Genomic DNA, 204565 nt, shown 5'->3' on the forward strand with positions numbered 1-204565 from the left:
TTGCCTTATCCACTTGCCTGGGATGGTATTTATGCTAATCCTATTCCCAGCTAAAGCAACTCACTAATAAAAGCGGCGCCTCTGCTCTGGGCTCCACACCATCTGTCAGTTCCGCTTGGGAGGAGCTCTTCCCAGGGAGCAAGGAGCCCATGGCTGGGCTTCATGGGCCTGCGTGGGCCAGCCTGGAGATCCTGGTTACCTTGCACATACATACAAAACCCTGCTGGGGGCCAAGCCCTGGGCCAAGCACTGGGGACCCAGAGGAGAGAAAACAGACAAGGTCGCAGGTCCTCCCATGAAGCATGCACTCTGATAGGAGAGGCAAAAACAAAAACACAAGTAAATAAATAAGTGACTAAGGTAAGTTCAGATGGGGTTAAATACCATGAGAAAAAAAGCCCTCATGTGTCAGAAAGTGGCCTAACGAGAGGGTGAGGGGAGACCTTGTTGAGAAGGTGAATCACCCCGGCCCGTCAGAGTGTGCCAGGCAGAGGGAACAACAGAAGCAAATCCCCCAAAGAAGGGCCACCGTCAGCGAGTTTGAGGACAGAAATCGAGCACTGGAGCCAGGGTAGGAAACGAGACGGAGCCCACCGGTGGCAGAGGTCAGGACACGGGGCACCCTGTGGGCTGTGGAAGGACTGTGTGAGGGGAAGCACAGGAGGGTTTGGAGTGGCACGACCTGCGGTAGTTTTAGATGTCACACTGGATGCTGGGTGGAGAATCCATTGCAGGAGGGACAAGACTGCTCCCAGGAGACAGGTAAGCGGCTCTGGCAACTGGGGATGGGAGAGAAGTAAGGATCGGGGTTCCCTTTGAAGGTAACAATGAGAATAAGATCCAGAGTGTAGTCTACCTAGCACAGTGTCTAACACACCTCAGGAGCTCCCTCCATGATGGCTGGGGTTTTGATTATTAATATTTTGATTCTCCTCTGCTACACAGCTTCTCCAAAATAATAAATACCCTTTAAAAATCCTGATATTTGATCAACTCAAGTACAATGCTATGGGCACTTTCCCTGGTGGGCTGGCCTCCAATCATGTCCCCGATGGCCATGTAGGCTGCTGACCTCTGAAGTGACCCTCCCAGGGGCCATGTGTTCATTTCCTGGCTCTGAAGCAAACTAACATTTAGTGCCTCCTCGAGGAGCCTTGCTCTCTGCCTCAGGCAGGAGGGGGTGGGTCTCTTGCACATAGATTTTGACCCTGACACAGCCCCTGCCCTGGAGCGCATACTAAGGTGGAGGGGGAAACAGTGTCTGATGTACTACAGGTGCTCCATATTTGTTGATTCACAGTTACCCATGTAGTAAGCCCCTCCTACTGTACCTACAACTTTACTTGGGTATTTTCTCATCTCAAAACCTTTAAACTTCTCCAAGTAGAAACTCCCAGTCCAGAATTCAGGCCCTCCATAGACTGGCCCCCGCCTCATTCTCCAGTCTACTCCAGGCATTCTTCCTCTTCATGCACTTTGCCTCCCGCCACAAGACACTTGGGCTTCCCTGGTGGTTCAGTGGTAAAGAATCCGCCTGCCAGTGCAGAAGATTCGAGTTTGATCCCTGGGTCAGGAAGATCCCCTGCAGAAGGGAGTAGCAATCCACTCCAGTATTTTTGTCTTAGAAATTCCATGGACAAAGGAGCCTGAGAAATTCCATGGATAGAGGGCTACAGTCTATGGAGTCACAAAAGTCAGATATGACAGCGACTAAACAACAACAACACACGACACTTATTATTGTTCCCTGTTCTCTGACATTTCTCTGGCTCGCACTACCTTTCCTTGGACCTAGAATATCACTTATCCCGTTCACTACCTGGTAAACTCCTATACATCCATCAAAGCCCAGCTCCAGGGAATTCCCTGGCAGTCCAGCAGTTAGAACTCTGCACTTTCACTGCTGAGGGTGTGGGTTTAATCCCTAATCAGAGAACTGAGATTCTGAAAGCTGCGTGGCAAGGGCAAAATAAAAAAAAAACAAAAAACGGTCCAGCTCCAACATTAGCATCTTTGCAAAGCCTTTCAGATTGTCTCCAGACTGAGACACTCAACAGGCAGAGTTGGCCCCCATTCCACAATACTCCCACAGTCTTCCACTCATTACTCTAGCATGTCAGACTGCTATGGATCAGTGATTCAGTCCTTCCATTGGACTGTGAGCCCCTAATTGGTTCATCTCTGTGACCCATAACAGGGCCTGGCTAGAGGAGGGAAGTGGTCAGGAAGGAATTTTGTTGGGTGACAAGGATATCAGTGTGGCCACAGTTACAGGTAGATGAGAGGCACAAGTGTGAGACCAAAGTGGCCAGCAGACGCCTGCAGGGCAGGGCCTCGGATGCCAGGGCCTGGGTGGATTTCAGCCATTGGAGAGAAAGATGAGGAAGAAGAGGAAAACCAAATCCCACTTAAAAGAGCTGGGAAGGAGAACTATATGGCATTATGATAGGGGATATAAATATTAATTATGTTTACACAATGTTCTCAAAGGCTATTAGCTCTGGGTTCATTTTCCAACATAAATAAGAGAAGATAACCCTTGCCATTAAGAACTTCAGTCTACTAATAGGTAACAAAATACCTGTGCACCTATAAACATATAAAATTGTCTCTTTCTTGACCTCTGACTCCATCTCATCAAACATTCCCTTATGCAGATGCAGAAATTGAGTCATGGAGAGTTGAACTAGCTTGTCTAAAGTTGTTGAACAGCAACAAGCCAATGACTATCCAATTCAAAGTCAGTCATGAAGTGCTTTGGAGGAAGAAATCTCACCAGTCACAGAACTTATTTTTCATCCAGTATGGTTGCTTGTGTTTTCTGCCTTATACATGAGTTGATATTCACTGTGAAAAAAACCCAGATTGGATTACAACCCAAAGTGTGAAACAAATATGAGTCCATACTTACATAAAATAAATAATAACTAGGGGGGAATGGGCAAGTCTTCCTTAGGAAGAATTCCAAATATTATATGTAGATACCACACCCTTCTCCAGGGGGTGGAGTTTGATTCCCATCACCTTTGAGTAGAGTCTGGGGAGGATGGAGATGAGCACACAGGAAGTTTATTAGGGGTTGCCCTCGGGTGGAGGGAGGGAAAGGGGTGAGGTTAGGCGGAGATCAGTTGGGGGATGCAGTAAGTAAGAGCTCAACTGGTGCCACAGAGCCGTGAAGCTCCGGTCCTTCAGAGTTGTGCTGAATGGGGACGGTGGAAATAAGTGTTAATAACCTTGAATCAACCTGCACTGGGGGAGGGGTCTGACCTGGGGGGAGGTAACTCTCCTCAGCTGAGGGAATTCCCAGCAAGGGCTGCTAGCTGAGGGGGAATGGGGGTGTCAGTCTTAGGGATAAGGTCTGGTCAACACAGGACAGCATCCTCTAGAGCCCACACTTTGTGCCATCCAGCCCCACTTCTTCATTTAAGTTCTGGGAGCATCTCTTCCAGGATTCTGGTGGGCCTCTTTTCCTGGGGGAAACTTACAGAGAAAAGTGAGTGAGACAAACTGCCACCCTCACCACTGTGACTGGTCTGCAGTTGATACTCATCTTCCTCTTCTGTTACCTGTTCTAGGTTCCCCTTACCCTCAGCTAGCACCTCTTCTGGGCTCAGTGACCTACGTGGTGGCATGATCTTACCCTCCAGCCTGAGAGCCTGTGGTCACCTGATCCTTCTCAGGCCATGGCTCCTGCACTGTCTCTTTAAGTATTGGGAAAGGATCCCCTGGAGAAGGAAATGGCTACCCGCTCCAGTATTTTCGCCTGGGAAATCCCATGGACAGAGAAGCCTGGTGGGCTACAGTCCATGGGGTCACAAAAAGAGTCGGACATGACTGAGCGACTAAACAATCGGCTGAGGGAATGCCAAGGGATTTCCAAACGGATTAGCTGGGTATGAAAGATAAACCTCTCTGCTCTCCAGTGCTTACCAGCAGCCTTACCACTTCCTGATGATCAGGGTTAATTATGCTGAAAGAATGGTGGCTCTGCTTCTTGCCTGCTGGTCCCTGGAAATCAGGATCTCAAAGTGCCTGGGTGTCAGACACAGTGAAAAGTTCAACAGTCATCTTGATGTTTCCCCAGCTGAAGTGTTGCTTCTTTGGGAACCAGACCTCCAACTCTGCAGATGCCAGAGTTGTGGGGAGTGATGGTAAGTGTGAGACCACTCCTGCTTTTGTCCTTGGTTCCTGGACCCGTGTATTTATTCTCCCTGTTGGAGACAAAGCGCTGTGTAATGGTCTTTGATATACTGCTTCTAGGAGGATGGCGTCCTGTCCTCACAGAGTATTGTTTCTGAGCTGGTGGCTCAGCCATGCCTTCTACAGACAGTTCCAAACTGGCAGCTTAAGGACAGAGCAGTATGTGGAGGGATGAGTTGCCTCCATGGCCATGTGCCTACTGATGTAGAGTCATGCTGGATCCCACGCCAGTAGCTTAAACATCCTGTAATCCTTGCAGAATTGTGCAGGATGAAGCCCTACAAAGAGATACCTAGGATATATGTCTATTTCAGGAAGGATGAATTGCAGCTCTTTCCAGGGTAGAAGGGGTTTAACATAATCAAGTTGTCAAGTGGCTATTTTTCTCAAGGAAGGAGACATATCTAAGATTGAAAGTGGGGTTTTGTCACTGGTAGCTTAAACACTTAGCATCAGAAATAGCTGGATGAGTCTTGGTGAGTGGGAACCCATGCTAATGGGCCCATACACTCCCTCTCTCCATGCCATCATGGTTACTGTTTATTGACACCCCTATTGCCAACTCTGGGATGGTCTTACAGGCTGTCTGCATATACATGGTTGTTTAATGCTTCTCCCACCGTCTGGTTGGTGTTAACACAGAATCCAGTGACCTTCACACTCGGTGCCCACTTACATAGGTCCATTCATACGCCTCTAGCCCAGGTCTCCTTGTCTCTGGTTTTCTAATCTTATCCTTCCAGACCCCCAACCAAGCAGCCAAACCATGCTACCCATGATATCCAGTAATACTCCATCCTTGGGCCCCTTTTCTTTCCACAGAGTGGATGACTGTGTGTGCTATTCAAAGCCCTGCCCACTGGAATTATTTTCTCCTCTACTGTCTTTCAAGGACACCCCTATGTGAGGCCTGCAGTGCAGCAATGGTCTATTTTTGGCTTGCTCACACGTACTGAGCCTACCCACTCATAAACAAATTTTGGCTTTTTTACCTCCTTCAGCTGGATATAAGGAGCTCTCCAGGCAGCCGTAGGTGAGCAGAGGAAGAGACACTGGTGCAAAGGTGAGGGTGACAAGGTGTCTGGGCCACCTGTTCATGTGGCTGCCTTCTGCCTGTGGTCCTGTGACCAATCCCAGCTGTACCACATCTGTCTCATGATGAATTACTGCAGGCCTTGTCTGACCTTCTGACTTGGTGGATCTGATGGAATCCAGCTCACGATGAGCAGCTCTGGCTGTGTGGTCAACTTGATGATTCGATGTCAGATGATCTAACCTGGTAGCAAATCAGGGGCTGTATTTTGAGAAGTGTGCATGCCTGGCTAGAGATGACCTGGCCCTGCTCCAGAACCCCAGGGGTCTAGATGGTGATTCTCCTACTAGGCCTTGTCATAAACTCCACCGGCATCTTTCCCCACTGCAGCTGCCTCAGACACCATGGGTTCTGCCAGATCATATGGTCCACACAGCAAAGCTACTTGTCTTACAGCCTGGACCTGCTACTGAGTTCCAATCTAAACTCTGGGTCCTGATCTAAACAGGCAGCCTTTGGGGCTTCCCTGGTTCAGGTGAAGAATCTGCCTATCAGTGCAGGAGACTTGGGTTGGATTCCTGGTCTGGGAGGATCCCACATGCCGTGGAGCAACGAAACCCGTGAACTGCAACTATTAAAACTGTGCTCTAGAGCCCAGGGGCCACCACTACTGAGTCCATGTGCCCTAGAACCCATGCCCTAGAACAAAAGAAGTCACTTTAATGAGAAGTTCAAGCACCACAGCTAGAGAGTAGCTCCCACTCCCTGCAACTAGAGAAAAGCCTGTGCAGCAGTGAAGACCCAACACAGCCAAAAAAAACAAATAAATAAAATTACATATATAAAATTAAAAAAAAAGACAAACCCAAACAGGCAGCCTCTGTTATCTGATATATGGGAGGGTATATGGGAGGAAACAGTATGTATTCCTAGGTATGGGGTACATACCTAGGCTGCCTCCAAAACCCAAAGAGGCATTGTGCTTCCTTCATAATGGAGGAGTAGATACAACACTTTTGTCTTTTACTTTGGATGGAATGTGTCTGGCAAATCCCCAATGACTGGCCCCTAAAAATTTCACTGATATGTCAGATATGCAGATGATATCACTTTAATGGCAGAAAGTGAAGAGGAACTAAAGAGTCTCTTGATGCGGGTGAAAGAGGACAGTGAAACAGTTGGCTTAAAACTCAACATTCAAAAAACTAAGATCATAGCTTCCTATCACCTATCATAGCCTCCTATCACTTCATGGCAAATAGAAGGGGAAAAAGTGGAAACAGTGGCAGATTTTACTTTCTTGGGCTCCAAAGTCACTGTGGATGGTGGATGCAGCCACAAAATTAAAAGATGCTTGCTCCTTGGAAGAAAAGCTATGACAAATCTAGACAGCATACTAAAAAGCAGAGACATCATTTTGCCAACAAAGGTCCATCTAGTCAAAGCTATGATTTTCCCAGTAGTCATGTATGGATGCCAGAGTTGGACCATTGAGCCTTGAAGAATTGATGCTTTCAAACTGTGGTTCTGGAGAAGACTCTTGGAGAGTCCCTTGGATAGCAAGGAGATCAAACCAGTCAATCCTAAAGGAAATCAACCCTGAATATTCATTGGAAGGACTCATGCTGAAACTGAACCTCCAATACTTTGGCCACCTGATGTGAAGAGCTGATTCATTGGAAAAGATCCTGATACTGGGAAAGACTGAGGGCAAAAAGAGGAGGGCAGCAAAGGACGAGATGGTTAGATAGGATCACCAACTCAATAGACATGAATTTGAGCAAGCACCGGGAGATGTTGGACAGAGAAGCCCAGTGTGCTGCAGACCATGGGTGTCACAGAGTCGGACACAACTTAACAACAACATCAGGCTCCTGAATCTTGGTAGTGTTTTCTCCCACTCTCTGCAATATGTGTGTCTCACTAAGGTTTCCAGTATACTTGCTGTTTCTTGCTCATCTATTTCAATTAGCTGACGGGTTTAGTACAATAGATATGTGTGATGTTCTGCAAGATACCTAGTTGGTACAGGTTTTTCCAGACTAGATTGTAAGACAGCATGAGCGTTAACAGCCCTGCAGCAAGGCTGTAAATGTATACTTCTGTCTGTTCCAAGTGAATATGGCATCTGATCTTTCTTTCTGATATGGAAAGAAAAGAAAAACATTCACTACATCAGTGGCTACATACTATGTACCGGAGAACAGATTAATGCACTCCAGGAAAGACACCACATCCGCCATTAGAACTACCACTTGGCTGATCTCGCTGTGGTTCACTGTCACCTTCCAAGGGACATCTGATTTTTGTAGGGGAGAGACCAGTGAATTAAACAGAGAGATAAAGAGAACACTATTCCTGCAACGTTTAGGTCTTTAAGGATGGCATTAATCTTTGCCATTCCCTGATGACCAGTGAGGTGGAGCATTTTCTGATATGTTTATTGGCTTATTTCCTCTTCTTTGAATTCCTGTAATTCATAATTGTTTGCTTTTTTAAAAATGGTTGCTATATCTTAGTTATCCCTGTGATCCTCAGACTTGGCACATGAGAACTCAATAAATATGCACTGAATCAAAGGTTTTTTTCTTTTTTGGGAGACCATGCTGCTCGACTTGTAGGATCTTAGTTCCCCAACCAGGGATCAAACCCAAGCCTTGAGCAGTGGAAGTATTAAGTCCTAACCACTGGACTGTCAGGAAATTCCCTAAATCAAAGATTTTAACAAGATGAAAAAGTAGCATTTGATTGGACATCCTGGTCATCTGGGATCTTGAAACCAACCTCCTTAACTTATGGGTAAGCCTATTCCTGACAACAATTGTATCATTTTGGTTGATTTAAAAAGAAAATACAAAGTCATCCAATCAAATCATCTCTCGTCTGAAACTGAGGCAGCGTCACCAAACTAATCGAAGCTCCAAAGCCTTGTTTTCTGGATGGACTCCCTTTGATAGCAATAATAGGCAGTAACAAACTGAGCCCTCAGCCCATCTGGCTGTGATAAACGCATCCAAAACACATTACAAATCTCAGAGTGAGGCTCTGAGGCCTGAGGCTGTAGAAAAAGAAAACCAAGGCTGACAGGCACAAGTTTAAAACCCTGATATTCTATAAATGAAAAAAGGCCAGCTGCCTGTTCCTTCACCACTGAACACAGTAAATGAATTATCTGAGCTTCCTGCCATTTTTCAAACTTGGGACTCTCAGATATCATTAGGGAGTATCATCAACTCTAAACTTCAATTGTCAAAAAAAAAAAAAAAATCTCTAATTTACTGAATCTCTAGTGTTTCTTTCCTTTGCCTTAAATTGTTGTTGTTTTTTCTTAATCATTAAATTTTTTTCTTATGTACCTGTTTATACAGGAACATCTTTGTCTTTTTAAAACACACATCTTATTAGGTCTCTCACTTCCTCAGGAACTTCTCATGCCTTCCCATGATCTGAAGGCCAAAGTCCAAATCCTTCACAAGGCCTCCAGGACCCTATCTACCTTTTTTGCCCAATTTCTCTCCATTCCTAAGACCCTTAAGCTTCTTCCACCCTTTTTATCTGCCTTTACTGAAACAAGCCATGCACTTTATACATCTGTGCTTTTGCACACATACTGACCCCTCTGCTAAGAACTCTGTGTGAAGACTTCCTTTCCCTTAGAATAGTGTTAATCAACACTTTCTCTACTCTCTCCACATTGTAAATAAATATCTACAGTAAGCACTTAATATGCTATACTGTAATTATTTTCCTGTGTGTTTGTCTCCCCACCAGACTAAGAATTCCTGAAGGATAGAAACTGTATCTCAATTACTGCAGTTTCCCTAGTGCCAGTCTAGTCCCTGGAACAGAGGAGGTGGGCAACATTTGTTCATTGAATGAATGAACAGACAAGCTCCCTACTCCAAAGACCAGGACCTCCAATTTAACCACCACAAGGAAAGGATCAATAAGCCGCTGGAGCAGATTCTAAGAGTATTTACTCACCTGAATTTTCTCTAGCAACTGAACACACTTAGAAGACATATTCATGCCTAGACTTACAGGCAACTCAGAGGTCCCAGGAACTTCTCTCACCCCATTTCATGAGCTGACCCTTTCATTTTTAAGAGGCTGGAGCTCAGAGGTGCTTCTTAGTGGGTGGGCAAGCTTGGATGGATGTCAGCAAGCTTCCTTCCCTTCGGCAAACACTCAGAATAGCTCCATTAGTGTTCATGGAAATTCTGCACATGCATCAAGGAGAAAACAGCCACAAATAACACAGCCTGCTTTCCAAATCTCCAAAGCACATCTCTGCAATCATTTTACTTTCCAACTATCACGACCAAAGCCTTTCAGCCATAGAGCAATTTGTCTTCAACTTACTCTGGGCTCCTAAGGTAGCAGAACCCTTTGGCTGTTTACAAATGAAGCTTCCTACTACTGGTCGGTCTCCCTGCTCCAGCTTCTGTTCTACACAGCCACTTATCCAAAATACTAACCAGTTCCTGCATGGCATCAGTCCAAATACCTTCTTTCACTTGATGCTCAAAAGATCCTTCAAACTTGATCATGGAAATCTAGGGGTTGACATTTGGGAGACAGGGATGGGCTGAAGATACAAACTAGAATTGCCATCAGCATGTAAAAGATGCTTGCAACCATGAGAGTGGATGAAATCAATATATAGGCAAATCCCCTGAGTTTTGAGTCTTAGATCTGCTATTCACTATCCGTGTGACCTTAAGTAAGTTATGAAATTACTGTGAGCCTTACTTTTCTCATCTTTAATTGGGTATTTTTTAAAATGTCCAGCACAGTGCTGAGCAATTATTATTCAGTCTCCCAGAATTACTAGCAGTGGGAAAATGAACAAGATACTTCTGCTTGGTAAGCCTCAGGGTCTCATCTGTAGCTCCTGCTAGGTATCCACAAGGCACCATGGAATGGGTGCTCAGCAAATGACTGCCAAATAAAAGAAGAAATCTAAAAATACGGAAACAAAACCTAGTAATAGACGAGATGATTCAACAGGCTTTTTTAAACCGTATAAAGATCAATGTAAATGCTAATAAATTATCTTAGGAAAAGGATCTAGCACTTAGAAGGTAGACAGTGTTAGGCCCTTTCTTTCTGTCCTTGCTTTAAAAAAAAAAGTTTCTAAAATAAACAAATCTCTGATAAGCTTAATCTACTATAACAGCAAAAATATAAACACAAGTACATATAAAATCATACAAATACATTCAACATCATTACATTGGCATATTTCATTTTGCGACAGACTTTTTTCTTCCCCATCTCCTGTTTCCTTTCATGCCATCTTCTGGCTCCCCTCTCCTCCCCAAGGCAGCCAATGGAAATAGTCTGATACATACCCTTTCATACACTGCTCATATAATCCTGTACAAAGACATATATTCATATATAGGATTCTTTTCTTGTTTCTTTATAAAACTGGATTCTTATTAAAGACATTTCTCTGTAAATTCTCACCCCCCCACCACTTAATAATACATCTTGGTCAATCCTTCAGGTCAATGGATGCAGAAGTCATACCTTCTTTTCAATGACTGACTGCTCACTGTCAGTCTTCCTCCTCCCACAATAAAGTTGCACACAATATCCTTGCATGGATTATGTGTTTCTTTAGCAAACTTCTCTGCTGGGTCAGTGTATACACATGTCTTAAATATGAGTAAATATTGACAGATTATTTTCCAAGAGGGATGTGAACCATCAGTGTAAAAAAGGGACCATTTCTCCACATCTTCAACAGAAGTTGGCATTTTAATTTTAAATGTTTTCCAGTTTTATTGGTGAAAATGGCAATGTATTATTGCTTTATTTTGCATTTTCTTAAATATTTTTGAGGTTCAGCATCATTTATTGTTTACTGGTCATTTGTGATAAAGATCTTCGATGTATGCACCTTACTATCAAGAATATCAGAAAAAAATTGTATGAGAGAGAGAGAGAGAAAGAGGGTGTCCTTGCTTTTTTAATCTATCTCTTTTCTGGATTTTAAATCTTTTTTTTTGGCCCAAGCCCCAAGGCTTGCAGGACCTTATAGTTCCCTGACCAGGGAATCCGGGACCCGTGCAATGGAAGCAGAGTCCTAACCACTGGACCACCAGTGAATTCCCCAAACTTCTTCCTTTCTACCGGCTCCTTCTTTTCAGATTACAAACATGCTCCAGTCTCCCCTAACCTAAAAAGTCTTTTTTGGGTCTCATTCTATCTCCCTAAATTCCTGTCTAATCATTCTTTATTTTCACCACCTATATTCTTTCTCAAATCAAAACATTTTTCAATGAAAAAGCCATACCTTTGGTTTTAGGGGAAAAAAGTCCCAGTTTATTATTATTTTTTAAAAAAGCAAGTATCATTTCCATAATTGTTTAAGCAAGCCTATATACAGGTATTTTGTTTTAAAAAACATATGTATATAGTTTTTCCTCTTACAGTAATTCATTTCAAGAGCAATTTCATTATGTGTCTTCTACAGAGCCCTAAACCGAGGCAGCCAGCATATTCAAATAAACTCTAAGGAGTGGGCATGCTTCAGGCCAGCTCCTCATTAGAAACCCCAGCAGGGGGGCTCTGGAGACCAATGCGTGGAAGGTCTTCCAGGGAGAGCTGAAATGTTGAGATAAGTCGGTCCTGGAAAGAAGGGGTAGCGGGCGGCTCCAGCAGGCTCACCCCTGGGGCAGAGCAAAGAGAACAGACGGGGAGTTCTGAGAGGCGCTGGAGCTATCTAAACTCGGGGGGACGGAACCGAGTGAGCAGCCGCGGTAATTGAGTCTCAGTTACCTGCAGGGTGGTGAAATAAAGCAGTAACTTCACCTGCCTGACGCGGGGGAAGTTTAGAGGTGTCCTTGGCATGCTCACAGTGAAATCCGTCACCCTTTCACTGTGTTGGGTGACGGCAACCGTACTGCGCTTCCCAGTGACAGCGAGCGCTCATCCTGTTAGGCAGCCCCAGCGCACTCCAGCTAATGAAGCATTTCCTGCAGGCCTGTCTCCAGGGCTCTGCATCCTCTGTCTGAAGGAATGGCACCATGGGAAAATTTAGCACAGCCAGCATCAACCGTCGCCCAAACTCAAAAGAATCTTTGAATGGCAGAGAGAGGCCCATTTTCCTTTCTGCCCAGCCCAGTGTTGGAACCACCCTCAGGTCACTTTTTGTGGGTCTGTACAAACGTGCCGACTGGCAGCATGCCGTTCTTCACCTGCTCCCGGATTTCAGCTCGATGCTTTAATGTGAAGACCAGGGCTCTCACCGTCCGCCGGTACGGCCCATTAATGAGGCGGGAGCAGAGATGAAACGTTTCCCGTTCAATATTTTCAACCAGTAGGTGATCCATCTAAAAAAACAGAAAAATTATCAAATTAGGGCCTTGCATTGCATAAAGATTAAAAGCAAGACAGGCTGGAGCACTTTGCTCAGAGGCCTCCATTAATCAACTGAAATTCAAGGACATCTACTTCCTGTCACAAGAGAAACAGGAAGAGCAAATTAATTCCACCCTGGCAATTAAGGAACAAGGCCATGTGCTTTGTGACAGGGACCTCATTCACAACCCCTGCCGGGTGGTAATATTTGCCATTATAACAGGAAACTGACTTGAACCAAGCAATGGGCCCTGGGCCCTGGGCCCTGTACTTTACCAACCAGGAAACAAAGACCAAGGATAATAAATCAGTGTAAGAGTTTATACTTTTTGTTTGTTTGCTTGAAAGTGCTTTTTAACCCCTTATAGTATTTTTAAACACTGGGTCTGGATCCTAAATGTGTGTTAAGCAGTTTATAAATCACTTCTCACACTTAACACTTGACAACTCCTATTATCTCATTTTACAGATGAGGAAACAGGTTCAAAGGTAAAGAAATGCTCCAGATCTTACAACTATTAAGAGAAGAAGTTGGGATTCTGACTCGAACACTCATGTTTCTTCCCTTTACCATACTCACTGCCCCCATATCCTCCTGAGAGACCATGTGAGTTTGGAGAGACCTCGGCAGGGTCAGCTAAGCAGAAAAGAGCCTAGAGGACAGGATCTGTGGCTATGCTGGGGTGTGTGGCTCAGGTCCAAGCCCTCCTGAAGTCACAGGCCTGATAAAGAAGGATAGGTCTGGGACTTTGTCCACATGATCCGGATCTAGGCCAGACTGGGCTGCTGGTTGGGGACCCCCTCACTTCCTTCCTTTCCAGGTGCATCACTCTCTTTGCCTTCCCGGTCCTGACTCTAGCCTAGCCTGAGCATGCTCAGTTGCTTTCACACACCTCTACACCTCTGCACAGGTACTTGTTCCCTCAGCAAGACACAATTTCCCAAGAAATGCTTTCCTATTTGTATGTGTAGCTAAAACACAAAAAGCAAAAAAATCAATCCTAGTTTAAAGGACTACAAGTTCTTCTTGGGGCTGCCATAATGTCCTGAGCTCCCCGTAGTCATTTTCACAATAGAATGGTCTTGTCTTCCCTGAGAATGAATTCCTTGAAAACAGGAAACAAATTTCTCTCTCATTAGCCTTTTTTCCTTCACTCTTCCCCTCCTACCTGACCAACTTACTCAGCACTTACTATGTGCTTGGGCTGAGAAAAGAGCAGTGAACAATGTCAGTACAGCTCTTGACTTCACAGAGACCACAGGCCAGCTGGAGGCAGATAGAAGCAGGCACTGGAAGTGCAGTGAGTGCTAGCAGAGGGAACAGAAGCAAGTTCTGGGGCACTGAGATACAGCAAAGGGACCCGGCACAGGAAGGAGTGAGTGCTTGACGTGAGACCTGGACAATGAGTAGGATCAGGCCAGGTGGCATGGCCATTTGCTTGGTGATAAATTCAATGAGTTGTACACATATGTACTGTACTTATACTTTAAAAAGGGAAAGTTTAAGGAAAAAATGCACCAAAATTGAAAAAGGATCACCTGACATTTGATTAAAAGTGTCCTAACAAAAAAGAGAAACCAACAGACCAAAATGAATGAAGAAACCTGGAAAAAATGAGAACTAAGCAGGGGAGCAGAATAGGACTGGGAGAGACAGAGAGAGAAGATAAATATCCAGGCCCAGACGTCTGCTTAGATGTAATAGATGAAAGACTTTCAGGGAAGTTTGTGGTCCTGATGACTGACTGATCATCTCCAAGGATGGTGCTGGAGTGAGCTGGCTTGGTGCCACAGCTCTCTAAAACCCAGACTCCTTGAGCGTTCACGGACTCCTGGGTGGGCGCTGAACTAGCCCCCAGCCTGAGGCAGCCCTGGTCCCAGACTACTTTACAAGGTGGTAAGGGTGGCTGGCCGTCTGCCCAGCATTTGTCCAGCAACATTTGCAAGAGAGGCTCCTCACCCCAATGTGGGGTTCCTCATCCCAGTGTGAGGATGGTTACTCACTGACTGTTTCGAGATCCACTTAATATAACGGGCAAGAAAAAAGTCTGTTTTTTTCCTTCGTTTTGAGGGGAGTGGTTGTTCGGGGAAGAAGGGTATGTGTGCCTTTGCAAAAATAAATCATGGCCATTCCATTATATTATATAATATATATTATATATATATATATATATATAATATATATAAAGAACCTGAGAGTACCTTGAAATTCACAGAACTGAATACTTATTCATACTTCATTCAACAAATAGCTATTGAGTTACTACTGAGTACAGTCTGATCTAGACATTTGGGACACCCAAAAAGAAAAGACCTGACACCCTACCCTTAAGAAGTCACACCTAGAAAGGAGAGGCACATACACAGAAAACCATGGGGCGGCAGGACAGGTGTTATCCCAGCGATGTGATGGGAATAAGAAGCAAGCAGCTAACAATTCTCAAGGATGTCTCTTGTTAAATGAAGCCCAGTTAGAATGAAGACATGAAGAAAAACATTTGTAATGTTAAAATGTAAACCATAAAGGAAAGTGATTCATCATGTATCCTTGTGTATAATGTGTTCACTGCACAAAGTGAAAAATGCCTATCTTATAACGCCTTTGGACATTCTAAACCTACCCAAGCTGAGAGTCTTTCCCGTGGGTCCTAACCTGGTAATTTAGGTAAGCCCCTTTGGGTGAAGCATTGAAGCTGAAGCGCCAATACTTAGGTCACCTGATGCAAAGAGCTGACTCATGGAAAAGACTCTGATGCTGGGAAAGATTGAAGGCAAGAAGGGGACGACATATGATGAGATGGTTGGATGGCATCACCAACTTGATGGACACGAATTTGAGCAAACTCAGGGAGACAGTGAAGGACAGAGAAGCCTGGCGTGCTGTAGTTCATGGGGTTGCAAAGAGTCAAACACGACTTAGCGACTGAACAATAACAACAACTTTAGGTGAAAGGACCAGAGTCCTTTTTGCTATGGGATACATGTATGAATGGGAACAAGAATGCTGTAAGAAACCTAGGAAGATTTATTTATGGACCATATCCTTTCTCTGTGTCTCTCATGATCTGCCTGATCTCTTTTTCACATATTTTTGCTCCTTTTCATTTGCCTTACTATCAGTTCTAACTGCCTTATTCTCTCCTCCTGTTGTACATCTCTCTACCCATAGCTTCGGCTTCCTTGAAACTCCTCCAAGATTCCTTCTGTTTCAAAACTTACATTGTTGTTTCTTGGTATTTCCCAGGTCAGTTTCCCAGAGACAGAAAATCTGATTTGCCTTCCTTATGTATTTGTACCTGTGGGATGAATATGTTATTCAGTTGTCCAATCATGGACAAACTGAGAGAAGATATAAAACACATCCACCCCGAGCTGTCTTATGTCAAGGATTTTGGACTCAGAAGAAATGGTGCCATAATCAATTAGTGATGTCTGCCATGACTATAAGCTTTTTAAAAGCAAGGTAAGAAACTCTTCTTAGTGTGTTTACCTGAAGTGCAGAACTTCCCACACTGTATTATAACTTCTATTTGTCTATTTCCCTCAGAAGATTGTGAGTGCCTCCAGGGCTGATACCATGCTGGATCCATTTCTAAATTCCCCATCCCTAGCATAGGTACTGGCACATATTAAGCGCTCAGTAAATATTTACTAAATGAATTTCCTCTTTCCCCAGGTATACCTCCCTCCTTTTCTGCTCTGTCAGTAACATCCTATACATAGCAGATGAAATATGTTTCTATTTTATATGTATTTTCTAGTGAGCAAATTCCAACCATTCTAAGGCTAGTTCAACTGCTATCTTTTCCATGGACTTTTCCCAGATTTCCCCATCAGATTTCACTGTTCTGTCCTTTGTGTGTTTACACCTCTTCCTAGTACCACTATTTCAGACATATTTCATCTTGCCTCATATTTTAGTCATCTGCGGGCTCTTAGTCAGGAGACAGCAAACTTTCTTAGGGTAAGGACTGCAACTCATCTCCACTGGCACTAGTAGTAGCAGAACTAAACACGGGGAATTGAATATCCACTAAAGGAAACTTTGTATGAGTTTTCCAATAGCATGATTGAACTTGTACATATATACCCACACTCCTTTTTTGACCACTTGAATACATTTATTAAAGAGTTGGTCAAAACCAGAGGTGCAGTCTGAGGCCATTAAGCAAAGAAAAAACTAACAGTCCCATATGGGGATGTACGCCTGACCTGGGTCTCATTAGCACCATCTGACAACCAACTGGGCCAACCAGCCAGTGCTTCATAACTCTTAACGATAACAGGCTCACTTTGAGAATCAGATTCATTTTTTTTAATGGCATAATAGGAAAATGATCACAGGCCGTGAGGTAGGAAGGGGAGTGGATAATGAGGAAGGGGAAGTAAGAGAATGACACCACAGGGGACGTTCATATGAGGAAAGATCTAAAATATAGGGAAGAACAAAGAAGATCTAGAAGGGAGAAAGTAAAGGGGAATGGAGCGTGGGTCTCAACAATGGAGTTTTTATTCATCTATTCCATTATTCCAAGAACAAGGAAACAATCCATGAATCTGGAAAGCAAGATCGGTAGAGTAATAGATGCACTTTGGGGCTGTGTGTATATATTCCTCTTCTGTGGCTTTCACTACTTAGACCAAAACAAATATCATGGAAACATTACTTTCTATAAAAATGTAATAAGTAGATTTGAAAAAAAAACACATGCTAAAATCAAATTGCAAAAGCTTTTAAGTCACTGGGCCAATAACTTACCCAATGGTTTACTTCTGCCTGATAAAATACATTTATGGAGATCTAATGTCTGATTTCAATGCACTTAACATTATTTACTGTCAAAGACCAGATACTGGATTAGATGGTTCATTGATTTACCCTAATATGAAAATGTTTCAGATGATGATGGGTGTTAAGAGTTAACTTTATGTAAAAGTGTTTGTATTTATCTTTTCTGATGTATGAAATTATATATAAAAATACTATAAAGTGCTGTTTATGCAAGGAAAAGAGATTGACTTTCTTTGGCCAAGGAGGACAGTAAGATGAACACTTCTAGTTTTTAAAATTTACTCTTTGGGAGCAAAACCATTCAACTATGCTTAATCTGATATTTTTTCCAATTATATTGGAAAGCACTAACAAATGTATCACTTTTTTAACTTTGCTTTGTAACACTTGAATGCTTACCACTTGATGTGCCATTTAAAGGATAATTAATGGATAAACTAAAAGGATAATTATTATGGAGTTTAATATAGCAGGCAAACTGCTCATTAATCCTTACAAGCATAGCTTCGTTATTATCATTTACTTAAAAAGATACCATAGGGAACTGGTATTTACCACTACATTAACTACATATTATATATCCACACTCTTATGTTTCTGCAATAATTTTGGTTTATTTGAAAACTAAACTTCTCTTAAAATATCAAATACCAAGTCTTGTTGGCTAGTCAATGACTCTGGAAAATTAGACTTACGATCTTCGTATTTTTTTCTCTCTTCCAAGGGCTTAATGTTCATATTAATGCTTCTTTAGGAAAAGTTAAACAAACTTATAGTATATTAATTCACTGAATCATCAAATAGACATTAAAAGTTAAAAACGCAAAAAATAGAGATAGATAAAAATAATAGAAAACTATATACAAGATGATACTGATACTGATCAAAATTAAATATAAAAAAAATAAATAATTGTCAATGTTGTGCAATGTCACTTAAATAATCAATAAAAATACTTTACAGGACAGCTGGCACATAACATAACAGACTCTTAATAAATCTGGGATAATCATAACTTGACCATTATTCTTTGAAAAAGCTATAATAATTTACCAACAGGAAATGCACCAAAATGTTAATAAGATTATGTCTGGATAGTAGGTTCAATGGTGACTTTATTTTTCCTTTCTGTATTTTTCCATTTTCTATCACATTTGTATTAAAAACTCAAAACTTTATTTTTAAATAAAGTAAATAATATATACAAATCCATCTGCCTTTCTTTTGTGGATGCATAATTGAGATAGAAAGGTTAAAATATTTTTTTAGAGAATATAATGACAGATCTAGTCTACTATTTAAATCAGACTTCTGAATTGCTTCTTTTTTGTTAATATTATTAAATCATTCTTTAAGGATACTTTATTAGGGGTACCCTGAGAGGAGGAAAAAATATCAACGTTATATGTCTGATTTTCCCAGAATACTAATTGAATGTAAGATTCATTTGATGATGATGATTAATATTATTGCTAATGAACAAAAATTTCTCTTCCAGCATTTGTACCTCAAACCACTAACACCATCCAACTGCTGGTCACAAAGATAATAGAGATGATGTCTAGTCAATTGATTATAAGCATTAGAACTAAAGGTAGAGTGCTGACAAAAAATGCAGTAGAGTCTTTTCGAAAAACAGCTATTTATTGTGCTACTGATATTCCATAACAGAGTCCATCTCAGAATTTTTGCTTCAGTGGGAAAGAATTTTATTTATTTATTTATTTTTATTGAAATATAGTTGATTTATAGTGTTATGCCAGTTTCTGGTATACAGCAAAGTGATTCAATTATATATATGTGTGTAAATATGTATATGTGTGTGTGTATATATATATGTTCTTTTCCATTACTGTTTATTATAGGATATTGAATACAGTTCTCAGTGCTATACACTAGGTCCTTGTTGTTAATCTATTTTGTATACATAGTGGTTTGTATCTGCTAATCCCAAACTCCTAGTTTATCCATCTCCTAATTTCTTTCCCCTTTGGTAATTGTAAGTCTATTTTTTATTTCTGTGGGTGTTTCTGTTTTATAAATAAGTTCATTTGTGTCATATTTTAGGTTCCATATATAGATGGTATCATATTGTGTTTGTTACAGAAAGGATTTCAAAAATCGGAAAGAACCAACATTCATGAAGTGACTTCTAACCACCAGGCACTATACTATTCTTTTGTACATAATGTTCATTTAATCTTTCCAAAAATTTTAGGTAGTAGGAATTATAATCTTCACTTTACAGATTAAAAAATCAAGTCTTTGAAATGTTAAGAGACTTGCCTAAGGTGTCACAACCAGTACATACTAAAGCCAGTGTTTTAATCCATGTCTTGCTAGTTCCAATGCCTGCACTCCTTATATAATACTGTCTCCCAGAATGTTTACAAATCCAGAATCTTTAAAAAGAAAAAGTTAGAATAAAGTTATGGCCCTAAAGAGTATGAAACTTCATTGTGAAAATGTGAAGGTTATTTAACCAAGAATATCTAATAATCACATTCCAACCAAGACATTACCTCTAATTCCAAGGCTTCTGAGAGTAATTTCTGGGCATTTTTCCTAAATGATTCAGTTCTGGCATCACTTCGGACTTCTATGGAAGGTCTATTGACGTGTTTTTCTATGAAAGTTCTCCACTCAGTGTAAACTTCTCTGGCAAGACAAGCCACTTCTGAATCTGAGTGTTGACGCATCTTGTTCACAGCATGACCTGGAACAAGAGAACAGAAACCAAAGGAAACATTGTTCTGTCTTCTGAGAAGTATAGGACTGGAAGGACTGATGTGTGGCACTTAGCAAGTCATTCACATACCTAAGGATGTAGAGGTTCTTGTGCAAATGAAGACCTGTTTCTCAAAGGCTGAGATAATGAGATAATCACTAGGGAAGAACCACTGGGTTAGCTAATACAATAAGTCATAAAACAGAAGCATGATCAATAGATACTTAAAATGGAACAGCTAAGGTACCAACTCCTTAATCCAAAACTTGCAATAAAAGAAAATGAATTAAGCATTTATCTTGTCTTTTCAGTACATGTTATATTTTAGGACAACCAAACAGTCCCAGTTATTGATAAAATGTTCTTTATTCAGCTAATAAATGTGATAAAATTGACAGTATTTAAACAATTTTTTGTGGCCCACCATGAAATAATTTATTCGGGTGACAATCAATAGTGGATGAACTCAGTCAATGAAAAATTGATGGGGAAATTTACAATGGAAGGATGAGCTGACATCACCTCCACTGATCAATCTTAGTGTCCCTGAGTGGGATTATCAGAGAGAAGCAGCACTTCACAGACCTACCTACAAAGTAGTCTTGCACTCTCTTTCTGAAGAAAAAATGAACCATAATCCAACTAACTCGTCATTCAAAGTTAACCTCCAGTTAATAGAAAATATGAGAGTCAGAGGAGTAAGTTAAATTATAGCACAAGAGACAAATCCAGAATGTGAGGCATTCTGCATGACAACAGACCTGGTTTCTTCAACTGTCAATGGCATTTTTTTATAAAAGGGAGTAAGGTTATGGATTGTTAAAGAGTAAGAGTTTTTGAGTTCAAACTATCAAATGTGATGTGCAATCCAAATCCTGAATGGAATAACCAATCAAAATACACTTTGAGATAAACAAGGAATATGCATATACATTGGTTATTAAATTATGCCAAGGAACTACTGCTGATTTTGTTAAGTATGATAATAGCACTGTGGATATGTAAGAAAACATATTTTTTAGAGATGCATACTGAAGTATGACAAAAGGTGACATAGTATGACATACTAAAATGACAAAAGGTCTGAGATTTTGCTTTAAAATACTTCAGTAACAGCACAAGAACACAGGAAAAGGAAAGATAAAGTGAATAGGACCATATTTTAATAGTAGGTGAATAATGAATCAAATATAGGTGAAAGGCCCATGTGAGTCTGTATTATTGTCTTTATTTTTGTGACTGTCTGAGATTTTCATAATAAAAATGGAAAAGAGGGAAAAGGTAAAAAAATACCATAGCAAAAATACTTAGAAATAAACACACAGAAAAGCCAAAAAAATCAAGTAAGTACTTAGAATTAGAAAGTGTAAGAATATCAAGACAGGTGTATTTTTTTAAAAAATCAATAGCTTTTTTATGTTAGCCATAAACAGAATATAATAGGGGGGAAATCAGGCTTAAACTAGTGAAAACCATAAACCACTTAGCAACATATTAACAAGAGGGGGCTGCGTGTGCCCACACTTGCTGTTTGTGTACATGCCTCTCTCCTTTGTAGCTTGGAACCACTCCTAAATGCCACCTCCACCACCACGGCCCTTGCTTTAGGGCAGGTCACCTCCAGAATACTCCAGCAGCCTGCTAGCCTGTCAGCTGAAGTTTGGAACCCTGAATGCCATTCACCACACTGCAGCCAGAGTGACCTTTATTTAACTTCATTATTTTCTCTTTCAGGGATATGTTTTCTAAAACATTAATCTGACCATTACACTCCCCCACTTATATCTTTCAATTCCATACCCAAATTCTTCTCTCTGGTCACGCAAGTACCTTCACAATCTGCCACCCTCCCGTCTCCTTCCTAGTTTTGTTTCCAGCTATCAGCCCACTGTCATGTGATACTCCAGCTACTGCAGTTCCTAAGATACTTCAATAATTTTCTCACCGATTTACTTTTGAACATACACTCCAAAGAGCATTTTGTCTGCCTAGAGTACGCTTTCTTCTTTCTTCATCTGGTTAACTTCTATTCTGCCTCTAGTTGAGGAGTCCTCTCGTCCAGAAGGCTTAATAACCCCCAATCTTGGTTGGTAACTCTCCTCTGTGCTTCCTTAGCATCTTCCGCTTCTGTTCACCACAATAACTATGATAATTAGTCGTAATTATCTGATCAGTTATCTCTCTTGCCACCAAAGTGAGCTCCTTGAGGGCATGAGCTGTGACACATTCATCTTTGTATCTCCAGCAGAAAATACAATGGCAGGAAGTGGGGGTCAGGAGAATGGCTATTTGGTAAAGGTTGAAGAATGAGAAACCCATATGAAGAAACACATATGCTCTTACTAAAATATACAACAGAAAATTTGATAGAAAGACTAGTACATAGATGTCAATATAAAAATTAATTTGTAGTTTTAATGTTACTATGATAAAAAATCTCAATAGGTTGCTTTTATTGGAATACACCAAATAGCTTTACACTCATTTTATTAATTTTTTATTTTATATCTGAGTAGTAGGCCTCTTAAGAAACCTGTATGCAGGTCAGGAAGCAATAATTAGAACTGGACATGGAGCAACAGACTGGTTCCAAATTGGAAAAGGAGTATGTCAAGGCTGTATATTGTCACCCTGCTTATTTAACTTATATGCAGAGTACATCATGAGAAACGCTGGGCTGGAGGAAGCACAAGCTAGAATCAAGATTGCCAGGGGAAACAGCAATAAACTCAGATATGCAGATGACACCACCCTTATGGCAAGTGAAGAAGAACTAAAGAGCTCTTGATGAAAGTGAAAGAGGAGAGTGAAAAAGTTGGCTTAAAGCTCAACATTCTGAAAACTAAGATCATGGCATCCAGTCCCATCACTTCATGGCAAATAGATGGGGAAACAGTGGAAACAGTAGCTGATTTTATTTTTTTTTGGCTCCAAATCACTGCAGATGGTGATTGCAGCCATGAAATTAAAAGATGCTTACTCCTTGGAAGCAAAGTTATGACCAACCTAGACAGCATATTAAAAAGCAGAGATATTACTTTGTCCACAAAGGTCCATCTAGTCAAGGCTATGGTTTTTTCCAGTAGTCATATATGGATGTGACAGTCAGACTATAAAGAAAGCTGAGTGCAGAAGAATTGATGCTTTTGAACTGCGGTGTTGGAGAAGACTTGAGAGTCCCTTGGACTGCAAGGAGATCCAACCAGTCCATCCTAAAGCAGATCAGTCCTGGGTGTTCATTGGAAGGACTGATGTTGAAGCTGAAACTCCAGTACTTTGACCACCTGATGTGAAGAGCTGACTCACTGCAAAAGACTCTGATACTGGAAAAGATTGACGACAGGAGAAGGGGACGACAGAGGATGAGATGGCTGGATGGCATCATTGACTCGATGGACATGGGTTTGGGTAGACTCCGGCAGTTGGTGATGGACAGGTGCTGCGCGGTTCATGGGGTTGCAAAGAGTTGGACACAACTGAGTGACTGAACTGAACTGATAGCTGATTAACAATGCTGTGATAGCTTCAGAATTTTAGACTTATTTTAGAAAAACAAGAGTATAAAATACTATTTTGAAAAAGAGGAATTCTGAGGTATAATTAGACTTATAAGATACTAGAACATATTATAAAGCCACTAAAATTATATGGACTGGCACCAAATAACAGATGGATATCTACGAATTAAAAAAATGACACTCAGGAATAAATCCTATTGTACAAAAAATTTGATATATAATAAAAGAGGCATCAATGAACAGAAGAAAATGGAGAATTCAAATTTGGGAAGATGGTCAAAATATTTAGAAAATTTCTCAGATCATGCCAATTGCATAGTTCAACAGTTCAACACTTGCTTGATTTATTTACTTCCCACATGTCGACTGAAGGCCTGCTCTTTGTATAAGGAACTACACTAGGCACTAGTCATGTGGGGCTGAATGAGAAACTGCCCCTGCTTTAAAGGTTCTGAGAGTAGCATCCTGGAGGTGAGAACAAAATGTAACTTTTAAGGGAAAGGAAGAGTCTTTAACTTCTCTCTCTACCCAATTATCTGTTAAGAATTTTTACCTAGTCTTTCTACTGCCCAGGGAAAGAAGTACATCAACACTCAACACACAGAGGAAGGGGAAGGGGAGGAATGCAGAGCCCTCCTTAGAAATGGCTCAAGGTGCTTCCTAGCTGGCGATGCTTAGTGAAGTGCTTCTGAAACACATGGCATTTAAAAGTTGAAGTCACTACTCAACACTTTTCTTTTCGGGGTAGAGTTCTCCATATCCTTGAGATTATTCATTCAGAAAACAATTTTTTGTGCTGTTAGTCACTGTTGTGGATGCTAAAAATACCAAGATAAATGATACACTGCAGGACCTCAAAGACCTCAATTCAGAGCATTTTATAATTTTATTTTTGGCTGTGCAGCGTCTTCATTGCGGCGTGGGCTTTTCTCTGGTTGTGGCAAGCAGGGGCTACTCCCTAGCTACGGTGCACAGGCTTCAGTAACTGCAGAAAGTGGGCTCAGCAGCGGCGGCTCCCCGGCTCTAGAGCGCAGCCTCAGTAGTTGTGGCGCATGGGCTCAGTTGTTCCACATCATGTGGAATCTTCCCAAATTGGGGATTGAACCTGTGTGTCCTGCATTGGCCGGCAGATTCTTTACTACTGAGCTTTCAGGCAAGCCCCAGGGCATTTTAATACTTGTGCTGAGAACCTACTAACTGCCTGGTGCTGTAGATACAGATGAGTGAGACACAGACTCTGAAATTTAACCTACACACAACTCTTCCAATATGTGCAAATTAGATTCATGTATAAAAATATTCATTACAGTATTGTGTACAGCAGCAATAAGCTAAAAACAACCTACAAGCTCACCATTAAGGGTCCAATTTGTTAATTGAAAGGAGTACATCAAGGCTATATATTGTCAACCTGCTTATTTAACTAATATGCAGAGTTACAGCATGAGAAAGATTCTAGGCTGGATAAAGCACAAGCTGGAATCAAGAGTGCCGGGAGAAATATCAATAACCTCAGATATGCATACATACAGCACTATCTTTATGGGAGAAAGCAAACAGCCTCTGAATGAAGGTGAAAGAGGAGAGTTAAAAAGAGTTAAAAATCTAGCTTAAAACAACATTCAAAAAACTAACATCATAGCATCCAGTCCCATCACTTCATGACAAATAGATGGAGAAACAATGGAAACAGTGAGACTATTTTCTTGGGCTCCAAAATCACTGCAGATGGTTAACTGCAGCCATGAAATTAAAAGATGCTTGCTCCTTGGAAGAAAAGCTATGACAAACCTTGACAGCATATTAAAAAGCAGAGACATTACTTTGCCAACAAAGGTCCGTATAGTCAAAGCTATGGTTTTTCCAGTAGTCATGTATGGATGTGAGAGTTACACCATAAAGAAGGCTGAGTGCCAAAGAATTGATGCTTTTGAACTGCTGTGTTGGAGAAGACTTTTGAGTCTCCTGGACTGCAAAGAGATCAAATCAGTCAATCCTAAAGGAAATCAATCCTGAATATTCTTTGGAAGGACTGATGCTGAAGCTCCAATACTTTGGCCACCTGTTGGGAAGAGCTGGCTCAGTGAAAAAAAAAAAGACCCTGATGCTGGGAAAGACTGAAGGCAGGAGGAGAAGGGGACGACAGAGAACAAGATGGTTGGATGGCATCATCGACTCAATGGACATGCGTTTGAGCAAGCTCCAGGAGATGGTGATCGACAGGTAAGCCTGGAGTGCTGCAGTCCATGGGGTCGCCAAGAGTCAGACATGACTGAGCGATTGAACAATGAATACTTTGCAGCCACTAAAGACTGCAATAGCTCTATATGTAGTAACATGGAAAAATGATTACTTTATTCAGGTTCTCAGAAGAGCCTGCATAGTATAAGTCAATATTTATTTTTAAAATTACATTTGTATACACACACACACATAAATACATATATTTGCTCACATGCAGAGAAAGAGTCTAAAAAAATTTATAATGAAATTATTTACAAGGTCTCTTCTGAGTAGTGGGACTGTGTGTACCTATGCAGTTCAGCTCACAATCTCATGGGCTGGCTCAACCTGTACGGAATCCTAAAAAAGCATGGTAAATGCTATACTACAGGTGCATTTGAGCTTCTTTGGAATACAGATCTTTCCCTTCATGTGTTCCCCACCTTATCCTTTTCTCTTCCCAAAAAAGGCACTGTTGATCCAGCTTTCTCCATGAGAAATGAAGATGTAGAAGTCCCTCAAAAAGAGTGTGTTTCTACTTGTCCACTGGACCTTTCTATTGTGATGTTACTTTATCACTCTGTGGCATCTGACACTGCTGCCTTCTTCCTTCTGAAATAGTCTCTTCCACTGCTTTTTGAGGTACCACCTGTTAATGGTTCTCCTCTTCCTTCTCCATCTATTCTGCTGGTATGTGCCTTGCCAAACCTTTAATTACCAGTGCAGCCTAGCTGGGGCATTGTCCTTGGCCTCTTCTCTTCTTTCTTCAACTGTTTTTCCTAAGTAATCTTACCCACTCCTGGGGCCCAACTACCATCTGCAAGCAGATGACTTCAAAGGCTCTCACTGAGCTCAAGACCCATGTATCCAGCCCCTGCCGGACAGCTCCATTTGCTTATTTTGCAAGCCACCTCTAGCTCAACATTTCTAAAATGGAAAGTGGAACTCATCACTTCCCCCTCAGTCCCTCCTCCTGTATTCCATGGCAGTGCTACTCACCCATCATTTTATCTCCTTAACATTTCCTATAACTTTTCCTTTTTCTCACTTCCCGCTTTAGTCTCACTGCTGCCCTGATTCAGGTCCTCAGCACCTCTTCACTGGTTTACTGCAATGACTTACTAACCAATTTTTGTCCCCAGACTGGCTTTCTCCAATTCATCCTCCACATTAAAGTTAAATTAACCTGTTAAAAACACAATTTGATCACATCATTCCCTTACTGGAAGCCCTTCAATGGTTTTCTCCTCTGTCTTCAAATTAATTTCTCAGTATAGATTCAAGCCCTCAATGACCTGGAACCTCTTTGGCCATATCTCTTACTATGTCTCTCTCTTTCCTCCCTCCCCTCAGTCTCAACCTTCCTACACTTTGCCATCTAGGTACAAAGTTCTAGTCATAGAGAACAGTTTGCATGCCCTTGTTTGGGGTCAGGCTGTCTGGCCTTCTGATATTTCTGTACCGTAGTTCACAGTTTCCTCTGCCTAGAAAGGTTAAATGCTCATTTTTCCCTCTAAGCTTGATGTAAACATCTTGGGGGCAGAACCCCACACCTGACTCCTTACTCCAAAATACATTCCCAACTCCCAGCACAGTGCCTACCACAGATCAACCAAGAAATGTTTGCTGAACTGAATCAGTTACATTAAAAAAAAAAAAGTTTACATTTGGCTTTCAAATTGGCTTTGTAGTAACATCTGAATATGGATGCAGCTGATTGGGAAAAATCACACAACTGCAAACAAAATAATGGAGCTATACTGTAAAGTACTGAATGAAAAGGTTCTAATTCTTACCCACTGCTAAGAATGCTTCCTGCTTACTACTCCAAATTTTATAGGAATTATCTCATTTTTTAATAACTAAACAATGAATTAAATACTATTGTTATATCGCTTTTTACAAGTGAGAAACTGAAGCTCAGCAAAGCATCCTGCCCTGGCCTCACAGCTAGTAAGCGCGGAAGCCAGAATCTGAGCACAGCCGCCTGACCCTAGAGTCTGCATACTTAACCCAACACCCTGTCCTCCTCTGTCATTAGGGACTGGCATACAAGGAGTGTTCAATAAAGCTCCGTTGAGATAATGTTGTCCACCTTCTTGATATTCCCAAATCAGAAGAGCACAGGTCCTGAGAGATGGCCAAATGGCAGAAGACTTGGGCTCTCAGGCCAGGACAAGTGACCACTGCTCCTGGCCCACAGCGGGCAGTATACTCCACAGTGTCCCCCACAGCAGCCCCACCCAGACTGGTCAGAAGGCTCTCCCAATACCAGGGAAACACGCCAAGCAGGGCAGGGCTATAAGGAGAATGGGGGATGCAAGATTTGCCAGCAAGAGGGTGACAGAGGCAAGAGTGACCGCAGGGAAGGCATTCAGTCTGGGGCGGGAAAAGAGAGGAGGGAGGTCTAAGGAACCGCCTTCTATAAAAAACAAGGCAAAATGAAACTTTAGATCAGAAGGTGAATTTCGTGATAAGAATAATGACAGTCAGCCTCTGCACTGAACACTTTACATTTAAGTCAATGAATTCTCAGAACAACCCTATGAGGCAGGTGCTATGATGATGCCATTTGACAGGTGGAGAGCCTGAGGAACCAGGAGGTTAAGGAGCTTGCACAGCACACAGCAAACAAGCAGCAAGGCCAAGTTTCAAACGTCGGCAGTCTGGCTCCAGAGCTCGAGTGGTAAACCTATACTGCTGCCTCCAGTGATCACACAGTCCTACCTCCTCCTGATTCAGATGAAAAAATGAGGCTCCATGACCTTTCCCCAAGGTCACAAGTTGGTCAGTAGCTACATCAAGGAAGTTAATGATCTGCAAAAAGTCATTATTTGCTCCATGAAGTTTATGCTTTAAAGCAAGCAGTGCCACTGGCTGGTCTTATGATCTAGGTCAAGTCCCCTGGGTTGAAGAGTATGGGGTTTCTGCATCCCAGCACATTGTTAAGACAAATTCCCTGCAGGAAGTGGTCTTTTGCTCATTTAACAAACATTATCAAATACTTAGTAAGTACCAGGCCCTGTGCTAGACCTTGCGATAGAATGTTGAACAAGACATAGCTCTTTATTCAAGGAGCCCCACAGAGGTCTAAGCACAGAAGAAGACATCTAAACAAAAACAAATGCACCAAAGTGTCACAGGTTCTAAGACAGTATTGAAAGGGGAACCCAAAGGAGAGCCAAAAGGACAAACAAGTCAATCTGGCTGGCAAATGGGCCAGGGAATACCATGCAAGAGGCAGTTCTTGTCCTAAGTCCTGACAAGCAGTGGAGTGAACTAGAGCAGAGAAGCTGAAAGGGCACAGTGTCATTGGAGCACTGTGATAGGCAAAATAATGTTCCCAAAGATATCCATGCCCTAAACCTCAGAACCTGTGAATATGCGGCCTTACATGGAAAAAGGCCTGATTAAAGTTAAGGACCCCCAGATGAGGAGATGAGTCTGGATTATGTAGGTGGGCCCAATCTAATTACATAAGTCCTTAAAGTCAGAAGAGAAGAAGAGTGGGTCAGAGAGATGAGGTGTGAGAAAAATCCAACCCACCATTGCCAGCTTTGGAGATGGAGGAAGGGAATCACAAGCCACAGAAAGCAGGTGGCTTCTAGAAACTGGAAAAGGCAATGAAACCAGTTCTCCCCTAGAGTCTCCAGGAGGAATGCAGCCCTACTGACACTGTGATTTTAGCTGAAACCTGTACTGAAGGGCTAACATTCAGAAATGCAAGATAATGAATCTGTTGTTTAAATCATTACTTTTCTGGCTTTGGAATAGTGGTGCTGGGAAAGACTCTTGAGAGTCCCTCGGACAGCAAGATCAAACTACTCAATCCTAAAGAAAATCAACCCTGAATATTCACTGGAAGGACTGATGGTGAAGCTGAAGCTCCAATACTTTGGCCACCGGATGCTAGCAGCTGACTCACTGGAAAAGACTCTGAGGCTGGGAAAGGTTGAGGGCAGGAGGAGAAAGGGGGTGACAGAGGATGAGATGGTTGGATGGCATCATCGACACAATGGACTTGAGTTTGAGCAGACTCTGGGAGATAGTGAAGGACAGGGAAGCCTGGTATGCTACAGTTCATGGTTTGCCAAGAGTTGGACACGACTTGGCAACTGAAAACAATAGCAACAACAATTTTCTGGCAGTTTGTTATGGCACTGTTCATAGATAATGAATACAGAAGCTTCTCGGTAGTTTGGGATTGCTAAAGCAATGTGAACCTACAGAACAACCTGAGAATGGAAGGCCATTGGAAAGTACCTTCCCACTAACTTACCCTGTGAACTTGGGCAAGTCAAATCACATACCCAGTCATTCATTCACTCACTAACTCATTTATTCATTCAACAAACACTTTTGCTTCACAAAGAAGATTATGTTTCATCTGGGCCTTAAAGCCCCAGTACAGGCTTGCCAAGGTACATCTTTGGGTTTCAGGAGGTGGCAAGACATGGCCTAAGTCCCTCTTAGCTTTGTAGCTTATTTTGTTTCCTGAACTGGGGCAAGTTACTTCAAACTCTCTAAGCCTCAGTATTCTCATTTGTAAAATGAGAAAATAATAATATTTACCCTATAGAATTGTTATATGGATCAAATGAAGTCATAGTGTGTTAGTCAGTCAGTTGTGTCCAACTCTGTGACCCCTTGGACTGTAGCTCACCAGGCTCCTCTGTCCATGGGATTCTCCAGGCAAGAATACTGGAGTGGGTTGCCATTTCCTCCTCCAGGGAAGTCATAGAGAGGAAGGCATTTTGTAAGTATAGGGTTTTTTTGTTGTTGTTAATCAATTATAAATGAAAATCAGATCAATATGATTGACCTAAAACCTTTCCCAGATTACTTATATCCACAGTACTGCAGAAGTAGCGCATGCTTGCCTCCCAGGCAGGGTGCGAGGCCTCACTACACCGCCTTGTCAGCCATTTACCTGCCACCTCCTGCCCAGTGGTTTCCTTTAAAAAAAGGTATTCCAGTCACAGAGGCCCCATTAAGAGGTAGCTCCAAAGGCTTTTGCCCAGTGAGCCCTCAACTTCCAAAGACCACTGGAGAACAGTGAGGCCACTCACTTTCCTTGTCTCTTAAAACACTCTCCTCCTTAGTCCACGTGTCACTGCATGGCCCTGGTTCTCTTCCTCTAATTACACTCCATCCGCTTCTTCAGCAGCTCCTCTTCCTCTTTCCATTTTCCTTCCATGGATATTTTCATTTCAATCCTTCAGCCCTTTAATCTTTTCTTTCACTCAAAGAATTCATCCACTTAAATGATTTTAAGCAAATGCCTCCAGGCAAATGTGTTCCAAATACAGATTTTTAGTCTAAATATCTCTCATCTGAGTTTCAGTTCTCCATCTCCAACTGCCTATTGGACATTTGCTCCTAGAGAGTTTATGTCAGAGCAAACACTGACTAAAATGAAAATACTAGGAGAAAACTCCCATATGATGTACACAAGAAAAGGCACTAAATTCTGATTTAAAAGAGGTGAGCTTGAGCAGATGGCAGAACCCATAGAGACAGTCCAATAAAATAAAGGCACATATGGCTGGGATTCAGGGCACAATGGCAGTCTGCTAACCAAGAAAGAACACTGCCCCAAGAAACCTGGGTTCTCATTACATCGCCGGTGCTAACCCACGATGTGGCCCTGGATAAGTCACTTCATCTGTCTGAGTCTGAATTTCCTTGTTTATAAATTGAAGTAGCTAAATGGATTTAGACGTTTATGACATTGACATTTATAAAGTTCAAATACAGATAACAAAAACTATAAGATCTCAACAGACACAAAACACAAAAATTCACACAAAAGGGACAGAATGACAATAAGCCAATAGAAAACAATCCATTCTATACAGCAAATGAAAACAAGATGTTATTGTAAATGGTAGTAATGTAAACTGGAACAGTAATTCTAAAAATCTAAGATTCAGAAATGGATCAGGACAGGAGATGCATATCCAGGAGCTGTCTGAATTAAGGCCTCAGTTAGGCTGAAGAGGTGAACAGCCTCTCTGGCTAAGCGCTCTAAAGCAGAGCCAAAGACTGAGGTCTCTGAGCTTTATGGAACAGTCCTCTGTGAGAGGACAGGGAACAAAGATGGAAGAAACAGAGAAGGGCAAGAAACAGGAATACAGAAAGCTACAAATACTATGGAGAAAACCTCGTTTGACTTTGTCATTTTCATTCATTTGATGAATGTATCCTGAGCATATGCCACATTAATGCTTAAAACATGCTGGTGACTAAAATATACAGCGTGGTCCTGCTGGCACAGAGTTACTGAAAATAAAAAAACAACAAAGTAAATAATTAAATAAGCAATTACAAACTCAGATAAGGACTTCAAGGAAATAAACATTTATAAAATAGATAAAGAATTAGCAACAAGTTCAGTGTCATTTATCTTAACAGAAAAAAGTAATCAATGGTCTCAAATTCATGGTTCTGGGAAGATGAGAACTGAGACAAGACTATTGGATTTGGATAGAATGAAATCACTTGTGTCCCAAGACAGAAGAATAGTGGTTATGGGTGAAGCCAGCACAGAATGAAAGAGTGGAAAAGTCAGAAATGGGAGTTGCGATTATTAATCATATTTAAAGTAATCTAACTATATAAAGAAGAAGAGAAACAAGGTATCTGGAAAAGATGGCAGACAATTAAAGAAGATTTAAGTGTATGTGAAGGTAGAAAGCAAGTGCCAGTAAAGAGGCTACGAGAGGCATCTTGGCATTCTCATTTCCACAGTCAATTCCTGCAAAGTCTGGTCCATTCTCCCTGATTAAGGCCTCCCTACGAACCTGTTGCTCAACAGGTTGACTTCTCTATTTTTAAAATTAGAACTTTTTTCAATCCCACATTCCTTTCTGATATTGCCACCTCTCTCTTTCAATACCAAACTTCTTGAAAGAGTTGTCTATTTTCACAGTTCATCTCCTTACCTCCTCTTCACTCAAGCTTCTGCCCTTAACCATGCCTTTGAAACTGTCCTTAGCAATATCATTAATGACCTTACTTTGCAAAAGCCAACATGCAATTTTAGAATTAGTTTCTTTGGCCTTTTGACAACAATGGACAGTGCTGACGAATCCCATCTCAGAAGCACTCTTTCTCATTCCACAGCAACATTCTCTCCTGTTTCCCTGGTCACACCTTCCCCATCTCCCACAAGCCTCTTGCCTGCTGGTGTGCTTCAGGATTTGGGATTTGGCTCTTTGCTTTTCCTACATACTCTTCCTGGGCAATTGCCTTGCTTTCTCACTACATGCTGATGGTGGCTCTCAAGTATATATTTATAGTCCCTCCTTAGCTCTAGCCTTATATAGCCAACATTCTGTTGGATATTTCCTCTTGGATGTCCCACAATATGTCAAACACAGTGAGTCCAAAACTGAACTTACCATTCCCCCCACCTCCAAACATGCTGTTTCCTATCCTAATGAGTAATGCTGCCATACAACTATTTGTCTGTATCAGAAATCTGGGCCTCAGCCTTCACTCTTTTCTCTTCATTCCCCAACATCCAATCAACTTCTAGGTTCGCTGGATTTTAATGCATTTATGTCTCTTGATTCCAACCACACTTCTCCATCCTCATGATTACAACCCCTTCCAGGCCACCCTAATTTCTCATCTAGATGTTTTAGTAGCTTCCTAACTGGGCTTCCTGCTTTCAAGTTTGCTTTTCTCAAACACTCTTCCCCTATGCAGAGACAGTATTTCTAAACTGCAAATAAGAATTCAAAAATCTTTTGATAACAACCACTTATTATCTTTAGGATCTGAGGCTTTATAGTGGACTAAAGCTACACTTTCACTGCAATAGAATTTGATTCTGGATAAAAATCATCTCAAAAAAAATAAGTGGAGGCTAAAGGCATGGGGTTATCCTAAGGGCTGATGCTAATAGCAACACTACTGAAATACTTTGCTTTGGGTCAGTGGTGAAATGAGAGAGCTAATGCTGGGACTCTGATTCTGAGCTGGGAGTGCTTGATCCTTGAGTGGTGTGCTAAAGCATTCCAGGTCAGAAGTGGTCCTTGACTACTGGCACAAACAAAAAAAGAAGCCAATCCCCTCTAGAGAGAAATGTTTCCAGTTTAGCCCCACAGAATTCCCACAGATTGAAAGAAAATAATGAGCTCACAATTAAAAATCAACAAGCAAGGAATTCTCTGGCAGTTCAATGGTTAGGCCTCTGTACTTTCATTGCTGAGGGCCTATGCTCAATCCCTGGCTGGGGAACTAAGATCCTACAAGACTCATAGTACAGCCGAAAAAAAAAGAAAAATCAACAAGCACAGGGAAAGGCAAACACCAGGAGAGTCAACAGAAACAATAAACAATAGAGTTAAACCCTAAGGACAACAAATATTAGAATAGTCAGATGACTACAGAAGAACTATACACTATATGTTTGCAGAAATAAAAGTCACAATCACAAATATGTACAAGTAACATTTAAAAGAAACAGATTTTGGGAAGAAAGAAAGCTTGCAAAAATAAAAAAATGGTTTCAGAAAGAAAGAACTCAATGAATGGGTGAGACAGCAAATCAGAGTCAACTGAAAGGAGAATTAGTGACTTGGAAGACATATCTCTGAAGAAATTGCCCAGAATTTTATGAGAAACAAGGAGACATATGAGCTAAAGAACATGGAAAATTAAAGATCTAATCTATTTCTAATTGTAGAATCCCAGAATGAAGAAATAGACAATGAAAAGGAGGTGCTTTTGAAGACATAACTGCTGTAAAACTTCTACAAATGAACATAAATCTGCAGGTCCAGGAAGAAGAATATATCTAGGTGAAATTTATTTATTTAATTTTTACGTCAGAAAGGTAATGTGCCGATGTCGTAACAAGGTGTGGAGGGAGGCACATATCACGCAGCAGCGTGAACACCCAATCATCATGCTCATGAACTACAAAAGGATCTCTAGGTGAAATTTAAAGAAACACATGCTGTGACAGCCAGTCTACAAGACAGCCCCACTGATCCTCACCTCCTGGTACTCATAACCCATGCGTAGTTGTTTCCCATGCTAAGTGAGCCATTAGGAGCAGATCTTCAAGCCCTGCTCAAGCTTTCGGATGACTACAGACAGCCCCAGCCAACAGCTTGATTGTAATTTCTTAAGAGACCATGAGTCAGAAACACTCAGACAAACAGCTGCCATATTCTTGACCCTCAGAAAACCTGTGTAAGATAACAAATACTTAAGCTGCTAAACTTGGGGGTAATTTGTACACAGGGAGAGGTAACTAATACGCATGCTAAGACTAAACAGTTTTTTTTCCCCCCACTGTGCAACCCACTTCAGTGCCTGCAGCCTACAGACAGAGGCCAGGCAATGGTTTAGGGCTGGTTAGCTCTGTCATAGGATGCTATGAGAGGCCCAGGGAGCCAACCTGCCATAAATCCAAACCCATGCCTAAGACCAAACAGTTTCAAATGACTTACCGAGAGCCTTTTCCATCTGATCCAGACTCTCTAACTGATTACATTTCAAGTATACCAGACTTCTTTTAGTTTCTGCATGCACCATGTTCTCTCTGGACAGCTCACATGACACAACCCTGCCTGACACATTCTTTAACACCTTCTCTACTCTCAACACATGTGCTCCTTGGGCTAACTTCCCATCATCAGAGCACTCACAGAAATCTCATGGGACAGGGACAGGAAGGACTCTAAAGGTGGGAGAATGTAAACATTCTCAGGCAGTGATACAAATGAATCTTCAGGCTAGCAACTAACGTAACCCTTATATTCCACACAACCTCAGGTTTAGGCAAGGCTTGGGATAAGGTCAAGACTCAAATGTTGGATGGTTTCTAGGTCCTCCTAAGTCATATCCCCTTGTTGTGGTTTCATTATGATCCTTGAATTGAAATCTCTGAACATCAGACACGCCCATTCTTGAAAGCATACTCGTAATTGCACTTAGCATACTTGCAACTGTACTCAAAGGACAAACAGAAAAGATTTTTAAAACTGTCATCTGTTCTGTATTTATAGGATAATTCCAGTCTATTATGTTGACATTTAAGATCTGATTGTAAGTGTATTTGTGGTGTGCCTAAATATGAACATATATATACACATATGTACATGCACATGTCATAAAATATTAACCACTAGTACCCTCTACTGGTGGAAATACCTTATCTGCTCATATGAATGGTCTTATTGCCCTCTAGTGACCACAATCTATAAAGAGAAAATCCAGCAGCAGATGGGAGAATCTCCTTGGCTATAATGATAGGGTTTTATGTTCTTTAAGCATCTAATTTTCTCAGATTCTGGTTTATATTACAGGGGTGCAACTCTCAAGACTCTTGGGGGAACCTCTGGGGGATTTCACACAGCTCTTGCCAGCTGTTAGCGCCAGTCTGAAGCCACTCTCTCTCCTGCTTCTCATGAACAAGAGGTCAGGGGAGGCAGAGAAGGCAATGGCTGCACGGGTGAGGGCAAGAACAGCAGCTGTGAATGACTACCCTGGACTCCCTGGGGACTTGGGAGCAGCTTGAGGAACACATGTTGGCCCTCCCTCGCATATTATTCACAGTTGTGTACTGTACTAAAATGGTAATTCGATGTAGTTCCTGACTTACCTCTTAAGATAACTCCAATGCTGTAATAAGTGATGTAGCAGCAAAAGTTGCTATCATTTTGCTTTTACAAACCATGCTTTGGAAGTTACTTCTACTCAAGACAGAAAAGCCAAGGTTTAAGTGACCTGTTGCCACTTCTATGGAGTTTTTTCTGAAATCCCCAGATGTAAGACTACTCTGTTCTCTGTGCCAGCATACACCTTGCACAGATCAGAATGGTACCACAGACATTATTCATATGTTTTTACTTTTAATCTAAACTATTTTACTACTTACATTTGTCTACGTGCTGGTTTCTCCACCATACCCTAAATTCCTTGAGGTCACACTCATGTCTTCTTCATTTCTGCACACCCAGCATCAAGCACACTCAAAACATTATCCACAGATCACGCAATAAGTGCAGAAACTGAAGTAAGCATTTAGAAACTCTTATAGTAGTCTGACAAAGTACTTCCACATCTGTTGAATCTAATTTTTTTAAAAAATAGGGCTTGCACTTTGTATATTTTAATTTCATTTACCTGATAATTTTTATTATACTATAAAAGTATTAGTCTACAATCAATGGAGAATTTTTTAAACAATGGTCTCTCACCACAGATAGTTTGAGAAGTACTGATATGATAGACAACAATGTTTGCAAGAGGGAGGAAAGAAAGAAAGAGATAAAACGGAAGCACTTCTCATAAAATTCAGAAGGAACATACCTATCTTTGTTGACTTTAACACTTCTCTGGAAGGTATTTTCTTCTTTAATTCTCGTAAGACTTTAACTAGATTCTCTTTGCTTTGATCAGGAAGCTCCAACATAGTTTTCCATCTTTTTATGTCTTCTATAACCACAACTCTCTGGGAAAAAGAAAAGTCATTTGGAAAATGGAACATTTTGATTAGAAAGACATCTGCCTTCACCTGAACTAATGGGGCTCCTACTGACATATGAATTATTGATTATGACCTGAACCAAAGCACAGTATGTATGATGGCCCCAAATGATGGGTAATTGCTTAAAAGCAGCCCCTGCTTACTGCAAATCAGGAAGAGAATTACATCTATTAGGAAAAGTGCAAGTTTTAATCTTACCATGTCAGACACCACTGGGCACTTAGTACTGAGAGGCGAAGAGGAGGAGAAGAAAAGAAAAACGATGCTGAAGTGAACCAACCCTATAGCTCACTTAAGTGTCTTAATCCATAGCGGAGGACAGAGAGTGGAGAAGTCATAAAGACATAGCTATTTCAACAATAAAAAGCACACTTCAACAGCTCCCTAGGTCCTAGATGGTAAAACTCAAATCTTCTCTTGTATGAAGAATTTTTTAAAACTTCAAACACAAAAAGTTAGAGTAACTCACCACATATAATGAGTTAACATTTTGCCATTTCACATAAAACAATAAAACACTGTAAAGTTCAAGTCTCCTTACACCCTTCACCCTTTAATCCCTTCCTTCCATTTCTAGAAAGAACTACCATCTTAAAGCTGACACGAATCTTTCCATTAAGTGTAAAATATCAACAATTAAGGAATCCAGGTGAAAGGGATGAGGAACGTCTTTGTACTATGTTGCACTTAAAATTATTTCCACTAATAATTTTTAAAAATAAACTGGGAGACAAAAAATAAAGTTGCTTCTATCTGGGAAGGGGCACACAGGCTTCTGGTACATGTCCTGTTTCTTGATCTGGATACTGGTGACACAAGTGTGTTCTGTGAAAATCTTTTAAGATGTACACTCTGGATTTGTCTACTTTTCTACATGCATGTGGTAATTCAATAAAAAAAAAAACAAAAAAGTCTCAGTTACCTCCCTGGGCAGGGTCTAGCCTAGCTGCCTGTGCTGGGAGAAGGGGATGTCTGGGGACTTCTCCATCTCCCCATCTTTGCTTCTCCTCCTTCCCTAGCTGTTTGTTTGCTTTGGTCTCTGATCCTTCCAGGTTTGAAATTGGGAAAAGGAGGAACAGTAACAGTCAGGAAAAGCCTTACTTTTGTTGTGATGCTATGCTCACCAGGTTTCAGTACTCTCTAGACTTGGCAGATAGTCAAAAGATGACTCTCTCTCATGGGTTGTTTTTGTGGTTCCATGGAGAGCTCCCATGGTTGAGATCTCATCTGTAGTATTCCCACAGCTCTGGCAAGGTCTTTTCCAGCCAGCCACATACAGGTCTACCCTAAGTCTCCAGTTTCTGGCAACCAGCTTCATACATTCTCTGTAGGGGTTCCATTACCCTTCTAAGGATCCTTGTGAACCAAGCCCCTTTAATTCAACTCCAGATTAGCCAGTATTTTCTCTGCTGTGCCCACATCTTTGCCCTGAAAAACTCTGAGCATAACAGCCTTCTGAATGCAACCACTTCCCTTTCAGTGGCATCAGTAAAAACCCTCTGGTTTTAGACTTTCCCAGGCACAGGTCTGGTCTCTGTCTACCAACTCCAGGAACTGAGGTCAAGTTCTCCAAAAGAAAATATCACAGCTGTCCCATTTTATCCAAAGGAATTTTTATTCCTTTCTTTTTTTACCTTCAACTTTCTTTATTACCTAAGATAGGATTCCAAAACTGGTCTTCACATACTGTGAAGATGCCTTCACAAGTTCTGCACAGATGGTCTAAATAACTTTTGGGAACACCATTTTATACATATTGTTTTGTTCTCAAGGCTTCCCAGGTGACGCTAGTAGTAAAGAACCCATCTGCCAGTGCAGGAGACATAAGAGACATGGGTTCGATCCCTGGGTTGGGACGATCCCCTGGAGGAGGGCATGACAATCCACTCCAGTGTTCTTGCCTGGAGAATCCCATGGACATAGGAACTTGGTAGATTACAGTCCATTGGGTCGTAAAGAGTCAGACACGACTGAAGCGACTTAGCATGCATACATACACACTTTGTTTTCAGTCTTTAGGAGCCCTAACCAAAATTGACAGAGTACTTTTCCATGACCTGTTATAATATAAAAGAACATTGGTGTTAAATGGCATGAAACACAAATAAATGAAGGCAGGTAAGGGATATTGTCAGTAGGAAGTAGACATAAATATCATATTATGCAACTTGCACTTCTCACTCAATATAGTTTGACTTACCCATACTCATACATATAAACCCAGTTGATCCATTTTGATAGTATTGAATATTATTCCATTATTTTTATACACAATATCTCAGAATATTAAAATCGATTCCCCTAATGCATATTTAGGACTTTTTTCCCCCTCATATTTTTCCTATTATAAACATTGCTTCAGTGAACTCCTGCCTATTATATATTCGTATGTCTTCTATCCTTCAACTTTTCTGGGTCATGATTTACTAGCTTATGGCTGCTTTATTTTGCTCCTCCTTCCCCATCCAATCTGAAAATTTCTATCTTTTAACAGGCATGTTTAATCCATTTGCATTTATCATGATTACTGATATACTGGACATACTTTCTCTTTGCCTTTTTTCTTATCTTTTATTTAACAGCCTGAGTTTTCTTTAATCTTGTTTTTTCTTTCAAGGCTTAGAAGTTATACATTCTATTTCTATCATTTTAGTGTTTGTCCCTACAATTTTTAAGATAATCAATGAAATCTATACCAAGTCTCTACATTATGGAAAACTCCTATTAGAAATATACATGGTCTCTTGGCCTGTCCTTCAAGTCTCTTAACATTTCTGCCATATTTCTATTTCTCTGGGATGCATTCCAGTGATTTCCTCAGATCTAGCTTTCAATTTGGGCTTCTCTGGTAGCTTAGATGGTAAAGAATCTACCCGCAATGCAGGAGACCCAGGTTCAATCCCTGGGTTGAGAAGACGCCCTGGAAAAGAGAATGGCTACTCCAGTATTTTTGCCTGGAGAATTTCAGGGCCAGGGAGTCTGGTGGGTTACAGTCCATGGGGTCGCAAAGAGTCAGATAGGACTGAGTGATTAATACTTTCACTTTTTTCAGCTTTCAATTCAGCATTTCTCTCCATAGCTATGACTTTACTTTTAACCTGTCCAATGTGCTTGTCAACAAATATGGTTTTTCATTGGACAAATTCTGTTTTTTTTCCTCTAAATCTGCCCATTTTTTCCATACTATCCTATTCTTACCATTTCTATTCCTTTCTTTATCTCTGTGAATATTTTTAACACATTTAAGATCTCTTTCAGACTGTTACCTATGTTTCCTGGAGTAGAAATTCTATTACTTAAATCTACCTGTTCATTCTCCCTCCTGGTAATTTACTTTACTATAAGTTTTTTAAGTTTTGACCATGAGTACATTTTTAATATTTTCCAAGGGAATCCTATGTACTCTAGGTTTAGAAGAGTCTTAGCATGGAAATTTCACCTTTGCCTTTGTCAAGATCCTTGGATTTCCCTGGTTCTGGACCAGTTTTCATGTTAATTTTTCAGCTTTGTAGATAGTATGAAGTTAAATACACACACACACACACACACACACACACACAGAGTCATAAGCGTGAGGTTCTAATTTATTATGGGGTCAACTTTTTTTGAACCCAAACCCTGAGATGATGTAATCTTCATGCTGATTCCTTAGATTGGTGGATGGAATTTTTCTAGCTCAGTTTTCAAAAATATGGTAGCCCTATGTTGACTTCCAGCCCCTTTATCTGCAATCCTCATAGTGGCCCTAAAATTCAGTCCCCAAACTCTGTGCCTGGTTTCCATAAAACTACATAGAAGCATACCTTGTTTTATTGCACTTCACTTTATTGCACTTTGCAGATAGTGCTTTTTTTTTTTTTAAACAAATTGAAGGTTTGTGGCAACCCTGCATCAAGCAAGCCTATAGATGCTATTTATTCCAACACATGCTCACTTCGTGTCTGTCATATTTTGGTAATTCCTGCAACATTTCAAACTTTTTCCATTATTATTATATTTGTTATGACCTGTGATCAATGATCTTTGATGTTACTATTGTAATTGTTTTGGGGGGTGCCAATAAACCATGCCCACGTAAGACAGCAAACTTGTCTGATAAATATTTTAAGTGCTCCACCAACCAGTCATTTCCCCATTTCTGTCTGCTCCTTGGGCTTTCCTATTCCCTGAGACACAGCAACATTGAAATTAGGTTAATTAACAGCCCTACGATGGCCTCTAAGTGTTTAAGTGAAAGGAAGAGTAGCTTGACTCTCATTTAAAATCAAAAGCTAGAAATGATTAAGCTTAGTAAGGAAAGAATGTTGAAAACCAAGACAGGCCAAAAGCTAGGTGTTTTGCATCAAATAGTTAACCAAGTCATAAAGGCAAAGGAAAAGTTCCTGGTGGAAATTAAAAGTGCTACTCCAGTGAACACACAAATGATAAGAAAGCAGAACAGACTTAATGCTGATAACATTTTAGTGGTTTGCATAGATCAAACTAACTACAACATTCCCATAAGCCAAAGCCTAATCTGGAGCAAGGCCCTAATGCTCTTCAAGTCTATGAAGGCTGAGAGGTGAGAAAACTGCAGAAGAAAAGTGTGAAGCTAGCAGAGGTTGGTTGATGAGGTTTAGGGGAAGAAGTTTCCATAACATACAAGTGCAAAGTAAAGCAGCAAGTGCTAAGGTAGAAGCTGCAGCAAGCTATCCAGAGGATCTATCTAAGATAATTAATGAAGGTGACTACACTAAACAACAGATTTTCAATGTAGATAGAATAGCCTCATACTGGAAGAAGATGACATCTAGAACTTGCATAGCTAGAGAGGAGAAGTCAATGCCTAACTTCAAAGTTTCAAAGGACTGGTTGACTCTCTTGTTAGGGACTAATGCAGCTGGCAACTTAAAGTAGAAGCCAATGCTCACTTGTCATTTTGAAAATCCTTGGGCCCTTAATTATGCAAATTACTCTTCCTGGGCTCTATGAAAGTAACAAAGCCTAGATGACAGCACACTTGTTTACAGCATGATTTACCGAATAGTTTAGGCCCACTGTCAAGACCTATTATTCAGAAAAAAAGATTCCTTTCAAAATATCACTACTCATTGACTAACGAACCTGTTCACTCAAGAGCTCTGACAGAGATGTACAATGAAACTAATGTTGTTTTCATGCCTGCTAACACAACATCCATTCTGTTGCAAGGACTAATTTTGACTTTCAAGACCTAGAAATATACTTCTAGGATACATACATAGAGAAATACATTAGAGATACATCTCGTAAGGCTATAGCTACCATAGATAGTGATTTTTCTCGTGGCAAAGTAAATTGAAAATCTTCTGGAAAGAATTCATCATTCCAGATGCAATTAAGAATATTCATGATTCATGAGATTAAGTCAAAATATTAACATTAACTGGAGTTTGGATAAAGTTGATTCCAAACTTCATGGATGACTTTGAGGGGTTCTAAACTTCAGTGGAAGAAGTAACTGCAGATGTGGTGGAAAGTGCAAGAGAACTAGAATTATGAGTGAAGTTGAGGATATGACTGAATTGCTGCAATCCCATGATTAAACTTTGATAAGGAGTTACTGCTTATGGACAAGGAAAGAAAGTTTCTTGAGATGGAATCTACTCCTGGTGAAGATGCTGTGAAGTCTGTTGAAATGACAAGGAAGGATATAAAGTATTACATAAATTTAGCTGATAAAGCAGCAGCAGAGTCTGGTAGGAATGACTTCAATTTTGAAAGTTCTACTGTGAGTAAAATGCTATCAAACAGCATTGCACACTATAGAGAAATCATTCATGAAAGGAAGGGTCAATTGGTATGGCAAACTTCACTTTAAGAAACTGCCACAGCCACTATAACCTTTAGCAACCACCATCCTCATCAGACAACAGCCAGCAACATCTAGGCAAGACCCTCCAAAAGGCAAGACCCAGCAAAAAGATTTCAACTCATTGAAGGCTCAGACGATGGTTAGCATTTTTTAGCAATAAAATATTTTTAAATTAAGGTATGTACATGTTTTTAGACATAATGCCATTGTACACTTAACAGATTATACAGTATAGTTCAAATATAAATTTTATATTAACTGGGAAACCAAAAAAATTTGCTTTATTGCAGTGGTCTGGAACCAAACCTGAAATATCTCTAAGGTATGCCTGTACCTTCAACTCCCACTTATAGCTCTGCATTTGGATTTCCTCTCTCTTCCTGGCACCTGAGGGTTTCTCTTTTTTCTTTTCAAGCTCAGCTCTGTTCTGGAGACTTTTTTGCTGTTGGTTTTGTTTTTTTTTTTGGTCACACAATGTGGCACACGCGATCTTAGTTCCTAACCATGGATCAAACCCGGGCCCCTGCAATAGAGTCTTAATTGCTGTACTGCCAGGGTAATTCCTGTATTGGAGATTTTTTATTGAGCATTTCTACATGGCTGGAATGAGGTTGGGGGTTCCACATCAGATTGTTTCAACATATGGAACTATAGACGTTTAAGCTCTTTAGCATGGCATAAAAGGTGCTATATGACCTGGCTCCTGACATCCTTTTCAGGGCCTCACCATTGGCTCAACATACATCAAACAATTTGAAACTGCCTAAACAAATCACAGTATTTGACATCCTCTGCCTGGGATGCTCTTTCTCTGCCTGAACCACACGATAAACATCTGTTTATTCTTAAAGACATTAAAGAATCAACTACTATACAAAGACTTTCTTGCCTCTCTCTAACCACATTTAACCAAACTCCCATGCAATCTACAAAGACATCAATTACTGCATATGTGCTTTCTGCAAATAGTTATCTACAAGGCTGTCTTCTCCAGTAGACTATGAACAAGTTGAGGGCCAGAACAATTTCTTATTTCTCTATCCCCAATGCACAGTAGATATAAGAAGAAGAAGTGAAGTCGCTTAGTCGTGTCCGACTCTTTGCGACCCCATGGACTGTAGCCCACCAGGCTCCTCCATCCATGGAATTTTCTAGGCAAGAGTACTGGAGTGGGTTGCTATTTCCTTCTCCAGGGGATCAGCAGATGTAACTGAACAGTTATTTCTACCCTCAAGGACTAAGTATAGCAGTCTTCAGATCTGAAATAATAGAGCAAAAATAGAAAAATATAGCAATTAGTTCCAGAGAAGAATTTCACATACTTACAAAGAATGTTTCTCTAAGTCTGTCCAAATATGAGCCCCAAAACAGATGCAACAAGTTCTTATCTGAAATATTTAGAGGAAAAAAGAGAAATGGACATGAAATATCAATGGGAAAGCTACTATGAGTAGTGGAATGGTTACTGCCAGAAAGAAAAGGTGCTTCCAAAATCCCATTTGGTCCTATAGTTGTGGATGGCTGAAATATAAGGTCTGATAAAACCAATGAGGGAAAATGCTTCACTCATAAGCAATAACATGGGCAACATTCCACTGGTGGGGGCAAGGACAATATTGGCTAGTCAATCCTACAAGGGGTGTGAAGACTTACAGAGCATTCTTAAGTGCAGAACCTAAAATAATAGGCATATTTCAGAATCTTTCAATTTAAAAAATCTCCTATTGCAACCAACAGAAGAAATCACTTTCCCTTAGGGAGTAAGAAGAGATTAACCAAATTAACCTTTACTATTCAAATGCACACCACATGAGCTCTATTGAGTAGCACTTTCATTGAATGTGATAAGGCTATGGCAAAATTACTTCTAATATGCTGATAACAGAAGTACAATGGTCCTAATATCCCAAGATTTTTATACCTCCTTTGCTGGCATTCAGAAACCTCCAGTTTTTTTTAGTTCTCCCTATAGGAGGCAGACTGTGGAACCAGATTGTCTAGTTCAAATCCCAGCTCTACCACTGAGCTTCAAGACTTTGGACAAGCTACTTAATCTCTCTGTGCCTTATATTTTTTTCATCTGTAAAATATAAATGATAAAAGCATCCATTTCACAGAGCTATTATTCAAATTTAGAGTTATTATTATGTAAAGCACTTAGCACAATGCCTGGCCCATAGAAATGGGCTCAATAAATATAGGCAGTAATCATTACTATCATCATCACCACCGCCACCATCACTCTCAGCTCTAGGTTTACTACACAAGCCTCTTTTATTTCCATATAAGAAAAGAGAGAACTACTTAATAGTTTTTATTTTTTGCCAGGCACAATGCTTAGCCCTTTCAACATGCATTTATTTATTTAGCCCTCATAACAACCCTGCAGGTGAAATACTATTTCTGATGTTACTGATAAGGAAATTGAGGCTTGACCATTCAGCAAATTCTTAGCATTAAAACATAATGGTGGTGTGTGGGAAGAGTCACTTGGCAAAACGTGGATCTAGCTAATTCTAGCTCTAGAATTCAAATTTAACTTGTTTTTAATTTGCACTGTGCACACAGGAAAGTAAGCATGCATGCATGCATAAAGGAAAGAGAACAGTAGGTACAACTTATTGAATGGCTAGATGTTGCTAACTTCCCTCTACCTAGCCAAATCTTTCCATCTCTTTAAGGTGCTCTAAACCCCTAAAACAAGACGCTAAGCTCTCTCCTAACTCTTGACCCCCTATTGTCTAAACAACAATTTTGTAATGGAGCACATATGATTTTGTATCATTACTTATTAATTTCTTATGATGTCCTAAGAAGAAGTCCTATAAAGGCTCATACTTTTATCTTAAATTTTTCTTATGTTCTAGCGTACCTAGCATAGAACTGAGTATAAAGCTGTTTCACAATAGCATTTGTGGAGTAGCTTACTATCCAGACCCAGCAAGAACATCCCCAAATAATAATGATTATTGTTTACTCAATAAATTTTTACATACAATATAGCAGGCCCTGTGTTAGGGCTTAGAGCAGAATCAGAACACAGTTAGATACTGCAATCCCAGTCCGAATAGTTCATGATAGACTGGGGAAACTACAGGTAACTGGGCAATTGCAATATAGTAAGGTAAGTGCTAATTAAAACAGATATTTGAACCAAGTGCTAAGAGAATATCAAAGAGGGAAAGATTAATTCCCCAGAAAGCATTTCAGCATTCACTTTTTAAACAAGTATTTACTAACGACTTAATATGTGCCAAACAATGTCTTAGGTCCAAGGGTAGAGAGGTAAATAAAATGTCCAAGGTCCCTGTATTTATGAAGCTTATAATCTAAGATTCACTTGAGTGGGTTGACAAATGAGTAGGAATTCACTTTGTAAAAGATGCAGGAAAGGGGATCAGCATCAAGTCAAAGCCCTGGAGACATGAAAGAGAGGAGCTTAGAAAAAGAAGAGCAAGAAGTGAGGTCTGGCTGGAATGCATTTCTGTGAAAGGGGAGCTGTAAGAGATAAGGAGATGGCACCTCAGACACAACAGAACAGAAAAGGGCTCATACACCACGTCCAGGCTTGCTGAGTTTTAGCTCATTTGGTCATTCAGAAAAATGCACTACGGCCTTCTATATGCCCAGTCCCATGACAGCTACTGGGGCCACAAAAACATTAACACATAGTCTTTCCAGACGCTGAGAGTATACCAGGACACACGCATGTAAAGGAACACCTTTCCATCACAATACTGTAAAGTAATTATCCTCCAATTAAAAAAAGAAAAACACCTTTTACATAGCACAAGTACAGGAAGTGTGCTAATGCGGCACGTTAAGAAAAGGGATAGCTTAGAGAAGGGAGTCAGATTGGTTCTGTATTTGGGGGACAGAGGGTGGCTAGGAAAGACCTTATAATACAGGAGACTCTTGACTAGGTCATGGAGACAAAGGATTTCATAAAGCAGCTGATAGCAACAAACACTTACATAGTACTTAGTATTAGCCAGGTTCTGCGCCAAGCACTTTACATGTATTGACTCATTCAAACTTTGAAACGAGCTTATTAAGTAGATGGGGCTTCCCTGATAGCTCAGTTGGTAAAGAATCCACCTGAATATGCAGGAGACCCCGTTTCGATTCCTGGATCAGGAAACTTTGATGGTGAAGGGATAGGCTACCCACTCCAGTATACTTGGGCTTCTCTTGTGGTTCAACTGGTAAAGAATCTGCCTGCAACACGGGAGACCTGGGTTTGATTCCTGGGTTGGGAAGATTCCCTGGAGAAGGGAAAGGCTACCCATTCTGGTATTCTGACCTGGAGAATTCCAAGGACTGTACAATCGATGGGGTCCCAAAGAGTCAGACACGACTAAGCAATTTTCACATCAGTTCAGTTGCGTCCGACTCTCTGTGACCCCATGGACTGCAGCACGCCAGGCCTCCCTGTCCATCACCAACTCCCAGAGCTTACTCAAACTCATGTCCATCAAGTCAGTGATGCCATCCAGCCATCTCATCTTCTGTCATCCCTTTCTCCTCCCGCCTTCAATCTTTCCCAGCATCAGGGTCTTTTCCAATGAGTCAGTTCTTCACATCAGGTGGCCAAAGTATTGGAGTTTCAGCTTCAGCATCAGTCTTTCCAATGAATACTCAGGAATGATTTCCTTTACGATTGACTGGTTGGATCTCCTTGCAGTCCAAGGGACTCTCAAGAGTCTTCTCCAACACCACAGTTCAAAAGCATCAATTCTTCAGTGCTCAGCTTTCTTTATAGTCCAACTCTCACATCCATACATGACTACTAGAAAAACCAAAGCTTTGACTAGACGGACCTTCGTTGGAAAAGACTTCTCATTACTTTTTAATATGCTGTCTGAATTGGTCATAACTTTTCTTCCAAGGAGCAAGTGTCTTTTAATTTCATGGCTGCAGACACCATCTGCAGTGATTTTGGAGCCCCCCAAAAATAGAGTCTGTCACTGTTTCCATTGTTTCCCCATCTATTTGCCATGAAGGGATGGGACCAGATGCCATGATCTTAGTTTTCTGAATGCTGAGTTTTAAGCCAACTTTTTCATGCTCCTCTTTCACTTTCATCAAGAGGCTCTTTAGTTCTTCTTCACTTTCTGCCATAAGCGTGGTGTCATCTGCATATCTGAGGTTACTGATATTTCTCCTGGCAATCTTGATTCCAGCTTGTGCTTCATCCAGCCCAGCATTTCACATGATGTAGTCTGAATGTAAGTTAAATAAGCAGAGTGACATTATACAGTCTTGACATACTCCTTTCCCAATTTGGAACCAGTCTGTTGCTCCATGTCCAATTCGAACTGTTGCTTCTTGACCTGCATACAGACTTCTCAGGAGGCAGGTCAGGTGATCTGGTATTCCCATCTCTCGAAGAATTTTCCAGTTTGTTGTGATCCACACAGTCAAAGGCTTTGGCATAGTCAATAAAGCAGATGTTTTTCTGGAACTCTCTTGCTTTTTCAATGATCCAACAGATGTTGGCAATTTGATCTCTGGTTCCGCTGCCTTTTCCAAATCCTGATTGAACATCTGGAAGTTCACAGTTCACGTATTTTTGAAGCCTGGCCTGGAGAATTTTCAGCATTACCGTGCTAGCATGTGAGATGAGTGCAAATGTGCAATAGTTTGAGCATTCTTTGGCACTGCCTTTCTCTGGGATTGGAATGAAAACTGACCTTTTCCAGTCCTGTGCCACTGCTGAGTTTTCCAGATTTGCTGGCGTGTTGAGTGCAGCACTTTCACAGCATCATCTTTTAGGATCTGAAATAGCTCAATTGGAATTCCATCACCTCCACTAGTTTTGTTTATAGTGATGCTTCCTAAGGCCCACTTGACTTCACATTCCAGGATGTCTGGCTCTAGGTGAGTGATCACACCATTGGGGTTATCTGGGTCATGAAGATCTTTTTTGTATACTTCTTCTGTGTATTCCTGCCACCTCTTCTTAATACCTTCTGCTTCTGTTAGGTCCATTCCATTTCTGTCCTTTATTGTGCCCATCTTTGTATGAAATGTTCCCTTGGCATCTCTAATTTTCTTGAAGAGATCTCTAGTCTTTCCCATTCTATTGTTTTCCTCATTTCTTTGCACTGATCACTGAGGAAGGCTTTTTTATTCTCCCCTTGCTATTCTTTGGAACTCTGCATTCAAATGGGTATATCTTTCCTTTTCTCCTTTGCCTTTTGCTTCTCTTCTTTCCTCAGCTATTTGTAAGGCCTCCCCAGACAACCATTTTGCCTTTTTGCATTTCTTTTTCTTGGGGATGGTCTTGATCCCTGCCTCCTGTACAATGTCACGAACCTCCATCCATAGTTCTTCAGGCACTCTATCAGAATCTAATCCCTTGAATCTATTTGTCACTTCCACTGTATAATCCTAAGGGATTTGATTTAGGTCATACCTGAATGGTCTAGTGGTTTTTCCTATTTTCTTCAATTTAAGTCTGAATTTGGCAATAAGTTCATGATCTGAGCCACAGTCAGCTCCTGGTCTTGTTTTTGCTGACTGTAGAGAGCTTCTCCATCTTTGGCTGCAAAGAATATAATCAATCTGATTTCGGTATTGATCATCTGGTGATGTCAATGTGTAGAGTCTTCTCTTGTGTTGTTGAAAGAGGGTGTTTGCTATGACCAGTGCATTCTCTTAGCAAAACTCTGTTAGCCTTTGCCCTGCTTCACTTTGTACTCCAAGGCCAAATTTGCCTGTTACTCCAGGTATCTCCTGACTTCCTACTTGTGCATTCCAGTCCCCTATGATGAAAAGACATCTTTTTTGGGTGTTAATTCTAGAAGGTCTTGTAGGTCTTCATAGAACCATTCAACTTCAGCTTCTTCAGCATTACTGGTCAGGGCATAGACTTGGATTACTGTGACACTGAACGGTTTGCCTTGGAAACAGACAGTGATCAGTCTGTCATTTTTGAGATTGCATCTGAGTACTGCATTTCAGACTCTTTTGTTGACTATTATGGCTACTTCATTTCTTCTAAGGGATTCTTGCCCACAGTAGTAGACATAATGGTCATCTGAGTTAAATTCACCTATCCCAGTCCATTTTAGTTTGCTGATTCCTAAAATGTTTATGTTCACTCTTGCCATCTCCTGTTTGACCCACTTCCAATTTGCCTTGATCCATGGACCTAACATTCCAGGTTCCTATGCAATATTGCTCTTTACAGCATCGGACTTTACTTCCATCACCAGTCACATCCACAACTGGGTGTTGTTTTTACTTTGGCTTCATCTTGTCATTCTTTCTGGAGTTATTTCTCTACTGATCTCCAGTAGCATATTGGGCACCTACAGTCCTGGAGAGTTCATCTCTCAGTGTCCTATCTTTTTGCCTTTTCATACTGTTCATGGGGTTCTCAAGGCAAGAATTCTGAAGTAGCTGGCCATTCCCTTCTCCAGTGGACCACATTTTGTCAGAACTCTCCACCATGACCCGCCCATCCTGGGTGGCCCTACACAGCATGACTCATAGTTTCATTGAGTTAGACAAGGCTGTGGTCCTTGTGATCAGATTGGTTAGTTTTCTGTGGAACTGATTTTCATTCTGTCTGCCCTTTGATGGAGAAGGATAAGAGGCTTATTTTAGGTTATTATAAAATAATGGCTAGAATTCCCTGTGCTATACAGTATATCCTAGTTGCTTATCTATTTATTAGGGCTTCCCTAGTGGCTTAGCTGGTAAAGAATCCACCTAAAATGCGGGAGACCTGGGTTCGATCCCTGGGTTGGGAAGATCCCCTGGAGAAGGGAATGGGTACCCACTCCAGTATTCTGGCCTGAAGAATTCCATATAAGTTATTATAAAATAAAATGATGACTTTCACTTCACACTTCATTTATTAAATAGATATTATTATTAATCCCATTTTACAGATAAGGAAAGACACAGAGAGGATAACTTGCCCAAGGTCACACAGGTAGTTTAAGTGGCAGAGTTGGACTTTTAACATGGGCAGTTTGGCTCCAGAGTCTGTGTTAATTACCACACCATACTGCCTCTAAGACAAGAGAAAAAAGCCATTCAAGGAAAACAGAACAGCAAATGCAAAGATACAGAGGTGTGAAAGAACACATCTTTGAGAAATTGTGAATAGTTGACACTGGACAGAAGGTAAATAAGAAGAGCAGCAGGGCAGGCAGGTACCAGGTCACAGAGGGCCTTTGGTGTCATGTAAAGAAATGTCTTTATAGAAAGGTAACTTGAAACCACTGAGGGAAGGGTTTCCTTTGGCAAGGAGGTGACCTGAGTAGGTTTTTTTTTTTTTTTTTAAGCCTTATTTCTCTGACTTAAGTGTGGAGGTTGGAATGATAGGGGATGCCAAAGTCAGGGAGAGAAAGTTAACAGACTACAGAACTGCTCTAAATTCAAAAAGATTTTGAAATTTAAAGAGAGAGATGTAAGGGCAGAAAGGATTTTTAGCAGACAAAATTGAAAATTGGATATAAGGAAGAAGAATTTAGGGTAGTTTCTAAATTTCTAGTCCCAGTTACTTGGTATATGGATAAAATAAATATGGAAGAAGGTTTGGAAGAAAAGCCATTGCACTGAAGGAGAATGTTACTTCATATGCCTGTTGTTTATTCTGACTCCACAATCTTCACATGACTTATTCTCATCATCACACACAGTGATTCTCAACTGGGGCCCACAGGGGTACACCAAGGGCAGAAGGGACAGGTGAAGGCATATTAGAATCTGGGTGTTTGTATGTTGAGTGTACATGTAGGTCAATTACTACTATCCCTTTTTTTCTTCCAGACAGTCTGATACCACAGTCCTGTCCACCACTGTCTCTGAGAATTATATACAGTAGTGACTGTATACAACATATAGTCTACAATTACCATGGATACTCTGAGCAAACAGTTGAAACACTTGAGTGTGTTCTAGGAATTCACAAAACTGCAAAACTAGGGAAGATTTTAAAGATCATCTTGAGCTTAGTAGGTCTTAACTACGGCCTACCTGTAAACACATGAGGGCATTTTTGGTCATCACAATGGGAGGTGTTACAGGCATTTAGTGTCCGAGGGCCAGAGATACTCAACTTTGTAAAATTCACAGGACAGTGTCAAATGAGGAAGAATCATCTTGCCCGAAAGGACAACAGTGTTTGTTTGAAGAAACTCTGACATAATGACATAGGTCAACCACCACATTTCCTAGATAAGGACAAAGTGAGATCCCAGTATAGAAAATGACTTGCTAAAGATCACCCAACTGCACAGGAGGCCGAGAACCCAGGGTTTTTGTTTACACCTCCCTATACCACTTCCTAATCTGGGTCTGGTAAACGTGTGGTATATCTAAAAGTCCAACGGAGTACTTAAGTCAAGTACTCAGAAGCCCCCCCCGCCCCCTCCAGCCGCCGCCCCTCACATCATCACAGTCTTTGTAAATTTTTCTCTAGCCCCTGATCCCACTCTCTTCAGAGACCTAGGCCAGAGGTGCAAGTCTGGCAGTCATCAGCACGGCAAGCCTTAAGATGAGTAAGATTACCCTGGCCAAATACATAAAATGTGACAAAGCTCTGCAAAGCACAAACATTGGCAGTCTAATGAAGAAAAGAGGAAGCAATAAAGGAAATCAGAAAGAAGAAGTGCGTAAATTAGGAGAGGCTCAACAAGACAAAGAGAAATAAGCAGTTTTCTGCTTGTTTTTAGTGAAGAAACTTCTTGTTGTTCAGTTGCTAACCTGTGGCCAATTCCTTGCAATCCCATGAACTGCAGCACACCAGGCTCCCCTGTCCTTCACTATTAAGTGAAGCAGTAACTACCATTAATTGGGTTCTTACATTCATTGATTCACTGCTGGTTGTCTATACTGTATTCATGATGCCTTGCCTCTTCCTTGCCAACATAAGTCAGACAGTTGGAGGCTGCAAAGAGGCCAGTTTAACAGTCTCTTTTTCAGTCTCAGCTGTGGCTGTGAAGGCCACGTGATACTGTTCCGGTCAATATGATGAGGGGTGGTATCATCACCCAATCTTACTGAGTTTGTACAGGGTACACGAATCATATTTGGTACTTGAACATTCCATTTAATAGACAAGAACATCTTGCAAAAGAAGAATAATTTAAGAGGATGTATCCTACCAGTTAGTGAAACATACCACAAAGCTAAAGTAATTAGAAGGGTGTAACAAAGGTCCAGAAATTGATAAATAGGGTATGGGGGAAACAAATTTGGAGTGGTCAGGAACACGGTGGGGAAAAAGCACAGAAATAAGGAACTCAAAGGTCTTCTATAGTAGAACTTCTCCAGACCTCCTTGCCATCCCAGTCCTTTGCACATTTTCTCCACTCCCGGATCCCCTCTCACCTTCAGAGATTCAATGGTGGCCTGCTTGTAAATCTTTCCTCCAGGATCTTTCTTCTGAGGACTATTCTGGATTCTGGGTGTTCGAATGACGAATTTATCCATTCCTAGGGGACTCCAACTACCTTCACGTGCTTGTACCGTGTTCTGCTCAAGGAAGAGGGCAGGTTCTAAAATGTCATCAAAATTTCAGTGATGTGTGCTCCCTAAAGTGACGTAATTGGGTTCTACACACTCTGGAAGCATTCTTGAATTATTAGGACTCGGGTGGAATTTAAAAGAAGGTTTCCTCTTAAAAAAGAAACATTTTCCTAAAAACTGAAAATTGTATACAATGATCGGTCTACTTCCTGAATTAAGAGGTGACTAGCTTTCCGAAGTGCACACTGTAAAGTGGCTACCAGTAGAGGGCCAGGCGTTGAACCTGGTGACTTCTAAAGCCTCTTCCATCTTAGGTTGCGTTGTGGTTGGGTTAGCTTTCCCCCAGGTTCAGTGAAGGTCTCTTAACAACTACCGTACCATAGCCACAACCCCAAGGGTTCCCCTTGTAACCAATATCCAACAACCTCCTCCAGATCTCAGCAGGGCTCTCATCTCCAGGAAATGCTCCACGGTCAAAGGACCCTAAAGACTGTCCTGCTCTAATCCCATAGCAAAGGGAAACACCACCTTCCTCTGCCTTCAGCACTCAGGAGCCCAGGAAGCGGAAGGCTAACGATGGCACGTGAGACCCACCAGGAAAAGCAGCCCTGCCAAGCAGCTGGGCCTCTCCAGCACGCACCCTCTGAGGGCCCAAGCCTGGGCCTTAGGGGGTCTGAACACCTTTCACGGTTGACACTTTCTCGGCAAAAACTCGGCCAGCCAGCTTAAGTACGAGGCCTGCCAGCGGTGGTTGGGGGGAGAGGGTGGGCGGGGTGAACCAAACCACATTCCCCAGAATACACCGCGAATGAGCAGGCTCAGGAGCGCCTAGGGCAGCTGGTAGTTCCCCGAGACCAAGTTCCCCAACCACCGGGCGCCTCCCGCTTGAAGGGAACTACATGCCCCAGCATGCCTCGCAGAGGGAGGAGTCGTTTCGCTCTAGTACTCGCGATGTTTGGATCCATTTCCTCTCGCCAACCTCGAAGTTCGTAGAGGTGGGGCGGGAGGCGGCAGTTTCGGACGGGTCAGGGCGGAGCTGTGAAGACTACAGAGGCGGAAGCAGCGGCCCGCGGGGCGGGGAAGGGGCTGGTCCCGGAAGGAGGAGGAACCTTGAAAAGAAAACAGCAACAAGCTGTGCTGCTGTGACAGAGGCAAACAAAATGGCGGTGCCGAAGGGGAGACTATGGCTCAGGGCCCAACTGGGGATCTCGCCGCTGCTGCTGCTGGCCATGGCTCTGGCCGGAGGCTCGGGAACCGCTTCAGCTGAAGCGTTTGACTCGGTCTTGGGTGATACGGCGTCTTGTCACCGGGCCTGTCAGTTGACGTATCCCTTGCACACCTACCCCAAGGTAGGGCCCGTCCGAACCGGGCTACAGCCCTTCCCTGGTCGCCCATCTTTCCGCTCTCCCGCACCTCTGTCATTTCTGGGAGCCTGATGTTGAATCCACCCTTCAACCTTTGTCTCCCATCTATGTGGCTCCTGTTTTCTTCCCTAATCCTACCCGCATCCCGCTTCTGCTGTAATTACCGGAAGTTTGTGCCTCACCTACCCTGTAATAGGCCGGGGACAGAAAAATAAGCAAGACACGACCCCTTTTTTTCTGGGGTTTTACGGGGAAGGCGGGGAAGAAGAACGCTCGGAGGGGAAGGAGGATCCAGATGATTAATGCAGGGTCTTCACTTTCCAGGGATGGCGGGGCGGAGGGGGGAAAGCTGCAGATACGCCAGTCCACTAAAAGGTTAGTTCTTAACCCCCTCTTCCCTTAGCGCCTCTCTGGGCTGGAAGCCTGCAGTCAGTACCTGGAGTCAGACAAGTAGATAATTCCACCATAGTATGAAATGTACTAAGGAGTGGGGAGACACTCAGCGGGCTTTCCGCCTGTGTTGAGTGACTGTGTGCTAGGTGCTGACACTGGGACTGGGACTGGGACGGCTTAGAGAAAAAGCAGTTAGGTTTCTACATTCAGAGAACTTACCTTTCGGTGCAGCAGAAGACAGGAGATTAGTAGAGTGGGAAAGAAACGAGACTGGCCCTCGCAGCGGATCACATATTACGAAGAGAGTGACCCTTCCTCCCCTCCTTGTCCGTCCCTAGGTGCAGCCTTTCCTTTAATTCCATTCCACTTCTCAAGTTGTTTTTGCAGCTTAATAACTGTTGACTGAGCATCCTAAATTGCATGGTTTGTCCCCCACCCTTCCAAATATGTGATTTGGGCATAAGCCCCGCCCTCCACACCACTGACTTTCTTTATAACAGCTTGTGCTGGTCTTTCTGCCCTTGTTTTTGCTTTGTCTTCCATATGCTATATGCTTAAACATGTGGCTAGGCCTCTTTGCTCTCTCAAACTACAAAGTGACTAGGAGAAAAAGTTTAGGATGTTCCTTATTGGCAAGTGCTTTCAGGCTTTTGAAATGAAAAGTTCTAAATGCTGTTTCTGCCCATATATGTGTTTACTGCTGGGTTTTACATTGCTTGAGGATTATCAGTCTTCAAGAAAAAGTGTGGGAGAGGGGATTATCAAATTATCAGAGACAAATATATCGTTAGCAATCAAGAGAGAAAAATGAGGAATTCTGGCTTCTAGACTTTTAAATCAATGTGTACTGCTCCTGAATACATTATTTCCTTCTCTTTTTATAAAATCGCTCATAAGTAACAGGATTGTGTGAGGAAATTAATAATGATTTGGCCTGGAATTGGGCAGTGATTTATTTTGTATCTTTATAGTGTTTGGATATACTGGCCTTCCCTCCCACACACCTCCCACCCCCCACCCCCGCCCTTTTTTGGGGATTTTCCTAGCATATTTGTAGTTACTTGAGTACATATGCTGGAGAATAAGCAATTTAAAAGGTTAGACATTTCTGGAACCTCGGAGTACTTTTATAATATCCACTACTTTCTAACAATTGATGTGATATCTATAAATCTTTCTTTCTTTTTCAGTAAAACTATTCTCCCTAGGAACTCTAAATCACCTGGTTTCCTGTCCTGGACTTAAAGTTTATAAACTGCCTGCTGTCTTATTAGCCAGTATGATGGGAGATCTACCTCCATTATCCCTAATTCTCACCCTGCCAAGTTGGGCTTTTCAGCTGAGGAAGTCAAGGCTCTGAAATGTTCAGTGACTTGACCTAAGTCACATAGCCAAGAAGTAGTGGAGTAGCAGGAATTCAATCCTAAAACTGGCTACACTGTACTGCTTTCTATTAATAAAGTTGTAGATTAAAAATATTTAATTATTTCACTAATGTCCTTTGGTCTTCCGCCAAATTATTGTGCTTTATGGTTTGGAAAAAAGCAGTGGGTGTTATATTATTTAAATTTACAAGCTCCTAAAGCCTCTCTTGGTCTGATATTTGTGACTGGCAAATAGAAATCTCATTTTAATGACTCTTTTTCAAAATTATTTGTTGCAAGAAAGCGTGGTACTTTACTTGTTTGTAGTAGGTACTTAAAAATTATCATATTTCACCCTTTCACTTTCCTCAGAGGTAGAATTGTGTAACTTGTCTGGGTCCAAATACAGGAGACATAAGTCCTGTGAATAATAAAGGTAATTAGAGTCAGCCTGGTCATTTGTAAGAGTGAGGGCTCTGGAACCTTACAAACCTGGTTTCATTCCCGCTTTACAGTTACGTATCTGTGTGTCCTTGATAATTACTTCTCATGACTTCATTTTGTCAACTGTAAAAAAAAAAAAAATCCTTACACCTTGCGGAGTAAGTGTGAGGATTAAAGATAATATACATGGTACTCTTAGCACAGTACCTAACACATGGCAACAGATAGTTTTTTCCTTTGTTAGATGTCATAAGGCCAGTTTTGTATGTGCAGTATATTAGTAGTGCTGAATAAGAGAATAGTTAGCTTGACTTAGCTCAGGATAAGAAAATGCGTGTAAAATCTATAGATAGTAGGGTTCCTTTAAGGAGGATTTGGTCTAAATTAGAGAAGGTATATTTTATATGAGCTTGCCAGTAATTTTGGATGCATAAGGCATGAAACATTGTATGAAACATGAAACAATTATTTAGAACAAGGATATGACTTAATTGCTACCAGTTGAGTGCCTGCTCTGTGCCAGGTGTCCTATGATATATTAAGTGTTAACACTGTACCTGGTACATTGTGGGTGCTCACAAAATATATTATTAATGTCATATCTGTTTATTAGATAGTATAGCATAATATTAATGATCCTAGGATATAAAATAATATGTAAATAAAATACAGAATCCTCATCATATTTCAGGATTGACATGTAAGTATTGTCAGTGTTCTACAACTAAGGAAATTGAGGCTGAGAGAGATTAAGGCCCTTGCCTAAGGTTGTGCAGAATAAATGATGAGGCTGAGTGACTAACCAGGGCTAATTCCTGAACCTAGACTCTTTTACCATGCTACACTCTCTTCTGAAAATCGTACTGGAGGGCTTATTGGATTGGTTTAATAAAAGAAAACATAGCTGAAAGCAAAATGGCTTGCAGTATAGCTCATACTAATGAGCTCATACTTCTCCATGCCATAGTAGGAAGTACCGTGGTGCTCCAAAGACATGAGAGAATTCTACTGTCTTATGAAAGCTACTCAGGTGTAAAATTTACTTTAATGGTTAAAACTCCTTCAATTTCACTGTAACAATAAATGCAGCTAGAACTGACATCCAGAAATGCACTACCTTCAAAGTTGTATAATAAAGATTGTATAATATTAGACAATTAGGATGAAATGGTTGGATGGCATCACTGATTCAACAGACATGAACTTGGGCAAACTCTGGGAGATGGTGAGGGACAGGGAAGCCTAGTGTGCTATAGTCCAGGGGGTCGTGAAGAGTCTGACATGACTTGGTGACTGAACAACAATAAATACTAGACTGCAGCCATCTCCTCTTAACGGATTGTTGCTGCTGCACAAATTTTACTAATCCTGCTGGAAAGAAATGCATAACTTTGTATTCCATTGGTTGCTAACTGGTATATGCACGTGCTGTTTCCTTCCTTATTAGGTGCCTGCCAGTTTGTACACAGTGGATCCCACAGTAAGTTGAGGGGGCTTCCCCACATATACTGGTTTGTTTCAAATACTATACATTTCACCAAAGGAAAGCCTGTTGAAGGCATTGTCATTAGTCTTACTGAGCTGTTCACATTTTCCAGCAATGAAAATCTTCTCTTGAGCTCTCACACAAATACAATGATGCCTACAACTGTTGTTTTCTGTTTTTAAAATGTATTATTATGATTAACACTACTACCATTTATTGAGCACCTTCAATGTTCCGGGCACTGCACTAGGAATAGCTGTCTTCCAGCATTGTTGAGGGGTTTAGAGGTAATTTATAGCTTTTATTTCCTTTTTGACGTTTATCACTAGATAGGTAAAGTAATGTGCATGCTGACCTGAAAGGTTTTAATCTAAGTCTTGCTGATTCCATTGGCCTTTTGCATATGTCACATGTTGCCTTTGTTTCTGTTTTCAGTTCAGGTAAACTGAGTTTTTAAAAATCCTTTCATTTAAGCATTTTTCTAAATGTGTACCTCACTTTGTGGGGGCCTTTATAGCACTATCTGCTATGTAAAACTGGTCATGATATTTTTCCTGATAGGCCTGATGATTTGTATAAATATTTATGTGGCAGAAGTACACCATTGGTCCTGAAGTACTTGTTTTCTCATTTTTGCCTCTATTAAAGTTCTGATTATGTCACTGTTATTTTTATTTTCAACTTTTCCCCCCAAAATATGACCATGGACTGTAGGAAAAGGGTGATGTTTTTATGCACTTGGTTTCTTTATATCACTTATTATTTGTTTTGGATATCACTGTTAAAGTAAGAAATTAAAACTTCTTTATGCGGCAGACTATATAGCCTTAAGTATTACCTGACTTCTGTCATTTTTCTTTCTTTCAGTTATAAAACTTTTATTGGACAATTTATAATAAACCCTACTAACTTTGCTTTCTTTTTGACTTTTTTCCCCCATAAGGGAAAAATACTATTTTTTTTTGTTAATCCTCCCTGTTCTTGACCTCCCTAGGAAGAGGAGTTGTACGCATGTCAGAGAGGTTGCAGGCTGTTTTCAATTTGTCAGTTTGTGGATGATGGAATTGATTTAAATCGGACCAAATTGGAATGTGAATCTGGTAAGATGCTATGCTAATGACATCAGCAGTATATAACATTGGTGTTTTCTTTGAGTTGTGTTATGCTTTTTATGTATTTTCCTTGGAAAATGACAAGCATACTATTTAAACTAATCATCAAGCATATTTTAATTATTATAAAGTTGAACTTCTAAGAGCTGCTGCTAGAAATTTCATGGGCTTTAAATTTCATCTATTTGTTGAGACAGTATTTATTTTGTACTATAGATAGGAACACCTTTGTTTAACCAAGTATTTGGTTTAGACAAATGCAATAGTGATTACCCTTCTCAAAATTCATCACTATCCTTTCAGTGGATAGTATAATTTTCCTAAGCCTTTCAATCATAGGCTAGTTGACTTAGCTCCCAAGTTGTTTTTTTTTTTACTGAATCAGGCCTTTGACTCAGTATTTAATAGTGTATTCTTTGTGAGTCATGCCAATAAAAGAAGTAACTAGAGTCTTTGTCATCTCTTAAGCCACTATTCTTACCTTTTGCCCAAAGTGATGTGTTTAATAAAAGAAACCTGTAATCAGGACAAAATTGATATTTGGCTTTTAAAAAACTATAGTGGAATTTTCTTCATTCATTACCTTACACTGTTTATTCAGTGCAGTGAGGTAGCTTTCTCCCTATCACTATGCCACTGTTTCCATCTACCCTGTGTGATATCATAACCTCTTTTTTTATGGCTCAGTCTCCTAACTGGCCATCTTTATATGTGCATAATACTGTTCAGTTTATTATCTAGTACCTTCGAGAAGTATACTACAAATGCATGACTGGGTGGAAAGAAAAATAAAATTGTGGTGTAAAGTGTTATATCACAGGAAAGAAATGGCTCTAGTAAACTAAGTAAAGAGCATATATGTGGTAGAGACTAATTCCAAGTTTGGAATCCTGCTGCAGAACATTTTCAAAGTTCAGTTTTCTCAGAATTTAGGATGTTAGACTGATTGTTTTATTTTTCTTTGCCTTGTGAATACCCTTGCTGCTGAACTCAGTGATCCAGTTCTTAACAGTAATATCATATATTTGTATAAATTACTAAAGTGTATCATTTTGTTCAACCCCATAAAGTAGGTGGAATACCACCTACAGAATACTGTTTTAGACATAATAAAAATAAATAGTCAGAGAGGTTAAATAGCTCTACCTCGGTCACATACACAGCCAACAGATGGATGGAGCCAGATTGCTCCAGGTTGCCAATTCAGTGTTTTTTCTTTTCTGCAAACCTTAGCTATGAGGTTCACCTCATATGAATGTCATCATATAGCCAGAGCCTGAGTGTGTAATTAATAGATCTATTCCTGAAACATTTGACTTGTGGGAGGCAGAAGATATGGGATTTTAGTAAAATAAAACATTTGCTGTTATTGCCAAATATGAAAATTCGTATTAATGAAATAATTTTTAAGTATAATAAATTGCTTTATAAAATGCCAAATTCCTTACTTTCTGTTCTATCCCTTTTCTTTCTCTCCTTCTCTTTTTTTCTTGTAATTTACTGTTTTTTCTCTTCCAGCATGTACAGAAGCATATTCCCAATCTGATGAGCAATATGCTTGCCATCTTGGTTGCCAGAATCAGCTGCCATACGCAGAATTGAGACAAGAACAAGTACGAAACAATACTGCCCTTCAGAAATGCCTGCTTAGATTGCACTTTGTGTTGAAATGTGTATTGTTCACATGATCCTATTTCAGTATTCTAATTAGTCTTCAGCAAGCAAATTATTTTTGCAAATAGAAAAGTCAGGTATTTTTGTATAATGCTTTAATGTTAAGAGGTATGTTCACACCCATATCTCATTTTGTTTTTTTTTTCTTGGTCCCGTGACAATATTATCCCCATTTTGCATATGAAAAAACTGAGGCTCAGAGAAATGGAGAGTTCCTTTTACCCTACCTGCCATTGCCTTAGATCAGCATCTTTTCTCATCTGTATTACTAAATTAACTGCCAGTCTGCTTTCCCACGTCAGCCCCTTCTAGTCTATCATTTAGTCTGTGTCTGCATATTTATTTTCTAAATGGAAATCTCATGCCATGATTCTTCTATCTTATATACTTCAGTAGCTTCCGATTATATACAGGTTTAAATCCAAACCATTTATCACAGCCTGGCTTCTGATTACCTCTTCTATATCATCTCTTAGAATTTCTACCCCTCATACTCTATCTAAGCATTCGGGGAAAAGTTTTTGAATTTTATTAACTTTGGCATAGGAAATACAACCACATGGTACAAAACTCAAAAGGTAAAAAAGAAAAAAATATGTGTATATATATATACACACATACAGTTGACCCTTGAAAAACGTGGATTTTAACTGCAGGACCATTTACACTTGAATTTGTTTTTTTCTTAATGTTATACTGCACTACATGATCTACAATTGGTTGAATTCTCAGATGCTGAATCACAAATACGGGAGACCAACTATAATCTGTGTATATTCACAGATTTTAGCACCCCTAACCCTTGCCATTGTTCAAAGATCAGTTGTATAGTGAAAAGTTTCCTACCCCTGTATCTCTTAACCACTCCATTTTCCTCCATTAATGTAGCCAGGGTTACCAATGCAGAGGTATTTTATACATATACAAGGATACATGTATTCTTTTCTAAACTACAAGTATAGTTAAAGACTGTCTACCCTTTTTTTCCACTACATATATATTTCATTATATGGATGTATCATTTATTTAAGTAGTCTCTTGTTTATAGGGGCTTCCCTGGTGGCTCAGAGGTTAAAGCATCTGCCTGTAATGCGGGAGACCCGGGTTCAATCCCTGGGTTGGGAAGATCCCATGGAGAAGGAAATGGCAACCCACTCCAGTATTCTTGCCTGGAGAATCCCGTGGACGGAGGAGCCTGATAGGCTACAGTCCATGGGGTCTCAAAGAGTAGGACACGACTGAGCGACTTCACTTTCACTTTCACTTCACTTGTTTATGGACATGTAGGGTTGTTTCTAATTTTTTAGATTTACATATAATGCGTATTTTTCACATTTATATTTCTAGAATAAAGTCATAGGAATACAATTGCTGCGTTAAGTATATGCATTTTTATTTTGAGAAATAGAGCAAAATTGCCTTGTATGGAGTTTCTATCAGGTTTTAAAATTGAGATATAATTCATACTATAAAAATCATTCTTCTGAAGTATTCAGTGCAGTAGTTTTTAGTCTATTCCAGACTGTGCAACCATCATTACTATCTACTTCCACAGCGTTTTCATTATCAAAAAAAGAACTCTCTTACCCATTAGCAGTCACTGTCGTTTCCTCCTCCTGCCAGTCCCCGGCAGTGTACTACTTTCATTACAGTTTTAAATTGTGTTTCTCTTACAAGTAACTTTAAACATACTTTCTAATTTTTAAGGCCCATTTTTATTTCCCTTTTTCTTAATTGAGAAGTTCTTAATGTTTGTAATATGTTCATTGTGACTTTATATCTTGTTTCTTCTATTCTGTATCTGCCTAGTGAATCCTTTTGACTCAGGGCAAGTATCATGTCCTTTGTGAAGCCTTCTTAACCACCTCTCACCCCAGTTTGGGTTAGATGCCTTTCCCCATACACATGTGTCACCCTGTGTTTCACCTCTGTCCTGCATAGATTAAACACAGACATATGTGGATAAATAAAACAAACTTGGCTTCTGATTCTTAAAATTTATAATCTCAATGAATGCTTATTTAGTGAACTAATCAATGAATGATTTCACAGCTTTTCAATGGAAAAATTAGATCATGAATACAAATCTCTTCTGATTCTAAAAGCTCTTCTCTCTTAATAACCCCATACTGTCATTCTTTTGAAATATAGCCAGAACCAAAACTATCCCTAGAGTTTAGTGAATGGTGTCTCATGCTTATTCTCTAGAGGGGCTCACTGCTGTTGAATTAGTCAATAGTCAGAATTGAAGGGGAGATGATACCAGTTAATGTAAAAATCTCATCAGTAGTTTACTGTATGTAGTCAGCTGGTAAATATTTCCCTCACTCTGCCCTGTTATCAGATATCTCACATTTTATGCGTATATTCCTTGGATTGATTTTTTACCTTCCTTTTTTCTATTGGTGTGTGTTAGGGGATGGTTCATTTTACATGAAAGTATTAAAGATTTGTCCCTTCCCCTTCTACCTCTTCAGGCCTTGTTAATCCTTGTTTAATCAAAAGAGAAGAATTAAGATTCTCTGCATTTTTGGACCTAATTCAAAAGCATGTTAATTTCATAGAGGTGACAGGTAGCTTATATTGTATTAGGTGGTACATTAAAGGATCCTAGGAATTTAAGCTTCTCATGGTTAATTGCATAGATAATGAAGAGTTTACTCTGATGCTAATGACGATAATAGAATCACTTGTTTTATACTCTGTCCAAATAAGGGTTTGATTATATTGTTCTTTTGTATATAAATAATATATTTCACCTTGATTTAATCTTTTTTTTTTTTTAAGCTCATGTCCCTGATGCCAAAAATGCATCTACTGTTCCCTCTAACTCTGGTAAGATCATTCTGGAGTGATATGGTGGACTCTGCACAGAGCTTCATAACCTCTTCGTGGACTTTTTATCTTCAAGCTGATGATGGAAAAATAGTTATATTCCAGGTGATAACTGTGCTTCATAGATTCATTTCAATACTAACAGTAGTAATGTATATATTTTAAATGAATATCTTAGCATAGAATCACATACTTAGTCCCTTACAAATATTTATTATCAAATAATAATTACTTTTTAGCCTGCATTAAAACCTACATTGGGTATCAGGACCCAATGTGATTTACTCCTCCCTCTGCCCACTGGAAATCTATTTAAAGCCTATTGATCTGTATCTAACAAAATCTCTGAGTCTTCTAAATTTTAGAGTGGTTAATTAATAAAATGAAACCTATAGATGCAAGAGCGGAGAAGGCAATGGCACCCCACTCCAGTACTCTTGCCTGGAAAATCCCATGGATGGAGGAGCCTGCTAGGCTGCAGTCCATGGGCTTGCTAAGAGTTGCACACGACTGAACGACTTCACTTTTATTTATTGGAGAAGGAAATGGCAACCCACTCCAGTGTTCTTGCCTAGAGAATCCCAGGGACAGGGGAGCCTGGTGGGCTGCCATCTATGGGGTCGCACAGAGTCAGACACGACTGAAGTGACTTAGCAGCAGCAGCAGATATAAGAGATAAGGAAAATTAATGCAGTTTGAATATAAATAATGGTGTGTATTTATACCACATATGGATATTAGAGAAAAGCAATGGGACATAATTTTTAGTTGTTAATAGTGCTTTTCCTCTTAACTCTGATGAGAGCTTGTTGAAGAAGCATGTTGCCTTCTAGAGAGAGAACTTTTCTCCCAGTTCATTGTTTATCATGGGATTTGATAATTATAGCTGCTGTTTGGTGAAGGTTCATGTGTACCAGACATTTATATATTTTGTCTCAGCTCTCCAAACAACTTCTTGAAGTTGCATTACAGCTGCTTTATTGATGAGGAAACTGCGAGGTTAACTTGTTTAAGGTCACACTGCCAGAAGTAACAGAATTAGGTGTCAAACCTGTTACTTTAGCTCCAAGGCTCATATACCACCCTACCATGCTGTCTTCTTTTTAATTTGGTTGTTAAGTTCCTCGAATTTACCAGCCAACGAATTATGTTATGATGCTTTCTCAGGAAATAATTAAAGTAAACCTTTTAATTATCACTGCCAAGTGAGTGGTTTACTGTAAGCCTAGTATGTGATTTTTAGCATCATCCTGAGTCTTGGTTACCCTGTGATTTGGTAATATGTGAAACACAGAAGGAATTTTCTCTTAAGTTCATGAGTAAGTTCTGTTTCCTAAAGCTACTTAAGTTGACTCTTAAGAGTGGAATCCTTCATTCCTGATTAGATGTATGGTTAACTGTTTTTCTCTTTGTGTCAACTTAAGAATGATTATGATGGAGAAACCCCCTACTCCAGAGCATCAGAGCTACGTGAAGATGTAAAGTATGGAGTTGTTAGCTATGTTTTTAGTTGTTTAGTTGTTTCCGACTCTTTGCAACGCCGTGGATCGTAGCCGGCTATGTTCTTCTGCCCATGGGATTTCCCAGGCAAGAATACTGGAGTGGGTTGCCATTTCCTTCTCCAGAGGATCTTCCCAACCAACCCAGGGATCAAACCCACATCTCCTGCATTGATAGGCAGATTCTTTACTGCTGAGCCACCAGAGAAGCCCTAAAGTATGGAGTATTGAGCTAAAATTTATGAGTTACTCATATGTAGAAAAGAATAGAATGTTTCAGATGAGAAAACATAAGAGATGTGTCTAACCAGAAATTTTGGCAGTCTGCCAAATTATTCCTGATCAACCAGAATTAGAACTCATTTTTTATCGGGTATGATAATGTACTATGTTGTAATCTATTTTTTTCTTTTTTTAATGTTGTAAGGAAATTAAACTGACTATTCTTGACAATGATGGAAATCTGTTTCTTTGCAAGACACTGGATCTAGTGCTTAGCACAAGCAATTAAAATATATATTGTAGTTACTGTGTTTTATTTTTTATACCATACTTCTGTTACTTTTTCTCAATTTGAATGTCTATAGAGATGATATTTTACAGAACTTGCTACTGAGAAAGGCTTAAGAAGTACAAATGACTTAATTGCTTTCTTATCATTTTAGTCTAAACCAGAAATCCAGTATGCACCACAGTTGGAGCAGGAGCCTACAAATTTGAAAGAATCGTCACTAAGCAAAATGTCCTGTAAGTTTTATTTTAAGTAGCCTAGGATTAAAAACATTAGCAGTCAGATCTGATGGTGGTAGAATTGGTTGTATGATTATTGGAAGGTGAATAAATAGCTTAAAACTGTGGTGCTCAAACTTTATTGTGAATTATGGCCTGGAGAGCTTATTAAAAGCATTTCTGAGCCCCGCCTCCAAAGTTTCCAATTTACTCTATCTGGGATAAGACATGAGAATTTGCATTTCTAACAGGTTGCTGGGTTCTGTTGGCTGGTCTGGGGATCACACTTTGATAATCACTATTCTAAAAACATTTCGTTTTCCTTTAAGGATGTTTTGAGTATGAACTAAGGAGATGTCCTGGTATCTTCCAATAAACTAACCAAATAGTGAAACTACCCTGAAAATATGTTTTTATTCTCTTTTTATTTCTATGCTAGAAGTGAAGTTAAACTCACAGAAATATAAAACATCAAGCTAAAACTATGCTTACCTTTTTCAATGTATTAACTCATTCCTTATTTTCGATACTGATTTTAACTTTCTGATTATTTTGGTGGGTGAATGATGACAGTACACATTGTCATCATTCACCCACCAAAATAATCTTTTAACTGTATCTTTTTATTTTTTTAAAGATTTATTTATTTAATGGCTGTGCTGGGTCTTCATTGCCTCTTGTGGGCTTTCTCTAGTTGGAAAGAACAGGGGCTACTCTTCATTGCAGTGTGTGTGTTTCTCTTGTTGCAGAGCACAGGCTTCAGTAGTTGCGGTGTGTGGACTCAATAGTTATGCCCCCCAGGCTCTAGACTGCTGACTCAGTAGTTGTGGTGCATGGGCTTAGTTGCCACGCCACATATAGGATCTTCCTGAAGCAGGGATCAAACTCTTGTGCCCTGCCTTGGCAGGCGGATTCTTAACTATTGGACCACCAGGAAAACTCCATCTTTAACTTTAGATTTGAACAAACCATTATTACATTCAGACATGGAAAGCATCAATGTCAATAAAAATTTAAAAATAAATTAGGAAATTCATAATGTTGTATAGTATCCAGTTGGTTTTTAATGTTCCAGAGGAACTTGCATTCATTATAAATATACCAGGTTACATTTACAGAAATAACTGGGTACAGTGTGTATATCTAGAAGCAGTCATTTGAGACCCCCTTTTGGAATATAGGATATCATTAACTTGTACCTTATTATTTCAGCAGATCTGCAAATGAGAAGTTCACAAGCACATAGGAACTATCTTGAAGATGGAGAAAGTGATGGCTTTTTAAGATGCCTGTCTCTGTATGTATTCATCTTCACTTATATATACAGAAGATAAAATCTGGCTTGTATCAGAGAGATGCAGTCCTTTTTATTATTTTAAAGTTATATTAACTGCTCAAAAGTAAAAAAAAAACAAACTTTTTTTTTCATCTTTTTCCTACAAAAACTGTACTTTTGGATGTTTTGGTTTGTTTAAAAGGTGATAACTCACTCTACTTTAATAAAACCCAAGGGTTTTTTTCCCGCAGTACAGAAGCACTCTTGTTCTCGTTGGGGGTCTTTGATTTATGTTACAATATGCACTTCTTCAGACATCTCAGTTAAGCTTTAATTAATTTAGTTGGAGGGCCAACTGTATATTTATTGAAAAAAAAATTCACATGAATTTTTTTCAATTAAAAAAACAAAATTTTTAAAAATAAATAAATTCTCCCACATAGTTCAAAGTTAAGTTCTTCAAGGATCAACTGTATTTATATAGCATTTACATTTTATTAGGTATTATAAGTAATCTAGAGATTATTTAAAGTGTAGAGGAAGATGTGTGTAGGTTATGTGGAAATCTATGCCACTTATAAAAAGGAATTGATCACCCTCAGATTTTGGTATAGGAGGGGGTTGCAATCCTGGAACCATTGCCCTGGGAGTACCAAGGGATGACTCTGTATTTGAATGGTTTGAGGGTTGGATTTTCATTTTTATATCTCCATAGCCAGACAGGAGGCTAGGGGAGGTGGATAAGGGCTATAGATTAAGGAGGGCTTTGTGTTTTATACTGAGTGTCATCTCCATGCCAAAGATTCTTAGGGTGGCACGGGAAAGTGGACTGGTGAGGGTAATGGGTACCTTGTGCCCTCTTGGGAAGAAATATGAAATCTTCTAGAGTGAGGAGGGTTCTATCAAAGTATGCAACCTTCTACTCCTCTAAGGAGTTCTGATATGAGCCTTCCCCCTACAACCACCTGCAGCCCCTCACCATAAAAAGGGACAGTAGCACTTAGTGATGGTTATCTACCAGGTCAAGCACTTGAGTAGAGAGGTGAACAAGTGGAGTGTATCTCAAGTGTAACACTTCAGTAGTCCACACTGCATGCTTCCTGTAACTTCTTAGAGTAGAAATCGTTTCTTGACAGGTTTTAATCAGATATCAGGTACTTTTTATTTTAAAGACTGGGTAAGAAAATAAGAATTGAACTTCAGGTTTTCCCTTCCTTTTCCTTCTAAACCTGCTTTTGATTTTGTACCAAAAGAGGGGACTTTTTCTCTCATTCCGTGTTTCGGATTTTTGTTGCAGTTTGATAAGTTTTATGAAACCTAAGTCATTGCCTAATCTTAAGTTACCATTTATTCTTTTTTTCCTTTTTGGTCACGTCACTCGACTTATAGGATCTTAGTTCCCCGACCAGGGATCGAATCCAAGGCCCCAGCAGTAAGAGCAATGAGTCCTAACTGTTAGGCCATCAAGGAATTCCCTACAGTTTATCCTTAATTGTTGGGGTCCTTTAATGGACCGGAACCTGGTGGTACAGAGTTGACGATAAGAAAGTAAAAGAGAGAAAGAGAGAGAGAGAAAAAAGACCCAGGGACCTAAGCTCTGATGGAGCAAAGGTGCTTTAATGATTTTCCTATGAGTATATATAGGCTGTGGTACAAGAAACTTCTTTCGGGAGTGATAGAGATCAGAAAACCAAACGTACAGCAACCGTTACCAAGGGAACAAGGGGTAATGTTAGTCACAAGGTCAGGAGACAATCCATATCTCAAGAAAGGGGAACGAGACTAAGCAGTTTTGTCCTAAAGAGGATGTTTACTAAAGGAGACCCAAGCCTGCCTCACACAATGACCTCAGTCACTGGGAGCAGCGTGCTGTTCTGCTTGAAGAGGGACAAAGGACTCATGAGAGACAGCACATAGGAATCCTCCCGTCAAACATTCCCTGACACTTAATACTACACTACCTAGCATCTTACTGGTGCCTTACTACCCTTTAACATTTTGTCATTATATGTTATTCTTTTTTTTTTTCCTTTCATTTATTTTTATTAGTTGGAGGCTAATTACTTTACAACATTATAGTGGTTTTTGTCATACATTGACATGACTCAGCCATGGATTTACATGTATTCCCCATCCCGATCCCCCCTCCCACCTCCCTCTCCACCCAGTTCCTCTGGGTCTTCCCAGTGCACCAGGCCCGAGCACTTGTCTCATGCCTCCAGCCTGGGCTGGTGATCTGTTTCACCCTTGATAATATACATGTTTCAGTGCTGTTCTCTCTAAAACATCCCACCCTCGCCTTCTCCCTCAGAGTCCAAAATTCTGTTCTGTACATCTGTGTCTCTTTTTCTGTTTTGCATATAGGGTTATCATTACCATCTTTCTAAATTCCATATATATGCGTTAGTATACTGTATTGGTGTTTATCTTTCTGGCTTACTTCACTCTGTATAATGGGCTCCAGTTTCATCCATCTCATTAGGACTGGTTCAAATGAATTCTTTTTAACGGCTGAGTAATATTCCATGGTGTATATGTACCACAGCTTCCTTATCCATTCATCTGCTGATGGGCATCTAGGTTGCTTCCATGTCCTGGCTATTATAAACAGTGCTGCGATGAACATTGGGGTGCACGTGTCTCTTTCAGATCTGGTTTCCTCAGTGTGTATGCCCAGAAGTGGGATTGCTGGGTCATATGGCAGTTCTATTTCCAGTTTTTTAAGAAATCTCCACACTGTTTTCCATAGCGGCTGTACTAGTTTGCATTCCCACCAACAGTGTAAGAGGGTTCCCTTTTCTCCACACCCTCTCCAGCATTTATTGCTTGTAGACTTTATATGTTACTCTTTTAAATCTAACGTTTTAAGAATAGCTTTTTCTTTGAATCTTAATCTATAGTTTGGCAAACAATAGGTCAATTATGGAAAAAACTCCAGTTACTAATTCTTGTAACTAGCCTTCTACACTGAGATATTTTAATCATAAGAAAAATATAACTATCTTTTTTTAAGATATGCTGTGGTGAATACAGAATGCCTCATAATAGATATACTCTTGTAAATTGAAATTCAAGTAAATTGTGGCAAGTTAAATATTTGAAATATAATAGAGAAGTTAACTTCTGGAAGCCTGTTCTGAGTCCTTTTATAAAACAGTTATTGTTTCATAATTTACCTATTCTGTACCTTAATTCTTTGGGGTATTGGGTTTTCTTAGAGCTAGTGTTATCATAATACCTTGCAAAAATATATATATTTGTGTAGCAGTATACAGTTTATAAAACACTTTGATTTGCTTTATCTCATTTAGTAATTTTAAAAAATCCTTAACAATAATTTGCTTTAATTTTATATATTTAGCAGAAAGCCAATATGTCTGATTTTTTTAATTTATAAAAGTTTTATAGCCATGCTATAGAAGCTTGAGAAATGGAGGATTATATCATCCTAATATAATAGCTATTATAATGTTTTCTTCTGTATGTTTTTTTTAAATAGTTTTAAGGGTAGTACACATAAAATTTTGTAGTATTAAACTAAGTATACAAAATTGATTGCCTTTAATTGTTAAGAGCCTTCTGTTTTTAATGTTATGCAATTTTAACAAAACTGTTGATTTTTTTTTCCCCAGTAACTCTGGGTGGATTTTAACCATGACTCTTGTCCTCTCTGTGATGGTGTTGCTCTGGATTTGTTGTGCAACTGTTGCTACAGCTGTGGAGCAGTATGTGCCCTCTGAGGTAAATTTAATTCTAACCCTTAGGCCATTTGAAGACTGAGCCATATCATTTCCTTTTTCAAATGTTTTGTTTGTTTAACTAGAAAAGCAAAACCTTTCTACTAATAGAATGAGAGAAAATTTGGCGGTTTTAATCACACACAGGGGGGTTGGCACACATGAGAATTACAGGTTTGAAGCATAAGCATCACTTCCCAATTTTCTGTCGTGCTAACTACTATAGTGACCAGTGTACACTGGCTGACTTGAGTTCAATGTCTCTCTTCTCCCTAGGTCTTCTTTTTTTTGTAATTTTTATTTATTTATTTATTTTTGGCCATGCCACATGGCTCGAGGGATCCAATTTCCCCAACCAAGGATCAAATTTTTGCCCCCTGCAGTAGAAGCACAGAATCCCAATTACTGGACTGCCAGGGAATCCCCTCGTAGGCCTTGGAGACTGAAAAAAACCCATTGACATGTTTCTAAGGTGATAAATAAGAAAGAAGTCTTGTGGAACTACTTCAAATTTTAAATTTAACATTGCCACAAATGTTAAGGAATAATTGTTGCTTTAGAAGCATCAAGGCTGAAGCGTTTGATTTTGAGTAATGTGTTTTGCTATACTCTGAGAGAGATGGAACACTATCTTGACTTTCTTGTTAATTAAAATTTAACTGGCCCAGGAATCATGAGATAAAGGGCTTTTGTTTCAGAAAAAGCCTCTAATTTGATGATTCAACTTAGCTTTAAAGGAAGAAAAATTATTTATGTAACTAAAAATAAATTCTATTGACATCACATCCAACTGAAGTAAACTGTAGTTCTTGTGTGCCTTCAAAATCCAGTAGAAAAAGAGTGAAAAGAAGGAAGGAGGGAAATTAAAATAGAATCTGATAATAAGTAGTTAGCATGTCCCTAGCATGATGCTTAAACAGTACTCTTATGTTCACAGAATATAAAGATATGCTATAAGATTTACACATGAATAATGATTCAGATAATATTTTTCATGTTTTTATTAAGACCATATGGGATATAGGCACACAGAATTGGGATAGGATAATGTTGATAACTGATATTTATATAGTTGTTCAAAATTTACAAAGTTTTCATGAATCTTACATGTCTAGCACAACTCTAAAGCAGGTTTTATTATTCATTTTGTAGATGAGTAAATAAGCTTGTGAAGTTTAGATAACTTTGCTGGGGTTGCACAGCTATGAAAGTTTTGAGCCTGGAATTAAGCTCCTGTCTTTTGACTCTGCAACTCCTATGTCTTTTCCTATATACCATCTTTCCTCCAGCTGATCAACTATTTAAGTGGCACAAATAATAAATATATGAAGTGTTAAGGAAAGCAGAGAGTATGTGTTGGATTGTCAGGATAGGTCACGAGGGTCTTGACCTGAACTTTGAAGAATGATATGGATTAGCAGAGAGAGAAAAGTGGACAGTTTTTAAACAAATGGATAAAGTTAGACAGGGTTGCCTTGAATTGTGGAAATATCAGAGAGTGGGTAAATTTCTAAAGAACTCATCTGTTTATGATACCATCTGAACATCCTCTTTGCTTATTACCTACTTGTGTTCCTGTTTAGTTTTGATGTCGATATTTTAATCATTTTTTTGGTTCTTGATAAAGTAGAAGTTAGACATCTTATATAGGATTGCCTTTGCCTGTTAACTTACTTTTGAACTGCCCCATGACTCTAAATCCTCACAGCAGCAAAGCTACAAACCTGTAGTAATAAATTTTTGTTTTACCCTCCATCACTAGGGAAATTGATAATGTGACTCATATCAGGAGCTCATCTGTGTAACCTCTGACACTAGGAATTTGAACACCACCAGTACCACATGGTTTATGTTTTTGAGCCAGGATGCTCAAACGCTTACTGAAACAGTTCCTAGATGGACATTTCATAGTTCTTCCTCTCTTAATCTCCTTACTTGACTTACAGAATTGACATCTTCTGGTGTTGTTTAGACATAGCAATGCCTCTCATTGGTGTTTGATTACATCTTACAGACCTGGGAATCCGTCCCTCCTTTTCAGATGACTTTTGAGCTTTCTTTTCCTTTTAGATGTTGTCTCTGCTGTGATAAATTTTGTCTTGATTGTATAGTTTTAATTCTGTGAGAAGTTCTCTCCCCTTATTTCCAGGTTGTTTGTAGAGCATCTCACTGTTTCCACATATGCCCCCCACACCCCTGGATCATGAAGCCTAAAGCATTAGAACCACATGTGGAGTCATATTAGCAGTTATTACATTCCCTCCTGATATCTGCATATGGGTGTCACTTTGCCCCTCTCTAGAACTCTTCTTCCTGTCCTTAACAATCAAGAATATGGTGACACCCTCAAAGAATATATACTTTTCTAAGATACATTTTCAAGAAAAATGTATCAAAGACAGCTGTTTGTATTCACTGCTTTTAGGCTTTACTTTGTATTTGAAACCACACTAGCTAAGTAAATAATGTTTTTTCAACTCTATTTTTAATTATAAAAGTTCTATATATTTGACATAGAATTTATAAAGTTATATATAAAGAAGCAGGGGGAAAAAAAATGAAGCAGGAAAAAAAATCACTCATCCAGAACTATTTTGTATTGCCATTTTAGTGGATTTCTTTTTACTGAACTATATCAATACATATTAATGTTTTTAAAATATTGCAGTGTAGATACTCCTTTTCTGATATTTTCTCCTTAATTTACTGTAAAAATAGCTGAGAATTTAAGTCACCTACTTTAAAATTTACTTTTATAAAACCTTTTCATTGATTTTATTTTTGGAACATAAATTATTTCTGACCCCTCTCCATAGTAACATGAGAGTGCATTTTAACCTATATAAGCAGTGAACAATGCTATTTATATTTTGTTAATATAGTTTGCATATATAATCCCGTGTGTTTATAAGAAATCAGAAACCTGCTGAGAGAATATGTCTGTCTTCAGTATAGACCTGGTATCTTGAACTCAAACATGAAATATTAAAAGCTTCCTTTTCAGTCACTACAAATAAAGCTTAAAATGTCTGTAATAAAGGCCAGAAATGTAGTCTTGGAAACTTATGAACAGCTTTGCTCTTCTTATTTAGGAAAATTCTGAAATAACTTATCTTTAGCCTCTTTTGCACATAGTAAATAGTCATCATACATCATTTAATAATAGTGCCAGAAAGAGTGGGCATTGGTTGATCTTAATGCAGTATCATTTTGAGTAACTTGACTTCTAAAGATTTTGATCCTTATTTCTCCACTTTTCCCCCCTGTTCTTTCACATTTAAGATGTCATTTTTTGGGGAAACATCATGAAATAATGCCTTTCTCTTGTTGAACTACCTATTTAAGATAGTAAAGAGTTGTCATCCACGTCAAACCTGACTTATTAAAACAGGGTTCAGCAGTATTGGATATTCCTTTCTAGAGATCAGGCAGCCTCAGAAAAGTACCGAAGCAACAAGTAATCATATAAATGCTGCCTCTGTTATCTTATTATCTGTTTGTTTCCTTTTTTATTTGCCAAACCCATGATCATCTGATTTCACATGATGAGTTAAAAAAAGTTTTAGAAGACTCCAAATAATATTCACGTTAGTAAATCACACATACTTACTGGTAACATCCAGTGTGAACAGGTAACGACCCTGTTCAAGAAATTAGAAAGACAATGAAGAATAAGATCACGATGAACAAAGTTAAATGTTAAAGGTTTCAAGACTCGAGTAGAATGAAACATGTTTTAAACTATAATAAACATTATTTTCTTTGTCTTTAAAAAAAAAAACCAAGAATCTTGCTGTTTTGAATCTTTAAGTCTCAAGAGAGACAATCAAAAAACTATATAAATGCCAGAGCTGCCATAGCTTTTTAATCTAAATTCTGTTAAGAAATTTAGTTTTGTGGATTTTTGTTCTTTCTCAAGCCTTTATTAAATGTAGTAAGTTTTTTATACATACATATAAAAATAGTATGTATAATATGTATATTTTAGAAAACCTATGGATTTTTGCCTAGCTAAAAAATGTATGACATTTTGATTCCACTTGTCTAAGTATGAATAGAACGCTAAATTTCTAACTTACATTCACTCAAAACTTTGATATAGTTCCATTTATTGTGGCATATAATATTATTGCTTAAAGACTAGAAAGCTTATTATTATCTTAGTGATTTTTTTAAATTGAGGCTTGAAATTTCTAATCCAATTTGAGAATATAAAGAAATACTGTGTTGTAAAACAAAGCACAAAATAGGAAATTAACATGTGATATAGTATTGTTAACTAAAGTGCAGATTTTGTTCAGATTTCACAAAATTTTATGCTAGAATCCATTACTTGTTTTCTTACGTTATTCAAGATTCCACCTGGTATCTGGTTGCATTGCGCAGCTAAAGCTACATGCAACAAACTCTGATAAAGTCAGAATTTTCATTTTTATTCTGTTACAAATATTTTCTAACTTTCCTTGTTATGGCTTCTTAGATACATCCATCATTTAAAAGGGACATTTAATTTCCAAATACATGGTGTTTTAAAAGTATCTTTAATATTAATTTCTCATTTTGATATTTATTTCTCATTTAAATGCTTGCTTCTCTGCAGTTTTTTCATTTTCAGTCTTTTAACTTGGGCTTTTGATGGCTAAGTCTGAGATCTCTCTTGGTAAATATCACTTTGCACTTGAAAATATGTGAGTTATTTTCAGATATCTTTTGATACTGATTTCTACCATAATTCCACTGTGATAAGAGAACAGACTCTCTAAGATTTCAATACCTTTAGACCATGAAATTTTTGCCCTTTGTTTTATGCCTCTGTGTATGTTCCAGGGTCTCCTGGTTTATATCTATGAGAACTTGAATGGAATTTGTGTTCTACTGTGTGAAAACTGTATAAACCTTAATTATGATGAATTGGCTCATAGTTGCTTTTCAGGTCTACTATATCCTTCTACTTTTTCTACTCGTTCTATTAATTTTTGAGAGTTTGATATTGAAACTCCAGATAAAAATCTTAATCTGTCTACTTAAAAAATAATTGTAACATATAGTGGAACTATGCATAACTTTGTATTTTCCAAGTCTTCTATAAATGTATTATCTTAACTTTCATAATTTAAGAAAGAAAAAAATTTGAGTCTAGGAAAAGATTTATGTATAATAACTTGCCTAAGATTGCCTAACTGGTTAGAGAAAAGCCAGGCCTAAAGCCCAAATACATACTTAGTATTTGAATTTAAGTTTTAGAAGTAATACATGTGACATAAGGGGCTTCCCTGGTGGCTCAGACGGTAAAGAATCCTCCTGCAATGCCAGAGACCTGGGTTTGATTCCTGGATCAGGAAGATTCCCTGGAGAAGGGAATGGCTACCCACTTCAGTATTCTTACCTGGAGAATTCCATGGACAGAGGAGCCTCTCGGGCTACAGTCCAGGGGGGTCGCAAAGAGTCAGACACGACTAAGTAGTCGACTAACAGTGAACGACTAATAAAATTGATTTCCTCTTCCTCAATTCTCAGATAAACCAGTCAGTAGTTTTAAAACATTTTTCCATGCAGTTGCCTTTTTAAAATTTTTTATTTTTTGCTTTTTATCTGATGTCCTTCTACTATAGATGAGGAGTTTAGTTCCCTTACACTGTCTCTCACTTACATCTCTTCACTTCCTAGTTTTTACAATGTGTATTATTATTTTGCATACTTTTAGTGAATGCTTTATAAATTTCTGTTGACTCCTTACTACTGCTTTTCACTTTCTTCCTATACTCTTTAACTCTCAATTTTCATTAGTTAAATCCTTGAGAAATAAAATAAATTCATTCTTCTGTATATATGCTTTCAGACTCTGCTATTGGTTGATCTGAAAATTTAAAATCCATATTTACAATATTATGATTATGTAGATATTCAAAATAGAACCAAGTACAGTGGTGATTAGAGTCACATGAAAGCAAATTATAAACCTGAATTCTTAAAAAGTGTTCCCAGGAGAATCTTCCAAATCTCTCTGCTTAATGGAACGTTTGTTTTTTTGTTTTGTTCTGGCTTTCTTCCCAGCAAAGTCATCTCAGTTGCCACTGTTTCTTGTATGTTGCTTTCTTCCTTAGATTCCTCTTTACTTTTGAAATACCTCCTTAAGTAATTTTTTTCATAAAAGATACTTGGGCAGTAAACTTTCCAAGTTAACACATTTGAAAATACCTTTATTGTACCCTTGTATTTGATTGATAATTTGGAGAAGGAAATGGCAACCCACTCCAGTATTCTTGCCTGGAAAATTCCATGGACGGAGGAGTCTGGTGGGCTACAGTTCATGGGGTCGCAAAGTCAGACACAACTCAGCGACCACTTTCATTTTCACTTGAGAATACAGAGTAGCTACAAAATCACTAAATGTACTGGTTAGAGGTTATCCATATGCTCCCATCCATTTCTCTGCACAAATTTTACTCTTTCTCCTTGTTCTTTTAGATAGCTTCTTCCGTACAGATGTTTGAAATCATTTAAACAGTTTCTGTCACTGTTTCAAGGCTTTTAAATGTTAAGCAGTGTTTTTCAAGGCTTTTAAATGTTAAGTAGAATTGTGAAAGTTTTTCTTTTATTGTTCCTCAGAGCAAATTATCACCCAAATAAAACCCAAATTATTAATTTGGATTTTAAGGAGGCCTCACTATATCAGGTCCATGTCCAATCCATCAACCATTGAATTTGTCTTGAAAATTTTCTCTTAAGTGGAAAAGTGTCAAGTACTGGGCCACTTCCTTGTTGAAGGATTATTGTTACCTTGAAACAGTAGATAGCAGACCACATCAGAAATGTGTTCAAGTAGGCAGCCATCATGACAATCACTTTTAGAACATTTTCATCACCCCAGAAAGGAAACTCATACTAGTAGTCACTCCCCACTTCCTCCAAGCATCTTTACCAGCCATAGACAATCCATATGTGTGGTCTCTTGTGACTGGCCTCTTTCACTGAGCATTACGCTCCATATTGTACATATTGATATTGTAGATACTTAAACTTCGAAGGTGCTCTTTATTCAGCACCTACTAAAAGCATCTTTCCAACATTAATATACTTGTATATGGTTCTGTTTTTTTTTTTAATACATATTTGTTTTTTACTTATTTATTTATTTGGCTGCACTGGGTCTTAGTTGTGACGTGTGGGATCTTCTAGTTGTGGCTTGCAAACTGTTGGTTACAGCATGTAGGATCTAGTTCCCTGACCAGGGATCAAACCTGGGCTCCGTGCTTTGGGAGTGCAGTCGTAGCCACTAGACCAGCACGGAAGTCCCTATCTTTTTAATATAGTTAGTTGCCCTGTCAATAATGTCAGCGCTTCAGTTTTTAGCTCACAGAATCAGAGATTTATTGCCACATGCGTTAACAACAAAATCTACCCCACCTCTTAGTAAAAACTTTTCTTTTTCTACCTTTAGAAGGTAAACCTGTATCTAAATAGACGTACTTTCAAAAGATATTAGACATTTCCATTATACTTCAGTGAGTTTTATGACATTGCCCTGATGCTGTTTATGCTTTCTTTTTTTTTTTTTAATTTTATTTTTATTTTATTATTATTATTATTTTTTTTTTGTCATACATTGATATGAATCAGCCATAGATTTACACGTATTCCCCATCCCGATCCCCCCTCCCACCTCCCTCTCCACCCGATTCCTCTGGGTCTTCCCAGTGCACCAGGTCCGAGCACTTGTCTCATGCATCCCACCTGAGCTGGTGATCTGTTTCACCATAGATAGTATACATGCTGTTCTTTTGAAATATCCCACCCTCACATTCTCCCACAGAGTTCAAAAGTCTGTTCTGTATTTCTGTGCCTCTTTTTCTGTTTTGCATATAGGGTTATCGTTACCATCTTTCTAAATTCCATATATATTTGTTAGTATGCTGTAATGTTCTTTATCTTTCTGGCTTACTTCACTCTGTATAATGGGCTCCAGTTTCATCCATCTCATTAGGACTGGTTCAAATGAATTCTTTTTAACGGCTGAGTAATATTCCATGGTGTATATGTACCACAGCTTCCTTATCCATTCATCTGCTGATGGGCATCTAGGTTGCTTCCATGTCCTGGCTATTATAAACAGTGCTGCGATGAACATTGGGGTGCACGTGTCTCTTTCAGATCTGGTTTCCTCAGTGTGTATGCCCAGAAGTGGGATTGCTGGGTCATATGGCAGTTCTATTTCCAGTTTTTTAAGAAATCTCCACACTGTTTTCCATAGCGGCTGTACTAGTTTGCATTCCCACCAACAGTGTAAGAGGGTTCCCTTTTCTCCACACCCTCTCCAGCATTTATTGCTTGTAGACTTTTGGATAGCAGCCATCCTGACTGGCGTGTAATGGTACCTCATTGTGGTTTTGATTTGCATTTCTCTAATAATGAGTGATGTTGAGCATCTTTTCATGTGTTTGTTAGCCATCTGTATGTCTTCTTTGGAGAAATGTCTGTTTAGTTCTTTGGCCCATTTTTTGATTGGGTCATTTATTTTTCTGGAATTGAGCTGCAGGAGTTGCTTGTATATTTTTGAGATTAATCCTTTGTCTGTTTCTTCCTTTGCTATTATTTTCTCCCAATCTGAGGGCTGTCTTTTCACCTTACTTATAGTTTCCTTTGTAGTGCCTGTTTATGCTTTCATTCTTTCATTTTAGTATCTTTTTGAGTATGTTAGTAACAATTTGAACTTTTATATGTTCATGAAGACCTTTCTGTCAATGTTAAACTATTTCATATATATATTTTGTTCTACTCACAGACTTAAAATCGTACATACCATTTTCCATATGTGTTAATTTAGAACATTTAGTAGCAGAGGAACTTACTCCAAATCATTTGACCACTTGGTTGGAGAGATAAAATCTCAAAGGAATTGATCACTCAAGGCATCAAGCATCCATAATCCATGCTCCAGAATCAATACCAGGTGTGGTATGACCACACTTATTCCATTTAAACCTGAGCAATTTTTCCTGATACTCAGTTGTTAATTTGTAAGTATTTTAAGTCAGGACATATGGAAAATTTTTATTTGACTATCCACTGGGAATTGAATCACATATCTATAATCTTCTTCTTCTTCTTTTTTTTTTTTTTTACCAAATCTTAGCATATTAATTTGCTATTTGAAACCTTACTTGGAGAGGTTCCTAATTATCCAAATTGCTAATATTCATTGATTGATTTTTTTTTCCTTTGCAGAAGCTGAGTATCTATGGTGACTTGGAATTTATGAATGAACAAAAGTTAAACAGATATCCAGCTTCTTCTCTTGTGGTTGTTAGATCTAAAGCTGAAGATCATGAAGAAGCAGGGCCTCTACCTGCAAAAGTGAATCTTGCTCATTCAGAAATTTAAGCTTTTTTTTTTTAAGAAAAGTGGAATAGACATCTAAGTTTCCATTCCTCATAGAGCTTTTTAAAATGGTTTCATTGGATATAGGGCTTAAAAATCACTATTAAATGCAAATAAAGTTACCCAAATCTGTGAAGACTGTATTTGCTGTAACTTTACCTTTAATTTTTTTCTAGTAATTTAAGAGATGGCTATTTAGGATTGTATTTTTATTTTACTAATATCTGTAGCTATTTTAATTATTATTTGCATTGTTTTTGTTTGTTTCCTTTCTTAGCCAAATTCTGTGAGCTGATCATTGTTCTTCCCTACCGCCTGCCATGTCACTCACCTTAGTTAATAAGCTGAATACTCAGTAGGAAATGATGCTGTTGCTCAGAAATGGCCAACAACTTGTAATTTGAAGTTTAGTAGAAAATACCCTTTGATACACTACATTTTCAGTTGTATGGAACTGAAATCATTAAAATTTTCTTTGAATAATTATGTGCTGAAATTTGAGTTAATAATGCAGCTGACTTTCCAGATTTTCCCTTTTGCCACTGCCCAACCCAGAAAATAAACAGGAAATGTTCTGTGTCTGTTTATTGCTATATGATCAGGAAGCAAATGAAAGCAAAAATGATCTTTTTACAAGTGTATTTTATGTTATTTTGCACAGACTATAGATTTTTCTGTTGGATGGATCTTTCCAAAGAACTATTTTTCTCTGTTATAAAGCATGTCAAGTATAAGTTAAAGATATTTTCAGAGAAAACTTCATTTTGACAGTAAGAATTTGACTCTAGTGATGCAGGACTGTTTAGATTCCACTTTGCAGAAAATGGTGGTTATTATCATTCCTTTATTATTATTATTATCAATACAGGTACAAAAATAAGAATGACATCAGGTAACATAATACACTACAGTCTTAAAGTGATTCAGTGTCATTATACCATGAAATCTTAAATGACTTTGCAAACCATTATTTTTTCACTCACGTGGGCATTACTGGCAACTGCAGTAGTGCCAATTGACTGAAGAGTGAGTCACTAACTTACCTTCAGCCTAGTCGTTAGCTTTCTCTGAGTCAAAAGAAAATACAATTAACCAAGTAAGGCTTTGGTCACAAGATAATAGGTTTTAGTTTTCTAAGTAGTAGGTTGTCTAGATTTGGTAGATAGAGGGTTAGAAAGTATGTGAACACATTCAAATGGGGAAAAGAGGAAATTACTAAGTGGTTGCCAAGCAGTCATTGTCTCTTATTTTGTGTGAGAATACAATTATAAAAACACAAGAAATGGACTGGATTTACCTTAGGAAAAAAAAAAGCCCAGTTGTCTTATTTACCACTTATGGCACACACTTAGGTTCATTAATCAGACACAGGTTTAATTGTAGTGCACCAAGTGAAGGAAACTGAGGGGGGATATGTTCAAAATGCTGCAGATTTGTAGGAGTCAGCCTACAATTAGGAAAGTTCTCCCTTATAAAAACAAAACAATACAAAAGATAACCTGAACAAAAGAGCAACTATATGACTATCCTATAGTCTTCTACCTTCCCTTGGTTTTCCTTCTCTTTGCTTCCTGAATGAAGTACCCCGAGACACCGTCATTCCTCTTGAAAGTATTGATCCAAGTTTAGACAGATTTTCCCCTCCTGTTGATGAGACAGTTCCTTGTATGTAGAAATACCCAATCATTCCTCTATTTGGTAGGCACTCAAATATTTATCTCCTTTTTATTTTAGCATGATTAACCGGACATTTTCAAAAACTTCTAAAAATAGAAAAATTACCACCCCCTCCCCCAAATGTATACAGCATTAAAATATTTGGCTTGAAAATTCCAACAAAAGCAACAAAACTGACCCCTTTTCCTAAAGTAACAGTTTAGCCCTTTCAGTGGACCCAACTTTAAGTAGTTTCCCTTAGGTATCACCTTCTTTCCTACCACATAACATCTTGAGAAGCTTGCCTTTGTTCCTATGCAAATTATCAAAACCCTTGGCATCTCTGGTTCAATCATGCCAGAAGGACTTGGTTCAGGTCCCTGGTCTAAGAGATATGCTGATTTGGATGATTATAAAGATGGTAGTAATCCTAATGAATGATTTAGGCCAAAGATTCCCAATCTTTTCACAAAACTTCATGGATACCCTCTCAATATGGTATATTTTTTGTAAATCAGAAATTACCAGATTATCTGGTCTATTGATCTTAGAAATCCTTATGATGTATCATCTGTTAATCTGAGCTGCTTATTAGCATGTTGAAACCTGGTACTTTGGCTCAGCCAAAAGCAAACAACTTTATCTCTTATTATTAGTCTGTGTGGCTTTATTTTAGGTAAATGTGCCATTTCCACTGTGATATTTTTAAATACATAAAATAGTTCCCATTATAATTTTTGTGGCTCTTATGTATCTTAGGACCACACGAGGGGAATCATTAATACAGAAATTTGTAGACCTTTTTAAATAAAGCTAGTCAGCCCTCCCACCAACCTTTGGAACAATCTATAAAATTCTCGGCTATGTCCCCATTGTCACCACACCATGGCAGTGATTTTGCCAAGATATCCTATTAGAAATCCACAGTTTAACCATTCAACAACCACTTGAGAGCCTGAGTGTCAGGCCTTATGCTGGATGATGGAACTGCAACAACAAAGACCCAGTACCCAACTCTGGTTGCTCAGATTTTAAAGAAGGAGACAAACTGTTATTAATGTGATATGACCAGATAAGCATGAAGTACTATGGGAGGACTCCTAGCTTCAGTGATACCCATGCTTAAACCTAGAGGGAAAAGGAAAGCCAGACAAAATACAGGGAGCAGTGTACCAGTGAGGATAGCATGCTCACATCTAGAGGCAACAGGTGGGGAACTGCAAATGGTTTAGCAGCCTGAGATAGCACATGCAAAAACATAGCAACAGATGGAGCTAGACAGACCACAAAATAAAGGACCTTAGTAAACCTGGACCTGGTCCTGAGCAAAGATGGCAAGCATAGGTTTTAAGCATGAGAGCAGCAGTGCTTTAGAACAATGCACGTGACAACAGTGCGCCTTATAGACTAAGGGGGCATCTGAGAGGACAGCAATGTCTTAGCTCTGTAGTTTCCTCCAGGATCTATTAAATTTTGTGTTTATCCAGCCACAGAGAAATGGGAAATTCCATTTGCTTCCCAGGGTTGGTTTTTTTGTGTAGTTTTTTTTTTTTTTTTAAATGCCCAATAACCCTATTTCATTTTGTTTGACATATATAAATATTTTTGAGCTCTTAAGTATAAGGCTCTCTGTTGCTCCACATTATTGTTTGGATGGTAAGCCTACTCGCTGGGTCATAGGCACAATCTGAGTATTGCCAAGCAAACTGGAAGGCTGTCCCATGGACTCCTAAGTTTCTTACCAGACTTCACGTTGGGCTAACTTTTTAAACCACAATGCTTGGTCTACTTATTACTGTCCTCAAATTCTAGGTTTGCCAGCCCAGCTTCTACTAACCCAGGGTGTTCCTGAGCCCTTGCCTCCACGTTACCAGTTGCAGAGTAGGTTATGTTTGCATTTGAGTATCATCAGTAGAAGCTACCTTTTTTATGTTTCTTTCTACTTCTAGACTAGAATCTAAGGGTGGAGGTATGTGAAGGAAAGTTGCCTGGCTCAAAATAGCCTGGAGTTAAAACTCCCTTCCCGGTCCTCCCCACCATTCTATACAAAACAAAAATCTCTCACCCGAAGGAAAAAAAATGGACTTGAAGGTTAATTACACCCAGCTCCCAGCCGGTCCAGCCTCTGGTCGATCTCCAGAATTCCTTACCCCAGACATTTAAGAGAGAACTACTCCGAACAACCTCATTAAAGGTGATCTGTTCCTGTAAAGTGCCAGTCTCGTTCTTTTTCCGAACCTCGCCTTCTCTGACTCTCTTACCCTACAGTATGTACAGAGACAAAAGATTGAGTTAGTGGGAAACGCAGCCTTCTGTGAGAAGCTAGATTGTACAGTTAGTGTAGGTTTTCTGACTCTTTGCAATAATTAAATTCTGAAGTGTTGTGTGTATACCTTCTCTGAAATGTATAATTGTTGAAGTCAACTTTACATATTTCACTATTAAGTATTCTCTTCCTGTGATGTTAATGAATTATCTGTTTAGAGCAGGTGTTCTTGACCTTTTTCATGCCATGGACCTTTTGGATAATCTGATGAAGTCTATGGACTGACTCTTCCTCAGAATAATGTTTTCACATGCATAAAACCAAGCATAAAGGATTGCAAAGAAAACTGATTAAAAAAATTTTAATCATTAAAATACAATTAAGTTATTTTCAAAAATTTTCGATTATGTATATATGTACTTCTTTATTAACACATAAAATAAGGCCTAGTGGTGGTTCTAAAACTACTGGAATTTCAAAGCAATTTCAAATTTTATTTTTAAATCTCTGCAACAATTATAATATGTAAATGTCTGATTTCTATTGGTGATAAAGTCACAGGAACTACTCACAGTACTATCAATCGTCGACTGTGTTCATAATTAAAGGACATGCTATATTTCAGTTAGAAGTTAGTGAAAATATTTAACTTTTTTTTCTTCCAAGTTACTGAATCTCTGGTTTGGGGGTTGAGTAATTTTACTTTGTTATTTTGAGAGTATAATATTTTTATTTGTTTGTTCACTTCTAAATGATTTGGGCTTATTTTACTATTACATGTTTTGTATACTTGACTTGTTTTGCAACATTGTAGCAATAATTGAAGGCTTGGGTGGAAAGAAATCAGCAACTGATTAGAAATGAAAGCTTTCAACAACATCTCTTGAAAATGTTACCTCAAGAGATACCATCATGCAGTCATTATTGGAGCCTCACATCTGAAAATTTCATAATGCTTGAGTATGTATGTGCCAAATAAAATTTGGTTCATCTGCACTGAGAAATATTATAATGCTATCTTGTAAAAGTGCCTACTTAGATATTTCATGAAGAAGTTTGTATATTGATTCCCCGTGACTTTTGCAAAGCCCTTTAGAGTACTCTCACTGTCACCTTTAAATGTGTCTTTACAGCATCCTTCTGGGAAAGCAGGATGGGATTTAACATCTCCATGTTAGAATTGAGGAAACAGAGTCTCAGTGAGGAAAGGCATCCAGCCAGGACTCTCAGAGTTATGGAAGGCACAGTGATAGATGCTGAAGCAGGGACTGAGCCTCACCTCTAGGCAGGTCTGGAAGTCGATGTGACAGGTGCCTGGGTCAATCTAGTTGTGTTGCCCACTTACTATTGACCAACCCTGAGCTGCACCCTGGACTACAAAATAGTCCCTGCCCTCAAGCAGATCTCTTTGTAGTTATAAACAAACCAAGCCATTCAGAAACAATATTGTACTCTCCCAGGGTGCAGAACACCTTCACATATGTGCACTTACTTTGTTCTAACCACAAAATTCTGAGGTAAGTAGTCTTATCTCCATTCTTCAGATAAGGAAACAGAGAGGCTGTGACTTGCCACCTTAAATTAGGCAGGTATTAATTTGGCAGAATCAGAATAAAAACCCAGGTTTGTCTGACAAGCTGAGATTTTCTGATCTTATGGGCAGAGGATCTCCGCTAGCCATAGCCAAGGGCAGATAGAGCCCTAGACCTTAAGGAGTATAAGGAAAGGCAGATCTGAGGAGGAGGGGAGAGTTGGAGAAGGCTTCATGGAATGAGATTATTGCCTGGTTCTGGACAAGAAAGATGGATTTAGAAAGGTGAATGGAGCCAGCAGAAATCACTCTAAGCAAGTGACAAGCTACTACTGGGAGAGATGTGTTTGATCCATGCCACAAAGGATTCAAATTCAGCATAAAGAAACCCATAAGTCAATAAGAAAAAGATAAGCCACCTATAGAAAAATGGACAACAGATAGGAAAAAGCATTTCACCAGGGAAGAAATCCACACGACCAATACATTTTAAGAGGGCAACATAACAGCATGGGCTGGGGCAGGGCTTTTCAAATTGAATATGCATTTGAACCTCCTAAAGCTCTTGTTAAAATGCAGGTTCTGACTTGGTGGGCCTGGATGAGATTCCATCTCTCACAGATGATGAGGTCCTGCTGGTCCGAGGACCATACTTTTGAGAAGTGAGGGGATAGGTAGAGGTACTGTGTGGAATTTTCAGCCACCCACGTCTATGATGCAGCTATGCCTCCTTTCAGCTGTGAACCTTGGGCAAGTAACAATGTTTCTGTGCCTCAATTTCCTCATCTGTGAAATGGAGATAGTAATAGTCTCCATCATTTGTAGTTGGGAGGACTAAGTGGGTTAACATATGTAACACATACAGTGCAGCATGTGACAAAACAAGTGGTCAGTAAATGTTAGCAATTGGTGGTGGCCATAGGAGTTACTAGAGAAACGCAAACTAAACCAAAGTGAGATACCATTTCACACCCACCAGAGGAAGATGGATGTCAGAAGGTCTGACACTTTCAAGACTGAGGAGACAGAAACTCTCGTCACTGCTAATGGAGGTGCAAACCAGTACAGCCTCCTGGAAGAGTGGTTGGGCAATATCTGATGAAGTTGGGGGGCCCCTGCAGTGTGATTCTGGAGAAGGCAATGCCAACCCACTCCAGTGTTCTTGCCTGAAGAATCCCAGGGACGGGTGAGCCTGGTGGGCTGCAGTCTATGGGGTCGCACAGGGTCGGACATGACTGAAACGACTTAGCAGCAGCAGCAGCAGCAGCAGTGTGATTCTAGGTGTATGTGTATGTATATTTCTAGAGAGTGTATAAAACCTAGCCACTGGAAGCATACACGGCATGTTCAGGAAACTGGTTGGCTCTGGGGAGGGAGGGAAGGAATAATACAACTGGGTAAAAAAAGAGGACTACCTGTGGTGTTGGAGAAGACTCTTGAGAGTCCCTTGGACTGCAAGGAGATCCAATCAGTCCATCCTAAAGGAGATCAGTCTTGGGTGTTCATTGGAAGGACTAATGTTAAAGCTGAAACTCCAATACTTTGGCCACCTGATGTGAAGAGCTGACTCATTGGAAAAGACCCTAATGCCAGGAAGGATTGGGGGCAGGAGGAGAAGGGAACAACAGAGGATGAGATGGTTGGATGGCATCACCGACTCGATGGACATGGGTTTGGGTGGACTCTGGGAGTTGATGATGGACAGGGAGGCCTGGTGTGCTGTGGTTCATGGGGTTGCAAAGAGTCGGACGTGACTGAGTGACTGAACTGACTGACTGATAGTTTTGCTATACTTGATGGAAAGATGACTAAATTTTAACATTTCTTATCTCTGGATGGTGGGCTTCCCCGGTGGCTCAGATGGTCAAGAATCTGCCTGCAATGTGAGAAACCTGGGTTTGATCCCTGGGCCAGGAAGATCCTCTGGAGAAGGGCATGGCAACCCACTCCAGTATTCTTGCCTGGAGAATTCCATGGACAGAGGAGGCTGGCGGGCTTGAGTCCATGTGGTGGCAAAGAGTCAAACACAACTGAACAACTAAACACAAACGTTTGTTTGTTACATTATTTGTTTATTTGTTACATTATTCTTCCAAGTTTTTTGTATTTTCTTACGTTTTTAAATTTTGTTTTTCAGGGAAAGAGAGGGGGAAGAAGGGAGACATTAGAGCAAGTGGACTGAGTGGGTCTGGTACAGTGTTGGGTGTTGAGTGGGGAGGACAAAGAGATCCATCTACGGGGACACCACCTTTCTTCAGGAATGAGGGGAAAAGAAGTTTAGAGAGACAGATGAGAAAGCTGAAACTCAGGTTAAGTGACCTATCATTTTAGTGGAAAATACATATTCTTTCCACATAGATTATGTATTTCATTGGACAAACATCAATGAAAACGTGACCCCTGCTTTTTAGCCACTGGAACCTTAATTCTGGGTCTTTCTGCCTGGATCTTCATGCAGCTGGGGGACACCTGAGATCCTCCATCTCATCATTGATGTGGAGAAAAATCACACACTGAAAAATTTCTGTGTTCAACTTCCCTCTCAACCCCACACCATGTGATTCAAGGGCAGTTGCTCGCTCTCTGAACCGCAGGCTCTTCTGTAACATAGAGAATTCTGGTGTTGGAGCGTGGCTGTCAGCCTGCAGAGTGGGAAGAGGCCAGGCCAGAGCAGGGCCCTCCTGCCCTTTCCTCTTCTTGGGACGCAGCCTGGGAGGAGCTGCCCACAGGGAGGGTGCGGCCAGGAGAGGCCTCCTGTCATTCCTCCTCCTGGCTGCCCCTGGTGACAGGCCAGGAACCTGCCGGGTTTTCTGCACTGCCTAGGGCCCGGAGACTGGAGCTGGGAGCCAGAGACATGAACAAGATCTTGCCCCAGGTAAGAGCTGCCCTGAGATGGCTCCTGACCTGGGGTGGGGGTGCAAATCCCGGGCTAAGGGTGGGCAGTAAAGAGGGGAGACATTGAGGTGACTCGGGTCCCCTGCCGCCCCGGAGGCTCTCTACCAGGTTGTAGGGAGACACAACAGGTGAACCAGGTACATGGTTCAGGTGGTGGGAGCTGGGAGGGGCCAGGAGGCCAGGGGATGGAACGATCGACAGTAAGGGGGTCACCTGCGGGATCTTCTCCAAGGGGGTACCCCCTGAGCTGGTTTGAAGGGTGAATGTTTGCCAAATGGGTAGTGGAGGAAAAGGCTTTCCAGGCAAAGGGCATAGTACAGGCAAAGATGTGGGAACGTGAAATAGACAGGAGTGTGGGGCATCCGAGTCGAGGGTCAGGGTTTCTCCCCAAGGCTCTTGGTGACGCTTCTGAAAAAGTTTTCAGTCTAGCTCCCTGAGGCTGGACCTCCCCTCACCTCAGCCCACCCCACATTCTGTTCTCTTGGGCAGGGGGATGCCAATGGCAATGCTGCTGCTGGAAGCAGAGCCCTCCCTGGAGGGGAAGGTAAAGGCTGGGGGGCCTGGGGCCAGCCCCTCCCCCACATGGGACTCCCTTGATGCTGGCCTGTTGCTATGGAGACACAAAAGCAGCTCCCTAAGGCTCCCTCTGTCTCTCAGACCTCTAACCCGTTGTTGATGTCATCCATTCCCAGGGTCCTGGCCATCCATACTGACGGCCATTTGCTAAATGCACAAGCACATGTGAGCATGAACTGTGTGCTGCCCACCTCACAGGCATACAGTGCCCCTCAAAACCCATAGAGGAAAGAGCTGTAGAGTCCAGTCCCTGACTCAAAGGGTGGCCCAGGTGGGTCTCTTTACCTCTGAGGGATAAGGTGGGAGGGATCTCACGTTTATTGAGTACCTGCTCTCGGCTGCTGGCTCACCAAGTGACCAGGACAGTATGCTTTACTTCTGTGGAATAAAGAAGAAAAGAACACTTTTATTGAGCACCTGCTATATGTCCAATCTTGACTCTCATTTGACCACTGAGGGGACAGACTCAGAGAGGTAGCTACTACTAATAACTATCAAGGATCAAGGCCGTATTGTGTGCCCAGCACCATGGGGCCTCTTCTACACCCAATGGTCAGCTCTGAGGGGGTCTCCTGTTGGGTGAAATAGCAGACGAGGTAGCTGAGGTGACATGAGGTCGGGTGGTTCAGCCAAGCTGGGATCCCGCACGGATGTGGGGGCGTGAGGCAGGATTCAAGTTCGAATTAGGGTCCCTCGGCTTGCAGAGCCCCAGAATCTTTTTGCTCCACGCTGGCGCTTGTTTATTTCAAGCCTGCTTTATGAAGGGCCTGGTGTGGAAAAACGGCCTCCTTTTCCCATCTGTCCCCAGGGGGATCAGCACTTAAGGGCTTTCAGGCTTTGAAGTGCAACCTTCACCTGGCCGTGGACCCCAAGATGCTCCTGTGACCCCTCCTGCCCAGCCTGTGCTGCGCAAATATTTGAGAAGCAGCCGCTTGGCCGACCGACCAGGACGCTTCTCCTTGCCAGCCTTCTTGCTGTCTCCCTGGTTACCCGAGTTTACAAGGGAGCCACCAACCAAGGCCGCAGGGAATGTGAGCTTCGGGTTTATGCTGCATCTCCTTCTGTGTCTCCCTCCCCAAGGTACACCCACCCCGGGCTTCAGCCACACTTGCTGTCCCCCACATGCCATCGGGACCTCTACCCTCCTGCACCCTCTACCTGGACTGCCTTCTCCTTGCACCTTCCCCTCACCAACCCATGGAAATGCCATCCTCCTTTACGCACCCAGGACACCTCCTTCACCACACTGGTCACCTGGCTGTGTGAGCTGCTGGGGTACAGGTACAGGTCTGACTGATGGACCAGCACAGAGCAGGCTGCTCTGAAAATGTCAGTGGACCTGACATTTTGGAAGTGACCTGAACTGACCTGAACTGGGTTCTTCCCTGGATCTCTAGGTCAGAACATTCCCAAAGCACCTATTGTGTGCCTGCTGCTGGGCTGACCTCTGGAGACACATGCTCCTGCTCCTTGCCTCAGATAATAGTCCCCAGGGGACAGAGGAGTGCTCACACTCTCCTTTTAACATGTCCAGACCTTGTCTTCTAAGTGAACTACAAGCTTTTGGAGGGCAAGGATCAGAGCTATGATTGCTTTTACGTCCTCTACAGAGCAGGGTGTTAGTCACTCAGTCATGTTCAACCCTTTGCAGCCCCATGGACTATAGCCTGCCAGGATCCTCCAGGCAGGAATACTGGAGTGGGTTGCCATTTCCTTCTCCAGGGGATCTTCCTGACCCAGGGATTGAACCTGGGTCTCCCATGTTGCAGGCAGATTCTTTACCATCTGAGCCACCAGGGAACTTAGTAGGTCCCCAATACGATTCTCTTTCATTATTTCACAAGCCAGAAAAATTCAGAAGCAAAGTCAGTTAAAGGCATCACTGTCGTTTCCAGATTGGCAGATAGTAGATGCTTAATAAAGACAAATAGTAGCTAGAACCTTTATAGCACTTACTATGTACCAAGCCCTGTTCTGATCCAGTACCTAGCTTAATCCTCTCAACAACTCTAATTTAGGCATTAGAGCCCCATTTCCCACATGAGGAAAACAGGCACAGAGAAGTAAAATGGCTTTTCAGTATGGCCCAGCTGAAAAGTGGTGGAGCTGGGATTCCAACCAGCATCCTGGCAGGTTCCAGAATGAACAATCAGTTGACATCGTGGAAAGAGCACCAATTTTGGCAGCAGATAGATGTGGACTGACTTAACAGCTCCACACAAGGGGGCCTGGACTTTTCCTTCCCTGAGCTTCGGTTTCCTCATCTGTAAAACAAAGGTAGTATTGAATAATGAAAAGAATGGCTATGAAGGGCCTGCTTTGGTTTCTGCCCTGTGGCAGGAACTCAGTAAGCAGGTGTACATGTCTCCTTCCCTATCTCCTGAGGAGACAGACTCATGGAAGGACACGAGGGTTAGGGGGTGGAGCAGAGACCGAGGACCCTCATCCCGACTGCCACTCACCTGGATGTAGGCCAGGGCCAGGCGTTTGGTGGGGTGAGTCCACAGACAGAGCCGAGAGCATCTCAGTAGGCTTGGGAGCACCCTCCTCCAGGGAAGCCTGTCCTATCCCAGCACCCCGGAGAAGAGGGATCACTTGTAGGGTTCAGGGTGGGGGATCCCTGGGCCCCGGCACTGGCTGCTTCATCACTGGTTTCCCACCCCACACAGCGGACTGCAGCCCTTGCTGCTACTCACGCCGAGGGGTCTGCCTCTCAGCCTTCCTGATGCTCCTGCTGACAACTCTTGCAGCTCTGATCGCCCTGGTCGCCATCCTTGGACCCCCATCTCGCACGCCAGGTCAGGGTGGGCAAGAGAGAGTGGGTCAGACTTGTTGGGAGGGAAGAGGGAGCACAGAGTGATGGGGGAAACTGATCCTGCCTGGCTTCTCCACAAAGTGACTTTTGAACAGTTCCTTAGGGCGCATGTACAGATACACACTGACCCTGACATGCGCACATCTCTGAGCTTCCATCTGCACATCTGTAGCCTGAGCTATTGAAGTGGACCCAGCCATGATGCCACCTCCTCCAGGAAGCCTTCCCCTGCCTGCCTTGTTTAGGAGCCTTGTTTCAGCTCCCATTACTCTCACACTTCTTCTCCCCCAGGCCCGATCACCCAGAGTGGTGTTGTCCTTCTGTGTGTCTGTCTCCACCACAGAGGACAGGGACCTGTCCAGTGCAGCCCTGAGGCCAGGCAGGCTTCAGCAGTGAGCACCAACACCAAACGTGACCTCATAGAGCTAACAGTTTGCAGTGACACGGAGGTTAATGAATAACCACTTTAAGGCAGGCTTAGTGGGAGCTCTGAGAGTCTGGAGCAAGGCTCTGGCCAGTCCAGGGGTCAGGATGGGCACCTTGAGAAGTTAAAGGCACTGAAGCATGAAGGGAAAGCAGGACTGGTTGGTGGAGGGGGTGGCGGGAAAAGCATCCAGGCACAGGGAACAGCATGTGTGGAGCTCTTGGGGTGGGAGGAAATATGAGGAGAAGGTCAGTGGACTCGATGGACAGGGCAGCGGGTAGGGCCAGGGGCCCAGGGCCCAGTGCCTTGAAGGCTGCACTGGGGAAGGAGGTCACCATCTAGAGAGCCATGGGAAGGAATGAAGCCGGGGGTGGAATGTCACCAGACCCACCTTTCTGAGAGATGCCTGTTGCCTAGCAGGAGGTGCTAAGGGGACACAGTGAGAGTAGGGGTAGAATCCGAGGCACCCTCGAGCCTGTGCATGGACACTGCGGGTAGATGTGAACACATGCAGAGTTGCCTCCATGCATGCACCTGTGTGTCTGTGTCTGCATGTGTGCAAGCATCTGTGTGTATGCACATGTTTGTATGTGCAGGAACATATCTGTGTGTGTGTTTGCCCTTGTGTGTGCATGTCTTTGTTTGCGCAAGTATGTCCAAGCGTGTGTGTCTGTGAGCAGTTGTGTGTGTGTTACAATGTGTCTCTGAGAGCCAGCCCCCTCACACTAGCTGAGGCTGTTCCAGGAGATGAGCTGCGACCCACATAAACTCGCCCCCACCTCCAACCTGCACACGTGTGTCTGCGTGCACAGCCCGCAAAGTTGGACCTCCCAGCTCCTCTGACAGTTTCCCTCCCCTAATTCTTTGGAGCAGCCCCAGGGCTGGGTGCTCCACGCAGTGAGACAGAGGGAAGACTCTCCAAGGGACAGACACTCAGATGGTCCCCACCACTCCTGGGCACTGCAGAGGCAGCCCGACCTCAGGAAGGAGAGAGGCAGCAACCTGGTTATTAGCTGTGTGGCCAGGCCTCTTGAACCTCACCGAGTCTTACTTTTCTTATCTATAAAATGAGGCTAATGATGACACATTGCGTGAGGATTCAGGGAAACAATAGAATAAAAATGTGAAGGTGTTTGCAGCCTGTAAAGCTGTCCCAGACATAAGGACTGTGGCATAACAGTCGCTAGCTGGCCCCAGGATGTTGCCTCTGACACCCTCACCTGCACCAGGAGCCCTGCCGTGAAAGACGCGTCACTGACCCTAGGCCTGTCCTGGGGAGCTTCCCGTAAGATGGTTGTTCAATAGACATGGGAACCATGATTTTCTCTGCACTCTCTCTAGGGTTACTGACACAAAGGCTTTTATGTCATCTCCCCAGCAGCCCCACGGGGTGTGTGCTATGCTCCCCACTTTGCAGACAAGGAACCTGAGGTGCAGAGAGGTCAGGTCACCCGCCCATAGTCACACAGCCAGAGCAGTCACACAGTGGTTGAACTGGGGCGTGCACACCATCTTCAATGCCAAGTTCAGGGTCCTCCCCGTGGCCCCAGCCCCTTGCTCCAGCTCAGGTGGGGCTCAGGGGGGAGAACTTGGTGATGCCCTTGTGAACACCACCCTTGACCCTTCCGGGGCTCGCCCTGCCCACCCAGGGGCCCAGGCCTGCGTGACGCAGATGAACAGGACGGGCTTCCTGTGCAACGACCGGAGCAGCTGCATCCCAGCCAGCAGGGTCTGTGACGGCGTCCGCACCTGTGCCCACGGCGAGGACGAGGAGGAGGCCTTGTGCCGTGAGTACCTACGCCAGGGCCCCTCGGGAATTGCCCCCAACTCCAGCTCTCCCTGCAGCCAGACTGAAGCTCGACCACCCTGAACGTACCAGGCACCCTTGTGTGCTTCTATGCCTTTGCTTCTCCCACTCTGTCCCTGTCACACGCACACACATATGCCCACACTAGGGAATGCCTCCATTCTGGGCCTGGAGAAACTTTATGTAACCCTCACGGCAGAGTTCAAGCATTACCTCCTCTAAGAAGCCTTCTCTGACTCCCAAACTAGATGACGTTCCCTTTACTGGGTTCTCATAGCCCCTATGCTTACCTGTGTCCCAGCCCCAGTCACCTTGATTGTCAATCTCATTTGGCATGTTTGTCACCCCCATCAGACTGTGAACTCCTCTGAGGCAAACCTAGTCTGCTTGATCTTGGGGCCCAGGGCCTGGCACCGGGCTCTGCACAGAGAAATATCTGGAATGATGTGTTGAATAAATGATGAAATTAGTGAATCAACCAAGGAATGAATGAGAAGGTCTAATCCCAGACCTTAGACCTGACAGTTCTCAAGAGAGAGGAGCATGGCAGTTGCCACAGAGGAGGAAAAGAGATTGGTGAGTTAGAGTGGGTGGGGTGGGGTAGCTTATGAGGGGAGGGTCATTGCATCATGAGCTCTCAAGACCAGAAGAGATCTTAAATTCATCTAGCCCATTTTCCATCTCATGCCCCAATCCCCTCTGCCATCCATCCTCTGCTTACACACTCCCAGGATAGAAGCTCACTACAACTTGAGGCAGCTGCTCCTATCACTCTGGTTTTCCCATGGGAACGTCTCCCTTGTACGGAGTTTAGGGCTACCTCCCAATAGCACCCTTGACTGGTTCCAACTCTAACCTCTCATCAACCCCTGCCCTCCAAAAACCACATGTCAATCTGTTTCCCGTGATGGTGGCACTGTGTGGATTGGAGATTGCTTTGTTGTCCCACATGAGTCTCCTCTTCCCTGAACTACCCTTTGAACTCCCAGTCACCCCGTTGTGATTGGTCTTTCCCACTCCACCAGCATCCACAGAACACAAACCAACTGCTGTGTCGCTCTCTCTGGACTAGCTTCAGAGGCATCCGTGACACTTCCGGCTGGCTCTGGCCAGTCCAGGGAACAAAGACTTTTCCCCTCCTAAGTCTGGGTTATATCTCTAGTGATGTGGCCCGAGTCAGTGTTAATTTTTGGTAGCCCTGTCACACTGCTGTCTAACACAGAACCCACTTTCAAGAAGGGTTCTCTGATTCCCTCTCACAAAACCTGTGAACCCACATCCCCTGAATTCTGGGACCCAAGTGCAAGACTTCACATTTATCCTTTTTTAAAATTATTTATTTTATTTCTTTATGGCTGTGTTGGGTCTTCACTGCTGGTATGGCTTTCCTCTAGTTGCAAAGAGCAGAAGCTACTCTCTAGTTGCAGTGCTCGGACTTTTCATTGCAGTGGTTTCTCTTGTTGTGGAGCACGGATTCTAAGTGCAGGGGCTTCAGTAGTTGCAGCACATGGGCTCAGTAGCTGTGGCTCTCGGACTCTAGAGCACCGGCTCAATAGTTGTGGCTCACAGGCATAGTTGCTCCATGGGATGTAAAATCTTCCCAGATCAGGGACTGAATCCATGTCTCCTGCATTGGCAGGTGATTTCTTTACCGGTTAGCCACCAGGGAAACCCCACATTTATTTTTGTTGTGTTCCAGTTGGAGGAAGCTTCCTGGAGGTGAAGGAACTTGAACCTGGACTTGCAGGTGGGATGGTTTTGGACAGGTGTTGAGAAGGACATTTCTGGAGGGAGGAGCAGAGTAAGACATGGTGTGGATGGGAAGGAGCAAGAGCTGAGTAGGAGTGAGGAAGGGAGAAGCAGCTCTAGGCATCCTGTTGGATAAACAGGGCAAGAACCCTCATCTCCCCTTGACTGACCTCCTCCCCAGGAAACCTTCTCCTTGTGCCCTTCCTGGATGCTCAGTGACCCCGGGTTTATTAGTTGCCAGGGTGGTCAGGACAATCCACCTCCATTTAGCCATGAGACACCTGCAGCCTGAATGTACCAGCCTGAATGTACCTGAACTGCAGCCAAATGTGGACTTGCTCCTGCCTCACCTCTCCCTCTGTAGGAGCTGTGCCCCAGAGCCTCCCTGGCTTTCTCGTGGCTCACTGTGGAGACCCTGCTTCCTGGATCTACTCAGACCAAATGTGTGACGGGATCAACAACTGTGGGGACTGCTCAGATGAACTGAGCCCAGGTGGGGGTCTGGGCACAGGCTGGGCTGGGCAATTGGCCAGGTAGTGGCCGGAGGGCAGAAGTTAGCCAGAGAATCTCTGAGGTTCCCCCTGCATCCCCTATTTGCATTCTAGGAAGAAGTTTTCCACTTCTGCCTAAATGCCTCAAGTGGCAGGGTGTTCATTACCACTACAAGTGGTTCCTTCCTGAGGGTTATTCTTCTGTGGTGAGAAACTTAGTTTCAAGGTCTCAAATGAGGAAGCCAGGGAGCCCAGAGAGCAGTCACAAGAAGAGTACATACATGGCCCAACTGGGGTTTGAACCTGGGCTTCCCTCATCTCCTCTGCACCACCCAACAATCCTGTGAGGAAAAGCAGGGCAGGAATCACTGGCCCCAATTTATATGTAGGTAAACTGAGGCCAGAGGGGAGAAGCGACTTAGTAAAATGAGTGATAAAGAGGGAGCTTGGGTATAAACCCAGGTCTCCCAACTCTAAGATTTGAGTTCTTTCACTGCCTCAGAGTTTGCTTCCAATCTCTTCCCTGGCATTCAACCCACAAATATGTTCTAAGCACTGTTGGGGGGGCTGGCCTGGTGCCAGGTCCTGCTGGGAGACAGCCAGGGGTCAAACATATGTCCTATCCCCAGGACTTACATCATGCTAGTGACCAAAGGTAGTGCCAGGAGTCCTGGAGAGGTTTTTGTTGGGGACAAGGGGAGAAGAAATCATCAAGGGAGATTGATTTCTCAGAAGAGGCTGTAATCAAACAGGCCTTAAAAAATGGACAGGGTTTCACCAGGCAGAGGCTGGGTGTGCAGCAGGGGATGCTACCCAGCATCCAGGGTAAAGGAGGGAGGCCTGCGAGGTTCCCTCAGGGAGTCATAAGTGGGCTGGTGGGACCAAATTTAGGGTGAGAGAGGAGGATGGGAGATGACATGCACCCAATAATATTTGAACACTGACTGTGGGCCTGGCACTTGGCCTATCTTTCTTAGTAACAACCTTGAGCAGATGAGGAAACTGAGGCTCAGACAGGGTGAGAGACTTGCTTGAGGTCACACGTAAAGTCACACAGAAGTTTAGCCCTTCTGGATGGCACATATACGGTATATATGCCACTTCCTGCTGCTTTGGTACCTAAGGCAGATACTGCTAGGCTTGAATACAGCTTCAGTGTTTTTCCCAGCTCAATAATCCTAGTGGGGCCTACTGATGGATCACATGAGATGCACATGAGACAGGGTACCTGTCACCCTGCCACAAGGAAGCCACCCCAGGAGGCTCTGAGCTGAGCTGGGGAGTCTAGATCCTCTCTTCTGCAGGAAATAAGGAATACAGTCAACCTGTGTCAGACAGAGTGGGGCTGTGGGGGCTATGGCCAGTTGCAGGGCTAAGGAGTGCCCTGGTGCATGGGGCATTCCAGTTGTTCTTCTGTCTTCCCAGTGACTACCTGCCCGCTCTGCGGCCCTGGGTGGTGGCCCTGCCCCTCGACTGTCTTCAAATACTGCAGCTGTATCCCCAGGAGCCTCTGCTGGGATCATGTGCAGCATTGCTCCGACTGGTCCGATGAGTACTCCTGTCCTGGCCCTTGACTGAGTCACCCAGGCCAGAGTGGGATGCTGGCTGGAATGGTATTGATAACCCTTCACATGTGTTATGAATCCAAGAGCAGAAAGGAGTCTTTGAGATTACATAGAGGAATCTACACACCATTGTCTCTGAATAGGAATTGCCTCTCCTGCTTTCAAGTTTTTCAACCTCTGCTTGAATTCTTCCAGGGATGGGGGGCTCATTACCATGTTAGGCAACTCCTAACAAAGATGAGGGAAATCTGCTTCCATGATTTGAGGCCTGCCTCTGGCGACACACAGAGGAAATCTGCTCTTTTGCTCCAAGACAGGCTTGTAGATACTGACCTTGTCACTCCTTGGAGAAAAAATAAGTTTTGGGCTTGAACACCAAGCTGAGAAGTTTAGCCCTTCTGGATGGCACATATATATAATATATATGCCACTTCCTGCCACTTTGGTACCTAAGGCATATGTTGCTAGGTTTGGATATAGCCTCAGTGTTTTTCCCAGCTCAATACTCCTAGTGGGGCCCACTGATGGATCACATGAGATGTACATGAGACAGGGTACTTATCACCCTACCACAAGGAAACCACCCCAGGAGGCTCTGAGCTGTAGGAAGAACAGCTTGAGGAGCCCCTCCTCAACCCTTTCCATCCCCTCTCCTCTGAACCACTTCCACCCTCACCCCAAGACCACCTGCCCAACCAAACAGCCCAGGTTCCTTCAAGTAGGGATTGTATTTCAGTCCCAAAGCCTGAGTGAACCAGCTGTTTCTTGGCATATATTCCAGTTTTACAACACCCAGGCAGGCATGGATGGATATATCCATTAAACAGATGAGGAAACTGTGGCCCCCAGGATCTTACAGCAAAGTCAGGCTCAGAAGTGGGACTCAAACACGGTCCATGGTGTCCCAACCCCAAAGTCGTTTTTGCTACCAATGTGACCCTATCTTGGCCGGGGTAAAGGCAGAGTCTCTGGGTTTAAAAATGTAGCTTGAGGGTCAGAAAGTGTCCCACCCTTATTCTGAAACATGGACTTGGAATCTGGCTAATAAGAGGGTTCCTGTTGATGGAGACATACATATCCCTGTTAGAAATTAATATAATCACTTCTATGTATCAGTCTCAGAGAAGGCAATGGCAACCCATTCCAGTGTTCTTGCCTGGAAAATCCATTGGATGGAGGAGCCTGGTGGGCTACAGTCTATGGGGTTGCTATGAGTGGGGCACGACTGAGCAACTTCACTTTCACTTTTCACTTTCCTGTATTGGAGAAGGCAACGGCAACCCACTCCAGAGTTCTTGCATGGAAAATCCCATGGACAGAGGAGCCTGGTGGGCTGTAGTCCATGGGGTTGCTATGAGTTGGGCACAACTGAGCGACTTCACTTTCACTTTTCACTTTCCTGCATTGGAGAAGGAAATGGCAACCCACTCCAGTGTTCTTGCCTGGAGAATCCCAGGAACAGGGGAGCCTGGTGGGCTGCCATGTATGGGGTCGCAAAGAGTCAGACACGACTGAAACGACTTAGCAGCAGCAGCAGCAGCAGCATGTATCAGTCTTCTGTGAGTTTTGAATTAAAAATGGGCATCTGAGAGACAGATGAGCTCATTTCTTTATTGCCCCCTGAGTCAATTCATTTGCTCACTGAACAGTCTCTGTGTGCTTGTTCTGTGCCAAGCCCAGTGCCAGGCACCCAGAGGTGAACAGACCTGGACCCCAGCACCCGAGGAGAAGAAGGTGTCACAGAGGAGGCATATCACACTGAAAGGATGGGTGGGACAGCAGGAAGTGCTGAGCTGAGGGCACCAAGGAGGGGACTTGGAGAGCCAGGATGTAACCATGTTTCTGACTCAGGTGACCTGAGGGCCAGCTCGTGGAACAGGACGCCTCAGAGATCCCGTCCGAGCGAAGCCCAGCCCTGGATTCTGGCACCTTTGGCTGAGTTACTCTCCGAGGGCAGCACAAATGGGGCATAGCCAGCATGCTTGGGGCATCCTCAGTTCCGAAGACTGATCCAGAGGAACTGACTGACCCCTGAGGAGGAAAAAATGAAAAATTACTTGGACAGAGTGCCAGGCGGGCTATAAACCATGGGGTAACAAAGAGTCAGACACAACTGAGCGACTAAGAATAACATGGGGAACAAGAAAAGGTCCAGCAGTTCATTCCCAGCATTCACAGGCCAACATGTTCCTGATACCTGGGGCATTAGAGTTGAAAACAAAGTCACTGGGGAGAGGCCATGGGAACAGGAGCCTATGCTAGCTCCTGCTGAAACCACACAACTTAGATTAGGGCTCACACTCAGCCAAAACCCAGGTTGGGACTTGAACCCACTGTCTTTTAATTGAGGTCACATACCTGGTCTCAGGACTTAATGAAGCTCAGGTTCTTTAGATCTCTTCGCAGAAAGAATTCAGGGATAGGTAAGAAGTGGACTTATTTAGAGAGATACATATTCTACAGACAGAATGCGGTCCATCTCAAAAGGTGAGAGTGGCCCTGGGAGAAACACACTCCACACACAGAGCATGGGCCATTTCAGAAGGTGAAGGACCTGAAACACTGGGTGGTTAGTTTTTATGGGATGGGTAATTTCACAGGCTAATGAATGGGAGGATTATTCCAACTATTTTGGGAAAGGGGAGCTTTCCAGGAATTGGCCCACCATCCACCTTTTGACCCTTTATGGTTAACCTTGGAACTGTCATGGCGTGTGGGTATGTCATTCAGCACATGCTAATGTGAGTGTACAGTGAGATCCACTGGAGGTCAAATCTTCTTCCAAATTGGACCTAACAGTTCTAATCAGTGTATCTTGTATCCTATAGGGCTTTGCCATTCTTATAAAGGTTGTGCGCTGACTCCTTCCCTCCTGTTTCAATACCAGTCAGCCTCGGTGTTTCAGTTGCTGAAGAGGCCCAGTTCCCGCCAGGGGCTGGTGGTGCAAAGGTTGGTCCCTGTGGGAGGGAAGACGGGGAGACCTCAGTGCTCATTCAGTCTTGAGCTTCTTCAGCGGGCTGCAGTTTCTCAGAAAAATGCTCAGAGGCACTCAGTTGCACATAATTTTACCCTCTGCTCCCAATGAAGCCCATCCATGGGCCTTTACAGGAAGGGGGGCCCCTTCCCAGGGCCTGAAAGTGGGCCCCTGCCTACCACTCAGAAATGAGTTGTCCGAGAAGACACACAAACTGACATAGCAAAAAACTATATTGTGAAGGGGCCCCAGGATGGAGAGCAATAGGGAACCCAGGAGAACTGCTCTGCCACGTGGCTCCAGCTGTATTGTGGTAATCGGGTTAATTTAGGGGTTGTGTTTGGCTCATATTCGGTCTGACTCAGGGTCCTTACTGATGGGACCTCCTGTTGTGAGACAACACATGAGCAAAGTTATCATTGTGTCTGGCCAAGGTGGATGGTTTCAGTCAACAGTTCCCTAACTGGCCTGTGGGGTTAAGATGTTTCAGTTTATAGGATGAAGAAACCAAAGCTGAGACCAACTTGCCTGAGTCCATTCAGCATGTCAGTAGCAGGGAGAGACCAAAAGCCAGCTTTCTAGGTGCACACGGTTGACACCTGCTGAGTGCTCACTACTAACCAGGCACCGTGCTAAGAAGAACTTCACCTCTCATCCTCCAACAAGCCTCCAAGGGTGGTACAGTGTTTATGCGAGGTTTAGAGAGGCCAGGCAGCTTGTTGAAGGCACCATGACTGGTGAGCGCAGAGGCAGGGAAACTGAGAATCCTGCGGGGTCTCCCAGAACAAAAGCCTCTCCGTGCCTCACCCCCTCATTTCTCACTTGGTCTCCTAGGCCTTTCCCGAGTTTACAAAGAGCAGACCCAAGCAGTTACTATTAATAACTAGGGATGGGAAGAATATAGAAACAAAGGAACAGCAGTTAAACAAGAAAAATAACAAGAAAACAAGAAAAGTTAAGAAAGAAAAGTAATAATAGTTCAGGGATAAGACAGCCCTACTTCCTCCTCAAGGAATAAACATAACAATCTGATGCCTATCTTTGAGTTGTTCCGTAGCAACTAAGACCCCCAAAGTCAGATGGAGGCTGGTGACCACAGGTTGAGCACAAGCACTAGACCCCCAGACTGTTCGGAACCAGAGAGTGGATGGTTAAGATTCCTGAAACACCACGCTGTTACTTCTCAACCAACCAATGAAAAGAAAATCAGGAATCCTGGAGCCTGCATCCCCAAAGGTCGCCTTTAAAAATGCTCCCCTGTAAAAACAAAATGCTCCCCTGAAAGCCATTGGGGAGTTCGGGTCTTTTGAGCCTGAGCTGCCTGTTCTTGCTTGGCCATGCAATAAACCTTTCTTTGCTCTAAATTCTGATACTTCCATTCATCTGGCCTTCCTGTGCCTTGGGCACGTGGACTTGGGTTTGACAACACCAGGAGCCTGGACACTTAGCTATGGCAGTTGGCTGTTTCATGCTAAGTTTCAGGAGGTCTGGGAAGCTTCCAGTGGCAGAGACTCCTGAGCAGGGCCATGGAGGAGCCAGAGACAGGGCAGACCAGGCTGAAGAGCTGCAGGGTGCCAGTGCAAGGAGGGAGCCTATGGGCATGAGAAGCAGTCCCTCATGGCTGGAGTATAAACAAGAGTCTTGGATTCTGAGCAGGAGGGGTGAACTTGACCCTGAACATGCAGGGTGCTGGCAGAGGTTTTCAGCAGACAAAAAACACATTTGCTTCCTTTTTCTGGAAGAGAGGCTCTCCTCAGAAGGCTTTCCTTTGTACATGGATGTCATGACCAGACTACTTTGCAGGCAGGAAGGGGAGAGGGAAAGCCAAAAGGTGAATTCCCCTGGGAAACAGTAAAGCTTCCAGCAGAAGAAAGGGCAGGGCCTTTAATGAGTATGTAGACAGAAGGAAAATAAACAACTAAAAGTTGCAAGTTAAGTTTTACTCAGGGACCTTACTGAAAACTATAGTCCAGGAGACAGCCTCTCAGACAGGTCTGAGGAACCACTCTGAAGAGATAAGGGAGGAGTCAGGATATACAGGTTTGCTTTTCTTTCTTGCTGGGAAGACAAACACACACATGTAGTTGAACATCAAAAGATTACTGCTAATCACAAAGAACAGACATCTCAAATGAATGATTTTGGCACTTTTCTATTCATGGGAAGATACAAGACTCTGGGTTCACCGAAATCATTCTTTACATATGCATTGTAACTATCTCAGACCAGTATCCAAAGCACAGAGTATTTCCTGGTTTTCTCCATTCTGGATTCCCCTCATGGTGCACCATTGGTGGGAGGCTGCAAGGGCTAATGGCTTGATCTTTACAAAAGTGGTATGTATAGTGGGCACCATTCTTTGTTTACTGGAATGACAGGCAACAGTCCCTGTCTACAAATATTAGCAATATTTGGTGAGCATTTAGTACATGCCAAGCACTATTGCAGACTTCTATGTGTTAGCTCTTGTACCTCATTTTATTTTATCCTTATAAAGGAACCTGGCTTGGTATTCGTACTTCACAGGGGCTAAGACAGATGAAGTTGCTGGGCTAAGACCACACAGTTTTTAAAAGGTGGTGCCAGGATCAAACCTTGATGGGCCCAAGCCCAGAGCCTACTACCCCCACTCCTTGATGGCTCACTCTTTCTTAGCTAGGACTCCCTAGAAGAGAAAGCTGGAGCCTACGCCGGGGGAGGCAGCCTGTCAACAGGAGGTGGTGTTTGTTCTTTTCTGGTTTATTGGTTCTTCTTTTCAGAAAGAAGCAGGTGCTGTAGCAACCTCCCAAACAGCATTCCATAAGCTAGTCCAGGAAGACGCAGAGCCCAGGGTGATCAGCCAGGCCCCTCCCTTGGTTCACATCAGCATAGCAGGGGATTTAATGCCACAGCCTGCAGAGAGAACTCAGGCAGCCAGCGTCAATATTTGCCATGTCCCAGCCTCCCTGGCCCCAGCTCCAAGATCAGTACGTTAAGTACAACAGGTTCTTCTCTGTGCAAATATGCAGGGATAGATGAATGGAATTTAAAATGGCTCAGGCTTCGCCACAGGGTCTGGACTGGAAATCTGACCTGGTTTAACCTTCTGCCATCACTGTTTGCCTGGGGCTCTCCATTCATCCTAAAATTCACCGAACCACATACATCAGAGGTGGTAAGGAGCTCAGAGTCTAGCCATATTTCTGGTAGGAAGACACTGCTTCCTGGAGAAGTAGAGAGGGAGGAGACCAGCCCAAACTGACACAGCCTGGTAGCCGTCTCTGGGATTCTGAGAGCCACCCAGCAACTCAAGGCCAGGCAGAAGTGATTTCTCTTCTAAAAAGAGTGATTTCTCTTCCAAAAAAAGTGATTTCTCTTTTTTAAAAAAGTTATTTAAAAAACAAAACACATTTATAGTTATATTTACATTTAGTGAAATACACAGATCTTAAGTGTATAGTTCAGTGAGTTTTTTTATTTTCTTTGGTTTCGTTGGGTCAGCTGTGGTATAGAGGATCTTTCACTGTGGCTCATGGACTCTCTGCTTGTGGCACGAGTCTCGGCAGTTGAGGCATACAGGCTTACTTGCTTCATGGCTTGTGGGAACTTAGTTCCCTGACCAGGGAACAAACCTGTGTCCGCTGAATTGCAAGGTGGATTTTTAACAACCGGACCATCAGGGGGAGTCCCTCAGACAGTTCTTTTTTTAAAAAAAAAAACAGGTTTACTGAAGTATGATTGACAAACAGTAAGCTATACATATTTAAAATGTACACTTTCATAAGTTTTGGAACACATATATACCCATGAAACTATCACATAATTTCATGTCCATCGTGAACATGTCCATCATCCTCAAGAGTCCTAGTGCCCCTTGGTAATCCTTCACTCTCACCCCCCCTGATCCTCACTTCCATATTTAGACAACCACTGCAGAGTACATCATGAGAAACCCTGGGCTGGAAGAAGCACATGCTGGAATCAAGGTTGCCGGGAGAAATATCAATAACCTCAGATATGCAGATGACACCACCTTATGGCAGAAAGTGAAGAAGAACTAAAGAGCCTCTTGATGAAAGTGAAAGAGGAGAGTGAAAACGTTGGCTTAAAGCTCAACATTCAGAAAACCAAGATCATGGCATCCGGTCCCATCACTTCATGGCAAATAGATGGGGAAACAGTGGCTGACTTTATTTTTCTGGGCTCCAAAATCACTGTGAATGGTGACTGCAGCCATGAAATTAAAAGATGCTTACTCATTAGAAGGAAAGTTATGACCAACCTAGACAGCATATTAAAAAGCAGAGACATTACTTCGTCAACAAAGGTCTGTCTAATCAAGGCTATGGTTTTTCCAGTAGTCATGTATGGGTGTGAGAGTTGGACTATAAAGAAAGCTGAGCACCGAAGAATTGATGCTTTTGAACTGTGGTGTTGGAGAAGACTCTTGAGAGTCCCTTGGACTGCAAGGAGATCCAACCAGTCCATCCTAAAGGAGATCAGTCCTGGGTGTTCATTGGAAGGACTGATGTTGAAGCTGAGACTCCAGTACTTTGGCCACCTTATGCGAAGAGTTGACTCATTGGAAAAGCCCCTGATGCTGGGAGGGATTAGGGGCAGCAGGAGAAGGGGACGACAGAGGATGAGATGGCTGGATGGCTTCACCAACTCGATGAACATGAGTTTGAGTAAACTCCGGGAACTGGTGATGGACAGGGAGGCCTGGCGTGCTGCGGTTCATGGGGTCACAAAGAGTTGGACACAACTGAGCGACTGAACTGAGCTGAACTGACTTTCCATCAGTATAGGTTAGTTTGCACTTTTCTAGAATGTTATGTAAGGGAAATCGTACTGCATATAATTTTTTTTTTTTTTTTTTTGGTCTCTCTGGCTTCTTTCACTCAGAATAGTTCTTATGAGATTCATCCATGTTGTAGCCCATAGTCACTGCATTTTATTGCTGAGTAGTATTCCATTGTATGGATATACCATCATTTGTGAATTCCAGGCTTAAGAGATGCACTCCCCATTTATCCATTCATTTGCTAATAGGTTTTCGGCTATTCTCAGTTTGGGCTATTACAAATGAAGCTGCTCTGAACATTTTTGTATAAATCTTCATATGGACATCTACTTTCATTTATCTTGGAAAATAGAATGGCTGGATGTGGTAGGTGTAGGTTTAACTGCTTATGAAACAGTTTGTTTTCCAACGTGGTTGTATCATATTCTTACCTACACTTGGTAAGATGGGTCTTTATTTAATTTTAGCTGTTCTAATGGGTAGGTGGTAACATCTCATTGTTTTGCTGTTATTTGTTTGGTTTGTGGGGTTTTTGGCTGTGCTACTGGACCTGCAAGATCTTAGTCCCTGACCAGGGATTAAACCAGTGCCTCCTGCAGCAGAAGCATGGAGTCTTAACCACTGGCCCACCAGGGAAGTCCTAGCAGCATCTCAGTGTGATTTTACTTTGTATTTCCCTAATGACTAAAGATGCTGAGTATCCTTTCATGGGCTTATTTGCCATCCATATATCTCCATTGGTGAAAAGTTTGTTCAAACAGTTTCTAATTGCTTGTTTTTTCATTATTGGGTTTTTAAAAAAATTTTAAATTTATTTTGGCTGTGCTGGGTATTGGTTGCTCTACGGGCTTTCTCTCTAGTTGCAATGAGCAGGGGCCACCCTTTGTTGAGGTGCTAGGGCTTCTCATTGCCGTGGCTTCTCCCGTTGTGGAACACAGGCTCCAGGGCGTGCAGACTTCAGTAGTTGTGGGACACGGGCTCAGTAACAGTTCTTGGGCTCTAGAGCACAGGCTTAGTAGTTGTGGTGAATGGACCTAGCCCCTCCACAGCATGGGATCTTCCCAGACCAGGGATCAAACCCGTGTCTCCTGCACTGGTGGACTCTTTACCACTGAGCCAACGGGGAAACCCCATTACTGGGTTTTGAAAGTTCTTTATATACTTGGAACACACACTCTCTATTAGATTATCATTTGCAAATACTTCTTCCAGTCTATGGCTTGTCTTTTCATTCCCTTAACAGTGTCTTTCAAACAGCAAATTTTTTTATTTTGATAAAAGTCCAATTTGTCAAATTTTTTCTTTTATGGATCATGCTTCCGGTTGTTATGTTTAAGAAATAATTACCTAATGCAGGTCACAAAGATTTTATACCATATGTTCTTCTAAAGTGTTTATAATTTTAGGGCTTTTTTCTTTCTAAGAAAAACTCCATTTTATAATGGAGTGATAAAAAAGCTCCATTTTTTTGTTTAGATAAATTTCAGTAGTGTCTAAGCTGATTTCTCCACAAGGAGAAAAAGATACTCTTTCTTTGAAAAGCCATTGACACAAAACGATTCAAGTTCAATTTGGTTTCATCCTGAAGGTCTGAAGTAAAACAATTCTTTGCAAGGATTTATAACTTAGACATTCATTGGTTAAACTTCAAAATATCACTTTGAATTGAATAATAGTGAATTCTCTTAACTGCTGGTGAGATTCTGGCAAATAAACTAAGCAATTAGACTTGTTCACTAAAGCCGTTTTTAAAGCCTAGAAAAAGAATCCAGGAGTTTCCAACGACTCATCCTCCATGTTCAATTACTCTCAGTTTTGGAATAAAATATTCAGCATGTAGTTGCAGTAAGGGAATTCTGCTGTGACCTAGATAGAACTGTAAGTATAACTTAGACAACCTACTTCTAGTATCAGTATTTCCTATTTGGAATCTGGATTTGGATATGTATTTGGATATCCAATACATATCACATCTGGAAGAAGAGTCTCCTGGGAAGTCCATGAGTACTTTCAGAGCTCTTTCACAGAGCTGAAAGCCTGTCCTGATGTCTTCTCCAGTTCTGAGGCAACCTCAGTGTTTTAGGTTTTATAATTAGGTCTACGATTAAATTTGAGTTAAATTTTGTATATGGTGCAAATAATGAATCCATATTATTTTTGTTTTGTATTCGCACATGGAATCCAATTGTTCCAGCACCATTTGTTGAAAAGACAGTCCTTTCTCTATTTGACTGTCCTTGGTGGTGGTTTAGTCACCAAGTTGTGTTCGACTCATGTTACCCCGTGGACTGTAGCCAACTAGGCTCCTCTGTTCATGGGATTTCCCAGGCAAAAATACTGGAGTGGATTGCCATTCCCTTCTCCAAGGGATTTTCTCAACCCAAGGATTGAACCCAGGTCTCCTGAACTGCAAGCAATCTCCTGCATTGCAAGCAGTCTCCTGAATTGTAGGCAATCCCCTGCATTGCAGGTAACCTCCTACATAGCAGGTGGAGTCTTTATGACTAAACCACCAGGGAAGCCCTTCATTTGTCCTTGCATCTCTGTTAAAGTATGGTGATTCATATACTTGTGATCTATTTGTTCCATTGACTGTCAATACCAATACCACATTATCTTGATTCTGGTTGCTTTACAGTAATACTTGAAATCATATCGTCTGTGAATAAAGACAGTTTTCTTTCTTTTTAATCTGGATGCCTTTTATTTCTTCTCATGTCAGGCCATTTTAACCTGCCATTAATGTCAATAATTTTCATTTTATACAATGTTGTTTTCATTACAAGGATATGTTTGATTTGTGTCTTTCCTGTATCCTCTATGCCTCTACTTAACTCTTTCAACACATAGAACACAATTACTTTTAATGTCCCTCTCTGATGATTCTAACATCTGTCAGTTCTGGGTGAATTTAGATAGATTTTTCTTCTCATTATGCTGTGTCAGTCATGTCCGACTCTTTATAACTCCATTATATTTTCTTTCTTTTCATGCCTGATAATTTTACTTTTCATATACTACATTGGAAAAGATCCTGATGCTGGGAGGGATTAGGGGCAGGAGGAGAAGGGGACGACAGACGATGAGATGGCTGGATGGCATCACCGACTCGATGGACATGAGTTTGAGTAAACTCTGGGAGTTGGTGATGGACAGGGAGGACTGGCGTGATGGGGTCGCAAAGAGTCGGACACTACTGAGCGACTGAACTGAACAGCTATATTGTGGTATAATTTACATATCATTCAACTCACTGCTTTAAAATGTGCAATAATCTTTATTCATAGAGTTGTGTAACCATCACTATAATCACTTTTAAAACATTTTCATCACCCACAAAAGAACCCTCATATCCATTGGCTGTCTTTTCTACCCAACCTCTCTCCCTAGGCAACCACTACTCTGTCTCTATAGATTTGCCTATTTGGGGCATTCCATATAAATGAAATCATACAAAATGTGGGGGGTTTTTGGTGGCTAATTTCTTTCACTTACATATTTTTGAACTTCATCCATTTCATAGTATGTATCAGTACTTTATTCCTTTTTATTGCTGAGTAATATTCCACTGTGTGAATATATATATATATATATATCACATTTTGTTTATCAGTTCCTTGGTTGATGGACATTTGGGTTGTTTCTACTTTTGAGCTACTGTGAACATTTACGTACGCTTTTGTATGAACATTTTAATTTCTCTAGAAGTGGGACGGCTGGGTCATATGTTTAACCTGGGCATATGTTTAACTTTTAAACATATTTATGCTGGGTCATAAATATGTTTAATCTTCTGAGGACGTGCCAGACTGTTTTCTACAGTGGTTGTACCATATTACATTCCCACCAGTAGTGTATATACAAGGGTTCCAATTTCTCCACCTCCTCACCAACACTTGTTATTGTCCCTTTCTTATTATAACCATCCTAGTGGGTGTGAAGTGGCATCTCATGTGGATTGTGATTTTGATTTGCATTTCCCTCATAACTGATTATGTTGAACATATTTTAATGTGTTTATTGGCTACCTGCATATCTTATTTGGAGAAATGTCTACTCAGCTACTTTGCCACTTTTTTAGTAATTTATTTTACTGTTGAGTTATAAGAATTCTTTATATATTCTGGATACTAAAGACCTTATCAAATACATGCTTTGCAAATATTTTCTGCCATTCTGTAGGCTGTCTTCTCACTGCTGTCCACGGAAGCATAGAAGATTTTAGCTTGGATGTAATCTAACTTTTCGTCTTTAATTTTCATTTTTGGTCAATTGTGCTTTTGGTGTCACATCTGAAGAGACTTTGCCTAACCCAAAGTCACGAAGATTTATGCCTGTACTTTCTTCCAAGAGTTTTATAGTTTTAACCCTTACATTTAGGTCTATGATCCATTTTTAGATAAATTTTGTATTTGGTATGAGGAAAGGGTCTAATTTTATTCTTTGCTTGTGGCTATCAAGATGTCTGGCACCATTTGTAGAAAAGACTATCCTTTCCCCATTGAATTATTTTGGCACCCATCAAAAATCAATGAACTGTAAATTGAAGGTTTATTTCTAGACTCTACCTGCTAAATTTTTATTGGATGCTAGACATTGTGAATTTTAGTTTGTTGAGTGTTACATTTTTTGATTTCCTGTATTCTTGATGTGGCTCTGAAATGTTGTTAAGTTACTTATAACACTTGATTCTTTAAGGTCTTGCTTTTAAGACTTACTGCGCAGGACTACAGCCATGTTTGCGTGAGTGCACGCTAAGTCGCTTCAGTCATGTTCAACTCTTTGTGACTCTATGGACTGTAACCCGCCAGGCTCCTCTGTCCATGGGATTCTCCAGGCAAGAATACTCAAAAGGGTTGCCATTTCCTCCACCAGGGGATCTTCCCAACTCAGGGAGTGAACCCAGGTCTCCTGCATTGCAGGCATATTCTTTACAGTCAGAGCCACCGAGGAAGCCCAGAGCCATGTTTTGTCTTGGCTAATTACTATCTGGGACTAATTATTCTCCACTACGGAGGTAAGAATTTTCTGAATTCAATACTGTGGATAATGAGGTTTATCTACTATTCCTAGTCCTGTGTGGCCATCAAGTACTGCTTCCTCTAATCCTTCTGGGTGGTTCTTTCTCTGGCCTGAAGTAGTTTCCTTACAGGCAAGTGCTGATCGGTCCTCTCCGGGATTCTCGAGGGGCACTCTCTGCCCATCTCCAGAGTTCTCTGTGTCTGTGGCTTTCTCCTCTCTGCTGCTCTGTCCTGTGAACTCTAGCTGCCTTGTTTTTTCCTGAACTCTAAGCTCTAACTCCTCAATTCATGGATTATGTTAGACTCTGCCTGGACTCCCTGTCCCTCTGCTGCAGTCTAGGAAATCTCTAGGCAGTAAGCTGGAGCAATCATAGGGCTCATGTTGCATCTTGTCTCTTGGGAGTCACTGTCCTTTATTGCCAGTGTTTCTAAACTGTTGTTTCATATATTCTGCCTGCTTTTTTGGTTGTTTCAGGCAGGAAAGAAAAGCTGGGCTCATTATTGCATTGTGACTGCTTTCTGAACCCTTTGAGTAAGGCAGAGGGACATACTTTACCAGAGTTTTTCAGCCCCACCAAGCCAGAGGTCTATACCTCCAGATTTGTCCTACCTCATTCACTGAGAAGACAAGATCCAACCATCATTGTTTCATTTTATAGGTTGGGAGACTTAGGCAATGACTCAAACCTCCTATTCTTTTCAGATGGGAATGAATGAGATTAAGGCCTACAAAATTCTCCCTTTTGGCCTGCACTCTGCTGTGGGGAAATACTGAACCTGAGAATCAATCTGAGATTATATCTTGACTTTCCCAAAAAGGACCACCCCCCTCACATCTCTGAGACTGGTTTCCCATCTTCTAAGCACACTGAAATTACAGAGCACTTCACTTAGATCATTGTCACCCTCATCGCATCATCTTCATTCAGTGTCTCAAAAAGGAGTCCTGGGATCTGCCACATCAAAGTCTTGGGAGGGGTGGGAATGTGCTGATTAATTAAAATGCATGCTCCTGGGGCAAATTCACTTTCCAGAATCAGAATGGAGGGGTGGAGGTTATCTGCACTTTTTTCAAGATACTTTTTTTAATGTGGATCATTTTTAAAGTCTTTATTGAATTTGTTACAATATTGCTTCTGTTTTATGTTCTGTTTTTTTGGCCACAAGGCATATGAGATCTTAACTCCTCAACCAGGGATGTAACCTGTACCCCCTGCATTGGAAGGTAAAGTCTTAACCACTGGACTACCAGGGAGATCCCTGCTTTTTTTTTTTCCTTTAGGCTCCTTGAGTGATGGCAACCAACTCCAGTACTCTTGCCTGGAAAATCCTATGGACATAGGAGCCTGGTAGGCTACAGTCCATGGGTCGCAAGGAGGTGGACGTGACTGAGCGACTTCACTTGAGTGATCTCTGGGAACTTCAGGGAACACTAATCCAAACTCTTAAGTCAGCAATTTTCCTCCCAAGATGTACACTTGCTGGATGTTTTATCTTGTTATCCCTTTCTATTCCTAACCTCATGAGCATTATGTGACTTGATTTAAAAATATATATGTATGAATCAAAATAGTTTTTTTGATCATTTCACAGAATTCTTTGAGATGACCAGGGAAACCTAAGTGAGATTTCCAAGCCTGGAAAGGTCTTTGAAAGTCATCTAATCCAACCCCTGCCTGATGTTTGCATTGTCTATGTACCAGTCTTGCCAAATAATCACCCATCTTTTGTATGCACACTTCAGAGGACCTTGCTACTCCTTCCCATAGCTGTGCTACTGAATCAAATCTCTTTTAATTAGCTCTGGATCCGCAAAAATTATGTTCCTCTGCCCCAGGAAAGCCCACCCTCTGAAAATAGTCTTGTATTTATTAATGCAAGACTCCAGATGATCAAAGCTGTGTTTAATACGAAAAAGGCAGTGGGGAGAATCTCAAGACCAGAGAAAGCTACAAGCTAACTCTGTGAAACTTGTTAAGATGTTAAATGGTCCCAAGCATTTCCATAATTGGAAAGCATTTTTTAAACACTCCCCATGCTTTCTCATGCTCATGTGTTTTCCCTCTGTCTGGAGGCTTCAGGGGGAGAATCTATTTCTCTGCCTTCATCAGCATCTAGAGGCCACCCATCTTCCTTGGTTTGCGGTCCCTGTACTGTAATACTCCGACCTCTTGGGTTTGTCATCACCTCTCTCACTTTTGACTCTGATCTTCCTGCCTCTTAGAATGACCCTTCTGATGACAGGATAATCTCCATATCTCAATATTTTTAATTTGAGCACATCTACAAAGTCCCTGTTATCATGTAAAGTAACATTTCCAGAGGTTATGATCTGGACATCTTTGAGGTGGTCATTATTTAGCCTATCGCAATGAGTAATGAGTATATGAGGGTTTGTTCTATTCTTTTAAATGTTTGAATGAAAAAACTGAAACAAAATACTCCTTTGACTATAAGACCTCAATTACTAAAAGAATTTGGAATTTATACTCCTTTATGTAGTTTAGATGGAAAAGACATGGCTTGGGAATTTCTCCTGTAGTTCTTATTAGCACCTTATCTCCCATTCTCTTTAATCTACTCCAGTTGGGTTTTTAACATTCACCTCTCCCCCAAGCCCAATCAAAGCCATGGACAACCTCCAACTTGTCAAATAACTTGTCCTCATCCAAATTGAAGTACTCAATTCACTACTCCCTTCTTATCATAGCACTAGGCTCATGCTCTCCTGGTTTTACCTCTGTCTTTAACATCTATTCCTTCTCCTTCGCATGATCTTAAGTGTGGGAAGGCCCTAGGTTGTGTCTCTTTTCTATCTACACTTTCCCTAGGTGATTCTCTACTCTCATGGGTTCCAAATGTCAACCCTATACTGTAGAACCCCAACTTTATTTATACCTTCAGTCCTGATGACTTCTCTGAGCTTCAGGCTCATATGTCTGACTGCCTACTTGAGCATCTCATTATGCCTCTCAAACTTATCTAAAATGGAACTCTTGATTTCCCCACTCACCCCATATCTATTCCTCTCCTGCATCTTCCCATCCATTCAGATGCTCAGGTAAAACCTTAGGAAGAAGTCACTTTTGATTTTACTCCCTTTCTTCCTTCACTCTGACATTAAATGCATCAACACAACCTATCAGCTCTACCCACAAAACAGCCTATCTAACCTTTCATCATCATCACCATCATCATTGCTATAGCTATCATCTGGTCCAAGCTGCCAGCATCCCTCACTTGGGCTCCTTTAATGGTCCTGATTGCACCTCCCTACTCTACTCTTGCCCAGCCCCCATGACCCATGATCCACACACTGGGCCCATCAAGCAGCAAGGATTCAATCTGCAAATTATAAATCAGATGACATGATTTACATTTAATCAGAGGCCTTCTGTTACATTGAAGTAAAAGCCAAATTCCATGACCAGAAGGCCTAGATGATCTGCCACTTGTCTCTCTCATCTTTTCCCACTTGTTCACTGTACACAAGCCACCTGACCTTCACTCTTTTTCTTCTTTCTGTCCCTAGAAGGTGCCAAGCATTTGCCATCTCAGGCTCTGCACTTGTTCCTTCCTTTCCTCAGAACCTTTTTACCCAGATGTTTGTATGACTAGCTCCTTCTTGTCATACTCAGCTCAAATGTCTCTTCCTCCGAGGCCTTCTGCAATCCCTAAGTTAATTAAAAACTTAACCCTCCCCTTCTCCCTCCCCTAGCATCTCATTACCAGCTCTATTTTATCATTATGTCAATTTAGCCTGCTGATCTACGTCCTGTTAACTTACATGTCTGTCTCACTTCCCTTGAGTGGAAGCTTCTTTAAGGCAAATACTGTCTTTTGTCTTGTTCAGTGCTGAATCCCCAGGACTAGGCACAGGTTAAAAGTTCAACAGATACTTCTTCAAATGAATAGCTCAGCATTTTTTGGAGTAAATGTATGAAAAGAAAATTTGGCCTAATGTCAGATTATTATGTAATCCTAACAAACTAAAAAATTCTGATTCAGTAAATATGGGTGGGGTACAGGAATTTTTATTTTAACAAATCCTTAGGAGACTCTAGGGCAGGGAATCACTCACCACAGTTTTTGGGTAACACTGGCTTCCCCGGTGGCTCAGACAGTAAAGAATCCACCTGCAATGCAGGAGACCTGGGTTCAATCCCTGGGTTGGGAAGATCCCCTGAAGAAGGGAAAGGCTACCCACTTCAGCATTCTTGCCTGGAGAATTTCATGGACAGAGGAGCCTGGCGGGCTACAGTCCATTGATTTATTCACTCTTGCAAGCTTTCTGTAGGTAAGGTGGCTTAGTTTTAAACACTAAGCTAAGTATTAGCAGAACTGAATCACTTGCCCAAAGTTCATCATTAGTTAGCAAGTGAATTCTAGAAACAAGAAAGTCTAATTTTAAACATGCAAATCTTACAAGTTAAAACACACAGAGATTACCTCATCTATTTTATGCTAGTCATAATTTCTTGACCTTCATCATTTGTTTCAGTCATTAAAACAAAGACTAGACTTTCATAACTCTATGAATGACTACAATGAACTGTTTGGATCAAACAAAATATGTATGTTTAAAGGACTCACCAGCAAGGGAAAATGAGAAACTTGAAAGAAAAAAAAGCTAAAGAGAGATTTTAGTTTCAATAGTACACTGTGTTTATAAAAGAAAAGTAATCAGATGTTGCTTTTAAAGATTTGCCCTCCAAAATGATCAGAATAGGTGGGATGTTTGACGAGTAATCAGATGCCACTTTGTGCTGTAACATTACACCACAGCAACAGTAGCCTGGTGATGGTGGGCGGTGATCAAATTAGATTCATGTTTGACTAACAATACATGCTAAGTTTGGCAAATAAGGCTAGTTGTTTGCACTGGGAATCTGGCAAGGTGTGCTACCGTTCACCCGTGATACATTAAAGCTCAACTCTACCTCCACAACAACAAAAAATCTGCACTGAATCTGCTTTTTCACGGGATAAATTTCAGAAATCAGAGCTTTTGATATGACCCTGGGCAATAGGCAGCCACATTTACAATGGGAGCACCTTGCCTTGCTCTGAATAGCAAATAGAACACATGTCAGATCCAAGATCTAATTTTATTAAAATCCTGGTTCAACTCCAGAGTATTTCGAGATGTCAAATCTGTTACACCAAGTTCCTGATTCCTTAAGGTATTCTCTCCCTTCCTTTTACGAGCCAGCAGGTCTTGCTTTAAGCTCACCTTTTATGGATGGAATAGGGTATGGAGGATACCATACTGTCCAACAGAAATACAATGCAAATCATAAAAGCAAGTCATGTAAATTTTCTAGTAGCCACATTAGAAAACTTACCATTTTAACATATAATCAATACTGAAAAGTGGAGATGTTTTTCATTCATACTTTTAGGCTCTGATTCTGATATCCAGAATGCATTTTACAGCTCACTTCAATTTGGACTATCTGCAATTCAAGTGGTCAAGGGTCACATGTGAGCAGAGGCCACTGTATTGGACAGTGAAGGTCTAGAGCCTTGTTACTCCATGTGTAGCCCACAAATTAGAAGCCTTAGCATCATCTGGAAATCTGTTAGAAATGTTGACTGTCAAGTCTAACTCCAGATCTACTGAATCAGAATCTATAGTTTAAAAAGATCCCCAGGTAATCTGCATGTACAATAAAGCTTGAGAAATACTGGTTTAAGGAGTCATGGGTCTCAGGTTCTTCACCTGTCAAATGGAGGTGATAACCCTTACTTGCCAGGACTACTGTGAAGATTCTTGGTTTACTTAATAGACTTTTAATAGTTGAGATTTTAATGAATGGTAACTCTTATTTAAGAAGGCAATGTAATAAATGGACCATAGAGCTGGACAAGATAGAATATAAATTCAAGTTCTTTAAAGCTCTGGACCTTCAACAACTCATTTATTTAACTTGAGGTTGAGTTTTCATAACTATCTAATTTAGGGTTAATATCTACCTTCAACAACTTACTGTTGTTGTCAGGCTGGGGCACGGCACATAGGAGGCCTTCAATAGTGGCAGCCATTCATATACATATTTATATGTATATCCTACTGGCTGGGCCAAACTAGAGTAGTAACAAATGACACTAAGCTGCCTTAGTTCACATGGCCTTCCATCCCAAACCAAAGTGTTACTTCTTGTGGCTCCAGTGTATATTTCACAAGGAGACCCTAAGGACAGCAAAAACGTTTATTTGAAAAAATTACTATGTATTGAAAATATACATTAGAAATTATTACAGACTTCCATAGCATTCCCCTCCCCCACCACAAAAGTAGAAATATCCGCTTACTATGCTAATGCCATAGGTAAATTCAAACAAAAAGGAAAACATTATCAGCCCCCCTTCCTCATACATTAGCACTGGAGGGGGAGAAGGTCAACTTGTATTTGCCAATCAATACGAATTTAACAAGTCCCAGTCTTCAACAGCAAGACACACATATTTCTGCTTTGAAGACTGTGAAGAGCTGCTCTGTTCCTTCTCTGGCTCCTCGAAAGCTCTCTTCTTGCTCTTCTTTGACTCCTGGCTTGAGAGGGCTTCGTGTTTCAACAGTGGCCCATGGCAGTCTGCGGCCTTCTCTTTATAGAATTGGAGCTTCTCGGAAGAGTTCATGTGGGCCTCTGTCAGGGGATACTTCCCTAAGGCTTCTGTTCGAGCCCTCTTCCCATCTGTAAGGATGACAGAGGGAAAGGTGATGAGCTTACTATGCTGGCTGCTAATGCCTGGCCAAGCCCAGAAAAATGATCCTATGGAAGTGACAAGAGGCCCAAACAGGGTGAGTTTGGATTCATTTCCCCCCCTTTTGTGTGCCTTATAAAGTAATTTACAGCATACGCACCAGCACAGGTTGAAGGTATGTACTCACAGAGAGTATCAAAGATTTACAGTCAAATCTGAGATCTGCCACTTCTTGGATAAACGATCATGGGCAAGCAACTTGTCTAAGATTCAGTTTTCTCAGATAGGGATATAAAAACTACTTCATAAGGGTGATATGAAGCTATAAGAAGTAATATATGGCGCTTAGGACAATGCTTGGTACAACAGTGAAAGCTCAAAAAGTGTCAGCTATTACTACTCAGAATCTGGACTTGACTCTGTCTTCTAAGACAGCCAAGTTTGTAGCACAATTCTAGCAAATGATACACCTTTATTCTATATCTTTTGGCACAGAATAATTTTTTCTTATTTTTCTACTTTTATTCTCTCTTCACTTCAATTTTATCCTTTAACTCCTTTCAGAAAAAATTATGGTAAAATACACATAATATAAATTTAGCATTTTAATCATCTTTGAGTGTACAGTTCTGTGGCACAAAGTACATTCACATTGCTGTATAAACATCACCACCATCCATCTACAGAACTTTTTCAGCTTGGCAAAACTGAAACTTGGTACCTACTAAACAGTAATTCCCTACCACCCCTCACCTCAGTCCCAGCAACCATTATTCCATTTTCTGTCACTATGAACTTGACTACTCTAGGAACCTCGTAAGACTCACACAACATCTGTCCTTTTTATTTTTTTGGCCACAGCATGCAGCATGTGAGATCTCAGTTCCCTGACCAGGGATCAAATTGTGCTGGCTGCACTGGAAGTGCAGATTTTTAACCACTGGACCACCAGGGAAGTTCCAACATTTGTCTTCTGTGAGGGGTGTATTTACTTAGCAGGATGTCCCTATAAATTTCACCCATGTTATAGCAAGTGTTACAATTTCCTTCCTCCTTAAGGCTGAATGATATTCCATTGTATGTAAATACTACATTTTGTTTATCCAGTCATCTGTCAATGGACACTTGAGTTGCTTCTCCTTTTGGCTACACTTTAATTCCTTTTTAATGTTCTGTATTCTATTTTTGTATCACTGAAAATCTCTTCTGGAACAAGATAGGATATGTACATACATACATACGCTTAATAAGTTATTTTCCTGATGCTGGTGCTCAAAGCTAAGTGTGAACTTACACTATAAGCTATATTGACAGAGTATAAATCTTGGCGATCTAATTAAGTCAATGCTATCGTAATTAATTTTCCCACTGAGTGAAGACGAGCTAAGTGCCCAAATAATCTAAGGACAAAACACTCCAAAGGAAAGGGAATTTCTCACAAAAGTGGTGAGCTGCTGTTCGAGACTCCAAGGTTTCTTGCGGCTTCATAGCTTCCAAAGTCACACGCTCCCATTGCAGAACAATCTAATAAAATATATTGGAAAGATGTGAATCCAAACAATATCTCGAGTTTTTAATCTCAAGCCTTCCTTGTTCTCAACCCCTCTTTCCATAAACCAACCCCCCTGTGGTAATCTTGCTTCAGACTACGATGAGTCTCTATTCCAATCTACAAATAAACTGCATGTACTTTACTAAAATTTGAAACCTTAGTTATAATACTTTTCACACATTCCTAGGCCCATTTTCACACCTTAGACTCTATCAACTGTAATTCAAACTCTTGTACATGTGTAAAATAACCGCATTTCCATACTCTCAGGATACTTCATGATCAGTTTCCATTTTTTAAAACTGCTACAAATGTATCAATATTTTTATTATAAGTTACTACAAATTCTTTTGAAAATCTGGCTTAGTAGAAACTACACATAAATAAAGAAAAGTCAACAATTATTAATATTTCACATATACCATAAGTAACAAGAACTTTAAATTTCACACTTCTCATTATGGTATGCAATGAAATGATCATAAAGACAGACAAACATTTGCAAGACACCGAAACAGCACAACACATAGTTTAGGAAATCAGTTCCAGAATTAGCTCTACCATTTACTAGCCAGGGGACCCTTGGCAAGTGATTTAATGGAGAAATTTTGAGACAGACATGGGGAAGTAAAGGGACTCCTGTTAGATGGCCTCATTTTTCTGTGTCACCTGCTGAGGATGAGGCAGGAGAATGGAGTCAGCCTGAAACAGTTTCAATAAGAGATCAACAGAAGATAGATAAAGCACCGCTGCCATGTCCTAGGGGCCTAGCTGAGGCTGCATGGTGCGAAGCTGTGTGGAGCCTCAACTTACTTTCAGTCCAAGCTGCTAGCTATTTTATTTCATCCTTAGCTCTCCAAGAGAGGTCCTGGTTTCTCCATTTTAGAGATGAATAAACAGAGACCCAAAGCTGCCTTAAGTTGTATACCGATTGGGTTGCCGAGCCAGGACCCCAAACTCAGGTCTCTGAATCTACAGCCTATGCTCTTTCCACAACGTTACCTGCTACCATAACCAAACCACTCCAAGCCTTTATATGACCATTCCATAACTGCCCCAAGTTCACTGGATGTATCCAGGACTCTTTCAGCACTACAAACTTAGTCTGACAATGGACACGTGTAATGATTTCAGCATGCATTTTCTGGACAAACCTCAAGGTAATCCTGAAACACTGACTCATCAGAACTCCTTCTTGCTTACCTATAAGGAAGTGATGCTATCATGAGGTGGCTGGAAAGGTCCACCACCATGCATTACAGAGTGCAGCCAAGGAAGGATCCAGAACAAAAAGCTCAGTGGGTCCTCCAGGCCTCCTCCAATCAACACTGGTTTAAAGTATCTGAAGGAAACAGGCACCAACCACAGGCAAGCTGGCATCCACTGGTGCTCTACTTGGTTACCTTCTGAGTGCCTACTTGAGTCTGTACTTTACCAACTTGAGGAAGACCATCAAGACGACAAGATAGCATCAAAGGAAAGTTTAGTGAAGAAGCTGGAAATGGGAGGGCTCCGTCTGCTCAAACTAGCATGGTCTGATCTGAAAATATGGCCTCAATACGTGCCACCAGTGTTTCCACCAGTACATGAAGGGTATCGGCTTCAATAAGTTACACTAAGTGAACTTCCCTGAATGGGTCATCTAAGACCTCTACCTTCCCAGAAACAATGCTAGCTCTCTGTACATAAAATACAATTTTTAAACTTAAACAAGAAAGAAAGAAAGAGAATGGGAGTGCTAAGGATTAAAAAAAAAAAAAAAAAAGACATTTCCTTACTAAGGAGAGTTAAGAAATTTGCCCCCTAAATGGGAAAGAGTTAGACTTGAATTTTTATCAGTGTAACTTGTTCTCTTTTTCTGGTACACACACAGCTAAGAGAATCTCTCCTTCTGAAGTGGGATCATACTGTTTTTTTTGCATAGCAAGCAAGAATTCATTTATTTTCTGAGTCACTTTATAAGAAGGCATTTTCTTCTAGGTCCAATAAGGATGAAGTACAGTCTAGTGACCAGAGCATGAGATGTACGGACTAGCATCTAACAACTTTTCTCCAGTAACTGGGTTAGTTATAAATCATCAGTGTCTCGAGTCTGACTGAAGATGACAGTTCAGCCAAAGAATACCAAAAGGATTAGCATCTATTCGAGTGTTGAATACGACACTTGGAATTTATTAAGCCATATTAACTGTAGGGGAGAAAAATCTGCCTTACCTGATCAGCCCAGCCCTCCGTCTTGCAGTTACTGTGATCAAATTCTTTCAAAGGCACTTTGGAGTGAACGAGGCCGATGTGGGTCTGAAGCTTGTGTTTGACAGCTTTGATGTCCTAGTAAGGAAAAACAGAACATGAATGCATACACATGGTCAACACTTAACTTGCTCTCAGTAGGAAATAAACACTATCATAGATACCAGCCCTTTCTAAATGTCGATTGGCAGAAGCAAAATATCAAACTGTATGTTTGTGAAAGTAAGAGAAGGGAACAGAAATCCTACCTTGAGTCCCGTCCCAGAGATATCTAAGCAGTTGAGTTTTCTAAAAGAAAAGAGGTATCCAATTCCTGCATCTGTTATCTCAGGGTTACCTAGATGCCAAAAACAAAAGTAACATTCTGTTACAGTTATAAGAATTGTTAAAATGCCAACAATAAGCTCAAGAAAAAAGGCCAAACAATGATAAAATATAAAATATTGAGAGAACAAACTTTTCAGAGTAAATTAAATATGGGAATCTATCTTTCCTATGAAGAGCCACACGAGATGATCCTTAAGATCTTTTATAGCTCTAAACTTCCTAGGAATTAGGGGTTAGCAGAGAAATTAATGAACCAGATAGCTACTACAAAGGGTTTAATTTGGAACCACATGAAAACAGCATATCCTAAACATGAATATTAAACAGGTATATTAGACTTTGTTCATAGACATTTCACCTCCAAAGTAAAATATTTTAATAAGATTTTCAAGGATATTTAGACACAAAGACTATCACTGTCTTACTAACCTGCATTAATAAAAAAAATTATTATTTATTTATTTTTGGCTGTGCTGGGTCTTTGCTGCGGCACGGGTTTTCCTCCAGTTGTGGCAAGGTGGGCTACTCTATAGTCGCAGTGTGCGGGCTGCTCAATGCGGTGGCTTCTCTTGCTGTGGAGCCCAGGTTCTAGGGCATGCAGGCTTCAGCAGCTGTGGTACACGGGCTCAGTAGTTGTGGCCATCGGGCTCCAGAGCACAGGCTCAAGAATTGTGGCACATGGGCTTAGATGCTCAGTGTTATGTGAAATCTCACAAACCTGTATCTCCTACATTGGCAGGTGGATTCTTTACTACTGAGCCACCAGGGAAGCCCTGCATTTTTTAAAAAATAAATCCTTTCTTACATGGCATCTTCTCATATCATAGAGTACTGCATTTAGCACTGGGTCCTCAAGAGCTTGAGCACAGTGCTGGCACATTGCAGACACTCAAAAAAAAAAAAATCTGCTAAATGAATACACTTCCTGGGGAGGAAGGGAGGGCGTTATTATTTTCATCTTACAGAAGCCAAAACCAAGGCTCAGAGTTTAAATAACCTGCCCAAGGGCACACAGTAGCAGAGCAAGGAGTGTCCTCTGACTTTAAAGGCCTGCTCTCTCTACTCTTGACACCAACCATCCTGCCACATATTCAATACATGCTCAGTTAAATCATAACTGATCTTATAATCTTTCTACTACCAGGATCAGTATCTGGTTAATCTTGAGTAAGTATCAAAACTGTCAATTTATCCAGATTTTCACCAAGCAATTATTGATAAAAAATGACCTAGCTGACAGACACTATCAATTAGCAACTCAAAGATAAGTAAAGATGAGCCAAATGTCCTCTATGCTGTGAATATACAGTGAATATGACCTCTCTGCAGAGAATAAGCTGCATCAGTGAATTCATTAGGGCTTTTACTACCCTACAGAGTGGTACCACGGCAGGAAAGGTATCTGGCCAGGAGATAACAGTCTCCAGCTTTAGTCGTGCTCTGCCACTAACTTGCTGGGGCACCTAAGAATCATCCCTCAATTTTATCACCTCTCAGACAAAGGGGAAAAGCTACATGATTTCTAAGTCCATTCTTCCAATATTAATCAACTATAACTGCTAACAGAACTTACAAGATAAATCTAGTAACGACAGATTTTCAAGGCCCCTCTTCATCACTCGGACTGGTGCTGTCATTTTCCGCACCCCAGCATCAGATAAACAATTATCCTTCAGGCGGAGTTGGGTTACACTAGGAAACAAAGTCCATGAGTAAATTACTTAAAAAGCATTTGAGAAAATCAAAATATAAACTTCATTTAAAAATGTATCTTCCAACCCTTGCTATTTCACACTTAATGCATTTAACAGAATTAAAGATCCTTTGATGCTACTTCAGTTACTATGTGAGGGTTAACTTGAGACCAAAGAAGCATGTAGTACTAGCCTCAGATGGTAGAGGGCACTAAAGGTATATGGAGGAATGAGGTAAGCAGGGACTTTTATTAAGAAGGTAAATACACTTGCTTCACACAAAAACTGCATTCTTGACACATGTTGTGTCAAAAACATTTTAAATGTTGGGACAGTCTACTAAAGAACTCCTATGAGAATTCTCCATATAAAGCACAATTATTTCATTCTAATATTTTATAAATTCAATTTTCAGAATGGATTTATAAGGTACAGCCATAAGGCAATCCATTCAGCTAAACTGTACCTGGTGTATTAATGTGCTCCACTGTCCCACATGCAAGAGATCCGAACTTTTATCAATCTCATGTAAAAATACCTTTCTACAAGGCAGTATGCCGGTCTCACTTCCTAGGCAGGCCTGAGGGAAAAGATTAGACTCAGGTTTTTAGTGCTTTTGTCCTTCTAGGTATTTATGAAACCATAAAGGAATCCATCTAACCTTCTCTCTGCAAGCCAGACCAAGATCAGTCAGACTATTTATGAAGGGTGTGAACTGGGTGATTTCTTTAAATTATGGTTCTTGAAAAGAATTTCTATGGCTGTCTTTTAATAGTTCACTTTTTAAATGATTTACAGTTCAATGACAGTTAAAATAGAAAATGATAATGACTGCAAAAATTATGTAACTTCTCATCTCTTGCTAAAATAAATCAGGGCAAAATCATTTTTCAACCCAGGTAGTGTCAAGTACTATTATGTCGAAATAAATTTTATTTAGATAAATGAACCTACTGACTGACTTTCCTGAGTTGTCCAATCAACACTGCTTGTACCAAGTAAATGGAGACTGAAACTGTTTTAGAAAAAAAAGTTAGCAAATAAACACAGGACTGAGAAGTAATTAACATCCTTCCCACTGGATCAACCTTTAAAAAACAATTCATTTACAAATGGTGGAGGGTCAATACCTAGACAGGGCCTCATTGGTGAGATGTTCTAGAAGTTCATGCTCATCTCCAAGCTTGCAACAGGAAAGATCCAGACAGGTCAGCTCCCGGAAAGACTTAATCTCCTCAAGCTTTTCTGAAATCACCAGGTATCTGTCGGGCATGGACAGCAATCATACAGCTTTTCTTTTCCTTCTTTTAAAACATCACCATGTGTGGCTTTGTAATACATCAACATTCCATCAGGACAAGATACTACATAATAAGCAGACTTTACTGATTACTATGTAGGCACAGGTTATAAAAACTTTAAATAAATGCATAAACACATACAAGCAAAGGCCAAGACACAAGAGAAAATATCTGCTTTGTTAGAAGTCAGACCTTGGGGTCAGTGTTGGGACTTTTTCAGAGAATTTCCAAACTTTAGGATACTCATAATTTTAACCACTCATTCTTTTAAAGTTGCTTTTTACTTAATGCTAAATATCTAGTGCTTTGAAAACTGGAACAGGCCAAGAATTCTGGGTTCTAACCTGTACGTGCCCAACAACATACCACATCAAAGATTTATTTGTCACATCAGGTTTTATCTTCTTTACTTGTTTGAGTAGCTGCCCACTTCCCAGTGCCACGGTTAGCCTGCTAACTTTACTCCAAAGTTATGTGCAGCATGACTATGACAAGAACTCATTCCAAACTAGATGGTTATTAAGACAAACCTGTGAGCATGAACACTTTAATTACACTGGGCACCAGGCCAGACTGCTATCGTGGAGTATCAGAAGGCCTCTGCAGAGGAAGAGAAGATTAAAAAGACACTGCTGTGGTCTCCACCCTGCTTTCTAGTTGTCCATCTATTTCATATGAGGTCAGCAAGAAAAAATGAAAAGGGATTAGAAGTGACAGGAAACAGGAGAGGAGCCTAAAAAAAAAAACAGGGAAAGGGAAATGCCTGTGGCAAGAGCATGCCTTTCTCATCCATTTTCCTCATAGATGTCTAGAAGTTTTCATAGTGAGATGGTTCACTAGGATCAGTGGGCTAATATTTAAAAGTGTTCACATTTCTCTTCTGTCACCAGGATCATAATTACCAAAAAGAGCACTGAATAATCCAAGGACAAGAAGGGTGTCAGATCTCTTTTCTGCCTACTTCCAATCAGAATAAGATACATTGAAGCTGATCACTGGCCTGACTGCTGGGTACAGATGGCCAGGGGCATTGATACCCCCTCTAAGCTGCCTGGTGACCAAGCTCAGCTGGGTACACAAATGAGCCTTATTTACTTAGACATATTTTAATTACACTGTAAATAAAGCTTCTGTTTTCCATCTTCCAATCACAGAGTTGAAGTGGGTTAATGGGGATTTGGGGGATTAATGGCAATTAGAGAAAGGAAAACACACATCCTTTGATCAATTAACTAAAAGATTTTTAGTAATTGTGAGACACGGGTTATCTGGGAAGGACAAAATGATGTAGAACATGATTCACAAACATTACAAAAATCAAGACTAAGAAACGAAACAAATTGTACAAAGCCACAGACACTACTAGATGCTTATCGAGGACATAAATGAAGCTCTAGGGTTTTGCTGAAAATTAATCGTCCAACTTTCCCTTTAAAAAGTTCAGAAGAATGTAGTGGAGAAGCAACAGAAAGAGCACAGTTTAGTGTCAGACCTACCTGAGTCTGGATTTTAGCAAGGCTAATTACTTGTATGATTCTAAGAAAGTTACTTAACCTCTGCAAGTCTCAATTTCTCCAGCTAGAAAACGGAGCTGATGATTATTTTCTTTAAGGATTATTAAGAAAATTAGAAAAAAAAAGTTTCAAAAGTAAACGGCATCTTACAGGCCCTCATTAAATGGTGTGTGTGCTTGTACTCAGTCACGTCCGACTCTTTGTGAGGCTATGCACTGTAGCCTGCCAAGCTTCTCTGTCCAGGGGATTTCCCAGGCAGTGATACTGGAGTGCGATGCCATTTCTACCTCCAGGGGGGTCTTCCCTACCTAGGTTGAGCCCGAGTCGCCTGTGTCTCCTGCACTGGCAGGCATATTCTTTATCACTGAGGCACCTGGTAGGCCCCATTAAATGGTAGCTATTAAAATTACTTCAGTTACAAAGGGTGATATTATAAGGAAAACATACTTGCCTCCTGTGACCATCAGTGGGATTAAAAATCAGAGGGAAGAGATGGTTTTATAGGTTGAAACATATAGACAGTTTTCTCCTTTTGGCAGGCAGCTTTGTGACCCAACCCCAAACAGCAAGTGCCTGCACTTAACCAATTATCTTATTTTTCAATGCTGGTAAAACCTTTGTTGCTGCAGCTTCAGCTGGGAATTGCAAATGCAAACCCAAATCTCCTGCCCTCTTTCTATTTCCCTTCAGGGATTCAAAAGGAGAAGGGAAATTTTCAATCACAACTGAAAATCCTACCCTTATATTTGGATAAGACAGCACTGTCTTATTTCTTATTCAGAATTGTTGAAATAAAATGAGTCAAGAGAGTATTAAAAATGCTTCTTATATTTTTCTGATTATAAGGAAAACATTCCCTGAAAACTAAAATCTAGAAAATTATAAGGAAAATTAATTCCAATTTCAATTTCATTATCTAAATTACATTTCAGTGAGCTTCCCTCTTTTTCCCCCTATATATGCAATGCATATAAAATTTTCTATTTTTTTCACAAACAAAATTGGGATCATATATGTAATTTTAACTATTCTTTTTAATTTGTTATATAAGGAACATTTTACCACATCATTTTAAATGATCTTTGGATATTATCTTAACAGTTACACGATTACTTAATTCCCTCTAGTTGGATATTTGGCTTCCAGGTTGTCACTATTACAACTAGTACTACATTGAACATCCTTATGTAAAGTATTTGTTCTGATATTTGATTATCACATTAGAAATTAGAACAAACTCTTAATAAATGGAATTGCTGAGTCAAACAAAGGATACAGGTATTTTTAAGGCTTCTGCTACATACTGCCAAGTTGCTTTCCAGAAATGCTACATTATGTGCTCATTAAATGTGAATGAAAGTGCTATTCTCATCCAATTTGACCAGTGGAACAGTATGCAAACATCACATGGGATAAAAAGCATTTTCCCCATTGTGAGGAATACCTAAGCTATAATGGTAAATGGAGGAAAAAGCAAAATACAAGTTATACAGTATATTCACAAATGGACAAAGATACATTATTTGAAAATAATTACCATGAATGATCTCCAGTATTCTTGCCTGGGAAATTCCACGGAGGGAGAAGCCTGGCAAGCTACAGCCCCATTGGAATGCAAAGAGTCTGACATGACTTAGCAACTAAACCACCACCACCATGAATGATGGAATTATAAACTTTAAAAGTTTTATGTTTCTCAAACAGTATGTATTTGCCTTTATAAAATAATTTTAAAGCAATGTTTGTATCATAACTATTTTTCATTGTTCTAATTTTTCCACAATGAACATAAATAACTTGGAATAAAAAATGAAGGAGTAAAACGTACTTTCTCCCTTCTTTTTATCATATGCCTTTTGGTTCAGTTCAGCCGCTCAGCTGTGTCCAACTCTTTGCTACCCCACGAACCACAGCACGCCAGGCCTCCCTGTCCATCACCAACTCCTGGAGTTCACTCAAACTCATGTCCATTGAGTTGGTGATGCCATCCAACCATCTCATCCTCTGTCGTCCCCTTCTCCTCCTGCCCTCAATCTTTCCCAGCATCAGGTGGCCAAAGTACTGGAGTCTCAGCTTCAACATCAGTCCTTCCAATGAACACCCAGGACTGATCTCCTTTAGGATGGACTGGTTGGATCTCCTTGCAGTCCAAGGGACTCTCAAGAGCCTTCTCCAACACCACAGTTCAAAAGCATCGATTCTTCAGTACTCAGCTTTCTTTATAGTCCAACTCTCACATCCATACATGACCACTGGGAAAACCATAGCCTTGACTAGAAGGACCTCTGTGGACAAAGTAGTATCTCTGCTTTTTAATATGCTGTCTAGGTTGATCATAACTTTCCTTCCAAGGAGCAAGTGTCTTTTAATTTCATGGCTGCAGTCACCATTCACAGTGATTTTGGAGCCCCCCCAAAAATAAAGTCAGCCACTGTTTCCCCATCTATTTGCCATGAAGTGATGGGACTAGATGCCAAATCTTAGTTTTCTAAATGTTGAGCTTTAAGCCAACTTTTTCACTCTCCTCTTTGACTTTCATCAAGAGGCTCTTTAGTTCTTCTTCACTTTCTGCCATAAGGATGGTGTTATCCACATATCTGAGGCTATTGCTATTTCCCCTAGCAAACTTGATTCCAGCTTGTGCTTCTTCCAGCCCAGTGTTTCTCATGATGTACTCTGCATATAAGTTAAATAAGCAGGGTGACAATATACAGCCTCGATGTACTCCTTTTCCTATTTGGAACCAGTCTATGGTTCCATGTCCAGTTCTAACTGTTGCTTCCTGACCTGCATACAGGTTTCTCAAGAGGCAGGTCAGGTGGTCTGGTATTCCCACCTCTTTCAGAATTTCCCACAGTTTATTGTGATCCACACAGTCAAAGGCTTTGGCATAGTTAATAAAACAGAAATAGATGTTTTTCTGGAACTCTCTTGCTTTTCTGATAATGATCCAGAATGTTGGCAATCTGATCTCTGGTTCCTCTGCCTTTTCTAAAACCAGGTTGAACATCTGGAAGTTCACGGTTCATGTATTGCTGAAGCCTGGCTTGGAGAATTTTGAGGATTACTTTACTAGCGTGTGAGATGAGTGCAACTGTGTGGTAGTTTGAGCATACTTTGGCATTGCCTTTCTTTGGGACTGGAATGAAAACTGACCTTTTCCAGTCCTGTGGCCACTGCTGGAGTTTTCCAAATTTGCTGACATATTGAGAACAGCACTTTCACAGCATCATCTTTTAGGATTTGAAATAGCTCAACTGGATTCCATGACCTCCACTAGCTTTGTTTATAGTGATGCTTCCTAAGGCCCATTTGACTTCACATTCCTGGATGTCTGGCTCTAGGTGAGTGATCACACCATTATGATTATCTGGGTCGTGACGATCTTTTTTGTACAGTTCTTCTGTGTATTCTTGCCACCTCTTCTTAATATCTTCTGCTTCTGTTAGGTCCATACCACTTCTGTCCTTTATTGAGCCCATCTTTGCATGAAATATTCCCTTGATATCTCTAATTTTCTTGAAGAGATCTCTAGTCTTTCCCATTTTATTGTTTCCTCTATGTCTGTGCATTGATCGCTTTTGGTTAGCCTTGTTTTAATGGTCATATTGATTGTGCATCTTAATAGTAAGCTGCCTTTCACATTTTGAATGACAAAAATTCATATAATGGTATACTATACAGCTATTTTAAAAATCTACACATATTGATGGCAAATAATTTTGAAAATATGTGAAAGAGCAAAGTGATTAAGAGTGTGAGCACTGTGTTGCGTTTGTAAAACGAAGAGGCGAGCTATACATGCATGGGTATGTACAGAGTATTTCTGGAATTATGTAAAGAAAACTGGTAACAGTAGTTGTCTCTGGGAAAGAGCAAAGGAGAGAGATGGGAGGAAGGCTTATGTTTCACTTTATACCCTTTTGTGTTTGTGTTTAAGTCCTTTTCTGTGTAATTTTTTTCAAGTTTTTCTTTTTAATTAGTAGATGCCTTGAAAGCTATTTTTCATGATAGTGGTGTAAAAAATTTAAATAAGTCAATAGAAGTATATGAGCAAAGGCAATCATTAAGAGAAAGCATATGCTCTGTTAAAAAATAGACAGTGGTTCTTGTGTTGGGACCTTACTGAAAACTTCCAAACTTTAAGACACTTGAAATTTTAATCACCTCTTCTTTGAAAGCTGCTTTTTAGCTAATGTTCAATATCCAGTGGTCTGAAAACTGGAATGGAGATGAGAACTCTGGGTACTAATCTTCACATCCCCGAAGAGTATACCAAGAGATATTTGACAGATCACATCTTGTCTTTCCTATTTTCTCCTACTAGAAAAGCTTGTAGATGAGTATTTTCTATCTAATGAAAGAACTGTGGCAATCAACTAATCCTTATCAAGTGTTTTCAAAATAAATAAATTAAAAAACAAAAACACTAACAAAAACAAAAAACAAAATAAAGCTAAGTGTTGTCTGGGAGGGTGAGGGAAGGGAGAAAGACAATGATTTTTCTCAAAATGGCCTACCATTTCGTGTTTGAAAGTTCTAAATTCAAGTGCTGTTTGATGGGGGAACCCCCCAAGCCCACTAAGTCCCAGAACCTGACAGAATTGACACACCCAATAAAATACTCACTATCATAATCAGAACACCCACCTGTTTCGCAAACACAAGGAGCAAAGCACCAGACTTCCATAGGCCTCAGTGAATTTCTGTAAAGCCCTCAGCCCCGCACCGGGCTCTGTAAATTTCTGTCTGGCTTCAGCAGCAGAGAACAGCTTTTCAGCAATCTGCTCAGGAAAGCCGATAAGGGAATCAATGTGGTCAACATTGTCAGAGATGAAGCCCAGGACAAGGCTGAAGAGGGATTTTGCAGAGTACCGAAGATTTCCCTCCCGGGTGTATGTGAAGATGAAATGATCAGTCTTCTCTTTCTGTGCAGTGTCATCTTCCCTGTTCATGCAAAGCTCCACAGAAAAGCCTTTGGGAAACAGTCTGAAAGGCCTTGGCTTCTTCTGGATAATGTTACTCCTAACATCATCCAATGCCAGATTGACCATGTGCAGTTGCCCATTTTCTCGCACGTAGATGGGCCCTGAGTCCAGATGGTTTTCTGAGTTGAGGTAGTAAGACATTGCCTTGGTTGTGACTGTGAAAGCAAGGTACAAGGGAAGAAAACCCAATTAAAATGCCATTTGTAAAATGTAACTTCACCATGCTGTGCCCAGAGCTTTATGAGCCTACCAGGCAGGCCCTCTGGCTGCTTTGGGGAATCAAAGCTTACCAGTTGCCTGTGAACCCTGGCATACCTTGACCTGGAATGCCCATTCCTACTCTTCCCCTTTTCTTGTCTGTCTGGTGAACGCCTATTCATCTTTCAAAAACCAGCTCAAATCTCATTTCTAAAATTCACTCTAGGGTTTCCCTGGTGGTTCAGTGGTTAAGAAACTGCCTGCCTATGCAGGGGGCATGGTTTCAATCCCTGGTCTAGGAAGATTCCACATGCCTCAGGGCAACTAACCCATGTACTCCAACTACTGAGCCCGCATATCCTACAGTCCGTGCTTCTCAACAGAAGAAGCCACCATGGTGAGAAGCCTGAGCACCACAACAAGAGAGTAGCCCCAGCTCACCACAACTAGAGAAAAGTCCACTTAGCAACGAAGACCCAGCACAGCCAAAAATAAATAAGTAAATAAATAAATAAAATTCACTCTAAGAGAGTTATCATAGAAGTGGAAGACAGTCCCTGGCAAGGCAAGTCATGGTAGCACAGCTGACATTAGCAAAACAACTGAAAATAATCCCAGGGTCCAACAAGGGTGTTATTACATAAATACACATTTATGTACATCCTATATCCACACCATGGAATGTTATGCATCTATCAAAATTCTAAAATTTTTATTGACTTGCAAGTTACAAATATTAATAGTAATATGTAGAATTTACTATTTGTATTTTAAAATATGTTTTCACACAGAACAAATGCTAGAAACTAGTAACTCCCTTCCTTGCTACCCTGGCACCTTCCACACATTTCTTTATTATACTTGGCTTGCATTTTTGCTACTGATTTATTTCTAGGCATGTTCTGCTGATTTGAGCTCCTTCAGAGCAGACAGCATGTTTAATTCATTCACCCTAACATAGTGCTCTGGCATGTGATGGTCCCTGAGTAGACAGTCATGGAACTAAAGTTTACTCTTTTGCAAAACTTTACAGAGAACACAAGCAACACATTTTTTTGGTGTTTTGTTTTTTTTTTTTTTGATCCACAAAGGCCTCTATCACAAGACCTAACTAAAAGCTATTAAGCTGAGATGCTAGATTCAAGGGCTAGAATAGTTAGCTCTCGTTCCTTAATTTCTTCAGTTAACTGGCACTTCTGAGGTAAGGCAAAATATCAAAAACAGCAGGGTATTTATGCAATCATGTGGATGACATTTTATGCCCAAGTACTAATTGGAATAAATATTTGCTTTCCTGAGGAACCATGAGATTTCAAAAATATTTGAGAAATTGCCATGCTAAATAAAATGGAGTATGATTATCACTGCTACAATTTGTAGGTAAAATTTAATGTAATACAGATCAAATAGCTGCTATTATCTCTAAAAGACTGATTGACTTTTAGAGTGAACCAACCCAGCTGTGTCTTCATTAATGCAGGGCTAGAATGTAGCTCTGAATTCAACCACTTAAAAGTGTCAATCAATCAAGTCAGTGATCAAAAATGCTGAGGCTGGGAAGATCAAACAGTGATCCTGTTGTAGGCATCAGTATGATCCATGTTTCTCCAGAGGATAATTATGTGTGTAAAAGTACACCAGAAAAGAGGGCCCTGCCATGCCACACCCAAGAGCCTCATTCTTTCCTGCTCATCTTATGCCCTACTCTCCGGCCAAGCCATACTACCCAGATTAAGTTGGCTGTGTTCTCTCGTCCCACTGGCCTTTGCACATCCTGCTCCCTTTGGCTGGAACATCCTTCTCAGCTTCCCTGACCTAGCTGATTCCTAGTTCTCATTAACAGCTAGCTCAACCACATCCCTCTCCTGGGAAAACTTCCGAATCCCTGCACTAGTGCACATGTCTGTCTGGTTTTTCCAGAGCACCAATGTCTCTTTCCATATAGCACTTAGCACTGTGTACTGTCTGTTCACTTGCTAGTATTTTCAAAGTTGTGAGCTCTTTGAGGGCAAGGCACTTGTTTGATTCATCTTTTTTCAGGCCAACACAATGCCTAGCTTGAGTAAGCCCTCAGTAGATATTTGCTGAACCAAATGAGAGGAAGAGTGGGACCTCAAAAGAACAGACTTAGGGCTCTGAGCTGCAGGGCCTGCTGATACTGTTGCTAGGAGCCAGCTCCTCTTCCAGGCAACAGCTGCAGGCTCCTCCCCCAACTCACCAGACCCTTCTGCAGGTGGTGGAAGCAAAGAGGATTATGGGAGTATATTGTTACTGGTACTACCAGGGAGGGGGGAAAAAAAGAATCTAAAAAACAGAAAAAAAAAAAAAATCCTGTCACGGTGCCAACTCTCATAACCCATACTCTTCCCAGCATTCAGTGCCTCTCCTAAGGTGATAATTTTACTTATTCTAAGCTTTTCTTCCAGGAGTAAGCACGTGGTTCCTTCAATCTCACAGAGTTTAATCCTGATGAGGAGACAAAGCAGATCCCCTTTGGTCTTGTTCTTTGGACTTGAACATTCATAGTCCTTCTCTACCTGTAGACCTGGAAGTACATACCAAGCACAGCCTCACGTAAGACTGACCTGATTTTAAAAGTGGAAAGACAAAATTCTATGGAAGTTAACATAAGGAATCAGCACACTATAAACCCCCTGGCAATGAAACAGGGTCTGCTCATATGTAGCACCCCTAGCCATCACTCCTAATAGTGCCGCCCATAGATTCTAGGGTAAAACGGACAAATGGATGAATGGAGGACCACTTCCGGTGAAAACCAGAAAACTGATTCCATCCAGCAGAGGGCACATGAGGTTGGGGACCAAAGTGAAGATGCTAACCCAGGCTGCCCAAAATCCCAGCAACTTCTGCTTTCATGGATTTTTTTTTTTTTTTTAAACTAAGTTTCCTGATCAGGAATTGAACCTGCACCCCTGCATTGGGAATCCAAAGTCTTAACCACTGGACTGCCAGGGAAGTCTCACATGAATCATTTTCAAAGCAGACATAGTTCTGGCTATATTTTACCTTTACTTTTTTACTTAAATTACTCATCAAATGCCAAGGGCTCTCTGTTCTTCAACTATGGTACCTGAGAAACAGACCATGATCAGGAAAATCCAGTGACCTTTGATTTCTACTACTAAATTTGTGCATCTTGCTCCCAACAAGGAGCAAGCTTCCTAAGAGTTTGTGAGGTACCATAAAATGACCTAAGAATTATATTAATGTTTAAACCTTTCAAAGTTAAGAGCTGTAAAGGCAAGAAAATTCCAAAGTTTCTATAATTTGGCTCTACTTGTTCCTGGCTATTACACAGAGTGGTCTATTAGAAGGGAGTCCCTCAGGAGACAGAGCCTGTTCTATATCATGGCAAAAATCCTACACGAACTGGAAAATTAAAGTAATTAGTATGTGAAAGAATAACAATGTTCAGTGAAGGTCTGCATTAGCTATATTTCATATTAGAGCAACAGAATAACAAGGTAGCCTCTGATAGTTTTCCAGCCTGTCTCTGGAAAGGTGGTTCTGTAACCTATAAAATCTCATAGAAAACTATTACAATAGTACATGTTCCAGTATTTGGTCACCACAAATGAGCCAAAGTTACCATGAACATGTCATTTCATCAAATGAATAAAATGTAGCCTTAGTACATTAAAAATTCAATTCTCTACTGCCTCTTTGAATAAGAGGCAAGATAAAATAAGTGATAACTAAACATGACTTTTTAGAACTTGAAGTCAGTTCACCAAGCAAGAACCTTGACAATCCAGTAGAGGGAACTGGAAAGATGAGAGTCAGGGAAGCAGACTACAGGAGGCAATTAAAATTGTTACCTGAGCCTACAGTTATGCAATTTGAAAAGAAAAAGAAGAAAACACCTAACTTTAGTAGGTAAAGTAAGGTAGCAATCTCTCAGAAATAATAAACCATAGTAAGACTATGATGATAATAATAGTGGGTGTGATAGCTCCCACTGAGTTGCCAAGCACTGTTAGGTACTATATTAAAGGCAATTCTCAACAATCCAATGAGGTAAGGTTTGCCATTTATTAGATAAAAGGGCTCAGAGACTAAAAGTAACTTACTTAAGAAACAGAACTACTAAGTGGCAGGGCCAGAATTCAATCTCAAAGCTGTATCACTCCAAAGCTCAAGCTCTTTCCACTGCATGATGCTGTCTCTCAAGAATAAAAATATGACATCAGCTTTAAGGATAAAAAAAAATGTTAAAAATTAATCTCACCCACCTGTTTGAACCCTCTGGTATTCACTGACTCAAGCTGGGGAGGGGGGAGCTGAGAGAGGGCAGAGATTAAAAAAAAAACAGTGGACATCTGAGAAAAGAGTTGGTGGGAACTGAGCCAGGACAATAGCTACACTGAGGCTTTCCCTCTTTCCTCTGCCAGGGCAGAAATCACCCATATCCACACACCAGGAAAACATCTGTCACTCCATGGCCTTCATCCCAAGGCTGCAGACACCCTCGGTTTATTTGAAAATGCAGTATCCTTAAGCAAATGTCTAACATAAAAACATGAATGGGAACTAGTTCCAAACCACCAATAACCAAGTAACAATCTTAGGTTTATTGTTCTGGATCACCACCATTTTTCAAACCACCAATAACCAAGTAAGAATCTTAGGTTTATTGCTCTGGATCACCACCATTACTCAATTTTCAATTCGTTTCTTTTGTTTTATAACTTGCACTTGCTCACCTGCCTTCTCTCCCATACCTAACTCCTTATTTGCCTCTTAGGAGAGGCCAATCTCTCCTACATCCTGACATCTGACAGTTTTTCTACCTGCCAACTGTAGAGCTTCTCACACAAAATCCAATCTCCGCACCAAAAATCCTAATCCTCTCCTTTCACCCACTCCCAACTCCCCGGCCTTCAACTCTCAAACCTCACGCCCTTCCAATCTTTGCACGATCCTTCTGAATGTGGCTCCCGGTGGCCCAGATCCAATCACACCTTCACCTGGCTCTCCCTCCTTCCACCGCACCATTCCACCCCCACCCTCCCTAACCCCCCTGCAACTCTTTCTCTGTCCTTTATCACGTAGTCTTCCCTTCCTCCTATTTTCTGAGAGTCCCTCTCCTGGGGCTCCAAACTCTCCATCTTTTTCTTCGTCTTCTGCCCTCAACCTTCAACACCTCCTGCCTTCACGACTCACAATGTCCAACTTCACAGTCCACAGCCCCAACTTTTCTCCCCTGCCCCCTCAACCCCACCCCTCTCTTATTCCAATCCTAGATCCTTTACTCCTAGCACTCCTCAAATCCCATTCCTTCTCCCCCTCCCCAGGACTGCAATTCTCCATTTCTCTATAAATTCCCAGGCGTGACCCTCCCCAAGTGCACCCAAGCTAATCCTGCTCCCTCTTCCCACCCGGGCCCCGAACGAACCTCAGTTCTCACAAGCCCCATACCCTAGCCCAGCATCAACTCCACCCTTAAACCCATTTCTGACACCCCTAGATCCTCACCCTCACACCTTTCACCCAACCACACCCCAGCTCCGACCCTCTCGGTCTTCCTCTCCCCCCTCCCACCCCTCCCTCAAACCACACCCGCCCCCACTCGCAGCCCCGGGCTCCTTGAGCGGCCCAGCCCGCGGCCGCCACCTACCTGTGCCCCTGTCTGGGGCAGCCAGCGGCAGCTCCTCTGTGGCGGCTCCCTCCTCCTGCCGCGCGGCTGAGGCGGGGAAGCGGTTCCGCGCCCCCGGCACAAAGCTAGGGAGGGTGGGACACAGAGTGGGCGGGAGGAAGGAGGGGGCTGGGGGCGACCTGGCGCCGTGAGACCGCGGGGCCAGCGGGGGTGGGGGGGGGAAAGACTGGGCAGGGGAGGCGCGCTTGCGCGAGACCCGGCATGAGGGGCGGGGGCGGGCTTGGAGGCGGGGCCGGGCCCAAGGCCGGCGACCTGAGGACCGAGGGCTCCGAGCTGGGAGATATGAGGACTGCGCGTGCGTGCTCGCGCGAGGGCGGGTCGCCTGGGTCTCACAGGCCCCAGGGATCTAGCTTTGCTCGGTGAAGGAAGGTTACGTATGCTCCTGCCCTTGCCTAGGGAAAGGGCCTTGGGCGGGGCTACGGAGCTCAACCCGCGCGGTAAAGAGCACGGGGGCGTGGTCTGAGGGCGGGGCCTGCAGGCGAGGTGGTGCGTAGGAGCCGGGAGTACAGCTGTGCGCGACCGGATCTCGACGGCTAGGCGTGAGGGGGCGGGGCTGGGGCGGGGCTGGGGGCGGGCACGCAGCGCAGGGTAGGGTGGGGCGGGGCGGGCGGAGCCTGTGGGGCGTGGTGGAGCGAAGAGCCGGGAATAGGACTTGCTCGCCAGCGAACTCCTTTGGAGGCCTGCGGAGAGGGGGGAGGGGCGGGCCTGAGGGCGGGGCTGTAGTGAGATCCCGACTCCCCGCGTTCCGCGAGCTTGGAGCTAACCGGAAGCTGAGGCGAGCAGGGCGGTGTGGCTAGCCCTGGGGGAGGTGGGACCCTGGCTGGACGAGGTCGTAGGAGGGGGATGCTTGTGGGGGAGGGAGCGACCGAGCGTGGCGGGTTATTGTGAGGAGACGCGCGGAGAGGAGGCGGAGGACGGCGGGCGGGTGCTGAGGGACCCGGATGGTGGAAGCCTGACGCAGGTCTGTTCTCTGAGTCCTGGAGACAGTAGTGGCAGCCCACGAACATTTTGGAAGGCAGAAATAATGTTTTGACCCCCCAAAAGGGGAAATCAATTCAGAATCGAAATTAGTAAATCTATCAAGATGTAACCTATCAACTGGAACGTAACCCGTATACTTAAGGGTTATATTTGATGTATTAATAGGATATGGGCTCGTATATTTTATGTAATTGGGGCCAAAAGTATGTGTTTGGGGCTCTTGGAGGTCTTGAAATGGCTTTGAACTGGAGGTGAAAGGGTGGCTAAGTGGCACTGGGTTTAGAGGAGGATAGGCATCAGGGAAGTCCAGGGTAAAGGAACTTTAAAAATGCAAAGGATGGCATCCCAGAGTTCACCGCCTTTAATGAACTGAGGCCCCGAGTGAACACAAATGAATTAAGTAAGGCGTCCCAGGATGGGGAGTTAGACTACACCCCGAACCTGCATTTTGGAGTTACAAAGCAGCATGTCTGCCGAGTTGTTTTGGGGGATTCTTTGGGCTTGGTTTGCCTCTTTCTCGTTAACCACAACAAAAAGCTTTAAAGTGAACCCAAATCTGCCACTTCTTACTTGTTATTTGAATAATTCCACCAACAGAGGAGAGAAAGCAAGGATATTGGTGGCTATAGGAGGTATGAAATGAGTTTTGTATTAAAGTTTGCTTCCTTCAGACAACTTAGATTGTAAGAATGTGAGGTTAGAAGAAAACTGAACCTTTGGAGATTACACTCTCTTCCTTATTCATCTACTACGTACACATCAATGCTAGATACATTTCCCTAAAATAAGGCTTTTGTAAAGCAGGTTCTCTCTTCTCTCCTTGCTTTACAAGTCTCCAACCTCCACGTTTCCACCCCAAAGTAGATTACCGCAGGGTTTCCCCACCTCTACACTATTCACATTTTCAGTCAGATAATTACTTGTTTTGGGGGAGTGTCCTGTGCATTGAGGGGTTTTTAGTAGCATCATGAAATGCCCAAATGCTATTAGATGACAGTAGCATCACCCCCTCCCCCCACTATGGACTTCCCTGGTGGCTCAGATGTAAAGAATCTGTCTGCAATGCAGGACACCAGGGTTCGATTCCTGGCTAGGGAAGATCTCTGGGAAAAGGGAATAGCTACCGACTCTATTATTCTTGCCTGGAGAAGTCCTTGGACAGAGGAGCCTGGCAGAATACAGTCCATGGAGTTGCAAATAGTTGGACACAACTGAGCAACTAACACAGCCCCCAGTATGAAGGCCAGACTGTCTCCAGAAATGGACAAATGTACCCTGGCGCGGGGGGGGGGGGGGGGGGGGGGCGCTAAATCACCCCCAGTCCGATTGTGAACCACTGGACCGCAGGCTAAAGCCCCCATCTTTACCTGGCTTTCAAGTTTCCTTATCTATGTTTCCTAGAATTTGATTCAGTCTGAAAGAACTCCGGTGCAAGTTTCTTTCAAAGATAATCACTTAGTTTTCTTGAACACTTTAAAGGGTGGAAAAGATTAAAAATCTACTTCGTAGGAAAGTTCTTATATCTATATGTCTTCCTTCTTAAAATTCATACTAGAATTGCATTCTAATCCTTTTTCTATTTATGAATATTTGTGGTATTAAAACTTGCAGTCACATTTCTCTCACTAAATTACCTCTTCTTGAAAACAATATTCTTTCAGCTTTTTCCATATTAACATAGTTTATAGATCATCATGAGCTTTTTGTTCTCCTCTGAACAATATCAAGCCTGACAATGTCCTACTTAAATTGTACTATCTGGAACTGAACACAGTATTCTAGATGTGGATCACACTATTTGCACATAACAAATTATTAGTTTCATGCTTGGCCATCTTCCTGGACTCTGAGCTTAAAGGCAAATACCAAGTCTTAGTCACAGTCTTTGTCTTAGGTGTACATAGTCGAAGATTACTACATAGTATCTTTGCATTACTAGCACAGTGCCTGGCCCTTAGTTGGTTTTCAAAGATTTTGGTAGAATGTAATAGTTCCTTCGCAACTCTATTAATACAATTTGAAGTAACATTCCTTTGCCTTTGGGGGCAGATACAGTACACTCTTGCCTTATAGTGAGTTTGCAATCAACTGATCTTTACCTTTTATACGTATAGATGAAAGGTTGGCAAACTTTTTCTCTTAATGGACCAGATAATAAATATTTTAGGTTTTATGAGCCTTATGGTTTGTCACAGCTATTCTGCTCTGTCACTATAGCACAAAAGTATGTGGCCATTTCCAATAAAACTGTCCATAAACACTGAACTGTGTGTATTTCATATTTCATATAATTTTCATGTGGCACAAAATACTTTGATTTTGAAAAATACTTTAAAATGTTAAAAAGCATTCTTAGTTCATGGACCATACAAAACCAAATGTCAGGGTAGACTTGGCTCTCAGGCAGTAGTCGGCCAATCCCTGATCAAGATCATTCCTGGTGTGACTGACTTTTTAAAGTCTGAGTATAGGCCTTTACTATTCTTTTTAAATATCTTATTCATTGCAGTCTGTCTTTCTAGCTTGCTGAGATCTTTTTGTGTGCTAATTGTGTCATCTAGCATATTAGCTGACATCCCAGCTTTGTGTCATCTGCAACATTGATAAACATTTTTTCCATCCTTAATTAATAAAAATGTTGAATGCGATAAGGATAGAGGTCTTCACAATTCATTCTGTTCCATTAATCATTATTCTTTGAGTATAACCATTCTGAGAGATAAATATCTACCTAAAGTACTGCCTATCACCCATTCATGTTTATTCAGCTAGTCCACAGGGTATCTTGAGATACCTGGTCTGAAGTTTGTTGAAATGTTCAGAAATATCTCTGATAGGTAGTAACTCTATCAAACAAACAAAAAGAAATATTTAAGTTTGGTATAACTTTTGAGTTGCTTTCCAGTTTTGCTACTTTCTTGTTTAGATTTTCAAAGCCATGCTTTTAATAACAATAAACTTTAGTAATTTTAGAATTTTGTTGAAAATTATCATCCAATTACCTTAATCTTTATTTCCAGGAATTTACCAGATTTCTTGTCCTCAAACTAAGGGTTAAATGTTCATGCAAGCCAGTTCCCTGGTATCAGTAGTATTAAAAGCTGTTATAAAATTGGCAAGAAAAAAGGAAAAATAAAAAATATACTAGCATATATGCCTTTTTTCTTGACCAATCTTACCACAGTTTTTTAACAGTATCAGTACTAGATTTTATCAATAGAATTACAATAGAAAGTGAACTTTGTGCCAATAAACAAAAACTAGGAAGAAATAGATAATTTTGTCAGAATATAAATTTCAAAATTGACTCAAGAAGGTATCGAAAGCCTGAAAAGAACTGTTGAAATAACAAAAAATCTACACACAAACATTACTAAACTTATAGGATCCAATAACCTAGCAAACAGAAAAATAAGGGAAACTTTCTGACTTCTTTATGTTAAGGGTACAGTCTAAATTCCAAACCCAGACATGAACTAAATAACAACAACAACAAAAATTATAGGCAAATTTCACTTAGAAATATATTTGCAAAATTTCTGAAAATACTAGCAAACTAAATCCAACTATGGATAAAAATACTAATATTATACCTTGGCCATGTAGATAGACTTTATGCTACAAACTGGAGATGCTATAACATTAGAAAATCTTGATTTATCACATTAGCAACATGTACAAACATCTATATGATGACTTTAGTAAATGTTAAAAGAGCATTTGATAAAATTCAATGTTCATTTGTGTTTAAAAGAAAAAATAAAAAGAACAAACTAAAGGAATTTCTATAACCCAATGAACAGAAATCTTCAGTGAGCATCACATTTAATGGTGAAATGTTAGAAATATTCATTGTATGGTAAAGAGTAAGACTTTAAAAAAAATAGTTTTTTTTTTTTTAAGATCCCATTTATGTAATAATGGAAACTATAAGGTGTCTAAGAGTGAATCTTATAATAAACGTGAAGATATGTTTGTAGGAAACTATATAGTTTAAGAACTTAAAAGAAGTCTTAATGAAAAGATATTCCAGATCCATGTATTTGAAAACTCATTATCATAAACATGTTTCTTCTTTCCAATTTATAGACTTATAATGGAATTGAATCCAGAACAGATTGAATTCAGTCTATAATGGATGTAATCCACATCTCAAAAAATATTTTAATATAATCTAATGAAACTGTTTGTAATAATGTATAAAGGATAGAACCAAAGACCATTTGGTTTTAAATAGGAGAAAATTTCAATAGGGGAATTTACCTGATGAGATACTAAGATTTTATTCTATCTTATACTGTCCTTTTACTTTCTTATTTAGAGTGTGTCTCTTGAAAAGAGTACTTAGTTTTTTTTTTTCTTCAGTCTGATAATACAGTATTTGATTTACTAACATTTAATGGAATAATCTGTGTGTTTGTATTTAAATCTGTCTTCTAGTAATTTATTTTCAATTTGTCCCATCTTAATTCTTTTTTTCTTTTCTGCCTTTCAAATTTATCATGTATTTTATGGTATTCCAATTTTTCTTCTCTGTTGACCTCCTTCCTGTAACTCTTTATGTTTTTTTAGTGGTTGCATTATCCTAATTCTAGGATTATAGCATGTATCCTCACCATACTACTCTCCTTTGAATTAATAGCATATCACTTCTTGTTCAACATTAGAATTTTACAAAAAGTACAACCTCATTTGTCTTTCTCTTTTGTGTTATTAGTGTATCTCTTACTTTCATCTGTTAAATTTCCACCGGTCCTTGATATTATTTTTTCTTCAGTCAGTAGTCTTATTTTTTTGGCCCCACCACACAGCAGTGCAGGATCTTAATTACCTGACACACAGGGATCAAGCCTGGGCCCCCTTGGGACTTCCCTGGCAGTCCAGTGGTTAAGACTCTGCTTTCAGTGCAGGGCATGGCTTTGACTCCTCTTCAAGGAGCTGAGACCCCACATTCTGGGTAGTACAGCCAAGAGATTTTTTTAAAAAAGGAGAAAGAATGTTTGAAAAAAGCACTGCACCCCCTGCAGTGGAAGCATGGAGTCTTAACTACTGGACCACCATGGAAGCCTCCTAGTCAGTAGTCTTTTAGGAATTTTAATAATCTTTGTGTTAGAAGTAAATATATTTACCATCTTTAGTGCTCTTCATTCCTTCCCACGGATCCAGAATTCAACTAGGAATCATCAAGTACTTCATTTAGTATTTTTTGTACTGTGGGTCTGCGTGCTGTGCTGAGTCACTTCAGTTGTGTCCAACTCTTTGCACTGATAACAAATATTTTCAGTTTTTGTCTTTATCTTGCTGTCACTTTTAGAGGATATTTTAACTGAATATAAGATTCTATGTTTTTTCTTTCGGTACGTCAAAGATGTCATTCCATTACCTTTTGACTTCCACTGGTAATGATGAGAAGTCAATTTTGATTCTTCTTGTTGTTTTCCTGCATATAAGATGCTTCTTGCTTGACTGCTTTTAATTTTTTCTCTTTCTTTAATTTTCAGCAGTCAACTAAGGTGTGCCTTGGTGGGATCTTCTTTGTATTTATCCAACTTAAGGTTCACTGAACTTCCTGGATCTGTGGGTTTATGTCTTTCATAGATTTTGGATATTTTTGAGTCATATCACCTTAAATTGTTCATCTATATCATCTTTGTTTTCCTCTTCTGGGATTTTAATTACATCTATTGATATTTCAAACTAGTTTGATACTGTTTCACAGGTACATGGTGTTCTGTTTTCTTTTCAGTGTCCCCCTACTCTGTTTCATATTGGATTATTTCCATTGACCTATTTTAAAGTTCACTGACCTTTTCTTTTGTTGTGTCTAATATGATGTTGAACCCATCAAGTGAATTCTTTATTTCAGATATGGTATTTTTTCAGTTCTGGAATTTCCATTGTGTTTCTTTTAATAGTTTACATTTCTCTGCTAATTCCCTTACTGTTCACCCATTTTGTGCATCTTATCACTGAATTCGCTAGTCAATTTATAATTCCAGCACCTGGGTCCTCTGTAGATCTGCTTCAAATGACTTTTTTTTTTGCTAAGTTTTTGTTTTTTAGAAAAGGTTTTATTTTTTAATTTTTATTGAAGTATAGTTGATTTACAAAATTATTTTAATCTCAGGTAGATAGCATAGTGGTTCAGTATTCTTATAGATTATAAGTTATAACTCCATTAAAAGTTATTAAAGGATAATAGCTATAATTTCTTGTGCTATTCAAGTGATTTTGTGTGTTTGACACTGTGCTTAAGAACAACAGATACTGAAGTGGGTGATTTTTTTCCCGGAGAGAACACAACATTTTCTTTGTCTAATAGCTAGGATAAGAGATCACGTCAGTCCAACTAAGGGTTATACTAGGATTGGATCGAGTTGTAGTTTTATTTTAATAGTTTCAGCTTACCTCTGATTTCACACATTTGACAGTGAGATCAGTTCCTTCCTTCATCAGAGCTTAATCTAAGTACCCAAGACCATAGAAACCTTTTTTTGCTCTTTAGCTCACGCCCAGTTTCCTGTGAAACTCCACTTAGGGGTTGATTTCCTTGATCCTATTTGGAGTTGAGTTGGGTGGGGACTGGGATACTCAGTTGCACTTCAACTCTGCTACACATAACAACATGGGTAAATCTCTAGACACATTATGATGAGTGAAAGAAGCCAGATATAAGTGAGTACCAACTGTATGATTCCATTTACATGAAGTTAAGGCAAAATTTATTGTGTTAGAAATAAGGACCGTGCTACCTTTGGGAAGGAAAAAGGGGTAGTGACCAGGAGAGGGCATCAGAAGGGCCTGTCTCACGTGCTGGTGACACTCCGTTCCTTTGTCTCAGTGGTGGTGAACTGGGTGTGTTTACCTTGTGAAAATCTATTGGACCATATACTTATGATTTGTGTTCTTTTCTGTATGTAGGTTGTAGTTAAAAAACAAAGAAGGTGTGTATGATGGAGGAGAAGCTCTTGCACACACACAAAAACAACAACAACAAAAAACAAAGCTAAAGAGAAAAATCAAGCTATAGTATAGAAGATATTTGCAATGCTGTAACAAAATATTTGTGTCCAGGACATTTTATTTTAAAATTTTCTACAAATCAAAAAGAAAAGGGCAGAAGGAAAAATAGAAATCTAATAGAAAATGAGCAAAAGATAGGAAAAAGCAAATAAGAAGAGGCCTGAGTGGCCCGTGAACATGAAAAAGTATTGAACCTCATTAGTAATCATGGAAATACAAGTTAAAACCGAACTGAGATACCATTTCACACCAATGAGATTGACCAAAACTGTCTAACAATACCGAGTTGGTGAGAATATGAGGGAGCAGAAACTTTCAAACACTGCAAATGATACTGTATTAGATTTAGAGATCAAATCATCAATTATTGACTTGGAGATATACCAATTCTAAAGTTCTACAAAGAAAAATATACTTTACTATAAAGATTTTCTCCCACACGTGCCTATGGATACATGCATAAAGATGTGCATTATAAATTTGTTCATAATAGCAAAGAATTGGGAACAGACCTAGATAACCATCATTAGAGAAATGGAGAAATATTTTACAACAGTTAAAATGAACAAAGTAGATTTATATCAACATAATAAAATCTTGAAGACATAATATTGAATGAACAAAGCAAGTAACAAGGGATACATATACCATGAAAACATCTAAATTTTAAAAGAACAGTCCATACTGATGTATGCTCACTCTTTTCACCCCAGTACTGTAGTCAACCAGGCTCCTCTGTCCATGGAATTTTCCAGGCAAGAATGCTGCAGTGGGTTGCCATCTCCTCCTCCAGGGGATCTTCTTGACCATGTATGATAAAAGTATAAAAATAATAGTCAGGGACTTCCTTGGCAATCCAGTGGTTAAGACTCCACACTTCATGGGGAATTAAGATCCTACGTGCCACACAGCATGGCCAATAAATAAAAATATAGTCAGGAAGAATATTCCCCAATTTCAGAATAGCTATTACCACTGGGCAAGGAAAGGAATAAGGACAAAAAAGTACATATGGCATAACATTAACATTTATTAAATCTGGGAAGTTGGTATATAGTTATTTAATATATGTAGTATTCACTGTACCCTCTTGTTTATTTGAAATAGTTTTTTTTTTTTTTTTTTTTTTTAAGTTAGACACTTGGGCCAGCATATGAAGTGTATTGGAAGCCTTTCTCTCTTTTCCAAACACTATTCATCTTTTTAATTCTTTACAGATAGAGCTTTCGCTGTCACTTTGCATCTATATATTGCTTTGTGCCCTATCACCAGCAGATCAAGTAGGAAGGTGAGTTTTGATGTAATCTCCTCTTCTTCCTTCTGTCTTACCCTCAGGGTTCATGGAAGAGCTCAACAATATCTTTTTCAATATGCTTTTTTATCAAACTTCAAATATTACTCTCCAACAGAAATGCCTTTAAGTTCATGAACCAAGTGACTGATTTAGAATTTAATAATAAGTGAAAAGTTGCCTTCTCTCTTATTTCACATTTCTGCTAAAAAAAATGATGATAGGTATTTTTTAAGATTTAAATAATGTTGCTTACTACTTCAGTTGATAAGTGTATGGATAAATAGTTACAAAGTCTATTTTTATGCTCTGTATTTTTTAAATTTCAGAAATATAACAATACAAATACTTTTTAAAAACTTAACTTACCAAGTCATGTTATTCTAGCTTATTAACTGTTTCCAGATAATTATTGAGGATTTTTAATTTTAGAAGCAGAAAAATTATGTCAGTGTCAGGGACTTGTTTTGTGGAGTAGAGTATTGGAAATACTCATATCTTACAGATTATCCCTGGGAGAAGTCAGAAGTTTACTTATGTAAATAAACATGCTAGAGTCCCTCCCACTGGTTGAATAACTTGGTTGTTAAGCTGTGTGCTAGGCAATAGACTTTCTGTCTCTTCCTTTTCTCAGGTGAAGTTCAGAGAATAAAAAAGTTGTTTTTGTTACCGTTTTGTTACTGTTTTACTTGCAGATTAAACACTTTAAGATGAGAAAAGTTGATCTTTGTTTAAGCTCTGAAGGGACTGAAGTTATTTTAGCTACATCAAGTGATGAAAAACACCCACCTGAAAATATGATTGATGGGTAAGAGTTACTCTTTTTTTCCCTTAAAGTCTTAACATTAGGTCAGTGAACCCTATAAGTACTAAGATTACGTATTTTACAACTGGCACTGTTAAGCATAGTTTAATAAATGTTTGGTGAACTACATTACTTGATTACCGACTTTAGTACCATCCTGGAGCTAGTTCAGTTGCGTATATTTAGGTTTTTTAATATTTTCTTTATAATTTCTAAACTGAACTTCTTCTGAAAATAGTTATTTAAAATATGGTCTGTCAAGGCAAAACTTCAAACAACAGCTACCTCATTTTTTGGAAGTATACATTTTAATAATCTGGTTTTATTCCAAATTTTTATTGGTAAATAGGAATGTAAACATTGCAACTTCCTACCTCCTGCCTGTTTTCTTTCTAGTCTAAGCAATTTTTGCTGAACTTAATGCTTCACTTCTTGCTATCCACCTGCATTTTTCAGTTCTTAGCTTCTTGATATCATTCCAGTTATCACTCTTCACTGTTCTAGAACTTATTCTAGATAGAGACACATATCATTCTCAGACTTTTAAGTTCTAAGAAAAAGGTAAATGGTTAATGGAAGAACTCCTTTAAAAAAAAAAAAAAAACTGAGGTGTATAGGACTTCCCTCAAGGTCCAATAGTTAAGAGAATTTGATCCCTAGATGGGGAACTAAGACCCCACATGTCAAACGGTGCAGCAAAAAACACAAACTTTTTAATTTTAATTGAGGTGTAATTGATTTACAGTATCATGTAAGTTCAGATGTACAGTGTAGTGATTCATAATTTTAAAGGTTATATTCATGTATAGTTATTATAAAGTATTGGCTATAATCACCATGTTACACAATATATCCTTGGAGCTTATTTATTTTATTCATAGTAGTTTGTACCTCTTAGTCCCTACCCTATCTTGCCCCTCCCCATTTCCCTCTCCCCACAAGAGAAAGTTTGTTCTCTTTATCTGTAAGTCTCTTTCTTTTTTGTTATATTCATTTGTTATATATATTTGTTTTATTTTTTAGATTCCACATGTAAGAGGTTCACAATATTTGTCTTTCTCTCTCTGACTTGTTTCACTAAGCAAATAACCTCTAAGTCCATCCAGGAAGAACTCCTTTTTTAGTAGTTCTGGCTACTTTATTACCCTCTTGAGTTCTCTTTCTTGATATTTGTACAGTGATCTGAGTTTGACTCATAGAATCATATAATTTTAGAGCTGGAAGAAATTATGCGTTCATCTTATCTAAACCTTTCATTTAGACTTGTGGTAAGAGAGGTCTAGAGAGGTCAGGTACTAGTTCTAACTATTGAAAGCAGAGCCAGTTTTAACATAGATCTTGTGGCTGTTCATGTTCTATTGTGAAGTCCATGTATCTGGATAAAATTCTAGAAAGTGGACCTGTTCTTTAAGCCCAGTTGTTATCTCCTCTCTGACATCTGTCCCTTCCTTCAGGTAGGCTGCTTTACCTTTTTTTTTTTTTTTTTTTTTTGCTTTACTTTTTTGTTTGGCTCCAGTAGCATTTGATATTTACCTCTATTACCTTATTTATTCTTTTGTTGTATAATTATTTTTAATGTACCACTCCTCTCTCAACTGGAAGTTTCTAGAAATCATGACACTAAGACTTATTCATCTTTGATTCCACAGTGTCTTAAAATATTTGTCGAGTAGCTTGTGAATTCGGAGAAAGCAGTGGCACCCCCACTCCAGTACTCTTGCCTGGAAAATCCCGTGGAAGCAGGAGTGTGGTGGGCTAAGAGTCCATGGGGTCAGTAAGAGTCAGACACTACTGAGCGACTTCGCTTTCACTTTTCACTTTCACGCATTGAAGAGGGAAATGGCAACCCACTCCAGGGTTATTGCCTGGAGAATCCCAGGGACGGGGGAGCCTGGTGGGCTGCCATCTATGGGGTCACACAGAGTTGGACACAACTGAAGCAACTTAGCAGCAGCAGCTTGTGAATTAGATCATCAAAGATTAGTCATACATACAGTCACACATACTTACATATATGCATCTGTTAATGTACGTTTGCATAGAGTGTTATAGTTTCATATATGTTACACTATTTGACCCTTACAGTAAGCTTGGGGAACAAGAGACAAAAAAAAAATGTTTTTTTCAACCTCATTATAAAGACAACAAAAAAGATCACTAGAGATAAAATGATTTTCTCAAAATCACACAGATAAGCAAGTGGCAGAATCAAAACTAACACTCATGTCTTCTAACTCTCAATTTCTCAGACTTAAGGTTTGAATAAAAAACTTAATATACATGCCTCTTAATCCTTAATTTTTTACTTCCTGAAATTCAGGTAATAGTTATTTAACCCCACTCTGCCTTAGAAAAGAGATATAAATGTGGAAACTGCTATGAGGGTCATAGACCTATAGAAATTTACCTTAAGTTGTTTGCCAGAAATGGTGATCTTTCTGAAAATACTTCTTGTCTTTGACTGGAATAAATCACATTTCCAAGGTAATATTAATTTACCTTATACTTTTTTGTGACCTTTCTTTCTCAGGAGTTTGTCTGTAGATCATTTAGACTGGCTATTACTCATAATGAATAATATATAGTATAGCTTTATCAGTCCATGCTAATGAATAAGTATGTAATATTTTCTAGATTAGACAAAACTCCATAATATAGCAGAGTTTTGCCAAAAGAACACACTGGTCATAGCAAGCATGGTGTTCCAACAACACAAGAGTTGATTCTACGTATGGACATCACCAGATGGTCAGATTGATTCTATTCTTTACAGCCAAAGATGGAGAAGCTCTATATAGTCAGCAAAAACAAGACCGGGAGCTGACTGTGGCTCAGATCATGAACTCCTCATTGCCAAATTCAGACTTAAATTGACAAAAGTAGGGAAAACCACTAGACCATTCAGATATGACCTAAATCAAATCCCTTAACGATTATACAGTGGAAGTGACAGATTCAAAGGATTAGATCTGATAGAGTGCCTGAAGAACTGTAGACAGAGGTTCATGACATTGTACAGGAGGCAGTGATCAAGACCATCCCCAAGAAAAAGAAATGCAAAAAGGCAAAATGGTTGTCTGGGGAGGCCTTACAAATAGCTGAGAAGAGAAGCTAAAGGCAAAGGAGAAAAGGAAAGATAAACCCATCTGAATGCAGAGTGCCGAAGAATAGCAAAGAGATAAAAATTCCTTCCTCGGTGATCAATGCAAAGAAATAGAGGAAAACAACAGAATGGGAAAGACTAGAGATATCTTCAAGAAAATTAGAGATACCAAGGGAACATTTCATGCAAAGATGGGTACAGTAAAGGACAGAAATGGTATGGACCTAACAGAAGCACAAGATATTAAGAAGAGGTGGCAAGAATACACAGAAGAACTATACAAAAAAGATCTTCACAACCCAGATAACCATGATGGTGTGATCACTCACCTAGAGCCAGACATCCTGGAGTCTGAAGTCAAGTGGGTCTTAGGAAGCATCACTACTAACAAAGCTAGTAGAGGTGATGGAATTCCAGTTGAGCTATTTCAAATCCTAAAAGATAATGCTGTTAAAGTGCTGCACTCAGTATGCCAGGAACTTTGAAAAACTCAGCAGTGGCACAGGGATGGAACAGGTCAGTTTTCATTCCAATCCCAAAGAAAGGCAATGCCAAAGAATGTTCAAACTACCACACCATTGCACTCATCTGACATGCTAGCAAAGTAATGCTCAAAATTCTCCAAGCCAGGCTTCAACAGTACGTGGACGGAGAACTTCCAGATGTTCAAACTGCATTTAGAAAAGGCAGAGGAACCAGAGATCAAATTGCCAACATCTGTTGGATCATCGAAAAAGCAAGAGAGTTCCAGAAAAACATCTGCTTTATTGACTACACCAAGGCCTTTTACTGAGTGGATCACAACAAACTGTGGAAAATTCTTCAAGAGATGGGAATACCAGACCACCTTACCTGCCTCCTGAGAAGTCTGTTTGCAGATTAAGAAGAAACAGTTAGAACTGGACATGGACCAACAGACTGGTTCCAAATTGGGAAAGGAGCACATCAAGGCTATATATTGTCACCCTGCTTATTTAACTTATATGCAGAGTACATCATGTGAAATGCCAGGATGCAAGAAGCACAAAATAGAAACAAGATTGCCAGGAGAGATATCAATAACCTTAGATATGCAGATGACACCATCCTTATGGCAGAAAGTGAAGAACTAAAGAGCCTCTTGGTGAAAGTGAAAGAAGAGAGTGAAAAGGCTGGCTTAAAACTCAACATTCAAAAAACTAAGATCATGGCATCCAGTTCCATGACTTCATGGCAAATAGATGGGGAAACAGTGGTAACAGTGACAGATTTTCTTTTCCTGGGCTCCAGAATCACTGCAGATGGTGACTGCAGCTGTAAAATTAAAAGACACTTGCTCCTTGGAAGAAAAGCTATGACAAACCTAGACAGCATATTAAAAAGCAGAGACATTACTTTGCTGTCAAAGGTCTGTCTAGTCAAAGCTATGATTTTTCCAGTAGTTATATATGGATGTGAGAGTGGGACCATAAAGAAAGCTGAGCGTGGAAGAATTGATGCTTTTGAACTGTTGAATATTCATTGGAAGGACTGATGTTGAGGCTGAATATTCATTGGAAGGACTGATGTTGAGGCTGAATATTCATTGGAAGGACTGATGTTGAGGCTGAAACTCCAATACTTTGGCCACCTGATGCGAAGAGCTGACTCATTTGAAAAGACCCTGATGCTGGGAATGACTGAGGGCAGGAGGAGAAGGGGTCGACAGAGGATGAGATGGTTGGATGGCATCACCAACCCGATGGACATGAGTTTCAGCAAGCTGCAGGACTTGGTGATGGACAGGGAAGCCTAGCATGCAGCTGTCCATGGGGTCACAGTCGGACATGACTGAGCAACTGAACTAAACTGATAGAAAACTATATGGAATAAAGTAGTTACTAACCTGATATATGAACAGAGCATATCAGAGACTTAATTCATATCCATTTCCAACAAATCCAGATAGACTTTATATGGTAGATAGTAAAATTTATTATCTGCTCATAAGTTGATTTATCTAAATGGAAGTAACCATAGAGTTATTTGGAGAAAACAATACTATAAATTTGCCCCTAAAGGACAGTGTCCGCAATTCTTAATTTCCCCAGAAATAGTTTTTAAAAGTGATTATATTTCTACTTCCTCTTGACTCTATATTTGACCCTTGGTATTTAACATGTCAACGAAAAGGAGAAAAATTCTACACAAGAAACGAATGAGTTCCGAAAAAGTAGGAGAGAGAATTGGTTCCTTTGGCATAATGTAGAAGAATGGTGGATTTGCAGTTAAAATTCCTGAGTAAGTGAACTGTGTGTGTTACTTTGGACTAAGAATATATGTTATTCTTTAAGCCTCAGTTTCCTGGTGTGAAAAATGGGGCTAATAACACTTTCCCTGACTCAGAATTGTGGAAAAAATTTCATGACTTTTTTCTTATTATCACATAGAGATAATATATGTTGAACAGTCAGTAGCCATAAGGCCTTATTTTAAAGGAAATTACTATTTTAAAGATGTCATTATATTTAATTATGGCAATTCAGTTATATGTTATTTTAAAAACCAAGTACATCTCTGTATATCTTTGGTATTATTATATTGATCATGTTCATTAAAAGCACCCAAGAGAAAGCATAGGGCAAGTAAAAGTTATTTAATTTACTTAAATGAATAAAATTTTAAACCATTTAAATGTAAATAAAAATAAATCATAAAATATTAAACATAGTATAAAAAATCAAGAATTGTGAGTTAGGAGACCCTGATTCTATTCTTTTCTTTTTTGTAATAGCTTTATTGACGTATTATTCTCATACCATAAAATTCACCCATTTAGGATATATAATTCAACAGCTTCCAACATATTCAGAATTATGCAGCCATCTGCACAATCCATTTTAGAACATTTCAGCATCCCAAAAGAAAACCTCATACCCCTTCACAACCACCCCCTCTCCCTACCAGCCCTAGTCAACCACTAGTCTAACTTTTGTCCCTATGCTGCTGCTGCTGCTAAGTCGCTTCAGTCGTGTCCAACTCTGTGCGACCCCATAGACGGCAGCCCACCATGCTCCCCCGTCCCTGGAATTCTCCAGGCAAGAATACTGGAATGGGTTGCCATGTCCTTCTCCATTTGTCCCTATAGACTTGCTTATACAGACATTTCATGTCAATGGAATAATACATATATGGTCTTTGGATTCACAGTCAAGGTGTCGGAAATTTTAACACCTTTCAGGAATGAAAGAGCAACTAGACAAAAAAATTAGTAAAAATTAGATGATCCACATAACATTATTGGTTACCTTGACTCTTGCATTTATAGAACATTACAATCATCAGTGATACATGTATATTGAACTTTCACTGAAATGAACTGGGCCATTAAATAAATCTTGATAAATTTCAAAAGACCGAAATCTTAAAGAATATGTTCTCCCCCAAAATGGTAGTTATGTGAGGTGATGTATGTGTTAACTAACTTTATTGGGTAATCATTTTGCAGTATATGTGTTATATCAAATCATAGTGTTTGTTTGGGCTTCCCTTGTGGTTTAGCTGGTAAAGAATCCACCTGCAATGCAGGAGACCTGGGTTCGATCCCAGGTCTGGGAAGATCCCCTGAAGAAGGGATAGGCTACCCACTTCAGTATTCTGGCCTAGAGGATTCCATGGACTGTGTAGTCCATGGGGTTGCAAAGAGTCAGACATGACTGAGCGGCTTTCACACAGTGTTTGTACACCTTAAAGTTACATAATGTTACATGTCAATTATATCTCAGTTAAGCTGGGAAGGAAAAGAATATGTTCTCTGACCATTATGTAATAAAATTAGAAATAAATAACAGAAAGGCATCTAGGGACACCCAAAACTTAGAAATCAAATATGGCACTTCAAAAGAACCAATGTGTCAAAGAAGAAATCACAAGGGATATTAGAAAATATTTATAACTGAATGATAATGAAAAATGTATATATAGCCACATTTGTGGGATGTAGCTAAATCAATTCATTAAAGGAAGGTAATAGCATAAATACTTAAAACAGAGAATGTTTTAAAAACCAATAACTTCCACCTTAGGAACCTAGGTAACAAAGAGCAAATTATACCAAAATAAAGTAGAAGACAAAAATAACAAAGATCTCCATGGCTGATTCATGTCAATGTATGACAAAACCCACTACAATATTGTAAAGTAATTAGCCTCCAACTAATAAAAATAAATGAAAAAAAAAATAACAAAGATAAGAGCAGAAATCAATGAAATAGAAAATAGACAACTAGAAAAAATTATCAAAGCCAGAAGTTCATTATATGAAAGATTAATAAAAGGTATAAACCTCTAGCAAGACTGACTAAAATAAAGAGAAAAATATAAATTATCAGTATCAGAATTGAAATAATCATTAGCGATTCTAAAGGAATAGTAAGTCAATATCAAGAACAAATTTAGGTTAATAAACTTGACAACTTAGATAAAATGGACAGATTCTTTGAAAAACTCCAGCTATAAAAATGACATAAGATGAAATTTTAAAATCTGAATAGCTTATATCAATTATAGAAATTAAATTATATAAAATATTTAGAGAGAAAATAGTATCAATCTTCCATAAATTCTTTCAAAACCAGAGGAGGAGAAACATTTTCAAAATTGTTTTATGAGGGGGTGGGGGGAAAAAAATTGTTTTATGAGAATAACATAACCCTCATCCCAAAACCTTACAAAGACATTACAAGAAAGGACAATTAAAAAACAATATCCCCTCCCAAAAAAAATCCTTTATAAACATAGATATAATACCATTATAAATTGAATTCAGTAAATAAATGGAGTTTATCATAAGAATGCAAGATTGGCCTATTCACCATATTATCACAGGAGTACAGATTGGGTGTAATTTACCATACTGCCAGAGCAAGAGAGAAAAAAAATCATATGGTCATTCCAGGAAGTCATTAGAATTCAGCATCCAAACATGATAACAATTCTCAAAAAATTAGAAGGGAACTTTCTCAGTCTGATAAAGGCATCTACTAAAAATTTTCAACTTAATGGGGAAATAATAAGTGCTTTCCTAATAAATGAGTGTATATAACAAAAGAGAAATAGACTCACAGATACAGAAAACAAACTGGTGGATTTAAGTGGAGAGAGGGAATCAGGGAGGAGCATGATAGGGGTATGAGATTAAGAGATACAAACTACTACATGTAAAATAGATTAGCAACAAGAATATTTTGTATAGCACAAGGAAATATAACCATTATTTTATAATAACCTAACATGGAGTATAATCTATAAAAATATTGAATCACTATGCTGTATACCTGAAACTAATACAATACTATAAATCAACTGTATTCAATATCAAAAAATACTTCCTCCCTAAGAATAGAAACAAGTCAAGGATGTTCTCACCATTTCTATTCAATATTGTCCTGGAAGTCTTGGCCAATGCAGTAAGGCAAGAAAAGACGTAGAAATCATAAAGACTGAAAAGAAAGCAAAATTGTTTTTGTTCAGTACAGTATGATATTACTTATATGTGGAATCTAAAAACTTAGTGGACTAGTGAATATAACAAAAAGAGAAGCAGACTCACAGATACAAACTAGTGTTTACCAGTAGGGAGAGGAGAGAGGGGCAAACTATTGGATATAAAATAAGCTCAAGGATATATTGTACAACATGGGTAACATAGCCAATATTTTGTAATAACTGTAAATGGAAAGCAATCTTTAAAATTAAATAAAAATTTTAAAAGAAAATTAGTAGGTATATTATAATGAGGATAATGATCAAAATGCACCCTTATAGTATTTCCCCAAAGAGTGTTCCTAGTCTTGATGGCAACAAGGAAAATAAGTTTTGGAATAAGCCCTCTTTATGCATATCTTGTAACGAAGTAACCTTTTTAACTATTCATAATATTTATTTGAGTTTCAGTTTCTCCAGGGGTGTGTGTGTGTGTGTGTTTATAAAACAGGAGCTGTTGACTACTTAAAAAAAAAAATTGTCTTTGTTCACATACTATATGAATCTATATAACCCTAAGGAATCTACAAATATCTGCTAGAGCTAGTAAGTGGATTTAGCAAAGTTAATACACAAAAAATCAATTGTATTACCATATACTAGCAGGAAACATTTAGACAGTGAAATTTTTTAAAATTCCATTTATATTAGCAGTTATATAGACATGAAATAGTTAAGAATAAATTTAATAAGACACTCAAGACCTTTACACTCAAAACTGTAAAACATTGCTGAGAGAAATTAAAGAACTAAATAAATTAAAAGATATACTACCAAAAAAAAAATACATTACATTCATGATAGGAAAACTCAATATTGTTACAATGGCAGTTTCTCCCTAAAAGGACTGTTGTTTGTTCTTGTAGTAATGTATATGGAAGTGCAAACTAATCTTGAAAAAGTAGTCTTGTCACATCTTGAAAAAGAAGAAAGCTGTAGCCCTTAAATTATCTGATTTCAGGATAAATACACAGTAATCAAAACAGCATGGCATTTTAGTAAAGATAGATCTATATAGATCAGTGTGACAGACTAGAGGGCCCAGAATAGATCCATACATGTAAAGTCAAATTAATTTTCAACAAAAGGCTAAGGATACAGAAATAGATCAGTGGAATAAAATGGAGGGGCAGAAATACATACACCTATAACTAGTCCTTTAATTTTAGAATAAGACACTAAGGTAATTTAATAGGAAAAAGAGTCTTTTAACATGTGGTGCTGAAACAACTGAATAAACATGTGGATAAAAATAAACCTCAACCCCCTACCTCATACTAAACACAAAAATTAATTCTATATGGATCATAGAACTAAATTCAAAGCTAAAATATTTAAGCTTGTAAAAGAAAACATAAGAAAGTACTTCTGTGACAATGAAGTAGGCAAAGATCTCTTAATAAAGACACAAAAATTATAAGTATAAAAGGGTAATGAAACTGTACTTCACCAAAAATAAGGCTATTACTCATTGAAAAACAAATAAGAAAATGAAAAGGCAAACTGAAGACTGCGAGGAAATGCTCACAATACATATGTCTGACAAAGGACTCCTACAAATATGTAGTGAAAGTGGAAAGAACATTTAAATTTATTTATTTTTAATTGGAGGATAATTGCTTTACAATATTGTGTTGATTTCTGCCATACATCAAGATGAATCAGCCATAGGTGTACATATTTCCACTCCCTGTTGGATCTTTCTCCCACCCCATCCCAACCCTCTAGGTTGTCACCAGTTTGAGCTCCTTGAGTCATACAGAAAATTTCCCCTGGCTATCTGTTTTACATCTCAGTGTTTATCTTCCCATGATGCTGCTTCTTGTTCAGTCACATCCAACTTTTTGCACCCGCATGGACTATAGCACTCCAGGCTTCCCTCTCTTTCACCATTACCTGGAGTTTGCTCTTACTGATGTCCATTGAGTAGGTGATGCCAGCCAGCCATCTCATTCTCTGTCGTCCCCTTCTCCTCCTGCTTTCAACCTTTCCCAGCATCAGGGTCTTTTCCAGTGAGTTGGCTCTTTGCATCAGGTGACCAAAGTATTGGAGCTTCAGCTTCAGCATCAATCCTCCAATGAATATTCAGGATTGATTTCCTTTAGGATGGACTGGTTTGATCTCCTTCCTGTCCAAGGGACTCTCAAAGAGTCTTCTTCAGCACCACAGTTCAAAGGTATCAATTCTTTGGTGCTTAGCCTTTTTTATTATCCAACTCTCTACTCTGTCCATTTGTCCCACCCTCTAAAATGGAAAGAACTTTTTAAAAAATGAGAAAATACTTAGTGGACACTTCACAGAAGAAACTGTACGAATGACCAAAAAGCAGATGAAAACGGGCTTAGCATCGTTTGTCATCAGGAAAATGCAAATTAATACCATAGTCAGACACCATTTCACATCCACTAAAATAGCTAAGAAGCCTGACAACAGAATGTTGGCAAGAATGTGGAACAACTAGGATTCCTTTACATTTCTGTTAGGAATGTAAAATGGCACAGCCACTTGGGAAGTCTGACATATTCTTATAAAATTAAATATACTACCTTATGACTCAGCAATTCTACTCCTTGTAATTATCCAAGAGAAATGAAAACATTTCCACAAAAACACCTGTATAAGAATGTTTATAGAAGTTCTATTCATAATACATGTTAGAAAACATGTATTTCAAAACATGTTTGAAAACAATTCAAACATTCAACAAAAATATCAAGCAGGCAACTTCCCTGGTGGTCCAGTGGTTAAGAATCTACCTTGCAGTGCGGGGGACCCTGGTTCAGTCCCTGGTCCAGGAAGAACCCATAGGCCATGGGGCAGCTAAGCCCATGCACCACACCTGAACTTGCACTCTGGAGCCTGCGAGCCACAACTGCTGAGCCCACACACCCTAGAGCCCATGATCTGCAACAGGAGAAGCCACTGCAATGAGAAACCCAGACAGTGCAGCTAGAGAAAGCCCCTGCACAGCAACAAAGACTCAGTGCAGCCAAAGACAAATAAGTATATTTTTTGAAGTCAAACAAAAAATAAATTATAACATAGTCTATGGTAATAAGACTCAGAGCAGTGGTTGCCTAAGGGAGGTAGGGACTGTCTGGAGAGAAAGAGAAAGGATACGTCTAGAGTAATGGAAGTGTTCTTTATCTTGATTAGACTATTAGTTACCTTGATGTATTCGTTACATAAGCATATACATTTATCAAAACTCATTGAATTGATCATTTAAGAGAAATTTCACTGTAGGTAAATTTTACCTCTAAAAAAATAAAAAACCTTATATAATTAAAGAAATGATTATTTATATAGTCAATACTATAAGTGTGTGTGTGTATGTGTGTATAATTTTTTATATAACTAACACTTGAGTGCATGTTTTAATATTTTTTTCAACAAGCATCTATTGTGTATCTACTGTTGGTCAGCCATTGTGATAGTTGCTGGGGATGTAAAGGTAAGAGAAAGTAACTGGACTTAAAGAAGGCATAGCTGGAGTAATAAAAATACATGAAAAAAATGCTAGTATAAACTGGATGCTGTTTATGAGGTGAGTGCAAAGGAGGGAGAAAGTGATTGTGATTTGGTGGGCTTAGAGAGATGTGACCAAAAAGTGAATAAACTTTTGCAAGGGAAGAAAGGCTTTTTAGGTCAAGAGAACCTCATGAACTAAGGCACAGAGGCATGAGTCTGCATGACGTGTTTGCAGAATTTTAATTGGTCCAATGTGACTACAGTAATAAGAGATGATATCATGATGGGGGACAGTATACTTAATGATGGGACCAGATTGTACAGGGTCATTAAATGCCATACTAAGGAGTTTAGATTTATAGGCAATAAGGGATCACTGTAAGATTTTAGACAAGAGTGACATCAATTCCATGTTTTAAAGTATATATATGGTGTTGTAAAGAATTGTTAAAATTGGGGAGAGATTAGAGGCAGAATAAACAGGAAGGAAGTATAAGAATCCAATGGTGGTTTATTTTCTTAGTATTTATCCACTTGAATTTGTGATTAAGCATTTCTAAACATTTGGCTGTTCTTTTCTCTTTTTCTTTAAAATTAACAATAGAAATCCAGAAACTTTTTGGACCACCACAGGAATGTTTCCCCAAGAGTTCATTATATGTTTTCACAAACATGTGAGGATTGAAAAGCTTGTAATCCAGAGTTACTTTGGTAAGCATGATATTTTCATTTCATTTCATTAATTTTCATCTTTCAGTTTTTCCATAGGCAGAATGCACATATGTAAACTTTTGGCAAAACACTGATTATTTTTACAGCATGGAATCCAGTTTTATTGCTGGGATTGATGGGTGGAGAGTATGGGTTAACTGTCTTGAGCATAGTTAGCTTCCCTGAAACTGCAAATTTGAAACCCTTCCAACGCACATAATAATTTCCATGCAATTTACTACGTGAAAGCCTTTGGCAAAAGACGCTGTGATGAATTTAAAAAGCCAACTTGCCAGAACGCTAGGTTTCTTCACATCTTTATTCCAGATTCTTTTGGCTAGAGGTTCTCTGTCAAATTCTTTCTGAAAATCTGACAACCCTGATTATTTGCATTTTGTAACTTTGATTCTTTTATTAATGTGGCCATTTTCTGAGGGATTTAGGAATAGTATCTTCCACTAGAACATCATCCTCATCCTGTCTTATGTTTGTTTAAGGACAAACAAAATCAGACAAAATTATGATAGGAAATTGGATACATCCCAGGTGGCTCAAATGAAGAAACATTATTGATGAGACCACTTACAGAATTATGGCCTGGGTTAAGGGAACAAGCTAGGGATGGTGAGACACCCAGAAACTGACTATAGCAGTAAGCCATTACCTCCCTGGGCCAAAGGAAGGAAATAGTATTTGCTGGAGCCCAAGGAGAACTGGAGCCTGTACAAAAAGGCCTGCCTAATAGGAGCTGTAACCAGAGGAGCATAACCACTGCCAAAGACAGGACACTGAAGCAGGAAGGGAATAGAGAAAACACAACCTGATCTCAGTTCCCTCCTGCCCTTCAGTTTCCTCCCAATCCCTCCAGTTGGCCAAATCCAATCAGTAGGCAGTGGGAAAGTAAGTCCAGGAGGTTCAGTTCCCAGGGATCCTCCCTCAGGGTGCAGAACAGAGAAGAATCGATTTGGAGTGAAGGGAACTAGTTTAGGGGTAAAGGAAAAAAAAAACCAATGCAGAAGGAAGATGACTGCATTCTCTCTTCTCTCATTAATTGTGAAGGCTCTGGACCTAAACTTTGAAATCTAGTTCTGGTACTTACTAGCTCTGTATCATTGAACATTTTGCTTGACTTCTCGAAGTTGTCTGATTTCCTTAAGCCTTTTTTCTCATCAGTGAAGCAGGTTGATAATACCTATCTCCTAAGGTTGAAGTCAAGAGTGAATGAATATGTCTGACTTCTAGTAGTTTCTGCATAAAGTTTTATGATCAAGACCACTAATAGTATTATTTACTAGTGTACCAAAAAACAAACAAAAAAAACAAACCAGATGGCACCAAACTCAAAAAGGCTCTGTTAGCTTTGTGTTATAAATGCTTGCAAACACTTGTAAGGTAACAGTTACCCAGACTACTTTACCATAGGGATTTATGGAAAAACGGTGAGTGATTTTCCTGATCCCAGTACTTTGTGCATTCCCACTAATGCTTGCCAGTCTTAGACAGAGGGAAAAAGAAATCAAGGGACAGCAACATAGAATTAAGTAGATAATTAACACTTTATTTTCATCTATTTACAATGTCAGTGCGGACCTTGAGGATTGAAAAGAGTACTTCTAAAGAGCCAGTTGATTTTGAGCAATGGATTGAAAGAGGTATGTGCTTGTTTCACCAGCATTATTTTGATCATGAGGGGGTAGAGAATTGTGCTTTACATTTCCAGTTGCGCTTCATTTTGGTGAGAAAAGATGGCCTGAATGATTCTTATGACATATTTAGATAAACCTAGAAAAACCCAAATTTGAATATTAAGATGCTTCTTCACTTCCTGGTTATGTAATTGTTAAAATGTTACTTAATTTTTCTGAGTTTCAGAATCCTTATCTGAAAAATAGAGATGATATCACCATTTAAAGTTTTTGTGAACACAGTGTCTGGCATATGAAAGACAAGCAATAAATATTAATTTTTAATCTTTCCTTCCTTCCTGATAATGGTATTATTTAAATATTATTGGCAGAATTGGTAGCCTCTCATAAAAGACAGCATGTTGCCTTCATGTGTCTATCTGTTCCTTCCCAGAATACCATGAAAATAGTAATAAAGGAGTAAAATGAGTCATAAACCTACAAGGGCAAAAAATAAAAACAAACAGAGAACCAGGAATTCAAAACAGATGTGAGAGGTCAATATATATTTTGGAAGAAAGGAAGCAGTTGGAGGAGTAGTAACTTCTGTAGCAGAATTGAGTAGATTATAACCGAAGTACCTGACAAGGAAGTTTATCCAATAGAATCCCAGAAACTTGAAGGCAAAGGTACCATGGAAAGTTTGAATGAGGCATGGACAAGAAAGGTGATTGGTGGAACATCTATTTACCAAGTGTAAAAAACTTTAGGTACCTTCCTGCCACAAACTACCCCCAAGAGGTGACTAGGAACTTTGAATGCTGAGGCTCAGGACTCAGGGAGACCAGTCATAGTAAAGAGAATGAGTGAGACATGGAGTGGAAAACAGGGCATTGAAGTGGAAACCTATATAATGAATAGTGGGAACTCTAGCCTCCGTCCTATGGTCTGCCCAGCGACCAGAAATATAGCCCCAGCCAGGAGATTGGAGGATTCATCTTTGGAGAAACTGAATGGTCCCAAAAGATCTGTGGATACAGAGAAAGACTAGTTCATTCCTGGTCACCCTAGGGAAATCTGGTAGTCAATGAGTCTGGCTCATGTACTATTTTCCAGTGATCTATTCATAAATAACCAAATATAGCCCCAAATCACCAGACATATGGTAAAGACCTAAATATAATCAGGCCTTTAGCTCTAACTCCATCTGTAGGAAAAGAAGGTAGAAAACAAATGAAATCCCAAGGAGGCAATATGAGAAAATGTGGGACATTTTATGATACAACTGACTTGGTCTCTTCAATAAGTCAATGGCTTTGGGGGAGTCTGTGTGGGAGACAAAGAAGTTCAAGATTAAAAGAGGCTTAATTCTGATTTGAATAAACCAACCATAAAAAGACATTTAGTGGGACAATGGGGACCTTTGATGGGGTAGGAAATAGCAACCCACTCCAGTATTCTTGCTTGGAAAATTCCATAGACAGAGAAGCCTGGCAGGCTACAGTCCATGGGGTCGCAAAGTATCGGAAACAACTGAGTGACTGAGCAGGCACGTATGGGGACCTTTGAATATATACTAGGTATATGATATTAAAGCATTTTTAAATTGTCGTATGATAGTGGCATTGTAGTTACACAAGAAAATATTCTTCTTTAGAGATGGATATTCAAATATTTAAAGGTGAAATATCATGATGTCTCAGATTTTCTTTAAAATACCTTAGCAAAAATAATTAGATAAATCAAGTATGGTGAAATGTTAATCATTGTAAATTCAAGACAATGGGTATATAAGAGTGATGTCCTGTCTTTTTTATGTATGTTTGAGTTTTTCAATTTTTCATAATTAAAAAGAAAACTGAGCAAATGAAAGAAGTTACTAATTTCTAGTGGAGGAGGAATTGTATAAGAAAGAAAATGTGTCATAATTTATTACTTATTTCAGCAGTAAATAACATATAGACAATAGTGTAGCCATCAAGCATTGATTTCAAAATTGAGAGGATGGCAGGAAGGAAAATTTGTAGGAAGAGGAGGAAGAGAATACTGGTCCAAGAGACATAAATTTTCACCTACTATAATATAAAGTCAGTAAAAAATGGATAAATCAAGAAAAGGAGCATGAAACATATTATAATTCCAGGAAAAATAATTTAAATTGTTGAAAACATTTACCTCTGGGGAGCAGGATTGGAGGAAAAGGGGTCAAGCTGGGGATTACTATTTTGCACTACCTCAGAGAAAGGTTAGGAAACAGAAAGAAAGTCATCCATAATCTTACTTCCCATAGACTTCCGTTTTTGTACTGTCTGCCTTTTAAAATTATGTACACTATTTTTTTTCCATTTATTTTTGTTAGTTGGAGGCTAATTACTTTACAATATTGTAGTGGTTTTTGCCATACATTGACATGAATCAGCCATGGATTTACATGTGTTCTCCATCCTGAACCCCCCTCCCACCTCCCTTCCCATCCCATCCCTCTGGGTCATCTCAGTGCATCAGCCCCGAGCACTTGTCTCATGCATCCAACCTGGACTGGCGATCTGTTTCACATTTGATAATATACATGTTTCAATGCTATTCTCTCAGAACATCCCACTCTCGCCTTCTCCCATAGAATCCAAAAGTCTGTTCTGTACATCTGTGTCTCTTTATGTACACTATTTTGATATTGGAGCTTCCCTGGTAGCTCAGCTGGTAAAGAATCCACCTGCAATGCAGGAGTCCCTGGTTCAATTCCTGGGTTGGGAAGATCCACTGGAGAAGGGATGGGCTGCTCACTCTAGTATTCTTGGACTTCCCTGGTGGCTCAGTTGGTAAAGAATTCACCTGCAATGCAGGAGACCTGGGTTCAATTCCTGAGTTGGGAAGATCCCCTGGAGAAGGGAAAGGCTACCCACTCCAGTATTCTAGCCTGGAGAATTCCATGGACTGTATAGTCCATGGGATCGCAAAGAGTCGGACACAACTGAGCAACTTTCACTGTTCACATTTTGATATAAGTAAAATTAATTTCTAAATAATGTCAATGTTATTTTTTTTAAGTTGTTAATTTCTTTTTTAAAACTTTTTATTTTTTATTGGGGTATAGCTGGTTAACAACATTGTGATAGTCTCAAGTGAACAGAGAAGGGACTCAGCTATACATACACATGCATCCTTCTCCCCCACACTGCCCTCCCATCCAGGCTGCCACATAGCAATAATGTGAATATTATTATTTCAGTGAAAGATTAATCTGTCCTAAAATTACACTAGTACTAGTAAAGGTTTTCTGAAGCTGGGTACCAGAAAAGATCAGTTCATGGGTAGCATAACTCAGCATCATAGTGACACTTCGTTGTGAGAAACTGAGCCCTCAGCTCCCATGAGAATGGTGAGACAGCCTTTCAGGCCTGCAGTTACTGTTCGTAACTTGATCCTTAAAAAGGACTTTCATATTTTATTAATTCTTCACTTGATATTCCTTTACTATAGTTTATATTTACTTTTATTTATACTCACTGAGATATTTTATAGCTCATAAATAGTTTAGCTTTTATATCTTTTTTTTAATCAAATATCTCTATTTTTATATTGGATTTTAAATACCAAAACACTGGTTTATCTGGTCTAACTACAATTTTATCAGATATCACATTTTGCTGAAAATAAATTTTAGTATATCCTGATGCAGTTTGAGCCCTACCTCAATTCTGTTAAATTTGTGTTTTAGATCTAGTACATACAGAGGGGCAGCTTCAAAGTGAAGAAATTTTGGTAAGTAAATATACTTTGAAAATATATACATTATCTTTAGCCAGCACAATGTATTTAACTTTTAAACCTATCTCCATAGTCATAAAATTACTAAATACCCTCATAATATTGTAGGTTCTGTGTCTAGCCAACCAACAGAGGCAGTTATTCTCAGTAATATTATGATCTAAACATAGCTTTCATAAGTTAGGCTCTTTTCTGTCATAGACAGGATGACAGCCAAGATAAAACAGAATTCACTTGTTTTTGTTTTGTTTGTTCATTTATTTTGAAGTATTTATTTGCTTTCCTTTCTTTCATTTGATTCTGTAGTCCTTATGGAATAGGAATCAAAACAGGTCGAGATGCCAAAATTGGATGTTAATTTAAGCATGAAGGGACAGGGAGATTCAGATAAGGGAACTGGACCATAGGATCAGCAACAAATAAGCCAAAGAGAGATGAGGTGAAAAGGGAACCAGCATTTTCTGACAGCATTCCACTGGGCTTTGCTTGTCAAGTGAAATGAATGGCCGCTGACAGGGAAGCTGCTGCCTCATCACGAGTTCCTCTGTCCCTAGCTTGTCAGGCCCTGGTTTTAGACAAACACAAACAGTGAAACAACTGAGAATGTTTTTAAGGTGGTAGTGCTTATTAAGATTTCTCCAGATAAGGGTTAAAGAGATACCTTGTCCATTAAGCTTCATTCTTCACAATTTACTGGTAGCTGCTACAAAATCAGTGTTTCAGAAGAGTCTGTAGTTTTTGAATCCTATTAATTATCTTCTCTACCACCCAGTTGTGTCCAGTGACTGGGGAGGCCATGCATGCATGTTAAGTCACTTCAGTCACGTCCAACTCTGTGCAACCCTATGGACTGTAGACCCTGCCAGGCTCCGCGGTCCATGGGGATTTTCTAGGCAAGAATACTAGAGTGGGTTGCTATGCCCTCCTCCAGGGGATCTTCCTGACCCAGGGATCAAACCTGTGTCTCTTATGTCTGCTTGCATGGCACTTGGGTTTTTTACCACTAGCACCAGCTAGGAAGCCTGAGGAGGCCAGTAGGGAACAGAAAAATGATTGATTAGATTGAATTTTATCTTTCTATTTTTCTCCATATTGTTTAATTGATTATGATTAGTAAGCCTCTGCTGAGGATTTTGACACACAAAAGTCTTTGTGTGCCAGGGAGGGTGGCAGTGTCATAGAACTTTTGGAGAGAGTGAGGGGGAATGGAGACTTCCCTGGGGGCTCAGTGGTCAAGAATGCACCTGCAATGCAGGAAAGGCAGATTCCATCCCTGGGTCAGGAAGATCCCCTGGACAAGGAAATGGCAACCCACGGCAGTATTCTTGCCTGGGAAATCCCATGGACAGAGGAGCCTGGTGGGCTATAGTCCATGGGGGTCAAAAAAAGAGTTGGATATGACTTAGCAACTAAACAACAATGAAGGGAGAATGGAAGGCAGTAAATCACCCATCGTTTTGGCACCCTGTCACAATAGCCTTTGCCATACTTATTTTCTTCTAATTGTCAACCGAATGTATTACATAGTTACAATAGTGTACATGAAACACTTTGTACTTTCTTAAATTTAATGTTATATCAAATGCTTTAAAATTATGATTTAAAAATTAAATGTATTCAGAGAGAGGTTAACTGATTTCCTTTTTTCCTCCCTCTGTCATTATAACTACTACTATAGGGGACATCTTATGCCTGTTCCTGCTATCATGGTATTCACTTTTTTAGTTATTTTCTAAAATTAAATTTCAAGAAATGGAAATACTGGCTCCATGGGTATAGACATATTTATAGCTTCTTACATATATTGCCAAATTGCTTTTCAGAGAAAATATATAAATGTAAAAGTATAATAATGTTATAGGGTAGTGTATTCTGAGGCATCATCCAACAATTGAAATCTTTTATCATGAAAAATACTTTAGAAAAATACTTAAAAAGTTAATCAGAATTGTACAGTGCAGAATTGTACACTGCATTCTTCCTAAAACCAAGGCTGGTGTTTGGCTGTTAAATATCAGAATAGCCATATTGTTATATGTGGCTGGCTTCTCTTCTGAACATTATATCTTATAAATCATTATATACTTAGACTATTTGTAGCAAACCCTTTCATCTGCTTACTGCTTGTTTAGCAGTTAACTAGAATTACTATATCATCTGTATTTATTTTTCCCCTTACAGGCACGTGATGGCCACGTTACTTACTTGAGATTCATTATTGTATCAGCCTTTGATCATTTTGCATCTGTGCATAGCGTTTCTGCAGAGGGAGTAGCAGTCTCACATCTTTCTTAGTAATTATAATATACCCATGCACTATTTTTTAACAGTATATTTATTTAAACATGAAGTTGTCATAATAATGAAGGAATTTGTATCAATCTGTTTCAGTTTTATTTTTCCCTTCAGCATTTTGTAGGAATTTGGTTCATCAGACAGCAGTGATGGCCAACATGTAGGTCATAAGAAAGCTTTTGCAAAACAAAAGTTTTTGTTTCAGTATACAACTTAACCAAGTACATAACTATACATGAAAACAACTGGTAATACATTGTGACTCTGAAGCATCTAACATGGTACCCTTCAGATATCAGTGCGTTAATTTTTTAAATTTATTGATTGATGCAAATGGCTAAATGAAAAATATGGACACTAAACAACATACAAGTTCAAAGAAGAGAAAATATTTATGGGAACATTTCCTTGAGGTCATGGAATTTGAGTTGGGCCCTATAGGACAAATCATTTTATTTTTTTCTTTTAATTTTATTTTGTCTTGATTTGAAGACTTCAGAGGAGTTAGGAAACATAATCTTATTTCCCAGAGGCAACCATTATTGATATTATTTGATTCTGGTTTTTTTTTTTCACATTTTGAGGAGGTAAGAAACAAGATAGGACATTTTGTGGAGATATAAGACATCTCTGAATATATCTTTCTATACAATTTGAAATAAAAAATGTAAATAATATAGCCAAAAGTTAAAATGACAAAGCAATTCTAAAATGTTGAAAATAAATAGAAAGGCATGAACCTACATTTATTACAATTGATCAACTCACAGAAAAAAAATGGCATTAGAATATAGTATTTTACTATATTTACTAAATATATTTACTAAATATATAAGTATTTACTATATAGAATATAGTATTTTACCTGTGCAGTCTATGTTAGTTTCTTATGGCTTCTGTAATAAAGTACCACAAACTTGGTGGTTTAAAACAATAAAAATTTGTTCTCTAAAAAAAAAAAATTTGTTCTCTCACTGTTCTGGAGACTAGAAGTCAGAAATAAAGGTATTGGCAGGGTTTGTTTCTATTGGAGTTTTTAAGGGAGAATATATTCTTTGCCTTTCTCTTAATTTCCAGTGTTGCTGGCAATCCTTGGCATTCCTTGACTTGTGGCACCATAGCTCCAGTTTCTGCCTCTGTCATCATATGGCATTCTTTCTGTGTTTCTTTGTATCATCTTCCCTCAACACATATATTTTTCTTCTGTGTCTTCTCTTATAAGGACAACATCATATTGAACCAAAGACCCTTACTCCAGTATTATCTTAACTAATTACATCTGCCGTGACTGTTTCCAAGTCAGATTGCATTCACAAGTACCAGGGGGTTATAGACCTTTCAAAGCTCTTTTCTCAGATGTTCAACATCACTCATCATCAGAGAAATGCAAATCAAAACCACAATGAGGTACCATTACACGCCAGTCAGAATGGCTGCTATCCAAAAGTCTACAAGCAATAAATGCTGGAGAGGGTGTGGAGAAAAGGGAACCCTCTTACACTGTTGGTGGGAATGCAAACTAGTACAGCCACTATGGAGAACAGTGTGGAGATTCCTTAAAAAACTGGAAATAGAACTGCCATGTGACCCAGCAATCCCACTCCTGGGCATACACACCAAGGAAACCAGAATTGAAAGAGACACATGTACCCCAATGTCCATCGCAGCACTGTTTATAAAAACCAGGACTTGGAAGCAACCTAGATGCCCATCAGCAGACGAATGGATAAGAAAGCTGTGGTACATATACACAATGGAATATTACTCAGCCATTAAAAAGAATGCATTTGAATCAGTTCTAATGAGATGGATGAAACTGGAGCCCATTATACAGAGTGAAGTAAGCCAGAAAGATAAACACCGATACAGTATACTAACGCATATATATGGAATTTAAAAAGATGGTAACAATAACCCTATATGCAAGACAGAAAAAGAGACACAGATATATAGAACAGACTTTTGGACTCTGTGGGAGAAGGCGAGGGTGGGATGATCTGAGAGAACAGCATTGAAACAAGTATACTATCAAGGGTGAAACATCACCAGCCTAGGTTGGATGGATAAGACAAGTGCTCAGGACTGGTACATTGGGAAGACCCAGAGGGATGGGATGGAGAGGGAGGCGGGAGAGGGGATCGGGATGGGGAACACATGTAAATCCATGGCTGATTCATGTCAATGTATGGCAAAAACCACTACAATATTGTAAAGTAATTAGCCTCCCAACTAATAAAAATAAAGGGGGAAAAAGAAAAGCTCTTTTCTCTCCCACAATGACCTGCAGTGATGTTTTTCTACATAGTAACTACTTCATCATTCTGGGTCTGGGAGTGAGACTGATGATAACAGATAATAGAGCTCTCAGTCAATTCGAGGTAGACAGATAGGAGAAATAAAGCTTCATTTATTTTGAGGATGGGGTGGGGTTGCTGTGTCACGCCACTTGCAGAATTTTAGTTCCCTGACCGGGGACCAAACCTGGGCACCCTTCAGTGGAAGGCCAGAGTCCTAACCTACTAGACTGTAGGGAGTTCACAAATCAGTGTTATTTTGGAGTTGCTTTTTACCCCAGCATAACCTGGCCTATCCTGACTGATATACAAAAAAATGTAGAATATAGCTCATCCTAGAGGAAAAGTGACCTGATTTCTTATACAAGTCAGTAATGCAAAAAATGTTAATTAAGGAAGGGGGTCCACTCTAGATTCAAGGAGATAGAAGAGGCCTCCAAAATACATGCCTTGTGTAAGTCTTATTTGGATGCTAATATGAGCAAACTAATTGAAAAAAAAAAGAAGACATTTTAAAGATAATTGGGAAAATCTGCTTATGGATTGGGTAGTATTCATTTGCTTTTGCATGGATTAGGTATGATCCTGGCTTTAAGATTATGTAAGAAAAGGCCCATATTTTTCAGAGAGACATTTAGTAGATTCAGAGATACAAGTATGTAGGTTTATTACATGGTATCTGGGCTTTGCTTTAAAATAATTGAGAGAAATGCAAATCAAAACCACAATGAGACCGGTCAGAATGGCTGCTATCCAAAAGTCTACAAGCAATAAATGCTGGAGAGGGTGTGAAGAAAAGGGAACCCTCTTACATTGTTGGTGGGAATGCAAACTAGTACAGCCACTATGGAGAACAGTGTGGCGATTCCTTAAAAAACTAGAAATAGAACTGCCATATGACCCAGCAGTCCCACTGCTGGGCATACACTCTGAGGAAACCAGAATTGAAAGAGACACGTGTACCTCAATGTTCATCACAGCACTGTTTATAATAGCCAAGACATGGAAGCAACCAAGATGTCCATCAGCAGACAAATGGATAAGAAAGCTGTGGTACATATACACAATGGAATATTACTCAGCCATTAAAAAGAATACATTTGAATCAGTTCTAATGAGGTGGATGAAACTGGAGCCTATTATACAGAGTGAAGTAAGCCAAAAAGAAAAACACCAATACAGTATACTAACGCGTATGTATGGAATTTAGAAAGATGGTAACGATAACCCTGTATGTGAGACAGCAAGAGAGACACAGATGTATTGAACAGTCTTTTGGACTCTGTGGGAGAGGGCAAGGGTGGGATGGTTTGGAAGAATGGCATTGAAACATTTAAATTATCATATGTGAAACGAATTGCCAGTCCAGGTTCGATGCATGATACAGGATGCTCGGGGCTGGTGCACTGGGATAACCCAGAGGGATGGGATGGGGAGGGAGGTGGGAGCGGGGTTCAGGATGGGGAATACATGTACACCCATGGCGGATTCAAGTCAATGTATGGCAAAACCAATACAATGTTGTAAAGTAAAATAAATAATTAATTTTAAAAAATAAAATAATTGAGTATATTTTTTTATAGGAGAAAAGTTTAGTTGAAGCAAATGGAGCAGTAAATTGCTGGATCTGGGTTATGGATATACAAGGCTTTGTTGTACTAGTCTCTCTAATGTATGCTTGGAATTCTTCATAATAGACAAAAATAAATAATGCCACAGAGGATATCTTTGTGCAAAAATCTTTGCCTACCCCTCAGATGATTTTTTTTTTAGAAGAAGTTCCCAGAAGGGAACTAGTCAAAGTTAAGAATAGTCCTAAAGGGGCTTCCCTGGTGGCTCAGTGGTAAAGTATCCACCTGCAATGCAGGAGACCTGGGTTCGATCCCTGGGTCAGGAAGATCCCCTGGAGAAGGGAGTGGTAACCCACTCCAATATTCTTGCCTGGAGAATCCCATGGACAGAAGAGCCTGCAGGCCACAGTCCTTAATGTTGCAAAGAGTCAGACGTGAACTGAACAACTAAGAATGCACGCATGCACTGGTGGTTCAGTGGTGAAGAATCCGCCTTGCAATGCAAGGGATACCAGTTCAATCCCTGATCCAGGAAGATCCTACATGCTGCAGAGCAACTAAGCCCACTCCCCACAACTACTGAAGCCCCTTTCACCTAGAGCCTGTGCTCCATAACAAGAGAAACCACTGCAACAAGACCACCCACCACAATGAAGGGTAACCCCTGCTTGTTACAACTAGAGAAAGCTCACACGTAGCAAAAAAATCCACTACAGAAAAAAAATAATAAATGAATAAATATATTTTTTTAAGAAAAGTTTTAAGGCTTTTGATATTTTCTGATAATTTGCTCACCAAGATTTGTTGCACAAATTTACTCTTGGAAAGGTTACTTTTAGATAAATGGAAGAAGGTAGAAAAGGTACTTCAATAGTGACGTTGGTGCCATCAGAGACATGAAGGTGTATTTAGGGAGTGATGAATATATATATATGAGTGGGGCAAAGAAGGCTGAAATGGTACATTACAGCCAGATCACAGAGAGCCTTTAATGCTTTCAGATATTTTCCCGATAGTCCTGGAGCCATTTAAGGTTTTGGAAAAGGGAGGTGACCTAAAACCATGTTCAATAAAATGAAACACTTGAGGATTTTCTTTTTCCCCAACTTCCTAAACTGGAATGTCAATAATTCTTCATTTAAGGAACACTGCGTTAAGGCTTACAAATCGCTGGAAGGCATTTCTAGAAGTTATCTGAATGATCTCTTTGGCACAGGCCTACTAAATTATCTTTAAGTCTTTTTTCTGTGTTTCTCTCCTGTGAATGCAGAGAACGAGTTCTCAGTATAGTGCTTGCAATACCACTTCATGGTATTTGAAAACCGCATCCTTTAACCTTTATTTTCCTAGGCTTCAAAAACTCATTTTCACTTGAGAAAACCACTGTCTTAAGTCTCAAGCAGTGGATAGACCAATATGTGGCTTTATCTTTTTTGTTTTTCACTGTTGAACCCCATTGTAGGAAAGGCGCAATTGGCCAAGATGGCAGTGTTCAGGCTCTCTCACCCCATGTCCTCTTGCTCTCTCCCCACCTTTTGTAAATAATGACTTTACATGGTTATGTAACAGCTGAGATCATTTATAGCACTGCACATATGCATATATAACACCTGAAAAGCTGTTGAGTTGCGCTGCAGTGCGTTAGCCACAAGAGAATAAAGCACGTCTGCCTTGCTGCAAATGAAGTGTGTCTGCAGTTCCTACAGCTCCTCACATCTTCTTCCAGGTTCTTCTCTGCTTCCTAGCTCGCGCCTTGCCTAGCCTGGGTTCAGTGATCAGTGAGACAATTGGCAGAGTTGGCAGAGTTCCCAGCATGTAGGGGAGCCTGAGGCTCCAATGGAAGGAGGAAGCCAGTGGCCACCACATAGCATGTGGTGCCCAGTGGCCGGGGTCCTCTCGGCATGGGCCCCAGTGGAAGACTGGGAAGTGGTGGACAGGTCATGGAAAGCACTGAAAAGGCATTACAAGCAGTGAATTCTCATTTGCTGGACAGGGCAGCATGGACTGCTGCTGACACAGTAGTGTGGGTATTCCTGACTGCCCTGAAGGTGAATATGAATAGTGCCCTACATGATGCCATGCAGGTCCGTGATGTGCAGAGACACTTGGAGGAACTCGAGCAATGTATATTGACATAAAGCAAGAAGTGCATGGCCTTGAAGAACCCAGTGTTTCTGACAGCGAGGTGATAAGGGACAGTAATGATGAAGTTATGAGACTAAGGAATGTTATGAGACTGTGGGTCCCCGCTTTTTAGCGAGGCCTGTTGTGCAGCAGAAGGATGGGGCCAACAAGGCACGGAAGCCCTGGGAGGACTCAGACGTCAAGGAGGCCAAAGAGAAGAGGAGCGGCACTGACTCTACAGCCAGGACAAAGTCCAGGAAGACCAGCTAGGAGCAAGGACCAACCCCAATGGAGAAAATGAAGAAAGGAAAGAGGGAAAGTGAAACCACAGTGGAGTTTAGAGCTGGATCAGGGCCTGCTGAACCCACCCCTGCAGAGCCCTGAGTAGTCCACTGAGTCTGCAGACAGCCAGAAATGACACTCAGGACAGCAAGTGAAGTGCAGACAATACAAGGACCTGGACTTCAAGGTGGTGGATGATGATGGGGAGACTATCCCAGTGCTTGGAGTCAGCTGGACATCTTCCCTCTCAGCTCCTACACTGGCCTGGCAGGTGGAGGAGCCTCCAGATGACAAGTGTTTTACAGGTGGCGTGCGAGACGCCCTTTTGAACACTGTCTCATCTGCCTCTTTTGGTTCCTTAACTGCTACCTCAATGGTGGCAGGCTTGGGAGAAGTAGAGGGAGAGTGGCAGGCCAAGGGGATTAGAAGTCTGAAGACCCCGATTGGGGGGCTGGCTAGTAAAGACCCCATCCGGGTTACATGGCTGAAAATGTGGGCTGATTTGTTGGCAGCAGGAGTTGACAGAAATAAAATTGATAAACAGCCCAATGCTCTGTTCCTAGAGCTATAGGATGCAACTGAGACCAGAACAGCAGTTTGCCAAGTTTGGGAAGCACCCACAGCAAGAGATAAGCAGTTCAGTTAGAAGATTACATCGCACCCAAGGTTGTTCCTTCAAAACTGTAAAGGCAAAAAACTGGAAATAGAACTGCCATATGACCCAGCAATCCCACTTCTGGGCATACACACTGAGGAAACCAGATCTGAAAGAGACACGTGCACCCCAATGTTCGTCGCAGCACTGTTTATAATAGCCAGGACATGGAAGCAACCTAGATGCCCATCAGCAGATGAATGGATAAGGAAGCTGTGGTACATATACACCACGGAATATTACTCAGCCGTTAAAAAGAATTCATTTGAACCAGTTCTAATGAGATGGATGAAACTGGAGCCCATTATACAGAGTGAAGTAAGCCAGAAAGATAAAGAACATTACAGCATACTAACACATATATATGGAATTTAGAAAGATGGTAACGACAACCCTTTATGCAAAACAGAAAAAGAGACACAGAAGTACAGAACAGACTTTTGAACTCTGTGGGAGAAGGTGAGGGTGAGATGTTGCGAAAGAATAGCATGTATATTATCTATGGTGAAACAGGTCACCAGCCCAGGTGGGATGCATGAGACAAGTGCTCGGGCCTGGTGCACTGGGAAGACCCAGAGGAATCGGGTGGAGAGGGAGGTGGGAGGGGGTATCGGGATGGGGAATACGTGTAAATCTATTGCTGATTCATGTCAATGGATGACAAAACCCACTGAAAAATAAATAAATAAATTTAAAAAATAAAAATAAAATAAAAAAGGAAAAAAAAAAAACTGTAAAGGCAGTGTCCTTACTTTTGGAAATTGGATGGCTCCCTGTATGGAGGTATACAGTAAAATCTGTGTCATATGATGTGCTACTAATCTCTGATTCTCTTGCAGATTTAGAAGAGTATGCGCCACAGCTTATAAAGCATTTGGAATCATGTGGGTGGGCTGTGAACGCTGCAAAAATCACCTCTTTGAAGGGGTAGGCCCGACATCTGTGGGAGGTTTTGCGGGTCCTTAATGAGAAACCCCTCAGGGATGGAGTTGCCCCTGTGGAGGCTGTCCTGCATCTTGCCACTGCACCTAAACAGCTGCAAGTAACAACAGACATTTTGTTAAAGCCTGGATATAGAGCCAAAGGTAATATCCTGCTGCCAGCTCCAATCGGGATTTCACAAGGACAGATGGTGGACTTGACTTGTCCATGGACGATAAAGGCACTTCACATGCAGTGGATGGCTTTTCTAGCCCCACGGGGGCAAGGACTGCAACATGAGTTCCTGGTTGTACCCTGGGTGACAAATGCCTGGCCCTTTTGTGTGCAAGTCCCCTGTCCAGTACCTGGCATTGGGTTTTTCTATGTACCGGGGAAGGTAACTGTTGTTGTAGCACCTACTGCCGTTGCAGAATGTGGGTGTGTAACGGTTGTAGCCTTTACTGCTGTTACAGGATGTAGTTCCACGGGTCAGTGTTACTCACCAAGGGTATATCTCCAAAGGTAACCTGCGAGTAGATTGTGAGGCGAGAGCCCTGAAGGAGTGGAATGTAGGGAACGGGCAATTGGCCAAGATGGTGCTGGTCAGGCTCTCTCATCCCATGTCCTCTCACCCCACATTTTGTAAATAATGACATTACATAGTTATGTAATGGCTGAGTCCATTTATAACACTGTGCATGCACATCATGACCTATATAAGCACCACCTGAAAAGCTGTTGAGTTGTGTTGTGGTGTGTTAGCATAAGGGGGTAAAGCATGTCTGCTTTGCTGCTGTGAAGAAAGAATGTTTGCAGTTTAAGAAGTGTCTTTATGGTAGTAAGAGAGGAATACCAACAACCTCCGATATGCCGATAATACCAGCCAACTCATTGGAAAAGACCCTGAGGCTGGGAAAGATAGAAGGCAGGAGGAGAAGAGGACTCCAGAAGATGAGATGGTTGGATGGAATCACCAACTCAATGGACATGAGTTTGAGCAGTCTCTGGGAGATGGTGAAGGACACGGAAGCCTGATGTGCTGTAGTCCATGGGGGTGCAAACAGCTGGACATGACAGAACAACTGAACAGCAACAACAACCACTGTAATGGCAGAAAGCAAAGAGGAACTAAACAGCCTTTTGATGAAGATGAAAGAGGAGAGTGAAAAAGCTGGCTTAAAACTCAGCTTTCAAAAAACTAAGATCATGGCATCAGGTCCCATCACTTCATCATCAGTAGATGGTGAAAAAGTGAGGAAAGTGGCAGATTTTATTTCTTGGGCTCCAAAATCACTGCAGACGGTGACTGCAGCCATGAAATTAAAAGAAGCTTGCTCCTTGGAAGGAAAGCTATGATGAAGCTAGACTGCCTATTAAAGAGCAGAGATATCACTTTGCTGACAAAGATACAAATAGTCAAAGCTATGATTTTTCCAGTAGTCAAAAATGGATGTGAGAGCTGGACCATAAAGAAGGCTGAGCACCGAAGTACTGATGCTTTGGAATCGTGGTGTTGGAGAAGACTTGAGAGTCCGTTGGATAGCAAGGAGATCAAACTAGTCAATCCTAAAGGAAATCAATCCTGAACATTCATGAAGGACTGATGCTGAAGCCCCAAACTTTGGCCACCTGATGTGAAGACCCGGATGCTAGGAAGATTGAGGGCAGGAGGAGAAGGGGGCGATAAAGGATGAGATCACAGACTGCCTATGACATAAGTTTGAGCAAACTCAGGGAGATAGTGAAGGACAAGGAAGCCCGGTGTACTGCAGTCCATGGGGTCACAAAGAGTCTGACAAGACTTAGTGATTGAACAAGAAGTTCCTTATAGGTTCTATCTCCAAATACAGTCACACTGGGGCTTATGGCTTCAACATCTGAAGGAGGTTGCACAATTAAGTTCAGCCGGTGAGAAGGCAGCCAAAGTGGAGTGTGACTGAAGGGGATTTCTAGGAGTCCCATTGCAAAGGAAACAATAAACTTAATGAGAGCATTCCAGACAACTAATGTAAATCAAAGTTTCAGGTTGCCGTAGCCTACTCCTCCTCCTTCTGTATTTATGTTTCAACCAACAACTAGCCCTATTAAAGAAGAGTAATCTGAAAAGTCCCAGAAGCGTATTGCTTTAGGTCTGGGTCTCTAGAAACAGAGCTTTAGAGAGGAATTCCTGTAAGAGTGATTTCCTGAGAGAGTACTCTCAGGAAGTGGGATAGATCATGGGAGAAAGTTAACCAAAGATCGTTTTGGTTTCGGTTGGAGTCTGGCCTCAGCCTGAGCCCACAGGGAGTTCTACAGCGTGAATGACACCAGAGAGGTATGCTTCCCACCCTTGGGGCAAGGGACCAGGCCTTTGTGCTCTCAAATCCTTCAGTCAATGGCCATGGGCCACCTGCAGGGGAACAACTCTCAGGCATTGCTGAATAAAGCAGCTTCTGTCACTTAGGGCAATTTTCAGGAGAAGCAACAGCTGAGCCATTAGCTGCCAATATCACAGTAGCTGGCATATGGACAAATAGATTTGGAAAAGAGATCTCAGCAGAACACCAATAACATTTATTACAGCAGTAGTTCTCAAAGTGTGGTCCCTGGAACAGCAACCTCCTCTTTTTATGAAACTTGTTAGAAATGCAAATTCCCTAGCCCAACTCCAGATCTATGGAATCAGAAACTCTGGTGGTGTGACCCTTGAATCTATATTTTGACAAGCCCTCTAGGTGTTTTTGATGCATATGTAAGTTTGAGAACCATTGTGCTACAGGGACCTATGACTAGAAACTGTGAAACAAAAAGAGGGGAGGTGGCCAGAAAAATAAGGCAGTTACAGAACATTTGTTGCAGGAAGAACAAATTTGTTGCACAAAGAATACACCAAGAATGGAGACCCATAATTATCCTTCAAAAAGGAAAAAAAGAACTCAAAAAAGAGATACAAAGATTTCAAGAAAAAAAGAAGTCGCAGAAGATGGAAAGTGATCTGGCAGAGCTAAGAAAAGACATGGAAGAGAAAAAGAAAATTGATTCAAAGGTGAGAGCCATGTAAGAAGCAAAAGGGTGATGATGGTAATTGTAGCCATCAGTGTTCAATTAGGAAAACTGAAATCAGTCTAGATACAGAGTGAAAGCAGGGAGGAAAATAATGCATGGAATCTGTCACAAAGGTATTGAAATGGCTGGGAAAACAAACAGAAGATAGTGTCACCCAGAGTGGGAGCCTGCAGGCCACACTCACTGTTGACCAGTGGGAGCAGCATTACTGCCTCTGATTAGAAGCCACTCCACCACCACGGCTGGGGATCGCAAAGCAACTTCTGTGCATGGTGTCCTGCAGTTCCTACAGCAAGAAGTGGAGAAAATGACTTCTCCCTTCTGTTCACCGTTAAGACTCCATCAGGGTTTCCCATCTGCAGAACCTGACGGGAATGCAATGTTCAGGCCTCCAACTCCTGAAATCCAGAGGACAGTGGAGGCTTATCTGGAATAATAATAAACTCAACTTAAGGAGAATTGGGATCAGAGGAAAGAGCTTGAGAAAAATCACACTATGGAATTGAAAAGAACAAAGATTTTAAAAGTTATGGACAAGACAATAGTTATGGAAGAAAGAAAGGACCCAATATACCCATCATTGAAGTCCCTGACTAAGATAATAGGACAAAATGTAACAGGAAAGATGTTCAAAGCAATAAAAGATGTCCCTGAAATTTAAAAAATAAGAAATCCTAAGATCGAAAGAAGCTTTTGTATTTACCTTATAGTCTGTTCAAGCTACTGTAACAAAAATACCATAGATTGGGGTGGCCTAGAGACAACAGAGACAGGCTTGCCTGCTGGCTCAGGGGTAAAGAATCCACCTGCCAGTGCAGGAGATGTGGATTCAATCCCTGGGTCGGGAAGATCCCCTGGAGTAGGAAATGGCAACCCACTCCAATATTCTTGCCTGGAGAATTCCATGGACAGAGCAGCCTGGCGGGCTGCAGTTCATAGGGTTGCAAAGAGTCCAACACAACTGAGCAACTGAGCTCATACATAGTTGACAGAAATTTATTTCCTACAGTTCTGGAGGCTGAAAGTCTGAAATTAGGGTATCAGCAAGGTTGCACAAGGGCCCTTTTCCAGCATTTCAGACTTCTTGTATCCTCAGATGGTGGAAGAGGGCAAACCAGCTCATAGGAGCCTCTTTTATAAGGGCACTAATCCCATTCATGAAGACTCCACTCTCACGATCGAATCACCTCCCAAAGGCCTCACCTCCTGACACTATCACACTGGGCTGTAAGGTTCAGCATATGGATTCTGAGGGGACACAAACATTTAGACCACAGCAGCATTCCAAGGAAAGTTTGAACAATCAACACTGGACTTGGACTGGGTCTTGGTAAAGTTACTGAACTTCAAACAGGAAGAAAGAATCTTGACAAGTTTCCAGGTAGAATGAAGACAATTAATTAAGTGCCAGGGGAAATAAATTAGGCTGGTCTGAGACTTCTCCTTTCATGACTGCTCAATTCAGTCCAGTTCAGTCGCTCAGTCGTGTCCGACTCTTTGTGACCCCATGAATTGCAGCATGCCAGGCCGCACTGTCCATCCCCCAACTCCCGGAGTTTACTCAAACTCATGTCCTTTGAGGCGGTGATGCCATCCAGCCATCTCATCCTCTGTCGTCCCCTTCTCCTGCTGCCCCCAATCCCTCCCAGCATCAGGGTCTTTTCCAGTGAGTCAGCTCTTCGCATCAGGTGGCCAAAGTATTGAAGTTTCAGCTTCAATATCAGTCCTTCCAATGAACACCCAGGACTGATCTCCTTTAGGATGGACTGGTTGGATCTCCTTGCACTCCAAGGGACTCTCAAGAGTCTTCTCCAACACCACAGTTCAAAAGCATCAATTCTTCGGCCCTCAGCTTTCTTCACAGTCCAACTCTCACATCCATACATGACCACTGGAAAAACCATAGCCTTGACTAGACAGACCTTTGTTGGCAAAGTAGTGTCTCTGCTTCTTAATATGCTATCTAGGTTGGTCATAACTTTCCTTTCAAGGAGTAAGCGTCTTTTAATTTCATGGCTACAATCACCATCTGCAGTGATTTTGGAGCCCCCCAAATTAAGTCAGCCACTGTGTCCACTGTTTCCCCATCTATTTCCCATGAAGTGATGGGACCAGATGCCATGATCTTAGTTTTCTGAATGTAGAGCTTTAAGCCAACTTTTTCACTCTCCTCTTTCACTTTCATCAAGAGGCTTGCTAGACGACTGTAAAACAATGTCCACAAATTTCTGAGGTAAAAGAACTAAAACATAAGGTTCTGAAGCCCAGCCAGGTATCCTCCAGGTTTAAAGGACAGCCGTGGGTCATTAGAGGCATGTAGGACTTCAGGGAATACAGGATTCACATGCCTTTCTTCAGAAAACTGCATACTTGAGACTTTGAATGATGCAATCTATATGGCCAATTGGGTATCCTGGACTCCTTCCTCAAATGAACATGCTGGATAAAGTATTTCAATACACCTTTGGAAACTAATGGCTGAGTTTACCAGAAATAAAGTTTTCTGTGGCCAGGAGCAATTGAGAGCCTGACTCTGGGCAGGTGAATAAATATTAAAGTCACTGGGCCTCTCTGACAGCATCTGCCAATTTCTGAGACAGAGCCTGGATTTCCTGGGCCTCCTGCCAGGCCCATAAGGCCAGTCTTGCAGCAGCTAGAATGCAAGCTAGAATGTGCAGTAGGCTCAGAGTCCTACATAAAGCCAGGTACCACAGAAGGCATCACCCTTAGAGTAGGGGTCCCCAGCCTCTGGATTCTAATGTCTGAGGATCTGAGGTGAAGTTGATGTAATAATAATAATAGAAACAAAGTGCACAATAAGTGTAATGTTCTTGAATCATCCTAAAACCATCCCCCCAAATCCCAGTCTGTGGAAAAATTGTCTTCCACGAAAATGGTCTCTAGTACCAAAGAGGCTGGGAACCGCTAGGGGGCTTAGAGAACAGGTGAACTACAGGTAAATCTTTCCCTTGAAAGCAGACAAATTGGTGGTTTTGAAAAATCTTCTTCAAATCAGTTGATATTCTGAATGCAACCTGTACTTGGAGTGAAACAAGACATATTAACAAGCTTCTTTTACTTCACTCGTATTTTCCAATGCTAGTCAAGCAGAGTCAGTTCATTCTTGGTATCCAGACCCAGAGAGGTCACCTTCTAAGAGAAAAGACCTTTCTTCATCATAAATTAAAATTGAGCTCAAACCTTTTGCAGCCTCCTGGGCAGGTTTTTTCCCCGCCTTTGCCCACATTGTTTTGTCCACTTTAATGCTATTCTCCCTTCTCATGTTCTTTGGGCTTGCAGCCCAGATTATAGACTTCCTGGGCATCTTTGAAGACCAAGCTCAAAGGTCACCACTTGCACAAAGCTTTCCTAGAGGCACCCAGCTCAGACAGACTGCTTTCTCCTCTGTTCTCTCTGAGCTTTAGCCTCCCCCTTCGCTCTAACCTGGGCTTTTCTGGTAGCTGGTAAAGAATCTGCCTGCAATGCAGGAGATCCTGGTCCAATTCCTGGATTGGGAAAATCTGCTAGAGAAGGGATAGGCAACCCACTCCGGTATTCTTGGGTTTCCCTGGCAGCTCAGATGGTAAAGAATCTGCCTGCAATTCGGGAGGCCTGGGTTTGATCCCTGGGTTGGGGAATCCCCTGGAGGAGAGCATAGCAACCCACTCCAGTATTCTTGCCTGGAGAATCCCCATGGACAGAGGAGCCTGGTGGGCTACAGTCCATGGGGTTGAAAGAGTCAGACAGGACTAAGCAACTAAGCACAACACACTACAACTCTAACCCTTCATATTTGACCTTGAATTGTGGTTATTGCAGTGTATGTCCACCCCTGTCCCCCCTGCCCTAGGAGGTTAAGCTTCTGGAGGACCAAAGTTGGACTTTGTCATCTTTGCATCATCTCTCAGCACCCAGAGAAGAAATCAGGGCTCAATTAATGTCTGAAGCATTACATCAAGGAAAATTTAATTGGATTGTTTGGAATCTCTTTAAGCTTTCTGAAAACTCCTCCATTCCAGCTACTATTATTTGTTTAAAACTGGGAGATTTCTAGGCATTTATAGGTGTGAGTTAAAGGACCACCTGAGAAGTGATTCAGAGGAGCACAGCTTTATACTCTGCCTCTTTTTGTGGAATTTAGTGCTTAGGAAGGGCTTCCCTGATGGTTTAGCGGTAACAAATCTGCCTGCAATGCAGGAGCCTTGGATTTGATCCCTGGATCAGGAAGATCCCCTGGAGGAGGAACGGCAACACAGTCCAATATTCTTGCCTGGAAAAAATCCCATGGACAGAGGAGGCTGGCGGGCTACAGCCCTTGGGGTCATACAGAATCAAATACCACTGAGAGACTGCTTACAAAGGACTGTGCTCAGCTGTGCTTTATACCCACTGTCTCACAGCTACTTGTCCTCGGTATCCTCCTACAAACTCACGACAGTATCGGTCAGTTGCTTTGGCAGGATGAAGAGTTTCATTCAGTGTCTACAATCCTGTATTTTTTTCCATCTCCCAGCACCTAGAAAGGGAGCCCAAGGAGGCAGCTGTAGAGCAGTAATGATGGTAACAATAGTAGCCAACATTTCGATGGCATTTTCTCCAAGCCAGGCACAGTTCTGAGTGCTTTACTCATGAGTCCTCTGTAGGGTAGTCACTGTTGATACCCTGTTTCGTAGTTCAAGATACCAAAGCAGCTTTAACCAAAATCACACAGCCAGCAGGGAGCAGAGCTGGGATTCTGGTTTGAAGTTAGAGATGCGGTTTGAATCTCAGCTTGTTGCTTACTGGGTCTGAGGCCTTCCATAAGTTACTTAATTCTGAGCCTTGGTTTCCTCATCTGTAAAATGGGTCTAATAATCTCCTCTTTGAGCTGTATAGAGATTAAATAAGACTGCATGTCTGAAAGTGCCTGTGCCTGATAAATGATTTATAACTATTTTTAAAAGTTCTTGGCAGGTAAGACAGAGACAACAAAACTGTGTTTTCATGTTAGAAAAATGCCTCCCAAGTCTTTTCTGTCATGTCATGTTGTGAAGGTAATTTAATATCAATGTGGACATTCTCTGGCAAGGAGTTTATGAGACAGAACCAGGTTAGACAGGTAACACAGACAGACTGAGTGTTCTTCCCACCAAAGGAGGGCCTATGGTATTTTTTGCTCATCAGATTACATTGGTCTATAATAAAAAACAGAACAAGCTGACATGCATTAGAAAAGACAATGTAAAGATCACACTGAAGCCATCCAGAATAGCCTGATAGTTTTTAATCATTCTATGTTAGTTTGCTGCATCTTAAAACATTTTCTTTCGAATCAAGTCACAGCCGTGTGTACTTTAGGCTGTGGCCGTCATGAACAAATATGAAAAGAGGCAGAGTTAAAACAGCTCAATACCAATGGTTATTCATTAGTCTGAGGTAATCTAATGCAAATGACCTTTTAGGAGACTTGTGAAGAAATCAGAGAAACGGGATTTCATATATGAGTTTCTGCACAACTGAATGACAGCTCTGTAGTATCTGTTGTCTAATTTGGTCAAGGTTATAGTGGTTTTAGGAAGCCAGTCCTCCTACCAAGTGACTTGTTATAATTGAAAATAAAAGAAGAGTCCCAGGTATGGAGAGCAAGATGCCTATGAAATATATTAAAAGATGGTAAAGTGAGCACCCTCTTCTACTATAGAACTGGAAATATACTATTGTGGAAACTCACCCATCACTGCCACCATCCTTTGTTTTAAATGTTTTGGCAAGAAAAGGATTACCATCTGTACTGTCTGCTCCCATTCTCTTTGAATTCCTTTGAAAACCTGGAGTTCTCCCCATGCTTAGTTCTAAAAGCCAATTTAGTGTCTTAAATTACCAATTCTTTAAATGGCAAATCTGGTACAATGAATTTACTTCATTTAAGGAATGGCATATTAGAGTGGCTGGATGCTCAGAAGGAAATGCAGAGTGTACCTGCTCTCATTCTTAGGATGCTGTGCAATGAACACGGTCTCCATGGTGGGAGCAGTATGGAATTATACCTTCTTTAATACTCAGCTTACTTGTGGCTTCATTTTCTCATTGCAACCATTGTTTGCTTGGATCAGAAAAATCCAGGCTAGTGATTCAACTGGGAACACAGGTCAAGAGGTAAATGTCAGCTGGGATGGGGGTCAAACCAAGCCTTAAGGGGCCCTCATGTTGGGCACCTAGAACTGGGCAGTCCGTCCATATTAACTGTGGAGCTTTTCCAGAACAGCACGAACTTCCTCTGGATTGTAGTTCCAAGGACCAGGTTTACCCTGCAAGAGAAATGAGTCAGTATTTCCAGATTTCCAACTTGCAGGAATATGTAGGTCTGGAGCTGAGCTGAGAGATTTGAACTGGTGACATCTGTGTGGAAGTCATCAGGATGGTGCAGTCAAGCGCAGATGACCATGAGATAGATGTGAGCACCCAGGGTAAGCGTGTGGAATGGCACCAACATGCAATGGGAAGACTGGACAAAGAAGCAAGAGGAAAACCAGAGCAGGTAGAGAATAGTTTCAAAAGGAGAAAGGGGTCTAGACAAATAAGCTTCTCTTTCACAACTGGGCCTTCAGACCAGCCACCTCTCACATCAAGTTCTGCTCACTCTGCATCAAACCACCTCTGCCTGTCTAATCCCACAGCCTCATTTCAGTCCTCTTCATCTCCTGTTTGGGCAACGACCACCCCAGCTCCTTCAGTCCATTCTTTTTTTTTTTTAATTGGAGTATATTTGCTTTACAGTGTTGTATTTGTTTCCTCCAGTCCATTCTTCACCTAGTAGTCCATGATCTTTCTAAAGTATAGATCTGATTCGTGCTTCTCCCTGGCTCACAGCTCTTCAGTGGCTCTTCGCTCTCAGATGTAGGCTGAACTCCTTGGTCCAGAATGAGCCTTTTATAATGGAAATAACCCAACCCTCCACACCCTGCCCTAACCTACCTCAGTGCTTCCGTCTCTCCTGCCTGTATTTGCAATGGTTTTTACTCACCATGTTCACGTGGCAGCCTCCTTATCCTTTATGGCCTAAGCAGGTGTCACAGCCTCTGAAAAGCCTGCCCTTCCTCAGGGTTCAGGAAATTTATCATGAGTGCCAAATCTATCCTGAGGTCTCACACCCTTTCCTTTACATATTGTCTATGCCGGTTTTGTGCTATAATAGCAAAACTGAAGCATTTCAGCGGGGATTATTTGGCCCACGGAGTCATGTTTCCTATCTGGCCCTTTGTGGAACAGCTTTGCTGATCCCTGCCCTGGAGCCTCACAGCACCCAGGCAGCTTCAGACCCTCCCACTCCCATCCCATCCCAGAGGATTTAGAATTGAAATAGGAGCCTAGTGCAACTTGGCCTTAGGCAAGTCCTTTCCTCCTCTGAGCACTGTTCACAAAATGGAAAGATTGTCTCTCAAAGCAAACCAGGGCTGGGCCAGTCTTCTGGATTCAGAAGGCACCCGGGAAGCTGCAACTCCAGTCCAAATGCTAGGGCCTTTCTTGTGCATTATTTCATCCCCTGTGAGGTGGGGGTCCGTGTCTCCGTTTTAGAGAAGAAGAAACTGAGAAACTGAAGCTCCAAGAGGGGAAAGGCCTTGCCTGTGGTCATGTGGCTGGTAAGTGACCAGGCGGTGATTTGACACACAGTCAAACGCCCTTACCCTGCCCTCCCTGGGTCCCCTGCTCAAGTCCCCACCTTGTACAGGATCCTGCCCTCCTGGAGCACGTAGAGCCGCTCTGGCAGAGCCGCGTAGCACGAGCTGCTCTGGTCCTTCATTGTGTCCACCACCACAGGGCACTGGGGGCTCCTGTCCAGCAGCAGGCGGGCTGCCTGCAGGCGGTCCTGGAGATTCCGGTGACTCTTGATGTCCACGTTGTTCTTAAAAGCCCAGCCATCTGTAACAGACAGACCTGCAGGTCAGATACCTCCCCCACTTTTAACTGACGGTCCCAGATAGCGGACTTCTCAACTTCGGCACTACTGACAATTGGGCTAGATAATTCTCTGCTGTTCTGTGTGTCGTAAGGTGTGAAGCAGCATCTTCGGCCCTACACACTAGATGTCAGTAGTGTCACCTTGCCTTCAGCTTGTGACAACTGAAAATGTCTCAGACATCGAAAATGCCCTCTGCGGGACAAAAATTACCCTTGGTTGAGAACCACTGTTGTCATACCATCTCCTCCAGGAAGCCTTCCTTGATACACTCAGCTGTGTGATATTGGGAGGCTCTTTAAATCTTTTTAAATTCTCAGTTTTCCTGTATGATAAATGGATTAATAGAACCCACATTTCAGTTGGCTGTAAGGCTTATTATCTGAGATAATTGTGTAGAATTCCCAGTATTCTACCTGGTTCATTGTAGCTGCTTAAAAACTATTGACTTACCTTGCCTGACTGCCCCAAAATAGCAGACAAGTAAAGAAGAGGCCAGTTTTCATTCTTTTTTTTTTTTTCCAGTTTTCATTCTCAACTACAGGTATTCTACTATTTTCCTCTGGAGATGCCCCACCCCTACCCCAGACCAAATCTATTTAAGATTGACTCACTTTAAATCAGCAGTTCCCAACATTTTTGGCATTAGGGACTGGTTTTTGGAAGACAGTTTTTCCATGGACTGGGTGGTGGCGGGGGGGGGGGATGATTTGGGGATGATTCAAGGGCATAACATTAATTGTGCACTTTATTTCTATTATTATTACATCAGCTACACCTCAGATCATCAGACATTAGATCCTATAGGTTGGGGACACTTGCTTTAAAGGGAAGTGGATTTTCAATTGGCTTCATTGGCCGAGATGCCCATCTGCCAACTTAAAGGAGTTGATACTCATTAGTGAATGGGCCCACAGGTTGAAAAAATATCCATAAACTGGTACTGGCCTTGCCCTTTTACCTTCCCCACATCTGGGGAGATTGGAACCCAGATAATGTGGTATGGGTTCTTTCAGAAGCCACGGGGCCTGCATTTATAATAGTTGCCTCCCAGGGTAATGTAAGTTGCTGAAGTCGACCAGCAGAACTGGCTCCTCCTTCTTGTGCTTCAAAGTCCTCTCAAAGTACACTTCCCCTAGGAAAACCCAGGATCAGAAGAAATTCACATCTAGTTACAACAGCTTGGACTCAGTTTAAAGTATTTATTAACTGCCCCAAGACAGCTAAATTTTGTTGATGACAGTAACACCGACTTAAACGTGTGTCATGTCTAGGCGGGCAGTCTTTTCCACCCATTAGCTCCCTGGAGCTTCACAGGATGTCCTTCTCATCCCTACTCTGCAGCTGGGAATGTGGAGGCCCAGAGAGCAGCAGTGACCAGCCTCCCCACCTTTAACTGTGAGTTCTTTAGAGACAGGCACTGCATGTACCTTTCATCTCTATGTATCCCTTGGCCCAGCACAGGGCTGGACACATAGTAGGTACTCAGTAAATTCTGTTAAGTGGGTTATTCTGGGAGACATGTGTGTGCGTGCTCAGTCATGTCTGACTCTTTGCGAACCTATGGACTGTAGGCTGCCAGGCTCCACTGTCCATGGGATTCTCCAGGGAAGAATACTGGAGTAGGTTGCCATGCCTTCCTCCAGGGGATCTTCCCAACCCAGGGACTGAACCCGTGTCTGTCTCCTGCATTGGCAGGCGGGTTCTTAACCACTAGTGCCACATGGGAAGACTTGTTCTGGGAGATAGGTGCTATTACTCTGTTTTAGTGGCACAGAAGTGGGCATGGAGGTAAGCTGTCCAGGACACATGGCCAGCACATGATTCAGCTAGGGCGATCTTTCTACTACACCTCATGCCTCCCTGTAATTGACCTGGACAGCCACATGGTATGTGGGGGAAAAGGAAGTCAATTGATTGGCTCATACCTCCTAGTATTGGTGGATACTGGCTCTGTGCATTTTAGTTCTGGGATTCAGGCCTTACCTACTTCTGACTGATGGAGTGAGCACCCTGGGGAAGGAGTTGGGGAGGAAGAAGAAATGCTTGAACTGGGAGTGGCACAGCACAGAGGGTACACAGCACAGAAACCAGTGTGGGTCAGGGCTGGAAGGCTTTCTCTCAGTGACTTGATATGGACAGCCCTGGGTCCAGGAAAGGGTTAAACCTGCTCAGTCGGATTCCAGGAGAAAGCAGGGGAGGAGACAGGTGTCAGGAAGTTTCTGTGATGATCCATCTGCTCTTGTTGCACTTTGCAACTTGTTCTTTTAGAGATTAAAGCTGGATTCTCTACAACCTTATTACTCCAAGCGTGGTCCCTGGACCAGCAGGCTCAACACTACCTGGGGGCATGATTTAAAGTGCCACTTCTCAGGCCGCCCCCCTCTGCTGCCCTGTGATCCAGAACCTGCACCTTAATAAGATCACCAGGTGGCTTGAGTGCCATGGAGACCACAGACACCTGTAGGTGCCTGAGTTCTCTTTTCTTTCATTGATGGCTGCTGCTCTCCCAAAGGGTATTTAACAAACACATTGTTCTTGACTTTGCTCTACTGTTGCCTATGCTGTTTGTTTTGAATTTCATTTTGGAAATGTTCAAATATACATAAAAGTAGAACAGTTTAATGAACCTCCATGTAACTGTTACCCTATGCTAATATTTTTAATTGCCCCAAAGTCTTCAATGAAGATAGAAGCTGCCAGTTAAATGAGCACAGTGATAGGCTGAAAGCAGTTCTCCAGCCTCTGGGTGTATATAAATTAAGATGCAATGGGCCTAGCGTGGGCCCTGGAATATGGTCCACATGGCTCAGACACGAGGGATCTAGGGACCACTCTGGGGAAAGGGCTGATGGAGCAGCTTTGCTGATAATTAATAACAATCTCTAAACACATGGATCAGCCAGCAAGGCTAATACTGGTCTAAACACTCACTTATTCATCCAACTTTCACTGAGCTTTGACTCTATAACATGGACTCTGCCAGGTGCTGAGTGACAGATGACTGAAACAGCCTCTTGTCTTGTGGGGTGATGGGGTGAGTAAATAATTTTCGTTTCACTCAGCCACATGAGCCTTCTTGCCTTCTCCAACCTCTGAGTTTGAGGCTTGGGCTAAACTCTTGGATTCAGTTCCCATAAAAGTCAGGAAGACAGGGATGTGTCTGATTGCCCTGTAAAGTTCAAGAGGCTTCGACCAAGCTGTAGAAGTTTCAGAGAGGAACATGTCTGCCCGTGGTAAGGCAGGACTTTCTCACAGAGTTGTTCAGCAAAGGAACAAGATTTCCCACTAAGTAATGAAGATGAGCCATCACCTATTAGGAGCTGAAACAAGGATTGCTGCTTCAGCTAAAAGCTGGCCCAGGGCAGGAGTTCTCAAAGTGTGGTCCCCCAATCCACAGCTTCGGCATCACTCAGAGATGGTTAGAAATGTAAATTATTAGGCCCCACCCCAGGTTTAACTCCAACTCTGGGGTGGGGTCCAGCAGTCTGCTTTCACAAGCCCTGGTGTTTCTGGTGCTCGCAATGCTTGGGAACCATGGATGGAGATGAACCACCAAGTCCCCTGGAGCTTGGAGAGTCTTAGGATGGATCTCACACGTTGCTAGAGAGCCGCCGTTTCACTCCTGACATTTCACAAGGTCTAAATTCCTTGTGATTGTGTTCAGATGCGCTTCTCCCCTTGATTCCCCTACTTACCCACTCAGAATGTTACAAGCACTCCAGTTTTCTGCTCTCTGTGACTAGCGGAGAGCACAGACTGTGGAGTTAGCGAGTAGGGGGTAGACCTAGCAGCGACTGAGTTAGGTCCTCAACAAATAGTGACTCCTTCTCTCTTCCTCTTCTTCCCACCCCCAACCATGAGCGAAGGGGAGAGAGAGGAACATCTTTTTTTACCTGATGCATGTGCTTCTTCGATGTAAATGATGAGAAAGTCTGCTATGGAACCAAAATCTTCAATAAGTCTCTTGAATTGGTCAAATTTGAAAATAAATGAAGGTCAGGTGCAGCTTCCAAAATTCAGCACCAACGGTCTGTTGCCTAAAACAAATGGAACCATCATCAACCAATAACTGACACATAGCATTTCTTTTGCAAGCACTGTCTTCACTCCTGCTTTCATTGTTACCTTTATTTCCTCTCTAAGATGGAGACAGGGCACAGTGCGGGGAAGGTGGGGGTGGTGGGGGGGAGGGGCAGAAGCTTAGAACACAGGCAATGGCACCCCACTCCAGTACTCTTGCCTGGAAAATCCCATAGACAGAGGAGCCTGGTAGGCTGCAGTCCATGGGGTCGCGAAGAGTCGGACATGACTGAGCGACTGAGCGACTTCACTTTTCACTTTCCTTCATTGGAGAAGGAAGTGGCAACCCACTCCAGTGTTCTTGCCTGGAGAATCCCAGGGACGGTGGAGCCTGACGGGCTGCCATCTATGGGGTCGCACAGAGTCGGACACGACTGAAGAGACTTAGCAGCAGCAGCAGAGCCAGTTGACTCCTCTCCAAAATGAAGGGATTCTATCAGGCAGTCTCGTGGATCACCTGCACTCACTGGGAAGTAAATAAAATAATGACAAGGAGAGTCCCTTTCATGCAGTGATAAGGCAGGCACCCATCTGTTCTCTCACTGATGTGATTAGTATACTGCAAGGTGGGTGATTTTTTACCCTCTGGCTTATAAGCTTACAGCAGGTCAATGGTGGCATTAAAACCAACATTCTGGTTCCTGGACTCTCAAGCTGGTGCTCTTCCCATTCAAAGCACCTCAGTTTCCTCACCCACAAATGGACATAATAACAATACTTACCTGATAGGATTGTTCTAAGGATTAGATAAGTTAAAGCAGATAAGGGCTTAGAATGGTGCCTACCCATAGTAGGTACCCAATAAGTGTAAGTGCTCATCTCCTCCCTGAGCTGTGAAATGGGAGCAGTGGAGAAGGCTCCAGAAAGAGGAGTGAAATGTGGGGATTGATCACATAATTGGCTGGGCCAGGGCAAAATGAAAATTCAAGGCCCTTTATTCAAAAAGTGGGGGAAAGTGCCAATAAATATATTAAAATATAGTTTTCTGATACAGTATCTCTCTTGCCCTGGCATGCTGCGTTTTAGTTGCTATCTAATATCAGGTTCCCCTGGGCACAGAGATATTCATAGGGTGAATGTAGACTCTCACAGTCACCCAGGAGCCCCAAAACTCTGCATATATGTAGAGTGGCTCCAGCCACCAGACTAATGTACCATGCCCTGGCCAGCAGCACAGAAACTGAGCCAGACATGTTGTCTTCCCACCTGCCATCTCCCAAACCCACAGGGTATTGCAACTTCCATGTAGGGACATGCTAGGTACCTCAAGGAAAGGAGTGGGGGCAAAAGCCTTCTCCCACTAAGTCACCCCAATCACTTGCCAAATGGATTCGTGGCACTGTCAGCCCAGGCTGGGGATGGCCACCTCCATGCCCTCCTGTGAGACACTGCAGGATGCCCACACCCGACCCTAACCTTTCCTATTCCTGGGTCCGGACCCTCTCTGGGCCTGAAGGTGGCAGCAGCCACTGGGAGGGAGCACGGAGGTTGGATAGGCTGGGGCCCTGGGAGTGGAGGAGTGGTCCTGGGAGGACTGTTAGGGGTGGGGGAGAGGGAGCAGGGAGGCTGTAGGAAACAGGAACCTGTGTGAGCCAAGGCTCCAAGTCCCTGAGGCATGTCCAATTGTCCAAAAAGTCTTCTCTTCCAAAATACAAATTAAAGGTAAAACTATTAAGAATTTCAAGACAGTTGTGGCAGAGCGTTCAGTTCAGTTGCTTAGTCGTGTCCAACTCTTTGTGACCCCATGAACCGCAGCACATGAGTCCTCCCTGTCCATCACCAACTCCCAGAGTCCACCCAAACCCATGTCCATTGAGTCAGTGATGCCATCCAACCACCTCATCCTCTGTCGTCTCCTTCTCCTCCTGCCCTCAATCTTTCCCAGCATCAGGGTCTTTTCAAATGAGTCAGCTCTTCGCATCAGGTGGCCAAGTATTGGAGTTTCAGCTTCAGCATCAGCCCTTCCAAAGAGTGCTCAGCCTCTTCTGAATAAGCACCCTTCGTGATTCACTGGTCCCATACCCAGGAAGACAGCCCTGGGTGAGAGCCTTCTGTAACTCCTGCAGCAGGTCCTGTACCGTGGCATGGCCAGTTTAAGTGTCTGCATCCCACAGGCTACTCACTGCCCCTGAGGGCAGGGCCCGTTCCTCATTCTTCCTCACATCCCCAACATTGAGTATATCCTCATCGCAATACAAGCATTCATTCAGTGCTAATGAGGTGCACAGTTCTCCGCCACACACTGGGGATTCAGCGCAGGGCAGAAGCAGCAGGTCTCTGCCTGTGTGCAATTAGAATATGAAAGCATTACTTGCTCAGAAGTGTCAGACTCTTTGCGACCCCATGGTCTGTAACCCACCAGGCTCCTCTGTCCATGGGATTCTCCAGGCAAGAATACTGGAGTGGGCTGCCATTTCCTTCTCCAGGGGATCTTCTTGACCCAGGGATCGAACCTGGGTCTCCCACATTACAGGTAGATTCTTTACCGTCTGGGCCACCAGGGAAGACCCTGTGGAACTGAAGATCTGTTTAATGGGGAGACAGGCAGGAAACAAGAAAATGCATAAAAGTTGTTTCAAGTCGTGATAAGTGTCAGAAAAGAGACTATAAAGGAGTGACTTGACATTGGTGGGTCAGGGGAGGCCTCTGAGGAGATGCCATTTACCCTGAGAAACAGGAAAGAGCCAGCCATGGGCAAAGGGAGAAGAGGGTCATTCCAGGCAAAGGGGCGCCACGTCCAAAGACCCAAGAGGGACAGAGCTTGGTGTATTGAAAGATCTGCAAGGCCACTGTGACTGGAACCGGGCAAAGGGTAATGAGAGGTGTGACTGGAGGGGTAGGTAGGGCCAAAGCAGGCAGGCTCTCCTATGCCATGGCATAGAATGTGGATTTTCTTCCAGGTCCAAGGAGACATCATGGAGATAAAGCAAGGATGGTGGACAGTTGTTGCAATTTTGGCTGCCCAGCCTGTAGCCCTCCTTCCTGCTTGGAATTCCCTATTTTTTGTATTACTGATAGGGGATTGTGCCCAGCCTTGCTCTATGGAAAAGAGACGGGCCAGGTCCATTCTCCCTCCCAGCAGCCAGGGCACAGGCTGGGCTGCTTGGACCCTCCCATGTGGTTCTTTGACTCTGGAGTGATTGAGATGGTAGAACTCATCCACGCCCCAGTGGTAGAGCCCCAAGGGGATGGTGAAGTCCCTACAGTGCAGAGGGATTTCCTGTGGCAACCACTATGTCAGCAGCTTCCAGGTCCAACTGCTGAAACTAAAAGATCGTTCAGGCCCAGTGCTCCTGCTGTGATTGATTCTGGGGAGCATGTAACATTTTTATGACACACTTGGCATTTATACATGTGGAAATGTGTATGACTAAGAAAACTTGAGTGAGTTTCTGTTGCTTACAAGCCAAAACTCTGATTGCTACTACAGGCTATGAGATGAAAAATGATCGGTTGACCCTTTAAAATGGGTCTGGCTTCTCAGTGGAGAAAGGATTGAGAGTGAGACAGAAGAGGGGCAGAAGCAGTTAGGGGTAGTTGGGGAAATCCACAAGGGAGTAAATGGGAGTCTAGGCTAGTGTGTGTGTGCAGGGGGAAGGGGAAAATGTAGAACTGATGGGGCTTATTGATGGATGGGGAGTGGAGGACATTTTAACTTGCTTGTGGTTTCTTTGGTTAGTTATTCCTTTAACTTGTTCCACAAAGGATTTAAAGCAGCTTACACATATAATAAAATATTATTAAATAAAAAATTTTGAAAGCCATGGCCCTCCAGGAGGCTCAGATCTCATGCTTTTATTGCGCTGCTGTTGCTGTGCTAAGTCGTGGCTGACTCTTTGCGACCCCATGGACTGTAGTCTGCCAGGCTCCTCTGTCCATGTGATTCCCCAGGCAAGAATACTGCAGTGGGTTGCCATTTCCTTCTCCAGGGAATCTTCCTGACCCAGGGATCAAACTAGAATCTCCTGCATTGGCAGATGAATTCTTTACCACTGAGCCACCTTGGAAGCCCATGCATTCATTGTAACTGAGCTAATATTTGACTCTGAGTTTCCAGAGTCATGTTTCCAGAAGGCCAAGGAAAAGGAGAAACATGATTGCTTATATATTCCTCATTTTTCAGTACTTGAGGAGAAAGCAGGCCTGTTCCACTGGAGATACATCATTCTTGTCATCCTTGCCTCACCGATGACCTCACAGGAGGCCCTAGGAGGCACTGGGAGGGCCTCAGCTGGTTGCCTCCTCACCCCATGTGACAAGTTTGCTCAGGTCACAGCAGGAGAGGCTCAGAGGCCAGTCAGAGCCAAGTGGCTAGCTACTGGCCTCCAATGACCCCAGGGAGTCACCATTCAGATTAGAATGAGGAGATTTAAGGTCAGGACCAGAGCCAAATATGAGCTGTCTGGAAATTTGTTTTTAATGGGATAAAAAATTTCAACATCCACTGATTAGGACATGAAGAAACACAGTCATTTGTTTAATTATTTATAGTGTGGCTGGGTGCAGTGATAAGTATTGAGGGCCAAGTTCAAACTTAGTTCCCTGCTTTTCTGGTAGCAGACAGAAAATGGATGGAGGCGAGGGGGTGGCCGTACTGGGGACTGGCACCCTGCCCATGTCCACAGGCCACAGTGCAGAGGACACCAGTTCTAGAACATCAGGCAAGGACTGACTGTCAAGTTCAGCTTGTTTGTATAAGTGGGGAAATAGCTCTGTGGTAGCACTAGACTCAAACCCATCATTGGTTAACTTACTGGTCAGCCCCCAAACCGGTAAATTAATCCCCACACCAGGCTCTCTCGGCAGAGAAAACCAGCCCGTTTATAGTTACTAGATGACCCCTTATAAGTATACTTGGAGAGATTTTAGAAGATTTTAAACAGGGGGTGAAATAAATCTAGTTTCAGATTAACGGCCAGGTTCCAAGAAAAGCGATCATCCACACTTGCCTTCTACCCCAACACGGCAGTTATCAGTGTTGTGTGGTGTGTGTGTGTCTTGTGTGTGCAGGTGCATGTACCTGCAGAGGATAAGAGGCAGCTGAGAGTTTCCCTGAGCTTCTGTTTTTTAATCCAACAATAGAAAACACACCAGCTGAGAGTCAGAAGTCTCAAATTCTTGTTCGGACTCTCCGAGAACTCTCTGTGTAACTCTGAGCAAGTCCTTTACCTCTCTGGGCCTTTGCATCTGAAAAAATGAAAGGGTTGCTTTAGATGATCTGTAAAGAGTCTTCCAGACCTTCCAGTCTGGGGCTCCAAAATGAGTTTGGATTTATACCTAAAGCATACAGCAGAGCTTTTTAGTGGACTGATGGGTTTCCAAAGCTCTTACAGAATGTTTTTCTTTCTAAAATTTTTATGTATTTTTTAATTGAAGGATAGTTGCTTTACAGAATTGTGTTGGTTTCCCCCAAACATCAACACAGAATGTCTTTCTAATAAGCAGAACTGATCATGTTAACTCTATTTGAAGATCCTTCTAAGAACTCACCAATACATTCAGAGTAAAGGCTACCCTCTTTGCAAAGACACAGAGGCCCCACAAGCTCTGATCCCTGATGACATCTCCAGCCTCCTTCTTCACTCCTTCATGCCTCTCACACCCCACTTCTACCAAAGTGACTGATGCCCCTCCGCGTATCAGACCCCTACTGCCCCTCCCCTCCACCCTGTTCTGTTCACCACCCTCCTCTTCCTCACCCATCTCGAGGCTTCAGTCCTTACACCATCAGCTCACCATTCTCTTCTCCAGGAAGCCCTCCCCTGACCATCTTCCCACCTGACCCTACTCCTTCCTGAACTCCTTGGTTTCCTCTCCGCCTCCATCATCTCCTTCCTTGAGTAATGAGATCTTCCAGTTGTGTTGATTTCTGTATCATCATACCTATTACTTCAGGGGACTCTGGACCAATGTCCTGAAATTCTATTTTATAAAAGTTTTTTTTCATTGCTCAGACACCTTTCCTCTCCATCATCAATTTCAGGTGCAGCAGCAGGGAGCAGAGACAAATAAAACAGTACTGAGAAAGTACACTAAGGATTTCCCTGGTGATTCAGTGGCTAAGACTGCACTCCCAACGCAGGGGACCTGGGTTCGGTCCCCAATCAGGAAACTAGATTGCACGTGCCTCAACTAAGCATTCACAGGCTGTAACAAGGACTGGTGCAGCCAAATAAATAAATATTTTTAAAAAATAAAATGTACACTGGCCCACTGGAAAATAAGCAGTTAAAATAAGCAAGTAAATGCTGTGAATTGGCAATGAGGCACGTTGGCTTTCATGGAGCTGATCACTAGACCATCAAAAGTCAGCAAATTGGAGTGGTTCTATCACAGGAGTTGGCACGAGGTAGACTCGTTCTATCATGGGAGTTGGCATGAGGTAGACTCACAGTAAACACAAGCTGATTCTCATTGCTCTTATCATCAGTGGTCACTTAGAGAATGCTGAATAAACCAAGGTCATTTCTGCACTGCAGTTTAAGATCATGAGCAAAAAAACTCTTACCCTTCCCTCTGATTGAAACACTCTTCCCTTTTCAAGCTACCAAAATCTTACTTATTCTCCAAGGCTTAACTCCAATGCCACCTCCTCCAGGAAACCTTCCAAGCCCTGCAGGTGAAGTTCATACCTTTATAGTCTCCCCTCAGCCTCATGGAACTGTATGGATTTGTTATTACTTCTGTCTGTACCATGAAACCATATATCCTCAATCAAAAGAGCAAGCTCTTACCTAGCTCTGAGCAGACCCTGGCATCTAACTGAGGATCTAGCTCAAGGGAGGTGCTCGTGAATGTCTATTGAGGTACACTGGAAAAACAGGATGAAGAAGCCCGGATCCTGGGTCTGACTTGGTCACTCACTGGCTCTGTCACCTTTGCTCTCAGTTTCCTCCATTTCCCTTTTAAAATGAGAGCACTGGATCAGGCCAACATCTCCCAGAGTGTGTTCTTTGGAACTAATATGACGATGATAGGATATCCCTCCGGTGGAGAGTGGAAAGTTGTATGTGTGTGTTAGGAAAATTAGTCAGTGCTGTGTTAAAGTTTTTCAAGTTTCTTTTTTTGTTTTTAAGCTTCAAGGCCTCTCAGAGACTCTTATGTTCATGCGCATGATGAATTTCCAGGAGGAGAGGATGTTCTGTGCTTAGTCGCTCAGTCGTGTCTGACTCTTTGCTACCACATGGACTGTAGCCTGCCAGGCTCCTCTGTCTATGGGGGTTCTTCAGGCAAGAATACTGGAGTGGGTTGCCATTTCCTTCTCCAGGGGATCTTCCCAACCCAGGGATCAAACCCAGGCCTCCCGTATTGCAGGCAGATTTGTTACCATCTGAGCCACCAGGGAAACCCAAGAATACTGGAGTGAGTAGCCTATCCCTTCTCCAGGGGATCTTCTGGACCCAGGAATCGAACTGGGATCTCCTGCATTGCAGGTGGATTCTTTACCAGCTGAGCTACCAGAGAAGCCCAGAGGGGAGTATAGTATGCAGGATTTCCCAGAATATTTTGACTAGGGAACACTATCTAGTAAAGCATGTCTATGGGATTTGGTTTCCAAAGAACATACTCTGAACAACGCTAGATTAGTCAATAACCTCAGGGACTCTCCTCTGTCTGCTGTGTTCATGCCCTGGGATTTCCACAGCCGTGTCCCAAGGTGCCCCCGCCTGGGAAGGAGGGTAACACTTGTGCTGGGGCAGCCAAGTGCTGGGTAGGAAGGATCAGTGCCCAGGAGAGGTACAGGCAGAGATCCAGGAGTTCAGAAGGGAGGGAGAGTGGGAGAGCTGTAGGGGTCTGAGCTGGTGTCACAGGGGAGGCCTGAGAGCGGGACCCTGCTGATGAGGAATGGTGGCGATGGAGGGGGAGGGCATCAGCAAAGACAGAGAAGGGAAAGCACAAGTGATGTGCCAGAGCCAGCAGCTCACCTGGAGGCAGTGTGCTGAGGGTAAGCCTGCAGGTGAAGTTGGGAAGAAAAACTGGAGTCAGTCCAGAGAGGACATGGAGAACAAGGCTGAGCCCAGGCTTCATCCCGGATGCAGATGGGGCTGCTGAAGGTTGGTGAGCTGGGGTACCAGTCAGCCAGGGATATGTTTGTGGAAGGGATAGGCATCTGGTGACCACCCTCAAGTTAGGTGGGAAGAGAGGGCAAGATGGGGAGGAGGAAGACCTGGCAGGAAGAGCAGGTGTGAGGACAAAAGATAAACCTGACCAGAGAGGCTTTTAAGAACCCAAATAGATAGAGCTGGATTGTCTGGGAGAGTGAGAGAGAGAGAGAGATCTTCAACAAATATTTACTGGGCAACTACCATGAGCCAGCAGCAGCCAGGGGGACCCAACAGTGGGTTAGAGCACAGATAGCCTCCACTTGCATAGAGCTTGCAGGTTAGTGAAGAGGACAGACAATAATCAAACACCCACACATATTAATAATTAGCAACTATGACAGGTGTGTAAAGAGAAATTTAGGATATGAAGCATAGAAGAGGGGGTGAGCTGAGATCAGGGGACCGGGTTCAGGGAGTGTCACTGAGCAAGAGTCTGAAAGATGAACCAGAGTGGACCAGATTGGGCGGGGGGGAGGTGGGGAGGGGATGGTGAAGACATCCCAGGCAGAGCAACTGTGCAGTAAGAGCAGTGCTCAAGGAGCTGATGGCCAGTGTGACTGGTTTGCCATCTGATTGCCTGGGAAGGTGGTGATGTCACTCAGAAGAACAGAACCCAGGAGAAGTCCTTGTTTTCAGGGAGTGGGAAGAGGACAAGAAGCCAGAAGATGAGCAGCTGGAGTAGTGGCATTCAGGCTTTCCATCCCACCTGCCCACCCCCTCAAACACCCCCATCCAAGCACCACTTAAGCTTGGACCAGCCGTCTGACCTTGCATGAAGTCCCAGATGCTGCACCTCTCTCCTGACAGGCGGACTACAGGGCAGTTTGGGGCCAGACCCCCTTGTTCAGTCATGTCCTCCAGTCGCTGCCAACGGACCTTCAGGATAAACCAGAAATACTGGGCACTGAAGAAGGTAGGGATCCAGTTTTCATGGGAGAAGCGTGGGTTCCTAGTCATGCCAGTCTTCTCGCCCATGGCCAGGATGTTCTGCTTGACCCTCCTGGGAAACAGCGTCAGGAGCACTTTGCCTATGGCCACATGCAGGGCCACCTGAAAGAGGACCCAGAGCCTCTTCAGCCATAGCCCTGGCGGGGGCAGCCCCATCATAACACAGCCAGAGCTGAATCTGAGGCCGGTGGACAGAGAGGAAACCTCCCGGCCATATAGGGCGGAGCTGGACAAAGGTGACGGATGGCGGCAGCCAACCCAGACAGGAAGAAGGTGCCAGGACAGAAGGGGGTTTGCCTTCCGGTCAATGGAATGGAAAATTTCAAGTCAAGGGCTAAAGGTCTGCTCTAATGACCATTTCAGACTTTTTGCCTTACTTAACCTTTGAGAGATACCTGGATTGGAAGCTTTCAGGTCCTAGATTCTCCCTCTGATAAAGTTAAAATACAAAAGCTTTTAAACCGGCACACTTAAAGGGACTCTGTGGTTCTTTAGAAAGGCTCTGTTGCAGTAAGTTCTACTGTTAATTATTAATTTAATAATGTAAATTGTCCTTTTATTGCTGACAGATGTTTTCTCACTCACAGCTTCTAGCTAGTGGTTGTGAGTTTCTGGAGGCATGGCCCTCCCCAGAGGATTTGGGTCTGGAAGCTCTCCAGGTAGAGACTGAGCTGGGGACATCCCCAAGGAAACCTGGGCCTGATCCTTCCCTCAGCACTGAGGGGAGAGCAATAAATACAACGCTGCTCTCAGTTGGGTGCGGTGTAGAGCGGGGTAGGGTCAAGTGGACAGAGAAGTATCCTCTGTGTATTAAGTACAGAGAGGAAGGTTAACTGGGGCACTGGGAGCATGGAGAGAGGGCAGCTAATTCTGTTTAGAGAGGTCAAGAGGAATTCCCCAAGCAAGCGATGTCTGTGCTGAAACCAGAAAGACAGAAGAGCAAGCAGTAAACCAGGCCACTGACTTGGTCAGTGGTCCTGGTGGAAAGAACCACGCATCCAGAGAACTTCAAGCCAGAGAGTGCATGGCTCATGAGAGAAAGAGAGAAGAATCATAGATGCTCAGAACTGTGAAGTGTTTTAGAAAACATCTGAAATGACTTTCTTTTTTAAGTGGGGAAACTGAGACCCAGAGAAGGGAAGTAGCCTCAGGTCCATTCTGCTGTTAGTAATCTCTGAGGAGTTAATTCACAAAGCTTAAGTTTACACCTCCTGAGGCATTTATATACCTGTATGTTAGGATAGAAGGGAGAATGACATGAAAGTGGTTGTCACCTTCAAAAAGGTGTCAACCTTGGCCAGCAGCCCACTAACTTTATTTAGAGAAAGAAAAACCGGCTCCAAAAGATGTTCTCTTTCTGAGCATCTCAGTGCAAATACCACATGCTGTGCCCACAAACTGCAAACACTTGCCTCTTCAAGCCATGATAACCCTCCTGTGTGTATAGCATTTTGCCAGGTACAAAGCAATCTTTATCCCTGGTGTCAGTTGTTTTTTCTTATTGTTGTTTGTTTTAAATGGGCTATTTTGGGAGCAGTTTTAGATTCACAGTAAAATTAAACAGAAAGTACAGTGAGTTCCCATATAGCTCTTGCTCCCACACATTCACAGCCTTCCGCAATAGCCATATCCCACCAGAGTGGTACATCTGCTACATGGATGAACCTATATTAACAAATCCTTATCACTCAAAGTCCATAGCTTACATTAGAGTTCACTCTTGGTGCCATATACTCTATGGGTTTTGACAAATATGTGATGTATGTATCCACCATTATGGTATCATAAAGAATAGTTTTGCTGCCCTAAAATCTTCTGTGTTCCACCTGTTCATTTCTCTCTCTCCACTGGCAACCATTCATCTTTTGAGTATTTCCATAATTTTGCCTTTTCTAGAACATCATATAGTTCTAGAACCATACAGTATGTAGTCTTTTCAGATTGATTTCTTTCACTTAGAAATACGCATGTAAGAATGCTTCATGTCTTTTCAAGACTTGATAGCTCATTTTTTTTTAGCATTAGTAATATTCCATCATCTGGATATATACCACAGTTTATTTATCTGTTCACCTAGTAAAGGACATTTTGGTTGCTTCCAAATTTTGGCAGTTACGAATAAATAACTGAATGTTTGTATCCCCACAAAGTTCATATGATGAAACCTAATCCCTAATGATGGTATTTGGAGGTGGTGTTGTTGTGAGGTGATTAGGTTATTATAATAGGGCCCTTTGAAAAATCAGATGACTATATTTGTGTGGATCTGTTTCTGGACTTTCTCTTCTTTTTATTGATCTGTTTGTCTATTCTTTTGTCAATATCATATTCTTTTGATTACTATGTCTCTATAAAGTCTTAAAGTCCAGTAGTGTCAGTCCTTCAACTTTGTTTTTCTCCTTCAATATTGGGCTGGCTATTCTGGGTCTTTTGCCTCTTTGTATAAATTTTGGAATCAATTTGTCAATATCCACAAAATGACTTGCTGGGATTTTGGTTGAGATTATGTTGACTCTGCAGATTAAGTTAGGAAGTATCGGCATGTTGACAATATTGAATTTTCCTATTCATGAACATGGAATATCTCTCTACTTAGCTCTTCCTTGGTTTTTTTTCCATCAGAGTTTTATAGGTTTCCTTGTGTAAATATTCCACATATTTTATTATTTTTATACCTATGAATTTCATTTTGGGGACTGCTAATGTAACTGGTATTATGATTTTAATTTCAGATGCCAATTGTTCATTGCTGGTATCAGTGCAGTTCAGTTCAGTCGCTCAGTCGTGTCCGACTCTTTGAGACCCCATGGACTGCAGCTCATCAGGCCTCCCTGTCCTTCACCAACTCCCGGAGCTTATTCAGACTCATGCCCATTGAGTCAGTGATGCCATCCAATCATCTCATCCTCTGTCGTCCCCTTCTCCTCCTGCCTTCAATCTTTCCCAGCATCAGGGTCTTTTCAAATGAGTCAGCTCTTCACATCAGGTGGAAAGTATTGGAATTTCAGCTTCAACATCAGTCCCTCCAGTGAATACTCAGGACTGATTTCCTTTAGGATGGACTGGTTGGATTTCCTTGCAGTCTAACGGACTCTCAAGAGTCTTCTCCAACACCACAGTTCAAAAGCATAGATTCTTCTGCACTCAGCTTTCTTTATAGTATAACTCTAGCATACATACATGACTACTGGAAAAACCATCGCTTTGATTATAAGGACCTTTGTCGGCAAAGTAATGTCTCTACTTTTTAATATGCTGTCTAGGTTGGTCATAACTTTTCTTCCAAGGAGCAAGTGTCTTTTAATTTCATGGCTGCAGTCACCATCTGCAGTCCTTTTGGAGCCCCACAAAATAAAGTCTGCCACTGTTTCCACTATTTCCTCATCTATTTGCCACGAAGTAATGGGACCAGATGCCATGATCTTCGTTTTCTGAATGTTGAGCTTTAAGCCAACTTTTTCACTCTCCTCTTTCACTTTCATCAAGCGGCTCTTTAGTTCTTCTCCACTTTTTGCCATAAGGATGATGTCATCTGCATATCCGAGGTTATTGATATTCCTCCTGGCAATCTTGATTCCAACTTGTGCTTCATCCAGCCCAGCATTTCTCATGACGTACTCTGCATATAAGCTAAATAAGCATGGTGACAATATACAGCCTTGATGTACTCCTTTCCCTGTCTGGAACCAGTCTGTAGTTCCATGTCCAGTTCTAACTGTTGCTTCCTGACCTGCATACAAATTTCTCAAGAGGCAGGTCAGGTGGTCTGGTATTCCCATCTCTTGAAGAATTTTCCACAGTTTGTTGTGATCCACACAGTCAAAGGTTTTGGCATAGTCAATAAAGCAGAAATAGATGTTTTTCTGGAACTCTCTTGCTTTTTTGATGATCCAGCGGATGTTGGCAATTGCTGGTATATAGGAAAGGAATTGACTTTTGTGTAGTAACCTTGTATCTTGCAAACTTGCTATAATCACTTATTAGTTCCAGTAGTTTTTTGGTCAGTTCATTTAGATCATCTACATAAACAACTATGTAACCTACAAACAAAGACAGCTTTATTTATTTTTTCCTAACTGTACACACTTATTTCCTTTTCTTTTATTGCATTAGCTAGGACTTTTGGTATGATGTTGAAAGAGTGGTGAGAGGGGATATTGCAGAAGATCACTGAGAGGGCATGACCACTGGTTAACCTGTAAGCTGGACTTGGGCAATCAGATGCTCCTCACCTTCTCCCCTGTCCTTGGAGTGTGTGCCCTGCTTGCCTTCCCCATGCTA

At 41.1% G+C, this 204565-nt stretch overlaps 6 protein-coding genes and 2 non-coding genes across 24 annotated transcripts; 3 read left to right on the top strand and 5 right to left on the bottom strand.

Annotated features, from left to right (window-relative positions):
- Nucleotides 1-11083: 11083 nt before the first annotated feature.
- On the bottom strand, nt 11084-54693 carry TCEANC2 (transcription elongation factor A N-terminal and central domain containing 2). 6 transcript variants are annotated; one of them, XM_061121828.1, is made up of 5 exons: nt 54121-54211; nt 53558-53724; nt 37197-37338; nt 19919-20112; nt 11084-12576 (listed from the first exon to the last, which is right to left on the bottom strand). In XM_061121828.1, exons 1-5 carry the CDS (start codon nt 54146-54148, stop codon nt 12388-12390), a joined length of 720 nt encoding a protein of 239 aa, XP_060977811.1. In that variant the 5' UTR covers nt 54149-54211; the 3' UTR covers nt 11084-12387. The 6 variants fall into 6 exon arrangements, with proteins under 6 accessions (XP_060977811.1, XP_060977815.1, XP_060977813.1 ...); XM_061121832.1 differs by lacking the exon at nt 54121-54211 and adding an exon at nt 54609-54693 and having other exon boundaries at nt 11221-12576; nt 53558-53701; XM_061121830.1 differs by lacking the exon at nt 54121-54211 and adding an exon at nt 54224-54473 and having other exon boundaries at nt 11221-12576; nt 53558-53701.
- LOC133041873 (small nucleolar RNA U13) lies at nt 34701-34805 on the bottom strand. The gene has a single exon (XR_009689424.1). It is a non-coding gene; the product is annotated as a small nucleolar RNA U13 (small nucleolar RNA).
- LOC133041843 (small nucleolar RNA SNORA42/SNORA80 family) lies at nt 35173-35303 on the bottom strand. The gene has a single exon (XR_009689401.1). It is a non-coding gene; the product is annotated as a small nucleolar RNA SNORA42/SNORA80 family (small nucleolar RNA).
- Nucleotides 54694-54765: 72 nt separating the features above from the next.
- Nucleotides 54766-81472, top strand: TMEM59 (transmembrane protein 59). Of its 4 annotated transcripts, none has more exons than XM_061121824.1 (9): nt 54766-55044; nt 58708-58740; nt 59741-59846; nt 61377-61471; nt 64320-64472; nt 66532-66613; nt 67808-67892; nt 71504-71612; nt 80834-81472. In XM_061121824.1, exons 1-9 carry the CDS (start codon nt 54856-54858, stop codon nt 80987-80989), a joined length of 1008 nt encoding a protein of 335 aa, XP_060977807.1. In that variant the 5' UTR covers nt 54766-54855; the 3' UTR covers nt 80990-81472. The 4 variants fall into 4 exon arrangements, with proteins under 4 accessions (XP_060977807.1, XP_060977808.1, XP_060977809.1 ...); XM_061121825.1 differs by having other exon boundaries at nt 54767-55044; nt 67811-67892; XM_061121826.1 differs by lacking the exon at nt 58708-58740 and having other exon boundaries at nt 54770-55044.
- A 7821-nt stretch (nt 81473-89293) lies between these two features.
- LDLRAD1 (low density lipoprotein receptor class A domain containing 1) lies at nt 89294-98770 on the top strand. Of its 3 annotated transcripts, XM_061120028.1 has the most exons (6): nt 89294-89314; nt 89824-89878; nt 92580-92708; nt 94799-94936; nt 97070-97198; nt 98622-98770. In XM_061120028.1, the coding sequence occupies exons 1-6, from the start codon at nt 89294-89296 to the stop codon at nt 98768-98770; spliced, it is 621 nt and encodes a 206-aa protein (XP_060976011.1). The 3 variants fall into 3 exon arrangements, with proteins under 3 accessions (XP_060976011.1, XP_060976012.1, XP_060976013.1); XM_061120029.1 differs by lacking the exon at nt 92580-92708; XM_061120030.1 differs by lacking the exons at nt 92580-92708; nt 94799-94936.
- An 18967-nt stretch (nt 98771-117737) lies between these two features.
- On the bottom strand, nt 117738-137863 carry LRRC42 (leucine rich repeat containing 42). The gene is made up of 8 exons (XM_061121834.1): nt 137707-137863; nt 131533-132025; nt 125198-125329; nt 123947-124065; nt 122295-122383; nt 122011-122124; nt 119684-119768; nt 117738-118234 (listed from the first exon to the last, which is right to left on the bottom strand). The coding sequence occupies exons 2-8, from the start codon at nt 132009-132011 to the stop codon at nt 117960-117962; spliced, it is 1293 nt and encodes a 430-aa protein (XP_060977817.1). The 5' UTR covers nt 132012-132025; nt 137707-137863; the 3' UTR covers nt 117738-117959.
- A 120-nt stretch (nt 137864-137983) lies between these two features.
- On the top strand, nt 137984-169441 carry IFT25 (intraflagellar transport 25). 7 transcript variants are annotated; one of them, XM_061121835.1, is made up of 8 exons: nt 138787-139358; nt 146967-147037; nt 147736-147848; nt 160526-160632; nt 162216-162284; nt 165976-166019; nt 167704-167734; nt 169398-169441. In XM_061121835.1, exons 1-8 carry the CDS (start codon nt 139193-139195, stop codon nt 169424-169426), a joined length of 630 nt encoding a protein of 209 aa, XP_060977818.1. In that variant the 5' UTR covers nt 138787-139192; the 3' UTR covers nt 169427-169441. The 7 variants fall into 7 exon arrangements, with proteins under 7 accessions (XP_060977824.1, XP_060977821.1, XP_060977823.1 ...); XM_061121836.1 differs by lacking the exon at nt 169398-169441 and adding an exon at nt 168207-168406 and having other exon boundaries at nt 138792-139358; XM_061121841.1 differs by lacking the exons at nt 138787-139358; nt 167704-167734; nt 169398-169441 and adding exons at nt 137984-138114; nt 168207-168406.
- Nucleotides 169442-184471: 15030 nt separating this feature from the next.
- On the bottom strand, nt 184472-200483 carry DIO1 (iodothyronine deiodinase 1). The gene is made up of 4 exons (XM_061121843.1): nt 200104-200483; nt 191045-191188; nt 186912-187111; nt 184472-185499 (listed from the first exon to the last, which is right to left on the bottom strand). Exons 1-4 carry the CDS (start codon nt 200441-200443, stop codon nt 185431-185433), a joined length of 753 nt encoding a protein of 250 aa, XP_060977826.1. The 5' UTR covers nt 200444-200483; the 3' UTR covers nt 184472-185430.
- Between the last annotated feature and the right edge of the window lie 4082 nt (nt 200484-204565).

This window comes from Dama dama, chromosome 20, assembly GCF_033118175.1.
Source record: "Dama dama isolate Ldn47 chromosome 20, ASM3311817v1, whole genome shotgun sequence".
In the NCBI taxonomy this organism is placed as follows: domain Eukaryota; kingdom Metazoa; phylum Chordata; class Mammalia; order Artiodactyla; family Cervidae; genus Dama; species Dama dama.

Bases quoted from the DNA above. Each gene is read 5' to 3' on its own strand.
- TCEANC2 (XM_061121828.1), bottom strand. From the start codon at position 54,148: ATGAGAGCCCTGCTGAGATCTGGAGGAG. The intron at 53,725-54,120 runs GTTGTTGGATAT...ATGACATTTTAG, and splicing joins CCTGCTGAGATCTGGAGGAG to AACCTGCCCTCTTCCTTGAG. The intron at 37,339-53,557 runs GTGAGAGGGGAT...TCTTTTTCCCAG, and splicing joins CCACCATTGAATCTCTGAAG to AGAGTTGTGGTTATAGAAGA.
- TMEM59 (XM_061121824.1), top strand. From the start codon at position 54,856: ATGGCGGTGCCGAAGGGGAGACTATGGCTCAGGGCCCAACTGGGGATC. The intron at 55,045-58,707 runs GTAGGGCCCGTC...CTTCCTTATTAG, and splicing joins CCTTGCACACCTACCCCAAG to GTGCCTGCCAGTTTGTACAC. The intron at 61,472-64,319 runs GTACGAAACAAT...TTTTTTTTTAAG, and splicing joins CAGAATTGAGACAAGAACAA to CTCATGTCCCTGATGCCAAA.
- LDLRAD1 (XM_061120028.1), top strand. From the start codon at position 89,294: ATGAACAAGATCTTGCCCCAG. The intron at 89,315-89,823 runs GTAAGAGCTGCC...TCTCTTGGGCAG, and splicing joins TGAACAAGATCTTGCCCCAG to GGGGATGCCAATGGCAATGC. The intron at 94,937-97,069 runs GTGAGTACCTAC...CTCCCTCTGTAG, and splicing joins CGAGGAGGAGGCCTTGTGCC to GAGCTGTGCCCCAGAGCCTC.
- LRRC42 (XM_061121834.1), bottom strand. From the start codon at position 132,011: ATGTCTTACTACCTCAACTCAGAAAACCATCTGGACTCAGGGCCCATC. The intron at 119,769-122,010 runs GTAAGGCAGATT...ATATTTTATTAG, and splicing joins CGGAGGGCTGGGCTGATCAG to ATTGTTCTGCAATGGGAGCG. The intron at 118,235-119,683 runs GTGAGAAATTCC...TCATCCTTACAG, and splicing joins AACAGCAGCTCACCACTTTT to ATGGGAAGAGGGCTCGAACA.
- IFT25 (XM_061121835.1), top strand. From the start codon at position 139,193: ATGTCTGCCGAGTTGTTTTGGGGGATTCTTTGGGCTTGGTTTGCCTCT. The intron at 166,020-167,703 runs GTAAGTAAATAT...CTACTACTATAG, and splicing joins TTCAAAGTGAAGAAATTTTG to GGGACATCTTATGCCTGTTC. The intron at 167,735-169,397 runs GTATTCACTTTT...CTTAATTTCCAG, and splicing joins TGCCTGTTCCTGCTATCATG to TGTTGCTGGCAATCCTTGGC.